The sequence below is a fragment of the Poeciliopsis prolifica genome, unplaced genomic scaffold (assembly GCF_027474105.1).
Source record: "Poeciliopsis prolifica strain line A6 unplaced genomic scaffold, Auburn_PproV2 SCAFFOLD004, whole genome shotgun sequence".
Classification (NCBI taxonomy): domain Eukaryota; kingdom Metazoa; phylum Chordata; class Actinopteri; order Cyprinodontiformes; family Poeciliidae; genus Poeciliopsis; species Poeciliopsis prolifica.
In genome coordinates this window covers 1865169-2128342 of record NW_026562379.1, presented here as the reverse complement: position 1 = coordinate 2128342, position 263174 = coordinate 1865169, and the positions used below count along the sequence as shown (strand labels likewise).

Genomic DNA, 263174 nt, shown 5'->3' with positions numbered 1-263174 from the left:
AAACAAAAGCAAATACCATGTAAATATTTGAAGGCCTCTCAACTCTGTGATTAAAGTAAATCATTAATTACAATCCAAACATCAGGAGGAGATTGACCTAATGCTGTATTATCCATGGTACTGGTCTTTCCATATTTGATTTAGCACCAAAAGCCCCAGCTGACCGGTCTGCTTGGGACGCAGAAGTGTATTCTGGATGAGACCAGTGTTTTCCTCAATCTATTTGCAAGCCTTACTGTCTATTTTAGCTAATGTCTGGGTTTTATCCTTTGGGCTGAGCTCAGTGGTGTTTTTGCCAAAAAAGCAAAGAACATGGGCTTTGGAGAAGGCTCAGAGAGAGGTCACATAGAACAAACTGTAATTAATAAAACAAATAACTGCCTGCTCCGTACGACATTTAGGGTTACAGTTTTCATATTCATGCAGTTACGTTGCAGCGTTGATGTTCGAAAAAACAGACCGAGTTTTTATTAGTTTGTTCCTGTTCTTCTTTATGCTTCTTGTATTAAACACACAGCTACAAATATCTGTCACTGTGTCACCAAGAGAAAGAGGGGAGTTCATGCAGCAAGAAAACAACATTTACTGTCACTTTGAATAAATCAGAATATTCATTCAGATGAGGTTCGTTTATCAGATTGAAAATATTTTTTGAAAGTTAAGCAGTTTTCAAACGTTTCCAAAAGCCCACATTTTTGTTTTTAGAAATAGTTGTTTTATTGATCTGATATAATATTCTAATTTAAACCTCACATTTCCAATATGGAAAATAATCATAATTAACAGAACTAAAGGCTTTCAAACACTCTTCTGACTTTAATAATGTGCTACAATTAGTGATAAGGTCCCTGAAATATATGGGCTTTTCAGTAATATGCTAATTAAAGAACATTGTTACGGATCAGTATTTATCAGTGACGTGTGTAGTGTTTGTCAATTATTATACTTCACGTATGCTCATCCTTTGTGTGACAGTCTTAGAGAAAAAAAGTACATTAATTAACAGTTCATGTATTTTAAAACCAGAATATGAACAATGTGATGTTTTGGGTATTACATTTCTTGGCTTATTGTCAGTACAATTTTTCTGTTTTTAATATTTTTACTCCAAATCCAACTTACCTTATTGGATAATAACAGCTGATTGACGACGAGTTGGATTTCCGTCATCGGCGAAAGGTCACTGAAAGGTCAAATATGAAGTATTGTAAATAAGTCTGAAACCTCAAGATGATTGATTTACAAAATATTTGCTTTGGATTTTAGTTTTCGGAGAAGATGAGACGGTTTTATTCTCCAAGAGCAAACAGATTTTCCTCTCACATTTGAACTCATCCCACTGGAGTTCAGTAAATTCCAGTGGTAACCACAGTCACAGCAGTGGTTTCCCAGTTAGAGGTCAGGACACCACTTTGGGTCAAGAAACACCAAATGGGGGATCTTCTGGATACCAAATACATGTTTAATTAATTGCTCAGCAGAATTTCAACTTGACGTCTGCAGGAGAAAAAGGACATTCTGCAGGCCTTAGAAATCTGGATTTATGGTGCATTCAAATGCTTTTTAATTGGCTTATTAGCTGTCTTTTATTATCCAAGCAGTGATTTTGTGGATCAGAAGCTGAAATGTTTGAACACCACTGAACCGCTGATTTATGAGCATCTTTACCATAAAACGTTGTGCCAGGTTTCCCCAGTTCAACTGAAATCATGAGGACAATTCAGCTGCAGAGTTATGTTTACATAACATTTGCTGCAGCAACAAACTTTATATTATGAAAGATATCAAACAGTAGGAGGTGATGCAGTAAAAACCCCTCCTGGTTGCACAAGATTTTGTGTGGTTGTAGCCTGAAATTAAAATTTTGGGGACATTAAACCATATGGAAAAGTGAAAACAAGGACAAAACGGTTAAATTGGGGCAAACGTGGGCGGTGCAGCTTTTATCTGAAGCTGTCTTTCCTGTTTGAGAAATAGTTGGCTGTGCTGCAACAGGGATTCTTTAGGTCAAAGGTCAGTCAGCCTATTGTAGCCAGTGATGGTCTGTTTAGTCATTGGTTTTTTAATATTAGGAGTTTTCCCAGTTTGATTTGGTCACAGAAATGGGTTACTAATGGCACATATACAAAACGTAAGGAGAGAAACTTGGGTGAAGACACAATGAGGCACCAACCAGAGCCAGACAAGGTAAGTTAAGAGCTACCTCATGTTAGTAGAACTAGATCTTACTATTGTTCTAAAATCCCCTTTTCAGGCTTCTCAGAGACCCTTCTAGGCAGAACAGGTGAGCAAAAGTAGAAGGAGCTCAGACACTGGCAGCAACTGGAAGCAAAACACAAGGAGACAAGACACGACTGCAAGTGACACAACAAAATGACACACGACAAGAATCCAACAGCGAGCAGGTGACACAGGTGGGCTAAAATGCACAGAGGGAAATGAAGGACAGCTAGAAACAGTCAAGAGGTAGACGGGACAACACAGAAACTAAATTTACTACAAAACAACACAGAAACTCAAATCCTTACACTTACAAGGATGTTTAAAATCATATCCAACACTGACCTGAATGGTAGGGGGGTAAAAAAAACAACAAAAAAAAAACAAGCATATTTTAAGGAACAAAAAGCAAGTGTCTTCAACTCTCCCACAGCCCCAAAGGGACTCCCCTCATGTGCGACGTCCCAGCGGCGTCAAGCTGACCTCCCAGGCGCTTCACAAGGTTTCTTCTTCTTTGTGGTTTCAGGAGCTAACAGGACATCACCGTCGCTTCCCTCTGACTAAGATTGCCTGAATTGATCAAAACGAAGCTCATGTCTGTGCTTTCAGTTCCAAGGACGGGATTTGCTAATTCACTACTAAATAAAAAAAAAGAGAATTTTAATTGTAAGTTCAGTCGGTCCTCGTCCACATTGCTAAAGCAGACCAGCCAAAGTGAAAGCAACATTGTGTGTGAAAGTTACAAATGAGGCATTGCTACAACAACTAATTATGTTCTGAGTGTATGTAAATGAAACATACCCTGGACTGAGCTCACTCTTGTAACACTTATTCACACCATATGGACATCATGTCATATATAATAAATACGACATCTGTTCCATGCACTGGAACATGAACTGATTTGGCTTTCTAATGGCCTCGGATTTAAACAACCAGCACATTGATACAAGTGCTGGTGTTTTCTTGTATATTTCTTGCATCATGAGGAAACTCACCGTTTTAACAGCATGCATGTGTACTACTATTTGTACAAAGAACCTTTGTTCAGAGGGTAAGTGTTTACATCTCGGTGTGGGGTGCTGCATTGGATCAGCCTTGATACCATCATCATGCAATAATCACAGAGCAATTCGGGTTTGTTCCAGCAGAGGTGCCGTGCTGTGCCAAATACTCTTACTGACGCTGACATTAAACACAGCTCTGAAGTGCATTTTCTCTATTAGTATTATCAAAAGACATGCGAAATATAAGCCACAATGGTCTAACCACAATTGAAACCCCTTTGTCTTTATCTTTTTACACAGCAGAGTAAAAACCATCCTGGCCTGTGGTGTCACCATCATACACAGACATGAGCTTTGGCCTGCCTCCAAAGGGTGATGCACGACCAGATCACGATCCAGATGTGGTTGCTCCGCTAGCGAGCATTGTTCCGAACATGAAGCAGGTTCCAGTGAACCTCAGATCCAAGCCCGGGAACCCGGGGAAAACTGATGAGCTCGGTGAGGGCCAGACCAGGAAGCAGGGTGACTCATGTTTGGCACAGAAATCAAACCTTAGGAGCACAGTGCAGTGGAGGCACTCAAGCAAAACATCCAAGTCCTTATAAATCATTTTTACTTAGACTTTGGTAATGATAATAAATTTCATAATGCAGGTCTGAGCTCCGCATCCAGTTTGAGCCAAGCTATGGATTTGGTTACATATAGTGTGAAATAAAGCACAGATTTGTCGGTGAGCCTCTGCACTCAATTATCTTAACAGGAGCATTGCCCTATCGCAAGCTCACAACATCAACTACAAGAGTTAATCGTTTTAATGTTTTAAGGTGGGAATTAAAGAAAAAAAAACATCCCGCTTTACCAATTGAACAATGAATGCCAATAGAACTAAGTATTCTAGTTTGGTTTGACCTCTTTACTCCCGAATGGCTAATCTGACCTCATTTGTCTGAGACGTCAGTCTGGTAAACGTTTACTCCACCCTTCGCTCTCAGCTGTGACTTTTTTCAGGGTTTCTTGCATGTTTGTCCTGGTTGAAGTCGCCCCTCAATGAGATCACCTCGACTTTGACTTGTCCAACCAGTTTCCATTCCTTAGTTCTAGGCCAACACATAACTTATTTATGTTGGGTCATTATCATATTGCAGCATCCAGCTTCAGCTTTAAATGAGCTCACATTTTCCTTATGATGGTAAGCTGACCAAGTGCTGCAGCAGCAAAGCTTCCCCAAACCATGAGACTTTCGCCTCTGTTACTCACAGTAACCGTTATTAGAAAAGGAGGCTGCATGAATTATAAAAGCCTCTGTGACCTTTGCCCCCACTGTCAGCATCACCAAGCTCACAAACGGCATAAAACAGAAGCTGTTCTACTTTTGAGATATAAATCTGAATACACCAAAAAAGTTCTGGTTTCCCTCTTACTTCATCTTCGCCAAGATTAAGTTGAAGTTGAGACTCTCTCAGAATGATGTTTTTCTTTTTTTTTTTTTTTTTTTAAATAATCAATGTTTCCAACTTGGCAAACTGAAATGGTGCTTAAATTAAAACCACCATTAAGGTTACAGTCAATCCTCACAATCTGCACAAATGCTGCCTCCGAAATGCCACAAAGGAATTGTGAATATTCCCAATTCTTCCCTGGGTAATTTGATAGTAGAAAGGTTTTTTGTAAATGTCTCTCATTATTTCTATTCATGGGGAAATAATTATTTAAAACGTATCTATTATAGAGAACACAATTTCTGAATTAGCAGAAGGTTTTTTTTTTTTTAGATTTTATTGCTCAGCTCTCATTTTGAACTTGATTTGCAATAACCTGGAGCACTTTGCTGCCAAAAGTCAAGCGGTTACATTTTCAAATTGAAAGCAGGATTTCATGTCTTTGCTCTCAAAACTTTCAAATATTCAATTTTCTCCCTCAAATGTATAGGAGTGGGAATCAAATGTGCATTTGCAAACATCTATTCCTTGTTTGCAATTTTTATTTTTTTTTGCTCTCTCTCGGATAGAGGAGTGTCGTCGCCTAGCAAACATTTCAGCCAATGGAAATGGTTGTTCCTCTGGGTTGTGGGTGTTAATGGTTGCAGGATTTTTTTATTTTGTAAAACTAAAAAAGCTGTCAGCCAACCCACCGTGTACCGTTTGTGCACCCAAACGCCAGTGAACATCAGAGCACTGAGGCTTGTGTTATTTGGCTGCAGGAACATTCAAACTGCGATTTTCATTCAGTTTGTAGAAAACTGAATGTTTAGGCTGTGGTTCCAAAAATATTTAGAAATGTAATGGATTTTCATGCCGCACGCTCACATTGTACAGCTGTAACACAAACTACAGTAGTCTTCATATGAACTGCATCTGAATTTGACTTGGGAGGAGATTGGGTTACACTGACATGAAATTAATTTCAGTTGAATTGGCTCCAAATATAATTTATATATTCGTGCTTCAGCTAAAAGCGTTTGGTGTAATAAAGTCCCTCTGGGTAACATTTGTTGTGAATTGGCCCCACAATAAACTAATCTAAACAGAACAGAATTTCCCATTGCCTCTTTTCTTTCTGAGAAAAAGAGTGAAAAAAAAACAATATATATGCTGGCAGTACAAGGCAGTGTTGATTGGGAAAGAACAGCGATGTCTTCGTCTTTTAATAATATTTGATACCTGTCTTATCAGAGAGGTTCTCAGGCTGGCTTTGGGACTCTGAGACAGAGAAGTTCAGCAATGTGACACTGAAAGAGAAGCTGTAGACAGTACTATTCATGGGCATTATAAACTGCTGACGAAACAACTTTTCATCAGGCCAGATGGCGTCCAGCTAAAGAGAATTGCTTCAGATACCACAACGAATGAGTGAGATGCGAACAACATGCCGCGGTACAAAAGGGCACGAGAAAAACGAATTAGAAAAGGCAAAAACGTGCATCTCACTGACTTAAAAGACAGACACAAAGTCAAAGAGTGACAACACTTCAAATACTTCCTGCATTAACAGATCAAAGTTGCATTTGTATAAAAGCTTTCTATTGTCGCAGCTTGTCAAAAATCACTTCTCATGATTTAATTAACTCCAGTGGCTCTCATTTCCGAAAGGTACCCTAACACACTTCCTTAACACAACTTCCTGATGTTACCATAACAAAAGTGCTGGGAATAGCTTGGAGCCCAAGAGAGGGGAGTTCCCATGCGATAAGTGCTAAGTGACATATTTCACTTTGTGTCGAAACATAAATCAATAGCTGGACTGATGAAGCGGCCGGTCAAGTCAGTGGGTTCTCACACAAAGTCAAAATGGGGCTCAGGATCGAGAAGGTACTTCACTGAAATCTGCATCTGAACTTTGTTTCTCTGCTGGGTGTCAGGGCTGGGAAAATAAAATCATGAGTTCTGGATACAGGCACATGCTTCATATTTTAAGATAACACGCTTCAAGAAAGTTAGGTGATGATTTATTGTAAAGAGACAAACAGACCCACAACATTGGTGCTTTTTCACATATCCATCATTTGTTTCACCCACCTGAAGATTTTTGTGGCAAAAAAGAAAAATCTTAGTTTCTTCTGACTGCAGTTAATGATCCATTTGGGAAACTTTGATGTTCTCTAAATTAACCTGCTCAGCTGCTGATTACTTTTATTCTGTGTCTTTTCTTACGAACTGCACAATATCTTGTCTATGTCGTAAATCTGTCCTTTCTGTACAGTCTCTAAGTCTTATTTCTCTATCTTTTCTTACCCTTTTGTGACTGTGCATACAAAAATTTAGGCATCACATAAAAATAAAGGAGAAAACTGTATATTTAAAATAAATAAAAAGATAAAAATGACCTAATAAAACAACCTTTGGGTTTTATGCGAATGCTGCAGTAAAATGCGATGCTTTCACTTCTGCCTTTCTGCACATCTCTGGGTTGTTCCAGCACCAGAACTAATGTGATTAGTTCTGGTTCTGGACCAGTGAGTGAAGTGTTTGATGGCCCGAGGGACCTGCATGGTTCTTACTTGTCCAGCAACTCTGAAAAAAGGATTCAGTTCCAAGATCGTTCAGTGCATTATAGACTCATTTTAAACACATCGTTTGCCTACTTTGTGCTTTTTAACTCTATTAGTTCTGGTTGAGTTTTTATTTATTACCTCAAATTTTTTGGGACCAGAAACAATGACTTCTGTTTTTCTGCATTATAGTGGAGGAAATTCTGACCCATCTAGTGTTGGATGTTTTCGAGACACGCAGTGATAAGTGATGACATGCAATATTTAAGTTGTATGTCATCAGGACAGTTGTACTGAAAAATCTTATAATGGCATTTAAACGGTGTTTTGAGAAATTAATGTTTTTTTTTCCAAACAACTTCTGCAACAGCTTAGCACAGTCCCAAGCATTCACAAATAATATTGTGATCAATAAAGCTGTTATAATCAACAAAAGAATAACAGGAAAACATTTTCTACTGCTGTCTGATGCTTAACGTCAAATTTAAAGATTCAAAGATAAGCTTAAGGTACAAAGATAAGAGATAAGTACACAGAGGATGTTCTTACCCCTCAAAGCAATTTAATCTGATCATACTTCTTTAAAAACTCACATAGGATTTAATGACTGTAATGATAACTAAGTAGAGGCATTTCTTCAAATGGAACAGATTGCTCTGCATCAATATTACAGAAAAAAGATACATCAATTTAAGATTGAAAGGAGACTTAATGACACTTAATGAGAAATCAGAGCATAAATAATTATTACTAAATGATGGCTATCAACCTTAAACAAGCAGAAATAAGGACAATATAAATTATCTATCATAGTTTTCCTTTTATGGAAAATGATTAAATGAAAAGAGGACTCACACTTTCCAAGACGCCATACTCTTATCACATAACTTCTGAAATAGAAAACCTATTATGGGATTGAATCCCTTCCTCTTCATCACAAATGAGAACCACTAGGATTCTGTTATGGGCATAACAGAATAACATAAATATACATTGACGTAAACGTTAGCATATTTTAGCCTGTTTTTTGTGAAAGAACCAACACAGAATTGTAGATATTTGTGAAGTATGAAGCGTAGAGAGCAGCTGTGTGTTATTTAATCGCAGTAGAAATCCAAATGGGCTGTTCTGCGAGAGCTCAGAGGTTTGTTAGGTAATGTTCACACAGCAGCAGGCTTTTATGCTCCAGTGTGAGGTGTTGCTTTGTAGTGAGGTTGTTGGCGAATGCAGTCGGGCTTCAACTGGGCTTACAACCCTAAAAAAGTCCCACTGAACAAGAACGTGAAAACAGAGATGCAGGCATCCATCTTCTTGGTAATAAGCTAATTTTGACACAACTAGAAAATGAACCACTTTATTTCTCAGGACTTCTGGTTTATCTTTCAGTGTTAACAAATGTGAGTTTATGGTTGTTAAAAACTGTACAAAATCAGAGATATGTGATATTCCTGTAATAGAGGAGGTATGTTATTTAAGACGTGCAGTCACGCGCAAAATCAAAATACATTAAATCAGAGATTTATCTTTGAAAGAAAGGATTTTATTTGCTAAGGCAGAAGGTATTTCAAGATCAACATATGCAGGTTTGCCTCTACACCTCACAGATGACACATTAAAAATAATTGATGAAATGAAAAGTTTGTATGGAAAAACAGAACACACTGTCTGGAGAAACCTGCTATGAACGTTCATGAGAATGGCGGCCTTTACCACTTCTACTGGTAAAATCAATTAGATAAAACACATTTTCAAAAACCCAGTTTGGAACGTTATTCCTCTCCAACGTGGGATTGACCTTCTTTTTTTATTTCCTTTAGCAGGAAGTGAATCGTTGGAAGTCAAAAATGGAAATCAAAGAAAAAAAACACTAATTTTCATTTAGAACGAGCACATGCTAGCAGCAGACACGACCGAGAAACGTTTCCAAACTCATACCCCCTAATCATGGTTTTTTAACGGACCCAGCCCTCTGCTGCGTCCTTGTGAAAACCGAGAGCGACAGAGATATCAGCGGCTTCTATTTGTACGTTTCCAGGTCTTTTAAAAATTATTTGTAGGTGCGGCTTGTAGTAAGGCGCGCTCTATAGTCCGGAAAATATGAGTCGCAACAGTGAAATCTTACACAAACGCAAATCCCTATTTCTAGTCTACTGCTTTATATGTAGCATAGTGTGGGTTGACCAGTTATTCAACAGTGAAGGCCTACTGCTCACCTATGAACAATTTCTTGGAAATTATAACATCCTTGTTACCCCGGGAGCCCATGCCAAGGTCTCTGAAGCCACCCCATCTGGTGTATGTATGCTTTTTGAAGGAAATAAGAGGATTGATTCTCTTACCTATCAATCGCCAGCAGATACAGTTATTTGGAAAATTTGATTATCTGGTGAATAAACTTATTTGAGTTCTGTTTCAGAAGCACATTACGACACAAACAGCTGTTGTTATGCACAGGAACAACATGTTTATTGATGGGATATGATGAGGAAGGGCCTGGCTTCTACTATACAGATATTTGATTTCTAACTGGATTTAAGAAAGAAAAACATCCTACAAATTTATCCATAAAATCTATCCAGTTAAGATGTATAAATCCAGATTCAAGAAAGAATTTGATATTAACTATAATTTTAGTGATACCTGGCCTGAAACGGCTCTCCACCTGTTTTGGTATTGTCCATTTGTTAATTTGTTTTGGCAGAAATCATATAACCCTTTCACGATAAAATTGAAGCACACTTTGTGCTTTGTGGAAGAATGCATTGCTTGGCTTCTATGGAAAACACATACATAATTCGGAGTACCTTATAAATCTCATACCAATATTGGCAAAATATCACGTTCATTGTTGCAAATACTCTGAAAGGAAGCCAAGCTTTGCTACTTTTGCAATGAGGTCAAGTTTTATATTCGGACAATTAAAGACTGATAATAATAAAAAAAGGCATTTCAAGCTATTGAAACATATAAAACACTGAATACTTTGGTAGCATCTGAAGCCCCTTTACATTTTTCTCTGTGCTCTTGATGAGTACAATTGTTTTTTGCAAATGCTGATGTATTGTATTGTAAATGGCATAATTGCAAAGAACTTCTGAAAACAAAAAGAAGAAAACGTAAGAATGGATGCCACCATCTATGGATCTTTTATTTTCAGCAATGGAGTCGACAGTATTGTCGGAAGATTATTGGGATGTGATTGTGATTTGTGATGGGCTTCAATAACTCAGACTTTTTTCATAAGTTCATAATTATATTCCTCAACCAGGTTTGAATTTACCGCGTCTGCCTTCTACTGTTGCAGAAGAAGGCAGAACGCCTCATATAAATGACAAAAGTCGGACAAAAACACGACAGTTCAGGGAATGTTTTAAATCAGATATGTATTCAGTTTTGTACCAAATGCAGAAGTAACACAAAATTTTGGTTGGGATAAAATGATTGAATTGGCGCCATTCAGACTGCCATAAAATCTACCAAAGTTGTATACGGGTCACATTAATCTGCTGTATAAATGTAGTTTTAGAGAATATTAGTAAACAAACAATTCATCAAGGAACTCATGAAACAGGTCAGGGAGAAAACTGGAGAAGCTCGAAGCAGATTCACATTAGAAATCAATCTTCCACATTTTGCAAAATTTATAAAACATGCAAAAGATTTGAGACGGATCTGGAAATCTGTGGCAAGACTTAAAAACCGAGGTTCTCAGATGCTCTCTTGATCAAATCGGACTGGGCTTGAATCATTCTGGATAAAACAGACATGTCGGCAGACGTGATCCAATATACTTGGATTGGAGGGAATGATGATGGATTCAGGGGGATGAATACAAAATAAAACAATAACATAAAAATCCAAGTATTACTTTTCTTTTCATTTTGAAATCATAGCTTGATGTAGTGTCAATTAAAACCAAATCCATTTAAAATCCCGATAAAGCGTATTTGAGTTTGTGGTTGTAGAATGAGAAAACGTGAAAAGGCTGTGTTCTGTTGAGAGAGTGTAATCTCAACCCTTAAAGACCCAAACACTAGAAACTGTGAAATGTCCTGCCAAAAAGACAAGCCTCTCTGGACACCTCCAGATGTCCTTCGTTCATGTCTTGACTCGCTCAGAGATGTTTTGGCACCACGAGGGGGACAAACTCTCTGCAAGGCAGATGGTCATATCAAATGTCTTCCTGGTTGGTGTAAGCACCGCAGTATATCAAGGGAGTCAAGTTTTACACACATTGTTAAAGGATTGGAGTGTTAGCATGATGAAGTGGAGAAATAAAAGCAGCACCTTGTAGGGATGGATCAGTCCAAACAGGAGAACAACTATACTCTCCTTACAGTCAGAAACACACGTGGATAAATCAAGTCTAAAGAGGGTTTAATGTCTTATCGTTTGGCTTAATTCTCAAAATGCCACACATTTCATTCCACCCTTCTCATTCGGTGATGATTCCAGTTTGCTGAGTTGAAGATTGTGAAACATGCGGCCCTGTTGTTAATTATGACCCATGTTCTCCCGTTGCTTTGCAGAATTTATGCTATGTTCAAGAACTACGTTGTGTACCATCAAGCATATGAAGCTCCCCTCATAACTGAATGTTTTCCTTCCTGAAAATTAATGTGCTTTCATATATTTGAGTTAGATTTTATATTTGTGTACCGTCACAGAGTGAAATAGCAACATTGAGGTCAACAATAAATAAAGTGAAGCAGCAACTTGCACTAGAAGAGACACACAAATACCTTGAAAATTAATGCAGCAAAATCAATTGCCTCAATGCTAATGTTCTGTATTTTTTTTTTTTTCAGAAAACGACCATGAAGGTGTGAAAACATAAAACAGATGCATCATATAAAAAATGTTTGTAATTGGGATTAAAATAAGTGAGAGAAATTACTTAATGATCATCTGAAGAACGAACTAAATTTATATTTTAATATTAGACTACTTTAAATAATTGTTTGCCATTTTAAATGTGATACAATTGAATTAGATAAATTGTAGATCACCATATCCATAGTAAAAATCCTAACAGAGCATCTTCATGCTTCACTTATGTATTCAATTCAACAAAACAAGGTTCATAATAACTTATGAACTCCATGCATCTTTTGGCTTCTTGCTCATATTTGTTACTTTTATTTTGGTCGCCTAGAATTAACGCTGTTCCAAGAAAACCCCCGAAAGTTTTTTTTTTAGCATTGAGGCACACAGGAAATCCAAAGATCTCACTGCTAAAACATTTAAGCATGAGAAATGTCTTAGGTCAATTAGACTCTCCTTTTTCTTAATCATTTGTTTCAGAAAGTGATGCAACTGTTATATCAAATATTGGTGAAGTGGAGGATTTCAATGCAGCGAGGAGGCAGGCAAATTTGCATAAGTGTGTACTGATGTAGAAAATCAAAAAGCTAGAGTCCACAGAAAACCCAAAAGCAGAGGCATGGCAGAAAGCAGCATAAACTGACAGAGACATGGAGGATCTGACGTTATTACTGAGGAGCTTATTTACCAGAAAGAGGAACAGGTTGTTAATTAGCAACAGGTGCAGATGGGAGGAAGGCAAATAAATGAAGCTAAATGGAGGAAATGGCTGATGGAGTAGACAGGGAGAGGAAAAGAAATAACACCTTAAACAGGAAAGTGGGCAAACCATAAAAACAACCCATCATATGAAATCATCAAGACTTAAACCTAAAGGTGACAAAGACACACAAACCACAGGAAAACATTAAGTAATACCTCAAGGAAGTACAGTTTTTCAAAATAAAAAGCAGGAACTAAGAATACAAAGATTAATTTTAGCTAAAGGCAGCAACTTGGAGCACAAAATATGTACATATAAAATACAGAACAAAAATACGATGAATACTAAAACTAAGGAATAAAATTAATATAGAAAGCAAAAGGTAAAACTAGAACATAAAGCAAATCATAAAACCAAAGTCCCGGAGATCATGACGTTATCATTTCAGACGTTACATACGTTTTTATACCAGGCAAGAAATGCTATAAATTGATTAAAAAATATATTTTATACATGTTTAGAATAAATGTTTAGCCTCTCATTTCCAAAATTATATGTGAATTGAGAATGAATGGGATTGTGCCGATTGCTTATTGTGACCCTGAAGAAATAAAGAGCGATCAAAGAGCCCGAAATTAACGAATCATCAGCGTTCAGGGCTCCACTCGTAGAAAGCTTCAGTAACTCCTGTTCTCTTCTGTCTTATCATGAGAACACTGGGTGGCCTGGGGTCCTGCTGGTCTGAGTTTGTGTCTGGCTATCCTCAAAGGTTGTGTGTATGCATGGCTTACTGGGAAAGCAAAGTCATCACCTTGCAACAGATTAGGAGCAGCTGAATACTCCTCCCCTTCTGGCTCTTCCTTGATTCTGATGCTTTGCTTGTTTGTCTCCCTTTTTATGTAGGAATCTAAAGCCTCTTTGATCTCTTCATATTTTATTAATATAGATATATAAGATCTTTTTAGTTGCCTGTGCTTTTAAAAGCATCTGCTAGCCAACAAATGATGACCTACATCATTACGTAGGAAAGAGGCAGACTCTAGGAGCTTCTTGCTAATCAATGATGACAGTTTGTCATCCACGACATATTTCTCTGCAATACAGAAAGTGTTTTTGAACTTGAATTGAATTTGAAGTTACTGACTAAGTTACACCTATAGTCTGAAAAACAAAAGTTTAGATTAGTCTAACTATTAACCCAACCACAAAGCAGTGAGTAACCTATGGAAAGTCAACGCTCTTTGTGTTCCTGCTGTTATTCTACTGTAGATTCGACTGATGGAAAATTTACCAACTAGCTCAGCTTATGAATTAGGCTCCTCTTCATCAGGCATTATTTACAATTATTGCCACCAAGAACCTTGGAGTCTACTTTTGGACTGAATTGAACTGGACCATTATGACATTCAAATCTATGTAATGGTTTTTTATTGTGATGGGTGATTTGATGTGAATTTGGATCACATAATTGGACATTAATGAACCTTTTAGTCCCGTAAACAGCCTGGCGAGGACATTTTTTAATTGACGTCACGTAAATTTACAGCTTTGACGTGGATGAATGGGCATCAAACATTCTTTAATGAAATACATGATTACTATTATTATTTTTTATATAGTATTAACCGTCAGTCATATTTTTAACAAATATTTCAATATTTGTAGCTTTTTAAAATGCATTCCTGTAGCATAATGAACGCCAATGTTCTGACAGACATGCTAAGTCTTTATTTACATTTTAGTAAGTCTCAGAAAACAGTATGGTAGCCTTGAAACCTTGCGTGATTTTCCTGAACAGTCTATATTTTGAAAGAGGAATGCAGAGACTTTGAGTGCGTATGCACCAGGGGGTTAGTAAATCAATGAGTAGGTTGTCCCAGAGTTACTGGAGGAACACTACTGACTCACTTGCTGGCAAAGCTTTGCTGAGCAAATAAAGTCTGACAGGCAAATTGTACATAAAACAAAAACTCTGGCATGTCATGAAACTAAAAAAAAACACAACAAAAACACTCGCAACATGAAGGAAAAGAACATATCTGGATAATTGCTCAGGAAAATAATTAACTCTAAAATAATCAACGGTTTGAATTAAAAACAAACCATTAACATGGTTAAATTTCAAATACATTCTCCGTTATACATCTCATCAGGAAACATGAGTACCTGGTATTTTTACTTTACTAATAAATATCTCTTCAAGCCACGTTGAGTTGACTTTTCTGTCGTCCGGATGGGTGAAACTGGCAGGTAAAGCAAAGTGTATGCTGACCGTTTGCTTCATTTTTAACCAGTGCAAGGCGTTCTTTCCATCAGTGATTCTGGCATCTAGGAAATCATTTTCAGCTCCTTCCTTTTGGACGTTGCTGTTGATGCTTTGCAAAAGGGGGTCCTGAACACTCGAGGTTCCAGTTCTTCTAAAATGAATATCCGTCCATAAAACTGAACTATCCCCTTCCAGGTTTAAACATTAAACCACAGGTTATTAAAATCTTTGACCTTGGCAAACAACTACTGAGAGCTTTTCTTTCCTTTCTCCAGGCAATCATTGCTATCCGGCTGCCAGCACGAAAACTGCTCTTCGTATAGTGTCAAATAAACCGCTGCTGTTTAATGTGCCTGGTGGCTGCCTTGGTTACAGCTGATCTCTGCGCTCTCCAAAATTGTCTAAGGTATTATCCGTCTCTGGTTTGTCTCCTACAGCAGATTAAACCTTCTGTATCGACTGTGGGATTTCTTACCCTCATTTGCCTCTTCCTCATGTTGAACCATTTAATGTTGCACGACGCTACGTTATACATGTGCTCTGTGCAAAAGCATATTTTTTCTTTTCACTTCATGCAATTCAAGTTGGCAAAACTGAGTTCTGCATTCCATTCAAATCCCTTTCCTCCTTCCAAGACGTCCAGTGAACATTAAAAGTATGCACGCCCTTGTTAGGACTGCAGGTTTTCAGAACATAAAGAAATGAGACAAAGATAAGTCATTTCTGAACTTTTTCCACCTTTAGATGTTTCATGAATTCTGTAATTTTCAACTCTAAAACCGGGTGTATTTTCAAACTAGAAGATTATTGAACACCATTTGAGTCAATTTTAGCACTTAGTACTATTGGGTTGGGATCTATGAGTATTCCATATCTTGACCTTAAAATTGCAATTTCACCCCTCAGAATTGGTCAAAGAAATGCATAAAGTTTGGCAACACCTCGTGTCCACACCTCTCCTTAGCTGACCCCTGTGATTTACTGTCAGATTGAGTTCTCAATTCTGGCTCAAATAGTCTAAAAGCCTCAATCTTTCACTGGTGAAGCCATTCATTTGTTGATTTTGATGTTTTGTTGGACTCATAGCAATCATAAAAATGTAATTCCACTTTGCCTGTAAGTTTCTAGCACACACATTTAAGTGTTGGGTCAAAACTGACAGGCTGTAAAATCCAGTATTGTAACATCTCTATTTCAAATCAAGATGTTGACTTTACTTGAGTTTTTTTTTTCTTCTTTCTATCCAAAACTTAGACATTGAACCCATATTCCCATTCTTGGAATGCTTTTGGATAAAACATTTGCATACAGGTTCAGTTACCCTAACGAGGTCACATTCTCCCATAACTGAGCAAGATCTCTGTGACAAAATGCAAAATGTCTTTTTGGGGTGATCATTACAATGTCAAAATCAAGTACTTAAGTGTTTGTTTTTTTTAATGTAAAACATACAAGCTGGAACTTTAATTTTTCTTTCTTTTTTTTGTTGCTATTTTCACAAAACAAAATCTAAAAACAGTCATCTCCAAAGAACCCCTACAAAACTACCTGAAGGTTAAGCTTTTTTTCCCCACATTGTTTTTCTAAGTCTGGGTCCTGCATGTAAAAGTTTACATGAGTTCATTCACCTAGTTTAGTCTACTAACCCCTGATCAAGAAGCTGACGTCCAGTGCTACACATACCTTTTTGTAATTATGACTCGGGCACTAAGCAAGGTACCAAAATAGTCCAGAGAGGTGGTTAAATACTGAGAGTTTAATTACCGGAATAATGAAGTGATAGTAATTCGGAAACAAGGTACAGCTGTGAGGGGAAAGTAGAAGAGAGAAACACATGGCAAAATTAAATCCTTATGAATACCAGTAGGTGGTGGTAATGCTGCCTAATGCTTTTTGCTGCCAATAAAAATCAAGAAGAAGAAGAGAGTCACGGCACAGTGGAGCAGAAAACATAAAATGTAGCTGTAACCAATAATAACTAAACAGCAAAAAAACAGAACAAACAAAGAGCCTGGTATTCGGATAGTAACCTCATTTGATTTCTCAGTCCACACATTTTGCCCTCTATGCAAATTGTCATAAATGCAACAAAGTCAAGACGATGAAAAATGTTATATTTCTGTGTGTTCCTGCCAAACAGTTCCAGTGCAGTAGGCTGGTCGAGTTGAATATTCAGCGCTCCCTTTGCAGAGAAGCCAAGCTTCTGCATTTGCGCCGAAGAGTGAAAGAACTGCATCTAATTAAATTTGGGCGTGCGTTTTAAGATGCTTTGGGAGGGAATTTGTCAGAGCAGAACAAGGTTTTTGTTCAAATTTTTGATCTTTTACTCGCCTCCCTGTGACTTTGCATTGCTATTTGGAGAACACAGGAAACGGTTGTCTCCAAATTACTGAATGATTAGTACATCCAGTACTAATCAAATATTCCTTCAGCGTTAAATCCTTTCAGGGCAGCTGAACTTTAATAAGATTTTGTAAAATTGGTGGCGAGTGTGCAGCCCAACATATTGAACGTTGTAACTCATCTTCACTTCATCTTCACAAATACTTTTAGCCCTAAAAGTATTTTATAAAACACCAACCAAATAGCAAACCTGCGTCATAGTTGTGGTTTGTTGACGACTTGAATGACACCAGAACAAAGGGATGTGCATGGTTACATTCTGGGTTCATGAGGAAAAACGAAAACTTGGCGAACGCAGGGAAAACACACAGAAACCAGAAAGTGACAGAAACTGAGAGATTTAAATACCATGGAGTGTGATTACTGGGACGCAGAAGGGTCTAATTAGCAGAATGAATGTCAGCTGTTAGGGGAACATGCTGAGGTAAATGAGGTTAAACTGAAGAAATACAAGGAAATGGCTGATGAGTCCTCAGGGAAGCAAAGACACAGGAGCCAGAAAGAGTGCAAACCAGAAACAGGGCACAACCTAACGGGAGAATTATTCTCGATTTAAACCAAAGGGTGATAAAGAAATTAAGAAACAGGAAATGTCTATTAAATATGATGTACAGCTCAAGGAAAGGGTTTTCAAAATAAAACAGACACAGCAATATCCACAGAAAATGACTATAGCTGAGGACTGCAACTCATTAAATAGATGCATTCATTTTTCTCAAGTGCTTCATCCTGTTGTATGATTATTGGAGGCCCTCTGCAGCTAACGAATGAGAGGAAGGAGACACTCTGGACAGGATGAAAGCCTTTCAAAACACAAACATGGAAACATAATCAAGGATTCACACCGACATACAAACACACGATGCTGAAAGATTTGATGAGGAAGCAATGAAGCTGACTGACTTATAATTGCGAGGGAGCTGGTTAGAAGGACGAGGGCCAGATGAGACTAATCAGTCAGGAGTGTCTTCAGTGCTTCACTGTTGTTGGGAACCCGAATGCAGAGATGAGGAAGGTGAAAAAAGATGATGGTCCTTCTGTCATCGTTCCTGTTCAAGCCTCTCTAGCATCACTCAAAGTCCTCCTCACATCGCCTAACACAGAGCTGCCCTAAGTCGGTCCTCGAGGGCCTGCATCCTGCATGTTATAGTTCTCTCCCTGGTGGTAGTTACAACTTTTTCAGCATTAAATCAGGGAGAGAACTAAAACATGCAGGATGCTGACTTTGGGCACCACTGGCCCAACATTTTGTCACTTTACTATCTCTCTTAGGCATAAGGTGCTTTGTGAATAATTTATTCCCAAGATAAAATTCTAAGAATCATTTATTAAGCTGGTATACACATAAAATGAGGCCTGAAACTGGTGTATGTCACATTCAATGCAGAGGTTGTGATCTGTGAAACCCAAACTGGACAGGAAACTGTCTAGTTGCTCAAGTCAATACTATACATACCATACACTTGTTTGGTACCATACACTTGTTTGGTACCATACACTTGTTTGGTACCATACACTTGTTTGGTACCATACACTTGTTTAGCCTTTATCTTAAGGATATGCATTAAAAACTCAGTGAGATGTTTGCTTGCGCTAGTGAGTCGTAACTATAGACGTGTACGGCAGCCTCAGAATCCACACAGTATTTAAACCTTATCAGGATGAGTAGGTCTCATCCTAAAAAGATGAGACGTAGTACAGATTAACTCATAAATTGTTACAAGATGCACAGTGATTCACAGTGATTGCTGCAAACATCTAAATGCCATTGAGCGTAGTGTGTGAGCGAGATGGATGAATTGGCACTACTAGACGACGTTGTAAATGGGAGAATCAGGATGAAACACTTTCTCAGGGATCACCGAAACCTTCTGGCCCGTGATGATGACTGGTTTAGACTCCCTATGGCTGTTGCCTCAAGGGCTTGAAACATTTAGATGTCTCCCTGCTTCAACACTCTTGGCTCTAACACTGACTCATTAGCAGAGCTCTGTGGAGTGTGCTAGTGAGGCATTTCACCATGTAATTCAAGCATGTAGAACAACACACTCATCTAAAAGTTGCAGGACTCTTGCCCTTGGGGATTAAAATTTGAGACTACTATATTATAGTTTTGCTCTTGGATCAATGCTGAACCGGATCCAGTATTGGAGAGATCAACCCGCCAAAATCCACGCTGTCCCTGTCCAGGTGTTAGTCACTCTGAGGATACTTTTACCAGCTCAAGTTAGCAGACAGGTATGCGTTTGAATTAATCAACTCTTTGTCTGAAGCTACTTTAACAAACAACATAATTCTGTGAAGTCATCCATAGGTCTGAAATATCAAACCTATGGAGAGGAGAGCGCAGTAACGCCTGATGTTAGCAAGTCCAGTCAATTCGTCAAATTGCACCACACTTTGGAAGAACAGGCCAACAATAAAAGGCAGCTTGCAGTAATGTCTGGTTTTCCAAATGTGAACGTAAAGTTGACTGCACCCTTATTGCAATAAGGGCTCCATATGACAGTGAAGTTATGCATATAAATAAAAAGCATGTGGATTGTATTCATGTCTAAGTTATATGTAACTCCAAGCTAAATTCTTCCTAAGCCAGGTCTGATTGTGACCTCCAAAAATGACCATCTGGGGATGAAAGTTAGTTGTTTTATTCAGTCTCTGAGAGATCTTGAGCTTGTGCCTCAAAGAATAAAGGTTCTGCAGAAATGAAAGAAATCTGCAATGAGCAAAATTAATTTTTACAGCATATTACACTATCTTGACATCACTCAGCGGAAATAATAGAGCTAAAATGGTCATTTTTTGAAGCATTAATCTTTGTCAATGCAAAATATGAAGTCATCTGGCACTGAGAGAAGAGGGGAATTTTTGCTCTTACACCCAGCTATTGTGCAGTGGAGAATTTCGAAACATGTGAGTCACACTTGCTGAGAACAAGTGGAGTACATGCATAGTTTTGGAACTCAAGCATTTGATTGTATTCAACTAACATCTGTAACAATATTTGAAATCTATTCTTGCTGCTGGTTACAATTTCAGAAATTAAAGTCGGAGTCAAAAATGCCAAAATCTAGTAGAAACAATGGTGCAGCAGTTTGTGTAGGAGCGCAGCAATAAAACCAGACTAATTTAACATTAGAGCCGGTAGAACTTCATGGATTTATCAGCTTAATCACTTCTAAAGAACATTATATGTTAACATGACATAGGAGTTTGCAATTCTCAAAAACACATTTGAGCTATTCTTTTAAAAGGACAAAGATTTACTGGGAAGCTCTAAACTGAATTAAAATAGAGCAATGAGTCTGTAGTATTTGTCTCAATGTTTTGGTAAACTTTCTCAATTTATATTTGAATGTAATTGACATTTAAATTTGTCCTACCACTTGAAACTCATACAGCTAACTGAGACAGAGTGCTACAAGGCAAACATCTGTCCAGATTTTCCACATTAACTGCAAAACATCAATAAATATAAAAAATAAAAATAAAAACAAGGCATCTGGTAGGATGGATATAATTTTAAAAAACTCAACAAGTGACAGCCAAGGGGCATGAAGACCAGAAACAGTGATTGAGCCACATTAGCCAACAAATGAGGGAAAGAAACAACAGTTTAAAGCAGCATGAGACGGGCTGACGTGTTTTGTTTTCTTTGTCATGCTTTCTTAGCAACGACTAGACTTTTGATCTCGAAGGGAAACCCTGTCTTCCCAAGTCATATTCTGCATTGAAACAATGTTTGGATTAAGATTTATTATATGCATGCTCATGTCTGTGTGTGTTAGATAATTTCCAACTGCTTGAGAGGTTTGATATTCACAGGGAGATCCAACATGCATCTCCAACAACTGGTACAGCGGATCAGAGAAGCCATTTATCACCATATAATATTGACCGAGATTAATCAAATCCTGTCAGGAGAGCCAATCTTTGCCTGCTTGGTTAAACAATAACATTAAATATTTACATGCGCACGAGTTTGAAATATTTATTTTATTCCATGACTTCGACATTAAACCATTTTAAGTAACTACAGATAAATGAGGAAGAAAGTACAAAGTGGCAGGATGCAAACTGTTTCACATGACCTCTGGTTTACAAGTTAATAAATCACTTTCAGCAGAATTAAGCAGTCCCAGTGAAGCTAATCAAACTAAAACAATAAAGTGATAAGCATTTCTCTGTGCTGCAGAGCACCGTGTCTTTCATCAGGCAGGCTGTGGGACTTTGAAAGATTGTCAAGACAAAAATAATGGCCCCAGTAACTCTGAGAGTCTGTAAAGTAAAACATTTAGTCCCCAAACATCTGAAATAACATACCAAAAGGTGGGATGTTTATTTCATTGGTGATTGCTTATGTGTGTAAATTGATTATAAGTTTCCTGGCAAATTCACACAACAAGACATGTCACAGTGTGATGAGTGTTTCTCTAGGCTATTGCTTTGGGATGAGATTGCTGTCATAGTCAAGAAACATCTTGATGTCTACCGTTACCTTTTTGAATAACTACGTAGTCATAATTTATGTACAGCCTGTTGTGCTGACCAACAAATGTACAATGAATGTGAATGTTGCGTTTGAGTTAATGCTGTTACTCCTACAGTCCAGTGGAGGGCGTGTGTCATGATGTAACCAGAGAGAAGAAGAAGTGAGAGATGATCAGACAAAAGTAACCCAATTGGCTCGTTAAACTTGCAAGTGTCCATTCGGACTGTGGGAAATGTAGGCAAGTGGTACGCTTGACTACCAATTGCCCGGACAGGGCGTGCAGAATTTGCCCAGCCACAGCCCACATCGTATACACCAGAGTACACGATGGGAGCCTTAAGAGATATGTAAGATGTTGTTAAAGCTCCTAAGATCAGACCATTGCCTCCAGTCTTCCATATAGACAGAACAAACTGGCGATGAGGAGAACCGCCTTTCCTACAACATGGGTGACTCACTTACACTTTTTGTAACATGGGGAAAGTTTTCTGACAACTGTACGTCAGTGATAAATGCGACAGGAGACCCATGTCCAGATGCTGATGCAGTGTTTTGATAAATTGCTTGAGACCAGAGGGGCAACGGCTGTTCCACACGTTGCAGAATCAAGGTACCTTTTGCCAAAGCCAGGGCTAGACTTGAAACCCTCTTTGTCCCAAAGACTCACGTTCAGACAGCAAGTTCTGCATGCTGAGGAACCTATGATCCAGTATTTTGATGTTCTCAGAGTTTCAGCTGCACCATATGGTTTTGGAGTAATGGAGAGTGTAATTATCCAGGATCAGCTAATTGCTAACGATCATATCAGGGCTGTAAAAGATAAATTACTGCTTGTGGGGTTTCTTATTTTGGTTAAAGCTGTTCTATTGAATGTCAGGAGGAGGCTGCAGTGGACTGTGTGCTGCACCTGCAGTCTAGAGCGGTCCAGTGCAAACTGTGGAGGTGAGAAGTACATGCTTGAGGAAAAAGGCGAGCATGACCAGCTCAGGTCCATGGACCTACTGCTCAGGTCCATGGACCTACTGCTCAGGTCCATGGACCTACTGCTCAGGTCCATGGACCTACTGCTCAGGTCCATGGACCTACTGCTCAGGTCCATGGACCTACTGCTCAGGTAAAACAATAAAGCAAACAATAAAGAGCAACAACATCATTGTTTCAGATGTAGGTCTGACAAACACCTGGACAATGACAAAAATTGTCCTGTAGCAAAAGTGAATTGTGATAAATGCAATAATAAATGACACTTCACCAGAGTTTGTAAATGAGCTGTTGCTGCTACACTGGGGGAATTAGTAGTTGTTCCTGAGTTATCCATTTAGATTGGTGATGATCATCTGCAGCGTGTGATAAAATGGACTCTGAAACACAACAGAAACACTCAGATGATTGGACTTAATTGTAACTCCCATCATCCCCATCATACTGGGGCTTCAGTATTTACTCTTCCTGAACCATCTGAAGAACATTTTGCACCCTGTGCTCTTACTGAACCTAAAGTTAAACTGGTCACTTATACAAAAGGTGACTTGCCTGTGACTGGATGCCTCCAGGCAACAGTGAGAGTTGCAAATTATGACAAAAGGGTCACGATCGTAGTGAAAGACGGATCAACTTTGCTGGGGCTGGATTGATCTAACGTTGATGGAAAAGTCACATACAAAAAAAAAGGTCTTGCAAAAGAATTTCCAGCTGAAAAACAAACATTCATGGTGAATAATACTGATTTTGCTTCAAAGTTATTCACTCGTCTCTCTTTGAATACATGCTGGATGCGTTAAAAGCTGCAGTATCTACCACTAAGCATCCGTGAAGCCATCTACTTTCAGCAGGCGTCATTGAACCAGTGGATGCATCTGAATGGGTGGCAGAAAAAGTAAAGGAGGCTGGAGACTTTGTGTGGATCTGTGTGAACGAAATAAAAGCATGATAATGAATTGTCAGCCTTTTTCCTCACATGGGATATTTGTCCACAGAACTGGCTGGCGCTACACATTTTAGCCAAATTGAGTTAAGCTCAACTTTCCATCAACTCCTTCTTCTTCATCCTGATGGTTGTAGCCTTTGAGCATTTACAACCCATAAGGGACTCTTTCAGTTCACCACTTGGACTGGCGTCAGCCGGGGCCATCTGCCCTCCAGAGCATGATCCACGCAATCCTGAAAGATCTGACAGGACTTCAGAACTACTTGGGGGACATTATAGTGTGTGGACATTCCAAAAAGGAACATGATGAACGCCTACAAGCTGTTCTCCAGCACCTGAAGGATGTTGGTCTGCAGATCAATTCCAGCAAAAGTTCATTCGGTCAGATGAAACTATCCTGTTCCTGGCACACATCATTTCCGAGGAGGACCTGCGCCCTAACCCAGACCACTTGACTGAGGTCACTGACCCTCCTGCACCAAAGATTATGATTGTTCTTTGTTCCCTTTAAGGCTTAAATAAATAGATCTGGCATGAGAATGCCTTGTTGGTCAGTTAGACCGATGTGTTTCCAATAAGACATGGAGTACCGTCCAGGAAGTCAGAACATCATGGCAGGCTGCCTGTCATATGTTTCTCTGCACACCACTGACACAGCTAAAGACTCTGAACAGGATCTAATCACAGAAAGCTGAACGTGAAGATTGTTCTGGCTGTTCTTCCAGGCTGGCTGAAGGTGAAGAAGACTCTACAAGATGAAGTCAGTCCTTATTTCCTCATGTGACATGACCTGGCAGCAGAGTCACCTCTGGTATTTAAAGGAAACAGGCTCACGGTCCCTAAATCTATGTGAGAAAAGTTTGTTCATCCAACAGACATCAAGCCATAGTTCCCCCAAACAACGGCTTCAAGAACTGTACTGGTGGCCACACGTGCATGAGCTTTTCCATAAAATTCTATCATCATGCACAACCTGCTAGTGATGAGATAAACAGCTTCAGTTTCACCAGCTCCATCACAACCCATCACATGTCCAGATGGTTCAATTCATTTGAGCATGTTGCTGTAAACAGTGTTGGTCTTCTGAACATGGAGCTTATGACTGCAGGTTTGCCAGGTTGTCTACTAGTGGAGTGAGTAACTTGAAGTCGCCATTGTGTATCAAATTAGACATCCTACCTCTGCTGAGGAATAATGGATAGAACGACCATATCAGACCTAAAGTGACACTGACAGGAAAAAACAAAGAGGTTTTATACCTACCAAAGTGACCATTGGTGCTTAAGTTAGTGTACGCAAACCTTTCCATGGAAGGAGAGTCAGAGCAGAGCAATCTGTTGGTGGTGCTGCAGCAGAGAGGTCAGAGTTTACACATCCTGCGTGACGGAAACAGAGAGATCCAAGGACGTCTTCCACCTATCCCAGAGAACTCAAAAGAAACACAGCAAAAGAAAACATCAGTTTAAATTGGCGTATCAAAGACTTTAATAAAACTACAGTTAACACAAAAAACAAAAAAGTCTACAGAATCATGATTACAATGTAGATTTTAGAGTCTGATATATAAAGTAGCAAAAGGTGTTGAAGCTATTTTTATGGAAAACAAAGACAAGACTGTGTTTATCCCCAACATCATACCATCTAAAACATGTAAAACCCTGTAGAAAAATCCAGAAATCAACTTATTTATGTACAAACATGCTGACGTAATTTAGCATGCCGCATGCTTTATGTACTTATTCACACAGATTTCTGAAATATCAGCCACTTTTAAAAGCTATCGTAGGTCAATAAAAAAAAAACCTAATGTGTTTTGCAGGAACAACTTTAAGGTCAGCGATGAACTCGAAAGCCAAAAACATGAGATCACATTCCAATAAACAGCCAAGTTATTTGCCTCTGTCACAAGTACACAAACCTGTATCCAGATTTTTGGTTTGTTTTTCTAATCTAAGATCAGCATCCATGCTCCATTATCAGGGGATGTGACTGGTTCTCTTTGATGCTTGCATGTTTGAGGTAAATACTTTTTCCGTAGCATAAATTCTTGATCCCACAGACAGTCTGCTGAAGGCTCCAGCTGTTGATTCAGCTGAGTTACTGCAGAGGGAAAAGGATATGTTGCTCCTGGCTAAATCCCCTAAAGTGCATTTCACTTTAACAGATCCACGTTAGTTTACCGACGCCAAAACTGCCAAAAACATGACAGAGATATTACAGCTGCTGCGCCTCAAAAGTGATCAATTGAAAAAAGAAATCGATCTAAATATTAACACTGACTGTGTTTGGATTTGTTTTGACTTCAGTCCAGCCATAAAAAGGCACACATGTTTATTATATTCACATAAAATCATACAATGGAACACTTTATTTTGTCAATATTTACTTTCTTGGAGAGGATTTTTGGTTGAAAGCATATCCCAACAATGTCTTCATTGTCTACAGTTAGAGTTTGCTCAAAAAGTGAATGTAACAAAACTATTAATAGTTCAAACATTGAGATTTTCCAGCTGAGTTTAGCGTCTGCTTCTTTTATGAAGGTATAAACTTCACCAGATCTCAGGCGATAGCGAGGAAGTGTTCAGCAGATTTGAATTATTGCAGCGTAGTCGATAGAAATATGTAAATATGTCTTCATGTTTACTGTTGTTCTTTCATTCAAAACTGCTTCCTCCAAATGTTCTCTAAACTTGGGCTAAATTATGCCCATGTATTATACTTCAATGCTTTGCAAAGGACTCTTTTTCACAATTTGTCACATTTTAAACACAAACCTGATTTTCATTTGCATTTTATGGAATAGTGGACAAAAAAGCAGAGCGTCATAGTCAAGTGGGAGAAACATGGCGGAAATTTAAAAAAAAATTCAACTAGTTAAAATGTGAAAGAAGTGCATTAGTATTTCATCAATACGTTTTTGAAGCACAATTTACAGCTACGGGCCTTTTGAGTTTATTTTTCTTTTATTCCACCCTTTACAGATAAATCTAAACAAGGTTTATTTAAAAGAGAAACTTGCTTAAAGGTTGATTTTCTTAATTGATACTTTTATTCTAACAAACAATCTTCATCAGAACGAATATTGTAATTTTTTTATGTTAGTTTATTTTTGACCTACTGGAAAATGAACTACAGTCTTTTCCAGTCTCCAGCAGCTTTTCTTCCAGAATCCCGATGTATTTTCCTCTCTCCATCCTTTATAATCTGGAATTATTTCCCCTCTTCCTGCTGCTTCTCTGATGTTATGAACACCTGAACCTATAAAGGAATTAAATAACCCACTGAGACGCTCCGTCTTCTAATTAGGTGACCTAAAAGGCGCTATATGCATTGTAGCATAAAGGGGGCTGGATACAGATACATGCCACACTATTCTGATTTTAATTTTTTTTTAAAAAGCTAAATACTAAAATTCCTACTAAATACTTATATCTGGAATTTTGAAATCAGGCCTGTAGAGCATACAGTGAAAACACACTTATTAAATATTAATTTTATGATTAAACAAGACATACACATTCAAGTCTTGTGCTTTTTCAACCTAATACAAAGTATTTCTTTATCACTCACATCTGGGCAACATCAAATCCCTAAAGACTGGATCAATTGTACTAATATCAATGTCATGCTGGCACGAAGTTCACTGAATAACTGCGCGCGTCTGGCTTCTCTGATGCTCCGCTGGCGACTTGTCAGCTGGGCTCGCAGCCTCTGGTGACCAGTACAGCACAAATAGATTCCAGCATCGCTAAATAATGTCAAGTGTTGACAAACCAGAACATTACTGACTGCTGAGAAGAGCAGTTGCGGGAAACACTTGGTAAGCTTACAGACAGACAGGCACTTTAGCTGTGAAAGTGCCATGAGCTTTTCACAGCTAACAAACACTAGCTGCATGGAGACGGAGACAGATGCAAGAGAGACTGACTGGGTCGTCAGGAGATTTCACATTTGTTCCTGAATCGAAGCACGTCGCCACAGCACAGCTTGACCCCTCTACGGGGTCAGAGACGCAGTGATCAGAAAAGATCTCGGCGCTGTGAGAGTCAATTCTTTATGCCTTGGGAATGTGGAAAATTCATGAAGACAAAACAGTTCTGGTAACCATTTTCACAGGGTTTTCTTTTCTTTTTTTACATTTACTTAGAAAAGAAAGGGCAGATCTGGAGTGATCATTTCCCTCACTCTAGCCATAAAGAACCTAAGTCCCACTTCCCCAACCTTTCCCAAGTATTAGCTCTGTTGATTTATGGTGCAACACAAATGGTGGAGCAATATCACACATGCTGAAAATCACCATCAAAGTTTTACTATTCCCCGAACGCACCAACACACAATTGTTGTTCAAATTGTCTAAAGAAAACATTAGGTAAAAGAAAAAAACAAAACGCAACCGCAAATGTAAGCCTGGAAAACAAGTCAGCTCTATAAAATTAATAAAGATAAATTGAATTCAGCTGGGACAAAAATAATAGCGGCAAAAAGGTTGACCCGCTGCCATAGACGAGTGCCAACTGTAATCTCTGCGTTTACAGTTGCAAACCGCTTCTCAAGAAATAGGCTCTTGGACGTGTCATGCACATCACATTTTATCATTTATCCTGTGGTAAGAATGAGGTAAAATGTAAGCACAGACTAGAAGCGGTCCAAACAATTCAGTCATCTAACACTGTTTTCACTTTCTCAGCTCCGGCAAAATCAGAGCATTTCATAAAGAAAGCCCTGTTATGACATGAGGTTTGCTTTACATGTTCAAAATGATAACTATAATTTGACACGTATCTATCAACCCCGCAGACAAAAGAAAAAAAACAAAAACAAATGTAACAACAACATGCCTCAATATGTTTCTAGTGCATTTGAAGGTAAGCAGGTAATCACTGTCAGATGGCTGCAGCGTTTTCCTAAAACTATCTTTCCACGATATCGATCACATCATCTCTGAGGAGTTTCATGCCCCTTCAGAGATTCGTGCATGTGCATAATAAATACTAACCGCGATGAGAATTTGATCAAACATGCAAACACCGTTGAAAAATAAACTTCTCCTTTAAGCAAAACCATCTGCTGCTGTCGTCCACTCCGGCCGAGTCTTCGGACATTTCTGTATGTAAATCATTAATGACTCCTTAACGACAGCATTAATGGGATTTTAAAAAGAAGACACTTGGGTAAAATCAAGATTGATCTTGGACATCCTTCTAGTGAATTACGCCGTGTCTGTATAACCCTGAGCTGGACTGACACAACGCATTTAACTTGAGAAATTGCTGTTTCTTGTTTTGTGTCAAATTGCGCTGGGCCTCACAAGCGGCCATCATGCATACCGCCGCCTTTGTTTTTGTTAAATCTTCAGCTTAATAATGCTCCACTCTGTGTCTATACATCTCAATTTCATTCATGGAAATAGTGTTTCGCGATAATGAAATTCAGATGTGTAGCCTGGCTCTGTGCATTCAGACAGCATATTGCATGTGACCTAATTCTGCAAACATTTGGCTGAGTGAAAGGTAACATGGTGTGTCATAAATGTCGAGGGTGCTTGGAATGAGAACTTAAGTACAAGGCATTAGTGGCTTCAACATACAACCTCTGTGGTTGTCTCTGCAAGGACAACAAGCTGATGCTGATGTTTGTTTGTGCTGAATAGATGGTCTGAATGCCACTTGGGTTTCTCTTTTCACAGTAATCATTGTACGAGCTCTTTGGTTTTATACAAATCTAATTTTGCTAATATGTGTGCAATCATTGCAGGAGAACATTTGTGAGGTCAGACGCTGATGTTGGACAATTATGGACAATCCCGACCATCCTCTTCATGAGACTTTAGCTCTTTAGTCAGAGGCTTCTTCCAATTCAACTGTAACACAGATTTCTATAGGAGGTCCTTCCTGCCAACACTCATCACCATCTGCCATGACCATTTGAAATAATTCGAGTTACAACAACAGTAAAGTAGTTTTGAATGTAATTGAATTGATTAAAGTCTGTGACTGTGGGATTCCTGGAAGTTAATCACCAAATCCTCTTAACACCAAACTGCCAGACTCAGACTAATCAATAATTTACTTGATGGAGAGACTCACTGCTATTTCCACTGCTCTGTATGCATCGTCCTACAGATCAGCCTGAAGACTGCAGAAATTTTGATGGACACTCCAAACCTTCCTGGGTTTGTACATCTTTTCACAATGCATATTAAACATACTGAATTGCATTGTGTGATTTTTAAATATCAGCATCTTCAGCATGCACATAGTACTATGCAGTCCTTTAAGTCTGCATATTGTTTTAAACATTCCCTCCAGATGCTCAAATTCATGTGCAAATCTAGGGACTTTGTTATTTTACAGATGCAACAGGATTCGGTGTGCTGCAATGTGTCACTTATGGCTCTAATACCACAACATTTTTATTTAGTTGTCTAATGTATCGCTCATCTAACGCTAACAAATTTTCATAAAAGCGTATCATAAAAGCTGATGATGTGGGTTACATGCTTTCTCTTGCATAAAATGTTCTTGTGTAAATTGTTCGACCTTTTCAGCAAAAAATACACTTGTAAACTCGATTTACACATTTCACATTGCGCTGCGTGAACTCAGTTTATTCCAGCATGACGTAATTAGGATGATTAGCCTTGGTGCAAATGAGTGAAAGCTGTTGTTGCCCGTGTTTATTTTATCCCCTACACTCCCAACACACAGAATCTCTGCACATTTTCCTGGCATTTTGATTTTCAAAGAAAAACAAGCCAGTTCAGCATTACCATCGATTCCCAGAAAAATGCACTTCATGTATTTGTAGGAAAATGTTCCCATATTAAGCAAAAATGCTATGTTGGTTTTGTGATCTCTCTATTTGTTATGGAATAAAAAAAAAAGATTGCACAATTAAATAACACAAATTATGCACATGAGTGTGGGAGTTTTGCAAACTGCAAATTCACTAAGCCAGTTGTTCTTTTCCTGCCAAGACAGAGCTTAGGGTGAACTCTGATCTGGTCAAGGATTTTGCACAAAAATCACACAGGACATGTGAGAAAGACATTTTCTAAACAGTTAACCACACACCAACAGAAACAAACGCACAAATATTCTGTGTTTGTTCCTGAGAGAGACTCTTTATTTTTGATGGTACAGTGTTTTGACACAACAGCACACATTTCCTTCTTTAATACCTCGTCCAAATGCATTTTTCTTACTTGTCAAATAACAGTCTACTTAATCCTAAATGTATTTATAATTGTCAGACTTTTTCACAGCACTCTGAATGACCCAATTCCGATCCCCCCAAAAATTTGATCTGTGCCATTTAAGTCTTACATTAGCGGTACTAATTTGGGTATGTATCAAATTATTTTCACAGCATCCGCAGTCTGAACATTTTATCCAACTTTTATGTGACTGATGTCAGACATGTATCACCAGGAAAATCCAGAAGTGGTAAATCAGGACGTAAACAATGGCTGCAAAATATGTTTATGAACTTATGAAAGAAGTCTGTCCCTGAAGCGCAGTTCATCTCAATCCCTCCACTCCTGGCTTTAGCTGCGCATCCAAACAGATTTCTCCACAGAGGCTTCAGTCGAAGCTCCACAAAAGGTCATTGGTGTTATTTATTCTTTCTTTTTCAGAAGCCTCTCCCATTTGAATAAGCCTTAAAAGTAATTCGTAAGAGTCCAATAGGTCTGTTGACCGGCCAGAGTGGCTAAGTTTTTGATGTTTCAATAATTTTTATGCATGTGTAACGGATGGACCTGTCTACCTGTCTACCTGTAATGTGAAGGTAGCCTAAGTCAATGTCGGGAAGTAGCTGCTCCATTATTTTGTGCAAACCTCCTTCCAGCACGCGTGCGCCGTTAGCTTAAATCAGTGTTTCTCAGGGACCGCCCTGCATGTTTTAGGTGCTTCTCCTCAAACAGGCCTCTGCAGCACTTCATTTGAATCAAGTGTTCTGGATCAGAGATGCATTTAAATCGTCCAGGACGGGGTGCTTGTGGTTTGAGAACCACCGGCTTAAAGTGATTTCTAAGGACCAAACAACATGAACTATCGCTGTAGTTACCCCTAAAAAATTACAGACTGATCTGTAAATTTCTAATGCAAAGTAGGTTACTTTGGTGACATTAAGTTAGGAGAAATGTATGCATGTGCACAGCAGAGTAATGTTGAAAGAGCAACAAGACTTTGACTTGCAGTTTTAGTTACAGTTATTTATTTGATTCTGTGTAATTTCAGGCAGACCGGACTCACTACTGAGTGGTTTTAATTTCCTCTGCATGGTGCCAGATAGTTATATCTCTAAGATATTGCTCTCAGACATTTATCCTCACTTCCTCTTCTCCACTAAAAAAATGCAGAACAAATCTTGTAGCAGGAGCCTGTGTTATGAGTTAATGTCCATGTTAATGTCCATGCTTGGTGTTCAAGACGTTTGGCCAACACACCTCAACAACTTTCTGCTAGCTTGTGCTGCCCCATGAGCTATAAACACGAATACAAATGAATGGGGAATGTTGTGAAAATTACAATAAACACCTTTTAATAGCCACACAACTATGATAAAGAAACGATTAAGTAGTAATCCACCAGCAGCTATGGTAGCCATCGAGTAAAAATAATAAATTTAGTCCTAGAAGAGCTCAGAGGAGTGTAATATCATATTCCCTGTCATAAAAAAAGACTTGCCCAAATCAACATCTAATACCTTTTCTAGTATAGCTGCAGCCTAGAGATTTTTATACAGCAAAATACAGAAGTTGGACATATGCTGTGCATGGACAAAAAGACTAAACTTTAATTTGATGGTAGTCGTATTCAACGTGAAGGGTTTATGAACCACTGAAAAGACTGAGAACATGCACACTTCTCCATTCATGCTACAGGGTACGTGTGAGCCGGACTGAAGTGTTGACACACTCCAGATGGACGCGCAAGGAAGGAAAAAGCCAACCTCACGACGCCACCTGTGCCGTAAGAGTAAGGAAATGTCAAAAAGAAAGCATGACTTCATCGTTTTATTCCGCTGGGCCCATTCTCTCAAGAAAAACGTGCAGAAGAGCTCCTCTTTTACGTGGCTAAACATCGGTTCAAACGCTGTCTCTGCAGAGAGTGTGACAGACTGGCATCTGATGAAACTTGTGAGAAAAGTATGCAATTCCATAAAATGGCAGAAATAGAGCATCGGTGCAAAAAAAACTAAGGACATCAGATTATTAAGCCACAAAGTTACTACTTTAGGACTGCAGATTTATTAATCAGGTTAAGTGAATAGCAGGAAATTAGTCTTGTAATTTCAGCATCCGTAATTTGCTTGTAGTTTCAACGTACTGACTAACCTGTTAGCATCAAATCTTGTTAGATGTCCATTAAAAAAATAATCATAGTTCTGTGAAAAATCTTACTTGCCACAGTTAGGAAAAGGACTTCGGCACTGTCGAAACGACATGAAATCATCAAACACTTTGATGATTTAATGTCATAATGCAGGCATTTATCAAAACACCTGCAGTTAAACTTTTGGTTGTATTGGGAATATAATTCATAATGTTTGTGGTTTTCAAGTTGTGACAAACTGCTGATTCTGTCAAAGCAAAATCTTTGGCATTTGACAGACAACTGTATGTTTTTGTTGACTGATTGTGGCAATAAGAATTTTTTCATTGAGAAATTTAGCTTCGTTTTCTCAGAATCAATAAGTTTTTGGATGTAAAGCTGCATAGACGTCTTTAAATATATTGATTTATCATTAAACAGACTTAGAGAAGTAAACTAAAGGACACATACAGGTGAAGAGAGATAGACAGACGGACAGATGGATGAGCTACACATGTGTTTTCAGTCTTTCCTAAGCAGTTGCTCTGGTGGATGTAGCTTTGCTCGTACTCGTGGGAATATGAGGTCATTGTGGTAATAAAAGTAAAACGGTTCAGTCACCTGTTACAGTGAAAAGAGGAAATAGATCATATGGAAAATACATAACACTCTGCACTCTGAAGAACAAACACACCTGCAAAAACCCTGCAGCTGAGAATGCACAATAATCAGCTGTCCTCCCAACACCAATCTATTCCCCTTGAATATATTCTACCTGCAACAATCAGGAACACTGCAAACTAAAAACAATGAGGTCTGAAATGCCAGCAGACGACAAAAGAGAGAATATACTGAGGCCCATGTTCATCCATCATGCCCCTGCAGCACATTCCCTCACATGGGTCCACTGCTGGATTTTGGGAAGCTGGCCCGGCTAAAATCAGTGGGCCGACCTTGTGAAGTGGCCTGTGATGTATGAGCAAAAGCAAAGCTGTAATCTGTGGACACGTTCCTGCGCGTCTCACGATTTGATGCACAGGCCAAATTGCTTCCAGACAAACATCTCATGCCGTAGGTGAAAGAAGACCACGGCTCAGGAGAGAAGTTCTTCCTCTCAGAAAACATTACATTGGCCTTGAGCACATATTTGTCGATCGCACCTCTCATCTGCGTCAGAGTATTGCTTTGCGAAGAAGAAGTGCAGATGAGACAGAGAAAGCAGACATGCATGAAGTATGTCCTTTGTCTCCTTAAACCCCTTTTAGTCCTTTCTTGGAAGCCGATTTATGACAAGACACGACACAGATCAGGGTCGGAGCCCATGTCACGACCCTGCTGACATTAGCCTTTGTGCTTCGGTGTCAGTTTTTATTCATGTCGTCATAAATTCTCCCTCACTTTTTTCCCCAGCTGTGTTTTATAATGTGAAGAAATCCATCTTAATCTGTTTTGAAATTTTAGACCAAATAATATTTCAACTGTGGATCAAAATGCATTTGACTGTTTACAATGCTTACATCTTTGTTTAAAATTCGATGCCAGTGGCGTTAATTACAAACCAGTAATAGGACATGTTTACCAGTGAGGCGCATCGCGCAGCAGAGAACGAAACTTTGGAAAAGTTGGGAAGCTGGGGAATGTCATGCGTCAACACTGGGAACAACTAGGAGATTTATCACCCAAGCCCTTTATGACACAAATGATGTGTTGTACAACGTGTATCATGTTTTTGGAAATGTCGAGTGTGGGGCAATCTATGACGCCTTTAAACCTCTGAGTATTGTTCAGCTTCGACATTGCAAACGTCATCTGAAGGGATTTTTCCCACACAGCTTTCAGGGTTTCTGTTCGAGGTCTACAGAAAAAAACGTTCATCAAGTCTCTACCTTCACTGTGGTTTAAGCTTTATCCAGCAAAAAAATCTAGTTATGGAAAAGAATGTAATTTCGACACAGCCATGAATTGTTACTGACCTTCTGTTGAGCATAATGTATTGTGAAAGTTCAGCTGGTGATATATTTCAGAGTGTTTAGACTTTTGCTTTTCTTTGTTCATAAATCCCAAATTTGATTTTCGTTGTCTGTGCTGCAAGTGAAATTGGGGTCAGAGACCTTTTCTAGTGTCATGGCTGTGATCTTGGGTTACAGTTTTGGTATTTTTCAGGATTTGCACCTTAATCATTGTGTTTTTGTATTGTTGCTTTATATATTTTTTTTGAATCATGTGTTTACATTTTTTAACCGCTTTGTTATAAAATATCTTAGGTTAAGGGCAAAAAAGATAGCATATTTTAACTAATTCTTTATCAAAAGTACAAAAGTTATTTATTCCTTTTTTCCTGTCGGTTTTTGTTTTCCTTTGAGTTTCAAAAAGATTTAAAGTAGGCCTCGAGTAGCAAACTACTTGTCTTCAGTTTCCTTATCAGCATTGCCTTGTTTTTCATTTGGAAATAAAACTTTCAAGGTCGGCGGTGGTAAGAGTTCGTCCTACCGGTGGGCTGTAGCTCCATTCCAACTGTCTCTGACTTTGAGCAAGACACTTCACCCTCCTTGCCTGCTGGTGGCGCCACTGAATGGCGACTTTAGGTCTGTCCCAGCTAACCATTTTCTGATCTAGGTTTTTCTCCCTTCTCTTGGATTCTCCCTGGTAGATTTTCTACTGGACCAATCAGTGAACAGAAGAAGTTGTGAACACTGACATAGATTTTCTGGGCAGTAAGTTCATGTCACTTACCTTTACTCTGAGCAGCAGGAGCAAATGGGAAAATGAACTGAACTTATAAAGCACTTTTCCAGTCATTTTGACCACTCAAAGCACTTTACACTAGAGTCACACTCACTTGCATGCATTTATACACCAATATACAGACCTGTAGGCAATTTGGGGTTAAGTGCCAGGGACACGAGGAAGCTGGAATTGAACCTACAACCTTCTGATCACAAGACAACCACACAGCCACATTCGCCCCAGAATAAGAATTTAAGCATGTTAAAAAAAATTTTTTTAAAAACCAGTAACAACTTCATCCATCCTTTGTCTGTACAAGCTTATCCCTGGTGAGGTCAAAGGGTTGCTGGTGCCTGTCTCCGGAGGTCAGTGGGCCAGAGGCAGGGTTCACCCAGGAGGGCAACACAGAGGCAGACAGAACAAACTACCATGCACACACACATAAGTGTTAAAAAAAATGCCAAGCTCAGGAAAATCCTTCTACTTTTTTGCTACTGTCAGCCATATTTCCTGACTCCAGAGAAGTTACATATCGAGGCGCTCCTTTTCTTATCTATATTAGATTATGGAAATATCAACAAAGGCTAATTCCTGGATATTAATCTACTTAATGCAAACACTATAAATGACTTAGTGCCACTTTCTGCCACAAAGCTGCACTCACTCACTGCGGAGGCCAGACAAGATAAGGTGAAAGACTGTAAACAGAACGTCCAAAGTATTTTCTCACACGTCCGGCTGCATTTCTTGGAAAGCTTTCGCCAGCGTGCACGTCTGCGATTCAGCCAAAGATAATAGGAGTACGGTGGGAGAAACTTCAGTGACAGCTAATCAGATAATGCTGCTTTGCGATGTTTAAATTACAGAAGATCCACCCTGTGTGTGTGTGTGTGAGACCGGTGGCGGGGGCAAAGCCATATTAGTTGAAGAATGTGCATGTGTTTTAATTTTTCTAAACTCTCAGATGAATGGCATCCCATGTTTTCTGGCACATTAGCAGAGGAATCATGTCAGCTGTTTTCACAGCTGCTCCTCTCAAAGCCTTGGTTTAGAGCAATTTATGCACTCGAAAACAAAATCCAAGGAATCAGGCCGAGCGCAGGCTGGTGCCTAAACAATCAAAATGAGTGAGAATGTAAGTGGATAAGGTTACAGGCGACTGGCATAGATCACACAGTAATTTCCAATTATTTTAGAATAAATAAGCCAATGCCGGAGAAATATATTCAATTTTAGCAACGGGGGGATTTTTTTCTATCCAGACTTCTAGACAAATTGTAATTTTGTCCAGGGATTGAGTAATAAAACGACATTAATCATAACTGTATTCCGCGAACAATGCCAAGATAAGATCATGTTAGTTTTTTTTTTTTTTTTCACAATTTCTTAGCTCAATTCTGAAATCACATCTGCTGCCTTGGTAACTTTAAGCTCTGCCATGAGAAGCTTACATGACTGCATCACAACAGTAGCACAATTCACTGGCCACTTTATCAGGCAGACCAGTTAAAGTGCTTGTTGAGACTCACGGTGAACCAGCCAGTAACACAGCAGCAACTCCATTTTTTGGAAAGTCATGGTGACGACGAGACGCCAAAGTTCACACCAGACAGGACTGGTCAGAGTTTTTCAGACACCTCTGATTTACTGCGATTATTTTATTTATTTATTTATTTTTTTTTACACAAAATGATCAAATATTCATATAGCAGTAAACAGAACGTCCAAAGCAGTTGTTGTGTGGACTAAAATGCCTTGAAGGCATCAGAGGAGGATGGGTGGACTGGTTCAGGATTACAGGACAGCTACAGTAGATTAAATTACAACTCCGTACAACCAAGCTGCGCAAACTGTGCTGCATATCATCTCTGAGCTCACAACACATTGAGCCTTGAGGCAGCTGGGCTGCAGCGGCAGCAGAGATCCCCTTCTTGACCGGCTGCTGCGGGTCAAGAACAGGGAAGTGCAATTTGAACAGGCTCCAGAATCAAACAATAACAGGGTTGAAAATTGTATCTGGTCCAAGGAGTCTGGATTCCAGCTGCAACATTCAGAACTGGCATGGATCCATCCTGCCTTGTCTGAGTGGCTCAGGTTGGTGGTGGTGGTCTAATGGTCTGGATGAAATGTTCCTTATTAGCAGTTGATCATTTGACACCTTTAGGATGTGGAGGACCAGGAACCCCAGCATGATGGCTGTGCAACAGAAAAAAATCTGCAGCAACTATTTGATGCTATTATGTCAACATGGACCAAAATCTCTGAGGAATGTTTCTGATATGTGTTGAGGAAGCCTTGAGGGAGCTGTGAAGGCAAAACTCTCTCTTGAGCAACCACTCTTTTGCTTTAACAGGGGCTTTAAGATTGTTTTAAGACTCTACAAAACATATTTTTCTGTGCTGATAATGGTGTGCATCATGTACAGCTGGAGGAGGGAAAGTGGAACTCAGTTTTAGAGCTGATCTCACTTCTTCCAATAATAAAATGTTTGTAAAACCATTCCATGTCTAGCTAAGTTTGCTAAAAATAAAAATAAAAATAAAGAAATGCAGATCCGACTGCTGACATTATCGCAGTTTCCACCTGCTGCTCTGTTTTACAATCCTTCTGGGGATTTAACAACAAACTCGAAAACCTAATTAAAACCTTTTGAATGAACTGATCTGATTAAATAGTTCACTGGGGGTCAAATGTACTGATATCTTTCCACAAATGCAGCATAGGTACTTTCTTTACTTGTATAGCACAATTTGGTTGGATACGGTCATTCTTTGAATTCCCAGACATATTCACATTTTACCTGTTGTTGTTCAAAAATGTTTCACCGTGCACATACTCCTTCACGATTTATGTCTTTGAACTCAAAACAAATCCCTCCATAGTTTCTGAATTCCTCTGGTGGTAAAGTAGCCAAGTGGGCTTCAGCAATGTGGTCCCCATTACATTCACAGTCACTCTGTCAACCAATAAGTCAATCTAAGTTGCACTGAACTCCTCTTTTCTGCGGCAAGCCCCAGTCACCTGTGCCGACTGGCTCTCCCCGAAGGCTTCGGAGAAACAACGCCGCAGCTCGTCTGGTTCGGATTGGAATAAATACAGTAAGGGTTCTGATTTCCCCGTCAAGAGTCAGGATCTTCTCCTTGGGGCCCGAATGCTCTTTTAACTTATCTTAGCACAGCTTACAGTACACTGCATGCCATCGAATGAATAAACAGTATGTACATGATATCACAAAATGAAGGTCTTGGGGAAAAACAATTGAAATGGTCACTATTTCAAGAAACAACAGAATCATAATGTCCTTTAACGCAAGTTTCCGACTGGGATTATGTCGTTATATCCTCTCTTATTCTTAATCCTTTTTGCTCTTAGTGGCAATCTGATTTTGTTTGTCTTCTCGCAAAAAGAAGCACTGGCTGTTTACCAACAGTTTGACACAGTTTCTCGTCATGCAAAAATAAAAGTTTAGCAGCCTTATGTCTCACAACATGATCACTTGCAGAAGGTTTTCATGCTGGTAAGCCATCTCAGATGTGGCAAACTGAAGACAGGTTATGAACTGGATTATAGCGCCATCCCATGTTCAAAACATGCCACATTTACATTCAATTTTGCTCTGAATTTTATTAACTCTAATACTCGATTTTCTTAAAATCGAGTATTAGAGTAAATACTTGATTTTAAAATCGAGTAAAAAATCCTGAATTGTTTACACAGCACCTTTCACAGTTTTTGGCAGTGAAAAAAAGTGTCTTAAGCTAAATTATGAAGTTATGTTTAATTTGAGAATTACATTTTTTTTTTCCCACAAGTGATCGACGCCTCACTTCTACCATGGCCATCTTAGTACGGTCAACTCAGACACACAATCTTATGTTATAGCTGTGGGGTAAAGGTAAATGAAAACAGGAAATTCATCATCAATTTAGTACCAATAAATGCTTCCTTTGCTGTGACGAAGTTGTTCTGTGTCTGGCATTTATGGAAGACAGGTAAGGAAAACCTTAAACCACCTAAACATCTTGCTGTGAGAGTTAATAGGAAGATGGATGGAGCCAAACGCAGGCCGTTGAGACTGGCGTGGACAACCTCCTCCCAGTGGACAGTGGATGCTTGATGCGTAACCCTGGACACGCCGTTTCTCGCCTGTGCAGAGGCGGAGCTCTGTCGCCACCTGGCGGTCAGAGGCGGTCACTGTCTGTGTTTTCTAAACCGAAGATGGCGACAGGAGTCCTTCAGAGAGTCCGCGGAGGCTTCGCCCCGGCTAAAAGCAGGGCTCTGTCAGCCGGAAACCTCTCGCTCGGGGTCAGGTGAGCGGTCACAGTCCTCGGCGCCTGGCTGTCGTGTTTCCAGCGTATTACTTCGGCTGTTGTGTGAAATATTCACCCTGCTTTTCTGCGGCTACCGCAAAGCTAGCCCGCTGACTGTTAGCAGTTGGCCTTCAGCTGTTGGTCACTCTGAAGATTCATCCCCTAGTGATTTATCCCAGGAGGTGTGTGATAAAAAGCTGCGTGTGTCGATCGGTATAAGTGAAATAACACCAGTCTCTGTCATATTTCGCCTTTAACCATGCGCGGTGCTCAAGGTCAGCTCGTTACTTCTTGTTTAGCTTCATCATAAGAGACACACAGGTGTGTTTGTTTCTGTCGTCACACCGTGTGGAAATGCGCTGCATGCTTCGAAGCGGCATCGCAGCAGTTCGTGATGTGGTCCTTTTCATCCTGTGTTCTTGGGTCAGAGGGTTTTCAGCGTCCAGCAGCAGAAACAGAGAGGACAGCTGGTTTAGGTCTCTGTTTGTCAGGAAGGTCGATCCCAGGAAAGATGCACACTCCACCTTGCTGACCAAAAACGAGGAAAGTAACCTCTACAAAATTCAGTGTAAGGTCCCCACATGACTATTTGGGTCCTCGACTTTTAATGTGTCTTAACAACAAAACCAATAGTAATGACATGTCTTCCTTCGTCAGTCCATAATGTGAAGCCGGAGTGCCTGGATGACTACAATAAGTTGTGGTAAGTGTAATTATGACTAAAATGTGTGTATATTAGATTACTAAAATTAAATGCAGTGCCTTGTAAAAATATTCAGTTAACTCGCATTAGGTTTAGACTCTATCACTCAGGGCTTGTTGTGGTTCTAGTCTACTCTTCATCCCCAGAGAGTGCCTGAGAAGATCGGTAATCACATCCTGCTGCGGGTTTTCACATAGTTTTAGGTCTGGACTTTGAGTAAGCCATTCCAGCACAGGAAGATGTTTTGATTTTTAACCCTTCTATTGCAGCTCTGGCTCATTTTCCTGCTGCAAAGAGAACCTCTTCCACAGTCGAAAGTGTTTTGCCTCCTCCAGTATTTATCTATCTTTAGCTCAATTAAACCTCCTATTTGTTCTCACCTGCTCTTGGTTCACTGCAAACACATGCTTTCGTCAGCACCTGTCTTGAATGAAGGCCAGATTCGTTATTGTTGTCATATCATCGCAACTTGTTCCCACTGAGCCGCTCGGTCAGTTTCTTTATTAATGTTCCCTAACAAACTTGAGGCCTTCGTAGAAAAGCAGTCGTCTTTCTGAGCTTAAAATTCACACAACTGAACTTTACTTGATAATCACTTTCGAACACAATTGGTTGCCTTTTGTTTTGTTTGGGGTATCAGAGTGGAAGGGGCTAATTCAAAATACAAAACCTCTTTTCAGATTTTTGATGTTGGGGAAAAAAAATAGAAAACTGTGCACCCTTTTAATAATTATGTGCTAGTGTGTTGCTCTTATACATAAAATCCACTAGAATGCGATGAAGTTTACAGTCGTAATGCGACAGTGTGGAAAAAATGAAGTGGACTAAATACTTCTGCAAGGCTCTACATAAATTCATTCTCAACTGTCTCGACTTAATGGAGACTGGAGAATAGTACGTGATCAGATTGTTGCTCCGTTACTGCTGCTCAGAAGTTAGCTTTAGCTTTTTGAAGTCACCTGTGCTCATATCCGTCATGGCTGCCGGCCTCACGTTGTCTCTTCTGTCGCAGCGAGGACGTTCTGCCCTCCATCCATGCTGATAAGTACTACCCCTGTGAGCTGGTGGGAACCTGGAATACCTGGTATGGAGAACAAGACCAGGCTGGTAGGATTACTAATAGCAACACGCAAATCAGCAGTATAAGCAGTATCAGCAAAACCATGCGCAAACCATGCGCAAAACCATGCTGTTGCGCATGGTTTTGTGATCAGCAGGCAAGGCCTACTGCATCAACATAAACTCCATCATTTACAGGCAATAAACTGCCGATTTGTAATTTATCATTTTTGTTTTTGGATTTTTTTGGTATTTCTTTCTTTGGTTAAAACTGTAACTGAGCTGAACTAACTTCCCACCAGATTACAGTTGGACTGCTATTAATGAAAAGTTGTTTCTGCAGTTCATCTGTGGCGCTACAGAGGCGGCTACCCTGCTCTGACTGAGGTCATGAACAAGCTCAGGCAGAATAAGGTGACCTCCATTTCCTGCGCTTCACCTCTGTTGCGCTCTTGTTGTATCGCTCACTCAATAAAGTCAAAGCAAGTCTCACGTATCCGTGTCTGTCGGACGTCAGGAGTTCACGGCGTACAGAAAGGAGCGCGGGAAGATGCTGCTGTCGCGCAGGAATCAGCTCCTGCTGGAGTTCAGCTTCTGGAACGAGCCCGTCCCCCGGGAAGGCCCCAACATTTACGAGCTCAGGTCTTATCAGCTCAGGGTGAGGAACGCCACCAACACGCCACCGCATCAGTGCTGCTCTTTGCTCAGAGTCGTCGCTGCTCTGAAATTATGCACATCTTTAAATATCCACACTCAAACTCATCAAGAGGGTCACTGTTTGTGTTTTTTTAGTAATTTAGTTCATATTAGACTTCAAAAATCTCAATCAGTATTATTCTGCTAATTTTTCTTAATCCATTTTCTTCAATAAAATTCAATGATTCTTGTAGCATAAAACTTTGTTTCATCTTGTGTTATGGATTTCATCTAATTTACATAGGGTCAAAATTATACATACAGGTTAATATATATACATACAAAAATCCATTATCTTCAAGCCTGTATGAAGATTTCTGTCCTCTTTGTGAACAGTGTCCCAATTCCTTTTACTCCTTTAACCTTTAACTTCAAAAATCCTAGAGATTTTTGAAGTTAAAGGTTTCATTATTATGCCACACTGAAAAAGAGAACATTTAAAGTAAGAGCCCAAAGTATAATTACCATGTTTACGTAAATGTTAACAGTCTCTTTTTCACGCCTCATGTTTTCCAGTGAAATCAGTTTGCAACCTTTTCTCCTGTGACACTTCTCACAAAACTATTTCTAGTTTTATCTGAAGCTCTGTTGCGTTCATCAGATCAAATAAAGGAGGAACACACCTGGTTTGTGCATTTAGCCAATTTTCAGTATTTGATCATGTCCGCTGTTAAATTCGACGTAGATCTGCTCAAAACCAAGCCCTCTCTTGCAGATTAAGTCCTCCTTTCTAATCTGAAAAGGTCAGCCTTCATCTAGCTGTGCTCCCCTTGCAACATGTGAAAAATGCCCTCCATTGCCCCTGGTCTCGGGCTGAGATTACATCTGAGAAACGGCAGGAAGCGTGTTGTCTTAAACCCAGTCAGATGATTGAAGAAGCCTTTCACGTGTCGTTATTCTTCCATCTTAATGTATTTAATCTGGAAAGAAGTTTTGAACGCTGTGTTTTATTGCAATAAGGAATGTTGTGTTTTCTCCCTCCTCCTGCAGCCAGGAACCATGATCGAGTGGGGTAATTACTGGTAAGGCAGCCTGAATTCATTTGACTCATTGAACTGTAGTTACAGAGCAGTTGCAGCACATGAACCCTCTCTCATCACACTGTCATTAACAAGAGATATTCCCCGGAGACGCTTCATATTTGAAGCCGCACTGTAACTGAGATTAAATCTCAAGTGAAGCTGTTTGCTTGAAGGATTTGTACATAATAAAGGAGACGTTACTTTAAGCATCCATCTTCTTAATGACAAATGACAACATTATTGAGGCAGCTAAGGATTTTTTTTCCAATAAAAATTGTTCTGTCAACACATCCAGCACAGTTTTTATATACTTTAGAGCAACAAAATGAGGTGTAGCTGCTTTTGTAATGTGAGGCCTCGTGTTTCATTCTGTCTCTGGGGGGGGAGAAATATATCAACATCACTCTATGGCTGGTTAGTATTGCCTTTTTTTGTTGCTTTTATGGTTGCTTTAATTCGCCTTTATTTGAAGAACCCCCTGTAGACCTATAAATAATGTCAGCAAAGCTATTTAAAGCAATTTTTGTAGGTGACAGCTTAAAGTTCTGCTTCAAGTTACAAAAACATGTAGAAATGAGCCTTCAGAGTTTAATAGACACAATCTGAAAACTCGTGTTTGTGTTGGGGTCAGCATAACGAGACTAAAACATTCCTTTCACAGCCGCTCACCCAACCTGGCCCGTGTGAGGGTTCAGAGCAGCTCATTGATCGATCTTACTAATGTCAGTTTTCAAACGGGGGGCCAGAGCTAATTCAGACATGAGGAGAGTTTATGGTCTTTGACGAAGGTTCAGTGTGTTTCGGTGCCGGTTACGACTCGAGCTGCTTCTTGTCCTGCAGGGCCAGAGCAATCCGATACCGCCAGCGCAACAGAGAGGCCGTGGGAGGGTTTTTCTCCCAGATTGGTGATCTTTACATGGTCCATCACCTTTGGGGTATGACCGAACACAAGCATGTCCAAGTTTACATCATTTCTCTTATTACCGATTTATTTTTTTTCTCTTTAATATTGTAAGCTAAGTTAGACCTCCAGACTTGTTAAAAAGCCTCACTTTGGTTACATAAATGTTGCATTAGGATTTCTGACAAAATATGATCCTAAAAAATTTGGGATTATATTTAATGGCTCTATAAAATTGTTATAATTAGCTGAGATCATTTTATTGGCCGTCTTGCGGAAACATAAACCATCAACGCCAGCAAACACTCTTTGTGTCTTTAAGGCGTAGAACTACGAAGGCCAACGCAGCTTGACCACCCTGGGATATGATTAAGAGCCATAAAATTAAATTAATAAGAATACAGACACTTAAACATACAAATGTGTGTATTGAAATATTGTGGTGTTGAAAATAGTATCAATTCTACTGTTTCTGTTGCTCTTTTTGACAGCAAAATTTTCCACATGGCAATAATTAACCAACCTAGCAGTTATGGCATGCTACTTACTTTGTGCAGGGTTCCCCATAGAAAACCTGCTAAGGCCAGCGGCAGTCATCTAGTTGGCTGCCATTGTTCTTGAGTTACAAAAATGTTTAATGTTGACAGTTTTTAGTAATGCCTTATTAGAAGGCATTACTAAAAATACCTGAAGCCCAACTGTAAAGTCTTTTAAAAAATAAGTCAAACAATAAAAACGTAAATCAGTAAAGAATGCTTAGCCTGGTGGGGGTACAAGTGAAGCCTGGTGGCCCGCCAGGCTTGTAATGTACAAGCGTGGACCTAAGAGGAGAGACACACCATTAATTAAAAATGGTGTGTTTTCACATCTTACTTGTGGAGTTTAATCATTAAGGTCATACATTTTGTGAAAAAATTGTGAATCAAAATTTCTGAGAAGTTTAAGTCTGGATTTGTATTATCTGACAGGAATGATCATAAACAGGAATAAACTCTTTAAGTGTGTTACTGTGTCTTAATTAAATAAATCATTTTTTTTGAAGGTTTTGTAATTTATTGAGTTGTCCCTTCGCTCTTTGATTTGCAGCTTACAAAGACCTTCTTTCCCGAGAAGCCACCAGGAACGCCGTGTGGCAGCAGGACGGCTGGCATGAAGTGGTCTATTACACTGGTGAGTGAAATGAACCCCTCTGTACTCCAGCTACTGTGGTTTTCCTTAAGTCAGTCTGATGAACCTCTCCATGTGTTTCTCTCTGTAGTCCCTCTCATTCAGCACATGGATTCTAGGATCATGATCCCAACTAAAGCTTCCCCGCTGCAGTAAGGAGGGACAATCAGTTATCAAGTTGGCCCCCCTTCGAATGTTACATTTCTTTTGTGAATCGCCATCATGGGTCCAACTTTCTATCAGTGCTACCAAAAAAAAAACGGCCCTCTTTTTGTTTTTATATTGGCTTTATTACATCAAGAATCCACTCCTAAAAATATCTGCATTTCAATTCAAACAGACGTGGACGGTAGCGTGCTCTCGGTCACAGACGGCCAGATTGAATCAAATTGAAACCTTCTGATTGTCACATGCAACGTCTCGTGCCACGTTAAAAAGCGGGCCAGAAGAGGAGCTCGTCTCCAGTTTAGGAAGCAACAAAAGCTACTTGAAAAAGTGCGTGTGTGTAAAAAGAATGGCGAGGAAAGTAGTGTTGAAATTTATTGCTCAGTGCAGTAGCCATTTATTTATTTAATGTGTGTTTAAATGTGTTGACAAAGTGACTCTTCGATATAAGCTGATCAATATGTGACCTCTAATTTAAGCACATATATTTCAGTGACCTATCAAGGCGGTAAAGTCAGACATTCTGCACAATGCAGATATCAGAATTTTATATTTGCTGTCTGTTACGAACACTCCAGGTTCTGTTCTGTGTTTCATTCTTGTTTCCTGTTAAAGCAATGTTACCTCTTCCCGGTGCTGTGTTTGTAACTTTTTTTCCTGTTGAGACGGCATGCCTGGTTTTAAAAATCTGTTTTTAAATCAAACGTTTCTTAACTGTGTAGAAAAAGCGTGGGAGCCTGTTTTCCATCAGCGGTCAGGAGGGATGCTGCGTTGTACTGTAATAATGGCTGATTTATCATTAAGGGATCCACATTTATTATTTTGTTTTTAAGAAGAAATACTGTTAGGAGAGAACGTAAGGAAATTAAAATCATTCAGACATTCTTTACAGCACGTTCTGGTCTTTAATTGAGATTCTCCTTGAAGGACTGAAGTCGCCACAGTTATTGAAAGTCAAGTCAGGTTACAGTTCTCTTAGTATTGAACACATTTCTAGTACAGTTCTCATTGCACATGCCATTATGTAATACCTACAAATTATCAGATTCTGATGTGAAAAGTGCAAAAACACTAAAACTTAATCTCCACTCAGTGTTTAGTTACTTTTTTAGTACAAAAAAAAAAACATGAAAGTGAAGTTTGTCTATTGTAAATACTTCTGTTCATAAAAAAGTCTATTGAGTGTGTACTGGATAAAAAGCTTGACTGGCACACCTTTGGGTGCAAATATATAAAAGGTTAAATAAGAACCAGAACTCCTCTAGCAGATTTAAATCTTCTCCAGCTCCTTGAGCAGCTCATCGAAGCTCGTCACATACCAGGAGCTTCTCTCCTTGACTTGAGCTCTGACGACGTTCCCGCCAAATCCAATAAAAGCATTCTGTAGAAGAAAAGATTGGACATTTTTATGTAAAAGGCCACGTCGTCACTGATGGGCTGATTTATACCCTGATCAACTTAAAACTCTTTCATTTTTGATCTGTGAACAAGGTTCACACCTGGTGGTGTAGATGAGCGCCATCAGGCCATGCTAACAACGCTAACTAGTGTGAGTGGAAGATAACTGGATGAAGTACGCTAGAAGCTGTTTTTCCAGTATCGGTGAAGTATTTAAAGAAAATTAGGCCAGAGGAAGAAGCTATTAAAAGGAAAGTTTGTTTGTGTTGCGACATGCTTTTGAAAAAGAAAAAGCAAACTGTCCAAAAATATTTTTCTCTATCTTTTATCTTTTAACCTCTATTATGAAAAACGCTGGACGTCAAAATGTAACAACCTTTAGAAAGTCTCGGGCTGGTTTATGGTTTTAGTTATTGAGAATATAAAATGCTAATAATCAACTAAGTTTCTCCTTGTTTTAAATTATTAAGAAAATCCTATTTTAAAGCAACCATTCTGTAATATACCACCATTTGTTCCTTACACATATGAATAATGAACAGCTACAGCAGGAATAAAAACATACAATATTAAAAAAATATATTCATACCCCTACCAGTCATAGATGTAAAGTAATGTTATAGTTTCGCCAACATGTTTTCTCTGACGGGAAGTAACATTTTGTAAATTTAATGCAGAATCTGGGGAAGGTGCAAAAGATCACAGTCATTTCCAAGAGGACTGGATAACTTGAAATGGAAGATTTTGCCATGAATTGTTGTGAAGGATATGAATAATTTTCAACATACGATGTGCTATATTAAATAGTCAGTAAAACATTGCTTTGCTGTTTAAAAGCGGTAATTCATTTAGATTACCTTTTATCAATGCTGTTCCTGTTTTATAGAAATAGAATCAAAATCAAATGTGGGAGGAGTAACTCTAAGCATTACAAAATGAAGAAACTGTCTGTAAAACTCTCATTTCTAACATATTAAAGAAAATCTTCTCCAGTGAACACTAACCGCGGGGGGACAGGCCTCCAGATCAGTGGCTCCATCTCCGATCATCACCACCCTTTCGAAGCCGTGCTGCTCCTTCAGCATGCTGATCACTTTCCCTTTGCCGCCGCTCTCTGCTGTGGGCTGAGTTTCGTCAAAACCGGCATATTCACCTGCAAGTTCAGTTGGAAGTTAGAAACCGACAGAAAACCTGGAAGAGCTGAATAGACTGAGACGAGCACTAGACGGCGCGAGCCGGTTCTCACCATTAAAGTAGAACTTGAGTCGGTTGGCGTAGACGTGTTGCAGGGGAATGTTTAGCTGGGAAGCCACGTGTTCGACGATACAGCGAAAGCCACCGGAAATGAGGAACACCTTTATGTTGCGCTGGTGCAGACGGTCCACAAGCTCCCTGGACAAAAGTTACAATTGATTTAATTGATTTAGAGTATTTGGATCTGAATGAAACAGAAAAAATCAATCGATATGCCTCAGCATGGCTTACTACAACTTTAGAAGTGAGGAATTTTCTACACACATTTTAGCTGTACATTTTTGAAAGATGTCCACATTTACCTCAAAGAATTAATGGAACATCATTAGTGTTCAAAGTATAAAATTCATTGATACTTGTACTCACTTCAACTTTTTAAGTACTTTTTGGGCTTTTGGTTTGTTTTAAAAATATATTTCTAAATTGGCTCCAAATGTTTTGAACTATCTATGTATCATCAACAAGAGCTGAATAGATTAGCGGACCCAAAATGGTTTCTTTGGATCCTCAATAACTTGTGTAACTACACGGTACCTTGACCGCATGGATTTCTTCACAATGTTAAACTATAAGACGCAGATAACTGCCATTACCAGGAAGGGAAATATGGGCTAAATTTACCTGGACTGGGTGACAGAAAAAATCCAAATCATATCAGGACAGCAACAACAAAATACCTGCATACTATATATATATATATTATATATATATATATATATATATATATATATATATATATATATATATATATATGTAACATCCAGTTTGCTTTTTACACTCGTATCCAATGCTTCTGCATGCAGAACAAAGTCTGCTGAATTGATTTACTTTATCAGCTCTCCGCACACTTACTTTATGCCTGGAGTCAGCTGAGGCGGGTGATCCGTTATGAGTTTGTTTACTTGTTCTCTGGAACATCGGATGATGGACAGGCGCTCGGTGAGGGCCTTCTTGAACGTCATCGAGCCGCCCATGGCTTTACAAGTCCTAAAATGTCAAATTGGATTTGTTTCATATCTACTAAAATGGTTCATTTTAGGAAGACGGAGTAAAAAAATAAACATACAAATGTGTTGAGGACAGAACGTGAACAGAAGCGGCACCTTGCAGAAATATCCTGTAAACTTTTGCACATTTTCTTGAGAGATGTGAATGAAAGATATGTGGGAGTGTTTGTACCTATTATAGCACTTTTGTCAACTTCAACGTTTTTTTTTTTACATAAAACAAATTTGTATTCATAGTATTGGGATTTTAATGGGATTAATTGTGAGGTTGAAGAAAAATGATTTGAGGTTTTCAAACAGTTTTACACTTACAAAATCTGGAAACTGGTGTTACGTTGCATTCAACCTCCTTTCCTTTGAGATATCTAAAGAAAATCCAGAGCAAGCTGTTGCTACCTAACTATGCAATTAGAAAAAAGAAAGTCATCGCTGAAGGTGAGCCGTGACGAGAGCGGTCCAATTTGCAGTTTGCCACAAGTGATCTGATCAGACCAAACAGGTGATCTTCCTATACAAAACTAAATGTGTTGAAAACTAACTGCACATCAACCAAATGCTGTTGGTGGTGACATCATGCTGTGGGCACAGCTTTCTACAGTAAGGACAGGGATGCCGGTCAGAGTTTAACTTTCTTGCATCTGGAAGAAAACATGTTAGACGCTGTGGAAGACTTAAAACTGGTACAGAGTCCAAACTACAGAAATGCTTTGTTGAAACAAACTCGTGTTAAAATTGTCTTGTCACTGTCCAGGCCGAAATCTAATTTAGCAGCGGCGGAAAGACTTAAACGTTGATGCCAAAGAGAAAGTCCCCATCCAATTGAGGGGTCAAAGAACATTGAATAAAGGAATCAGTTAGGATGTGCAAAGCTCCTAGAAGCATACTCCAATGATTTGTGGCTCTCAGGTGCGGCTCGCACTGAAAGGTGCAAAATAAATAAATGATAGCTTTTCTTCCTCTTCTGTGTTGCGGCATCTGTTGCAGTAGCATGGCGGAATGTGGAAGACCTAAAGGAGTTGAAGTACTTCTGCAAAGGCGTGCGTGAAAAGCGGCATACGTACATCTCTCTGACCGCGTCGCCCACCCCACAGAATTTGGCCAGCTCATCGATGCCTTCTTCTTTGATGACTGTGCTGTCCACGTCGAAGCAGACCGCGTCTGCTCTCCTGAAGAGCTCCTTCGCCTCCTCAACAGTTGTCATCGTGCTGGGGAGGGAGACAAAAACTCAACAGGAGATGAGCAGCAGTGCCATTAGGCCTGGTCATCCAGACCGGGGATGTCAGATGACATGAAGAGCTAACACTGGGAAGTCATCTGGGCGGCCTGTGGCTGTGTTGTTGGCTTAAGGGGACATCATCTCTTATGCCTGATTTCCTCCTGCATGCTGAGGGCGCCGTTTCTCCGCTGGAGCAGAAAACGCAGCTATTGACTGAAATACCTATAATATGTGTGCAAAACTGCGCGTCTATCCGTCGAGTCTGCAAGACAATAGTCTGAACTGGAAAAGGCGTTGACGGTCGTTAACAATTAAAGAAGCCGGGAGGACTGGTGGATGGACATCTTCTGTCCCTGTTGCATCACCCCAGTGCGGCATGCAGACCACTAAAGGTTCTCCCACAGAACCCGCAACAACACAGGAAAGAATAACACTCGCGAATGTTGCTGCAACCATTACGCTTCTTGTGTAACATATCGAAACTTTCGTCGACGCGGAGAGTCTCTGGAATGTTTTTCCGTTTGTATACGAGGGTTGACTTTTACCTACAGCCCCCAGCCCTCCTATTGCAACAGCAAGCAGTAATAAGCCACGTAACCCCGCGCCACAACACCGGAGTGGTCATAAATACGGAATATTTGCGTTGCTCTTCATACATACCGAGAAAGAAGGGGGTTGATGAGGCGCGAGAGCGTTGGCCGCTTCAACATGAGCCGACTGGGACCGCTCTCAATGGGCTCACCGACCAGGAAGAGACGAGGACGGCTGACCAATCAGAGAGAAGCCGACAAGGTTCCCGCCCGCTGGCTCGCTGCCATGGCGACCCCCAACCGTTCGTTGGTAAAACCGGAGAAACGTGTGAAACGGTTGGAAACATCTGCGAGGCATATTGTCAACTGAAGTAAACAAAAATAAACTCAAGTACTTCAAAATAAAAATTTTTCATATGCATTTGTCGTCAGCGTGTTGTTAATGCAGCTTGATTTTAAGTGAAATCCCGGGAGCCATGTTGTACATTTTGTAATTCTCTTGTAGTTCTTTTGTAGTTCTTTTTTTTTTTTCATGTATGGCTTCAACTGTTCTTTCACCTCCCAGTCCCCAGTTGTAACCAAGGGAATAACAGTGGAAATTTCCACTAAAAAAAAGAAGAAAGTGAACCGTAGGGAGGTATTCAACTCCCAGGTGTTGTCTTTGATAAAACATTTTTGCTGTCCTTCCAAAAACCTTGCCACAACGGGTTCACTGGAGTTTGATGGCCACTCGAAAATAAGGACCTCTTTGCATCTGACTTTCTGGCAGATGTCTTCAATATCGTGATTCAATGATTCCCAATAACAACAACATGTACTTTGTGAAGTGCACCCGTTGTTCTTGCAGCAGCCGATCCGTTTAAGATGATTCCACCACTCCTGAACATTTGGGATGGGCCCAAGTTATCATGACTCTCTTCTGGGCAAACTCGAAAAAGGCTTCACCTGTGAAAACCTTATCTTTCCTTCTGTGGCTTCAGTCAAATTCAAGTTGGTGACCTTCAAAGACTAAAATTGCACATGTATTTAGTATTTAAGTCAACACAACTAATGTGTCATTAATTTCACAAATAAATCAAATTTGTATTTTGTTGTTGTTTTTTTGTCAATCAACGATTCATTGTCTTTTGAGTGCAGAGAGTCACAAAAGGGTTTTGGGTCGCATTAAAATCTTTTACAACACAAGCCTCTATTGAAGCATTTCACTCCCAACGTTAAGAAATAAGTTTAGTAGTAGTATCTTATTATGATGAGATTTTCTTGTACCAACAAGATACTCCTCCAAAATTTATTTCCAAGCTCTGGCCGTCAAACACTTTTATAATTCTCTGCTTTGTTTCTTTTTCTCCCACCACCCCCAGTCTTGTTTATTCATTTACCTTTCACATGGACTTCAACCAGACTTGTTGGTTTCCTCTTTCTCCTCCAAACATAACCCTTTCTACTGTGGATGGTTCGATGATTCGATCACGTAGTCCATCGTTCTGGCATTTTATCAAATGAAATGACTCGTAATCTCAACTGACCTAAAACAAGCAACGTTTCAGCCGATTTAATGTTTTACAGGACATTAAAAATGTTTTTTAAAGGGTATGCCATTCTGGTTATAATAGGATTCAACCTGCTTTCGAGAAAAATGATTTATACCCTATAAATCTATGGTTGTAATCGCATTCAGACTGCTTTGCTGTCTAGGAAACCTTTTTTTAAGTACTTGCAGTTTTGGTTCTGGATTAGTGAGGGGCGCTGATGAGCTTGTTGTCGATTAGAACAACCTCAGAAGAAACGTTCTGAAGCACAGAAGAAGAAGAAGAAGAAAGATGCCGATGGGCCACGTCGGTTAAGGTGAGTAGGAAGTAGGGTTAGAGGTAAAACCTCGTGAAAATCAGGTATTGTTCAAAGACAGAGGGAAACACGAACAGATGGCTCGGCCTCATCCAGATCATTATAAGTATTTTAACTGCGTGGTACAGCTAAAATTCCTCATTTCTGGTGGGAATGCGGGCACGGGACGGGGCTCTTGACGGTTGGAAATGCATCATGGGGTGACGATAGCGTGTCTCCTGTGACTGTATGTGTTTATGGTGTTTACGGATCGGCAAATAGTCATAACGTTGCCGAGCATCATTTTCTCCTGTGATGCAGGAGGAGAGTGAAGCCGGTGGCCTGATGCCAGCCATCAGCCAGGCTACAACAGATGCTACAACAGATGCTACAGCACGTGAGGAGGGGGGAGCAGGCATATGGTTCTGGGTTGATGATGAGAGTCGATTCAAGTCCCATCTCTAAATGAAACCGGCTTGTAAATGGTATGCGCAGGTTTTGTTTTAAATAATCAGCTTTTCTGCTGTTAAACTGTACTAATGTCACGAACAGGAAAAAATGAAGCAGAAGTGCTGCCACATTGTCAGCATTAATGCCACAAAGAGGAGAGCGCGTTTGTGAAAAACGTGGACTGTGTTGTATTCTATAATCTACTTTAAGTTCAATTTTCTCCCAACAATTATAGCTGGTGTTGGTCGCGCGCCACGATTCAGGAGGCAGCACATGCGCACACGTGTTTTCCCAATACTGCCCTCGTGTGGCAGCAGTGGGAAACACCACAAGGGAGCGTCACAAAACGCATTTTGGAAGCTTTTGGTTGTTTTTTTCCGGCTTTTCCGCTAAGAATTTGTGCCTGCAGAACCTCACGTAATACGTACCTTAAGATAACTTCGTTTGTTTATGAACTGCCACTTCACCACGGGTGTCATGAACTTTACAAGACGATGCATGGTGAAACATATAGAATCCATTGAGTCCAAATTCATGTCGTATCAGTCTGATTTATTCCATTATAAAACAATAATAATCAAAAAATATTGGGTGTGAACAATGTGGCATCACTATGTTTTTAAGGTAGTGTAATGGTTTGCTAAACTGCTAGGATGGCTGTTCAAAGATCTTTTTGTATTTTTTTTTAAAGGATAGTCTAACATCCACGCACCAAGCATGCTTTGAGTGCTTTAGTTCTTTAATCTTGTTGAATTGTCACCACAGAACATGTTACTAGCCTCAGTGCGTTTAAAACCGCATGTTTATAGCATGTCTCTGGATGCATGGCCGAATTCTGTGTTACTTTGGATGTAGTAAATACAGTCAGACACCATGCTAAATTACCGCTCTCACAAACTGACGCGACAAGATCAGAGTGGTCATTGTGTCCCTCGTTCTTACGTCAGAGTGACGACACGTTGAAAACCTTGGATTTAAAATCTCTGTTTGTTTACTGACACAATCAGTGAGGCTTTCCCTACAGTCTGCTCTGCTTTTCATTCGTCAGAGCCCTGCAGCATTTGATTGAGCTGTGCCACACCCGGCGGCTGCTTCAACTGACCCGACCTCCTCGCAGGACGGTATGTTTTACCCTCGCCGTTAATGTTTTACCCTCGCCGTTAACGGTCACGCACGTCGCGCGATTATTCAGATCAGTGGAAAGAAAAGGTGACCCGTAGCGTGGCTGAATTCTGCTCCAGCTGGGCTCTGTGCTGGACACAGTCAGACACCATGCAACAGCCTCGTCTCATTTCTGCCAAAAAACAAAAATCACCTGGGCAACTGCTTTCCTCAGCTTTGTCTGGCTACGCAGGAATGAGTACAGTGATGTACTTGACGTTCATACAGAGCCCTGCATGGGGAGTTTTTTTTTCTTTTGCGTTCCCTTGCAATAATCTATTGATCAGTTATGCGACATAATTGAATACTGTAAGCCTTTCTTACGATGGCCCCTGTACTTTCTGCTTTGATATAAGATATGTCAGGTTTTTCCATGAATGTTAATACCTGTTTGTGAAATATCTGAAGTTTCATATATTTTCCTTTAGGATAGAAAGTCACCACAAACCTATGATATAAACAGAAACGTTCCATAAGTAGGAAAGAAATAAAGATTAATCTTAATCATTCAGTCTACAAACACAATCAAAACTGTTAGATGACTTATTACCCAGCAATAATAACTAAAATTACGATTTAATTTTATTTCTTTCCTACTTAGATATTTCACAAAGAGATATTAACATTCGTGGAAAAATCTCACATAACCGTATATTCAAGCAGAAAGTATGACGGTCACCGTCAGAAAGGCTCACAGTATTCAATTATGCCACATAACTGATCAGTAGATTATTGCAAGGGGACGCAAAAAAAAAAGTCCCCATGTCCTCTAGGGGGCTCCGTAGGTTCATGATAGGTTTTTAGACATTCATTTTCCTGCCATGTTTTCCAGCAGGGCGCCCAGTTTCCAAACGGGAAGAGACTCGACACTTTCATCTGTGGTAACTACACTTCACTGAAATGCTTTTATCCCCTCCTTTCTCTTTTGTTTTTTTTGGCTGTCACAAAGCAATTGTCTGTGGCATTATTATTTTTATTTAATTTTTTTTCCCCTCACACCAGTTAAAAACTACGCATTACATCTTGTTTCATGTAACACAATCACTTTTCACACCTGGACACAGCCAGACCACACACGAAGCTAAAAACAGACACAGCAGGGCCACCCCTGGACAGGAGCGAGGAAGACCCTGTGCCAGAAACAAGCCCTCTGTGACCTCTGGTGTTTCCTGTGACCCCTTCCCCCCACTCTGTCATAATAAACCTGTCACTGTGCTGAAACCAGCCCTGTCTGTGCTGCATTTGTGTCGTGGGAGAGATGCATAAAACACATCCAAAATATCTTCACCTCAAAGACGCAACCTTCAATTAACTGGAAGGTTTAATAAATAAGTTTATATTATGCAAATTAAGGTACACACTCATTAGAGCAATTGTCATTATATAATCTTTTTAGCATGTACAGTTCCAAATATACAACTTCACTGAAATTTCAGACATTTTGGGGAAAAACTAACTTTAGAAGTTAGTTTTTCTCACAGCAGGTGAACAAATAGTCTGACAAAAGAAGACTTGACTCAGCACCTTGCAGGCTGCGTTCACCTAAGTTAAGAACTTACTTTCCAGAACATTCTCTGCTCGTTCAAAACTGAAATTCAAAAGCCTATCTTGCACAGAAAGTTTTCGAAGCGCATCCTCCAAACGTTAACATTCAAAGAACACCCGAGTTGGGCTGTTTTTCAGTTTACCAGTTCAGGAGGAGAAGTGGTTCCCAGTCCTGCGGGCACATTTACCAGCCGTGTTGGCCCTGCTCATCCGCCTCGGCGGCGAGGGACAGCAGGACGATCTTCGGAGAGTTCTCGAAAAGCGCAGCTCTGTTCTGAGTTTGGCCTTTCTTGACCCAGTGGCCGTAGATCTTGAAGGCGCATGCGTCGATAAGTTTGCGGATGGGCTTGACGGCGTACGGGTCGCTCTTTATCACCTCCTTGGTGACGGGTTTGGCGCGGCGGTAGTGGCAGTAGATGCGCATCGTGGCGAGCACAGTCATGCAGATGACCTGATGGAGAAACATAAAATAGCCACAAAAAAAGATCTTACCTCTGGGCTTTCCAGAGAAGATTTTACACAAAGCAATAGGATGAAACATTTTACAGGGGGATCTACTACTTATTTAACTGTGACGTGCAAATCAATCTTTGTACAGTAAGAATTGGAAATATTGTGGGTATTTTCAGTATTTCTTTACACTTCAGAATAAATCAAATTAAGTCTGTGGATTTTATTGTTGGCGTGATTTACACCCTTAGGGAAGGGATTAAATTCTGTGAATAAAGTGTATAACTAATGAGAACAGACGAGGAGATCATTCAGATGAAAAACAAATCTCAAAAATCTTCCAGTCCACAAGTTCATAAAATAGTTTGTTAAGGTAACCATTACCTCAGCATCTGTTTAATTTTAGCCTGTGGATCAATTCTCTCGAATCGGGCAAACTCTTCAAATGCTGGCAAACTATTTGGATTCCATTTGTCTGGAAATGTGACGTTTCCTTACCTTGAACCGCCTGTACGGACTGAACTGTCGCACCTCGTTCACCACATACTGGGAGAAAAACGTGTGGCTCAGAGCATCTGAAGCAGTGAACCGCTGCCTTGGATCCACCACCAGCATCCGGGAGATCTGAGCAAAGAGCGCCACGCCGCTTTCAGATTTTTAAAAGCTTATTGCAGGCAAAGACGAGCAAAGCAGACCTACCAGGTCTTTGACTGTGTCGGAGCGATCCTCCCACTCTGGAGACGAGAAGTCATAGCTCCCTGCTAAAATCATCCGCAGCATCAGCATCTGTTTCCTGTGCCAGAAAGGCGGAGAGCCGGCCAGCAGCGTGTACATGATCACACCAGCGCTCCATCTGTAAGCACAAACGCCAACGACGGGCGAATCTGAGACCTGGTTGAGCAGAAGCTATAGATCAGCTGTCTTAACCGAAGCTTCAATAACAGCATCAACAGAACAGAGACGGACGTGGCTCAGACCCTGGTGACTCACAGGTCAACAGGTGACTCACAGGTCAACAGCTGTACCGTATCCTTGGTGTCCTGCGTCCATGGAGCACTCGATGATCTCAGGAGCCAGGTAACCAGGCGTCCCACACACCTCTGCAATAATCACACGTTCAAACAGACGGAAACTTTTAAAAAATTGAGCACACTTCTTTCTGCTTTTTAAATACACTGCACTCTGCATCCGCAAGTATGTGTGCCGGTGAACGGGAGTCTTAAATGTTTAATAAAAGAAGTGCCCTCGTTTCAGAGCTGGGTAAAATGAACTGAATAATACCTGCTGTAGGAATTGAAGAGCAGTTGAAATCAGATACATTGTACAAAAAGACATGACCTTGTTCGCCCCCACGTCGACTTAAAATCAACATTTTGTGTTGATTTTATTTCCTAAATGCGGAAACTAGATTTGTTTAAACTTTTTCTTACAAAGTCACTCCTTCAAATAAATTTTTTTTAACTTAAACTATTTTTTGGCCCGTTGCTCCTGGTTTTACTGAATCGGTTTTGTATATTGCTCTGCTCAAACACACTTTCTCATCCTTATACAAGGAAACTGTCTAAATAAACTGCCTTTAATGGAGGTGGATAATTACTGGGTTCCTTAACCCAGTAATTATATCTTCTCATTATAATGAGAAGACTGATATATTTCAGCGCATATATTGTCCACCAACAATCTTATAAGCCTGATATTTATGGACTTCAAATGAGGGTAAAACATGTCATGTAAAACTTTACTTCCTATTATGATTGTAAATGTGACTAAACAATAAATAAATGTGACTAATAAAAAAAAAAATCCTTTCCAGGTAAATAAATAAGTTCCCAGTTATTAGTCATTATGCTCTTGTCTCAGCATTATTAACATTTTCATAATTGTATGATCAGTGATGACTGACCAATAATATTACCATCCTTTGAGTTATAAATATATATTGGTGATACATTTAGTGGGCGGTAGAGAACGTCTGCTGAGCCTCTAAATAGATTTGTTTTTGCAGTTCACCACTTGCATTATTTTGCATCAGCTTTACAAATGTATATGGGCAAAAAAAAGCATCTGCGGTTTTCTCTTACATTTTTGGATTTGAGAATGTGCCAGAACTCAAAAGTCAGGTTTAAGTCTTGACACTTTTCAGAGCGCGCTTTAGAGACGACGAGTCTCCACCCAAACCATTTACGCCCCGCAGCAGAGGAGCAGTTCATCAGAAACCTCCCTTGCCAGCTCCTGCTCCTAATGATCTTAAGCTTTCTGAGAAGTCTATTTAGAAAGCTCAGCGTACCGCGACCCTCTGCGGCGGTACGCGCTGTCCTGTGCTGTTCATAGCAGGAAGCACACTTTGCAACCAGATCCAGATTCACGCCCCCCGACCACCAACTGCTGCTGCGCTGACCAGCACACAGTGCAGGCAGCAAAGACAGCCAGAGCAGGAAGTGACACTGTCACTATTGTTGAACTCTGAGTCAAAGCTTGGAGCTGTCACTATGTCTGTTTTAAAAGGATTTATGTGCAGTAACTCAAAAGGTCATTTTGACGAGACGTCTGAGGTTTAAGTCGGTCCCTGTAGAAACCGCTCACTCACCTTTCAGCGTCTGTCCTGGCTGGATCTGCACAGCGAAGCCAAAATCTGTGAGTTTGATGTTCATATTGTCATCCAGCAGGATGTTCTCGGGTTTAAGGTCCCGATGGACGATGTTCTGGCCGTGAAGGAACTGGAGCACCTCCAGCAAAGCACGCATAATCTTTCTAACAGGAGAAACGCGTTAAGTCGTAAAATGTCTTCAAAAACATCACAATAACTAAGAAAACTCGCTTCCTGACCTGGCTTCTTTCTCTGTCAAGGTTACTTTCTCTGTGAGGTAGTCAAAAAGTTCCCCTTTCTTCATCCTGAGGGAAAGAGAATGAGACACTGGAGATGCTGCGGCCCATCTGATGTGTTAACCCGTCAATCCTGACACTTACAGGTCAAAAACCAGGAAAAAGAAGGCTTTGGACTCATAGCAGTCTTTCAGCTGTACTGGAGATGAGAATTCAGTTCATCAGTGGATCAGCTAAATGTCATCGGACAAAGGTCAAAAAAATCAAAAATCTTTCCAGGAATAAGAAAAAGTGCTTACTGATGTTTTCCTGCCCGCAAACTTTCCTAAGGATGTCGATCTCCTTCACTGTCGCTTCCCGGATCTCCTCGATCTCCTGCGGAGTCATTTTGTCAGACGGGGTGATATCAATGATCTTGACGGCATATTCCTGGTCCGTGCGCTTGTCCACGCAGCGACGGACCACACTGCTCACTCCCCTGTCGAACGAAGAGAGGAAACATCGACTTGTGTGGGAACTTGACCGATATCTGAGCAGAAACTTCTCACATCTGTTCACTTCAGTTGGAACTCCGGTTTCATACGATAATTTAGGCTCTTGTCCGCCTTTGAGCATTCATTTGCACACACAAATGAATTGAAACTGTAGTAGTATTCTGATTAAATTGATTCTATTCAACGGTTGAGTCTCAAGAGTTGGACCTGCTGAAACTAAACCCCGACTGTCAATGAACAGAATGTCCTCACTACCAGCGACCTGCTGACCTGTATGTGAGAAATGCATTGGAGTTATGTAATGACCCGGCATGACTGCCATCGCCGAAACCCTCTTAGAGCTGAAACCTTTGTCCACAACACGCCGAAGTCAATGAATGCTGCCTCCTGCACGCCGAGTCTTGCGTAACGTCTGACAGGCGGCGGGAATGACAATGAGCAACTCTGGGTTTCGTGGCAATTCACCAGAAACTCATGCACAGCCACAAACTTAAAAAGTGCGAAGGAAACAAAAAGAAAGGGATCCATGGCCAAATAAAAACCTGAAAAGAGGGGTGTGCATGCAGTGATCTAAAAGAAACAAGCAAAAAAAAAAAAAAAAAACTATTCACACCCTGAGAAATTTTCTACACATTGTGTTTTTGCTTTTTTTTTTCCCTGCACCTACATGTTTTTAACGCTCAAACAAGTTAGATAGTCAAACACAGATAAGGTTAAAACAAAATGCAGTTTTCAAATTATGCTTTAAGTTATTAGATCTGAACTGGTCTTCCTCTAAAATATAATTTACCTTCCTGTTAAATTAGTATAAATCTTTGATCAATAGTAATTTTGGCTCAATAATGCACTAATGCAAGCCTACAAAGAGATAAACTCACTCTCTGGGCAAGAAGTGTGGAAAACGCTCTGTAAATTTAATATTTGTGGAAAATTAATCTGAAGAATGCCATTGTTGAACTGAGCCTTTTTGCTGTAGAGGAAACGGCATGACTCTCGTCAAATAAGTCCAAAACTAAACTTTTCAGATTAACTGTAAAACACTACATGTTTGTTTTGCAGTCAGTGACACCCTGAACTCACCTGAACTCACCTGAACTCACCTGAACTCACCTGAACTCACCTTCCTCATTATGAAACACTGTGCTGGCAGCATCATGCTATGGTGATGCATATGCCTATAATGCACACATACTCAGTTACATGCATCATTGCACGTCCTGCAGATCTGTTCAAAATGACTGAATAGTCTGTACAGCTTGCACCCGAGTTTGATGGAGTCCAACTAATGACCTGCGTTTTTGACTGAGGTGTGTTGAAGCAGAGACAAATAAAAGTTGTAGGCCATCAGGCGGCAAGGACTCCAAGGAGATCCTTGGCTTAGTTCACAGCGTATTTATATGGACTGACATTCACAAAGTCCAGCCTTCAAGCTAACTCAGTCTGTTGAGAACCTATTTTTGAATCCCTGTATTTATCATATTAAATCTTAATATGGTGCATGAGGTGAAATGTACTGCTAACTATACTTTACGGCTCCTGAGAAGAGCAGGATAAATGTTTCCAGGCAAACGGTGTGATTGTAGCAACCCAAATAAGGATGGAAAAGACAATTTTACCTTATGAGTCTTTAAAAAAAAAAAAAGAAAACACAACAAAGTCCCTGAAGGGCAGAACGTGTCTGAACCTATGTCTCACATACCTGCCCAGAATCTCCTTGGGGTCGTACTTGTCGTAGAACTCCTTGGCTCCCACCCAGTCCGGGATCTCCTCCTCTTTGGTCATGGTGGAGCAACGCTGGTTCACTTCCAAATGTGTGTACAGCTGTTTTTTCCTCTTATAGCTCACAGCAGGAAACACACAACGCTCAAAACAACACTGGCACAACGCAGGCGGTTCTCAAGTTGATCTGAGTGTCAGAGGACTTTTAACGAGTAATTCCTAGGGCTGGACAACATATACAGGGACAAGGAGGTAGGCAAAGGAAGTGCTTTAGTCTCTAAGCCTTAGTAAGGTTGGTGGCATCAACTCACTCGCTGTCCGGTCACTAGGCAACAACTTGTTGAGCAACACACACTCGTGGCTTGGCTTTGCCACCTTAACTGCTGCAGACCTGCACACCTGTCCTGTGGATAAAACAGAAAAGATCCATAATTATCTATAAGGCTGATATTAAATATATGTCGTGAGATGTTTTTCAGTCATATCGTCCATCTCTAGCAATTCATTACTTCCTGTTTCTGTGATGGACTGACCATCTGTCCAGGGTGCTCACTTCTCGTCCTTTAAGATTAAATAGGCATGTAGTGGCTGTGGTGGGTCAGTGACTTCCTATTTCCTTTGCTATAAATGTGACAAGCACGGCCTGATTTTCTTTGCTACTCTTCTAAATAGGAAAGGATTGAGAGTATTTCAATCAAGCCCAGAGACTGGATGCTAAAGGGGGACTTTGGAGGAGGTCAGCAAGTTTCCTTAACCACTAGATGCTGTCTACAAGCCAGGGATAGGATTTAATTGTCCTACTCTCACTTATAAACATAGGGAGTTTGCTAAATGAGGAAAGGATTTGCTGTACAACTGCATGCAGTAGTCGGATGATACCAAGGGTGAGACTTTAGGATGCAAGCACTCCAAAATGGGACTGGCACAAAAACAAGGGCTTGATGAAAATGCATTTAATCAAAGGACATTTAGATACAGATCTCTTTCTTCCAGAAAACTGGAAATGGGCCATCATCAGTTGTTCAGAAGCAGGATACTCTGAACAAACAATTCATGGTCAAATAAAGACAGCAATGATTCACCAAAACCATTTTTCCTCCCTGGCCATATCTGTCCTCAGATCTAAATCCTTCAGAAAGATGGAGGGTGAGCTGATAAAAACTTGGGACTCACGAATCCAGACGAGTGACTGTGACCAGGAAAGTCAGATGTCATTCTTTGATAATACATACAAAGTAATATTTTTGCCCATTGAATTAAAGCACTTCAAATGAAAAGCTGTTCTTGATTTTTCATTGCGTGATTACGCTTCTCTTTAAAATCAGATCCTTTTAGTATCTTCATTTATCCATCTCCAGTAAAGCCAAACTTTGCTTACTCACCGCGTCTTTCAGCTGCTCCAGAGGAACTCTGTGCTCAAACTGGACGTCCTTCCACAAAGCGTAAAATCAGTCACAAAGAAATCCAGTCAGACCCCAGCGCTACGGAATAGGATTGCTGGTCCCATGTTATAAAGGTTGAGCTTTAATGTCAAATGCCAAAAATAAATGGGTTCTTCCGTAGCAGCAGCAGCAGCAGCAGCTCAGCACATGCACACAGTAGAGATCCCCAAACTCACACCCAGCAGCTTCTTCTCCCACAGCTGTGGACACTTTGAATCACTTCCCATGTTCAGTTTGTGGTCTGCACTGAGATTAGAGTGAAGTGACAGGTGCTGCAGCCCTGAGGTATCCCTGCTTTGAAGCTCCTAAATCTAATTGAAGAGTGTGACAGATAAGAATAGAAACATTTCAGCGTAGTGTAATGTAGTCTGACTGAGGAGGCAGTGAAATAAAACACAGCGACATTATCATCCAAGAGCTTTATTCGTTTTCTTGTTACAACCAAACCATTAAGATGAGAACGAGGAGCTTTATTCTACATATCCGGCGTTATTTGAGATTTTATAATGAAAGCACTGCTAATGAAAAGCCCTGTTCAAATTACACTCAACACAAAAAATGACACCAAAATATATAAACACTATTTATAAGACTATCATTACAAACTCTGCAGCAGTGTTCTCACAGCAAAGTAATGTTGCCCAAAGTCAATTATTTGAATAAAGCATGTTTATTGATTGATTTATTGATCCCTTATAGATTACACCCCACTAGAATCCGATGAGCAGACATGTGATTTCAAATCTGCAGGACTTTGTCTTTGTCTCCATCTCAAGAAAAACCTAAAGAGAAAGAGAAAAGTTCAATGAGAGGTGTGTTCTACTGTGTCAATAATAACAGCAAATATTCTTCTACACATTATGGGAAATACAATAAGCATTTAGGAACCACTCAGAATACCGGGAATGAGGCTTAAAAAGTCACACTACTCCCCCTGGTGGTTATATTGAGTAATGCAGTCAATACTGCACAGTCATCCCCAGTCCTATTTTACTTTCTCAAACTTCTCTTCTCATTTTCTTTTCCCCCCATCAAAAAACAAAAAACAACAAAAGATGCATTTTTAATTACTGCACAATCTCAAAGTAAACTTCTAATGTGACAATTGTGCAACAAACTTTGCAGGTGTTCAGTGTTGTATTCAATCATTTTAATGAAAAGTTGAGTGGAAGCTAAAGGTTTGAATAAAAACTTTATTCCTGTATAAAAGCAACAGAAACACTGGTAGCAGAGGTTTTTGAAGCAAAGCAGTTTAAAGAGTTTGGAGGCGATTCATAAGATCTGGACTGTGGCCGGACTCAGAGCTTCAAGCGCCACCAAACACATATGCAAAGTAGAACTGTCACGTTCTTCGTATTAAAGTCACTTCTAAACTACAGCCAATATCAGAAGCGCCTTAATTAGACTAAGGAGATAAAGGATTGAGTCTCCAGAGACAGAAATAGGATATCTGGAAGAAAATAATAAGAGCACCTCATGCTTCCCTCTGTCAAGCTTTGAAGAGATGCTGATTTCTTTTTTCAAGAGGACTTGAGAAAAGAAATCACTAAAAGCATCTGAACATTCAAACTACTAAAAGCATCTGACCATTGGGTTTTGATTGGTCAACATTGTTGGGGTGACCTCAAACTGTCAAGAGGAAGATGAATGACAACTAAAAGTTAACCACGCAGAAGAGCTGAAGGTCACATAAAAGCAACCTGGACTTCCTCAACACCTCAGCAGAACTTCATGCCACCCTGCATTATACATGCAAAAGGAACCTAAACCAGTTTCAGCCTGTACGTCCAGTACACAATGTATTAAAATTTGATTTCCGAATCTCACGCAGGAGGAAAAGGAAAAGCAGGAGGCTTGGATTTTATTGAAGAATCTAATTTTATTTTAAATATATCATATAAAAGCATTTAGCATTGAAATTATGCACCGGTAAGGAGATGAAACTTGAAATTGACCGGTTTAAAAAAAATAGAAGTTAAAAAATGATAAAGCTACATGGCAAACAGATTCAGATGTAACCAGAATTTGTTTTATTTATTGTATTTTTTGCATATGTACACTTACCACTAGCAGACCTGCACTGTTTGAGTACCTCGCTGAATCCCTCACAGAGCTTCAGGTCACTCTGGTTCTGAGCACATTCCAGGAACTGCTTGAGTTCGTAGGAGCAGACCTCCTGCTGCTGCTGCTGCTGCTGCTGGCCTGCTTGCTGCTGGTACGGCTCCTATGGACAGAAACCACATGAAGATGTCTCTGACAGATCCACTGAATATGTAGAAAGCAACTTTTTGTATCTGCAGTTCCTCCCAGAGATATAATTCTTACAGTACAAAGTGTAAAACAGAAGTCAGGCTTACATGTGTTCCACTTAACATGTTTATCTCATTACAAGCAATACTTCCAGGCTGCATTTAATATATTTTCCTGTTTCTGTTGTCAACTGTGCTTCTTTTTCTTTTAATTTTGCTTCTGCATTCACCTTTACACTTCATGTTTTGTTATTTGCACTTACATATTTTAGCTTTTAAACATTTCTATACATATAAATGCAAAGAAGTTTAATTCTGGTGTATGAACTCGACTGCTCGATTTGAACTGACTCCACTGTTTTCAGGTTGGACTCTTTAAAGAGGTCATTCTTGCTCAAAGTACTGAATCTTTATCGTCTCTTTACCGATCCAAACAAGAGCTTTAGCTGTCATGTGCACTTCATCAGCACTCTTTACTGGACCTGTGATTAAAGTCCTGCCAGCTGTCTGGTAAACAAAATAATCTTCTCTAACACAATCCTGGTCTTCCAGCAGGCTGTTCGTCGATTTACCTGGTACGTGACGTCAGGACTGGCAGCCTCAGAGCGTCCTCCGCCAAAGGCTCCGGTCATGGCGTGGCCGATGGTGTGTCCCACGGCAGAGCCCACCGCCACACCGGCGGCTGTCGATGCCATCTGTGCGAACAAACCTGGCTGTCTGGGCGCTGCGGCCGGAGCGCCCACTGCAGACGGAGCGGCCTGCATGGGGACAGGCGCGTGAGATGGTGCACTAGCCATTGGTGGAGGTGATGGTGGTGCCCGGCTGTGGAAAGCAAAGTTCAGTTTAAGAGGTCAATTAACAAGAGGCCAAACTTAATAGTGCAAAACTTTTTTTTTTTCTAGCAATGTTAAAAGTTAAATCTGCACCACTGTGGAGTAATAAACTAATATTAAATATGGGGTTTAATAATACAGGGGCCAATTCAGAAATTGTTTTTCCCATTTGGAAAAAAAAAACAATTTACAAACTACACAACAGCGCAGCCTGGTGTGTAAGGTCACTGACTTGGAAGTTTATTCAACTGTTTATATCCAAAACAATGTTACCTCAGTTTCAGATACAACCAGTATCTTGGGTGAAATGTCTATATGCGTTTATATTCCAAGTATAAACCTTATTTAAGTATAGAATACAAACTGGGAGAGAATACAGCTGCTTTGCTGGTTTAAATGGAAATGTTCTTTGCTGTAATAAGACATTTTAGCGCAGTGTGACCTTCAGGCGATGACGTCTGGAACAACGTCTCTGGTTAAAACATATAAATACCCAAATGTCGCTTTATATCACTGACAGCAGTAAATCTCATCAAGGTTCCTGGCTCAGTCTCTGTCTGACACTCGACACTGTTACCGTTACCTCAATGTTAGCATGCGGGCTAACTGCTAACTCGCGCCCCACATTCAGACGGTTTCAACAACTTCTGACAACAACACATGTATATCGTCACCTGGCGGGAGGGCTCATCCTGGCGGGCCGGCTTCTGCTTCCTCGGGGCATTTTCAGTAGCTAGGTTTGTTTCACTGTCACCGTGAGAAAAGACCGACGCAACTCTGAGCAGCAACGACACGCGCTCGCAGTTTTATCTCGACCTTTAGTTAATCCGGAACTTTCCATGTGTTACATCAGCTATCCTCCGGGTGACTTCCGGTGCCTCAAAAACAATTGTATAACTCACAAATGATAAGTTAATGGCTTGGAAGGACTATTTGGGTCTCATTTTATTTGTTTTATAAGTATCCTTCGACAAACGCGTAAACTTTCAAACACTTTGAAGAGGGTTATTTTATCTATAACATGCAGGAACCTTTGTTGGTCAGAAAATTTGACAAAATAGGGCAAAGAGAATTTAAGGTCAAGTAAAGGTGGACTGATATGGGTTGGTAAAGGATGAAGCTGGTGCCAATATTTCATAGCAGTTAATCCTCAATACACCAGGGTGGATATTACTATTAACTAATCCTGTGAAATGGGACCAATAATCACCATAGTTCCAATATTTTGGAAAAACAGAAGTAGAAACAGTATCAAGACAGGTTAAAAATAGTTGATATGTTGGAAACACGAGAACGAGTCACAGAAACAACAAAACTAATCTGTTTTCAAGTTTATTCTTAAACTCATCTGCAAATATGGAAAACCAACAGATAAAGAAGATATGGCTTATTTATCTCTCAAAGGAAAAAAATCTTACAGAAATATCTGATCATAAACCAGAACATGTAATAATTATACACTTTACAGTACTTCAGAAATGTACTCAATGATGTATGTACAAAATTATGAATAATTAAAAAATTATTAACTCATAGCTCACAAAAAAGAAAAATCATACTATCAAATAACACCTAAAAAGAGGGCTACTCCTTTTTCCCTTTCTTTTTCCGGTAGTTATGTTGGTGTCCACCTCCTCTTCTTCCTCTGTTTCCTTGTGTTCTTCGTTCTCCCCATGTTGGCATAGGAGGCTCAATCTCCCCAGGCCGGCCTCCCCTGTCTGGGACGCTGCCCATTAACATCTAGTGAGAATAACATCAGATGTTAAACAAAATAAATAAAGATGGTTTCACCTATGAAAATATGTCCACAGCTCCACCTTGTAGACGGCGGTGCTCTTCCCAGCTTTTATTGGTTCAATGAAGGACTGATCTTCTCTGGTAGCCAGCAGGAGTGATGGAGACACTTGGGAGGATCCAGTGAGGGACACCAGAGATGGCACCGAGTCCAGAGCAGCTCTGCGCTCCTGCAAACAAATAGCTATTAAACCAGGGAAGTTTATGTCTACGCATCTCTAGTGAGATCATTAATTAAAGCTAACATGTTTTAGACGTGTTCAGGTGGTAGAGAGTAATCCAATAGTTTGAGACATTTGGAGCCCATTCCCAGGAAGAAATGGTATGTCAGGCTTGATGTGCCACCTTTAGCTCCAATTCAGGCCTTGTGACTTTCCTCCACACTTTTAAATGGCTGCAGTTACCCAACACACTTTTTCCTTCCACTTAGCTTTCCACTCTTACGCTTAGATACAGTTTGTTGTCTAATAAGCTCACACGAAAAATCTAAACTCTTAATCAAAAACTGAAGGATCCACTTTCATCTCAGCTTAGTTGAGTTTGAGTTCATTGACAGAAAGGATTTGCCACAATACCTTTTGTTTCTCTCCCCACGCAAATGACTCGAGTGTGACCTGAAAGCGTTTTATCATCATCTGTCGCCGACACTGATAATCCACAGTCAGAGTCTGATTGATCTTCTGCAGCTGCATCTGAAAGGAACAAAAGAAAAATGCTTAAAATATTATTGACGCAAAGTTTCACATGACAGACAAACATTCATGTGAACTTACCCACTGCTCTGAGGTGAGGCTGGTTTTCAGGAGAGGGTTTGTCATATCTCCACCTGCTAGCTGGACAAGCCTCGACTTCACCTGAATTTAAAAAGCAATTCTTAAGCTTTCAGGACTTTTCAGTGCGGATAAAGTTTATTAATGTCCTGCTGTTGGGCTCACCTCATTCTCCACATCTTCAAATTGAGAAGAGGCATCTAAACCGAGCGCACGCATCAGTAGGATGTACTCCGCCTGCATCTCTGCCTTCACTCTCTCTGTGTCTGCAGCATCTCCGTCTTTGCGTTCTTCACACAAATCATCGCAGCTGTAGTGTTCAACTCTCTGCTCTTTCACATGTTCCTCTTCTCTGGTCAAACTCTCTTTGGGATGCAGCTCCTTCTCCTTGATTACATGAGTCGCAAGCAACTCTGACACAAGGAAGTCTGCAGATTCACAGAATAAAAGGTGCGATTTCCAAAATGTTTAGAGTATATGTTGTCCATAAGACGGTGAGCAGTTCCTCACCGGTGATCCTGTTGAGGGCAGATGGCTCCAGCACATCAGTCATATCAGCGAGGGGAGAAAACATGTTTGACATCAAATTTCTCAACTCTTCCACCAACAAGACGTCACCTGCTCCCCTCAGGTCTGAAAGCAACAAACCAAGGACAGTTTAGCAAAATGGTTGATTCTCCTGCTTCCACGTTTGTTCGTGTTTTTAAGATTATGTCTTCCAACGAAAAGACTACTCTCTGACACGCTATTCTTTTTCAATCACGTTGCAGTCAGACACTACTTGTTTATCTGATTTTAAACCAACCATTGGAAATGTTACGTTAGCAATTATGAACTAACAATGAGCTGAACACCAAGTGACCGCACGGAGGAGCTGTGGCCTCACCTGTCAGCTCCGGACACAGAGTCCTGAGCTCCGCGGACAACCAGTTGAGCAGCGGACAGGGCAGCTCATCGCAGCCGCACCGCCGGAGGCAGCGGCCGTCTCTCGGGTACCTGCACAGGAAGTGACAGGTGACGTCAGGGAAGACGGCCAACCGCTTCCACCATGCGTCGTCAAGTCCCGACTCAGTAACTTGAGAAATGTGAAGTCATGCATCACAGCTAGCTCTTAAGCTAACCCGAAGCTTTTACTTCCTTAATCGAGTTACCATATTGACCAGATTAAGCCGGGTCGTGGCGCAAGAAAAGTTCGAGTAATTATTTCTCACCCCAGAGATAAAACAGCTGAAACTGTCTGCACGCTCCTCTCCATTCCCACCGTGGAAAGTAAACGACAAATCTACAGCAGTTTCTATCAGTTTGCTCGACTCGCAGGTGAAAGTTTGGGCGTGTTTACACAGCCTGGTTTCCGTTGGATGTCCTGCTCCCTTTGTATCGCCCTCTGCTGGCCGGGGGAGGCATAGACAGAACACAACATCTCAACAGGAAAAAGACCCAATTAATTTGATATTTATTTAGACAAACAAGGGGGAAATTATGCAGCCTGTTCTTGTCTCGTTTTCGTCATCGGCCCTCTTTATGACGGCGAGTTTTTATCCTGTTTGAAGGTTTAACAACAATAACAAACTGAAAGAAAAGTATCACTATTGATTATTAGTCCATTTACTAACTGTGAGTATGATTCATTTCTTAAATGAATGAATCATTCTTTTATAGGAAGGAGAGCTAAATATAACTTTCTTTCCAACTTATATTATGCAGGAGAGATGACCTCATACTTTAAGTGTGACTTAGCTAAAATTATGATCCCAAGTCAAATAGTTTTTCTGACCTAGTAAATGATGACATAAATCCTCCCCAAATCAGTTGAACAGGCTCTGTAAAGACTTTAATTAGTCTTTAATTAGTCTTTACGACCCAGTGCTCTTTCACCGCTGCGTCATGTGTTGCTGATAGCGTGGAGCTGGCCGAGTGCCTGGTGTCACAGAGCGTGACTTGACGAGGGTGCCATTATCACCTCCCTCTGAGGATTTTATGGTTGTCAGATTTGCTTCAAGGCCATATTTCCTGCCTCCTTCTGCACTTTGTCGCCGCAGATAATCTGGAGAATATGTAGAACTGGTCTTATCGGTCTGACCTGAAAGAAGGAGCCGTTTTGTACAAGTAGTTCACGTTTATTATTCAGTCAGACGGCTCCTTCTCCTTCTCATGTCTGGCTGTATGCGCACATGTATGAACCCAAGGGCTTTATTAGCTTTGCCTGCATGTATTGTTAAGCCCTGCAGGATTTCACAGCAGGCGTTCTGTTAAAGAGCCCGTCACACTGGTGGCACATCAACAGGAACAAAGGAGACAATAGCGAGCGCTGACGTACAGTCCCTCCATGTTTGCTGGTGCCATATGTACAGAAGCTGTGGCTTCGCTGACTATGAGGCTCTGCCATGCGTCAGGATGCTTTGTCTCTTATTCCCCAGACACTGGTTCCTGCTCCAGGAAAGCTTACGGACGGCGACCTTTAACCTCTGAAGAGCGTCTAGACAAAGAGGGGCACACGCTCCCCCTCTGAGGCAGTCAGAAATCTCCCAAAACAGACTCTTTATAGCAAGCACTATGACAAAACATAGTTTGTTGTTGGTTTGATTTAAGAAAAAAAAAAAAAAGAAATCTCTAGAACTTCCTTAATGATCCGTAACATGACACACGCTTAACCTCTTCAGATCATCATACAAAAATAATTTCACATGAAAGGAAGAAAGCCAGAAGAAGCATAACATGTAGTTTACAAATGATTATTTAACTTATTCAGTGCAATGCAGTTTATACAGTAGGTTCTGATTCAGCAACATTATAAAGGTTTTAAGCACAAACAGCCTGTTTTAAGACATTCAACATCTGTTTGACTTCAGATCCAGACTTTGACTAGGTCATTTTCAAAATCTTCATTTTGTTTTCAGTAAATGTCCTGAATTTCAGGGGTCCCTTAAGGTCAGCTATTGCGAGTAAGTGAGAAGTTATAATCACTGCTATAGCAGGCTGCATATCCGAAAAACGCCCAACATCTAGTTTTTGTAAAAAATGTATTCATAGTTCACATTTTCAGCAGCACTGCAATTCAAAGGACTTTACACAATTCAAAGAAAAACACAACAACAAACAAGCACGGAAAATACAGTCTCGTGGCAAAGCAAAGAACAGTCACAGGTTGAAAGACAAAACCAGTTTATTTCGCCCAGAGCTGCTATTAATCAAAGGCATAAACACATAATACAAGAACATCAGGTAGAATGTCAACAAATATTTTTAGTTTTACATTGTTTTTATATTGGTGCACTGCACAGAAAGTGACATCGGTCGTGAGGCTGAACCATTTGTGGCAAAAACAAGACTTGTATTTCTCCTCCACAGTCGTTTGAATCAACACCGTCTTGTTAGAATTGGAGCTTCACTGAAACTCAAACCAACTCACCAGGCAGGGTATTGGAAAAAAAAAAAAAAAGCACAGCAAAAGAGTCTCAATCAGGAGTTGTGACGTTTCCATGATGAGGAGGACAGGTGTCTGTTTGGGCGGGGCGCTCAGGTGAGAGGAGCCACGCCCCCTGGAGACCAAACAGTCGTTGCTGCTGCTGCTGGCAGTCGGACCACTTTCCCCACTGTGATTCGGACAGAGACGCAGGAGCTTCTCTGTCGATGAATGGCAGCAGCTCTGCGCTTTTAGAACAAGAACCAGAGTCAGTGTTTCATTTGTAGCAGGGGAAACAAACCCCCCCAGCGATCGCGTTAGTCATGGAGCCGCTGCACGAGTGGAGCTTCAAGCCAAAGAAACTGGAGCTGGAGGAGGACTTCTACTTTGACTATGGAGCGGAGGAAATAACAGATTACCAGGACCCCTCTGAACTCCTGGCTGCTCTGAAACAAAAGGAGGAAGAGGTTATTTTGGCAGCGCAGCTGGGAAACGCGCTGCTCCTGGAGAACCGTCAGCTGAAGGAGAAGAGCGACCAGCTTCATGAGCAGTTCACAGACAAGCTGGAGGTAAGGGATAAATAACAGATTTATCTTTTTTTTAATTTTTCCCAAAAATACCTTTTAAACGGGACTTCATTAACCAAATGAACGTTTAATTGGCGAAACGTATAAGTGGAGAAATGCGCTGCGTAAAAAGTTTGCGCGTTAGTCGGGCGGGGAACTGGGACAATGAGTGTTCACAGGGAAATGTCTTCTGTTTTAAAGAGAGCGATAAACGGAGAGAAACACTCCGATTATCCACAGATTTGGAAGTAAATGGTTATTTTAATCCCATCTGCCAAATTCATTAAAAAAATTTAAAAAATTCATTCACTTCTGAAGAGTGCTCCGAGTTTATCTCCCATCTTTAGAAAATGCATAATAAAGTTGTTTTTTTCCCCATAAGTTTTACTTGTGTGTGAGGAAAATCGGGTTTCCGCCTCTCTGTTCTCTCTAAAAACAAAAACAATCACTCTTTCAGTTTCAGTGACTGGACAAACATTTCTGCCCGACACGGAAATGTTTCCCATGCCACTTGCTGTTCTGGACGTCTCTCTTATGATGAACATTTCTTGTGCAGCAGCTGCCCTGCCTTATCATCGGACCAGGAGGAGGGGCTCTGCTCCCATGTGCCAAGCGTTTTGTTGCATAAAATCCTCTCACACTTGAACGACTAAACGCGTCATCTTTTTGTCCAGTGAGAAGTCCTGTTCAGACATGATGTAACTCTATCCCCTGCTGGATACAAAGAGCAACAGCAAAAATAACTGGAAGGGGTCGGAGTCAGTGTGGCGCAAGAAATGCACATGTCTAACTGGCCCTGCAGATGATGGTGACGGGAGCTGGAGCCCTCTGATCTGTGTTTGCTTCATCACCTCTACAGTGGGAGTCTCAAACTCCACTCTTAGAGGGCCGGTGACCTGCATCTTTCAGATGTGCCTCTCCTGCACCACACCTGAATAGAATAATTAGGTCATTAAGGCTCTGGAGAACTGATCTACATAAGCAGGAGGTAATTAAGCCATTTCTTTCCAGCGTTTTGTACATGTGGCACATCTAAAAACTGCAGGACAGCGGCCCTCGAGGACTGGAGTTTGATAGCCCTGCTCTGCAGGATCAGGGCTCCTCACACACTCTGGGACTTTCTAACTTGATTAAAATGCTGAAAAGCTGTTGAGCTTGTGCTTAATCTGTGGCACAATTATCAAGTTTTTTTTTTTTTTTTGCAGTCTGGAAAAGTGTTGGATTTTATGCAACAGTTTCCAAAGTGTTGCGAAAGCGAACACGTTCTCTAGACTTAAATTGTCGGTATCTATCGCCACTGGAGAGCCACGTACCTTCAAACCAAAATAAATACTATTTTGGGGAGAGATGAAAGTGGTGATGGGAAAATTTGGTTGTGGTCTCTAAGCTCTTTCTGTCCGGGCTGCTAACCTGCCAGACAGAACGAACAGATTCACCCAGACACAGAGCTAGTAGATGACTATAGTGGAACAAGTCCCATAAATCAATGGTTACTACAAATTACATCCACTCTTCCACCAGACAGGATGACTTGTGTATTGAAGAGCAATATGGAAACAATTTGGAGGATCTTCATTTATCAAAAAGATGGAGAAAGAAGAACATTACTTTTATATATAAAGACTGCAAAACAGCTTTTGTTTGTTTTTACGGTGGCTTTTTGTTTGTACTGTATATTCTACCAGTTATTTTATGCTTTCTGAGACAACTTAGTCGTGAATGACCAACTAAAAAAACCTGTGCACACTCGCTGGTTGAAAGGCACAAATGACTCAATGATTTTGGAGCTGATGTTCCCGCCGTCACCTGTTCATCTTCCGCCTCATTTCCACCTGCGTCTACAGGAGCTGGAGCAGGGGCGTCATGAGCTGCGACTGAAGCTGGAGGGCTGCCGGTCCCAGTGGGAGAGCCAGGTGGGGGAGCTGGAGCGGGACGTAAGGGAGCTGGGCGCCCAGGTGGAGCAGCTGACCCGGGCGCTCAGCGAGGCCCAGAGGGACAAGGGTCGACTGCAGCTGGAGCACGGCGAGCAGATGCAGCGGCTCAGGGAGGAGCTCAGAACTGTGAGTCCAACACAAAAGTCTACTTTGGTTTAGAAAAAAAAAAAAATCTCCCGTCCTTGTAGCTGCGACAGCTACGGCGGAGCCGCTTCTTCAGGCCGTCTGGGCCGAACCGGATAACTGGAGTGTAATCTGATCCGATTGTACGAAACTGAACTGCTTGTGTGTCAGTCTGAAGCGTCTTAGCCTTAAGCTGAGACTCTCAGGTGCTTGATGCGCTCAGAGTGAAACAAATTCTGACTGTTCAGAAGTAGACGAGTCAGAAGTTTACATACGCTGATGTTCCAGGCGTTTCAGAGCTTTACAGTTCTCGATCCAAACTGCAGCTGCCCAATTGATGATTTTGAGGTGAAATTTAGGAATTTTGATGTAGGCTTCCTCTCAGTATTTGTTTTAGTGCCATCACTATAAAACTGACCCTCAACATGATGCTACCACCCCCATAGTGGCCAGGAAGCTCACAATTTGTCTAATCTGAGGGATTTGTCTTGTGATCATTATTACCTGCAATAAAAAATAGGTCCAATGCATCATTAAAATACTACAATTAAAATAAAAATGGAAGCGTTTTGAAACTTCTAACAAGAATCATATACGCAAGAAAGACAGTCAGTGTTTTTTCTTTCTTTTTTTTTTTTTGGCACGCTGCAGAAGATCTGATCTGGTGTTGAGCAGGATGGAAATAATATGTAAACAAGAAGGGGAGTGAAAGTTAATGCCGTGACTTTATTTCAGATCTGGGACACGGGGAGAGGAGATGAGATTGTATCTCACTGCTGCTGGTGTTGCTTTACAAAAAGTCGATGACAAAAAGCGACTTTTGTAGCTATTTCAAAGATTCCAGCTCTTGTTATTTGGTGTGTGTGTGTGTGTGTGTGTGTGTGTGTGTGTTTAAGATGCTAAAAACAACTAAAACCTTCGTTTAAGTTCATTAGGCGCATGCAAATGTCCCCAAGGTTGTCCCTAACTATTAACACCTTAGTCTGCTTAATGTTTCAGATCATTTACTGGAGTTACACAAAGTTAAGTTTTAACTCCAAAGCTTGCTTGACAGCACAAGAGGGTTCAATGATGGCATCCAGCTGACTCAGGTCCCTCTGTCTTGCATGCGTTCAAGCCGAACATTTATCATCCTCGGTTTCTGATCTCACAGAAAAGCCCCTCCCAGAGCCAAAAATGAGGTCTGGCATATTTTACGGCTCCTTATCAGTGAACCAGGAGGAGCTGGTCGGATCCCCCGGCTGGACAACCTTGAGTAACTTTCCAGCTTCTGAAAACACGTCGTGTTCTCCCAAACGTTTGTGAAAATGTCGCGTTCCACTCGACCGGTCGCTTAACCGCTCGACCCGCTCCTTTGTGCTGTTGTGAAATCTGCCTCAAAAGTTAAAAATGAATCCAAACGGGAGCTAAACCCTCCCAGAAGTCAAGGTCCAAGTAACCAAGGAACTCCTCCACTGCTGGGAATCAGCAGACTCCCTTAAAGTTCAGGAAAAAGTCAATTTAGATAAAAAAAAAAAAAAAAAAGCTCAACTCTCTGAGCTGCTTCAGGAGGGAGAGAGAAAAGTGAAGGAAGTGTCTAATTTGGCAGGAGTCAGTTATTGTGTTTGGCTCTGTGTGGCTGGGAAAATGTCAGAAACTAAAGCGGACAAGTCGGTGGAGCTACTTTGGAGAGGATCTTTGTGTTGAATGTTTGGTGGTCAGACGTGGTGAAGTGGAGCGCTGTGCCCGCTCGGGTGAGTCGTGACTATTTGTCATGTTTTTGTTTTTATTTTAAATTGCAGCTTGCAGACGGCTGCCTGATAGGTCCAGAAAGGTTGACTTATTTTCAGCAAACCCAAAAACAAGACGGTTTTCTTCTTTCCTCGTATCCCAGGCATTAAAATGTATGAAGCCAAGAAATTCAGAAGATGGTAGATTGATCAAGTTTTTCTATTTTCTTTACTAGGAATCATTTAATTTCAGAATCAGGACATTAATTACCTCTACAAATGAAATGTCAGAGTCCTGAGGCCTCCTGAAGAGAGAAAGACAACACCTGTTCTGATTGTGGTTGGATTTCATTAAATCCATTTTGTTTTGTTACTTTAAGATCTCAAGCTTCAATGTGTTTTTATGAACGTTTTCTACAAGTGAACAACACTAAATGCAAATTGTCATGCGTTCAGAAGTGAGTGTATAAACAGCGGTCCGGCTCCAGAGAGGCACAGTCTGAACCGAGGATTTAATCACATTAATGGTCCTGCAGTTTGCCTGGTGCATCCGTTTGTTTTTAAATGCATGATTTCACACTAGTGGCAATTTTCCTGTCAGTCTTTATCACGCTAAAACATAAAAAGTGATTCAGAAGGAAGAGGAGGTTTTGAGACTTTCTTCTCGGGATGAGAAAGGAGGAGCTTCCTTGGAAACGTAGTTGCAGTCGATAAGGAATACCAGCTTGCAACAGGGGTCTGTTTATGCAGACAGGCTGGGAATATTCAGTTGCTGCTGCAGGAAAAAAGAATAATTGAGGTTATTAACATATCAGCTTCACAACATATCAGCTTCACTCAAACTCAGTGACACCGGTCCAGTTTTCCTCCGGTCTTCCTGACTATCCCACCATCTTTATTGACTTTCCATTGTTCTAAATATGTAAACAAAAAACTGTAGTAATGCTACATGAATGAGTAGATGACATGCCATATAAACAGAAAATAAAGTTTAGAAAAATAAGTAAAGTGCACAGGATGTCAAAATGGATATCTAACATGAAATATGTTTTCATAGAGGATGTCTCCCTCAATTTAACATTATTCCCTTTATTTACTTGTTTGCCACACCATGTTTGAAATTGTGACAAGAAGTTGAGATTTTATTCTGCAGAATCCTAAAACAGTTTTTATTTAATCCGAGTAATCCGAGACGCGTTTGTGGTTGATCAATGAAGGAAATGCTCAGTTTCCCATCAGTTTTTTTGCACTTTCATTTAGTGATGATGTGTTACCACTTACATTTATTTAAAAGCTACTCTAAATAAAATTTTAAACACTATTCTCTAAGTGAGGATCAGGTTTTGTTCCAGTGGCCAAAAAGAGACTTTATTTTATAGGTATTGTCAAAGAGGCTTTTCTAATAGATAGTTAATAACGATCCATAAAAGTCAATAACTTTTCTTTTAAGATGAAAAACAGTGATGATTTAAGTGGAAAAATATATATTTTATCCCTTTTATTCCTGCATTGAGCTGTTATAAAAGTCATTATTTGTTGTGAAATCTTGATGTCACCCCAACAAGTTTTAAACTTGATTAAACCTAATTTATAGAATTATATTTTTGATAAGTGTTTATTGTTAAAAGTAATATTATTTTGGGGCAGTGTGAAAGTTCCTCATTTCTTTATTTAAACTCTTAAAGCAACAACATAGATGTCTTTTTATGATTCTTATTTTTCTCAATAAAAGGTCAGGTTTTGTTGCAGATAAACTTTATTTTTATTTCCCCAAAGGCATTTCTACTATTTGGGGCAACAGTGCTTCATTCTGCAAGCTTTACATTGACCCACAGTTCACCTTTGGGTCACCTTTCTGTGAACGGTGATCCCACTCTCTGCAGCGCGATCACAAGCTGACTGTGGATCACCGTTTTATGAGACAGCTGTGATAAATCCCTCTCTGTGGATTTCCGTTATTAGAAAAGGAGGCTGCCTGAATTACAAAAGCCTCTGTGACCTCTGGCCCCACTGACGGCATCACCAAGCTCACAAACGGCATAAAACAGAAGCCGTTCTACTTTTAAGATATAAATCTGCCTTTTCTTTTGACCGTGTTGATGCAGCCGCTCACACCCAAACATCCTTACGTCCCAGAGGGAGAGCCGACCTTTTCTGCAGGGTGGCGTCGGCTGTGGCTGGGGTTGTCAGCTGCTCGACGTCTCTGGAAACCCGAGACCTTTTCCTTCTTCCAGAGGAGGGTTCTCCTGTCTCTGGTGTTTTGCTGATGGTTAGTGGGTCTATTGTGGAGGAGGCCCGTGTTTGTGAAACGACAGAGACGAGACGTTCATTATTAGCTTCTGTGGGCCGTGTTTTGTTTTTGCCCATCAGTGTCTCCTTTGCTCTCATCACGGGTCCTCTCCTTTTTAAGCCTGACTTCCTCTTTACACTCACTCTGAAGCCCATTTGCCCCCGTCGCGTCCAAATTCACCCCTCCGCTCCACGGCTGTCCAATGTGGCATGAAGATGTCACAAAGCGGACCAAGATGCCTCTGTGCTCAGTCTGCCGCCGAGGCCGGCCTTTCGTCTGGTATTATGTGGCCGTGATGGGACCTGACAGGCTCCTGCCGAACTGCTGAGTAAGGAGAATCGAGGGCCCGGGTTCAGGACACGGGAGGCTGCAGGCGGGGAGCAGTGTGGGTATTTGTGCAACTTTCAGAGCTGGTACTCTGAGTTCAATCTTGTTGATGTTGGATGTTACAATTTTAAGGAGCTTTCAGGGATTGCAGCTTGTTTCTTTTCCTGTGCTCAAGGCCAGATTCTGCAGTCCAATCAGATTTTCACCAGGGAAAAACTTCTGAATTGTAAAACGGCATTTATTTGTCTCTTAAATTTATCGGAAGTGTCCAAAAATTATTCAAAAAACGTACATGGATTATGCAAACTTATAAAAAAAATACTTTTTTCAACACCTGACATGCAACTTATTGTTGAGGCTTAGTTTAGCTTATTTCTTTAAAAGGGCAGTATTATGTAAAATCAACTTTTTTTAGCTTTATATCATTAAGTTATTCCCCCATCAAAAACATACCTGGAGTATTACCTTGAAACTTTCATGCATGTTTGAGAAATCCTGAACCTTTGCCCCCACAACGTGCCAAGTACTTCCACCATTTCCTCCTGGGAGCAGCAGAGCTCCTTCAGATTAGCAGCAGAGCTCCTTCAGATTAGCAGCAGAGCTCCTTCAGATTAGCAGCAGAGCTCCTTCAGATTAGCAGCAGAGCTCCTTCAGATTAGCAGCAGAGCTCCTTCAGATTAGCAGCAGGGCTCCTTCAGATTAGCAGCAGAGCTCCTTCAGATTAGCAGCAGAGCTCCTTCAGATTAGCAGCAGAGCTCCTTCAGATTAGCAGCAGAGCTCCTTCAGATTAGCAGCAGAGCTCCTTCAGATTAGCAGCAGAGCTCCTTCAGATTAGCAGCAGAGCTCCTTCAGACTATCAGCAGCAGCCATTAGCAAACACCTGGTGGAGCTGCTTATCGGCTGAGCTCATCATGCAAACTACTTCTCAGTTCAACTCTCCTTGAAACGGCTATAAACGGGAAAATGGAGAGTCATTGTTGTGATTGCCTGCTGAAGATGTGCGAAAGAGCAGGAGCTTCTTAAAGAGACGGAGACCAATTTCAAGGCTTTAAATTGTAAAGTCTAATTTCTTTCCATGTTTGAAGGTAATATAGTCACTTGATTGTGCTGCAAAATGCCACTAGGAGCCTGGAAAATACGTAACGCCGGTCCTTTAAAGAGCCAGAGCTGTTTTTTAATGATCTAGTTATTACATAGTTACTCATGCTCAATTTGCTTCTGAATGCCGTAATGCTTCAAGGCCACAAGCTTCTGCTTCTTTGTAAGCCTGTGTTGATTTTCTCTTGCAAGGCGATGGAGGTGGAGAGAGCCATGTCCAGCGAGCTGCAGGCTCTGAAAGAGGAGCTCCAGCAGAAAGGAGGCCACAACCGGCAGCAGGACGAGGAGCTGATCAGCGCCATGAAGGAGCAGGTAACATGCAGACGCACACAGAATGATAAAAGCAAGTTCAGTGTTGCACTCCTGCTAATAACGCGGTCTAATTATTTTCTACTCACACTGATACTGACAGAGTGTCCAGAACAACCTGCCCGACCTTTCAGTGGTTTGTTCCATGTGTTTTTATTTTATGCAGCATGAGCAACAAACAGCAGCTCAGGCAAAACTGTTCATAAACACTGAGAATAACAAGATGAAATAAAAATAATGAGAGTTAAAAGGATGAAGCAAATTAAAAATGGACTCATAAATAAAGTACAAGACAACTTGACTGATATCCTGTTTTTTCTCCTGCATAAATATAAAACAATTAGTTCAAAGTGTCATGTTGGGCTCTTAATTAAGCATTTTTGAATTCACCATGAGTTTCTTGTGGCCCTTAGACTTACAGAATCAAGTATGTGTGCATGTACTCTAAGATTTTGATAGATGTCTCTTAGCAAGTTGACCTGACAAGCCTTTTTTAAGCCTCTCAATTCTTCTTTTTTGTTTTTAACCTTTCTCTTTAGTCCTCACTCCCTTCGTACCGTCGCACTGTTTCCAGAACAAATTAATGTTTCCATTTTGCACTAGATTCAGACGTACAATTGTTGTAGGAGGATCAGGCGGTTAGATTAAAATCTGTTTTGCCAATTTTGTGCAGGTGTTGAGACTCACACAGAAGGAGCAGGAGCTGGAGCGCCGCTTGGAGAGTGTCGGTCAAGAAAACGCTGAGCTCAGAGCGAGTTTGGCCTCTTTACAAACATGCTTGGCCCAGCACGACCAACTCGACCAGCAGCACAGCCAGCAGGTAAAGCCACACGCACACAGACATCTGTCCTTCTTCCTGATTGAGTTAATTAGATAAGTAAACAACATTAAACATCACTGGTGAATGAATAAAAGCCTCAGATAATGAGACGCTTTGCGCTCTGCCTGGCTGCCTGGGTTTCGATGGGATTGTAGAAAGAATTGCCAAACAATCGCCTCATCCCTGCTATTGTAACTTCCACCCACAAGTCCGGATTCCTGACTTGTTCGCTTGGTTTCACATTTGCCGGAATCCGGCCCGTCAGGATTTCTCTTCAGATTAATGTTTGTACAGGTCACATGACAACCATTAGTCTGATTCTAATAAACAGAATCAGACTCTTTTCCATGTTACAGCTTTATACTCATATTGTTATTACAAGTTTTCCCCCACCCACCAAAAAAAAGATATAAATTATTATAATTTTTTTTTAAGCTTCGTGAAGCATGGCAGGAGGTGGAGGTGGCACGGGACCGTTCGCAGCAGCTTCAGGCTCAGGTGGAGGAGCTGCAGGAGCAGGTGTCTCTGCAGGACAGCAGCACCCACTTGGATGCCTCCCTGCAGTCAGAGCTGGAGGCGGCAGACTGGGGCATCAGCAAAGAACAGGTACAAGAGTTCAACTTTGGTAACCCTCCTTATGTGACAGAACGACTGGCTAAAGCCCCTCAGGCGTCTGATTTATGGTGCTACAGTAAATCAATGCTTCAATACCTGCTCAGTAAATCGAGTCTGATTGTTCTAATTGGGGACAATCCTCTGAGATGACTCCTCTTTTTAATTAAAAGTCTTTCCACTTTATTGTTTTGCTTGCTTCAGAAGGTGGTGTTAGTGCTAGAAGACAATGAGTTAAAGGCCAAATCAGGCAGAGCCCTACTTCTGCATCATTCAGCATCTATTGACTAATCACTTAAACTTTTTTGTGAACAGTAAAACAGTCTAAATGAGGAAAATTACATGCATTAGTGTTTCTACAGACTTATCTCTCTGCGTTAACTGACTTTGTGTCATTGCTATTGATGTCACGATTAGAACCGTTTGTCTCAGTACAAATGTTTATTAAAGTTAATAAAATCAGTAGAAGGTATGCGCTTAAAAACTGAGGTTTTTAAAGTGAAGTGTAAGTGTTAGCTAACATTATTATTTTGATTTCGTAGCCCTCAACTCCTTCAACAATGACGTTCAACATGCTTTTGTATCCATTTCTAATCGACAGCAAGTGACATTTTGTTCCATCTGGAATTTCGATACGTTTGTCCAACTCAAAGCTGTTTCTAGAACAAATTCATGTTTCCATTTTGCAGTAGATCCAGACGTACAGTCGTTGTAGCAAAGCCGCTACAATGTTCTGACAATGCATCACCTTGAAATAGTCATTGTTTATCATTTGTTTCCACACTTACACAGTTTCAGTCTCCAATAAGGTCACATGTTGCTCCTGCTGCTATTTTTACTCGGAACTGTTTGCTAAAGTGTTATGTTAACATTAGCTTCTGTTCCCACTGTTTTGATTTGACTTGTTGATCATTTATTGAGCAGAAAGAGAAGAAGGTGGAGCAGCCTCACTTTAACTCAAAGTTTCGCTGCGACAAGTTAAAATTAAAACCAAAACCATAAATGTGTTGAGCCCAGCCTGTAGCAGTTTAGCACACACAATTAGGGGGAGTTTAAAAAAAATTGCATTATAATTTAAGATGAAGACCCTTTGGAGTAGTTTCGAGTTTTTGTTTTTTTTGTACTTTTATTTGTTTAATAACTTTGTAATTCATGTTTGTCTTTCATTGATTCATGGTTGACTTTGGTCAACTCCTGTTGTTTTCAATGCCAATTGATACAACACACCAGAGTGCTAAATGAGAAATTCTGAATGACTGGAAATCTGAAATGATTAAGAATAAATACATTTTCAGTCCTTACACCAGTTTGCAACTTTGGTCATCAAATTAAGGAAATCGGGTTTATGTTGGCCACACATTTTATTTCTGGAACAAAATGCAACTATTTTTATTTAAGTTTTATTAAAACTTCATTTAAAAAATAGAAGTTTCTCTTTAAATAATTAAAGAAACTATCAGTGGTTGCAATTTAGATCCATTTTGGGGTATTTTTTTCTAATAGCATTTCTTTAAAAATCCCTGTGAAGGATTTTTTTGTAAGGATCTTTCTCCAAAAAAAAAAAAAAAAAAAAAACTCAGAACATTAAAGCACAGTTGAAGAGTTTGCTAAAAAAAAAACTTTCATACAAAACATAAATAGAAGCTCCTTCTTATAAAAATATCAGTTTGTTTGAAAGTTATTCATGCTATTTTTTAAGCAACCAATAAGAGCCTTGAAACGCACTTTACTTTCACAGAAAAACAGATTCTTGGGGCAACAAACCAAAGTCCTTTTCTTAAAAGTCATAAAGTTTCTCTTTAAAAATGACAGTAAACACAACAGTGTTCGACAATCAGACGATAAATTTAGGCAAATATTGACCGACAAAGATGCCAGTGTTTTGTTTGAGGTGAACACGCTGCATCTGCATTATTTGTTTCTATAGTATTCCTGCCCGCAGTGCTTCGCTGATGGTGTGTTTGGAGCAAAAACTTTGCAAACGTGATACCCGGAATATTAATGTCTTTCCTGATAGTCGATATGGGAGGTTTCAGGAAATCAACACACAGTGAAAAACACAGTCGCTCTGTTCCCGCAGAAAGGAGTAAGATGACAAGTTCTGCATGACAGTGTGACTGTCAAAATGTCTTTGTATGGAGAGATTGAAAGTAAAAGGGACTGAGGTCGATGAGTCTTCACACCGAGGATGTAAAAACATCATCACCACAGGAAGATCTAATACATTCCTGGGTTCGTGCGTCATTCCCTCTGCTTCTCCTTTGCCCTGGCTGCATTGTGGGAATATTTCCATGATTATTAGTTTTTTGTTTTTCTTCAGCTCTCATATCCCAAACATTTTAAGGAGTCTGTCCATTTCTGTTCAAGCTTATGAGCTGAAGTGGTAGATGAAACATTTTATTGCTTTAGTTTTTATAAAATGTTACCTGATAGTCAAATTGTGAAATTCTTCCCAGTCATGTGACATCAGTTCAGGTAAAAATAGAAACGGGCTAATCCCACTCAACTTCCTTTTTGTAAATATCAGCAGTCACTCATTCACTCAAGTCATGAGATCACGCTGTTGCAGACGGAAAGGAAACAGAACAAAGGAGGTTTTTTTGTCGACCTGCTTCGACTTCCATTAAGCCATCCTTGATATGTTTCATTTTGAAAACCACAAATATGTTAGCCTTCCTTGAAGCCGGGCCGATTTTTATTTTTATTTTTACAGGTTTTAATTGTGCTAACTCTTTTTAGTGAGGATAGAATAACGTGTTTCTGTCCCTGCCTCCTTTTATTAGTTAACTGAAGAAATGGGCTCCGTCCTCCAGCTCCTCCTCCCTCTGACCCGGGGTCTCAGCAGCTCAGACGTCATGGATCAGCAGGACAACCTGCAGGCCTTGATGCACCGACTGAAGGGAGCGGCCCAATCTCTGTCACACGCATCCAGCTTCCAGGTGAGTGCCAGGACAGGGAAATGCGAACAAAAGGCTGCATTGTTGGTTCAAATCTGAAAAGGATGAGATGAGTTCACTTAAAAAAAAAAAAAAAAAAAAAGTTGTCTCAACTTTCATTGGTAAAGAATCACAGTTCACGGATATAAATCAGATTAAGAATGATCCAGTAAATCATGTGAGCTGCATTTTGTGGGTGAGCATGCTTTACCTGAAAGTCAGGTTTGTATTTTTATATCCTTTGTGCAGTACTAGAGAAGCATAAACAATACCTCATCATGATAATATATAAATCTGCTGAGGTGAGACGTTTACCTCTACTCTTTTATTAGAGGTAAGAGATGCATGCAGAACAAAGAAAAGTAAAAGGTGTGTCCTTAGCCATCCTGTTTATTTAGTCTTTCTTATTTACTTATTTAAGCTGTCCTTCTGCGGCAAAAAGAAAATCATGGCGGAACAGTTTACGTTTTCTGTAGAAGAATCAAATTACATCAGTTTCCATCAATGTCTTCATTCAGAAAATATTTCAAGTTTTCTCTTTAGATTTATTTTGTAAAAAGTGATATGTGAATAAATTTATCTTGTTTGTTGGTTATTAAAAACACCTTAACAAGTATAAGCACCGTTCACCTCTGATTTGTCACAGTTGATAATTTACATTGTTTCTTTTTGCTGCTATCATGTAAATACAGTCGTCAATCTGTGTCTCACTGCATTTGTGCTGTAATTAAATAACCAGCCGCACCTCCTGCACCTTTAGAGTGCCGTTCCACGAAGGCAGAAGCCACAGAAACTCCTTCTGTTGCACATGCGTGACTGACACCTGAGCTCTGCTAATGTCTGTTTCTGTCTAGGAGGTGAATCTGGCCTTTGTCGACGGGATGGCCGATCACTGTGGGAATCTGAGCACAGTGCAGGAGCTGAGGGATCAGGTAATCAGTGATGAAGAGAACTCGGGTCATTGCCTGTGGCATCCTATTGTATCCAAACTGGGCTGCAGCACAGACTTTAAATCTTCTTTCTCACCGTCAGCCCAATGTAACTGACTTAACTCATACAAACTTAATATAACAGGATGAATACAGGCGTACTCATCTTTTGGCTACTTTGTTTAATGCTGCCTTTAAAATCTTCATTTTATTTACAAGTGAAAACAATATTTCATACCGTGGTTTTGTTTAGTTTTTTTGTTATTTTTGTCTTCTTGTTGCAGAACATCCAGCTGCAGCAGGAGAATGCCGAGTTGCTGCAGAAGCTGCAGAGCATGCAGGATCAAAAGGACTTTGTCCATCAGGCCATCAGAGACCGGGATGAAGCTATTGCCAAGTACATAACTCATAATTATTAAAGTATTAAAATAGTTTGGAGTTTACTTAAAGTGCTTTGCAAAAATATCCGTAGCTGCTAAACCTTGGCAATTTGCCACGTTACAACCACAAATTTGAATATAATTTATTGAGATTTTGCATTGTGGAGTACTGAGAAAAGGGCACAAGCTTATTTGCAAATAAAACCTAAAACATATTGAGATTCACTTCCCCCTTTAGACTCCCATAAATAAAACCTGATTCAATCAACTGCATTAATAAGTTGCCTAATTGGTAATAAAGTCCATTTGTGCACAAATCTCTTCTTGGTATGAACCCAGGTGTTTGGCAAAGGTTTACAGGTTTGTTGGAGAACATTAGCTTACAAACATTAGCATCAGGAAGACCAAGGTCGGCACGCTCCACACATGTTTATCTAACCTTACTTCCCCAACCTACAATTATTCACAACTTTAAGTTTGTCTGTTCAATAAAATCCAAATCCAATACATTTTAGTTTGTAATGTGGCAACGTGAAAAAAGGAATAAATGATGGATGCAGTTTGTTGTAGCTATTCTTACAGCTGTTGCGGTGTTGCAAACCTGATACTCATTTATTAGAAACATTTTGTTTTTTCTCTCAACAGGAAAAACCTGATGGAGGCTGAATTGGTGCAAAGCAAAAACGACATGATGTGTTTGAACAACCAGTTATTAGACGCTATCCAACGGAAGCTGGAGCTGTCCCAGGAGCTGGAGGCCTGGCAGGTCAGCTTATTTTCCTAGTTTTGACTCTTTCTAATGTCAGCTCAGCTCCAAAAAAATATGTTTCAATATCTGCTGGACTGTCGAAGCAACAACTTGCATTTGAAAGTCAACAGTTTTGGGGGGATATGTTTAAAATTGAAACCACATTTATTGCTCAGAGGGTTCTTTCACTCGAACAAAATGGCCGACTCCTAAAAAACTAGACTCCTTTCTGTCATCAAGCTTTACACTTGACAAAGTGCAGCCAGGAAAACAGCACTCCACAACATTAGTTGCTCATACCTGACACTGCAAATAGTCTTGAAGATGCTAAGGGTCTAAAAAAGTGTTGAGATCCTTTTAATGACAGATAAGTAAATTAAATGAGAGAATTTCAATTTATCGCATTTGGTGAATTCTGTCCTCTTTCCTTCCTTTGCTTCAGGACGACATCCAGATCGTCATCAACCAGCAGCTGAAGTCGCAGCAGCAGACGGAGCAGCCGCAGAAGAAGCCCACCTCCAACGGCCTGTCGTTCTTTCGACGACCCAGCAGGACGGCCTCCACCTGGACGCGCCAGCTCTCCCCTTCCTCCTCGTGGAGCTCAGACAGTAGTACGGACAAAGTGCAGGCCCCCTGGAGAGAATGGCTAAGACTGGGGAAAGGGGCACAATACGGAAAATAACGTCCTCCACAGCCCCACGGACTGCTGGTTGAGGGAACATGAAGCAACGAGATCAGAGAATGTTACAACGAAGCCATGAAGTCACCTCTGAGGGATGAAGGACACGAACAAAGACTTGATCGATGGACATTTGTAGCACAATACATTTCAGTGAAGGCTCAGCCTTCTTCAGATCTAAGCTGTGACAGCGTGGAAACACCTGTAACTGGCTAGCAAATTGTGAACATGATTTCTTATTTTGTTTATTATATAAAACTGTATAATGATTACACAACGCTTGTAATTCAGTGGAAAGTTTTTGTTTAGGTTTATTTAACTTGACGATCAAACACTTAATTTTCAGCTACACTGAATTTATTTCCACTAAGTTGGATGTAAAAGTTTATGTTCTTTGAAGGTTGTGTTAAAAAGTTACTTTCTTCTGAGATGTACAGTAATGTATTTTTTATATATATAATTTTCACTTTGACTTTTATGATTTTTTTTATGTTTATTTGATATGTGTTATGCTGCAGACGTGTCTGACGGTTCAGTGTTGAAGTCACTCAGTCATAAACTGTTGTTTTCCTAAACTTTCTTTGTTTTTGGCACATTTTATATTTCAGAGTTTCATAGCATATTAAGAAAAAGTCATAATTTTTTAAATTCTAACATTTGCAAAAAGGACAATTGGTCAGCTGACCTTCCAGTCAAACAAAATAGATCAAAGGTGACATTATTCTGGTTGGGAATTGTTCTGGTTCTACTTTAATTTAGTTTTGCAAAAAATAGTTCTGGGAAAAATATTAAAACCTCTCATTACATGCACAATGTGCATACTAAATTTGAGCTTTGAATGATTTCATTCAATCCTTCATTTTTAGCATACAGCATAAATGTTTTTTTTTTTTTAAAAAAGAGCTTGATTCACAAAATTGTGACTTTCCAGTTGTCCACAAATTGTGCACACAGGGTTCCTGCCTCCAGAGAGAAACGTACAAGTGTAAAAATGTCCACTTACAGAATTGAAGAAGTTGATTTAAACTGGCTGGTTTCCTCTCATCTCAGCAATGTTTGTTTTCATTAGCTTTGGAGCTGGTTCTTTGTAGATTCATATTGAGGTTAAACTGGCTTCACAGTGAATTGTACGACCGATGTTCAAGCAGCGACAGCTTTGTGTAAGGCTGGAGTCTTGGCGTTTGCAGAGCTTCTGCTGAACCACCTTCCTTTCATCTGAGGGGAACAGTTTGGTTGACGTTTTTTTGTTTAAACGGAGCAAGATCCCAAACGTACATTAAAACTGGTTTTGGAATGGATAAAGCAGGCAATGTTTTGGATGGGAGTGAATTGATAAAAAACTGACAGCAATATTCATTCAGAAGAAGAGATGACACACTCTCTTTTATTGAAGTGTACTGTACACATGACATAATGGAAACCACATGATCTTTGACTTGCACCACCTATCTTGTTCAGGATTATATAATCAGATAAAGACAATCAGTTCCCTCCTGAACTACAAATCGGTTGACATCAGCTGATCCATTTCTATGTTTCTGCTGATATGGTAACTAGCCTTAGCAAACACAATGAATGTCTGTCTTGGATTTCTAGTGTTTTATTAGTCTCTCTAAGGTAGAGTGATAAGTTCAGTGTTGCTGTCGTCATCCGGTCTGTAAATGTCCCAACTAAAACAGAGACCAAAGGTGGACAAATGGCACCCCTGCTAAACTGTTAATGCTCTAAGACTTTGATCCAGGTACTAAAAGGATTGAATAAAGCTCTTCCATTAAATCTATAATAATCACAAATCCCTGGTGAATTAAATGTTGCTTAGCAAATGATAAAGAACTATTTTAAAATGAAAATGCTGCATCGTCACTGCTCTGAGCATCAGTGACGATGCTTAGAGCAGACACCTGGTGTCACAGATTGCTACACAATTGAAGTATTTCTACATTTTGGTAACATAATAAATGTATTTATTTGATTGATACTTCCAACTGGTAAAAACTCTCAAGAACAAAATATCTTTTTCATAATTTTCCTTTGTAATTTGATGCGTATGCTTGAATATAGTGCTCTGATGAAGCACACGACTTTCTTAAATTATATTATAAAACCCACCTTTAGCACACATTCATAAGTTTATCCCTGAAGAGAGTCCCTTGGTTTTTACAGACTCTGTATCAGATGAAGTATTACTTTGAATGCAAGCAGATTAGTTTAACTGAACTAATGATGCCACAAGAGAGTATTAATACCAGGTGGAAATGTTTTCAGGATATTGCAATATCCTGAAAACAGGATATTAGAATGACTAATGATCCACTACTTTGTTCAAAGAACAAGTAGGTTACTTGCCATGAAAAGCCAATATGAACAAAGCTCTAAAACAATAACCCATTTGAGAGATACGCTGTGTTGCCTCCCTCTACTGATGGTCTAAACTCACTGCAGGTTTTAAATAAGTCCAATTGGACACCATGGTTTTCCGAGAACAGACACATCTACCGAACCTACCAAAATCAATGCGTTTACATCCCCACTGGCATTTACTGTGTTTTACTCATAAATAACTCATAATTGCACTGCACTATTGTTTTGTAAATAGTCTGTTATTTTTTATGACAATGCACATGCACATTATGTATGCAAATCATCGCACTGTGCGCATAATATTTCTATATGTAATAATTGCATTGTATTTTGTCATAATCTTGAGCAGCATATTGCTATTTCTGTTCTTGTTTTGTATATTTTCTCAACACTTTTTGTAACGTTGGCATTGCTGTTACACCTGAAATTTCCCTCTGTGGGATTTCATTTTCAAATTGTGTCACGTTACAACAAGAAACTTCGATGTTTTATTTATTTATTCGCGTGAGAGACCAGCACAAAGTAGTGTAAGGTTGTAAAATGAGAAAACAATAAAACAAAATGTGACCTGCATTTGTGATCAACCTTTGTGGAACGACCATTTGCAGCTGTTGACATTCTGCAAAACTTTTAGGCTATATTTTTGGCAAAAACAAGTTTGCTCTGAGTTTTGGCAAACTTATTTTTGACCCATTTTGTTTTGCAAAAGACTTCCCCTAAGGCAGTGCTTCTCAATTCCAGTCCTCAGGCCCCCCCCCCCCAAATCCTGCTCTGCATGTTTTAGATGTGCCTCTATTTCAGAACAGCTGATCCAAATGATTGCATTACCTGTTCTGCAGGCATCAATAAGCCTGTTAATTAGTCATAAATTCAATCCAGGTGTGTGGCAGCAGGGAAACACCTAAAACATGCAGGGCAAAGGGGGCGTGAGATCCGTGTAATACTTGCGGCCCTGCTTTTTAAGTATCTAGCGAGGAATTGCGCCATGCCTAACCGGAAGTGCCTGAAGCATGGGACTTTGATTGATTCTCAGATTGAAATACAACGAAATTAGATCAAATTTGTCCATTATTACTATTGTAATAATTATAGTAATGTTGTTAAGTGGTGGCCACGGTTTTTATTTTGTCCCACGCCACCAAATGAGCTCTGTGAATTACACTGCTGCACTACTGCGTGCTCTGTCAACCTGCCGCCTTAACGTTGTCTCACATGGATGACGTTTCTGTACACTAAGGAAATGCCCCCCTGGCTTCGTTGTAGCATTTTTTTCCCCTAACCAAACAATCCAACGTCTGCTTACCAAACAGGTACGGCAGCTCTCTGTATTGTTTATAGACATTACGTGGACTGAAAACACGCGACGTCATTGCGTTGAGAGTTTAAACAAGTGCTGAAGTAGATCCGTGGAGACGGCATGACAGTTTAGCTTGTTGCTCCACGTAAGAGCTAACTAGCCACCTGCTAACCAGTTAGCTAAACAGTGTCAACCGTCGAAACCTGCCTCTGCTTTCAAAGCTGCTTGGTGGTTGTTATTCCGTCTCTAGAGTAACATGGAATAAACCTAAAGGAGAAAATAAACGCGGGAGTTTTTGTTTAAAGTGACTAATGTCGTGAGGCGACGGTTAATCAGTTGACAGGTGAGCAGCATGTCGGATAGCAGCAGTGAATGTTCAGGTCCTTCCGTTACATCTGGTAGATTCTCTTAAGTTTCACGTCGAAAACCTTCGCATGTATTCAATAACGGGTTCATCTCAGCGGTGTTTTGTGACGGTGTTCGCTTTTGTCAGCTTCCAACAAATGCTTCATTAGCTCATGTTGGTAAACTTGGTGCTAACGGCAGCATTTTTACAGTGATAGCTCAGAACATGACGTATGAAGCAAGTCACCAACTCAAATTGAGTCACGATCATTTTTTAGGTAAGGGAGGCCCAAACTTTCTGAGCATAATATAAAAACACATTTGTCCAGGTTGTCACCCACTTGCAAGATATTCATAATCTTGAAAATGTGTTCAATTGCAACCACAAGACTGTTGTTTTGTTTTACTTTATGTGCTCAACCAACAGAAGATGGCGTGTCATTGTGAAGTGGAAGGAAAAATATGCACGGTTCTACAAAAATAATAGTAATGTGGCATTTTACACGCTAATCTAATATGTAGTGTCTCAATGCAGACACAAATAACTTTGGTCAAAATGCTGAAATTAACAGTGATGGAGTCAGAGATGAGAGAGAGGAAAGAAAAGAATGTTGCAACTGAGGGTCACGTCCCAGGATTTCAATACTACAACCTTGATACGACCAAAATGGAGCTTCTTGGCCTCCATGCAAAACATGTTAATTGGAGGCTGTGATAACATTAACATGGCATCTGGACCACAGGCATTACTTATGTGCTAAGTTTTTTCAGGGGTGTGAAACTCATTTTGGGCCAAATCAAGATTATGAATTCTCTTAAAGGGCCGGTTGTGCTAGCATGTATTGATAAAAGTTGTTCACAAACTTTAAAATATTACTGAATTCTAAAATATTATTGAACAGCTATTCAGTCCCCCCAGAATTTCTGATATTTTTGCAATAAAAATCAAAAGTGTTTATGGTGCTAGTTTGGAAACATTTGCAAAAGTTTTGCTTATTTATGACAGTAAATGTGATTTTTATTACTCGCTGAATAGATCATGGACTACAATCTGACATCAATTAAGGCTGAGGCAGCTATTTTGATACAAGAAAGTTTTTGACAATTTTTGAGAAAAATCTGCAATAAACTCCCAATTACTAGCTCAAAGAATTGGAGGGATTAGTTGATTTTTTTTCATAAATTTCCACAAAAATTCTCAAGAACTGGAGGGACCGATTTATATATTTTGACAGTAAACAGATAAAAACGACATTGATTTGATTGATAACATATTTAAGCTCACTTGGTATTTAGTCTAGAATCTAGAGGGCCGCATAAAAAGCTATGGCGGGCCGGATTTGGCCCACGGGCCTTGAGTTTGACGTGTGATTTATTTGATCAACATTTGCTCTTTCTGCATTCCTCCTAAAGGCTGGGATCTTAAATGGAGTAAGTGTTGAGCCTCAGTGAGATGACTGACCAGGGCAGCAACAATCACAACATTTCCTGCAACCCCTTTGCTGCCCTCTTCTCCTCACTGGCTGATGCCAGGCAGTTTGCATCAAGCCAAAACCCTCAACAGCCGGCATCTAAACCACCATGTGAGTAGAGTTAAAAGTCAGTCCATTACAAAATCCTCACCCTGAATGTATAGTTCAGAACTGTTGCGATGTGCCTTTCTGATGTGTTATTTCTGTGGAGAAGTTGGATAAAGGTAATAAACATGTTTTTATGTATTTATGTTGAAGGATTAAAAGCATTATTTCAAACTTGTTGTTTCAGTGACACAGTTTTAGCCGATCCTCTATGGAACTTCAGTGCATAGAGGTTTTGTTCAGTATTCCTCTACTTTTAAGAGATGTTAGTTGTTTTGACCTTGCTGGGTTCCTCAGTTAATCTCTGCTGTTTCTTCATAAATAAAAAAGTCACAGCAGGTTTTAGCAAAACTTCTTCTATGTTGTTTATGGTGGTTGTTCAGTGGTAATAACAATTCAGATTAATCAAATAAAGTCTCAGATTTTAAAATGTAATTGTATTGGCTGGTAAAAGTTTAATATATTCAACTTTTATCATTTTAATTGTAGAATTACAGTTACTGTAGAACTACATGACTGGAGGAATATTTGGGTTTTATTACATTTTTAAAACTATTTTTTTATTTAATGACCTGCTTTCTTTACATACACACTTACAATTTGCATAAATGGATTTGAAGCATTTAATGATCATTTTGAGCTGTTTTTCTCCCAGTGTGAAAGTATTGTAAAAGATGCAATTTCAGTGAATTTTATAAACAGGAGTTGTACGCACAAGTTTCAGTCTATTGTGCATTTTCTCTTATCTATGTAGGAACAGGCTAAAATATATACACGTTTACCAATATTTGCTTAAATTGTCCTTCACCAAGTCTCAGATAAACTAATTTTTTCAGACATCAATGTGGATCTGGCTAGGTACTCACTACTTTTGTTGGTGAGTATCTAGTCAGATACTCACTGGGTAGATCCCAGTGAGTATCGAGCGGTTGGTTTTCCACTGCAAACTCAATGGGTTTGAGCTTGAGGCCATTCAGCTCTATGTTACTCTTCTTTATCCATTTCCAAACAACATTTAATTTCTGTTTGGTTAATAGTGTCATCATATTGACTGATATTAGTGTTTGAAGATCATTTAAATATGTGGAAGAAACAAAATATCAGGGCGATGGCAAAGAGGCTTTCCAACCTCAAAGAATTGAAGATACCAGCAGAAACATAAAAAAAGTTGGTCAATAAATCTTTTTTCTATTGTGAATGGTATAGTTAATTTTTCACATGCCATTTCCTATATGAATGTAAGTTTAAGTGTAAACTTATTTATTTAAAATGTTGCAGATTTTACACAGTTTTATTAGCTTTGGGGAGATATTGTGTTGTTTTCTATCACAAACAAACTTCTTGGTTGAGTGAAAGTATCTTTTACTGTAATTCTTTCTGAGGTGTGAATAATTTTGCCACTCCACATCATTACAAAAATTGTTTTGGCATTAGTTTAGAGGATTTGACATGTTTTTTTTATCGGCACAACCCACATAATCAACTCTGCAGCTCAATCCCACAAACGTATTTTCCATAAACAGGTTTTTGAAAGGTATCAAATTTATTGCCATTGTCACAACAAATAATAACCAGCCAAACAGAAATGTGTGACTTTTTGCAGAGTTTATGTGATGCTCTAAAAGTATAAAGTCACATATCATAAACACTTGAAGATTAAGAAGTAAATTAGTAATAATTTAAGCTTCCAAAGTCAATACAATCTTTTCATATGACTTTGCTCTGTCTGCTGTCGCAGCGGAGGAGTCGGGAGGAAGCTACTCAGAGTCGGAGGCCTCCGTCACTGACAGCGTCGACGACAACGACTCCATAGCAGAAATCAGTCGCTCCTTCCGGTCCCGGCAGGAGCTTTGTGAACAGCTCAATGTCAACCACATGATCCAGAGAATATTTCTAATCACACTTGATAACAGTGAGTACAAGCTGATTATTTTGAGCTAAAATTTGCTGAGTTAAAACACTTGCAGCCTGGAGTTCTGATATTGTGATGAATGTGTCATGTTTGCAGAAGGTCAATGGTGACTGGCAGTTTTTAAAATGCATTTGGCTTTACGGTGACACTAGTTGGTAAAATCTTCTAGTATTTGGAAGATATGTTTTATCCAAAAACCAAGGACTACTTTGTAACTAGTGTGTATTGTTTGGTATTAACTCTAGCATTATCTCAGGGATCTCCTCTGTTCTGAGATCACAGTTGCTGAGGTATTCTTCTCAGACGATTTTCCAACTGAGACGAGACATGTCTGTCAAATGCAGTTAAAAAGTAAATCAATTGAATATTACCAGGAAGAGATGTTTTCCCTGGAGGTATTTCTTTCACATGAAAAGCACAGTTGAAAGCTAGAGGCTTTGCTGATGACAAGACTGATCATAAATAGTTGCGGGGTCTGTTTTGCTCTGGGGACGTTCTCATTATCTTTTAAAAGCCAAACTTGTCAGGCAGGAATGAGTCACTGCACTTACAGATGACACAGAGACATCCACTGCATGGCCTTGCTGTGAGCTGGTTGGGCCTCTCATCACACAGAATGTTCAAAAATGAGTCATGATGTTCAGAAAATGTATTATAGGACCTCCAACCCTCCCCCCGAATGTCGCCTGCACTCCACACAAATTTCCTGCACGAGTTAGACTTCACCTCTGTGTTGTACATAGATGTTGTGCTTTTGGTTTCTTTGTGTTTTATATCAGGAGTCCCTTTTACCACAACCCATAGATGCTGGACCAGAGGGAGATATAACAACCAAAGCATGGATGGATCCATGATTTGTTACTAGACAAAATTGACTTTTTTGAGCTTTATATCATGTTAGGATGTCATTCCCTCATCAAAAACATACCTGAAGTGTTGCTTTGAGTCCTTGAATCTTCTACAACAACCATTCAGGGAAGCCTAATTAGATGCGTTCACAACAAACGCGTTTTGAGCGTCAGGCGCATTTGGTTTACATTCAAAGTCTTATGTGGAGGCGCGTCAAGGGCCCGTCGTGGCACGTTTTTGCGCTTATAGCATGGCATGATTTGAAGCATTTGACACATCAAACGTGTCCGACAAATAGGCCAGCGATGGAAAACAACAAGCAGAGTTGTGGAGGAGCCCTTGACGCTCCCCCACATAGACTTTGAATGTAACCAGACGCACCAAATGCTAGGTGTAGAGCAAAAATCTGAAGCATCTGCGTTGAGCGCATGTAACGTGTTTGGTGTGAGTGCACCATAAGTGGTTGCTCACACGATGTGTTGCCTATTTATCAACCTTGGAGTCTCCAGCTGAATTCCCTCCCATATAGAGATTCCCTCTTCTGCAACTCCTGCATTCAGCTCCTTCAGACTAGCAGCAGTTACCAAACAACTTGTAGAAGTGGTAGTTTGCCGAGCTTATTATACAAACTACTTCTCACACTCCTAAAAGCGGTTGTAAGCGGCATAATGAAGGAGCAATGGTGTGATTATGTGATCAAGGGGAGTGTCGGAAAGGGTTGGAGCTTCTTAAAGAGGGAGAGGTCAATTTCAAGGGGTCAGATACAACTATGTTGCAAAGTAAAATAAAAGTTTTATGCAGAATTTTCATAACAGCTGAAGGCAACACAATTAATTGACTGTGTTATAGAATCGAACTATGTGCCTGGAAAATACATAATATCACCCCATTCTGACCCTATTGATTGATTATTTGAGTCTTATTGAACCAGGCAATGTCTTTCCAATCTGATAATGTTTTGTTAGCGTGTGTGAATTATAGCCTCATTTTCTGTTCTTGGCAGACAGGAGTAGCATTGGGTGTAGGCTTCTGCTGCTGCCGGAGCAGCTTCTCCTCCAGGTTCATATCTTGTAAATGGTCGCTCTTTGAGCTAGTGAAACCTTTCTATCACCTCAAACCAGTTTGTCGTTCTGTGACACCTGATATCAACAAGGATTTTCTTTGTCCACAAAAATGCAGACTTTTTTTTATCATTCTTTGTAAGCCAGAGAGATGTTCAAGGCTCCTTTGAATCCCACATCTTGATGCCTGAATGACTTGATCTGCTGCCATAATATCTTAATAAAAAGGCTGGTCAGTGTAGCTTATAATTGGGAGGGAGGCAAATTTGATTCACTTCAGGAGTAAAGTTGTATTTGTCTTGTTTTATTCTTTACTTTATGTCAAGTTTAAAATATATCAAATATTTTCATTTTGGGATTTCTTTTTTCCTAATCAGGCGACCCCAGTCTGAAAGGAGGCAATGGGATCCCTCCTCGATGTGTTTACCTGGAAGATATGGCTGCAGAGCTGGACGGCCAAGATTGGCTGGACAGGGACAACGTAGAGCAGGTTAAAAACCATGTTAAAAATTATAGATAGCACAATTTGTAAAGACCTGTTTTCATTCCAGCATGACTGCAGCTGTTTCAATTGTAATGTCTGGTTTATTCCTGGCTTTTCTTTTTAATGATCATTTCATATACAGTGTGTGCTTTCATTTGTCACCTGTTTGCTGCTGTATACCAGGAACTATCTTACTGAGGGACAAAAAACTATATGCTAGTCTAGTCATTATTATATATCCTTTGGGTAGTTTTCTTGAATTATTGACAAAAGCCACAGAAAATATCATATGATCTAATTAGAGCCTGCTGAGTTATCGGCACCGATTTCCTTAATTTTGGGAGATTGTGATCAGTCGTCTTACATGTGGAGCCAATTTTATCCACCGATTTACCTCTGCAAAGGTTCAAAAATCAGAGAGAGTCTTGACTGACAGGCCGGTCCACCAGGTCATGTCTGCATGTTTGTAGTCAATAATAGTCACCCCACTGTTGCTCTTTAGCAACATTTCAGGCATAAAATTTAGTGTTGGAAAGACTTTAAGTTGTCAGATCAGCATTTTTAAAGATCTGTAATTGATGACTGCAATTTGTGCACCCTTAAATCATATATTATTTTGTAAAAATGCTTCAGCAACACTCTGTTTCCATTGATTTTGATTCAGTTTAGAGAGCATTTCATTTTGTAACAATGTATTTCGCCTTAGAAACATGAATGAAATGAGCTCAGAGGTGTTTTTACTTCCCCTTTAGGCTCTGTTCAACCGCCTGCTGCTCCAGGAGCCAGGAAACCATCTCATATACATGACCTCCTGCAATACAGTGAACCTGTCGGCTGACCGGGATGCTGGAGAGAAATGTGCCATCCCTTACCTCTTTGCTTCTTACCTGAGGGCAAAAGAGGAGGTGCTCTTTTTTTCCTTTAAAGAATCCTCAAACTCTTTACAGCAACTGGAGCATAAGCATCACCCATCTTCCATCTTCCAAAGTGATTTGACAAATTCCTTTTTGTCTTTGCACCAGTTGACAAAAGTCCCAGAAAAATTACATTCATTTGCCATACACTGCAAGAACCTGACGGTGTCCAACGCGCGCACCGCTCTGCTCACCCCAGAGATTTACGTCAACCAGAACATCTACGAGCAGCTTCTTGACCTGTGGCTTGAAAGTTTCAGAACAGCACGTAGGTCCATCTTTGGAGTTAAAGAGTTCTGACTATATCGGTTTTACTTTCATCTTCGTCTGCGCTCAGTAAAATATTCTTTCCACCACTCCTGGTGTTTCAGAGCCTGGGGAGGGGATTAAGTTTGTGGAGGAGGTCATTGCTGGCATACTGTCCGACCAAGAGGTGCGTACCTTTGAGGAGGTGATCGTTCCGGTCTTTGATATCTTCCAGGGGCGCATCAAAGACTTAGACCTTTGCCAGCCTCTGCTCTACAACTACCTGGATGTTCTCCTCTATTTTTGTCACAATAACGATATCGCCAAGGTCAGAAGACAAAACCAGACGTGTAATCTGAGCCACACTTTCACCAGGCCGTCCTTTAGTATCATCCCATATGTTCCTGTTTGGTGTTTGCAGGTGATGATGGAGCACATTCAGCCCAAAGACCCAGCTAATGGTCTGCAGTACCAGAACAACCTGCTGGGGATGATTTTGAACACATCCTGCTTGCTGAAAACCCCGGGTGTTGTAGAGGGGCATGGCTACTTTCTGAACCCTTCTCGCTCCAGTGCCCAACAAACAAAGAGCCAAGAAGCCAACATTCACCAGGTACATGGCCATAATCAGTTTGTTTTGTTAGAATTTTTATGAGAAGGAAACTAAGCTTTGTCTTCCCGTTGTTGCAGTTTATGGGTCAACTTCATGAAAAACTGTACCAGATCTTGAAGAGTTTGCTGCAGCGGTCCAGTGAGACACGCCACTTGCTGCTGACCTGGCTGGGCGGCTGTCTGCAGGCGAACGCAGGTCGTGCTAAGATATGGGCCAACCAGGTGCCCGAGCTCTTCTTCCAAATGTTCGCCTCCGATGCATTTTTCCTCAACCTGGGGGCCGCTCTGCTGAAGCTGTGCCAGCCTTTCTGCAAGCCCCATTCACCCAAGCTGCTAGACTTTGACCCAACATACTGCGCTCTCAAAGACATGAGCGAAGAAGACCGGCGTAATCGCAGCATCCACGCAAGAGGTCATTATACGAGATGTCAAGGTTTTCAAACTCTGCCTCTGGAGCTTTTTCACATTCATGACCCATCACAACAAACTTTAATGGATTTAATTGGAATGTTATGTGACAGACCTAGACAAACAAGCACATAATTGTGCCATAGAATGAAAAAGATGCAACTCATATTTACACCAAAGCACACAGCAGGCAAATGTGACCCAAATCCACTTTTTTTGCTCATATGTCACCTATAGCTGACATTTCAGGGCAGTCCTAACAGCCCAGTTCTGATCCTTTCATCTCACAACATCTGTGCCACTTTCATATGTGATACTAATTTGAATACTTAATTGATCGTTTTCAAAGCATATGCAGCGTAAACGGACATGTCACATTTTATCTGACCTAATTCTGCACCAGAAGGAGCCAGACTTTCATGGTGAACTTACAGAAAAAGTTTGTGTCGGTGAAGCATTTCACAATCCCACAACTTCTGGCCCAGGTCACTTTGGGTCGTAAACCATTCACACACACAAGTGTGTGTTCAAATGTAGCCAATTAAAAGACAATGTATTGTTGGAAGTGAGCATCAAACCCTGCTGCGTGAAAGCACCCAAAGACACTCGCATTCACACAGTTGGGTCATTTGGCAAACTGGGGTAAAAATATTTTGAAAGTCACATAACTATTTTTGCTGGTCCATTTATTGCATATAATCTTCTCTCATAAAATGCATAAAGGTTTGTGGTTGTAAAGTTACAAAATATGAAAAAGTTTTAGGGGTTTGAATATTTTGTAAAACACTATATGAATTTGTTTTGGTGCAGCGGATGCCTGTAGTTTTTGAAGGAACAATTGTTAGCATTGATACTAATTACAAAGTAAATATTCCTTTACCAGGTCTTGAGAAGGAGACCTGCTTGATCCCTTTGCCCCCTCAGCAGCAGGTGGAGTCTGCACTAAACTACACCCTGCTGACTGAAAACCTCGTCTTCACACAGCTCACCCTGCATCTTGGCTTTCACCGGTACGAATCACTTCACAGTATCTTACGACAGCAATTTCCCAATTTTTGAGAAAACGCTTTAATGTTCTCTCTCTTTCTGTATTAAATCCTGCATTTGTGTGGCATGTGTGTGTCTGCCCAGACTCCATGAGCAGATGGTTAAGATGAACCAGTCACTCCATCGGCTCCAGGTGACCTGGCAGGACGCCCAGCGCATGGAGAGCCCGCTGTCCGATCAGCTCCTGGAGCAGTTTGAGCGTCTGATGATCGTGTATCTGTCAACCAAAGCTGCCACGACGCAGCCCATCATGCTGCAATATTGCCTTAACCTGCAAGCTTCCACTGCTTCTCTGCTTGTTCAGCTGAGCATGGGAAACCAGGGGCCCGAACATGTAGCACTCAGCTTTCCCCTGGCATCCCTGAACAACACCAGGCTCTGCTACATACCGGGTATGTCAGAGACAGAGGCTCGGCTGAGGAATAATATCAGAAAGGCCAGCTCTGTGAGAAATTTTAAGATGGCTGCACCTGTTTGTGTAATGTGGCTGTGGTTAGATACTCATAACTCGCTCATTGAGCAAAGCTGAAAGTCTCTGAACACAACAGCCGTGAGTAAACCTGGACTATTTTTGTCAGAGTTTTTTGCAGAAAACATTGGAGACTTCTTCATCTTCCTGCACCGCTTTGCAGACGAGATCTTGGAGACCTCCGCGGAAAGTCTGGAGCAGATCCTTAACTTCATAACTGTCTTCATGGGAAACGTGGAGAAGTACGTGACGATTATTTTATTGATCGATTATCCTGACAATTAATTGGTGAATCAGATTTGAAGAAATTGCTATGTTCTGCAGATTTTTCATGTAACCACTTAAACTTATTTTACATAAAAATACAAATAACTAAAAACAGTAATTCCTTTTCCAACAAGGAAACCGAAAATTTCTTGCCTAAAATGCAACAAGATTCCTATAGTGAGCACTTGATCATCTGTAGCAAAAGATGCGTCTGCAGCTAAAAAGATCCTTCTAACATTAACATGTGAAAAGCTCAGGCCTTTCTGCTTGATTTGGCATCAATACAATGTAGAGCTGATTTGTTGATTGTTTTATAGGTTAACTGATTAATAATTGGATGCAAAAGGTCCCTAATATTTAGAGGTTTTTTCAGAATCTGGTTTTTGTGAAGCTAAAACCTCCACTGGAGCAGTTCTGAGTTGAACAGGTTTAAAGAAAAATATATATACTGTGTCTTAAATGCTATATATTATATATCTATATATCTATATATATATATATATATATATATATATATATATATATATATATATATATATATATATATATATATATATATATATATATATATATATATATATATATATATATAGATATATATATATCGTTTCAGCCTTATATTTAGCTTTCAACTTGTTTCTGTGATCCCCATGTTTGAAATGTGAACCAGGATGAAGAATCCCCATTTAAGAGCAAAGCTTGCAGAAGTGTTGGAAGCCGTGATGCCTCACATGGAGCCGCTGGCTCCTGGTGCTGCTCAGCCCATCGTTTTCCAGAGGGAGAGAGTTTTCTGCTCCTACGCCCATGCACCTCAGCTGGCTGAGGCCCTCATCACTGTGTTTGTTGACATTGAATTTACAGGTAAGTCAAAGTTCATTTCCTAGGGTTAAATTCGTCCACGTCTTTTATCTAGCGGAACCATCTTTCGACATTGTATTTCCGCCATTACTACTGATTTTAAACAATTATTTAAGACTACAGTTAAATTAGCCTCATCTAAAAAGACAGGTCAGAGCTGAAAACAAGATTTGGATCAAAGTTGGATGTTTCACATAATCTGTGAGTTTGGATTAATTGTGAGTTTGGATTGCCTGGGAGTTCCACTGAAAATACGAGAACCTGCTTGGTGTAAAACTAGTAGAGTTTAGCTCGTTAACTTTTCTTTTTCATTTTTACCCAGGTGACCCTCATCAGTTTGAACAGAAATTCAACTACAGGAGACCGATGTATCCGATTCTGAAGTACATGTGGAGCAAAGACAGCTATAGAGAGAGCATCAAGGTGAATAAACAAATGATGTCTGAACCTTACCTACCTTGCATTTTTATGTAAAAGGATTGGTAAGACTTAATAACTAGACACTTGGATGCTTTTCTGACTTTGAAGTGTTCTTGTATGATTTCCAGTTTGGTTGTTTTGCTGTCCTGGTATAGCATCATTAAGCCCCATAATCGATGTTACACAGAATATTACTTTGTGATTCAACTCAGTTTCGCTCAGTTTAGTTCATGCATTGTTTAAGAGAGCTCAATTTTGTTCAAAGCTCTTCAGCTATGTTTAATTTGATTCTGTTTAATTCAGCTCAGTTAAATTCCTCTGAACATTTGTTTGCTTCACAGCAGTAATGAAAAAATAAGAAATTGCTAGCTGGTCCAAACATAGCAAGCTAAATTCGGTCTCATTCACTTCAGTAATTAAAGACAGCAGGAGAGGCAAACGTCATGGTTGGGACAACAGCATGAAAATAAGCTTTAACTGTCTTGCTGACGTTCATAACAGACATTGGTGTAAAGCTTTCAAAGATAATGCAGAGTTGATGATCTGGCCGGCTTTTAATTTGAAAATGTAGATGTTTGGTCACAGAGCAGATGAACGCTGATAATCTATTTTATAATTTTAAGGATAATTCCAGAGGAATAAAAACCTTAACCAAGAATAAACAAAGGGGAGCAGAAACATCTTCTTAAATTGTTCAGTGTTCTAAACACACTAAAAAGATGTTGGTTAAATGGGAGCATGAATTAAAATGTTTCTCATTTTAAAAAGCATAAGATTATCTGCCTTTTTTATGCTTGTTTCAGCATTTGGCAAACTATGCATCCGAGAACCTGGAGGCCATGAACCCCCCTCTGTTCCTCAGGTTCCTCAACCTGCTCATGAATGATGCTATCTTCTTATTGGATGAGGCTATTCAGGTGGGGCTGATGGAAATTAATTCTCAATGTACAACACATGAGAGCACATTTACTCCTTGTGTTAAATATGTACTCAGAACCTCAATCATAATGACTAAACTCAGTTTTCATTTTGTTTTTCTGTAGTACTTGAGTAAAATTAAGATTCTGCAGCTTGAGCGTGACAGAGGAGAGTGGGAAAGCCTGACCCCTGACACCCGAAGAGAAAAAGAGTCAAGCCTGCAGATGTTTGGACAACTGGGACGCTTCCACAACATCATGTCCAATGAGACTATCGGCACACTGGCCTTCCTTACCTCAGGTCAGGCAGGACAAAAAAAACACATTTAACCCTCATTCAATGTAATCTCCCCAAATATTCAAATTATAAAATTTTACCTGAAAATGTTAAGGGACATCCACCAAACAACTACAGAGACATTTTATAATTCAATGACCCTTGAATAGTGTAGGTACATTTAGTTTATTAGTTTACGTAAACTGGAATAATGTTCAATAAACTTTAATAAAAGATACTTTGCACCAGATTTAGCTTATGTTAGTTTCCATCTATAGTCTCAGAGCAAGAGAAAATATTGTTTTAGAATGACTTTAAGTATTGCACCTTGTATCAAATATGTTTTTTAAAGAATAATGTGTAAAGAAAGACACATAAAAGAAAGTTAAGTTAAATTTATACTAAACTACCTCCTTTTTAAATAAATAGTGATCTAAATATATATCATAGTATTTTAAATTTTTACAATAAATAAATAAGCCAAACTAAATTAAACATTTACCTTAATTGTCCTTCAAAAAGAAAGTTTTGACTTTTTTTTTTAAAAATAAAATGTTACTGCCATTGGCAGTATTCTGGGTCATTGACACTTTTTCTTTTTTTGAGTTGGAAAAGAATAAATTTCTCTATATTTAAGTTCAAACAAATTTCAGGTCACTGGCAGCCCTAAACCCTAATTGGACAGAATCTTGTCCCCGGATAAAATACCAACACCAACTGGGAAGAGAGTTTTTGTATTGGGGACGTCCCATAGTCACAGGAATCTGTAGCAGCCATTACAGCCGTACTCCTGGCTACAGCCATTACGGACTGTGAACATCAATGTCAAGGGGGGAAACCATTTATATTTAGATTAGTTAGAATAGCTAAATTGTGTTTTTGGTCAATAACACAGTTTTGGAGGACATGGATCCAAAATCAGGTTGAGAGTTTTAAAAATTGATTGTGATACTTACTAAAGTGTTCTTTTTCTGGTTCAATAATTTTCCTAAAAAATTCACCTTCACAGAAGGATGTGCTGGAATTAGAAATTAGGGTATTTCTGATCTTACATGTTTTTCAAAAGGTTAACTAGACTATGTGTGTCCTAAATAATTTTTTCTTCTTTGCTTTTGTTCCGTTTCCATCTCTCGCTCAGAGATCAAGGGCATCTTTGTGCACCCATTTCTGGCCGAGAGGATCATCTCGATGTTGAACTACTTTTTGCAGCACCTGGTTGGTCCAAAGATGGGTGCACTTAAAGTCAAGGACTTCAGCGAGTTTGACTTTAAGCCACAGCAGCTCGTTTCTGACATCTGCACAATCTACCTAAACCTGGGGTACGTTACAAAGATTCGTCTGTTATAAATTGATCTGATAAAGTAAAGAGTCTCTTACAGATTATATTTTATAACAAGCTTTAAAATTTGTGTTTTCTCCATGTGGGAGAGATGGATTTCGAACTTTTGAGTAAAATTTGAACATGATGTGTTTGTCTTTTGCAGTGATGAGGAAAATTTCTGTGCCACAGTCCCGAAGGATGGACGATCGTATTCGCCGACACTTTTCTCCCAGACGCTCCGTGTGCTAAAGAAGATCAACAAGCCTGGTGACATGATTGTGGCGTTTGGACTCCTTGCAGATAAAATCAAGGTATCTTTTTCTCCTGTACCATGACAGAAATAATTTTGTTTCAGTGGTCAATAAAAAAAAAAAAGCTGCAATTATTCATTTATTTATTTCATGGGTCACTTGTTTTTAGTCCCATGCAGACAGGCAGCAGCAAGAAGAGGAAACGTATGCAGATGCTCCAGATGAATTCTTGGACCCCATCATGTCCACCCTGATGTTGGATCCTGTTCTTCTTCCCTCTTCTAATGTTACTGTAGATCGTTCCACTATAGCAAGACATCTCCTCAGGTTCGTAACGTCTGGGGGAAAAAAAACCCACCATGTCACTCATTTGTTTAAATGCTATTTTTACAGTCTTTTCGTTTGTAGATTAGTGATGGGACGGCAGTTCATTTGAGTGTATTAAATCTGCAGAATCAGTTCACTCGAATGATCTGTTCACCGGATCACACAGTTCATTTCTGCAGAGTGAAACGGTTCCTCTTCCAGCATTATCTCCGTACCGCCCTGATCCGTTCATGCTGTGACACAGCACCAATCCAGCACATTGTGTCACTCGCTTGGTTTCTACAAGCTAACTGCTAATGTTGTGTCTTGACTCAGGGATTACACAGTATGAAAATATCCTGATTCATGCTGTATATTAACCTACAGTGCTGATTGTGACAAAATGACAAACAAAAATTTTACATTTCTGGTAGAATTGAGTTTAAATGTTTTAACTTTTGCTACAATTTTGACCGACATTGTTACCATGATTCAAATCAGCATCGGCACACTGCATCACCAGAAGAGCCTGATTTATACAAATGAGCCGTTTAGTGGTTGTTGTTTTAGCCCCAAAAGGGTCACTATTGCTGCATGTTTTGTTTCCTAAGGAAGCCAGAATGCTAATATATAAGCTGCTATTTATTTGGCTGAGACTGAGGGGAAAATTTAATTGCTGCTGCAGCTACTTATTGTGGCTATACAATGAGTTATTGATTTATTTAGTAACTTGATCCACAGACTGGTAGATATTTATTTCAGACAGTTATCAAATGCAAGTTAAAAACAAAAAGAAGCTTTATGCTCATAAACAGCATGTCTGATTGACTCAAAAGTTCTCTTGCCCGCTGACTGCTCAAGCACTGTGGCTTCATCATGACATGAACCGTGTTTTGCCACAGACAATTCATTCCCTTAAAGTAATTACTGAAGGAAGTTGTTTCCCTTGAAGCCAGGATTCCCATCCTGGGGCAAAAAAATTAATAAATATATAGAAATATATAGAATATAGACTTTTCTCTTTGGTTGAGGAGAAATCCACTGTCATCAACCCAAAAGTTGAAGTGAGAGTTAAAGAGAAAAACAGTTTTTCTATTGAACAAAGTCACAAATCTTAATGTTGAAAGGATTTGTAATTTATGTTTCATGTTCACATTTATTTTTTATATTAAGATAAAGTATAATATTTGCCCTTCACTGTACTATAAACCATTTTTCTGACATTTAATCAACTCTTAAAAACTGTGAATGCAGAAATTGAAAATTGAATTGCTAAAAGTGTGACTTCTTGTTATTTATAATGTCCTCTGTGCAGCGACCAAACCGACCCTTTCAACCGCAGTCCTCTCACCATGGACCAGATCAAGCCAAACACGGAGCTCAAAGAGCAGATCTCACAGTGGTTGGAGCAGCACAGGCAGGACAAGCAGCAGCAGGGACCCAGTGGCTAGCCCCACAGTGGAAAAACAGTGACTTCCCCCTTTGTTGTTTTGCTCCTTTGCTTCAGTGGCAAATCCACAGTATGCTTTCCTCTGTGGATTTCTTCTTACTTCTCTGCTGTAGCCGCTTATTGCATAAGCCCACTCATGCTTAATGGACCCTCTCTGTGACAACAGCCCATGCAAACTTCACTTTAAAATCAATAAACTGTAGCCGTTCTCCTCACCTGGCGCCCTATCGGGTTAACATTTGCAGGATGAGGCTGCCTCTGCTTGCGCCGTTATCGCAGAGGGATTTAGAGCCAGAAGCAGCAGTTCAGTGTGAATCTCCTAACTGACCTTTTTACAATGCAAGGTAAGTATTTTAGACAAGTCATGGGTTAATGACATAGAAACACGAGGTGTTTAACATTTCAAACTGAGTTTATTCTTGTGAAGAATACCATACACTGCCTTTCAAGTTCACCAAGACTCCATACATTTGCACCTGCTGGTTAAACATCAATTGGCAGGCTCTTTGTAAATAAAATTGGCAACGTAATAAAACTAAACATCCATAGATTTTAATTGATTAACAATAAAGTTCTACATTTAGGCATTAAAAACCTTAAACATTGAATTTGTGTTTTAACACAGATTGTAAAGACATTTTTTTAAGTGGGGTTTTATGAAGTGTATTGATCCATGTGACTTCAATTTCCTGAATGTGGCATGAGGGACTATCATTGTCCCTGATGAGGGACAATGAGAGACTAGGGACTCTCATTGTGCCTGATGAGGGACAATGAGGGACTCTCATTGTCCCTCATGCCACATTCTCTTAAGAGTTGCTTTAGTCAAACTAAGAGCAACTCAGAATGTGGCCTAAGCAAGAGTAAATTTTGCTACAGAACAAATTGAAAACATAATTTTGAGTTAATTTACCAGGATTTTTTTCAGATTCTTCATGCTGGGTTTGTGTTTTGTTCATCAACTGCAAGTTATACACTTTCTTCTCATGAGTACTCCACACAACCACTCAAAAAAAAAAATTAAGTTTTCCTTTAAATATTTTCCTGCGTAAAAAGAAATCTTCCTTGTTGGGTGGAAGGCCTTTTTGTAGAATAGTAGAGAGTTGGTCTACTGCCAAATGCTCTCAAAATTTAAATTTTGAGAGCATTTGGCAGCTTTTCAAGACAATCTGGCTGACAAGCTTCATGTGTGAAATTATGGATCACCTCTGTCAGACACCTAGCAGTGGTAACGGGCAACTCCTTAGATAGTCTTGGCCCAGACAGGTAAATGCAATCCAGATTTTATTTTGTGTCATCACTGTAACAGAATCCACTTGCCTGTGTTGTCGTCTTAAATTTGATCCACTGATTCAAGTTATTTCCATTTACAACCACACTCATTTGAACTAAAAAGCAAAAAAGCAGCTATTGTCACCCCTTTTCATCCTATAAAGCAAAACTTACCAGATCATAACCGGTGAACCCTTTGAGCACTTTTCCTTTCGGTTTAAATGTAGTGCATTAACATTTGAGCAAACAGTCGATCAGTAGAATTGGTGCCTAAAACCCGGATGTTTGCTGTAAATCTCAGTAAATGAGTTTCATACCTTTAACATGCACATGCTAATTTGTTTCTGTGAGTATAAGCGGCTTTGCAGAAGATTGTTGTAAAAGAAAAGGAGATTACATCTCCAGTGTATTTGAGTTAAAGAGCTTTAACTCAAGTAGGAGGTGATCAAATGTGAGGAGTGGCTTTGTTGGCATGCTCTGATTCTGTTTTAAATATTTACCATCCTAATGGTCTCATGGTTTAAATTACAATGCAATACTTTTGTTTTAAATGTGATTTAAAAAAATATTTTGGATGTACAGTATGACTGAGAAATAAACTTAAGTAAATTATAAGAGATGTTTAGTGATTCTGTGAATATACAAACTTATTGATATGTATAAATTGAGGTTCTATTTTTCAAATATTTTAGCATGTAAGAAAACTGAGGAAAAAAAAAACATTCTACAAATAAGATTTGGGATTAATTTGCTGCTAGCACTTTGACACACTGATTACTTCCCAACTAGACTTTTTAAATATTTTAATATTTGTTATTTATAGAGTTTTTGGAGTGTAAACTTTAATATAAATCTGAAAATCTGTTTTGGTTACTCACTCATAAATGAAAACATTATTTTATATCATAGTTGCCTGTGTTTTAGCTAAAGCTAGGAGTTTTATTCTGGTCAAAAAGGAAAACGGTTACTCTGTCTTAAACGTAATTTTGACCATGGTAATCATCAGTAAAGGTGCAGAGTAGGTTTTGGCTGCATGTGGTGAAAAATAAATAACCTCATGGAAACAAAAAAAGGTGGAGGCTGCAGACAATCTAACAAGGCCTGTCTAGACCCGTCTGGCCCTTTTAACATGTTCAATACTGACTACCTGGTGTAATTGACAGAAGCTATGAAAACACAACAGATATCCTGTATTTCTAGATATCTCAAAAGATTAACAGCGAAACCAGAAACTGGCAAGAAACCATTCTTCTAATGAAAGTGATGTAGAATGATACATCTAAGAAATAAATATCTGAAAAGTTCAAAACATTTACTTCAGCCAATTTGTAGCTTTCAGCTAATGAAAACCCAAAGTGTAGTTTTCTAGAAGATGGTCCCATATAGTCGATGAAGGCTTTATTTTTAATCTGGAATTGTATGGTGCAATAAAAAGGGCATTCACTGCATTGTAAGTTCACTCAATACTTGATCATTGCTCCTTTTGCATGAATATCTCCTTCGATGTGGAGTGACCTGGTGGGGTTCAGGAAGCCCCGGTTGCTTTGATATCGGCCGTCGGCTCGTCTCATAAGCTTCATCTTGACAGTGCGCCTGAGTTTCTCTGTGAAGTTCAGGTCAGTTGAGTTTACTGGCTCAATAAAGTCACCGGTACTGGACTGATAGATGTGGACTTGTCCACATCCTGCTAGAAAATGTAACCAACATCTCTGCATGTGCTTGCCAGCAGATGGGTATGAAGTGCTCAGAAACGTTGGGGCTGATTGCACGCAGACTTCTGGTTTTATAAAATGCAATTGACAAACACCAGCTGATGACGTTGCTCCCTGTATCACCACCAACACTCGAAACATCATATGTTTTGTTTTATGTCACGCTTTTCCAAAAACTCTCACGCTTCACAGGTATTAAGCAAACCACAGAGCACAACACATGAAGCAAAAAATCTAAAACATAAAACAGGACATCAGTCATAAAGGTTTTTCTGAAAAGGTGTGTTTTGAAAGAGTTGAATGTGGGTCTGTGTGGTTGTGGAAGTGTTTGGTGCTGGTACAGGCTCATAGCCCGCCTGTAGTTGTAGTTGCAATGGCTGAACGAAGCCAGTCAGCTACATGTTGGCCGCACCTCTAAATATTGAATTGACATCAACAGACATCTTGTTCAACTTTGCACAAAAAGCTGAATTTCAAAAGATCTATAAAAGATCTAAATAGCTATGAATGTTTTTTTTATTGCTTTGGTTTTTTATAAGCTGCTTTCTAAATAATCAATAGTTAAATGAGTTTTATTATGTCATTAAAAGCACTAATTTATTTTGTTACAAACAGCATTTCCATAAAAACTGATGGTGAGAGTTGTAGCATTGAATGACTTCCCATTTTAAATGTGTTATTAGATCATTTAATTTTATATTATGTTAAAATATTTTGATGTTATTGGAGACTTCCGTGAAAGTAGTTATTAATGTAAACAATGCAAAAATAAATAAAGAAAACTATTTCTGGTAATCAAAGGATTTCTGGGAAGTCCTTTGAACTTACCAGTCAGGATTCCAGCTTCAGAAAACTGTTTTTTTTTGGGGGGGAATTCCCGATTGGCACTTTGGCAAATCCAACATCCAAGCACAAAAGGAGCACACCGTTTGAAGCTCTGCCAAGTTTAATAGTTTTGACACAACCTGCCTTTTACCCTCACAATGACTGTTTCGCATTGAGGGTTAGGGTTTCTGTGCCACTGGGATTTTTTGGAAACACACTTTACGCCGTATTTAACAGCCTGTCCCAGATCAGTGGTTTAAATTTGGAGTTATTTCCCGGGCAAAACCCCTGAACCTGATTAGGACTCGGCCACGCAGATCCCGAACAGGACCAGTGAGGAAATGCATTGTCCGGGTTCTTTCGGCGTCGCCCCGCAACATGCATGACGACAAGCTCGTCAGTGTGAACGGAGCGCTGTGGTAGAGGTTGTTTATGTGGAGCGCTTGGTTAGGGTTCCGCCCACCGAGGTATCTGATCATAGGGGCAGACAGGCAGAGAGGTAAAATGGCGCACAGCTGTCGGTGGCGGTTCCCTGCTCGGCCCGGAGGGAGCAGCAACTCCGGTACCGGGAGGAGAGCGGGCCGTGTCAGGGTTACTGCCTTTTTGCGGAGCGTGTCGGGAGCCCAGCCAAACGCCGCCGGACTCGGACCCGGGTTTGATGCTGCACTACAGGTCTCTTCGGTCATCAGGAGCAACCTGCAGAAATTTCGGGATGTTTTGGGGGAATCGAGCGACTCCAGCAGCGCAGAGGTAAGCCCGGGACTCAGCCGGGAGCACTGGGTTCGACAGCTCCGAGGCAGCCGGGCCGGTCGGCTCGGTCCCTCCGAGGAGAGGAGCTAACGGTCACAGCCCCCAAAAAACTTGTCATTGGAAGGATGCTCGGTTAACTTTGACTGAGCTGCGTGGCCTTTAACTAGACTGTAACGTGCTGATATGCAAATTTAGCCAGAAAAAGCACAAGGAGTAAGTTTTTTAGTGTGTAGCTGGACCATTTAAGGTGAAGGAAAGTTTGTTCTCGGAGGAGGAGAGATGCTACATCCACACAGTGTAGACGGAGCTAACATCACTCTGTTAGCCAAAACCACAGCAGAGAAACCCCCGGTGTTACACTGTTACATCCGAGAGTCCCGTTAACATACGGAACAAATGCAAGCCAGTGGACACCTCACGCCTATTTCATTACTTATGGTTTACTAGTCGGGTAACTTAAATTGATATAGAGCCGCAGTAGCTCCATATGTTCTCCTGAAAATTCATTCTCACTCACAATGTAAAAGTTGACGTCCCGTGTAAGCACTGGTGTTCCTGGCCTACTGTTAACTAGCATTTAAACACCCACATTTAGCGTATCTGTCTTTGTAGCGAGCATGTAATGCGTAGGGAAAAAAATGAGGCAACTTAAAGGAAGCGAGAGAGTACAGTTGTGGTTTGTGACGAGCTAACGTGAAGTTAGCTGTGTGCAGCGTATTTCTGCACTGGTTGTTGTTCGCCTCTCGCTTAACCCGTGTTTAGCTTTCTAGGAGTGAATCATTGGCAGCTAAATAGCCCCGCACTATCAAAATAAGCTAGAAGGGCTAACTCATTGTATCGAGGTGGTAACCTTTTAGCGACGTTCGCCTGGTTAGCTAGCATGCTAGCTGTTTGTATACCTTAGCCCAAAGTACACCATTATTCTCCTGCCTGAAACGCTGGTAAAGTTGAGTTTTGCACTCCGGAGGTTGCTGTGTTTACCTCCCAGCGGTTCATCGCTACGCAGTCGAGTGAAAGCATAGGGGCTAAAGTTAGCAGGACTCGCACACAAAACGTAAATGGTTTCTGTTTGGTGAGAAGCTAAGACAGCTACCATGCTACGCTGTACGCCACGCTAGCCATCGGGGCTATTGCTGATGCATAGGAAAATGGGAGGTGGACATGTTCTCCCCCCCACCCCCCTCTCCTTACAGTCAAGTACGTAGCTAACACAAACATAATATCTGGCTTATTACACGAGGCCAGGACGCCCAATTTGACGCTGCACAATGACTACAGCGCTGTTCGGCGTGCGACGGGAGCTTTGGGCAGGTTTAGCGGGCAGGTTTATCAGCGGAAAGAGGCTTGCTGGTGACAGTGCGCATGCAGGGCTGGCTACAATAACAACGAGCCCCTTCCAGACGGACCGTGTGATGTGGGGGTGTGTTCGCGTTAGCGAACTACCATCTTCCTCCTTCATGATGTGCAGCATGCGTTCATTGCAGTGGGAGTAGACTGAGTGGGGATGTTTACCAGCAGGTTGGGAGCTCTTGTTCAGAGCTCTTAGACCCAAAACACGTCAGTATTTATACATGCTGAGTTTGTGGTGGTTTGGAGACGGAAATTGTGAATTTAGTTTCACGTGTTTGATACATGCTGTCAAAATGTATCAGCTACTACATTACATTTATTTATTTTATTTTTTTAAAATAAATATATTATTTTATGTAAACCTAAGTCAAATAAATAATCTAATGCTGAACCCTGTGTGTACATCTTAAATGCTTATTAGGCAAAATGTTATCCAATACTGCAAGTATGATTTTTGCAGTGCAGCCTTTGCCAAGAGCTGGTCAGTAGTTTGATAGGTAGTTTGAGAGGTCATGCGTTGCCTCTCTTCATAGTGTGACACAGGTCCGGTTAGTGAGGTTAAGTAGTTGTGCTGTTTGCTCCAGCAGCCAACCTGCTGCATAACAGATGCACACTGCGTGTGGCTTGCCCACTGTATTAACTAAACTGTGGTTCCTAAATCCTTGTTTTTCCTTGCTGTAACTATTTTGTTTTTCCTTTTGTAGTAGGTGAGGGAAAAGTAGAGAAACCGTCATTTAGCCAGGTGATTAGCAGTGCAGAGTGGGGCATATCTGGACTACTCTCTGCCCGAGAAGACCTCTCATCATTCTGGGACTTTTTGCGCCACACCATTAAATAGCAATTTAAACTTCAGAAACTTTAGTAAACTGAAACCATAACTTTTTAAAATGCCTCTTTATTTTTTTAATACCAGTAACCAGTGAAGTGAGAGAGTTTTCAGTGAAGTGAGAGAGTTTACAGGTATTATCAGTAATAATTAATTATCTGTAACAGAAATACTTTACGGTAAGCTTGTACAGAAATCGGTACATCCTCAAAGTGGTAAAAACGTAACAGTTTGACAAATGTTCCAGCAATTTAATACTGTCTGACCTGTAAACATTCTTATACTTGCCTGTATCTTGTTTTGCAACAGCTAAGATAGCTTTGTATTCAGCAGATGTGAAAGTTCATAAAGCAAGTTGCAAAAATCAGTGAAGGCTGTGCTCTGTCCATGGTACCACTCTGGCCATTTCCTCACTGTGCTTCGCTTTCACTGCTGTGTGTCAACTTTCTACTGCTGTTACAGATAATACCTTCACAGAACTTTAGCTCAATAAAATCCAAACTTTGACACTGAAAATGGTGGATTATAGAATGGATAGACCATTGAGTTTTTATTGAGCCTAAAGTGTGCAATATCAGATTTTATTGATTTACATTTTTAAGATTTCGTCAGCGAGAAGAAAAAGCTTTGTACCATGGTACTTCATGGTTTGGTGACTCTATAAGAGATAATCAGATCTTCTGAGAACTACTGCAAAACACTATCAATGGAAGATTATAAATGATTTGGAGCAATCTAAACTATTAGGTCACACATTGAACTGTTTAGAGAATCTGGAGTATTAGTGCATTTCTTTCACCCTTCTTCTATTTCACTCACAATTTAAGCAGCATTATATTATTGGCTTATTTGCTTTGATTCTAATACTACATAAAAACCCTTATAAGGAGATATTTCTTTATAATATGAGCCACTCTCGCATTTAACACAACTTTAATGTGTGGGCACAGATTAGCCTATTAAACCCTCATCAACTTTGGGTAACGTAGCATGGTGACTTCATCAGTAATGAAAAGAAGCAGTGTGAAGCGCTTGTCTGGCCAGACCGAGGCAGGGTTGTCCAGGCTCACCGCAAGACACCGAGCTCAGGGGGCAGCCCCGAACAGAACGCCAGCCGGACACTCGGTCACCCCTCCCGCCTCCTTCCAGGCAGAAAAAAACAAAAATCCAAATCCACTTCAGACACACACATCCCCGTCTGAGAGGCAGAGCAACTTTTCTTCTGACAGCTGCCACTTTGGAATGGATTACTAAGCCTATTTAAGTGTCGCTAACGGGTGCCCTTTGGTTACTGCTGTCCAAATGATGGCATTTATTTGCTTTTCTATGCATGGAGGGATCTTATGGCATTAAAGTGAGCAAATTGTAAATAGTTTTTCTTTGTGTTTTTTTTTTTTTTGCAAGGATTGGGCATGTAGATGTTTTTGTAAATGAAATCATCCCCAGTTTTTTCTGTCTCTCCAAGCAAAGTTCGCCTCGGTTCTTCTTTGTCCGGGTCCTTTGTTATCTCACCTTCTGCTGCATCTTTTCTCCTCGCACGTTATTATTAAAGTTTAATCATTCATACAGAAAGGCTGTTGAATGGATGTATCCACCTAAATATCTCTTTGCCTCAGCGGTTTAAGAGAAATGGTGTGGCTGAGCGGAGGGGCTTCAGTCCGGCAGGTGTTTGGCCTATTTAAATGGAAGACCCCCACACCCGATTACCCGTTCCCAAGACAGCGTGTGGATTGGAGCAGGAAGCCTTGTGTCTGCTTTTATTCTAGCTCTCACAAAGTGCGGCGGCTGAAAGAGTGCAGGCAGGGATATCAAAGGGTGCTGGGCGACCCCCACCCTCCCCATCCCAACGGGACAACGCTGGGTGGGGAATTAGCCCCAGACCCTCCCATCCACGGCTTTATTCTGCTACAGCAGGCGGGCAAGGGGGTTTCACCTCTGCTTTCGGAGTTGCCTGACTGGGAGAAAGGCGGCAATTGTGTCATCTTTCCCTCCCTTTGTGTTGCCGGTGGTTGGGGCAGGGGTGTCCCTCGGACTTTGTTCCCGTCTCTGATTGCAATCAGGAGTGGGCGTGTTGTCTTTGTCTTCATTCTGATTAAAACTTGAGTTTATGCTGCCTGCTTGTTTTAGGAGGAGTGGATACGCAGATCTGTGTCTGCCGGCCTTTGTGAACGTTGTTGTGTCGGGGAAACAGTTCCACACCCCGCCTGTTTTTGTCCACCAACTGTCCTCCTCTTCCTCACACATAAGGAGACGAGGTGTCCCACCACGGGGTGTGCTGAAGGGCAAATGTGAAGCACTTGTATTTGGTGTTTGAACACTTGCAAAAAGCAAATGTTCACCTTTTGCTGGGGTCTGACGGGGCACTCGTCCTGGTGTGAGTCACTTCTGTGGCCTTTTTCCTAGTAGATGTGTCATCAAAAGACATAGAAAAACAATGAGATAATCATCCATTTACCCTATAAAACAAGATGACTAATAGTGATTTTATGCTACTTCCTGGAATTTGTTATAATTGGACACTGCGCCAGTCAGAAATCTTTGTGGAAAAATTCTGGGCTTGTCTTGCTGATTGATACAAATGTCTTTTTAAGAACAAGCATTTCATTCTTTTTTAGCTTGAGGAGGAGTGAAAAACTGACAAATGAAATGTCCATACTGAAAAAGAAACCCTAACATTTTCTGATAAATAACCCACAGTTACAGATCTTTCTTTTTTTGTGTGTCACTCAGCATCTACAGATACAGTAACGGTCTCCAGATTATGCGACAGAAGTATTTACATATGTGTAAAGCACGCAATGACAACTAAATCTGTACTGTGAAAAGGCAGAAAGCGATGTACTGTGATGTGCAACAGGACCAGAAGCAGCATTGTGTGCATCAGAGAGAGCAGGCAACATGACTCAACCTTGAGTCACAGTACTATGCTATCACTTTATTAGCATGAAACCGTAAACAATATAAATAATCCTTTTATGTGACTGAAAACACATAAAAGGGTTTTAATTTCCTGTTGAACTATAAGGCTATTTAGCAGCATCAAGGTAAACCAACATAGTTCAACAGACCGGTGGCTGACTTCCTGTAAACACTTGCTCCATGGTGCCAATAAATATCATCACTGTGTGTCTTCTTTAACTCATTTCACCGACGTGCACAGTTGAGAAACATTAAATCACTCATGCTATGCATAACATTACTGTGACGAGAAGTAATTTACATACACCACAGTAACTCAAAGGGAACAAAGATGATTTCCTCTCACTGGTTTACTTTCAACCCAGTCCAAGTAAAATCTGAAGTTGCGGATTTTGTGGCTTCAGGTTTCAACGTCAAAGACCTGAGTCCTCATTTTTGACACAAGCAGCGCAACTTCCCAGATGTATCTGCAGCTCTCTGACTGTTGAAGAACAATATGATATAATTCGCAGTTCAACTGTTGTAATTCTCCATCATTTTGTCATTCGTTGGCAATGGATGCCTTTTTTGGATTCAAACCAATTTTCCTCCAAACAGTTGATTAAAAACTAAACTAACAGATAAGAACCTGTTGTGAAACTGTCACAGCTGTGTTTGTTGGCTGCATAAGATGTGGTTTGTGTTTCCGATCAGAAATCCGTGCTGTGGTTGTTTTATCAACTGCACAATAAGGCAGATGATAGTCGCTGATGCTCTCTGAAGAGACTGCACAAAGTTTGCGCTTTGCATGGACCAGCTTCTGAATTTCTGCTAAAGGGTGCGACGTGTGTGGGACGGTAGTGTCTAACAAGTTCTGCATACAGACTTTATCTGCATCAGTTTGATTTCTCAAAAGGCCATAAAAGTCCAGCCTGCCTCTCAGCATGTAAAAGCGGCATCGAAACGATACAGAGAAGCGTACCTCAAACCGAATTCCCATCCGCCTCACAGGGGCAGTCCCAAACATCCCCTGAAAGCAACAGTTTCGCTCCAACTATGAATCAGCTTGGTGTTCTGTTCTCCACCTATTAGTGATTTCTGTCAAGTAATGTACGCAGCAGTCAGGCAGAAGAGATGTGGCGGATCAGCAGGAAGTAAAACTGTTGAAGGCTTCAAGGCGAGCGCATGCAACAATGTAAACTGCTTTTCATTTCAAGAGACTAAGTGGAGAGAAGGGAAGTTCTGTCTCTGCTGTTACCCCGTTGCAACGTTACACATTGCGAGGCACAGCGGCACATGAACGTGACCTCACTAATCTACTACCGTATTTGTTTACTTCTTGAAGTTGCCCGCCGTGCTGTCAAGCTCAAGGCGAGCCTTGTGTTTCGCACGCCGCCGCTTCTCTGTGCTGGGCAGTCAGTAGGCGCAAAGCGAGAGCTCGGTGGAATCTGTGTTTTGGGAGGAGACGGGGAGCCTTGTTGTACGTGGGAGGCCTGTTTGGTTTGGGATCTGTCGAGCTTCTGCACGGGCAATCTGAAAACCCGAAGCCTTTTCATCTAGAGCTCCCAGGGGAGTGCTGCATTTCCACTGTTGCTGGTGGTCAAGATGCTGTTTCCTTGTCTCTTCCTTTTTTTTTTTCCCCCCTCCTCTCTCTCGCTCCCTGCATCCTCCTACATCCATTCTCTGGTCCTCACTCTGGTGTGCATGCACTCCCCTCCCCCGCATCCTCACTCATATGTTGTGCTTGTTTACATCTCGGTGTGCAATTTATGCACAGGGTGCTTGATGTACTTATTTTTAAAATGTTTAAAATTTACTCGTGTAAATGTTACAACGATAACAGATAAAATCACGAGGTACACACGGAGCATTCATGTGCGCTCGCCATGCATCGGAGCGTTCGGCTTCAACATCTTGCCACCCGAATAAGGATGTTGTGATGTCAGCTACTCACTGCATCTCAGCGAGTCAAAGCCTTCCTTTGGTACCCCGCCCCCCTTCGGCTCTGCAAAATCACCAGCGAGGAGCAGCAGCTTGCTCGGAGAGAGGAGAGGATGCTGGCATTAAAGCAAGACGGGAGATAAAGAGAGAGAAGCGTAAATAGAAGATGATGAAGATGCTTGAATGCGTTATGAGGAGCGTCAGATGCTCAGATTAACGTTCCTTGCCAGGGTAAACAGCAGTATTTACTGTCCGTCATGACAGTTTACATGTTGAACAGACGAAAGACAGTTTTGCAGCTCACATTATAGCTTTCTATATTTTGTATCAGATGCTGCAAAGTGCATCAGTTTTTTTTTCTTTTTATGGTATCTGCTTTTTTGGCGAGGTGATGTAACTCCTAGGTGGCGCAGAGTCAGTCTGAATGTCTGCACACACTTGGAGAGCAGCTGCTCTCCAAACTGGGCCAACAAGACCTCAACTGCATCTCCACACGCCTCTATAAATAAACATGATAAAATGACACACTCACCTCCACTCCTGAGCATATCCAGTGTGAGGATCCTAGAGATGCTGATTGTCCCTGATGATTTCACAAACCCACATCTCAAAGCTCTGTTGAAGCAGGAGAGAAAGAATGAATGTTCATTCCATTCATTTTTCATTTCTAATGATGTATGACAGATCTTGAGCCCAAAGGGGGGGAGATAGTGAAAAAATATACATATTAATATTGAGTATATCTTTTCACAACTCTGCAGAAAGTTATGCTTACATGTACATTTTTTTTTGTAAATCTTTTGTAGGATGAAGCATTTGCAGGATTTGGAGCGACCGATGAACAAACAGAATTACGAAGCCCTTCATCAGCTTCTTCAGGTACTAATTAGGAAAAATTAAAAACAGGGTCTCTGCACACTCCAGAATTTGGTTTGGGCATTTTGCCGTTCTTGATAATTTATGGAAAAGGAAAGTAAGACTAGATTTTATTCCTATTGTCATAAGGCTTCAGCCATCTGTCTACACCAGTTTTAATGGCATTTGCTAAATGCCCGCTGTGTTTTCTGATTTATTCAGAAGGAGTACCTCTGCAGGAGAAGAAGCCCAGAGGCCGCCCACCACGGACCCTGACTGCTCAAAAAGCTGCTGCCAGTCTACCATCCCCCTTGTCATATCCTTCTCCGACGCAAGCGAAACCTGACGGCCCTGAAAGGCCAGCAGAGAAAGTGAAGAGGCTACCCGGGAAGCCGCCTGGCACTGGTGAGAAGCGAAGGGGCCGTCCGCCTTCTTCAAGCAGTAAGAAAACTTGGAGTACAGGCAACCATGCACCTGCGGAGGACAGTAGGCAGGCTGGATTTGAGCTGGGTGCAGATACAGAGGATGAGAAGGACAGAAAGGGCAACAAGAGGTTGCCAGGAGGCTCTGCACAGCCTCATGACACTGAGGCAAAGCTTTCTAAAGGAGGGCGGGGTGAATCCAAAGCTACCAACCTGAAGAGGCTGACAGAGACTAAAACCACCCCACTTAAATCACGCCTCAAGACTTTGCCTGGTGCACCCCGACGCAGACGTGGACGACCACCGTCAGCTGAGCGGCTCAAAGCTGAAGCAGCAGCTGCGGCCCAGCTGTCTGCTTCAATGGAAGGTGGAGAAGGAAAACATAAGGCCTTTAGGGTCAGAGGTGGAGACAGAGTCACAGAGCCACACAGCACAGAGGAGCCCAATGTAAGGAACATGGACGGCGCTCAAGACCAGGACTCTTCTAGTCTACCCGCCTCCCCAACTGCATCTAAACCAGGAAGGCCAGTAGGGCTCAGGAAGAGCCCCCGGCACAGGAAACCCGTTCGAATTGTCCCTCCTTCCAAACGTACCGATGCAACCATCGCCAAACAGCTGCTGCAGCGTGCTAAGAAAGGAGCACAGAAGCGACTGGAGAAAGAAGCTGTTGGCATTGGGGGGAGAGGGTCGGCAGTCAGTGAAGCTGGCATCAGAAAAACCCAACTCAAAAACATCCGGCAGTTCATCATGCCAGTTGTCAGCACTGTTTCCCTTCGCATCATCAAAACTCCCAAGCGCTTCATTCAGGACGAGGGCAGTTTTGGAACTCCGGCGTCCCATGCAAAGGTAGCACGATTAGAAACACCACCTTCCACATCCACTGTCGCCATATCTGCCCAACCTACATCCACCACTTCCTCATCCCCTTCTCCGGCACTTGTCTCCGTGACCTCCACTGCTACTTGTGGGGCAGCCGCTCCTGTGGAATCGCTCCCTCCTCCGTCTTCTCCTGCCCCCGTCCCCACTGCCCTGCCGACAGCTTCCGGTCTGCTTAACAGCAATCCAAACGCTGCAGCCAATGGGAGATTTAGCCATAGTGCACAATCTTGTGGTTCAAGTGCTGTATCGCAGCATTCCTCGCAGATCTCTTCTGCTGAGTCTTCCAGGTCCAGCAGCCCGAGCTTGGATGATACCTCATCTGACTCTCAGGCTTCTGAAGGCACACAGGCTCTTTCTGAGCCAGAGGATCACTCTCCCTCTTCACAGGGGGAAAGGGAGGCCAACCTCTTAAACGACTCGAGGCCTGCCTCACCTCCTTCTGAGCCAGAGCATGTGCTGGCAGAGGGAAGTCGGCGGGGTCAGAGAGCACAGGGGACTGGGCGGGGAAGTCAGAAACAGAGGGTGAGAGAGAGTGGCACCACAGGGGTTAAAAAGCCCATCATCAGCCCACCAACAGGAGTGCTGATGCCCTCTTCTTCACTTGGAAATTCCCAGCAGGTTTCATCCACAGCTTCTTCCCCTTCCTCACCTCCACCACCCCCTCTCCTCACTGCTCCGCAGCCTCCTCTGTCTGGCTCCTCCAACACAGCCGCTATCAGTGACCACCACTCTCAGACATCCTGGGTGCCCATCCAGACATTTATGCCACCAGGGCTGTCCAACTTGTCAGACAAAAGGAATCGCTCAATTCTGAGGGAGCCCACCTTCCGCTGGACATCCCTGTCCCATCCCAGGCAGCAGTACTTTTCCTCTGCTAAATATGCCAAGGAGGGCCTCATTCGAAAGCCTATATTTGACAATTTTCGTCCTCCGCCTCTCACGCTTGAAGATGTGGGATTGCTGCCCCAAGGTGTCGCAGGAGCAGGGGGAGCTGCTTCAGTTGCGTATTCAGCACCAAGCACTGGAGCAGCTACAGGAAGCCGCCTATTTGCTCCCCTTCACCCCCACACTCACCACCAACACCCCCCGTCGTCCCGCTTCGATTCACCTCTCCAGAAGCGCTCGTTGCTCCGTGCGCCACGCTTCACACCCAGCGAGGCCCACTCTCGAATCTTTGAGTCTGTTACCTTGCAGTCTTCTTCGGGGAGCAGTCCCGGCTCGCTCTCCCCTCACCAGACGCCTCCCAGTTCCAGTAGAACCCTACGACGCAGGAGACGACTGGTCCCGGGAGCGCATCGTGGCCACCCACGGTCTTCTTCGCACCCTATGACGAGACGCAGCGTCCAAATCAAAGGTGCCTCTGAGGTGTCTGCATTGACAGGCTCTGTCTCCGGCAGTAACCCCGGCTCTTTGCCGGGGGTCTCTGGAAGCCCTCTAGCCACGAGTGCCTTAACATCTACTTCCTTCAGCTCCTTCCCCGCAGTCCCTCGGGCTCTGCACTCGCAAGGAACACCTGAAACCAGAAGAGGGGCACCAGGAAACCCATCTCCTCTGTCAAACACATCATCATCTGCTTCCTGTCCTCTTTTCCCTCTCTTTCCTTCGAGTGCTCAGGACACGTGTCGAGGAGGTGGGACAACCGGAAAGGAAAAAAGCTTGTCAACTCCCCAAGAACCACCTCCAAAGGAAAAGGAGAGAGAGTGTGAGAAAAATCGCGAAAAAGAGAAAGAAAATAAGAGGGAGGGACGGAAAGATTTGGAGAAACGAAGTAAGGTGTCCACTCCCGATGGCTCCCCAAATGCACCTTCCAGCTTGTTTACCGTCGATGGGAGGGACTCAGAAGGCGCTATTGCACCAAAAAAGACTCCTGGAAGAAAGAAATCCACATCAGTTGATACGGTTTCTGACACTGCTCCCTTAGAAGCCAGAGGTCTCCATCCCTTGTCCATCGCTAAAGGCCGCCACCTCAAGAAAGGAAGACCATCTGAGAAAGGGACAGAGGCCGAAGAAGGGGAGAAGGAAAAGGAGAAGGAGAAACGAAGTGCAACTAACCAGCCGACAGCTAGCCTTCCAGGGCAGCAAGGCAGACATCAGCTTCCTGTCTTGGTGTCGACAGAAGGGGGACAGCATTCATTGACTGACAAGCGGCTGGTTGGACTACTCAAGAAGGCCAAAGACCAGCTCATTGCAATAAAGAAGAATAAGCTGAAGCCTGCCGAAGAGACTAAGGTCCAGGTCAGTTTGGGACTTTTTGATTTGTTTTCACAGAACTTAATTCTCACTTTTCTGTTTCTGGTTTTCATGTTCTTCACCCACAAGTAATGATGTGTGATGCTTTGTCTATTTTCCATAAATAGAAACTCAGATTGAAATTAAGAGGAAAGTCCCACAAAGGGTATTACTTGAGGGGAATTCTTATTACCTTATTATGCATTATACAGAAAAGAGAACTCGATGTGAGTTTTTTGTTCATTGACAGGCAGTGCCTCGTTAGTCACTCTCATGTCACTCTAACAATATCTCCATCATTGCTGCTTCAAATGGCCCCGTCAGAATTATGATCTTAGGTTTGTGTGAGTTATATTAGAAGCAGAAGCCAAATCATCACTCCCGGTTTGTGAGAGCTGGATCTTGGATATTTAAAACAAACACAAAGTATTTTAACAGCTTTTAGCGTCCTATATTTGTGATTGACTCTGTTAGTGTAAACTAAATCAACACTATGTGTGTTTGTTAAGGAATCTACTGAAAGTTCTCGAGTGCTCCTTTTCTCTTCCCGGTAATGCCTTCTACACTAAAGAGTGGTGCTGTCAGTATATGTACACTGAAATCACTAATTAAACAATTATCAAGACCGGTTATATGTTCAGATTTGCAACCAATCAAAGGAGATCAACTTGAAAATAGACCTATTCCAGTTGACAGCAGAATTCTCAGATAATCTGTAACTTAAAATTTCACTGAAAAGTCACAATCACTAAGTCATGTAAAGAATGTCCCTTCTGCAGTGAACTTTTGTCTACACACATCTATGCCTTTGCTGCTTATATTTCTTTTCCACACACTTCATGTTTTGTGTTTGCGTGCAGGGTCAGGAGAGCGACTCGTCAGAGGCCTCGGTCCGCGGTCCACGCATCAAGCACGTGTGTCGTCGTGCAGCTGTGGCTCTCGGCCGTAATCGGGCCGTGTTCCCTGATGATATGCCCACACTTAGTGCCTTGCCCTGGGAGGAGAGAGAGAAGATCCTATCTTCCATGGGGAATGATGGTGAGGCACCTTTAACTTCGCTCTCTGTTGACTTGCTGTCTTCTAAGCTTTCCATTCAAACATGTAATTGTGAAAAAAATCTTGTTTTAATGAGATAATGCTTCAAAAGTGAAAGGGCACCCATAAGAAATTCTAAACCTTCCTTCATTTCCTCCTTCTTTGCTTGCATCCTTTCCTCTTTCCTTCCTTTGCTGTTGTATTTATAGTTTGAAACAAACTTAAGGGGAATCAGGAATTTGGAAATGTGTATTTTTGACATGAGTGTATGAGCCAAGCCTGTAAATAAAACTTAGACGAGTCTATCATGACCTCATCACCACCTTACATCAGTAGACTTTGTGAGCACAATTTTTATTTTTTAGAACATAATCTGTGCACGTACTGAAAATTGATTCGCAAAGAGCAGAGAAATTCAGTCAGCCATGGGAGCACAAGTACACAGTGAAGTGCTGGAGGAGTGAGAGGAGTTGGGCTGCTCTGTTCCTGTTATTTCTGACTAGTTTTTATGTCATGTTAGGACATGTGAGTTTATGTGAGGTCATTTCCCCTGACTGTGGCATGTAATCAGTTTGGATTATAACTGAAAATGATACTATTTCTTTTCCATCGGTATTTATATTTCATTTGAAAAGATATCTGCTTTGTTCACAGAATTGTTTTGAATTTGCCTGATTAACCTTTTTGCTCTAAACAGGCTTAAAAGCAGCAAAGTGTAACATCTTACTCTTAATGCTAATATGTATGTGCTGGATTTCATTTGACAGACAAGTCATCAGTAGCGGGCTCAGAGGAGGCAGAGCCCCAGTCTCCTCCCATAAAGCCAAGAGAGACGCGACAGAAGGCCGTTCAAGAAGCTCCTCCCAAAAAGGGCCGCCGGTCCCGCCGCTGCGGCCAGTGCTCAGGCTGCCAGGTTCCTGAAGACTGTGGCGAATGCACCAACTGTCTAGACAAACCCAAGTTTGGTGGGCGAAACATTAAGAAGCAATGCTGCAAGTAAGTCTTAGTGTATGGACTTAAAGGAGTTGTCTGTGGTTCATTCAGCTTGGCAGAGATATCAAGATGTTGAGCAAATAACAGGAAGGCTAATTTTTTTAGGCCTGCTATCCAAGCTAACTTCACTAATCGGTACCATAAGATGCTAGTGACAAAAACGTCTAATCTTTGCATCACAAATTTTTAACTTACTATAGAAAAATAATTTTGTGATGCATGTAAATAAATCCCTTTCAACCTTTAATAAGACTTCACATCCATATTTGCAATAAAAAAAAACAAACCATACAAGGAATATAAAAAAAAATCCTTTCTTTATATTTTTACAAAATTTTATATTACTTTAGTTACTTTTAAGAAAAGTAAAGTCTATGCTTTTTATGTTCAACTTTCAGGATGAGAAAGTGTCAGAATTTGCAATGGATGCCCTCGAAGATGTTTCTCCAAAAGCAAGGCAAAGGCAAGAAGGACAAGAAAAAGAAGTTTTCTGAGAGAAAAGAGGGTCTCAATCCGTTGAAAGCCCCTAGTTCGGAGTCTGCCCCCAAACCGCCTTCCGCTCCTTTAAAGGAGGACCCTGCTCGGAAAAATAGCGAGACTCCCCCTTTAAAGCTGATGGAAGAGAAGTCCAAACAGCAGCCGCTGTCCAAGCAGTCATCACCAGCCATCGCCTCGTCCCCCGCCCCAGCCGAGCAAGCCCAGACCCCTGACACGTCTCAGCCTCAGTCCCCGCCTCCGACGCCGGACGCCAAACAGATTCCAGTCACAAGCGGCACCTCCAGTAAAAAGTTACACAAGCCACACCAGTCTGTTCAAGCTTCTTCCCCCGCGTCTTCGTCTTCACCTAGTTCCTCATCCTCGTCCTCTTCATCATCCTCTTCTTCCTCCTCGTCATCTTCAGCCCAGAGCTCTCCCTCACAGTCGACTCAGTGTCAGCAACCCTCACAGTGGACACCTGCGAGTCAGGTGCCTACAAAAAAAGATGCTTCACCCAAGATTTCTCTGAGCGAACCCAAGAAAAAATCCCAACAGCACTCAACACAACAGCAGAGCTCAGCCACAACGGGTAAATGATTGTTATCTTTCTGTAATAATATTTAAATGATACCAAATACTGGGTGCTTTGTAATTGCTCAATGCAACTATATTTCCTTGGTGCTTCAAGTGGCGAAGGAGTAAAGTTGGCTGTGGCCCGGTGTTTGTTTTCTTACCTTCAGTCTGATAGCTATCAACAAAGGTCACTTGTGGCCAAATAAAAAAAAAAAAACTGGATAATTTCCTTAAATCTGATGTGGTTGTTGTTGGGTGATTGTGTCAAGTCTTGTATCATTTCCCTGTTTCATAGTTGACTCAAAAACATCAAAGAAGCCAACTTCCCGCACTATTTCTCCATCTCCAAAACAGAGAACAAAAGACAAGGTAGGCGTACAAAAATCTCACCAAGTATTTTTGGTCTAGTACAAGCAATTGAAATAAGACAAAGCTGAAATAAATGAAAACGTAAATAATTCTAGGTATAAGTTGTTCCACTGGCAGATTATTTCACTTTAACTGGTACTTTTTCATCCATGTTATTGCTGACTTAGAGTAAGTCTTACTATATTGTGCTGAAAACTTACTTGTGATTTTAGCTTCGTTTCAATTGTACTAAGATATTTGCACTAGAAACTTGACCAAAACTGTCGCAGTGTTTGATTAAATGCTTTTTAACACATGCTTCTCTACTCTTTCGCTTATCCAAAAAGCCGCTGACAACAAAACCGACCAGCAGCAGTACTTTAAACTTGCTGAGCACTCCCTCGACTAGGGACCAGGTGAAGTCCCGAGCTCCCTGCGACGGAGTGCATCGAATCAGAGTGGATTTCAAGAGGGACCATGATGTGGAGAAGGTGTGGGAAGCTGGTGGACTCAGCCTGCTCACCTCTGTGCCCATCACACCCAGGGTACTCTGCTTCCTGTGTGCAAGCAGTGGAAATGTCGAGGTGAGAAAAATAACCACTTTGTAAAAATATTTCCTTTTTGCAACAAAAAAAATGACAAACTTGATCATTTTAGGCCACTTGTATATAAGGTTTGTGTTGCAAAACACACCATTCCTGCTGTGAAACATGGTAGTGGCAGCATTAGACTTAAACATTGATGTTCGACTGAGCTGAAGCTACAAACCAAAGAATAACGAAATTTCTGTCTAAAATGGGAACAATTAATGTTTAACCCAAAAGAACTGCTGCTGTAATTGCATCTAAAGATGATTTGAAAAAAAAAAGAAAAAAAAATTAAATCATGAACTACTTTCCATAAAATTCAATACAAAGCTTGTGTTTGTCCTGTGATAAAACAGGAAAAGGTTCAAGAGGTTTTATTACTTTCTCGCGGATTAAAAAAAAGAGAACCGAATCGTTAAGTCTTAAAAAGATTTGTTTTCAGCTTCTTGATTAAATTCCCTGCGCCCTCATTTTTGTTTCGGCCCCCCTCTAAACTTCTGTTCTCCCTCCAGTTTGTGTTCTGCCAGGTGTGCTGCGAACCATTCCACCTCTTTTGCTTGGGGGAGTCAGAGCGCCCCCTCCAGGAGCAGTTTGAGAACTGGTGCTGTCGACGCTGCCGGTTCTGCCAGGCCTGTGGGCGCCAGCACCAGAAAGCTAAAGTAAGCCTTTTAGTACAGTCTACAGCTGGAGACAAAAGCAGCTCAGTGGTGACTGACAGGGAGGAGAATCTCCTGAAAGGAAAGATGCTCGCCAGCCCTGCCAGCGCGCATCATTTAATCAGCTTCCTGGCTTCCTGCCATGCTTTTATTATTGAACTCACACCCTGTGCAAAATCTGCACAGCGGGAGCCTTGTATGGCTGCCATTTAAGAATTATGTGTGAACATATTTAATCTAAGCAACCCATTGAAGCCTCTGTATGCATTAATTTTGATCAATGGCTCGGCTTGTTGTTTGTAAATCTTTATAAAAGATGAAGGATGTGTGCTGGATGGCTGAGTTCAGTCATTTGTTTCAGAAGATATCTGCTCGTAAAATAGAGCGCCGCTTGCAGAAGTCTGCACTCCCAGCTGCAGTTGAAACCAGATATTTACATACCCGGTGTAAAAAGGCAAAAAAAAACAACAACAACAAAACACTGCTATATCAGACTAAACTTTTCATGTTTCATTTGTTTGCACAATGCCAGAAAAACATTCAAATAAAAATGCATTAATACTTTCCTTTAAATACAGAATTTTTTATACGCTAATTGGTTAAGCCATGGTAATAATAGTGTGGCAACATTTCTAAATATTTAAGTGAAACAGAGACATACTTGTGGATGTCTTTTTGTCACAACTCTACAAACATTGTCCTTCAGGAAAATTATTTTGGACCTCCACAAATCTGGTTCATCGTTAGATATGATTGCCAGATGGCTTATGGTGCTCTGTTCAGACGTTTAAACTGCTACATGTCGTCCATCGTACTCCTCGGCAAGGAGTTACTTCTCCCACGTTCTGATCGGAGAGAGTCGTTATCCACGGTGAAATGTTTGCCTACAAACCTCTCACCAGTTCCACCAGTTCTGTCTGGAGCCAAGAGCCAACCTATCGTGAGAAGCTTGTGGAGAGATACCCAAATGTTTCTGAAGGCAGTTTTATGAAATACTAAGGAAATGCATGTAAACGTTTGAATATAATTCTATCAAGAAAAAAAAAAAACCTGTGAAAAATGATCTCTTATTCCGACATTTAACACGTGCAGATGATTTTGATAAACCGCTCAAACAGGAAACCATGAGGAAAAAGTGTGAAAATCTGGTTTCAGCTGTACATGTCAGCTTAAACTCCTGCCAGATTGTATTGTAAACATTTTAACATCAAATACTGACCTAAAATGCAGTGATTGTTGTTCATTCATTTTTAAATGCCACAGACAATTTGCACTAGTTTTAAAAAAGTGTGCGTGTGTAGAACTTTAAAAAGAGTTATCAGTGCTTCATTTGTTATTTAAATTTTTCCCTCATCTTCCTTATGGCCTTTGGAAAATGTAGCAGCAGCTGCTAGAGTGTGATAAGTGCCGTAACAGCTATCACCCGGAGTGCCTGGGTCCCAACTACCCCAGCAGACCTACCAAGAAGAAGAGAGTCTGGGTATGCATCAGCGTCTCTGTTCTCACATCCACTTCTAAGCAAATTTCACACTCTCTTTCCTCCTTTCCTTCCTCTTGTGGGCTCACTGCTTATCTTCTCAATTCACTCGACCCTACGTGCCTTGTGTCTATCGGAATATTTTTCCCACATCGTGGCTTCACTTTCACAATTGTTACACGTTTTACTGAAGCCTTCTGGTCTTTATGCTCATGTGGTTCCCCCACTCTCCACAGATTTGTTCCAAGTGTGTGCGCTGTAAGAGTTGTGGAGCCACCAAACCGGGGAAGTCCTGGGATGCCCAGTGGTCACATGATTTCTCCATGTGTCACGACTGTGCCAAGCTGTTTTCTAAAGGTGAGGGAGGTCAAAGTGCCGGTCACTAGTTAAGCACTTCTGCTTTTTCTTACATTAACGATGTAGACTTGACAGAAGTCAATGTAAAGTTTGAGATTGCAACATCTTCTGGTAAAGATGGGTAAAAGCCCTTGAAGTAATTTTCCCTTTTACTGCAGAGCAAAATCTCACCATTAAAAGAAACAAAAAAACCAAACAAACAATAGAACTGAAACAAAGCGAGATGAGAAAGGGAAGGAGGTTATCTAAATCTCCAAATTTCACTGTTGGAGAACTACATGATGGACTTATTCGGTCAACAAGCCTCCATAACAACAATTAGATGACATACCATCCCAAATGTTAATATGTGGAGTTTGCTTGACACTACTGGGTCTTTAAATCGAACCAGGTGTCATGTTCAGAGTTCACCAAAGTTGAACAGGTGAGTTTAGCCAGAAACATTGAATGTTAATGAGGGAAAGCTTCACATTCCCACTGATGATGGATTCGTAATGGTGTGGGCAGGGGGGGTCTTCCCAAGGCTCAAAATAAACATCCGGTGGACTCTACTAGTAAACTGGAAAAGGCTCCTCCTGCAGGATGTCAGAAGCATATGGACAGCAAAGGAATGCTTCACCAGAAAGAAAGATCAAATGTCTTCATGGCAAAATTAAATCCTGTGGACTGAAGACAAGAGTCAATCCAATCTAAAGAGAGATCTGTCTCTATGCTGCAGCCTTGAGGGAAGTTGCAAGAAAATGCCAAAGTGACTTAACAAAATCAGGTTGTGCAAAAATAGTAGCAGCTTAAGTGCTAATCCTCGTGGCACACATAATTTATGTTTCCTAAAAACACTTTTTTTCCCTTGTCTCTCAAATTTAAAGAAGGTTTATTCTACTTGAATTCTTTACAACTTCTAGTTGGTGTAGGAAATGCTGTAGATGGCGTCAAAAATGTTGTTAAAACCCATTTCAGCTGGCTCTAATCTTTTCCTGTAGGGAACCTCTGCCCACTGTGTGATAAGTGCTTTGAAGATGACGACTGTGACAGCAAGAAGATGGAGTGCAGTCGCTGCAAGAAATGGGTTCATGGCAAGTGTGAGAACCTTACAGGTAACTGCGACGCCACGTAGATGCCGTAATGCTAATAAAGCATGCTCTGTGTCTGAGGCCTGACAGGCAACCCTGATCGGATGCCGACAGGCAGTAAACCGAGTGGCAGGGGCCTTAATGGCCAGTCGTATCTCTGTCCGTCAGATGAAACATTCGAGCTGCTGTCGAAGCTGCCACAGAGCGTGGCCTACACGTGCACCAAGTGCACGGAGCGCCACCCGGCCGAGTGGAGGACGGCGCTGGAGAGGGAGTTTCAGGGCTGCATCCGCAACGTTCTCAACGCTCTGCTGAACTCGCGCACATCCACGCACCTGCTGCGCTACAGACAGGTGGGAAACACAAACCGGCAGCTTAGACGGGGCTGCCACACGAGAGTAAATGTAGATGAATTTAAAGTTTGCAATGAAGCCTCAGCTGTATGAACGTGTTGCGTTTATCATGCGACAGGCGGTGAAGCCTCCGGAGCTGAATCCAGAAACCGAGGAGAGTCTTCCATCCCGACGGTCCCCAGAGGGCCCGGATCCCCCGGTCCTTACGGAAGTCCCCCCGACCCCTCCCAGTGACTCCCCTCCGGATCTCGAGTCTGTTGAGAGAAAGATGGATCAGGGCCGTTACAATTCATTGGTGGGTGACTAACCTCAGTCTTTATCGCAACGCTACAACAGGGCCCAGAGAAACTTTCAAATCTGGAGCCTGCAGCTCTTTAATCAGAGGTACTTTTATATTTAATGAAGGATGGCAAAGTGGGATCACGTCTACTGTAAACACGGTTTTGAACAACTGCTGCATTTTTAATGCAGAGATGATTTGAAATGTTCAGGAATGAGGAGCTTCCTGGTTGATTGACTCTTCTGTTGGGTTTGCTGCTCTGAAGTTTTTTGATTTTTTTCTGTGTTGACATCAATCCACCTCAGTTGGATTTCACTTTATGATCTGGCAGAGTGACAAAAAGAAGTGTATTTTATTCAGTTTTTATTCGCCCTCCCCAAATTTGGCTGCAAGTTTTAATGATTAATCTTATAATTATTTGATCGTTTGGCTGAAAAACCAAAGCCATTTATTTGCTGAGAAAGACCTTTTACTAAAATGGCATATGAACAAAAGCACATAACATAAATGTGTGACATACATAAGTACAAAAGCCTTATTACTTACGTACTTAAACATAAAATGCCTGGATATTCGGCATGTTGTGAATGTCAAAACTTCCTTATCAAAGCTGCCTCCTTTCTTTTTCTCACACAGTTATTGGTTTTATGCTACAGAAAAAAGATCTAAAATTATATAAACAATATTGAACATAAATTGGAACATTTAATTGAAAGGAAAATTGCAAAGTTGCAACTATACAGTATATGTGTTTTTAAAAAAAGATGGACAAGACATAAAATACTTTCGGGAAGATTTCAAGAAATGAGTAAAGTTACTTTAGCCATCTCTGGCCAAACCTGGGATGTAGACTGAAAGATGATCACCTGGATCTGGGTGTTTTTTTTTCTGTGTTAGTCATGCTGTGCTTGTGTTTTTATGCTTCTCCTCCCAGGCGGAGTTCAGCGACGACGTCGTGCGAATCATTCAGACGGCCTTCAACAGCGACGGAGGCCAGCCTGAGAGCAGGAAAGCAAACAGCATGGTGAAGTCTTTCTTCATTCGGGTAAGAATCCCAAAATAACTTTGGTTTGGCATCGTCGCTGCAAAATTATAGCTGAAACAAAGAAAAATAGTTCACACATACTCAGACAGTTGGAATAGTAGTTTCCTCATGTTTGGCCAAAACTCATCATTACGATGTCAACTGTTAGTGTTGTGATCTACGGAGACCGGTGTCATCAAAGACGTGTCTGCGCTGACGTGTGAACTCCACTGAATTTTTTTTCTGTTTCAGCAAATGGACCGAATCTTCCCCTGGTTCAAAGTGAAGGAATCCAGGTTCTGGGAAAGGCAAAAAGTCAATGCCAAGTGAGTTTCTATCCCATTGTAGCAAACGCAATAGTGATTAAATAATGTTTGGTATTTTCCCTGTCTCGGTAATGGGCTGTATAAACTGTCATTCGGCTTTTGAGGTTATTTGATATCGGAACATTTCGTACTAAGCTGAAACTGGAAGCACAGAGATCAAATTGGGGAAAGCATTCTTTTATAACGAGTGAAATAAAAGCTTGCCCTAATACGAATAAAGTCTGGAAGTCAGTATTTTAAGCGAAAGTCCCTGGCAGTCGGTGGTATTAACGAATGTGATTTGCAATCATTTCTCAAACGCTGTGCTAAGCTATGTTTGTAATTGCAGAGGAGCAGAAGCTTTGATCAGTAATACAGCTGTAATCGGAGATTTTCCAAAAACATTTGTGATGTTTGCAAGAAGCGCAGCTCTGTAATTATTGAAAGAAGGAATATATATATATAATATATATATATATATGAGCTGAATCATCCTCTAGATATTGCAGGGATGTTTTTCTACATGCTGAGATTGTTCCTGAAATCTTCATTCACCCAGTCTCTGTTGCTCACTCGTTCACTTACCAGTCAGTCAGATTTAGTTGTCAGCTTTCTCACGCCGTTTATTCCTCCTGCCTCCTGGCTCTGAGGGAGGCAAACCGCAACTGTGTGGGTTTTCTCTCAGAGGGCCCTCGATACGTGTTTGTGGTTTACTTGTTAGCTTGGACTGTTGCGTTCTGGATCGCTTCAGCCGTCGCATTAAACCCAGCGTTGCAACGCGTGGATCATGAGGCTGTCACCGGGAGGATTTGTTCCTAGATGCCTCCTCTCCTGATTTCTGAGGCTTGAAGCTTCAGATCATCAGCGTTGCTCAACTTGACAAAAACTCTTTGGATTAGCTGCAGTGCAAGCTTTTTCCCTTCAGATCTGTGTTTTAATGCTAGATTTTTGTTCACACACTCTTCACAGCTTCATCACCAGTGACTGTAAAATTCATTTCAGTTGTGTATATTTAAATGTGCCGATTCAGAAGGAATATCTTGGGTACTTTCCACTTCATGTCCAATTATATACATACAGATTCGATAATTATCTCAATAATACTTTTGAAAGGTTTTCACGAAGTGAAACATATTAATACACACAGAAGGATTTTGAAAAGCCTTTATTTCTGTTAGTATCCCATTTATTGCTGCTAAAAACGTGAATTTTAAAATTAGAATATTGCAGATCAATACAATTCTGTAGATTAGTGTTGATACCACTACAACTCATCTCTGCAATTTGCTTGAGAATATGTTCTTACACATGAACCCCATCTTTGATTTTATTGAGTTTTTTTGGCGTCTGGTATTTGCATCAACATTCCTGGTCTCATCAATCAACCCAAGTGAAACCCAATAAGGGGCATTTTTACTACAACATTCTCAGCTTAACACAATAAGTGATATTTGTCCCACTAAGCTGTTTCCGTACGGTATTGTTCACCAGCAGTGGGCTTCTCCCCAACGCCGTCCTTCCTCCATCCCTGGACCACAACTACGCCCAGTGGCAGGAGAGGCAGGAGCTTTGCCGGGCCGTTCACCCCCACTTCATGAAAAAGATCATCCCAGCTCCGCAGCCCAAGAACCCTGCCAAGCTAGACTCACCAGCTTCACCTCCTCCGTTACCTCCTTCACTGCCACCGCCACCTGACCTCCTGGCAGGTAAGCCAAAAAAAAAAAAAAAAATAAAAAATAAATGACTCCAAATGCATGGATTTTGGTTTTCTTCTAGTTTTTAAAAATGTATTTTATTTTCCCTTTAGATCACGAGGACAGTCCTGAACCCCCTCATCCTCCACCAGGCATCACTGATATCAGGCAGTGTGTGCTGTGCCTCCATTATGGAGACGAGTACACTAATGTAAGTCCCTAACAATCCCAACTCGCTTCACAGCATCAAAAGAATCAGGTCTTTACCACCTGGAGCCATTTCTTTGTGTTTCCAGGACTGCGGCAGGCTGCTATACATCGGTCAGAATGAGTGGGCTCACGTGAACTGCGCTCTCTGGTCTGCGGAGGTGTTTGAAGATGACGACGGCGCTTTGAAAAACGTCCACACCGCTGTTCTCAGAGGAAGGCAAACGGTGAGACGCTCGGTGCACATAATCTCTCTTTCAGTGTGCATTTATTCTGCAGATGTTCTCAACCGGCCACGTTTCTGTGCAGAACTGTGAAAGGTGTGAGAAGACAGGGGCCACTGTGGGCTGCTGCCTCGCCTCCTGCACCAGCAGCTACCACTTCATGTGTGCCCGCAACTGCCACTGTGTGTTCCTGGAAGACAGGAAAGTCTACTGTCCAAAGCACAGGGACCTCATCAAGGGAGAGGTAAGGACAGCACCCGGCAGAGTTACTGATATTCTTGGAACTTCGACACATTTCTTCCCATTAGAGCCATAAAACAGTGTTTCACTTTGTAAAAATCTCATATGGTTTTAATTTATTATTATTTTTTTAATTAATAAAAGTCTGAAAAGTATTGAATGCATTTATAGTTCAGCCCATTTTACTCTCTAGTCCTAAATGAAATCCAGGGAAGCCAACTGCATACCACGTTAGGAGAATCCACTCGTGTGTAAGTTTCTGTCAAGACTAAGAGGTTTTTTTTACAGTCCAATCATCCCAGCTCTGTTTGGTCCACCTAAAACTCCAGGTCTCGGGTTGATTAAATGGGACTCCAAAAGCAGGAAGTAAGCCATAGGACAGGGCATTCTGGGTAAATTCTACTCAAAACAAATCCACTATTCTATCGCCAGCCAGAGAACTGACGTATGATCCTTTACCAAAGACAAAAGAGAATCCTACAACAAAATCTCATGCCACTGTATTTTTTGTTTACGCTTTGTGAAGAAGGAAGTTGCGCTCATTTCTTCTTCATAAGTTTTCATTTTGTTTCCTTCATGGATTCTTGGCGCAGTGCCACCGCAGGTTTTTTAAAACGTTTGGTTTGTTTATAAATGCATTATAACATTTTCAGTTTATACTATCTATCATTTTCCAACATTTTTACAGCTATAAGCTGCGTTGTGCCAGCCTGAAGTTGTTAATTATGTGACAAAGTGATAAAATGTCATAAAGGGATATAAATTCTTACGCCTTATGACACTATAAAGAGTTCATGTGCATTGATGCAGAGGAGGTTTTCCCCTCATCTCTTGTGTTTGCGTATTTTCCTACAAGGTGGTGACAGGGTTTGAAGTAACCCGCAGGATCCTGGTGGACCTGGAAGGGATCAGTCTCAGGAGGAAGTGGCTGGCAGGGCTGGAGCCTGAAAATGTCCACATGATAATAGGTGATATGCCTTTGCTTAAACATTGATTTTAAAGCCTGTCATTTCTTTTGCTTAACTTTATTTCCTCTGTGTGCTGAACATTGACTCACACACTGTCACTGCAGGCTCCATGGCAATTGATTGTTTGGGAATACTGACTGAACTCTCAGACTGCAAACGCAAGCTCTTCCCTGTTGGATACCAGTAAGTGGAGTTTTTAATCTTGACGTTGCCACTATTATCAGTGATTGACAGAAATAAACTGTATTAACCGCAGAGGAAATTGATATTGCTCATCAAACTGAAAACATTTTATTTTCCCCAGATGTTCGAGGGTATACTGGAGCACTTTAGATGCTCGAAAGCGTTGCGTGTACACCTGCAGGATATTAGTCTGTCATCCTCCAGTGGCGGAGTCTGACATGAAGAGTGCGATGGGTCCTGAGGAGAATCGCATAATAGCACACAGCCCACCTCCCATCGCAGGTACTAACTTACTAACTTTTCTGTTTTCGATTCCTGTTTGTAAGCTGCTCTAAAGCATAACAGGTATAATATATACTGTGATAGACACATTTTCAGTATCAATAGATGATAGGTCCTCTGTGGTTCTGTATTAGTAACAGTATTTGCAGTATTAAATGTTTTTGTGTGTTTGTTTTTCTTACAGACTTTCCTGATCCATTTGAGTCACCAAGACGCTCTGAAAATCTCTCTCCTGCAAATACCCAGAAGCTCAGGGTCTACACCAGAAACAGACATCCCAGCTACCCCCCCTGCCAGCGCGCTGTAGACTCCAAACAAATGTCTTCTCCAGGTACCAACACGCACTTCCTGCTGTATTTAGAACACAACAATAAATGTTTTCATATAACTGTAAATGCTTTGGAAAGTTTTGTACATTTAAACCAGGTTTTGTTTCTTTCATCGCAGAGGGAATCCCGCTGCCCCAAAGCCAAGCTGTGGCAGACTCACTGGGGAATCCGAGCATTCGCAACATTGACTCCAGACGTCACAGCTCCCCTTCCCTGTCCTCTCCTCCCCACCAGCTGAACAGGCAGAGAGGCATGACCTCCGCACCTCAGAGTTTGTCACGACCTCTCACCTCACCTCCTCCTCTCATCCCCTCCCCGGCCAGAGACCCTGAAAAATCCAAACACCTAATCAAAGACTCAAAGAAGAATCCAGTCCAAAGAGATGGTGACAGAGGCAGATCCTTTTCCACAGATGGAAACAGGCTGCAACCAGCAAGGGAGCAAGGCTTGAGAGAGTCAGACAAGGGAAGGACGTCAAGTCGAGACCAAGCATCCAAGGAGTCAGAAAAAAGTAAATCACCCAGAGAGCGTGTGCAAAAAGACTTTGACAAGGGTGACATATCAGCCAAAGAGCCAGAAAAGACAAGAGTTATAGTTACAGACTCCTGTCTGAAAGAATCTGAGAGTGGAAAACCGCAAAGTAGAGACTCCTCGAGAGATTCTGAAAAGGGGAGGCTTGCAAATAGAGACTCGAGTAATAGAGAAACCGATAAGAGTAAGACATCTTTCAAAAATCCTAACTACAAGGGCATCGACAAATCTAGGTCTCTCAGCAGAGATGTGGGACAAAGGTACTCCGAGAAACACAGACAGTACAGCAGGGAAGCAGGAAAAGACTTGCTTTACACCCAAGGTAAAGATAGAGCATCAAGCAGGGATTCTGACAGGGGGAGACCTTCCTCAAGAGACTCCAACTATAGAAGCACAGAGCGAAACAGAGACTCTGGCTCTGCTAAAGATAGCAACGCCGGCAGTCAGTCGAAGCGGAGTGGAAGTGAGAGCAAGAGTCCAAGATCGGCACCTGTGGGCTCGGGACAGTCTTCTCCTCCAGTGGGCACCGCTGCTCTCTCAAGTCAGCAGAGGAGTGGTGGCACCAAACAGGTTGACAAGCAGGGAAAACATGGAAACAAGGACCACGATGGTCTAAGCTCGTTACCTCGTCACCGATTCAATCCATCCTCCAACATCCCCCCATCAAAGGACAAGCCCAGCTCAGGGAAGGAGAGTAGCAGCGCCACTGGAAATGCCACACCGTCTCCAGTCCATAAGGAATCCATGGTTGGAAAATCTGCCTCCCCACAGAAGTTCAGCACACCGAAATCTAATGATTACTCTTCAGGTCCAGCTGGGAAGTCTCTCTTTTCATCACGGACGTCAGCGGAGGATGATGTCGGTAAACGGAGCTCCATGCACCTGACCTCCCCGGTTGTAGGCTCAGCTGCCAAAGACAAACACCCCAAAGTCAGACCAGCCGGCAGCAGAGATGTGTCCAAAGACCGAGACAGAGAGAAGACCCATCAGAACAGCAGCAGCAACAAAGCTCCTCTTATCAACAACAATGCAAAAACCACAGGCAGTTCGAGCTGCCAAACTCCAAACTCCAGTTCCTACAACAGCAAAGCTCCAGTGCTCGGAAACAGCACCAAATCCCAAGGGAAGCCTCAGGGGGAGAAGCAGCAGAACCAGGGAGAGGACAGGTTGTCCACAAAGAGCAGAGAAAATTTCCCCTGTCCAGAGAGGAAGTACAGCAGCAATCCAGAAAGCTTCCAGCAGATGCAGACCACTTTGGCTGCAGAGAAAGGCGTAGGGAGCGCAACCCAGTCTCACACCAAACAGATAACAAACCAGTTGTCAGTTTCCTCCAGAGAGAAGAAGCGGCCAGTAAAACCCTCTTCTCACACTCCGCTCAAGACCAATATGAAGTCTGATCCCAATGGGACGCAGTCTTCCTGTCCCACAAGCACTTCTTCCACTGTCTCCCCTGCTGGACAGGGGACCCATCGCTCCGCCCCGTCCCCTCTGTTCTCCTCGCCCTCTGCCAGCAGCAGCGACAGCTCCGAGTCTGACACCCAGGCTCAACTGGAGGAAGACGAACTCTGCAAAAACCGTCCGCGCCACAGGCTCCGAGACCGCCACAACCTCCTCTCTCAGTGTGCAGAGGAAGACGACGGCGAAGGCCCGGAGGACGACCACGACAGAGGCATGGAGGACAAGCATCACGAAGACGACAGCGACGGCTCGGGTTCAGCCAAGAGGCGATACCCGCGGCGCAGCGCCCGCGCACGGTCCAACATGTTCTTCGGGCTCACTCCGTTTTATGGGGTTCGCTCGTACGGCGAGGAGGACATTGCCTTTTACGGCAGCGGGGACGGAGCGGGAGCCGTGGTTAAGAGGAGGACCAGCGGACGGAAGAAGTCGGCGGAGGGGCAGGTGGACGGAGCAGATGATATGAGCACCTCATCTTCATCTGCGGACAGTGGCGAGGATGAAGTTGGCGGAATGAACAACAGAGGTAAAGACTCCTACTACTACAACTTCACTCGGACAATAATCAACCCTGGCGAAGGCCTTCCGTCAATAGAGGGGCTGGACGACTGTTTAGGAAGGGGATCCCAGCTTCAGCGCTTTCTGAAAGACGAGGAACAGCAGCAGCAAAGGGCTCAAGGAAAAACTGAAGAGGACATGCTGAGTACTTTGTTAGTACACAAATTTTTTTTAAAAATATATATACATTTATTTACTCAAATGTCTTAGAGATGGACCAATGAAAAATTCTGTTGCATGTTTTACTCATGATTTTGCAATGCATGTACCAAATATAGCTGGTTCTGATTCCACATAAAGAAACCCACACATAACACATTTTTAAGATTCAAAAACTTACTTGCATCGGGATTTTTTTAAATCCCCAAGTAGAATAGAATGACTTCTCAAAAACAGTAGCAGAGCTGCCTGTCTCTGCATCAGTGAAGGTCTTCAAATCCAGGAAAATAGTCCAGGTCATGTAGAAGAGCCACTTACATAAAACCCAATGAAAGCATTTCTGCTTTGCTCCTTTATTAGACAGATGATGGCTCATTCAGTATTATTTTTGTGTCCTACAAAATATATTCAAAATATTCTAGTTAACAATTGAGTGCTCTTTAATATTTAAGATAAAAAAGCTTCAATTTGGTGTTTTCTTTGAAGCCAAAGCAACTTCATCTACTTAAATCAGTTTAGCATGGTTAGCCAAGTTAGCACAACTATCCCTTTTGTGTAACGTCAATAGTCCCTGCCTTCACTGTTAAATTTCAGAAATACATGCTGTCAGAGAGTTTAGCTGATTCAATTTTCTCCATTGGAGTACAAAATTTTTTATCAGAGCGTTTCTGGTGCGAGAAATTAGGTATTAATGTTAGTCTCTGATGTTTCAATGTCTCCTTTGTTAAGTTTTCTCGTTTCCTTACAAATTGTGTTTGTTGTGTTTAACAGATCCTTGGGCAAACAGCAAATCGGCCAGGTTGACGGCGTCGACGACGGCTCCGAGAGCGACACCAGCGTCTGCACCACCAGCACCACAACCACCACAGCCACCTCCTCTTCCGCCCCGCAGAAGAGCGCGCCCAAGAGGAGAGGCAGAGAAAGGCACGCGGACAAAGGCGAGTCCCACAATTCGAGCAAGGAGGCAGACAACGGCGGCGGCAGCACACGAGAAACCAGAAAGAACCACAAGGAAAACTGTCTTCCTCTTGGTGGAGGCGTCAAATCGCAGCCGCAGAGCCAGGGTCAGGATCCTCTGGAGGCCCAGCTCTCCCTCAGCACGGACCTGCTAAAGTCAGACTCCGACAACAACAACAGCGACGAATGCGGGAATATTTTGCCGTCGGACATCATGGAGTTTGTGCTGAACACTCCTTCCATGTCGCTGCCGACTCTGGGTCAGCAGTCCGAGCCGTCGTCTTCTGAGCTGCTGCTGGACGAGACCTACGACCTGAACAGACGCAAAGACATTCTATTCGACGGCTTCTCGCAACCGCTACCCAGCGCTGAGAGCGGAGGGGTGGTAGAGGCCAGCGTCAACAGCTCCATATCGGTTGAAGAACCATATCTTCCTCTCGAGCTGCCTTCGGACCTCTCGGTTCTGACGACACGCAGCCCGGCCGTCAGCACAACCCAGAACCACTCAGCCGGCGGCCTCATCTCAAATACCTCAGATGGCACTATGCTGGGTTTGAACTCCGACCCGGACAACATCAGCGGGGAAAAGAGCAGTGATAAGAAATCAGCGGGTTCTGGCGTCTCGCCGTCCGAGAATCAGCACGACGGCGCAGCTTTGGGAAGCAGGGACGCTCAGACTGCAGAGGGTCACATGACTCCAGAGCAGTTCATTTCCAGCCCCGCTATTGGTCAGGGAGTTGAAACTCCAGGAAACCAGGAAGTAAACAGGAGTTCTGGCTCGTCTGGTTTGTCAAATTCTCCTTCCATGCCTCTTCCGAGTCAGAAATACCTCCCAGCTGCAGCAGCAGCTGCTGCTGCAGGCAGTCCCAGTCCAGTTTCTGGTCCAGGACCTTCACAAGTCTCGAGCCCGGCAGTCATCAAACCGGGTCCTGATAAACTCATCGTTGTCAACCAGCAGTTCCAGCCTCTCTATCTGGTTCAGACGGTGCCGAACGGCGTTACCCAGAAGATCAGCGCAACAGGAGTGATGGAAGCCACGTCTTCTGCCGTGCTGAGCCCCCTGACCATCACCAGGGGCTTAAACACCGGCTTATCTCCAGGCCAGCCCATTTTCCCCGCTGGTGGCAAAGTCCTCGGCACCATACCTCACCCCTCTCAGCTTCACACGTTCACCGGATCCACCCAGGCAGGCTTCCAAACGGGAATACCCAGCACCACCTCGGGCCTGCTCATCGGTCTTCCCTCCCAGCCTTCCGACCAGTCCCAGATTCTGGTCTCGGAGGCGGGTCGACCTCACGAGCTCGGCCACAACGTCGCCATAGTCTCCAGTCCTTCCTCCCTGACCTCTTCCCCAGCTGTGATCGCCTCCTCTCACGGCAAGAAGAGGCCCATCTCTCGCCTGCCGAGGAAAAACAAGAAACCGGCTCGCACCCGCGGTCAGCCCACCCTGGCGCCGTCTGAAGTGGGCCCTCCCAACATGACTCTGATCAACCTGTCTTCCCAGCAGATCACAGCGAGCATCCCGGGACAACCCGGCAGCCTGGTTGAGCTGAGCGCAATCTCCACCCCCCAGCGCAAAGTCCCAAATATCATCAAGAGGCCCAAGTCGGGCGGGGTCATGTACTTGGACCCCACCGCTCTCATACAGCAGAGAATTCCCAATCCTCAGACCGGCATCCTGAGTCACGATTCCTCAACGCACATCTTGCCTTGCTCCGTCTCCGGTCTCAGCAGCAGCCAGTCCGTGTTGAACGTGGTCTCCGTCGGGTCTGGTGGTTCCGCCGGGCTTCTGGCGCCAGGATCGGTGTCTCTCTCCACCCCCGTGCTGAGTTCTGCAGAAATCGCCGGGCCGATCAGTAACCTCCTCTTCAAAGCGAATCCACATGGTCTGGGACTGTCGGATCAGCCTGTGGTCCTCCAGCCGGCGGGGGGAGCTCCCCTCATGTCACAGCTCACCTCCCCAGTTCAAACATCCATCGCCAGCAGCATCTGTGTCCTGCCAACCCGTCAGACCATCAGCATGGCCGTGAACCAGCACAGAGAGGCAGAAAGCGGGAACATTCACCTGCAGCATCAGCCTCAGCCCGTCAGCAGAGTGCAGACTATGGAGTCCAAACCGAACCGCAACGCAGCTTTATCTCCCAGCCCTTCTGCCCATTTGAGCCCCGCCAAAGGACGCGTTGTAGGAGTTTTCACCCAAAAACCGGCCGCGTTGCTTTCCCAGAGTAACAGAACGAACCCTGTCCTCAAATCATCAGATCAGAAGCCAACTAACTCAGCAACAGCAGCGTTGGGCGCAGCTTTAGCTACTGACAAAAGCAAGAAAAAAGTAAAGAGGGGCAGACAGAGTGTTGAGGTCACCGGCGGGAAGAAGCTCAAGGCCTCCCATGCAAATGAATATTGCAGCAACCCTGGAAAGCAGCCGCCATCTTCAAACCCAAGGTGAGAAATTCCTGTTTTTTTGCTGCTGGTCATGTTTTGACATGCAAGGTGAAAGAAAAATGCTGTGCAATATATTCAACATTTTGTACAATTAAATACCCCTGATGATAAAGTCACCTAAGTAGTAAATGCTATTTTTTTGTGAATACTTTAATCTCAGTATAATTATAGCTGTCATGCAAAGACTTGAATATATCAGAGAAATAACCAAAGAGTCTAAAGGAGCCACAGGTCAGGCAGGAGAATCTGTTGACAACTATTAGTTGTATCGATCCACAAATCTGGCTTTTGTGGAAGATTTTAAGTAAGAAGCCTTTTGATGGAAGAAAGAAAGGAGCTCAAATACTTTTCCATTCTGATAACTACTTTCTTGCAAAACCTTGACAAATAATAACAACACAAACATTCATCATTTGTCCATGCAGCTCCAGAGAACTGAACTCTCCAGAACCGATGGACACCGGCAAGCCCCCAGACAAGACAACCAACAAGAAGTAAGAGCAACATCTAATTGTATTAGAAAAGCTAGTCCTAAAATATTCATCTAATGTTTGATTTTTATATTTGCAGCTTGTTTGGGAAAAAGAAGACATCTGAAGGTCATGCCGTACCGGGAAAGATGGTGGAAAAGGACAAACCCCCTGCAGCTGGAGAAGCAGGGTCTCTTCCAGCAGCTTCACCACCCAATGAGGACGGCAGCAGTGCAGATTCCGGCTTGGACGGCAAACCCAAAAAGGGCATCATCTTTGAAATCTACAGCGAAGACGGCTTCCACATTCGCTGTGAGAGCATCGAAGGTCAGCCAACAGAACATGCTGTGCATGTAAATTAGCTTTGATTTGACCTAGTAGTTAAGAGCAAACACAAACACTTTGTGTGATAATTACAAATAAATAGAGTTTTATATGTATGGGTATTGATATCTAAGAAACGGCTACGACTGTAGTAAAATTTCCTTTAAAAATGATGCAGAAAATGTTGCTTTTCCAGTTGCCGTGTATTAATACTTTGTCCTACAGAGGCCTGGAAGTCCCTGACCGATAAGGTGAAGGAAGCTCGCTCCAATGCACAACTCAGAGAGCTTTCCTTCGAAGGTAACAGACGTTCCTGAGAAACAACCAGAAGGTCCCAGACAGAAATTCACTACATCTCAGGAGGGAAAGGCTGTTGTCTCACTCGGAGCTCCTTCTTTCCCGGCGTCACCCGCAGGTGTGAACGGTCTCAGGATGCTGGGGGTCGTCCACGAAGCGGTGGTCTTCTTGCTGGAGCAGCTGTACGGATCCAGGCACTGTCGGAGCTACCGCTTCCGCTTCCACAAGCCGGAGGACACGGACGAGCCCCCGCTGAACCCCCACGGCTCGGCCCGCGCGGAAATCCATCACAGGTTAGAGCGAGGACTTTGAACCGCTTGGGTGTGAATTAAGGTTCAAACGACTCATAGTAATGAATCGATTATTATAATAATTAGCATCATCTAATTTATTTCTCGATTAATTGTTAACTGGAGTGTGTAGACTCTATGAAAAGCAATTTGCTGAAAGAACAACGCATTCAGAGCCGAACTAAAACTGTTCAGAAAATATCTAAATGTTCATTTAAAATAAACACGTTTCATCTGTAAATCTGTTCTATCCAGAACTCCTCAGTTTTAGCTTCAACTGGTTCAACTTTTGTCAACCAACGTGATTAAGAGCTTATTTTAAATCAAACTTTCATTTAATTAATCAAAAATAATCATCATCAGTTCAGCTTTACACTGTTTTGATGTTATATCAGCCAGAAAGTTGTTGATGGTAGAAGTTTTTTTTTTTTTTTTGCATCCTTTGCTAAAAGAGCAAAAATTGTAAACTTTTGCTCAGGTGTGTAAATATCAAAAAGACCCCAAAGTAAATTAGAATCTTCCACTTTTGCTTCAACACTTTTCCACAGTTGACTCAACAACACTCTTTATACTCTACACGCTGTTTGTCTCACTAATGCTTCGATCCTGCGTTGCTCTTTTCCCACCAGGAGGTCCGTATTTGACATGTTTAACTTCTTGGCCTCAAAACATCGACAGCCCCCCCAGTATCGGCCGCAGGAGGAAGATGAAGAGGAAGGGCAGCTCAGGACTGCCAGGTAAGTCACCGAAGTAATTTAGGTCTCGGCTTCACGGGTGTAGAATCGGTAATAAAGCTGCTTTTTGCTTCGTCCTCATGCTGCCACTGCAGACGGGCGTCCATGGAGCTGCCGCTTGCTGCGAGGTTCAAACAGCTCAAAGGCACCTCTAAGGAAACGGTCGGCGTCTACAGGTTAGATAAATGCCATTAGCTGCTCATATTTAAACGAGGCTGAGGGAAGTCCCTCAGCAGGAGAGTTAAATGGTGGCACCTAAGTTGTTTGCAGCTTTCGTACAAATCGTTGCTCTAGTGCTGTTGAGTCACAGTTCACATATTTACACGTTTTAATGTTAAAGGTTATAAAAAGTATTTCAAATAATGATGCACAAAACATGATTTGTATCCCTCGATTGCTTTCACAAACTTAATGTGAAAAAAATGGGACTTTAGGTGGAAGTTCAACACAAAGTAGATGTTAGTTGTAAAACCAGGAATCACTCTTTCAGAGTGTTGTCAGTCTTGACTTACACTAACATGCTGACTAACATTAATGTGATCCATTCAGTAAGATAACTTTAAGTCTGAATTAGCAATAAAGCTAATGTTAGCTTAAATGCTACCATTGTCATGTTGGCTTACACTAGCATGTTAGCATCTTGGCTGCGTCTCCTTGCCTGACCTTTCTGTTTAGGCTGACAGGGCTTGCAGTTGTTCTGTACTTTTGCCATTTTTAGATGATGAAATGAACAGTGAGAATCCAGATGTGCAGTAACCTGGACAAACACCCAGTAAAATACGTTCGAAAAGACCCAAAAGGTAAAAGAACTTGAAGTCTGTGCTGCAAAACTGGAATCTTCTCGTTTCCCCCTGCAGGTCACCTATTCACGGTCGCGGTCTGTTCTGCAAGAAAACCATCGAGGCTGGGGAAATGGTGATCGAATACTCTGGAAACGTCATTCGGTCCGTGCTCACTGACAAGCGGGAGAAATACTATGATGGGAAGGTGAGGCCTCTGACAGTTTCCCATCATTCGTGGGCGAACCGAGCGTGCTAAACCGCGTCCCCTCTGCTCTCCAAAGGGAATCGGCTGCTACATGTTTCGCATCGACGAGTACGAGGTGGTGGATGCCACCGTGCACGGCAACGCCGCCCGCTTCATCAACCACTCCTGCGAGCCCAACTGCTACTCCCGGGTCATCGCCGTGGACGGCCAGAAGCACATCGTCATCTTCGCCTCGCGTCGCATCTGCCGCGGCGAGGAGCTCACCTACGACTACAAGTTCCCCATCGAGGACGCCAACAACAAGCTGCCCTGCAACTGCGGCGCCAAGAGGTGCCGCAAGTTCCTCAACTGACGGCTCCCATCTGAACGACTCGGAGGAGGATCCCGCTTCCTGCCGGTTTACAGTTTTAAGCTACAAAAATGACACCAGCTGCTGCCGGCGGCGGCTCAAAGCAGCCGCTGCTGCTGCGGGCCGCGGCGCGTCTGCAGGAAGGGCCATATGTAGAAACCCAAACATATTGTGCCTCCTTTAGAATTTATATTCGGCATTGAAAGTTTCACCTGGAAAGGTGAGTAACGAGACGTGACATTGCAATATATTACCTTTTATTTATATTTGAATGATAGTTAACCCTTCATATTTTTTCATGTTCTACATCGGCCAATCCTTTTTTAGAAACATATTGTGATCTACTAATGTGAACTTTAAAGGAAAGGATACATGGAAAAAAAAAAATCAAAGAACTTGGATCCATCTTACACCAAAGTGCAATTTGTTGAAGGGACTTGAAACAGTGATATTTTATTTTATTGGAGGTGAAATTAGAACTCTGTTTTTTTTTTTTTTTTGTGTTGTCAATGCATATCTCCTTGTCTCAGTGTGCCCTGATGCCTTCAGAGCTGAAACCTTCCCCTGTGGAGTGTTTATATGACCCTGTAAATAGGCGCAGCCTGGTGGGAGCTGTGCAGCTGGAAACACTAGTGGGAAGAGGAAGAGTAGCAGGAACAGGAAAAACAAAAAGTAAAGACATCAGGGAGGGGAGAAAAGTTTAGTTCGTACGAGAACCGTTTACTTTTTACCGTTGCTGTAAAGGGTGTGCTCAGATTCAGCCTCAGCTGATTGGTTAAAAGTGAATCTGAGATGATTGGATCAAGCCTCTGGCCCGAGGGAGCGAGGCAGCTAGAGATTCTGGTGGACTGAGGGGACCAGGGAAACCTACTGATGTGCTTGAATAGACGTACTTAAAATTAATTTCTTTGTTACTTTTGGAGCGCGCAGTCGGACGTTTGTCAGGTCTGCGAACGCCGTTGTTGCTGTTGCTGGTATCAGATTATCTTTGGTAATTGTGTAATCTGGGACGTCCCAAAACCACAGCAGCAGGAGAACCAAACGCCATCCTGTCAAATTGAATTTTCATGCAGCTCTCTCCCCCCCTTTCTTCTCGGGCCTGTTGTGATAACCATCATTATGGGGGAAAAATAATGTTGTTTTTGTTTTATTTGTTGTTGTCGTTTGTTATCTGTCTTTTTACTACAGACAGGGAAATACCATGCTTGCTTTAGGAAAGAAAACAAAACAATGTAAATAATGTATATTTTTTTACAAAAAAAGAAAAAAAAGATTAAAAGCACTCACTAGTGAATAGCACTTAATGATGGTATTTATATTTTTAAAAATTCATATTTATTTTATTGCCATTTTTGTAGGAAATAGAGGTTTACAAACACTAATGCTTGGTCGATATGTTTTGTATTCCACAGCTTTTTCAAAGTTGTTTTTGTTGTTGTTGTTTTTTTGTTGTTGTTTTGTTTTATTCTAAATTTGGAGCCTGAATGTTTTTCTTTGATTCCAAAGACTGACACTGGTCTGTGGCTTGGTTCCTGTTTAGTTCAGTCCACCAGTAGCTCTTTATCTACGCCAGGCCGTTTGGCCACAGCTGATGTTTATTTCATTTTTATTGTTTTTTTTTCTTCTTTCTTTCTTAAATGTCCCAGTTGTAGCTACTGGTCTGGCCGTCATGCGAACTATAATTATGCACTTGAGAGAGTTTAGATTGTAGATCATTAGCAGATATCTCCTCTCTCCAGCCTTATAGTCTCCACACCGCGTCGATCCCGAGAGTCGAGTCCGAGAGTCGAGTCCGCTCACAGGCTGCTGCTGCTGCTGCTGCTATCGAATCCGTTCTGTGATCAGCCAGGACGTCGACTGGCTTTCCGCCAATTGGAAACAAACAAATAAGCTACCCGTGTTTGTAAAATAGAAATTCAAAATAGTGCTTTGCAAAAGTTTTCATGCATATTTTTTCCCATTTTATCAACCAAACGGTTTGTGTTTTGGTGGTGATTTTATGTGACTGACCAGCAGAAAGCAGCAGGTAGAAGTGAAGTGAACAGTTTGCCGAGTTACTTTCTGTCGTTTGTCTCTACCAGCTTTGCACAAGAGACGGACATTTTTACCCATTCTTCCCAGCAAATTAACTCATGATGCAGCCACTGCCATGTCTCATGGTGGAGATGGTGTGTTTAAGGTTTTTCTGACGTTTTGCGTCAGTTTTAGTCCGCTGCATGATTCTTGATTAATTGCAAGCAGGACTTGTTGAGGCTTTCTTCTTGCCCGCTCTATTAAAAATGAATTAGTGAAGTGCAGGACTTCCAGCTGTCCTGTTGATGGATTACTTCCTCCAGAGTTACTTTGAGTGTCTTGGCTGCTTCTCCCCTTCAGGCTCTCTATGCAAGGTGTTGGTCGGTTTGTAGTTGTGTCCTATTTACTGACCCAGTTACTCTAGATTCATCAGGAGTTTCCTTCCGGTTTCGTTATGAGTTACTTTTTGTTGGCCTGTTGCATAAAATCCCAATGGAATACGGTGAAATTTGTGGTGGTTGTTGTTTGATAAAATAAGAAAAAAGTGAAGACTTTAGCAAGACACTGTAAGTCCCTCTGCAGACTTGGTCTATGATGAAGAGGTGCCTTTTCTTTGACTCTTATCAGCAGCATTCGTCATATCTCCATTGAGCCAATTAAAGAAAAACAAAGAAGCACTCATAGCTCACCAGCATTCAGGAAACATGTTTATCATTTGGTTTCCGCCCCCCTTTCTCCTCTTTAGTTTCCACAAACCTTCATGTCCCAGAGCAAACATTTAGGATGCAGCCAGAGTCCGTGTTTTGTGTCCCGTCGTGTCGTCTGTACGCCGCTCGCGCTGACTTTGTTGCGACCTGTTGCAGCTACTGCCCTGTTATTCTGGTGAACTGACATTAAAATACGAACCGCGGACGGTTTGCACTTGAGCTGTGAAACGGGCCCTGAATACTCATAGGAAGAATAACAATAAATCAAAGAACGCAGCTCTTTCTCCAGACAGAATGCAACTCAAAAGTGCTGAAACCACAAGCACAGAACACGAAGCCAGAGTTTGCGTGAAACCAGGCTCTGGTCGGGCGTTTCTTGTTTTGAAGCTCCAGTGAAGTGCACTTGATTCTTTCTGCTCAACAACAAAAAAACAAACAAAACAAAGCAAGCGAAGTTCAGGGACCGCGTCGGCGGCCCTCTCCTTCCCGATAAGCCTCCCGTGGCGCCACCGCTGGGCTCGCTGGGTTCTGCTGCTAAGGTCAACAATGAATGTATGTTCTTCCTCCACATCACCAGACCCGTGGTGGTGTTGATACTTGGTCAGCTGCGTTTTTTTTCTTCTGTATTTGTCCTTGTTTTTGTTTTTTTGTGTTGTTTTCTCCCTCTTGTAGAGACAGAAGACCTTAAATGGTATCAGCGGTTTTGGTTCTCACTGGTTTAGCTCAAACTGTTTTTCCGCCATCACCGGCGGTAAAGAAGAAACATGGTTACTGATGCGAAGGGCTTTCTCTCCGAACAAGGATCAGAGTGTTCCGTAAAACGATGAGCCGAGGTTCTTTTGACGTTATCAGCCGCATATATACAATAAGGAAACATCTTCTGTCGTCTCCTTGGACATTTTACCACGCCACACCAGTGGCCCTTCTTTGCCATTATCTGTAATTATAGTATAAATACTCAACAGTATATGGAAACATGCATAGTACTTTCTTGTTCTTGTATCTATACAAATATATGGAATGGACAGACAAACTTAGTTACAGTAGCAAAACAGCAGATTTATAATGGTTAATAGCAACGTTTCCGTGTACTCTATAATGGTTTTGTGTTACAGTACTATCAGATAAAACTAACGTGCATCATTCTTTTTTGTATATTGATATCCAGTACCAGTTTTGCTGTGCCTGTGAGCGAATCCTTCGCCAGCAAGGAACGCTGCAGTTTCTTTCTTTTGTCGTTTTTGGTTTTGTTTTTTTGTTTGTTTTTGTTTTGTTTTCTGGAACGAAATGGCTTTCATGTGATGAGAAATATAACTGTGTTAAAGTGGTTGTGAACTTCTTGAGGTCAGACGTTTGGGTTTATTTTTCTGGTTGTAGCGAATGGGTTTTTTCTTCTTCTTTTTCTCAGATCGATTCGTTTCACAGGGACGTTACGGACGACTTGCCTGTTGTGGTAAAATTCAGAGTTTTGGTTTGTGGAAACCAGAGGTTTAAAGAAACCACCACTATGGCTTCTTTTTTTTTTTAAACATTTTCCACTTCAGACTGCTTTCATGTCTCCCTCTCTTATCTCTTTCTGTCCTCCGAAGCGTTTTTGGTTGTCCTGATGATGTACTGTTTTGTAGAAAGTGAAAATGCTGACATCGAGAATCTTTAATTTATTTATTTACCACAGCATCCGTGTGGAACTGCTCTTTTACCATTCAAAGTTCTGGAGAGGTCGTAGGAGTACTTAACCTGTATGTGTAATTTTGTTGTGTATAGACAGCTTAAGATGGGATGTAGTGTCAAAAAGTAAAAAAAGGTGGGGTAACAGTAGGATGAGGACAAAGAGGGATCATGAATGGGCCAGTTTCTTTTGCCTTGAAAATACCTTTGTCTTATACCAACATCCTCCTGCTTTCTGTAAAAAACAAAACAAAAAGAAAAAAAAAAACTTATTGCATTCATTTGTTCTCCCATTCAACAGTGTTCATCAGTGAAATGAAGGAAAACCACCACAGTGAAAAATAAACCACAAACTACTTGGTTGAATGTATAATTAGGTAACAAAGTTGTACATAATGTAAAAAAAAAGTTTCTAATCATGTTTATTTTCTATGCACTTTTTTTATTTAAGTGATAGTTTAAATAATAAACATGTCGCCTTTAGTCTTTTCTGTCTCTTGTTTTTCATCGCTGGGTTTCTGCCTGGACTTTAAGCTTCCGATGAAGTTTCAGGATTTCTACACGGCCGTGAAAAGTAAGCAGCCGTCTCAAAACGTTTGCGATCGTGTGGAAATCAGGATGTTACAGTGCTGCAAAGCCAATGGGATTTTTAAGCGAACTGGGTGTTTACGCTGATTTAACAGCACAAGGGAACAGAGTTTCCATGCAGCGTTGTAAAACAAAACTTACACAGTCTTTAAAAGTTGCTTCTGATCGTTTTGATCCTACACGGTTTTGAAAAGTGTCGGCTGTCGTCAAAGCGAACCTCACTTCCAGAACCAGCTCTCCGTTTGAAGAGTCTGGACCTCCTGAGCCCGTTCCAGGAAGGTCAGCAAGGGGTCACAGCCACACCCGTCAGCGGCAGTTTCTCCTTTTAATGCAACTTGCACTTGGAATTGGGCTGAACTAGTAAATAGACTTCATTCTTTATCAAAACAACCAATAAAAAAACTTCCTGTGCTTTGAGCACATAAATGCTCTGAAGTTTTACAACCTGCTGTTCATTTTGAGCAGAGTATCTCCTCACTGTTTGCATTGAAATGTTATCTTCTTGTTAAATCTTTTAATTTAAACTAACTGTTGGATCTCAAAGTCTCAAAGAGAATGGAAGAAAGTTAATAATTTTTTCTTTAATCATTTCAGCGATAAATTTATTTAGAGGGACTTTTAAATGAACAATAAAATAGAAAACTCGGCACTGGTGTGTCATTGACTTTAAGCCGTCTCGTTTGGCTAAATTGGTCAAATTAGCGGAAAACCTTATGATCATCAGGTTCGTACGCACGTCCAGGAAATGACTGCGACAGAGCCTGAAAGTGCTGAATCCGGTGGCTCTAATGAAATCCATGTCCTAACTTCAGCTCCACCCCAGAGCCTCCACAGGAGCCGGCTCCAGCTGCAGCCTGGTGACGGGAACTCAAACCAGTTTCTGCTGGTGGAAACAGAGCTGCCACCCCATTAAACCAGTTCCACTGTTAAGCCAACCCATGTGTTTCACCTCTTTGCTCTCAGGCATGTTGCACCATAAGCTAATGCCCTAAATAGGCATGTATATTTAGGATCTGATCTACATTATCTCTGTAAAAAGACTTCTCTTATAATTTTGAGGATTTACCAGGTGTGGAGGCGATGGCGTCCAAATACTGGGTAAATACTGGAACAGCTGGGATCGTAAGAGTCAAGGCTCCCATATTACCATCGCATTGGCAGAGAGAATATGTTGCACAAGTAACTGTGGCCATTTAATAAACCATTTAATAAATCTGGAATTTATCGAGAAATGGATAAGAGTACTACACCTTACCAACTTTATTTGTTAAACGTTTTAAAGTAGTGACAGCTGAACAAAGAGCTGCACATAGTCAGAAACTATAAAGATACAAAATAACAGTCATGCATAAATAAGGCATGTGAACAATGAAGGATTAAAACATGATAGGTATTTTCCAGACAATAGCCTCCGATGTAACATGACCACTTTAACTCCTTACAGGGCAGTTTGGCTTTTTGACAGTAAAGTGTGCAGAAATTAAAAATGTCTTTTACAATCCAAAACAAACTGCATTGCGTCTTTTGTTTATTTTCAAATAAATTAACCGCAGATAAGAGTTTTGTTGGCACTTATTGAAAGTCACCAAAACGTCAGACCTGTTTCTAAAAACAAAAATGTTCAGTTCTGAAAGTGAAAAAAAAAAATCAGTTTTCTTCCACACAAACTTAAACACACCTGACTGCTGACTCCCCTCTGTTCTCTTTATCTCGGTATTTGTAATCTTACGCTCCGCAGCGTCTCCAGATTTGGCTCAAGTCTGGAGCTTTTTGGACTTGGAGCTGGATGATAGGAGCAAAGCCATGTTTTTATTGGCCTGCGGACCGAAACCAGTTAAAAGTTCAGCTTCATCCACAAGAAGATATTAGAAACTCTCCCTTTATCAACGTAACGCCACCTCTGAAGGATTACAGGGAGAAAAGAGGATTACAGTCCGAGTGCTGCAAGAGGGGAAGATGGATTTTTAGCTCGGGAGATGCTATCTGCCTCCAACAAATTGCTTAGGAGAGAGAGGAGAGCCTGTATGTCTCTTTCACTCGTTCTCGTTCTCTGTTTTCTCGTGTGAAACTCTGACGACATCTGCAGCAAAGCATTGTGGGAACATTTGCTTAGACCAAAACAAAGAATCTGTGGTCAAGATCTGGAGAGTTTCTCCATCGCCCATCATGCAGCAGCTCCAACATCCCTCTATTTATTGCCCTCCATTCTCCTCCCTTCGTATTCACTTTATCTGCTTTTCAGGTTTTTGTTTACAGATGTGAAAGTTTCTCCCATGTTACAGCGACAAACCTTCATGTTGTATGAGGAACATTTTATTTGAGAGATCTTTGAAAAACCATGATTTTCATCCAAAAAAGTCGATTGTGTCCAAGCCGCGCGTGGCAGAAAATTACAACTCCTCGAACGCACCGCCGCCATGGCGAAGCACGGCGGTGGCAGCAGCATGACGGTGGAAGCTCACCAGCTTCCATGGGAGGATAGATGGACGGAGCCAAGTTTAGGGAAATACTGGAAGAAAACAATGTAGAAGCAGAGCGACCAGCAAGCGAATTAGACCAGAATCTGCCTCAGACGATTTGAATCCAGTACGACAGAGCTTGAGCCTTTTTACATATAAGAATAGGTGAAAGTTTATTTCTGAGACATCTAAGGTAGTTTAGAGAGAAAATAATATGCGACTCTACGACGTATTTGCTCCTTATTTACTTGTGCAAAGGAATATGGTCTGTCACACAAAATTGACCACAGCCTGAGTCTGCCTTGTGCCGACATGTGAGGAGGAATGAATACTTTCGCAAGGCGCTGCATTTCTCATGTGTTTGTGCTGGACAGACATCACATATTTTCCTCCTTCTCCTCCCAGCCGAGGCTCCTCCTCTCCCACCGACTCCAGTTTTTCTAATTGGAAATCATCACCATTTCCTTTCGGTTTTTCCCAGCCGCGCTCTCAGGTCTGGAGGAGGACGACTCAGTTTTTATCACACATTCACCATCAGAAACAGCTGCCCCGAAGACTGCACTGCATCCCGGTAAGGTCGAGTTTCTTTCTCAAGCAGAACTTTAGAAACAAATAAAAAGTCCCATCTTGTGGTCTCTCAGCAGAGAGGGTATGTCTAGATGTGTTTTGGGAAAAGACGTCTGACCTTCCACTGCATCAGAAGATATGTTACACGTTTGTGCACGACGGCAATTTACATGTGGAAAACATCATTATGCTGCTCTGCCAAACTTTCACTAATGCCTGTGGCTCTGTGGTTTCTGTTTTGCAATCAAATGTGCTTATTTGCTGATGCAAGACACAAATAACCCTCATTATGAGCCAGTGGGCCTCTGGTCGCACAGTCATGAGAGCCCACTCATGAGAGCCCACTCATGTCCAAAAAAGAAGGAAGACAACAAGACTAGAAATGGAGATTCTTAGTGAAATCTAAATATGGTTGTAATTTACAAATGATTCTTGCAGGTATAGATTTAAAATGTCCAGTAGAATAGAATGAATTATTTTTCCTGGGTTACATCAACTTTGTTAGTATTTTGGTTGATTCTCAGCTCCCAGTATTTGTTGTTGTTAAACTTTTCTCTTTGTCTTTTTGGTCACTTCTGGTCAATTTGCCTCTATTTCCCTGTTTTGCACCATTGAGCTTCCATTTCATCCCTTCTGCTTCTACTTTGTGCCAGTAAACAAACCATTTTATACTCATCCCCAACATCAGTGTATTTTTCTTGAGCGTTAAATATTTAGATGAATTCTGGATATAAATCTTGCATAATTAAATCTAATTGTATAGTATTTGAAACATGACGGATCATGACCCCTGAACAAACCAAACCAGACTGAGTGATGTTCTGCTGCTGGTTTTTCTGTATGCAAGTCACATAAACACATTTTCTCAGAGTATCTATGATTAGATTACAGATAAATAAGTTGTCAAAGGTCCACTGAGCAGGTATGATGCACAGTGGGAGCAAAACTTCCTCCGGTGGTCGAGTGCAAGACAGTCAAACCTTTCATAGCCTGAGACGCTAAAGCGGTGAAATTAGCGAGAAGCTACGTCTGGAATCCTTTTTTTATTGTTTTTTGATTTTCTTGGTCATTACAGTCATTTTACATGTTTTAATTTGACATATGCACAAATGCACAAACACTGCCGTCACAGAGCATTGGACAAGATAGTTTATATCAGTTCATGTGGCGATGATGGAAGGTTCCAGTCTGACCTCTGCAGCAAACCCTCGTACTGAACATGCATATGGCGACAGTAGAAATAAAACATCTTCAACAAACAGGCCTGTATGTTTGTCGTTCTCCTCCGGGTTCCACAAAAGTTTTCGCAATGTGCTTCTCCTCACTCAGCTCTTTGTAAACAAACACACTGTTTGTTATTCTTCGCTCGGTTTACACACACTGCATATGTTTTCCTCCCACATACACCGATCTATTCATGGACGGCGAGTATTTAAATTTCTTTTTCTATTATTTTACTAATAAATAAGACAGCTGCTTTGACTCTGCACTGTTTTGACTTCTTGTCTGAGCTCCACTTGTGCCAGGAATGCTGACATGCAGTTCTTCGTCCCACCCTCATTTTTTCCCCACTGTTTCTCTCCTGTTGTTTTTCTCCCTCTGCTTCTTTGTGTGCAGCTGTTTCTGGATGTAATACTCAACGCTCAGCCGCTGACCAAACAATAATTTGGACTTTTCCCATGGTCAATAATTTGGTCAATGTCACAGAAACTTGCAGACCCTTTGATATTTTTTCCATTTCATTGCATCACAGCCACAAACTTTGGTTCCCTTTGTGTGGAAAGATCCACACAGAGCGGCGTGTAAATGTGAAGAGATTGGAAAATGATGCATCAGAGAAATGTGAAAAGTTCAACGTGGAGATTTCCTCAGAGGATCCCAAATAAAACCCACTGGTGGTCAGAGTGGATGGAATAACGGTTTTGAGCAAAAACACAGATGAATTCAGGAAAAAAAGTCCAAAACGTTTAGAAGCAACAAAAGTCTTAAAACTGGAGGAGAGGTTCTCCTTCCAGCAGGATAACAACTTGATAACAAAGCTGCAACATGTGGTTTCAAATTAAACCACATTCATCTGGTAGAACAGCAAAGTCAAAATCCAGAACTAGGTCCAATCAAGCTATCAAGTCTTAAAAACAAAACAATGTTCAGCGATTCAGCCTGACGTCGCTGGAGTTATTCTAGAGAAATGGGAAACCTTTTCAGCCAGGAGAGACATACCCCAACAGACTTGCATCTGCAATCGCAATGAAATGCGACTCTATGCACCACGCGCTTTCCAGGGTTTCATTTGCAACAAATGTTGGAAACAAGTTCCAATCCACCTCACAATTATTCACTCGTTTGCTTTGGTCGGCCGCACAGAACCCCAGTAAAATACATCAAAGCTTGTGGCTATAATGTGACAAAATATAAGGTGCTGCAGAGCAAATGTTGTCTTTATGGGATTATTAACCCCAGAGGAGAAACGTAAAAAGCCACTAACACAACTCTCTGCAGGATATTTTATAGAGCAGGAGTGCTGACTCTGACGTCTCCCTGGCAGACTTTTCTTCTTTGTGGCTCTTGCTATTTAGTGTTAAACATCCCAAAGAACATTCATTAGAAATACGGAAAATTGTTAGTAATTTTTGTCGTCCACATTTTTACTTGATCTTGTTTTAATGGCGACTTTATGAATACTTTCTGTCTTCCTGTTGAGGAAATGAGAGCCAATTAAGTCTTGATTTAAGGTCAAAGTGCCTGAAATGTCGACTGTTTTATTGGGAGATCCAATTATCTTATAAAATGTTCTCTCTCTCTCTCTCTCTCTCTCTCTCTCTTCCTCTCTCTCTCTCTCTCTCTCTATCTCTCTTCCCCCCCTGCTGTCATGAGGTTTAATCTACAATCAAACGTTTCCTGTGGCCTCGGGTTATTTTGTTTGTGGTCTTAACAACTGTACATCTGAGTTACTCGCCGTCACATGTGCGATTAAAGCCGTAATGCTTCTCCCTTTCCCTCCAGCCTCCATACGGTGCGATGACCTCACTCAGCCTGTTCCCCTGGCTATGCACCATCATCATCCTACAAGTCTGCTTTTCCAGCCAGCTGGAGGACAACAAGATCCCTCCCAGTCTGTGCACTGGTCACCCTGGCATCCCAGGCTCTCCTGGGAATCATGGAAATCCCGGTCAGCCAGGGAGAGACGGACGAGATGGGAGGGATGCCGCTCCGGGAGAGAAAGGCGAGAAGGGAGACAGGGGACATCCAGGTACTCCTTTTCCATTTATTACCGGGGTTTTCCCTGTTTCTTCATCTTAATGTGGCAAACTGCAGTGTGTTTCATCGGGACTTTATGAGATGAACCAGCATATAAAAATACTTCCATCTTTAAAGTTAAAATGTGATTTATTTTAGAAGTCAAAGTACAAATCTGCAGCACACTTTTCTGATCATTATTTGTGAAAAATGTTCAGGCAATGTTTGACAGGAATTATGTTTCCATACGGCAAATAATTAGCAATCAGCTGCTGAGGAGCAGCAGAAAAGCAGACGACCCAGCTGTGATGAAAAATATTCTGCTTATTCTGTGTAACTGAACCATTAATCAAAGGGGCGGTGTCCCACATCACAGTGAGATCATTTACTCTATTAAACATGCGTCAGAGAGGCGGACCCTGCTGGTTATGGATGAAGGTTGGAGTTCACTCCTCTGAAAAACTCAATGTCCAGAAGTATTAAATGATAGATAGATAGATAGATAGATAGATAGATAGATAGATAGATAGATAGATAGACAGACAGACAGACAGACAGACAGACAGACAGACAGACAGACAGACAGACAGACAGACAGACAGACAGACAGACAGACAGACAGACAGACAGACAGACAGACAGACAGACAGACAGATAGATAGATAGATAGATAGATAGATAGATAGATAGATAGATAGATAGACAGACAGACAGATAGATAGATAGATAGATAGATAGATAGATAGATAGATAGATAGATAGATAGATAGATAGATAGATAGATAGATAGATAGATAGATAGATAGATAGATAGATAGATAGATAGATAGATAGATAGATAGACAGACAGATAGATAGATAGATAGATAGATAGATAGATAGATAGATAGATAGATAGATAGATAGACAGACAGATAGATAGATAGATAGATAGATAGATAGATAGATAGATAGATAGATAGATAGATAGATAGATAGATAGATAGATAGACAGACAGACAGACAGACAGACAGAGACAGACAGACAGACAGACAGACAGACAGACAGACAGACAGACAGACAGACAGACAGACAGACAGACAGACAGACAGACAGACAGACAGATAGATAGATAGATAGATAGATAGATAGATAGATAGATAGATAGATAGATAGACAGACAGACAGATAGATAGATAGATAGATAGATAGATAGATAGATAGATAGATAGATAGATAGATAGATAGATAGATAGATAGATAGATAGATAGATAGATAGATAGATAGATAGATAGATAATCCTATATTTGGTTGTAACATGATAAAATGTGAAACGACTGATTACTGATCACATTTGTTCTTGTCTTCCTCTTCAGGTGAGACAGGAGAGCGAGGTCTGACTGGAGACAAAGGCTACCAAGGAGAGAAAGGGGAGAGGGGCCAGCCAGGAGAGTGCGCAGTGGCCCCTAAATCGGCTTTCAGTGCTAAACTGTCTCAGAGCCAGACTTTACCCCTAAATGTTGGGGACGCAGTCCTCTTTGACACGACAGTCTTCAACGAACAGGGGGACTACAACACAGAGACCGGACGCTTCACCTGCAAAGTCCCTGGCGTCTACTACTTTGCGGTCCACGCCACCGTTTACCGCGCCAGCCTGCAGTTTGACCTGATGAAGAACGGACACGCCGTGGCGTCCTACTTCCAGTTTTATGGCAACTGGCCCAAGCCGGCGTCTCTGTCAGGCGGCTCCCTGCTTCACCTCATCCCCGGCGACCAGGTGTGGGTCCAAATGGCCCTTTCAGAGTACAACGGGTTTTACTGCAGCACCAAGACTGACAGCACCTTCACTGGCTTCCTGGTCTACTCAGACTGGAAAAACTCTGCAGTTTTCGCATGAGACGTGTGTAAAACACAAGCCACTCCCACACGGGCAAACGAAAAACAGCTTTATTTTTACTTTTTCACTTTTCGTGGATGAGAAGCTCTGCTTGAAGAAAAATGAATTGGCAGTGAGGCATCCTGTCTCACACGGCTGCATAAGCCGTATTTTACTTGAACTGTAAATAACGTACAAATAATGACATTTAATTTCACATATGTTCCCACACTGGCTTCTGGAAAGACCCCGGCCTTCAATTCAAAAAGCTTTTATGCCATCACTGCACTGCATATAATGAAACACTAACAAATCTGTAAACCACATAAAAGTCTCTCGACTGTCATAATTTTGCCCAGATTTTAGCAGCAAATGTTACAGAGGAGGCCAAATTATTTCCTGAGCAAATTTAATGCAACATGTGAGAACAGCAGGTCGTTTTTTTGTTTTATTTTGTTTTTAGGACTTCTACGTATTCCTATGTCCACATTTAAACCTTTCCAACTCAAATCATGTTGAACCAAAGTCCAGATGGTTGGATGAATGTTAGCTTTCCCACCTCCAATTTTCCTTCTTCTTTCTAAACACATATGAACATGAGAGAAATCTCATCGCTAATCTTTAGAGTTTAGTACAATGTCTGTCCAATATTTGTGAAGAACAAGACTTTCCTCCAGACACAGACAGAACATTTCTGACAAATGTTTCAAAAGCACATTTATGAGGTCAGACACTGATGCTGGACAAGTTGCTCTATTAAATTTCTGCTCTATTTAATCCCCAGTGTGTTGTGTTTTCTTCTCAGCTGTTAGGACCCTCGCCATCAAGTCAGACAATTTTTCCTCAGACTCCGTTGATCTGTGGGGGTCCATTAGGGTCATTGTCATTTTCTTTTCACGTTCTTCCTTGAGTTGCCGTAATTGTCTTTTTCTGACGTCTTTTATCTGTTCAGATGACACCCAAACGTTGTTTTTTTTCTAACTGAACCAGCTGGACAGACTTTCTGCTCTGATCCAATGTTTGCTGTGGAGCAGTGACGAGCTCTGCATCAATCTTCTGGTTTTAAACACCAATAAGACGAAGACTTTGATAATAGCTGCTATAGTCAATACTTCATATTGAATTTTCAAAGAGTGGTCGTGGGGTCATGGAGAGTATTAGGAGTTACATGCGATTCCTCATTATTCTTTGACTCACACATCAGATCTTGTCTTCGTTTCTCTCATTCCAGAAACGTTTCTAGAACACGACATGGTGTCCTGAGCAGATCTACAGAACAGTATTCCTATTGCATTGTGCCCTTGAGTTTAAACGTCTGTGCTGCCAGTCTGCACAGATCATCAGTTTCACATCTGCAAGCTATTCAGAACGAGGTAGTCAGACTTCTCACTAAATCTCGTAAACACGCTCATGTCATCCCAGTCTTACACTTTCCACACTGTCTCCCCGTGGATTTCAACATGCCGTTCTTGTTCTCACCTACAGGAATCAAACTGACCTGGCTCCTGATCGTTTGTGCCAGCTTTAAGCCAAACACTCTGCTGCTTGCACTTTAAAACCCCAACTCCAGAACTGGAGGCTGTTCCTCGTACTGGAAACCAGGAGGGTCCAGGCTCTTTCGGTCTGGGGCTGAAGAGTTTGACCCATTAGCTTTGCTTTGCAAGCCGGATGAAAATGGTTTTCTTCTGCCAGGCTTTGATGTCAGGATTTCATTGAGCTTTTATTGAGTTTTCCTCAAATTCTTGAGGTCAGGGCTCTCTAAAGGTCAATCAAGTTCTTCTACAACAAACTCACTCATCTGTGGTTTTATGGACCTTCACTTTTGCTCTGGTGCAGAATCATGTTGGGAAAAGGAAAGAACCGACATCAAGCATGAAACTGTAAAACTGGCCAACAGCAGAGAGAAAATGATCCGATGTGTTGCACAGATGACACTGGATTTCACTGAGCTCTCGAAATCGACCCATTTCTATACAAGCGTTTGTAGAAACTTCAGGTAGAGTCAATGGACCTAAACATCTGGTAATGTGTAGCTCTACACGCTGCATATGTAAAAGTAAAATGGTGGACTGTGAGTCAAATCAACATTAGGAAATAAATGTTTCTGTTTCCTAGAAAGATGATCTAAATTCAGAGGCAATTTGGCAGTGATGCAATAGTTCATCTCATATTCAGCCGGTCTAATTTCACCAGATAAGAAATACAAAACTGAAACAACACTTAAATTGCACAAAACTAAAAGATGAATGCTGTTTGTGTAATTTTAACATTGCATTTGGTTTTATACAGATTTTATACAGATTCAGTCGGTAAAGTGAATGTACTATTTGCCCATGTTGTGAAGTAAAGAATGTAATTCAGTAAAATTAAGCTTAATAAAAATGTTTATAAATGCTATGGCAGCATTTATAAACAGCTTTATCACTGGTCAATTTTTCTATTATTTTTCATTTAACTAACAAGGTCTAATATTTCTTTCTGATTTTTATTAATAAGGGCAGACGACTAGCAAAGCAAATCCCAAAAGAGAAAAACAGGCTGGAAAAATATTCATTTTCTTCAGGATTTACTGAGTTTTCCACTGTTTTAATGACTCCACCATTTCACTGTGACTTCTTGGACTCACGAGTCACATTTAAAAGCTGTCATCTGGTTCGTGTAAATCTTTTTTTCTTTTTCATACCTGCAGCAATTAATTTTCTCATTGATAAATAATTGTTGATGTAGAAACTCAAACTCAAACAGAGTTCATGCTGGTCATGCTGCGTGACACAACTCAAATGTTATCCTGCTTTCTTGTCTCCCGCCCATAACTGAGACAGAAATATGCACTTATAATCGTTCCCTCCTGAACCAAAGGAAGTTAATCAATCTTTCTTTGGCATCAGTCACTTTTTCCACTGGTCACAACCTTCAAATTGCTCTGGAAATGCCACATCGTTGCCTGAATTACAGGGGTTTCTGGCTGAGTGTAAGTTAAGACTTTGACTCATGGATTAAAGGGATAAAAGATGAAAAAATCAGGGTGTTGAAAATAACTGGAAACACGTTCACAGATACTGGGATCAGGTGAATAACTGCACTAAATTTCAAATGGCATACCGGAGCTGCATGGTGCTAAATTATATTTAACTGTGCATTTGTGGAAAATACAGGTTTCCTCTGAAAAACATCTTCATCTGCTTCAACCTTTAAATGTAGCACAGCTGCTTTGATTTATTTGAAAACTTTGTTTCATTATGATAATGGAAAATCCTGAGTTTTATATCTGTTGTTTTGTCTCGGACATAGCAGCAGGCTAATTCTTTTACCAATTAAATATTAAGGCAGTCGTTTAAGGACAGGATCAGATAAATACCCCTTTAAAGCTTAAGAGCAGTTCACGATTACAGCTTTAGACACAGCCATCTTATCAACAGATGCACATAAGGTAGTTTCAGTCCAGTCATTTATGGCATAAAGGTTGAATCAAAGTCGACAATAAGTAATTTAATTTAATCTTTGCTACGAAACACCTGAAATGCTCAAATGTTTTCTATCTAAGGCAGAGGTGTCAAACTCATTTTCGTTTTGGGCCGAGTCAAGGTTCTGGGTGCTCTTAAAGGGCCGGTGGTGCCAGAATGTGTTGGTAAAACTCATTAGCAAATATTAAGTAGTTCCTAAAATGAAACATCTTTTCACATTGTTCAGGATTGAAATCACAAATTTCGCATCGCTAATTTGGAAATGTTTAAAAGGCATCTTGTTGTTTTCACATTTGTGTGCGACGTTAATTGTGGCTTTGATAATCGATACATCGATGACTTGACATTGAGTAATGCCGAGGCAGCGGTGTCGTAAAAGTGGCCAGTTAAATCCAGTGTTTCTGCCCATTTTGTCTGCTGATTCCGACGTGAATTTCCACAATCACAAGACACTGGGAGGGCTAGTTGATATAATTTGGCACCTGGAGTCTTGAGGGCCACACAAGAAGCTGTGGCGGGCCAGATTCGGACCGCGGGCCTCGAGTTTGACACATGTGATCAAAGGAAACCCAGAAACTCAGTGAATCATTGAGTTTGTTGTAATTCCACATATTGAGCATTAAAAAAAAAAAGAATCAGATTTTATGGATGTCTATCCAGGGGTGTTAGAAAACAAAGCAGAGACACACATCACACAGGCCCAGGAGTACTTTCTAAGTTTAATTACCTATGTTTAATAAACTACATCCACTCATTCACATACTGATGGTGGTGAAATCAGACCAATGAAGAACATTTTAAATACAATATAATTAAAGGTATGTTCAATGTCTTCTTTAAAGATGCTTTTAATCTGACAAACGAGCTTCATTCTAATGTCACAGTAATGAGGCTCATCTCATATTTCTGTTCCATCTTTCTTCAGCAGGGGGCAGTGTTGTGCCACTGCTCATCAACTAGACCACAGAATGAAAAAAGCCAGTCATCATGACTTCTGCTTTTACTGACTAGATCTCCTCATTTGTGTTTAAGGTGAAAACTTTGCTAGTGAAATGCAGATTGTTGTGGTTGTTTGAAGTTCTGCCAATGAATTTGACATCAAAATGTCAGTTTTCAAGAAGAGACATGAGGGGATTTCTCATAATAATAATAATATCTGCAATCAGATGGTTATATTTGAATAGATTATTGAAAAGCAATAGGGTTAAAAGTCAAATAGCTGATATTGTGTACGTATTATAGGTTTATAGTAGTATAGTTGTCTGGTATCTTTAACATAAAAAGCTCTAAAGCTTTAAAACGTCTGCACACATCAGCAGCAGACGCGAACAAGTTGCTTCAGCTGCTGGGCTCAGGTTGATTTCCTCCATCGATAACGGCTCATAGTTTATAAATCCGGATGTTTATTGTCATGCTCCCCTCATGTGACTGAATATCTAAACCTCGTTTAACCTCAAGAATATTTTAAGCACCAAATGAGTTTGGAAAGAAGAACTGAAACATCCTTTGGTGTTTTAGCCTGAAATGTTGTTCAGCTTTAACTACACTGGGGACTGAACTCTGGTGATCCAGGAGTTTGGATCCTCACTGGTTGCTTCTTGAACATGTGTATTAATAAAAAACACAAGATATATATCAGTAGTTTTGGAACATGCAAACAGGATGACATGAAGCTTCCTGAAAGGCATTGAGTTTAACCATATTGTAATCTGGAATATGTTTAAAAACTGATTTTTTAAAATCTGGGAACAAATCAATTCAAATAATATCTGCTGAGTCTGAAGCGAGGAGTGTTATTGTTGTTGTTTTGCCAGAAGGTTGTTGATGTCAGCAAAAAAATGTTCCCTGTCGATGCAGCTTATGAGAGAATAATTAACTAAATATTAATGCACATTGGGGGATATAATGTGTTTGACTGAGGCTTCATTGTGAATGAAGATTCACAACAGAGTGAAACCTACATTTTAAAAACAACTACTTGTTTATGAAATGTATTGAATTAATGGCCACTATGGGCATAATGAATGATTTTCCTGTGAACCATTTTACATAATTCACAGGAATATTATCTCCAAATTCAGATATATTATGGGATATTATAGATGAACTGGAAGTCAGTATAAACTCTGAGTTAAACTGGTTTTGATGAAGTTAACTCAGGATGCAAATCATGTCAAGTTTTTTCATGTCATATGTTTCAGCAGCAAAATGTTTTGTGCCATAAAATGGCAGAAACAAATAATGCAACAAGCAATAAAAATGACATTTCGTCAAACGCACATCAAATAAGTTGATCAAAGTTCCAGCTGCTGTTAACCAAAGGCAACATAAACAGCCTTGATTTAAACAAGCTCAGAGTTTCAGCATCTTTGCAGTTTTCTTGACGTTTGTTTCAGATTAACGGAAAGTATGTAAATGATACACAGAAAGAACTCATAAACATTAAGAAGAAAAAAACAACACACATATCCTGATGAATGCGATAAAGATTTCCCACACAGTTCCCAGCCAGAAGGCCAGAGGTCAAAGGGGAGAGGTTGAATCCCTGAAGCATAAAGATTTCTTTAGTTGTTTGCTGCTTCCTGCTCTTCTAACACTAAACTTCCTCTCTCCTGTTAACGCTGCTGAGACTAAAGCCAGTCTGCTGCTTTTGACTGGAGAAAGAGAGAGCAAGAGAGAGAAAGAGAGAGATATATAGAGAGAGTACTAAAACGACTGATAAATGATTGGCCAGCAGTGAAATGAATCACACCACTTGGATTTACATACAAACATCCCAATCTGCTAAATCTTCTCCGTCAATAATTGGATTCTTCAGCAGTCTCAGTCTGTGGTGTTAAGGACGCGTCTGAAGGGAACCAGAATGCATGAAACCACAAAGCTGTGATGAATTGTCATGTCTATAAAAAATGACCGTCAGTGCCTCCCCTCCTCCTCCGACTGTCTTCCTGCGGTTCCATGTTCACATTCTTGCACGGAGGATTCCCATTATCTCTGCAGACGGGAGACATGAAAGCGGAGCTCTCTATGGACTCAAGTGTTTCTCTGTCCTCAGTATCAGATGTGTTCACAAGTAAAAGGATTCTGTGATCTCATTTGTCGTGATTCTGACTAAATGCTGGAAGGTTTTACCAGAAAGTTCTCCTTCTTAGTCTGCAACTTTAACAGCAGTGCGAGACGCTTTAGACCTAATGGGACACAACATATCTTTTATTATTGTTTTCTGGGCATTTTAATTAAGAAAAAATACCTTTTTTTAATTGTTTCTTTTTGACAAAGTGGACCCAGAACAACATCAGTACATGAAAACAGTAATTATTCTTTCATTTACAACACCGTTGACCTGCAGCATCGTTTTTGCACGTTCAGTTGTGGTCTGAGTCTCTCAGCTGCTGTAACTGCATCACTAATTAACTGGTGAGTTTCTGCACTGTTCGCACTAATGACCCCAAATCAGACAGTGAGTAGATTGAAATGCTGCTCGGGTGTTGGCCACATTAAAGCCCATCTTTTATTACGCTCAGCATGAGAAGGAATAAACAAACTCGGAGGCCTTGTAGGCGTCTGATCAGGAAGGAGATCCTGCAGAATGTGATAAACCAACACAAATAGCTCACAATTGTGAAAAAGGGGGAACTATACATTCTTTAAAAAAGTTTTGAACAACTAAATATCCAAATATTTAGTTGATTTGAACAACTAAATATCTGACAACCTTGCATCCTTCTTTGCTACTTCACATGTATAGTCTAAGACTAGACGTCAAGGTTAGACTGTTGTGCAAAGCTTTCAAAGCTTTGCATCAGGGTAATCAGGGAGCTGACTAAAATGGCACATCCATCTTCAGAAAGATTATTTTCTGTATTCCTTTCCTTCCTCCAGTTATACGCCACTTCCTATTAGTCCATGGCATGAGATCCCATTAAAATATATTAGAGTTTGTGGCTGTTATGTGACGAAAAGTGTAAAAAGTCTAAGAAGTATAGAGATTAACTTTGTAAGGCAGCACATCTTCTGGACTGAGAACATAGTAGGAGGGAGCTAAACACTAAGTCGCCCTTAAAGCTATTTGCCGTTGTATCAACCATCCGGACCGCTCAGGTCTTCTGGTTCTGGAGTTTTAAAATGTCTCCGGCACCAAACATGGGGAAACAGCATTCAGCTTCTATGCACCACAAATCTGGAACAAGCTTTGGGAAAATTGTAAAACAGCTGAAATATGAGGTTCCTTTACATCCAGACCAGAAACCCAGCAGTTGTTTTTGTACCATAATCAAAGAAACACAAACCAACATGAACCCTTTGGAACCAACCAACCAAAAGGTTGATGTGTAATGACTGCACTTGGAAAAATGTGATGCTTCAACAATTGTGCCACACAAATAAACTTGATTGATTAGTTTGCTTATGTTCCACAGCTGAAAAGAAGCGATAGTTTAAAAGCAGCAAAACGTTAATCACTTGTTGAAATCCTATAAGGCTGTAAGCATTTCTATCAGGCTCATAAAAAAGATCAAATACAGTTCATTCACCGATTCTTGTTTTATTATGAAGTTGCCAATTACACGGCAGCCATCATGTTATAAAAAAAATCCCACATTACATTCACAGGTTCCAGTCACATCGTCTCACACGGTTCATACAGCTAAGTTCTTCGGGTGAAGCAACAGATAACAGTCGAGTGAGGTGTTTTCAGGTCACTTTCACAAGGAATGCCACCGGTGTTTAGGAAATACCTGAGGAGCAGCTTAGTGTGACAACATTTAAATCAACTGCAAACGTTCAGACCTTTTAAAACGAAGAAGAAGGGAGAAGTCAGGCTGATGCGTTATGCAGCTACTACTGTGAAGTCAAATGTTTTCTTCGCAGAGCAAGACGAGGATGAAAAAAAAGCTTTGGAAAAAGCAAACTGGTCATGTTTCCGGCCTGATCCCACCACACCCACGATCCATAACACTGCAACATCTGGAGTCATAAACGACCTCCTGTAAACTTCAAACAGATCAATATGAACATTATTCACCATTTTAGAGCACCAAAACCAGGTTAAACAGTTAAGCCTTATTGCTTTACGCTCCTTTTTTTTTCACATCACAAATCTGCTTGATCACATTATTAGAAGAAAGCAGAAACCACTTATGGATTATTTGGTGACTGACATCAGACACCTCAAAAGGAAAACTGGGGAAAAGCCCCAAAAATAGATGGAACAACAGGGGATAAAGCCTGAGGATAATCAGACGGTAGAAAAATGCAACTCAAATAACAATGTGGAAGGCTGCAGTAGCAGGCCGTCAGCAGTAAAGCACAGTGTTCCTCCAGTTTCTCACAGCTTGGCACGTCGATGGCTGGACATTATTAGACAAACAGTTATGAACAACTTTTTAACTTCAACCGAAAGCAATCCCTACAAACACCTGAGACACGGCGATGCAAGAGTGAAAGTTTTTACTAAAAAGAGGTCTTGGTAACAAAACAAAACAAAAAAGAGGATAACAAATATCCAGTGATGTGTTAGGAATATTGATTGCATAAAATTTCCATAGATCAAATAGTCAGTCAGCATATAGCCCCTATTTCCCACAATGCCAAGCTGTCTTAATGCACATAGAAACACTCTCAGCAGCTTCATTTTATTTTGCTTGGTGTAATTTAGTGAGCAAGCTTCTTTCAATCAGCAGATGGAGCTGCATCTCAAACCTTTTACTTGCTTGTGCATGTTGTAGATCATTTGTAAAATATAATATTTATAGCACTTTAGTTGAAGTAAAATGAACAAAGTTCATTAGATTGAAAGGACTTATCCCACAGTAGGCTAAAGAAAAAAAAGACAAAGCCTCTCCTTAACAGTGAAGCAAAACGGTTGCAGTTCTGGAAGAAGAACCTGAAAGAACTATTGAATTAGTGTGAGAACTCCATAAACAATCCTACGTAAAGAGCAGTTATGTATAAAGACAACATGTGTAGTTTTTGTAGCATATAGTTAATGAAATATTTTGGGGAAAATCTGAACACCTTTCACAAACCTCAACTGAAGCAAAACTTACAATGAACATGTGTTTTATTAAGTTTTGCTCCCAAAAATTTGCGGGGCATCTTTAAAAATAAAGCTCATTTATAACTTTGCCGTCTGAAGAAAACCACAGAACTTGCAAAAGTGGTGTTATTGTTGGGCTTCAAGAAAAAAGACCATTTCAAACTGCTCTGTATGGTCGCGAATACTTTAGGCGGTTGGGGCTCATTGCTGCATGGATTCCCTTTTCTCCCCCTCAGAGATAAACGTCCATGGTGTTGAGGATCATGTGACGGCACAGAGGACAGTTCTGTTGGTAAATGGGCTGCCTCAGAAGGATGTTGGTGCAGTCCCTACACAAGCAGAGGTGTCTGCACGGCAGCAGCACCACCGTCTTGGTGCAGTCCTGACAAATAACACACTTTTTCCTCTCCTCTTGCTCTTTTAATAGAGTAAGCAGACTTTCGGCAGGCAGAAGTTTGCCGTCTTTGCCTAAAGATGACGATGGCGATGTCCTTAGCGAGCCATCGGAACTCGATGAAGGCAACTCCTGCAGTTCCTGGTGGGCTCCGTCTCCTGCTCTTCCGTCTGGTGGGTCCCGCTGCTCCTCCCCGGTGTCGCCGTCTCCTCTCCCTCTGTTGGCATTGTCAATTTGGAGCAGTGTCCGCAGCACCAGGCGCAGAACGGACAGCTGCTGCCAAAACATCCTCTCCCGCAGGTAGAGATGCCGAAACCTCCTCTGTAGGTGCTGCATGTTGCTGTGTAGAGAACGTGGAGTGCTCCACAGGACTGTGAAGCGCAGCCACAGAGTCCCATAAAGTCTCTGCAGAGCACGGAAGGAGTTGACGTACACCAAAATGTGCACGGCTGCTTGTCGACTCAGTCTGGGGTTCAGGTAGGCGGTGGTCATCAGAGCAATGGTGATGGTAAGCAGGAGGCCGTAGATGTTCAGGATGAAGATGGAGACGAACATGTGGACAAGGGCGGCAACAAAATCCAGGAGCAGTTTACAGGGAGACCACAGAAATGCCGACGTTCCAACCAGGCTGCTGTACAGGAAGGTGAAGAAGGTCAGGGTGAGCTCCAGCGCCTTCTGCAGTGGACTGGACACCGTCTGCCACACACCCACAAATGCCACGTAGATGTTCTGGGTGGCGATGAGGGCAAAGTTCACCACTGTGTTTGTGAAGTAAACCACCAGGCTGACAACGATGCCACAGCCCTCCAAGACTGACACCAAACCCCTGCACAGGTGCTCCTTCCCCCGCAGCAGGACGTGCATGGACAAGTAGCCCACCATCTTCAGACTCTCCAGGAGCCCCTCCAGGGCCAGGAGCGCGCTACCCAACAGGGTGACTGCCCCGTGGGCCAAGCTCGATGTCGTTTCTGCCACGTGTATGGCGGACAACAGCACAAGGTTCCCCATCTGCAGCAGGAGGTTGACGATCAGGGTGGGCAGATTGGTGATGAAGGTGACGATCGCCAGCACAGTCTTCACCACGGTGTGTACGATCAAAAAGTTCAGGTCCAACAGAACCCCGGCGACATCCAGGCACCTCCCCACAGTGGATATCACGACGTTCACCAGCCCCATGGTGGATTTAACCGGTTACCTCTCCGTGTTCAGCGGCGGTCTCCATGTGCATTCCGGCCGGATCTCAGCAGCATCAACGTTACATCTTGAACGGTTCTTGACTTCTGCGTCAGCGTCGTCCGGCCCGGTTCTACAGTACACCATTTCACCTCGTGACACAAAAACCCGTCTTTCTGTGCGCGTTATTAACGTCTTCTGCTGGACGAAAGGACGCGATATCGTTACAAACACACGCGTTCCCCAGAAGCGGATGTTTGGTTTCAAACCGTTCGCACTTCCGTTTGTTTTCCTGGTTTCGGTTTAGCTCTGTGGTCCGACTGGGATCTAGAAAGGCTTCCTCGGTTGAACGGCAAGGTCCCAGAATAGGTAGAACCTGGAACCGGGTCGAAGAAAGCCAGATAAAACTAGAAAATAAACCCCACCGCGACATTTAAGGCGTTTATCGTCGTTTTCAGCACCGCCATATTTGTTTTGGTCACGTCAGCTGACCTTTGTGATAGGTCTGACGACACTGAAACCTCGGCGCATGCGCCGAGCAAACAAGGCGAAGCCCCGTGTCTGTGCGCGTATCTCTTTAAGGAAAACCACGTGACCGATACAGTTCCTGTGTCGTTTGGTTGTGAACGCGCCAAATTGTATTTATAAACAGAAAATGTATCGACACGTTTGTGGGTTTTGTTGGATGGAGATAGTTTGTGTTGTTTGGTTTGTCATCGAAAACTATGATCAACCAAGGAAGAAAGAGGAAGTTTTCTCCCGTGTGGGATCATTTTGATCTTATCACGGAGAATAAGGTCAATTATTATTCCGTTCTCGTTTCCACTATTGATCATTCTTCTGTCGGGTTATTCCAGTTTCTTTCTGAAGAATACTTTAATTAGTTTACATGGATTAACTTTTATTTCTATTGCAGGTGAAATGTATACAACATCACGTTGTTGTATAAAATTGCATTAAATGTCATTTTTTTAATACCGAAGAGGTATTAAAAAATGACATTTTTTTAATACCAAAAAGGTTACAATTGCCCATTTTTTAACCTACTATATTACGTTTTACTGCAATTGCACTTTAAAATTTTCAAGATAGAAATACGTCAGAAGGAAGAAACTGCAGCATTCATCTCGAGTGATATGTAAACAGTTAAAAAAAAGAATACAATTCATTTTTTCTTTTTTTTTTGTTTTCTTGGCAATTGGCGATTGGGCCAAAGATGTTAACGCAGCTGTTGTTTCTAAATAAAAATATGTGAATGAACCTTGTTCAGTCTGTTTCCAGTCTTTATTGAAGTTGCCTGCAATTACTTTTTAAATCCAGCAGATGTCGCCATTGAGTGACACAGCCACACAGTTTCAACACAGTGTCGACACAGTTTGGGAAATGTGCCATACACCCAGTGGGGCCTCATCCGCCCATCACTATCTGACCTCGCTGCTGGGTGTGGGAATTTCCACTCTCCTCCGGGATCTACACCTCTTGGCTCAAAAAGAATCGATTCTTGCTTATTTTACTGCGTTTGAACCTGGGTTTAATTGAAAACAACAAGGAATAATAATAAGTAGGCCATCCATGTAGACATGCAGATGTCTAAGATTCAAATTGATATGAAATACAGCAGGCTTTCAATGACAGAAAAAATTGAACAATTTGTAAATTCAGTTTGTTACAAACTAAGTTTACATTGACAAAGTTTACATTTTGTCATTGTAAACTTTACACGATGCAAAGGGAATTGTGACTCAGTATGTAAGGTTTACATAAAGTTGGAGATACACTTTACATTTTGCAAAGTTTACCTTTACATAAAACGCTTTAGAAAAACCATTGTGGAAAACAATAACCATAAACAATGCAACTTTATTATATATTTAATTATAAAACCGTCATTAATGTCCCAGTACCTACTTAGGTAAATGACAACTAAATTCATCTAACCACATAATTCTACCACTGACATTTTTATTAATCAAACTTGCTAAAGAACTGTAGAGGAATAAACCTGTGGAGCTTTGTGAGAATAAGCTAATGAGTTGATTGATTCTATGACTAAGAGGAACATGAACATATTGTCCCATTACATCAGTAACTCTTGCGACAATGCAACAGAAAAAGCTTTACAAACCAGAACAATTTGAACTGTACTTCCTTCCTTGTCCAAGCCTCAGCATCGAGCTTCTGTGTTACGGCGGGAAGCCGATACCATCATGGGAAATTCCGTTCTGGACCTTTGCATAGATGACAAACAGCAATTGTTTTAAATTCCTAATAGTGCCAATGGGGATGCATAGGAGGAGTGCGTGAAGCTATAAAAGGTGTGGATACATTTTTTCTTTTTTGTCTCTTGCTAAGAGCTTTAAGAGCCAGCAGGCCAACAGTCAGCTTCCTCTGTTTGTTTTCTGCTCAACCAAACCCTTCCTCTCTAAAACGACAAGAAGTTCAAAGGTATGTTGTCTTAAACCGAATTTGTGGTGTTAAACTTTCAGCTCTGGATGATGCCTAACATTAAAAAACGGTTCGATCAATTGAAGAAAAAAAGCACAATTTGAATCCGCGCCTCGACCTTTTGAAGACTCACAATATGCGTTGAAAACTTGAAAAAACATGGCGTGAAAACCAGCCAAGGATGAAGAGGAGACAGTTGGAAAAAGCCATTGATATTTGGATGAGTAATTTACTGCATTTGGACTTTGACATCCTCTGAGACACTTCCACTCACAGAGGAGAGCATCCTCCTCTTTGTCTGCTTCTCAGCTTCCTGCAAGTGACTCAAAGCTGCACTGCACCAGTTATAGCAACAGTCCAGCTGGCAGTAAGTCAAGTCACGTTTATTTGTGCAGCAGCAACAGTTCAAAGTGGATTACATGTGAAAAATGTAAACGGTTGTGTTGACGACAGCAAACAAGCAACAGACATTAGACTTGATCCAGAAGACCTGAGTGGTCTGGGAGGTTGATGCAATAAAAACAAGTCTCCAGTGTGTTTCGGAGATCATCCGTTCAGTAATTTATAAACCAACAGAAGTATTTTAACGTCTATTCTCTGAGATACAGGGAGCCAGAGGAAGGACTTTAGAACTGGTGTTATGTGCTCCATCTTCATAGTTTTAGTGAGAATGTGAGCAGCAGCGTTCTGGATCAGCTGCAGCTGGACGATTGACTTTTTATGCAGACCTGTGAAGAGAGTGATGACATCAGCGAGACTAAAGATAACAGCAATTATATGCACTGATGTTCTTCACATTTGGTCATGTCACAACTACAAACTTCAATATATTTCATTAGAATGTTAAGTAATATATATCATCACATAATGGGGAAGTAAAGAAAAGCAACAAAACATAATACATGTGTAGGTGTGTGTTTGTGTCACCCCCAAGAACAATAATAATCATGCATGGTTTTAAAGTGTATTTACAATCTGAAAAGTGTGGTGTGTGTTTGAATCCTGAAAGAGCAAAATGTAGAAATGCTCTTTGGAAGATCACAAGTCTCAAGTTTTGTTTTTTTTCTTCTTTTTGCTGAATTGAAGTGTGTTTCCTCATCAACACTGCAACACTTCTCCGCCCCTGTTAAGGAAAAGTATCACCGCATCATGATGCTGCCACCACTTTGTTTCACCCTTGGGAAATTATGCTGATGGGAGATGTGCACATAAAATCCAAATAGGGACATAACATAAACCTTTATGAGGCAGTGGTACCAATGTTTTTGTGATGCACTGCATATTTCTGCAGACTGTGGTCAAACCAGTATATACATTTATTCAGAACAAGCTTCTTTACTGGTTACATAGTTTTTTGAAGCAGCTCTCGCACAGGCTGCTTCCTCCATCGAATTAGGCTGGCCTTCTGTTCCCAGATGTTGCAGTTTATTTTGGGATGTGATGATGTTTTTGGCTGCTGATCAGTACACCAGTTTCACATAAACTTACATCTAGAATATGTTCAGAGTCAGCGCGAGTGAGTTCTGGCCAACTCTGGTAAAAAAAAAAAAAAAAAACACAAACTCCACTCAGTGGAAATCAGTGGAGGGCAGACTGGTCCAGACCCAGATTGCGACCCTGAATTCCTCTCAAATTTCTCCGTCTCTGCTGCTCACTCAGAAGCAGTGACTGAAAGAAGACAGAGAGTAAAAGGTGAAGTTGAGGAAGGAACCTTAACTTCAGAGAGATGACGAGGGGAGGACTAAGAATGTCGGGGGTCCCGCAGTGTGACATTCCTGCCTTCTCGGGGCTTTGTTTGTGTGTCTGCAGGATGTTCAACAGATTGCAGGCAGCAGCATCAGCTTCCTGCTCCGTGACTCATAATGCAGCAGCACATTATTTTATTAAAAACATTTGTTCGAAGTGTCTTGTTGTCCCTCACAAAGCTCTAATGTCTTTATGCGTTTCTTATTCTTGAGACAACGTGGCTTCTTATTAGAACTAACGACAATGTAAACAGATTTCTGTTTTTCTGAACTGAAACATGATTATTAGGTACATTTCAGATGCTTTAGAAGTTGTAAAAATAAATAAATGTTTATTGTGTTGTTTGTAAAGTTATATTTCTTTTATGAAAAAATTAGTTAATGTGTGAAAGGATTGGTCTCCTTCACCTCCTTCCTGAGGTATTATTGAAGAAATATACACAAACAACCAAACTCAGCCAGGAGGAAGGTCTTAGCGCTGTCAATCATCCCCGTGTATACCCAGTTCAGTGTGCTAATGGTGGAGAAAGACCTTACCGTTATTGGAAAACTGTTTATCAGCTGTCATCGGTGGCCAGCGTAACCAGTCTGCGAGGCGACAGAAGAGCTTGATTTTTTTCAGAGATGATTTGTCTCACACCAAATTTTCAAAAAGTGACATACTGCAGCTTCTCGTAGGGATCGGTTCTGAAGCTGCTCTTATTTTATTTATTTATGTCTGAACTATTAGAAGAATCAAAACTTAATACATGTAAAGTGTTTGACTAGTCATGAATCTCCAACATGCTTCACATTTATCTCGTGTTTTTCCAAGCTAAAGTATTTATGTTGTCATTTTATGTTCTGTTTGATACCTATGACACATGGCAGAAACATATCAGTGGGTTAATTTATTGTGATTAATGCCATTACAACATGTAATCACCATGGAGAGGCAATGCGAAATTCTCCTCCGCTGCGGTCATCACAGTGTCTCTTTGTCCCACTCCCCGCTGCTGTGACGGAGTTTAGCAGAAATTCAGATTTCTCTCCCACTCCTCCCTCAATCAACTGGTGCCCTCTCAAAGCCCCCACGTCTACTGCAGCGACTCGTACAATGGCCGTCTCTCATCCTGGGCAGGCGGAGGACCCCCAAAACAAGTTGCTCTTGGGTCTGGGCTGAGTGGCTTGGAAAGAATGACTTCTTTTCCTCCCTTTCCTTCCTTTTAGTCTTTCCTTAGCCCACGAGCACAGCTCTGCGGACTCCGGTGAGATAAACAAGAAGATTCATCGCCAGTCTCTGAGGAGAGGTCGGGACACTCAAATCAGGAGCTGAAGTTTCAGAAGGTCAAGGGTCAGGAGCAGAAACAAGTGTTAATTTATGCATTTTATTGTTGACATAAGCCCTGTAACAGTACCAACAAACCACCGTTTCAAACAATGATTTAGACTTTGTTTTTGTTGTTCCAATTCATTCTTTTCAAGTTTTCACTCTGGCTACAGAAAAGGTTTTGACTGAGTTAAATCCTAATTGTACTTTTTTTTCTGTGCCTAATGCATTAAATAAAATGTAATAACATTGTCATTCTCTATGAATGGATGGTACAGGTTTAGATCTCTGGTCTGGGTTACAAATAAACCATTTCTAGGGGCCCCTGAATGTCTGGAGGCCCCTGAACGGCCCCTACCAGCAGCTACTGAGTTTTATTTGCCTTGATATTCCAGTCTTACAATTCTAGATCTCAGAGGTGCAAACATCAAACAGTTATATAGAGTTAACCCCTTGGAGCTTTTTAAATCAATAAATCAGTCTGCAACCAAGTTGTTCTAGAGCTTAAATAGATATTATTAGGGCTTAAGTAGTAAAATATCATCAAATTTGCTTACTTCATAACTTCATAACCTTTGACCTTTTCTCCTCTGGTCTGTTTAACAGCTTCAGATCAACTCAGCCCTCCAGGACTGTCAGCAACTTTATACCTGTTGGGGAAAATAGACTACAACTGCTTTGCTTTGTCCTGGCATGATGGCAATTATATAGCAGCATCCAATTAAATTCTTGATTAAAATGGGTTGTTGCTGTGTTCAATGCGCCCTTTTTTTAACTTTGAGCCCCTCCAAAGGTCTCTGCTTTGAATTAGTTTATTTAATTATTAACACAAACCAAATATTTGTCTGGAGAGCACATTAATGTTTCCCCTCTGGTGAGTGCGTAGGTTTATGAATGCCGCTGTAGATGGTTCACAACTCTGCAGTCGTTGGGAACTTTGTGGGGGAGTGGAGAGTTCTTGTTTCCTCCGCCTCATTCCCAAACCCAGCGGTCCTTGGGTATTCCCAAAAGTCCAGTCCAGGATGTCAGATTTGAAAAGGTTGAAAAGGGGACATTCTTGAAATTTGCTCATGTGGAATTCTGAGTGGAAAAAGAAAAATCCCCCCTTATATCTGATTATTTACTCTAAGTCTCCGTCAGCCACACCCAGCTGCTTTTTTAACGACTCGATCTTCCTTCACAGATTAGGTGGCAGAAATATTTTAGGACTTGCGAGTTTCACTGAATTATAATAAAACATAGTTTACACTCCTCTGTATTTTGACATATGGTTCTTTTAAGAAACAATTTTTGTTGGAAAGAAATGTTTGTTCTATGGAAATATATTTGCCTTTTCGACTGAATAATGCAACCTTTTTTTTTTTTAGCTTATGTTGTAAAATCTTTTTTATTGATTTTATGTCATAATCAAATTTTCTAACAATGACTTTTGCATTTTACATTACGTGAATCTGTAAGCCATTCTGATTTAAATGACTAGAAACAAGTTTTATTGACATATATCAGTTTACTGAAAATACGAGTTTTACTTTTGTTTCAGCTGCAATACTGAGATTTCATGATGTGGCAGTACGTCACAAAAGATTCGAATATTCTGTAAAAGTGCTACGTTTCTTGCCAATCGTCTCGAAAAGTGAAATGGTAATTTTTTAGCGATTCATTACGTTTCAATATTTTAAGCTTTTATTTATTTAGCTTAAAAAAAATAGTTGATCACAACAACTAAAATTTAGTGTTACACTTTAATTTAAACTATTGTTTCTGGTTTTCTTCCTGGAAGGTGAACCACTGGCCCCGCTTCAAGTCTTAACAGAGGATTTTATCTGAGATTTCTTTTCTTTTTGAAGATAATTCCCTTAGGAGCTTATTTTAATCTTTCTATTGTGTAAACTGATGGACACACCTTCAACAAGAACTTCGTCGCCAGCAGGCGATGCAGTAAAACCAAAGCTCAGCCAGTCAGTGATCACCACTCAAGATCTCGTCCTGAGTGGTTCTATGATTGATCACCACAGCCACACATCAAGACCTCCAGAGGGTTTCCCCCTCTCAGCAGCTTTTCTGTTGGTGAAAGCAAAGAAAAATGACCAAGATTTAGCACTTTCATCAAGGAAACGTTTGTGTTTCAGAAACAACAAAGGTGTGGCAAATTGGGCAGCGACTTGCTCGCATCATTTGTGTTTCCTCTCAGGCACCCGCCCTCCTCTCTGCTGGTCTTGCCCTCTCTCTCCCCCAGTTGTTCCTCCTTCGTTTTATCCGCTGCAAAAGATATCTGACTTGCCTGCTCAATAAGCTTTGGGATGAAAGCATCAGTCGGAATAATTGTCTCTAGAAAGCAGACACAGCGCAGCTGCAGGAGAGTTACAAAAGAACATCAGAGGTGGTGGAGCAGCAGATGAGAACAGCCAGAGTGTCTGAGTGCCTTCATCCCTTTCTTTTTGCAGTGGAGGAACTATGTTCCTGTCTCCCTCCCTCTCTCTGCATCATCTGCCTCCTCACGCTGCTCCTCTCTCTCTCTCTCTCTGCCTGCTGTGTGTATCGAAGCAGTCCGCCAAGTGAGGAGCAGACTTCCTCCAAACACACCTCAGCACACACATCTCTGCCTCCGATCGACCACCATGGGTGTACGGGACGCTGCCTCTGCCCTGCTGCTGGGCCTGCTGTGCCTCCTTCACACCTGGGGAGGTGAGTGAGTCGCTGCTGCTGGGTTTCAGGAAGGACTGGGCTGCTTTAGGAGGAACGTCAGTCAGGACTGCCTTGCAGGATTACCACACAGACGCGCCACTAAGTGAAGAGCAAGAAGAGGGCCCAACTCGGAGAGCATTTGTCACATTCGAGCATGGCTTGTAATGAAGTTAAGACTAACTCTGTTACTATTATCTTAGCCACTAAAGGAAGCTGTTTATTTACAAGAACAACTTTTCTGTTCTGCTCTGGTTCTTATTTGACTTTAATTATTTCATGCACATTCTCAGGAATCCTTTATGCTCTTTTTTCCAGGCAGAAAACAGACTGAAGTGACCAATTTTAACTAATTTTTCCTGTTAATTTCAATGCATTCCCTTTGCACAGAAGTAATGTTGATGCAATTCTGCTGCTTACATCTGCAGAGGACTAAGTAGTCCAATGGATGACATGAACAAGAGTCAGACTTGTTCACTTGTTGCATATGAACTTGGGAAGCTGCTCTGCTACAGTGATCAAGTTTCCATCCTATCTGCTGCACGCTATCTGAAGTTGTGCTGGACTGCGTGTATTTTTAGCCGGCAGCAGCGCCCACAGAGGTGCAGAATGAGGGAGAGCTCTGTCTGCTCTCTGTCACTGTCCCAGCAGTGATCAAGTGGCTCCGGGCTTCCCGGGCAGCGCAGAATAGCTCCACTATGTTCCTCTCACTCTGAAACGCACGTCTGAACTTCATGTGGCGCTGTTCAGGCTCGGAGAGAGAGGAAGGGGGGTGGGGGCAGACACGCTGTGAAATCTGCTCTCAAGTGTAGGAGTGCATTGCCTTTTCTTTTAATAGAAAGTCCTGAGATGTTTATAATTTCATGCATTCTTAAGCACAAGATTTACTCTTGGTTCTTTCTTCAAACAGTGCAGGCCTTCCTGTCTTCATGGCTTCCCCTTTGACTCTCCTTACACCTTTTCCTCATCTCGGTTTGTCACCAACCCCACAAACCTTCCTCCTTCTCCTCCTCCTCCTCTTCGCCCTTGATGTATTGTGCTGAACCTCTGTTTGAGTTCAGGCTATTGTCGGTGATCTCTTCGTGTTCTCGCTCCCCATTAGCAGGCCCGCTTCCGGGTCTTGTCCTTTGGTGACTTTCAAAGTGAATGACTTTTCACTTTGAAAGTCATTCAAAGAGATGAATGACTTTGTGATGAAGTCATTCATCACAAATACATAAATCCACGCAGCCATCCATTCTGTCGTCCTAATCAGTTTTCTGATCTCGTGCGACTGCAGACAGAGAGTGAAGCACTGTGAGCACATTTTGAACGAGAAAATTTCACCAAACGTTTTGCCCGGTGTTTCCTTAAACAACGACAAATGAAGTGTCAAACATGCAGAGTTCATACATGTCACCAGCACAAAGTAGTGCATAAATCTGAGGGTGAAGAATATGTTTTTAAACAATGTTTCACAAATAAAATCTAAATGTCCTGAATCAGTCCTGGTTAAAACCACTACAGTGCACAGCGACAAAACTGGCAGCGCTGTTGCTTTGCAGCGAGAAGGTCCTGGCCTGCAGGAGTCTTTCTGGATGGAGTTTGCATGTTTTTCAGTTTATGTGTGAGTTCTCCACAGGCTCCGTTTCCTCCCCAAACCGTGACTGTTAGGTTAATTGTTGGCTCTAATTGCCCTGAGGTTTGCGTGCATGGTTGCTTGTCCTATTTCAGGTTGTTCCCTGCCTCTTGCCAAACGCCTGCCAGAGATAGGCACCAGAGCTGTGCAACTCTGCAGCTCCTCCAAAGTTACTGCGGGCTAACTGGTAACTCTTCTGGCTGAATCGCTCTATTTCTGCAGCTGTTGGAAGGACCTTCGAAATTCTCGTTCTGCGTTTGTTGGTCTTTATGATGCTGTTTGCTCACTGACATAAGAAACCTCTGAGGCTTTTGCAGAAAAAATGGATGGATTCGGTTTCATCCAATGAAAGCACTTTCAGTGAAATGTTTGCCAGAAAATAAGTAGAAAATAAGGAATGTCTTCTTTTCCTTCAACTTCAGAATAATGTGCTAATTTATGTTGGTTTATTGTATCAAACCCCACCAAAAATGCATTAAAGTTTTCAGTTCTGTTGCATAAAATTGTAAAAAGAAAAAAAACCCAAAGTGCAGTAATTTGCTACCTTTTAAAAAGGGAAATCCAGACTAATAAATCTCAAAAGGATTTAAGTAGCGACTTGGTCAGATAAAAACACACACATGCTCTTCTCCTGATACTGCAGTCTTAAAATGAGTGTGTCCCTGTCAAAAAATGAAACCTTTCATCAGAGCTCAAGCTGCTAAACTTCAGCTCTGATCGGTGATAAGTAATGATCTAACTTCCTGTGACATCAGCTCATCAAGTTGGCCCAAAGAGCTTCCACATTCGACCCGAACGGTTTAAAGGTCATCGCTCTGAGCTGGAAAAAAAAAGAAAAAAGAAAGTGAAGCTGTGCCTCAGTTGCATGAGCTCAGAAGAAGAGAGCTGATCAGGCATAATAAATGCCCTTGTTGCATCACGATGGCAGCATAGAAAAATTGCGGTTCAGTGATCTGGGCCAGGATCAGCAGATCCGAAGTCCTTTGAATTCAGACTTCTCTTCTGGCACACGTCTGCAGTCACACAGGGCTGTTTCTTGCCTCTTCGGAGGATTTGTGAACATAGTTCATTTGAGTTGTGTTGATAGAAACTACGATGTGGCACATAACTTTGGGAATGCCGTGTAAATCTAATACACATATTCCTCAAGCCCTTTTCAATCAACAAGTTTAAAACCTGCCATAAAATCAAGGTGTGGGGAAAGTGTGTTTCCTGCTTCTGAAATAAAAGTCTGGAGCATTTCATGTTGTGTTTGTGTCCCCGTGCAAATGAAGCGAAAAGGAGCCACCCGCCGCCGTTTGTTTGATGTAGGCCGTTACATTATGTTATCAATCTGGAGCTGTCCAAAGTTGTTTCTGTGAGTTTATGCCTGTTGTTAGTGAAACATTATCCAGATCTCTGGTGACTCCTGGAAAGGAAATAGCGGACGAAGCTTGAGAGTCACATGGAAACAGCGGAAAGTGGTTCTTGTTTGGAAAATGGTTGGGATTACGGAGTTTGCTTCTTATCTAAAAGACCGTCCCTTTGAGAACAACTTCTTCCACAGCACCCTAAATACACCCTGGTTGCAATTGCACCTGCACTGATTCTTCAATCTTATTTAACACGTGATTATTTTCTTGCTCGACCTCTAAAATTGTAATGAAGCTTGGATACTGTTCCTCACTTAGATTACAAGACGCACCAATCAAGCTTCTCCTTGTTAATTTAGATCTGTTTTCTTTGAGATTTGATCAGCCAGATCCAATTATGACAAAACGATTTCATGTTTTAGATGACTTCGTCACACAACAGAGAAAAAATGTTCTAGGATTGAGATAGTTGGAAATGAACAAATTGCTCAATTTATGCATCAGGGAAACACTTCAAATGTGTTTCTTTAAGATGTTTGCTTAGATTTATTACTTGTCTTTTAAACCGTGTATGATTTATTAGTTTGACCTTAGATGTTTAATCAACAAACAACTGCAAATGGTCAGATAATAAATAGAAAGTTCCTGGAAATTGAAGCTAAAATGGCCCACGTTCAAAGAAAACACTAAAGTCTGGCTGCTTAACGGCAATAATAATACTACTAATAATAATAATAAATAAAAAAACGTTTTGCACAGTTGCATCTCTAAACGGACCTTTAACCAAAAGCACATTCTGTCTTACGTTTCCTGAAAACCAGATAAATTTGAACTGTTGTCATAACTGGGAACCAATCGACTCTTCCTACTTTTTTCTTTAATTAAATAAAAGCGATCTTCTGATGTGAGTGACTTTCAGACTTCTCTGCAACGCGCAGGGTTTCACTTTGTCCCATAAATAATTTGGACACTTAAAGCTGAACTCACAGGCAATCTTGCTCGACGCCATGGTGTCGTTTGGGAGCGTTTGTCTTTGGAAAAGGTTTCAGGTGATCCGGGGCGCCGCGTGGTCATGTGGGCTCAGCTGTTGCTCCTCGGCTAAGTTTGCATCAAATGCTGGCTCCAAAGCAACACAGTGAGATCATGCTTTTAATTCTGCAGTACTCCTCCCAATGCCACGCAGAGACAGAGAGCTTCACAAATGATTTTAAGTGACATCTGGTGTTTGGGTGTAGCGCATCATTTCCCTGCTAAACCAGAATAATGGCTATGCACTTGGGATCAGGAATTGTTGAAACAGAAGGGTTTCCTTTCCCTATTTGATCTTTCTCTCGATGCGAATAACATCCATTACCTCCATTACCTGGGTCAATAGAGCGGTGCAGAGGATCGAGAGGGCTTGTTGCAGCTTGAGAAAGCTCTCAGGGCTGCGTGCTGCTGTCGTAGAGGCCATTTTGTGTAAGTAGCAGCCGGTGATTGTTTGTATGTTGTTGCTCCAGTAAAAGAATCAGCCTGCAGACACATCCTCACATCAACAGCTTTTGTTGCAGCAGTGAGAGACTTAACTTGTGTTTACAGTGAAAACTGGCAAAAGGAAGGAAACAGGAAGTAAAGTTTTGGTTTAGGGAGTTAACCGCGGCCTTGTCTTTTAAAACTCGCAGGGAACCGGGGATTAAGTCGAGTCACTTTTTAGTTTTTCAGCTTTAATATTTTTTTATGATGATAATTTTATAATTGACAAAGATTAATGGTTTGGAAACTGTCATCTGTCCTCTCATCACATTTTACAGTTTGAAGGCTGTTCCTATTAAATGCCACTGAAAAAAGTATTATTATTACTATTTTTTGGATATAATTTAGTTTAGCCATCACATGAATAATTAAATGAATAATTTAAATGACATAAACAAATCTCAAAAAGGGTTTAAGTAGAGTAATATTTGCCTCTGGGGAAACAGTTTATTGATCCCTACGGGGGAAACCGTTCACATTTTGGCACAGCCTGTCAAAATAACAAAACTCAAACAAACACATTGGACATGACAGGTGCCTGAGGCTGCAGCTCTGCTTTTCCTATTTGGATCCCGCTGGGTTCTGCAGGTTCTTCTGGAAGGACAATCACAAATAAAATAAAGCAAATAAACGAATGAGTCTTTCATCCCGACGTTCATGATGTCACAGAAGCAAACGTACTCGCTTGCAACGAGACGTTTCATCTCAGAGCGATTCTTTGCCAAACCCATTTCCATGGATCAGGTTCTGGTTCACCGCCGAGGAGCCAAACTTTCCTGTGACTCCCAAGGTGTTGACGTTCTCTCATCAGGCCCACAGCTGGCCACACCTGCCGCTTCCCCTCCCCACGCTCAAACGCAAACAAAACACACAAAGCCAACACATGTCCGCCTCGCTCTGCCACATGTCGCCATTTGTTTGTCCGATGGCGGCTGCATGTGAGCAGATTCTTGGTCGTTGCTCATTGTGATTATTAATGACTCCGTCTTCAGTTTGCCTTTCAGAGTAAACATTTCTCTGTCTGAGCTGAAAGAACCAATAAATCTGGCAGAGAGAAAAATATCTCGCTTTGACCAGGCTTTCAGAGCCGGTTGTTGGCAATAAAATTTAATTAGCTGCTATAAAAAGAAATGATGTCTTAAGATTAAGGGGAATCACCCTGCTGACAGTAACTAGGTGCTAGCAACATTAAATGCTTTTTTTTCATTATTCCATTCAGAACCATCTGGATTTCATTCAGGTTCTACATGACATCGATATAATTCTGACTTATCGACAGTCTGACGTTTCCATTGTGTCGGTTTTGTGTTTAGAGACAGAACAACACTGACAAGATGCTCTGCAACAAGAATGAGGAGGCGAATCTTGCATAATTTGGTGTCTCACTGGACCAGCTAGTCGCTAATTTGGAAAATTGTGCCTTTAAGAAGGAAGCCAGGCAATTTTGGCCAACATAAACACAATCAAATGTGCAGTAATTTGTGCAAGGAAAACATCCAGTCATACAGTAATTACTCCAAATATTCACGGTGACTGTGACTGTATATACATCGTACAAAGGACTGTGACAGTGAAGGAATGGCAGCGTTTCAATGGGAAGAACAATCTTTTAATCATAAGCTGAAGGTTTGAACCAGCTGACAAAACACTGAACCCCACAATCAGTCTCCGATTTGCTTTTACTTTCAAAATATCAATTAGAGGCCTTCACTGGTATACTCTGCAATTTAGTTTTGAACTGATATTTTTGTCTAAGTTTAAAAGAAAAATGTCCATCCACATGAGAACTTTGAAATATCATTTTCATGGTAGGTGATGAAAGATGCTGAGGAAATGAGAGTCTCATGCTTGATAACCTTTTGTTCAATAAATGACATAGTTAGCATGAAGACTGCAAGCAATATTTGCATTTGTAGTAGTTTTCAAGTTATTTTGTGCTAAATCTTTAACGTGCCAAAGCAAAGAAGCTCATAACATAAATCTTTAGTATAAATTAAAGATTCACCTATCAGGGTTTTGTGGCCAATTTTGGTAAAACGCGAAGATGTAGAAACATTAACAGATTGTGACTTTTTGACTCACTCTTGTGTTGGGTTTTTTGGGAGAGCTCATCCACTTGTCTTCTCGTCACATCAAGTGCACATCGTCTCATTGGTTCTCACAGATGTTTAGGTCCTGAGACCAAGAAGAAATGTCTTTCCTGTGCGTATTTAAATGCAAGACAAGCGTGAAACAGTCATTTTTCTCGCTCGTTTTGCTTTGGACGGGTTCCAGAAGTCTGTCTTTTTTCCACTTTGGGTCAAAGGTGGTTTAATGGCTTTCAGACGAGCCATCTGCTCCTCCTCGTCAGTCACAGTGACTCCACTGTCAGAATGATGGCTTTAATTGATAATCAACAGCCGGGGCAAGAGTGTTGAAATCAACCCTGTTTAAACTGTCAGACAGGATATGAGACGCGTGATATACAGAACATGTGTGTGTGAAGAGATTTATCTACTTCGGTGTCATTGCAAAACTAAACTCTTATCTTAATTTGTAAGAATCTAAAATAATTTATTCCTAACCCAACCCCAAGACTTTTGAATTCAACTATTTTGTTGCTGTTAAGTAACGCGTCTCCAGTGTTGCTGTTGATTTATATGGTGGCTTTTTCTTTTTTTATTGCTTTCTGCTTCATGCCTTAAATATCCACCTCCCTATTAAGACTTGCAACTTCAGAGTCCTTCATGAGTTGCTCTTTGGGAAAATATAGGAAAACATTTGAAGAAGCAATCTGTGGACTTAGGAGACAATCAGTTCCTCGCTTTTGGACCATAATCCAAAGCACAGCAGCAGGTCCAAATATGAGTTTTCTTGTCAACGTCTGAACTTACATCAGAGTGAGATGCTGCTGTAAAACCTGAAACATGTTGTTCATGTTCACAAACCCAAAATGGCCGAATCATTGTGTCTCTCACTCACTTGTAACTAATCTACTCCTGTCAATGTGGGACTAGCGGCTGTTGGGCTTAATGGACAATTACTATTTTACATCAGACCAGGTTTGTTAGGATAAAGTAGTTTAATCAGAAGCATTTCAGCGGAAACTGAGGAAACATGATTTTCACCACATGACCAAAGCACAGGACAAGCCAACTTCTTGAGGTCATTTTCCTCATTTTTGTTTGTTAAAACGTTTTAACAGTTTACCATCAAAATATTAGAATGTGTAAAACGTGGATCGACATTTTGTTACTCGAAGCAGAGTTTTTGAAAACAAAACTGCTTCTCGATGATTGGCCTTTGAGTTTAGTTTGGAGTCGTCCTGCAGCGCTGAAGTACCAGACCTGTTTCCTGGAATAATTCATCTGCTTTCAATCTACAGTGAGAATACAAGTAGCGTCTGACTGACTACTCTTTCAGTGTTTTGTAATGATCGCTAAGACTGTGAATCCACATTTAAGGCAGTAATTTGTCCTCCATCTCAGGCTGCTGGGAAAGTTTCTGATCTTTCTGTTCATGTGCTTCTCCTCCTTCGGGGCCAGCATCTCACAGACTCTTTCAGTTGCTGCTTGAAATGTTGCCATTGTGTAAAATCCCCCTCCTGGCTGGGTTGAAGGGCATTGCCGCGTTCAGCTGGTCCTTCTTGTTCTCTAACGTGATCGGACGTCAGCGGCCTGCTTGTTTACCAGGGTAGTTATGGCTAATAACTACAGCCGCTGGGATGTTGAGTCATTAATAATCTCAGCATGATGGGAGAGGAAAGGAGGTGATGCAGGAAGATCAGTCTGGGTGGGCTGCTGTTACTTAGATTTAAGTCTGAAAGTCTCTGGGTTAGTTGCATCAAGAGATGTGAGTCTCTGGGTGTTTCATTAACTGAGGCACGTCAGAGCAGATGCTAAGAGTGCGTAGCTTTCTGGAGACATCATCAAATTCAGCAAAAAGACGGGTGTCCAAAGTAACGTAAGTCGTTTTGACCGATTAGACAGAAACACTCTTCTACTTTCTCCCTTCTAGCTGCTGAAAGACTTAAATGTTTTCACCGACAACGTCGCAGCGCATCGTTCATGAACACAAAGAACTCAAATCAGAAAGAGAAGAGCTGCATTGAGGGAAATCTGAGTATAATTTTGTTTGACCGTTTCCGCTTCAAAAGGTGATTTCTAACGACTCTCAAGAAAAAAGTCTGGCATGAAAATCACATGGCGCACATCGGTAAACCACCGATTTTTCCCATCTCATTTTTCCACCCGTCATGTTTATAACACTGGTATAAAAATGAAGGATGCATGTACATCAAGCATGTTTATTAATCTGAAACAAAGTGTTGGTATGATGTTTATCTTAGGAAGAGCATCATGCTGCCCAACTCTGAGTTTGCATGCTCCAACAGAGTTTTGATTGTGATCAGCTGATTTGAAGACTGCTTAGTGGTTGTCATCACTTTCCTGATATCTTGAGAATGTGCAGCTCCATTTCCTTCAAGCTGTATGAGGCTAATGTCTAAATGAAAAGCAGTGGCGCTTTTAGCTGCTCGAGTGATAATAAAGCTGTGTTGAACGCCAGCAGACAATTAGTGGGTCGATCAGTATCAGAACTGAGTTCCTGAACTCGGAAGCTGCTGCCAATGTTTGCGTGATGTGATTTACTAAATCACATCACATTTACTAACGTCTCTTTGCAGATATCACAGAATGCTGTGAGAGCTTATCTACCCTCGTACACATTTAATCATTTTTTAGCCTTTTGAAGGCAAAAAACAGTTTCAGATGATCAAACGAATATTAATAAATGATACAATAAGCCATTCTAAACAAAAGTGATGGTTTTATTTGATAAAGGAAAAAACTAATTACTCCCCAAACCTGTTTTCTTGACTGCAAAAGCAAACATCAACATTTTTAAAAACTGGATGCGAGTCATTCTGGTCCATTTTTCTTTGTTGATGAGCGTAAGGTGACAAGCTAGTGCACTTTTTCTACTTTGTGGTTCCTTCAATTAGCTTATTGTGCATTTTCTGAAACGGTGTCAGTTTCACACCAGATGTTATGGGATGAAGACAATCCAAAAAGTTTCATGACTGTCTGGTCAGTGCACAGAATAGTTTCCCAACAGTCTTGATTACTGAGATGATCTATTTCATGAAAGTCATGGAATAAAGTAAATGACGCATTCCTGGGAGGCTCTTTTGGTAGTAGTAGGTATAATAGGTACTTTAAGTTCATATTTCTATAGTGATGTGATTCTGCTATACATTTTCAAATTTTAGATGTTGTGTTTTCAATAGAAATACCAAAGACAGCAAACGTCTGATCCTCTCTCATTTGGGAGCTGCGAAAGTCAAGACTAGAAACCAGTCTGGATCCCCGACTCTTCTCCAGTCGGGTCAAAACACTGTGAATAATTCATGCCTCTCTTCAAAAACGATGCTGATGGACAAAACGTTACTTTCTCTCTAATGGAGGCTGCTGAAGATTCAGCTTTGAGCCAGTGCCACTGACTCCTCAGGTCAACTTCAAGGCAACAAAAAAGGATGAATTATTTGCCAGTGCTGTCAAAATTACTTACTCAGCAGTCCCGTTTTTAATAAATTGATTAGAGTAAATGTTCGGGTAGGCATTTTAAATGTTCTTCTAACAGTGTGATTAGCACAGTTAGCACTGCCAGCTTTATGACAACAATCATCACAGTATGAATATTTTGGATAAGGTAGACTCTTTGAAAAAAACTAAACGTTCCTGAACAAAGCTCAGAAGAAACAACAGATTAAAAAGATGATTGTTGCACTTTGCCTAGCCTTCATATTACCTACGAATAGTCCAGCTCTCTCTTGACCTTCCACAACCTCCACCATTAGTTTCTCCCAGCTTTTGTATTTCCTCTGTCTTCACTCATACTGAAACTCTTCCCTCTTTAATGGTCTCTGGATCAAAGACTGACGTTGTGAGCTTGCCCTGGCAGTGGTTAGCGTGGTGCGTTCACTGATTGGAAAGAGGTGGGATTTACAAGATTTTCTAATTGGCTTCTTTTGGGTAAGGATCAAACAGGACAGATTTAGCAGACGCTGCATTTCTTTAGGGAACAAAATAACATTAAAAACTCAATGTAAGTGTGTCCCTAATATATGGCAAAAATTAGGAAACCTCTGCAAAATGATCACTTCTCTCATTTTACTCTTTGTAGGTTTATGTTTGTCTGAAATGAACATTGCTCTCTTATTCTATGAATTACTGACATTGTCTCTGAAATTCCAAGAAAAAATTGAGTGTTTATTAGCATAAAATGAGAAATGGTCAAAATAACTAAGGAAAGATGCTTTCAGATCTCAAATAATGCAAAGAAAACAAATTCATATTAATTTAGAAACAACAAGGTGAAGTTTTAACTTCAGAAATCAATATTTCAGTGGTATTCAGTGCAGTGGTCTTTCAATTTTTCCCAGAGCTGTGTTTGTATCTCTTGTTTTACAACATACTTTTTTCTACTATTGTTTTGCTTTAAGCAACGCTTGCTGAATGCTGTGTCTGATATTTAGCTTTCTGTAGTTTAGCATGAAGGTCTTCAGAGGTTCTGCAGCCTCAACTCACAATGAATAAAATAATCATGCAGATGAATCATGGGTGGAAATGCACTCATACTTATTGTTTATTCTCTCGTCACACACCAGCTGGAAACTTAACAATGTAGACGACACGAGCAACTTGCCCCATTTCTGCTCACAACGCTGGTAGTCTTAGTTTGGCCTGCCATCTGGATAAGTTCATAAACACCTGCAGGGAAAGGAACGAAAGGCAGCAGAACAATTACTTATTACAAACGAGAAAAAAAAACTGTTGTGAGTCATTGTTGCACCTTCTACCAAAAAAGGCAAAGAGCGTCCCGTGCGTGAACGGCCAGAGAGCTCTCAGTGTGTGGCTGCTCGCCTCTGCGCTTATGTGTGATCTATCTTTAGCCCTAATATGCCAGCAGCAAGCGGCGCACATCTCATAGTTTAGAAGCCATGTCATGAGACTCCTCTCGCTCCCCGTCTGAATTTCTGTATCGTCACAACCTGAGTCGCAGAAAAATATTGTCCCTGCTGGCCTTTCCCATACAGCGTGTGTTGTTTTATTGCTGCCTGCTCGCAGAGTGGCTGACATGGAGACCGTTGGGTGGACTGGAACGTGGGAAAGAGGATGGAGGGGGAGTTTGTACCATCATGGGAGCAGGCATGAGGAAATGGCCCACTGAGACCCACACACACCCACAGAAAGGGAAGTAGGTGAAGGTTTGTGAGGAGGAATGTAATTCCCCATATTTCTTTTTTTTATACATATATATTATGGGAGAGTAAAACATGGGAATATGACCGCATCCCACATGAAGTCATAAATTAAACTCATTTTTAATCTGTCTGTGGAGGAGGGCGTATCAAAATATCTGAGGGTGGAAACTCTGAGTAAGGGGCACCAAGTAGTGCTGTAGATTGACTATGAACGACCAGAGAACAGAATGAACTTCCTGTGGACTGTATGAACTGCTGACAGGAGACCAAAGGCCTTCTTATCAAGGAGGAATTAGCCGCAGCTTGCAGAACGCTCCGCCACTTTTGGCAGCTGAGCGTGTCGGGATCTTCATATCTGGGGTCCGAGGGGTCGTGTGTGCTAACTTTCCACAATATTTGATGAAACAGACGGGAGACATCTGATAGCTACGATTATCGTGTAAAAAATAAAAAGCGCACAGAAAGTAGCAGATGCTATCATTCCTGATGGGGAGCGATATGTACTGATCCGTCTCACTTCAAGTGTAATAAGACATTTTCCCTGGAAACTAGACCAAACAAACTTGATAATATTTAATGTTTTTACATTGTAGTTTCACTAATATGAGAACTTGTTTACTGGCAATGAAGTGATTCTGATCCTGTGTGTATTCTTTAATTTGCTCTCGTTTGATGCATAAGCAGCTCAACCCTTCAGTTAAGCAGAGACTCAATGGGATTTTATAGATGATGTTTTGTATCTTGTTTGGAGTACAAAAAAGAGAAAAAAGATGCTTCATTTCTTTGCATGCCTTTCAAAAAAGAAAATGTCCTCAAGGAGGCATGAGAGATGAGACAAACGTGGACTGACAGACCTCAAAGAAAAATAACGGGCTGATCAGTGCACCAGTGGAGGAAATGCTGTGAAGCCGGGTCTTTAACTCTTCGTTTAGGGCAGCGGTTACGAGTTTATATTCACTACTTCAATTTAAACCTCCTGTATTGATGATGCTGTTGCCGGGAGCGAGTCTCATATGGAGCCGTCTTTGCGTTTCTGTCGTGCGGCTTGTGAGTCAGCAGAGATACTTTTGAGGACGGAGCGTGGAGCTCCGGGAACCGAGCAGACCTTTATAACAGGTGGTCTGCTTTAACCACATGCACAATCACATCATCAGGAGAAACTGGAGAGCAGTGTGACTCCCTCCTCCTCCTCCTCCTCCTCCTCGCTGTTGTGTGGTCTGCTCCTCTGATCCTCTCCTCTCTATTTACATTCCTGGTCTCCACTATCGGTCCCGCATTCTGAGGAGTTTGTTTCATAAAGGCATGCCGGGTGGATGCTGCTGGCATTTGGCTCCAGATCCCAGGAGGATCTGTGTGTGTTGTTAGGGAAAGTGTCTGACTGTGACAAGAACACCTTATTTCCCCCTGAGGCATTGTGGGGAATGTGCAGCTTGGTTGCCACAGCTGCCACCATCCGTCTCTTTGCCGCTGCACACGGCAATGAAACCATCACCCGAACCCGGCGGATGCCGCAGTTGGAGTCTCTCACGGTGCTGAACGGCTCAGTAAATGAGATCTGCATCCGTGGATCAGATTACACACCGTATCACAACTTTTTTCCAGCAGCTTTGGTGCATTTCTTAGAGCAGAATTGAAATTCTGATATTAAAATCATTGTGCCAGTCGTGCACATAATGCAAGCAGTTATGTGCAATTCTCTACTTTCCCCCACATTTTCATTGACGTGATCTTTGTTCAATCGTCTCAACCTCTGCAACATTTACGAATAAAAGTCCTAACATGCTTTAAAACACAAGTCAAAGAGTTTCTTCAAATATTCATATTTTTTAAAAAGGTATTTGTCCCATCAGATGCTCAAGAGTCACATTTTTGCTTCTGTCTTTATGAGTAAATCTTTCAGACCTATAGAGACTGTAGAGTATTGTGGTGTCATACTTTACAAGTCAGAAGAAAGATAAAACAAATACGGCATGTAGATGGTGTTGCTTTAAGGCCAACACTCCCCAAGAGAAGACAAATGACTTCTTTGACAACCTTTCCAATGTGCAGAGGACCCAGTAAGTTCTCATTAATGTCTCCGATTGCATTGTGCCCTCCTCATATTTTTCAGACATCAAGTAAGAAAAATCTGCTCAGATTGTGCGTCAAGAACAGAATCATTTAGCTTTCATGAATCAACCTTCACAAAGACATGGTGACAAAGTAACTATTTGATGCTTCCACATTGAATGAAGAGTTCTTACTTAGCGCCTGAGAAACATTCTGACTTTTCTTATCACTTCTTCTACCGACTGCACACTGTGGATGCAGACAAAACAGTGACACGATAAAGCAGATATCTTAGTAGAATGCGTGTGTTTTGATTATCTGCTGCAGCTGTAAAGCTCAGTAAGTCAGAGATTAAGAAAATAATGAGATAAAAACACGAGCAAGACTTTAAAACTCCCACTATGTTGTGAGTAATGGCTGACTGTGGTTTTGCTGTTTCTTCCCTTTAGATAATATAAAAGAGAATCTGATTTCTTGGTAAACTTCAGTTTAGTGTGTACCCAACCTGTCAGGATGTAGATAGACTGCAGCTTGGGGTTACACAGCACACACAGTGGTGCAGAAAGCATCACATTACAAGATGTATTGTAAGACTTTTAAAAGATCAAGCTTTATTTGTTGATATTAAATATTTTTGCTGTTGAAAAGTGTAAGCAGAAACTGTCTTTTAATAATATCTGTGGTTATTTCTGGATGCACATCCCATTCAGTCGGGTTTCTATACCCCATCTGTGTTTTGTGGTGTTGGCATTCACTGCTCAGCTTAGTAAAAAAGAAATGTTCCTTTCAAGCATTTTAAAAGCTTACTCTGAATGCGACTTGTATAAATGAAATCAAGAATCCATGGAGCTTCATTTAAGGGTTTGATGACGAAATCCCTGCAGCTCTGTGGAGAGCGGGTCAAAGAGACTCAGCGCGGTAGCCGGACATGAAAGGTGTCATTTCAAAAAATGGCCACACATTAAGTATATTTATTGATATCTACTTTAGAAAAATGATCATGCTTTCATTTTAGGGACCCATTCATGGACTGCAGACTGCCGAGGGCGATTTGTGGAGCCCTGAGAGGCGACTGAGCTCTAAATCTTGTATGCGACATGTGTGTGTGCGTGTGTGTGTAAAAAGGCCTCCGGGTGTGTATGGCTACACGGATGTGATTGATAAACATGTGACAAGGACCTCAGTGTTTGTCTTCAAGAGTTTCTTGTTGCATTCTTCTGCCCTGTTTAGAAGTGGGAGGGACGGCTGGTTGGCTGCATCTCTCGTTTCTTAAAGTAAAGCTGAAAGGTGACATATCGGATTATAAAATAATCTTCTTTTTGCCTAGAAATTAGTATGAATTTAAAGGTGGATAGAGAGAACAACTCAAATGTTGGAGAGTGCCACAGTCATAGCAGTGTCACGGTTTGGTTTCGTCTGATCCAGGCAGTTTTGTCAGTCATTTATGTTCCAACATCAAAACTTCCTTCATGTTTTTGAAGATTCTGTTTAGTTAAAAGTGAAATTTCATGTATTTATCTGAAATGGCTGAGATCGGACTTTTTCAAACTTTTGCAGAGCTTTTCATTTGACATTAATTGTATTTTTCTTTCATTTTCACTTCAGCTTTTGTGTCTGGCCATGAAAGATGAGAGTGAATGATTAAAAAAATTAAAAAAAAGAGGCCAAGTGGACGTCAAAACAAGTATCAAGCGTAAATTTTAGTGCAGATTAAAAGCGTCTAAAAAACGTGGGTCTCTAATAAAAAAAAAAAAGAGGAATCCGGTATGAAAACAGGCTGAGAGATGTCCTCAGATCCATTTCAGCCCTGTTAGCCGGTCTTCGCTCTTTCATATTCTCTCAAGTGACTTATTTACATCCATGTACACCACAACCTGAGAGAGCCACTGGTTTCCCAGGCTCCCTCTCTGCAGTCCGGCTGCTGTTCCTGCTGCCAGCCGGGTCAGAGTGCTGGACGTTTGCTCTGTCATGTAACCAAACAAGCCTGAGAGGCCGCTGTTATTGTTAGACGTGACGGGGGGTGAAAAACACGCCACGGCCCCTGTTGATTCATCAAATCGGCGTACGAGAGCTTCAAACACAGAGACCAGGATAACAAACTCAAAGATTTTATCTGTAACTCGATGTGATACACGGCTCATTATTTTTAAGACAATTATGATCCCATGTGCTGTCCAGCTTCATGTTTGTGCTCCAGCTGCACAGTCACTTGACAAGATAATGAGTGGATAATGGAAATTAAATCTCGGTTCATGACCCGTTACACCCAGGCACATAAAACCCCCTTGAACATTACGGTAGAGCTCCAGCTTTGTTTTTGTTTTTTTGTAAAAAGAGAGAATTTATTTCATGAAAAGGGGTTTTCAACAGGGAAATACTTGCTCTGTAAATATTAATGTGGTTCCATAAAAGAGCTAACCATGTGTCAGGCGAGACTGATTACATAAAGACGCTGCAATGCAAACAGAACAGCATGCTCCCTCTTTGGTATAAACGCTCATGCCTGCTCCCTGCAGAACAGGGAGAAGAAAGTCTGCTTTTCATTCACTGAACGTTTTTTTGTTTTTTTTGTTTGGAAACTCGTGAATGAGACGCAGCAGACCTGGAAGTTTGTCATGCGCTCTCCTGCCCACCGTGTAATAAAATGTTTATGGCCTGAATCTGGTCTGATCAGCGAATGCTGATCTGGACTAAATATTTTTTACACTTTCCCAACATTCAAGCTCCAAATCTGTGAAAATGTCCCTTCTGTTTGCACCAAGGAGCGTTTTTAAATGTCACTTAGCTGACGGATCGGGAATATTTATTTCCACGTGAATGATCGCTATGACCTCTTTTACACAAAGCGTAGGACACGTTGTGCACAGGAGTGTGTTGAGATCTAAAGTATTTACCACTTTCTTGTTCCAGGAGCTATTTTTGGTTAAATGTTGTTCCCCTGCTGCCTGAAGAACCATTACAAATCTGAAATGAATCTGCTTGTGCTCTGGTGATGCTTCAGAGGACAAAGAAGTAAGCAGAACGACCCCTGACCTCACCATTAGAAAACCTGCACATCGAGGTTTTCTAATACTCTATAAATCAGACACAAGATCGTCGTCAGGGCCAGCCACAGACTATTAGACTCTTTAAATTACTATACAAGAAAAAAAAGTAGTAATCCAAAAATGCAATGTTAAAAAAAAAAAAAAAAAAGGTCAAATATGATGATGATACAAATCTGGGGGGCTGGGAGAGAAGTTAATTGGAAGATGTAGTAAAATATTTCAATATTTAGAGGTGCCGCCTTTTCAGGACCAAGGATTGTTCTTTTTTTTTTTAAATTCTGAATCTTCAATTTGGTTCTGAATCCTGCTCTGTTCCTGCTGTGGGTTCTGGCTCAATCTGAATCGAAGCTTCTGCAGGGAAACAAAAACTCCTACTTCAAATATTCTTCAGCATTTGACTAAATGGGACTGTTTCACTGGAACCTGAGCTCCTGTCCTGCTTCTTGGTCCTTAAAAGCACATTATTCCTGGACGCCATCAATCACTGACCTTTCCTCTGCATGCGGCTTTGTGGCTGCTTGCTGCAACCTCAACTTGAGCTTTTTCATTTCTGGCCATTTCCTGTCATCTGTAATTACTTGCTTTGGTGTGAAACGGTTGATAAACGCGGCAGGAATACGATATGACAGAAACTGCATGTTCTGAGTTTGACACCTTTGCTCATTTCAGGAAACAATGACACCAACTTGCCTGTCAAACGTATTTGATAAAAGCAAAGGAATCCATAAAGTGGGAACTTATCGAGGTTTCTTTGTTTGCTGCTGTAACTATGCAGCCTTCATGAGGAGCTGAGCCCTCAGCGCTTTCTAAATCAATTAGAGCTCTGGACAGTAATCTGCCATGAATGGCAGCTAATGTGCCGAAGGTGAGCGTCCTCTTCTTTCTCTCGCTGATAGCCATCTGTGGTCTGGGCTCGGTGCCAGAGCGGAGCGGAGTGAACGGCAGGTTGACCGTCACTGAAACCATCACAGGGACAAAGTCAAAACAGATCCCGTCCTTTGAGCTCCGCACGCCTCATCTCATCAGTCTGCCTGTCAGAGAGATGCCTGCTGCTACCTCTGGAAAACACTCACTTGCTTGTTTTGTTTTCTTTTATTATTACAGTCCTAGACGAAGGTTTAGGCACTTTCTGCTTCAGTTCTCTATATATTTACATTATTACACAGATGCATATAAACTCTTGTGACTTCTTTCGAAAATGTAACTTTATAACAAATCTACCATATTAGTGTTTTCTCTCTTCATAAGAACATAACAACCTGTGACAGAATGAGCTCAGTTCACCGTGTTAAAGAGAGATTGCTATAAAAGAGGGGCAGGCGTGGCTGAAGTCATTGTGTTCTTCTGAGCATCTCTTAATCAAAATGGCCTCATATGTGCAAGGAGTATGTTAATTTTGCACGTCTCGATTTCACGTTGTCCTTTTGTCTTCTGAAGCAAATGAATGGATCACGGATCCCACGTGAAATACGTCCAGTACGTGTTTAGATCAAGTCCTGCTGTAGGCTGGGATGCGAAATCAAAGATGAGATGTTTCTGGACACTGATCGGACTGATATAAAGATAGGAAATACATGATACAATAAAGGTAGTAGTAGCCTCCTGGCCAAATCAGGCTTGTAAAGGAGAGCATGTTGAAATGACGGATTAAAAAAACGCCCAAAAAGGTCTGCCTAACTTTACGATCGTCTCATCCTGAGACATGCGAAACAGAATCGTGTTTCCACCTTCGGAGAGCTTCGTCAACGCTGGCAGCAGGTGGATGTGAGCGCATTTACAAGCACATCGGCCTTTGAAAAATATCTTTGTTGACAAAGACCAGAAGCAAACAACTTCAGTCCAAGAAGAACATCAAGAACTGAGGGAAGACGTGGAATTTGGCAGGAAATTAAAAGACGTATCACAGAAGATAGGATTCATTCCTGTAGTGAATCCTCCCTCCTTACAATCTGGGGCTTCCTCGAAAATAAACGCTGCAGTGGATAAAACGTTGAACATCTCCTCCTGGAGGGGGATCGCCGTGTCACAAGGCGATAATGAAGTGGTTAAAAGACATCAGCACAGCTTTGTCATTTAAAACGATTGTGATCAACTCCAAACTCTACCGAGACAGGAATGGATCTGCGTCACTCGGTGTGAGGCTCCAGAAGCCTTTCAGAGATCTGGCATGAAGTATGCTTTAAGAACAGTATTTGAGAAGTAATGTAATTGTATTTAGTATAAAATAAAAACAGAAAATAAATCTGACCCAATATTTCCTCTCCATGCAGGAGATGATTATGCTGTCATTATGCTGTCACGACCGGAAACAAGTTCTGTTTGAAATGACTTATCTTCTGCAGGCTCTAACATGCCTCACCCTTAAGAGCACCTAATTTTGTAGAGTCTCAAGATTTGCAATCTTAATTGATTTCTTTTCATTCATTAACTTGTAGGAAGATATTAGGACTTTCCCTCTGACTTCTTAATTTTCTTCTAAGCTTCTTTTTCATATCTTGCATCCTTTTTCCTTCAGCCCATTACTGCCAGATGCAACATCCGCTTGTTTCCAGCCTCTTTAATCCGTTTTCTGTGACGTCCACGTTTCCAGCGAACACAAAACTATCTTGGAAAACTTTTCACAAACATTGAGATAAAGTAAAAAGCAAGACATTTTCCTGTCAAGTCTAAGTTTGAACTTTTAGACTAAAATTGTGAAATGCCTTTGTGCTCTATAGGGAGTTATTTCATTATTGTGTTTTGCCTTTGGCTTTAAAATATGACATCGTCTTTCTGAGGGGTAAAATGTTGATTTAGTCTATGCAGTTACTTATTTTATTTTATTTTTTTACATTCTAATACAGGAAAGTACTGATAAAGTAAAGTTGCAAAGGACGGCCAAAAAAAGATTTAGTTCAGGAGACACTAGCCGGACTAAACTTTGACACATAGTTGGATGGGGCCCACATACGAAGGGTGTTTTGTGAAATTTGAACCGGGGCTTTTGTGTCGGCCACACCATCTGTTGCAGGAATCTGGGCATAAATAAGAAAATTAACTGGCTTTCTGATGGAGTCTCTACCCTGTAAACAATAAGCTACCCACAAACGAGCGCCTAATTTTAACCAGAACCTTCTGACCACAAACTGACTGTCTGACAGGTTAAGCAACATCATTAATGTTGCTCATTATCACTGTGTGTGTATGCGTGTGTGTGTGTGTGTAAAAGCTGTGTTTGCATTGCAAAGGTGCGCAAATCTTTCTCTACATTTGGCTAATGTAAAAAAAAAAAAAACAGAAAACAAAATTTGTAATTTCCATTAAGCAAATGTATTTTAGTAATTTCAATCAGAACAATTTAATGGTTATCTGAAACGCAGCTTATGAGCATAAGAGAGGGAGAAACAGAGAGAAGCATTATTTTCTTAAACTTTTCCATCTAGATCTACATGTCAGCATCTAGCATGTTAGTTTTCAAAAGATCTGAGAAAGATAATAGAAAAACTTTACTGTATTGTATTCAGTTAGCTGTTTTTAACATCTCCTTCCCTGTTTAAAAGGATCTTCCTAAATAAACGACTCTGATGCTGCTGTGGAAAATAAATGTCTATTTTAGGGAAACATCAGAGGAATATGAGGGCTCCACACCGGTGCCTTCTAGCCAGCAGCTGATGCGCCAAGGCACTTTGTCCAGTGATTTCCAATGTTCCCTACTCAAAAGCATCAATAGTACTTAAAAATCCGTGCAAAGCAGAAATCCAGCAACCTATTTCATCTCAGAAGTTTTCTGCAAAACATGCTGAAAGTGATGCTCTCTCTCGCCGTCTTGCATCCCGAATGATGCATCTCAACATGTTTTTAAAAACACCTCACTGGCTTAGAAAACAGCCAACATCACTTCATTCAGCACCAACTACCACACAGAAAAGTGTTGTTGGATTTATTGTGCTTTCACTGGTCTCTGTTAGGTTGGATTTCTATTTTTTAACCATCACAGGTCGATTTTAACTATTGATCATGTGAGAAATGCGACAGACAGATGACGAAAATAGAAAGCAGCTTTGCCTCCACAATCAATGAGAGTCCAGTCAAAGTAAATAATTACGTTTATTGTTAAACGAGGAGGATGCTGCCAATAAAAATAAAAAAAAGATGCTCAGCTCTTTTTGTGTTGCACTATTAATCAATGTGTGCTAATAGCTGCGGTACCTTTGACATAAACGCTGGACAAATTTCAAATGAAATGTGACGTCGCTGTCAGAGTTTTTAAAGATCAGGATTTTTCTTGTTGGTGCTGCAGTTCCTCCTGGGTGGTGGGGGCAAGTCGGTCAAGAGCGCCGCTCTTCCATCGTTAATGGCCAGGAAATGTCTATGTCGTAGAAACTAATTGGATTTTCTTACCAGGAAAGCATTTATATGGCTCCATTAGCCAGGAGTAAACAGCGACATGCAGCTGAGTGAGAGACAGGTGGGCTAGTGCAGATAGAGGCAGAAATCCATGCTGGGTTGTTTTTGCAGAAGAAATCAGAGGATTGGCTCACAAACAAAATAAATGTGCTTTATATTTTTACACAATTACAAAAAAAAAAAAAACATACAATATTATGGAAATTTTTTTTAAACATCAACATACACATATTTTCTTTCAATAAGAAAAATGTGGCTCTCATAAGTAAATAAACCTCTGAATTATTTTTTACCTATAAAAGCATTTTTGCCTTGTTCTCCACTTTTAGTCCAGTGCAGAGGTAATTCAGCAAATAAAGAAACAATTCATTTTAATTAAGCAAAATAGCATATGGTCAGCAAAAGTCAGCCAGAAAGACAGCAAACGCTACAAGCCGAGTTCTGGCTATGAAGTGGCGTTTTCCCACAGAGCTCAGCAACAATTTATAGCAACAAACCTCTTAAGGTCACTGGGCTTCTTCTCTGCCCTGAACTCCTATGCATCTACTCAAACAATGTGACTCCAAGTGTATTTGAGGGTCCCTATAGACTAAAAGGAAGGTCAATTCAGGGGAAGTGAAAGGGGGAAAAAAAACCTTGGTTCCTCACAGACAGATCATGAAGGAACAGTGGTGCTACTATGCTGCCAGTAAATCAGGCCTTTCTTCCTGTGTGAGGGTGCCATGCTGGAATGTGGTGCATTTATGTGTACATGGGTGGGCTTCTCATTCCTATCATAGCATCTTTTGCCCATCAGGACTTTCCTCCTTTTTACTGATTTACATTTTTTACTTGAGTTTGTACAAAAATATTAAATAAAGATGATGAAGATGATGATCCTGGCAGTCTTAACACTTTTGTTCACAGAACTGAACAATTTCATCTTTGCCCTTGCATCTTTGAAGTAAAGAGTTGTTTTAAATAGTCTCATTATTATATATCCTATGTTTTGGATATTACTGCAAATAATTCAAACAACTAGAACCTGTTCACATTCAGTCACATTGCAATAAACCGGACTGTATTTTTTTGGGATTAACCAAAACTGAACTTTGTGGATTTTATTTAAAACATTGTGTTAGTTCTGTGGAATCCACCCTGAACATAACAACCCTACTGTGAAGCATGGAGGTGGCATCATATAATAATGTTAGGAGACTGTTGTTCGGCGGGGTTCAGGGAGTTTATGAGATGTTTGGGGGAGAGATGAATACAGAGCATTCCTGGAAGAAAAGCCATTGGGAGCTGTAAAAGATTGGGCTAGAGGTTTGCATTTCAGCAAGTCAAAAATAAACACAAGAAGCATAATGCTTTAGAGTAAAGTATTTATGTGTTGGAGTGGACCAGTCAAAGCCCAGATCTGAATTTATATGAGAATCTGTAGCAAGTTCTGGAAATAGATACAAGCAGACACTCTAAATGCAATCTGATTGAGCTTGAGTTATTAGTTTTGCAAAGTCTGATGGGTAAAAATCTCCAGTCAAACTACAACTGAAAAAACATTCAGGTGCAAATACATCAAAAGACAGTTTTCCAAAGTATTTATGAAAGAGAGGAAATACAACACATCCCTCATCTTTCACTATTCAAATTGCAATAAGTACATAAACCCTTTTAACTAATACTTTTGCACTGCTTTGAGTTGGCCTGTAACATTATAAGATAATAAAAATATCTAGATGTTTGAGTATAAATGAGTAATTTTGCAAAATGCTGTCACAATGGCACATTAAAAATATTTTCTGAAGAAAATGAACAAAGGATGAAAGCAATCAAACACGTGCCCCCCTGATCATGATGATTTTGAACATCAAGTAAATCACATCAAAACACCAAACTGGGGCCTATTTATGGTCTATGTTGTTTCAGATTCTTATCTTTGGGTGTTTAGTATCCCAAAGATAAGAATATCAGTTTGACCGATGTTGACTTGAGGTGGACCTCCATAAAACTTGCAGTCATGATCATTTAAAAAAGACATTTTAACAACATATTTACTCTTTGTTGTTTTTGAAAGCAGACATAAAAACATCTTCATTTCCCTCTTCCAGCCAGGGCCGTTGTGGAGATAAACATGGAGGACAAAGTGGAAGCTTTTTTGGGAGACACGACTCAGATCACCTGCATGTTCAAATCGGACGACTTTGGCGGCAGCGGCGGCTTGACCATAGAGTGGTACTATGTGAGTGTCATCAAACCTTTTGCTCTACACACCCACAGAGCGATACCAGCTGTCCTAACATGCACACTGATGTGTGTGAATGCGCAGGTAAAGAGTTCAAAAGACACTCAACGAATCTACAGCCAGGACAGCCTTCACAGCACCGTGGACAAGAACACTCCGTACACTGATCGGATCACGGTGAATACCACCGGAACCACTGGAGAGGTGGTGCTGACAATCAGAGATGTGCAGCTGAGCGACGATGAGGTGGCGTTCAAGTGTCACGTCAAGATCATTGGCGAAAAGGAGGCAGTGGGAAGCACAAAGCTGAAAGTGTTTAGTAAGATTTACTGCATTCTGATGGCTGAGAGATTAAAAACAGCTTGAGACATTAAACAGTCAGTTATTGCCTGCCTTCCTTCTCTTTACCTTGTCCTTTTTTCTTTCCAGAAACACCAGAGGATCCCACAATTCAAGGTGTGGAAAAAGGAATATCAGTCAGCGATGAAGTGACAAAGGTAAGCACGTCTTTGATCACAAGAGACGAACCATTTAAAAATAATAAACGGTCAGACAACACCCTCATGTTCGGACTCCTATGTTACATAGATTGCCTCTTGCGAGGTGAAAAATGGATACCCCAAACCAAAGATCACCTGGTACAGAAACAACATGCCACTGCACAATACTCCAGATGGTGAGTCACACTTCCATCAAAGTCTGTTTTTAGTTGTACAGTTTTCATTTCTGATCATGTGGTAAAAACACAGTGCTTAATTAGAGAAATTATTATCCAAGATTTCAGTTTCAAGACGTTTAGCCATGTAAAGATGCACAAAATTATGCAAGATAGTAAACTAGACCTCATGCTTATTACAAAGAAGTAATTAAAATAGATTCTGTCCATCAAAAGGTAAAACACCTCAAAACGTAATGAATTGTGCTACGTGTTGAACAAATGCAAGAAATGATCAATCTCTCAGACTGGAACTAGTTCCAAAGCCAATACAGAGACTTTGGGACTCCAGCGAACCACAGACGAAGCCACAATCCACAAATGGAGAAAACATAAACCGGAATGCCCTGCCTGCCACATTTCCTTCAAGAAGACCTCAACAGCTCATCTAGATGGTCACATCAGAACCCCAGACAACAACACAGCAAACCTACTTAGCTCACTTAAATCAGTGATTCAGCAAAAATAAACAGGAATGGCTTGAACCACTACTTATGTAAAAGGCACAAAAACATCCGCCTCTCATTTCCCAGAGAACAGCTGAAACAGAGCCGGGTCTCACTTCTAAAACTGATGTGCACATGAAATGAAACTGGTGAATGTCAAACAATATTTTCCTTTTTAATTAATTTCTCTGTGTGTGAGTCAGCTCTGCAACGGCTTACCTTTTCATATCTCTTGTGTCTGCAAATGTGCTTTGTCTTCCAGTTGTAAAAGTGGATCACAGAATCACCACTCAGTCGACTGGTTTATTTTCGGTCAACAGTGACCTGAACATGAAGGTGGAGAAGAAGGACAAAGATGCAGTTTTCTACTGCGAGGTCACATTCCTTGTTCCTGGAGCTGAGAAAATGCTTGAAAGCAACAGTATTAACATCACTGTCTTCTGTGAGTAACCCAGACTATGAGAGTTTTCTGGCAACAGCTGCTCCGGACATTTTGGGTGAATTTCAAGTGACGTAGAAGTAATCTGTGTTAGAGATCCTCTACCAAAACAGTAGCTGCATATCATATCTTTGTAACAAGATGTTCTTGAGGTTTGTGTGATTTAGTTTTGGCCATGGATGATGTAATCTGAGTGTAGAAAAGAATCTACAGTACTTAAAAGTGATAAAAATGTCAATTAGTTTTCTGTAGTAAATAATATAGTCACTTAATAACTTTGAGGCTTATTTTATGAGGAGTAGTATAATTTTGTCCTGATGGCATAACATTTCTGGACCTTTCTGACTTTCCCTTCTTTGTTTCAGATCCTCCCACGACAGTAAATCTGTGGGTTGAATCCCCAAAGGGTAAAATCAAGGAGGGCGACACGGTGGAGCTCCGCTGCGCCAGTGATGGAAGTAGTGAATCCCAAATTTTCACAATTGGCAGTGATATTGTAAGAAATTTGACTGTCACCATAACTCTTGTGCTGCCGCTACATACATTAGACAGCCATTTTAATTTCATTTCAATAATTCAAGTCTAATATGGATATTTCATTTGATTATATTATATTCTTAAATGTAATAAAGAAAAGTTTTAGTGGAAAGTTGAGGGGAAGGAAAAAATATGCTAAAAATGGTACACCTGAGGAAATTTCATTTATTTTAACTTCTGTCCATTTTCTAACTAAATTTGTTCCTAAAACACAAATGACAACTTGTATCTGATTACATTGTGTTTGATAAGACTGTTGTTTGGTTTTGAAGGGTCCACGTTTGACGATGGAGAACGTTACTCGTCGCGATAGTAATGTTTACTTCTGCACCGTAGAGGACTTTGAAAATTTTGTGACATTATCAACAAACAACACAGTGTTTGTCAACTGTAAGGACTTTTAATTTCATCTGCAATGAGAACAATAAATGTGACTTATTCAGCACTCAGTACTTTATGTTTTGCATAGATCTGGACGAGGTGGTCATTGAACCCACCGGCTCTGTTTTGGTGGACTGGAAGAAAGAGTTTTCGGCTACCTGCAATGCTTTGTCATCTCTCAGCACCAGCACAACATGGTTTAAGGTAGCAGTGCAATATAGTTTTGTACACAATAGCAGAGTTGTATATGATTATACCACTACAAGCTTAATGACACTGACTGTTTTTTACTTAGAAAAAGCAGAGGTCTGTTGCATTAAGAACCACTAATGTATGCGTTGCTTTCTATGTAAATGCTAATGGCAGCAAGTAAGTTTGATGTGGTTTTTCGGCAGAATGGAAAAGAAGTTGAAAAGGGTCACCATTTAAACCTGAAGGCTGTAACGTATGACACCGCAGGAACATATGTTTGCGTAGTGACAGTACCGGAGAGTCCGGGAATGCAAGCCCACGCTTCACTACAGCTCAATGTTCAGGGTGAGTTGGACAACAGTACAGCTTATTAGGAACTACAGATGAATTCACTCGTCAAATTAATTTTTACTTCATAGTTAAGATCATCAATTGTGTTTGCTTCATGTCTTTCTTTCTGCAGGCCCACCAGAGATGATAGAAAAACAGCTCAATGAGAAAGAGACCAATGAGAGGGAACTTGAACTTACCTGTCACGTCAGAAGCTTCCCAACTCCCAATATAACCTGGGGCACCAGTAATGGGAAGGTACTACTGAGAAATGTCTTTCAGTTTTAGCTTTAAATCCAACATACGCAAAAAGGATTCAGTTCTCAGCCATAACTCATGAATATGTGACGAGGTCAATTATGACAAAAACCAGACTGTCTACGTCTCATAAATCCAAACTGGCCGGGTGACGGTAACAGCATGGATTATTTCCTGAGTCTTTAAAGGGAAATCACTGGTTCTGGTATTTGTTCTTTTGACAAATAACTCTTCTACATGATACTTGTCAAGTTATTATTCAGGAAGATGCCTTTTCCACAGTAAGATGTCAACAAAGTTTAATGGTAGCAGGAGGTTCCCAGCAGGGTATGGACTGGAAACCATTATTAGGGTACACCAAAATGCCTAAAAAGTTTGTTTCAAATTCACAAAAAAACTATAATCAGCTCATATTGTTTCAAGTTCTTTGAATCAGGAGTTCATACCCTAAGACACACACAGCAGTGTAAGTCAGAATTTGTTTTGAGTTGAATTTGTCTCGTTTTTCAGTGATTATGACGCCACGGTTACTCAAAATGCCAGCAAAAGTAATAGCTCCCCTCACTTGATATTGGTTGGACAAGCACCAACTTTTCAAGCTTTTCCAAAAGAACCTTCGAACCAAATCTGACCCTTTTGATTTGTAACCACACCATTCTGTCTTGAAATGTGTGTTTGTGGCAGATCATCAGCTCCTCAAATCACATGACCGATGTGGGTGCTAAGAGCGTAGCCAAAGTTGAAGTCAGTATCACTTCAAACACAACCGTTTTCTGCAACGCCTCAAATGAGTTCGGCAAAGACTCGGTTACGTACGTCATCAAATTCAGTGAGTACCTGCTTCATTCCTGTTGTCTACCCTGTTGTTGTGTCCTTCCCCATCTGTCCTTCCCCTTCTTGTCTGTGTCAAGGTTTGTTTTTATTCTTCGTCTGAAGGTCAGGCGCTCTCTGTGACGTGTTGTAAAGTGTTGCGTGTAATTTGGAGCACTTCACCGTGTGTTCTCTTTGCAAAAGAGGCAACGTTGTGAAGCTGCTCGGCTGTTGATGTGAACCCCTCCGTTCCCCCTAATGTTGTAACGTGAAGTGTGCTCCCATCTGTTCCTCCCACCCCCTTTCAGCTAAACACACCACCACACCAGCAACTACCACCACAACAATATCTCCAACAACCATTACAGCAGCCAACACAACCAACAATACAAGCACATCCACCAATGCTGCCAAACCCAAATCCACAGGTAAGATCAGTTGCTTTGCGCCTCTTTAGCCAAATCAAGATAAACTAAAGGTTCCAGTAATCATCATCACTGATTTAGTAATGTATATCTGTTTCATCAAGTTATTATGTTAAATTATTTGTATCTTATTTGCAACCTTACATATTCTGTAAATTACGATTGTGTTGCACTGATCAATTAATCATTAATTGAAATCAGTCCACTTTCATTGATTCTAAATCTATTGTTTTACATGTTGACCTAAATGTAACATGACTGAAAACTCTCATTTTTTGGGCCAAAGACACATAACTCAATACATATATGTTGATAATCTGTAATTTTTGGCTGAATTACAATCACAACCAGTAACATCAGGCTGATGTATTTTTAATTATATTATCCACCGAACATCCAAAGATGAAATTTATAACCTGAGAAAATCATACTGTGGTTTAAAAGCATCTGCAAAACAGAGAAGGATATTAAAAACTAAAACAGAAACATCCACAAATATAAACATAACTGAAGAAGCAATGCTTTGAATCCACTCAGAGTGAGCCTCTTCACTGGTGTACAGGATGCTGCTTTTTTCTCAGTCTTTTTGTTTTTTTTAACATATACCCTGCCAGAAAACTTTCCATCCCCTCAGAGGAAAGCTGTTCTGGATTTTTGTTTCTCTCTTGTGAAATGAGATTAAAGCAGGCTACTGTGGGAAATGACTCAGGTCACTGACCACGATTCATGCTAGATGTTTTTTAGCTTTGGAGAGATAACAGCCTTTGAAATCAAGTAATTTTGTCTGACTTTTTCATGCCGAATGCCTGTTTGTGTGTCAGCCCTGCTGATTCAGTTATTTAACACACAAACCCTCTGATAACTCTGCTCATTTGGTCTTTCTCAGTCAAAGCAGAGACACCCAAACCACAAGAGAAAGTCCAAAAAGGTTCGTATGTCATGCTGCTGCAGATTGTCTTCAAAAACCAAAAAGCATCCTTTAGCTTATCCACCGTATCAGTTTTCTGACTCTCTTCCAGCAGACATTCCTTTTCTATTGAGCACAACATTGTTGTCCATTACCTCCACTTGTCCCTCTGCATGCTCGACGCTTATTCTCCCTTTTGTTTTTGTTTTAAGCGCACCTCTTCTCTTGCAAACTCGAAACTTTTGCACATTGTTTCTTCTGAGTTGCCAGATGTAGATCACCTGAACGGTGCTCGCACTGCTGTATTGTTATTGAATGCTTTCTGTCACACTCTCACCTGCCATCGGACTCTTCTAACTCCGAGCATAATCTCTTTTACAAAACGACTTCCTCTTATTTGTGTTCCTGCTTTTTCTTCTTCAACAGGAAGCTATGGTGTTGTCATTGCAGTGATCATTATCTGCATCCTGCTTCTGGCCATCTTGGGTAGCGTGCTTTACTTCCTTTACAAAAAAGGCAAGATCTGCAATCGATCAGGAAAAAAGGACTTGTAAGTCTAATGAAAATTAAATTGTCTGTTTTAGTATTTGTTAAGACAGAAAACGGGATTCTCTAGGTTTTGTTCATCTTTACTGTTAGGTCTAATGCAAAGAACTAGATTTATATATTTATGCATAGAAAACACTGCTGGAAAAACTTTTCTGCTAAATTTAAATAACAGGAGAGAAGTTTGCTATCAACATTTAAATCCAGTTTTCCACCCTACTGCAAATTTTAACGTTTTACCAAATTTGTATTAAAATACATCATCTGCACTTTACCATAATTGGACCTGCTGCTTCTTCTTTGGTGTGGTTGAGTGCCTTTAGTTAATTTTAGTTGTATATATTATTATTATTATTGTGTGTTTGTTTATTTAATATTGTATATATTTGACTTTTTGCACGGGAGTTGCAATAGAAATTTTGTTGAATCCTGTTCAATGACAATAAATGCTATTCTATTCTATTCTTCTATTCTAACAAAATTCTACAATTTAAGTGAAAACATTTAACTAAAGAAAATCTGATACTCCTAAAAGGTTTTACAGACATGATGCCATGATCAAAGCTCCAATTTAACCAATTCCACACACCTAATCCCAATAGATGCACACTATTCATTCGAGAAATATATCAAAAATAGCAAACTTTAAAGACGTGAGACGCAAAATCCCTTTTGTTCAGACCTTTTCTGAACAAAAGGGCTGAGCTTATAGGGTAAACAAGCAGCTGTGTTGTAAATTTTCCATCACACCCTTTTTGTTTTGGTCCCACTGAGAAAACTACAAAACAAACCGACCCCTGGAAGGGTTCCTTGTTATAATTAAAGATGATAACTCTGGTCACATGAAAAATAAAATCCTTGGGTAAAATATTACATTGGCTCAGTTTGATTTAAATTACTTATTAATCGTTTGCATTACATTTTCCTTTATTCATTGCAACTGAAACACAAGTAATTTTTTTCTTTAGCAAAGGATCTTTAGTCAAGGCATTCAGAACATCAACATCCACATTAGGTACCGTTTCACAACCTCCTAGTGACTGACATTGTATAACAATGTCACTTATTTGAGCCTGTTCTTGTCAAACTGAAGCACTAAAGAGAAATCCAGCAAAGATAAGATTGTGGTGGAGATGAAGAGTGACAACACAGAGGAGGCGATTCTGCTCGGGGTCAACGGAGAAAAACAGCTACCCAACGACCAGGTAGATCCCCAATCCTGGACCAGACACAGTCCTGTTCTGCTGATTGGTTCACACGTTTTTCTAACGCATCGCTGTTTCTCCTTGTGCCTGTTTGTATGTTAATATTCCTGTTGGTCTTCTGGAGTGATGAGAACCTGCATGTTCAGAAGTGAGGTGGTGAGAAAGCTGCTCCTGGTGTTCCCTCTCAGGCTCAGACCCCCAGATGCCTTCAAGTCGCCACCAAAGCTCCTTCTTTCAGAGTTACATCATGGAGATAATCATCTGACACTTGAACAGTTCAAAGTGAAAGAATTGTTGTTTTTTTTTATTTGCTGTCCATATATGCTCCTTGAGTAGAAATTGAACACAATATGCAAGCTCCATGATGTAACTCCACAACACGCCTACCAAGCTTTGTCTGTCTCATTATTGCAAGCCTTGTATACTGCTGATTGTCTGAGGAACAAGAATTATAGCACAAAGTTGACAGGGTCTGCTTTAAGTACAGGGGTGGACGAATTCATTGTCTGCCCTGAGAAAAGTGTGTAAAAGCCTTAAAATAAACTACTGTTTTACTCAGGTTACATCATCTCACAATGAAAGGTTGTGAGAAATCCAATGGTTACTTCAAGAAAAATTTATTCAGATGAATAAGAAAATTCAATTCAAATATTTGGGAAAATGTCTATTTTTATCCAGGAAAATTAGTTTTGTTATTTAGCTGTTTAAATTATGCCTCCTCCATGTTTTTGTTTGTATTTAGTACTTCCCTGGACATGATAAAACACCTTAGGATTGTTTAAAAAATAAACTGCAGCAGAGGTTTCTGAATTACCAGCAGATTTTAAATAAAACATCGTCGCTGGGTCCTTCAGCAAGATAGCGACGGAAAGAACAAAACTACTAACCTTTGTTCTACGGAGACAGAACCAACCTTCTCAAATAATCTACAATAAGTCAAGTCAATCTGCTGAATATTGAAAATGAGTAAAATAGTTCTACTGCAAAGTAAAGACGTTTATTTTGAGGCTCTTTGCACATTTTTACCATGGGTGCCATTAAATATGTCCACGCTGTATGACATAGCATCACCTCAAGCAGTGCAATCCACTGAAGAGAATTATGATGCAGCTCAGTTACTGTACATATTATAATCTATGTATATATATCTTTATTTAAAATAACACACACGCAAAACAAACAAAAAAAGACATATATATATATATCCAGACAGTGTTTCTATGATTCGGTGCTTGTTGGAGATAAAGCGGGAGCTCGATTTGGTTGATTGTTTTGTTTATTTTCTGCTATGTTTCAGTCTGCACACTGAAAGTTAAGAGACGCCTCACCTCTTCAGCTACACCTTTTTTATTCTTTAAATACAAACATGCAGGTTATTTAATGATGCATCACTCAGTTTCTCAACTCCCAGTGCTCTGCAGATGATGGACAGTATTTTCTGAGGCTGAAGAAGTTGAACTATTTGGTGATGTTTTTCTATATTATCTTTTTTTTGGGGTCTCTATATTTTTACATTTGATCAGATTTATTTGTTAGATTTATTGCATTGCCACTAGTCAGGTTATATTGTTACATTTATTTTCCTAGATATGACATTCAGATGCTTTTCAAAAACTTCACATTTTGTACTGTTGTTGTTTTTTTTTCTATTTATTTTCCATGCACTGATTTTTGTTTTTTCTTTTTTTGTGTGTGTGTATTCATGCAGTTTTTCTCCAGTATGACATGTTTTTAAAACAATTGTATGCTAATGACCTCAATTTCTATAGCTGTTTTTTTTCTTTACGAGAAGGAAATATGAGATCAGAAGAGGTTGTCCTTATCACACACATTTCTGTTCACCGAATGCATTTCTGGAATAACTGAAACTTGAGCTAATCTAACCCAAAGAGACACAGAACCCCCTCACACCTGAAGCCTTAAACCAACAACTGCTCTTCATGTAAGTGCTTTGTGTTCATGTTGGTTCCCATAGTATCTGTGTACTACTGAGGAGGGGGGAATGACTGTGTCTAAACTCCAGCTTAAAGACAATCACGGCATCATACACTTCCTTCCTCCGGCTTTTAGCAACTCTGGTAAACAGCATTGGTTGTCTGAAACGCCTTTAAATGTCTCTGAGTTATTACGCATCTTGTAATTACCAAAACATTTATTGCTTTTAGTTTTCAAAATCATACCAAATAAAGTTAAATGGTCAAAAAATTAAGAGTTTCAACATTAATTTAACGTCTTCAAATGTCAAAACACGCATTCATGGTTTTCCACTTATCTGTGATCGAGCTGCGCGAGGGAAACCGGGACATCCGTCTCCAGGGTCACGCTCTCGAGCTCATCCAGGGAGATCCTGGAGAGTTCCAGGTCAGAAGGGTCACACGGTCCCTCCAGTGAGTCCTGGATCTACCCCAGCGGAACGTGGCCCCGCCTGAAATGTTTCAAAAATAAAAGCATTATATTTAGGATTAGTGTTATTAAGGTTTCCCCCAGAAAACTTGCCTTCGCAGCCAGTGGTTTGGTACCAGGGCAGTCATTCATCCAGCGGGCCGTCGTGTTTTTGAGTTAAAAAATGTTTCAAGTTGACAAGAAATTTGAAAATATCCCTTGATAGCTATGTGTTATTGAAAGATTGGAAGATTAGTATCTGAACACCAAATATAAAATCTTAAAAAGTGCAAAAATTTTCAAAAGACTTAAATAAAGAAGCAATGTTTAGCCTGGTGGGGGCACAAGTAAAGCCTGGTGGCCCGCCAGGCTTACTTGGCATCATTCATTTATCACATTTAATTATTAATTTTCTGATGGGCATTTTAGACAGTAAAGCATCATTTTCAAAACAATTAAAATTCATCTGTCTTAGTGAGAGTTTACTGGCTAAAAATCATTAGTTTACTGGCTTTACTTGTTAATTGTAAAATGTAAAGATTATAAAGAAACAACGTGATCTCACCATTGAAATGACTTAGTCAGGAGAAGAGCACACACAATTTTAAAAAATTCCCAATTTGTAGAAGATAGCACTGTGAATATAATCATCACCATGGCAGCAATCTCCTGGGTCCTCAATGTGTCTGGACTGGTCTGACGCTAAAACACATGATGTTTGTAACCTGATTAAATCATTGATCTTAGTGGACAAACAGCAACTGAATTCAGTGGAGCAAACACAATCATTTATTTTAAGCGGTGTCCTCTTCACAGAATATAAAGTCTACATACAAGATTAAATAATCTGAGTAAGAAAAGGTATTGAATCTTCAGATCTGTAAATGCTTCACTCTCCTGTCACAATCTATTCTGGATCTTTATCTTGCTGCTGTAAGCATGAGAAATTGGTTCTTAGCTGTATCTTTCCCAGCATAAACGTCTTTGAAGACTGTCATTTGATCCGCTTAAGGCGGCGGTCAAATCATATTTTGGTTTATAATGTAGTTACCAAATACATTAGAAAACAAGAAACTTAAACATTAAATGCAGCATATGAAACAAAAGTAGCTCTCAAGTAATCAATTTTGTGTGTAGTTTACCTCTTCATGCATTTTGGAGGATTTCTGCTGAGGTTTCTTCCAAACTTCTTGGTGTCAGTTCAGAAAAAAGGGCAAGCTCCACTGATCTTTATGTATAAATCCAGTGTCAAACATAACTGGATCCATGTATAACACTATTACTAAACAATATCCCTAAAACGAGTGGGAGCCAGATCCCGCCTGGAAATGAATTCAAAATTAATTCAGGCTCCTCTAGTCTTTGACTTGAGAGGTTCACACTGGACTTCTGTGGCTGTCAACTGTAGGAATTGGGTTTCCAAAAAAATGCTTTTTATCAGGCAAAAAAGCTAAATCAAATATGGAGACAAAAAACATTTGATACAGCTTTGGATTTGCAAAATGATAGTTTATCCTTCCACTAAACTTTGTGAATACAGCACTCACAAAATATCAAGTTTCTATAGCAAAGTAATGAAATAACACTTTTTAAAATTCTCTTTAATCGCTTTATTTTTGTCTGAGATCTAAAAGTTGCAAAAACAAACAAACAAACAAAAAAAAAAACACAAAAAAACCCCAATGAGTTGCAATAAAACCCTTAAACGTTTAACAACCTGCACAAAGCTCTTACTTAGCCTTTGTTTTTTTTTTACATTTTGAGGTAAATTTCAGTGGCAATTGCAACCTATTATTGTTCACCCAACAATATCTTATCTTTTTAAAATGTTTCACTCATTAAAAGTCATGCGTGTCCAAAGCAATTGGTAATAGCTTTAATAATAGGTAACAAAATACCTAACGGTCTCATAAAACATTCAAACGTTGTTAGTTTTCATAAATTTTAAGCTAGGGTTGGCCGATGTGGCTGAATGACTTACCACAATATAAGCGTTTCATTTCAGTCTATATATTCATGATTGCCCGTTAACTTTTTCTTTGTTGTTTTAAATGTCTGAAATGCCGTTGAACTGGTGACGTAACCGTTCCCGTTTCATCCAGTTTTCACGTAAAAACCGTTTAACCTGAAACTGAAGCTAAGCGACTGGTCGTTACTAGGCAACAACCAGTCGACTGGCACAGAGCGAGGTGACGCTCACTCACTTCTCACGACCTCTGCCTACATCTCCCAGAATGCTGTGCAGTTAAGCGAGATCTGTATTATGTATTAATATTGATCACGTGAGTATCACAATAATTATTGACTTATCCAGCTCGAGCTCGCTAATCAATAAAACGCATAAAAATAAACTATTGAAATTCATCACTGTGTAATGACTATTGATTTTAATTTTTCTTTTCATATACACATAAAAAAACAACAACAAAGACACGAAGCGGTTGCTTAACCTTTTATTAACAGCAATGTGCCTATTTTCAAATTGATATGAGCTTTAAAAACCATTAAAAAAAATAATGAATGCCTTTCTTTTACTGAGGTTTAGGGGGAGGAAATTAGAACGACAGCCCCCTCTCCTGGTTGAATATTGAAATTGCACAGCACTGAGCATCTGGGGCATCCAGAGGTTGAGAACTGATCTGGAAAAAGTGAGAAAAAAAGACACTGAAGCATTTGAGGGATGAGGCTAGATGCGGCTGAAGAGGCAGAGGACAGATCGATGCAAGCATTACTGCACTATGTTGCCTTCAAAGACCAACAGGTACAGATTGAGACCCACAAACACTCCTCGAATATCAAGGCCTTTTTTAAAAAAACAAAACAAAAGTAAGGACGTCGGTGATCTCTCTCTTTCTCTCTCTAAACATATGGCACAAGTCAAGAAAAACAAACAAGTAAACAAAACCTTTGGGACAAAATGCACAGGAATGCAAAAATGACTTTCTTTAAATGTATACAATGAGCTGTTCTTTAGAGTGACAGTATCAAAGCACAAATCGGTATGCTGTGCAAAAATAAAGATTAATTAATAATACATAATCAAATGCCTTCTTGAAACATCGGTACAGTATTGAGGATTGCGGACCACCCCAGTCCATCATCATTCAAGAAGTTTCTCAAGGCAACTAGGAAATAAACATGAAACAGAACTAGAGACAGCGCAGAGAGAGCTTCCAGTCAACACACAGCATCAGCCGGAAGAGGTGAAGACAAACTGGGGCCACTTGGCAACCCCCCAATCAGAAAATAATATAAAAACACCAAAAACATTCTTCATATACTGGGAGAGCCTCAAGTTAATGTACCTACAAGCTGTTTGTGTGACTATATCCTTTAAATTCAGAGTACCTGGAAGTAAAAAGCTGCTGTTCCTGCTCCTGCGAACACTGGAGAAATGATACAAAAACAAAATGTGCAAGTCTGTGACTAAGAAGCAGTTACTTTTGGCTGTACACAGGTGAGCTGCTGTCTGTGCTAAAGAGTCCGCTCCACGTTTCAACAGCATTTATTCCTGAGTTAGTTGTTACAGTCGGCCCAAATACTGATTTTTTTTACCGTAGACCGTGGGGCGGGGCCAGCGTACCCAGGGGTCTACGCTACGCAAAGCCTCAGCGCTCGCTCCTCTTTTCAGAGCAAACGAGAAGGCAGAGCTCAACAGAAAGCATTCGTCTTTTACCGAAAACTTTAAAAGCATTTTGGTTGCTTTGTTACTGTTAATATACACAAGGTTCCTACTGGCAACGATTCTCATTTGCTTATTATTACTACTGTCCATATTTTTAAGCTTATATTATCTCTATATTTCACAAATCGTTAAATTCTACAACATTGAGGTTGGCTTCCAATTTTGCAGAGGAGTTATTTCACAGCTTTTTTGGCTTCTGGGTCGTCTTTGATCAACTCTTTTTCATAATCTCTGACACATAAGGCCTATATCTGTTGCTGCTCACTGCCTTAAAGACGGTTTCTTCTATCATTCATTGAAAGACTAATTTGGTGGTTTGGCTATATTTTTCTAATCACAAAAAAACAAACAAACAAAAAAAAGACATTTTTGACAGGAGAACTAACTAGTTGGTAGATTTTAAAGAGGGGGAAAGACTTGCTCAATGTGTTTTGGGATTCTGGATCAAGTTTGCACTGCTTTAAATCAAAATATGTGAAAAACATTCAATTCCCAATCTGAGATACTGGTTGTAGGTTCTTTTTACCCCCAACTATCATTTGGGCATGCATGTTTCGGAAAGTCAATTTTAAAAAATGGTAGAGCAGCAACACAAATTGTATCAACTAAGAATACAGTTTTTTTTATTTTATTATTTTCCCCATTAGTGCACTTTATAAATACAAATGTTACTTTGAATTCTGCAAAAGATTTCAAGACCCGATTGTTGTTGACTTAACTGTGACATCATCTGCTTTAAATAAGCTTGTGTTTTTTTTTCTGCCCAGGTTAGGAACCACAGGACCCTGATGTTGGAGGGCAGAGGGCCCAAAATGCTGTGAAAAGAACCTGCTACAATTATTTTAGGAAGAAATGCAACATAGCCCGTCCCACACCTGGCAACCGATTGGCAGAAAGGTGGCAACTTCACCTTTTTTCCACTTTTAAGAAAGAAATAATGCTGGATATATAGAAATCTTTCCACCTTTAAAAAACATGGAAGTATACGTTGAACCCACTTAGTTGCCTGTTAGATTCAGTGTTTTGGCTTCTGGACCAACATTGAATGGGTCTCTGAACATCTAAAACATCTAGACTGGTCGAATCTGAATTGTATCATCCCTACATGTAATTTAATCTTTTACTTGCTTGTAGAAACTGAATGAATGAAGTAGCACAACTCATGCAGTGCTTATACAGGAAAGCTTAAAGAGTGGTGGGCTTTTCATGATTACAGAAAAGTGCTGAAAATGTTCAGCGTTCAATTATTAGCATAGCACTTTTATGAATTTCTTAAATCATGCAGAACCAGTTACCAAAAAGGCATTAAATAGCCCTTTATTATTTATTCTGTAAATTTTACTTAAAAATGCTGAAATCCTAAGGTATAAACAGCCTGTTTTTTCCCTGATATTCAGATTTTTCTCCTTTAGATAATGGAAATACTTATGATAGTCTAGAAACTCAAATATATCTCAAACTTTAAATGTAAAAATCAAATTTCAAACTTTTCAAAAATTGTGTAGGAACCTTGTATATACACTAAAGAAAGAACAGAACCAAAGGTTAAAAATACAAAACAGGTCGACAGCTTGAGAGGGCTGCGGGCTCACGAGCTGCGTATACTCTTCAAGTATGCTACATTATGAACAGGAAAGACAAATGATACTGTCACTTTAAAGAAACAAGATGACGGTTAAACAGAGTATTCACAAATGTACATTTAAGGCTTTAATTGTTTAGCACTAACAATAATAGCAGCAGTGAAACACTTCTGAATTAATTATACCAACAATATTTATGATCGTATAACAACAATATATTATCAAAGTAAGTCAATACGTTTTTTTTTCTTTTCGTTTTTGTCTTGTAACACTGGACTCAGCTGGAGACAGAAACCCGGACCAGCCAGTGAGTTCATACAACAGAAAGAAAACATGTGAGCCACCACAGATCACACAACAACTAGCCTGGTCTGCTAGCTGCAGGACGCACCTCTGCAGCTACGCCAGGCCCCGCCTTATAACTTAGAGCAGTAGTACATTAACAGAGCGCGAGTCCAAGTACGCGGACTGGAGTACACATTCATGTTGAGACGGACAGGAGAGGGAGGGGGTTCATCCGAGAGCAGGACGAGTGGAGTAAAAAGTCTGGCAAACACACACACACACACACACACACACACACACACACACACACACACACACACACACACACACACACACACACACACACACACACACACACACACACACACACAGGCAACCATGCTCACGTACACAAAACACACAAGCAGCCAGCAACATGTCCAGACCTGAAACCATCATCATGCTACAAACAAAACGCTTGCTTTTTTTTGTTTCAAAAAAAAAAAAAAAAAGTACCAAAGCAATGTTAATTAAAGGCCGTATCCGACTGAAGTCAAGATGAAAAGCTCTGCTGCACGTTTTCCAAGGTTCTGCTGACTAACGCATCCTGGTGAGGAAGACGCCCGATTCGACTTCCTCTTCCTTCCTGTCTTCCCGTAATCCGACTCCTGTCCCCCCACCCCCGCTAACCCTGCAGTGGTACCAAGAGCAACCCTCCAAACTGAACCATTTTCACATATTATTTATGCACGTACTGTATATATTACACACATTTAATATATACTTACTTATATATTAAATTCTCATATAGACATACACTTTTAGTTTTCCTTGTGAGGTGTTGATTATATTTTCAGCGAGAGACTTCAACATGAAAGATGAGAGTTTGTCTTCGGCAGATTCCTATGAAAGTCTCGGGCCACTGCGTTTGGGCGGTCCCGAGGAGATGCTCCTGAAACCAAACACTCGAAGAAGAAGAAAAAAAAAAAAAAGAGCATGAGACTTTTGAAAGCGCATGGCGTGCCCGCCGCAGATTCCTGCAGATACTGTAAGCTTGCTGAGTAACAGCCAGGTCAGAAACCACAGGCGGGTTCGGTGGAGAGGGGCGGGGGGCGTCAGGCAGGACTTTACGTGGTCCTGGAGGCAGTAGGCTTTTCTGGTCGGTCTGCACCGACCAAAACCAAACCAGGCTGAGCCAAGCTAGGGCGAAGAGAGCCAACCGCGATTCGTGGGCGCCACGATCTGCTATGTGAAAATGTGGGCAGTGGAGGGAACAGAGACGAACTCACGCAGGATGTTCTTGGCCATTTCTATATTGTTCTGTGCAATCATCAGAGCTTTCTGGATGTCCTGGTAGGAGTACCCCTGACTCATGAGGTGCTCGATCTCGCTGCTGATCAGGGGGTTGGCCTCCCCGCCCGCGGCGCCGCCGCTGGGCAGAGCGGGCACAGGCGGGACGGGGCTGTGGCGGCGCTCCGAGTTGATCCGTCTGGGCAGCGGCTTTGGAGGTCTCTCCGGTGCTTCGGCTGGCTCTAAAGCAGCTGAGGAAGAAAAAGAGGAGGAGGAAGCGTTTGGATTTGAACAGCAACTAAAGGTCGATGTGAAGAGATCATTTATTTAACTGGAAACGGCGCTACACTTAAAAGATGGTTCGTAATTATAATTAAGTCTAAGGGAAGAGACATGACCTTTCACACAATCTGAAACCTTTTCATCTTTCCACTGCAGTGACATTTAACAAAGCACTGCAAGAGGGCCGGCTATAATCTGCGAGCTCGTCGGCTTGACGCAAGGTGATTTAATTGGCTCACAGATTCAAACATGCAGAATGCCCGTGTGTGGTAAATGTCAACCCAGCACAGAGACATCACCCTGAGAAATCAAGAAACAACTGCTGAATAGACTTCCTGCACTGTGGCTAAACCTCAAGGCTTGCAAAGGCATAACATGCCATTGTCTTTTAATCACACCTTCACCATATTTGCCAATATCTTCACCAAATGATGGTAAAATTTGGCTAAATCTTTAAACTTGCCTGCTTTTAATTTCTTCATTAGATATGAAAAAAGATAACATTTTCCAGTAATAAGTAAGCAAGTAGCACACTTCTAATTTATGCTTTGTGTGTCTTTGGAAAACCACTGATGGATTATTGATACAAAAAACTGCTTCTGCTTCACAGACCTACAGAGGCAGCCATAAGTCACACAATTAACCAATAAAAACATCTCAAGTTGGCCACAGCTTCGCTGCTGTGTTTTGTTTCTCAGAGATGCAGAGAATTGGGTGGGTCGGAACCTCAAAAATCCTATCTTTCTCCAATCAAATGCACCGCGATAACGTTGCATTTCAGCATCATCGTGGAAGTGGGAACAATTGAGATGACAGTTAAGAAGTGGGAATTTCAACAAGGCAACACCCACAAATATTATTTGCATTATCTCTAATTTTAAGCCTTACTTTCTAAAAGCAAATACCATGTTTGACTTGTTCAGTTCATAGATGCAGGTGCTGCATATAACGCACTCTTTCATGTTTCCACCACAGCTGACTATTGTTGATATGAGGACCGGCCATATAGAAACAGAAAGTCATAGCTGGAGTTGGACCCAGTTTGCTAATGGAAAATCCAACTTTAAAGGGTGTTCCAGTTGACTTCTCGACTGGAACACCCAGTTCCCAGTTGCAACTCAGGATTTGTGTTAGCGTTTTGCAACACCTTTCTGTTACTGGAGTGAGAAGCCACATCATGGCACACACTGGAGTAAATTTCAGGGGTCGCTTCTACTCAGGATATTAATATGTTTGTTGTTTAGTTTCATATGAAACAGAAGTCAAATAATTCCTGCAAAACTAGTCAGAACTTGATTGACATTGATCTGAAAACACTTTCAGCTGAGGCACCTAAAGAACCTCTGCTGGTTAGAGAAACTAATGTGTAATATCTGGTGACTGATCCTGTAAATGGACATGTAGAGTTTTCAAAGAAGGATTTTCCTATCTCACCAGAGTAACCAGTGAACCTATCTAAAACAACCCCACTAAATATGCATCAAAGGGCCAGTATATGGATCAAAACTCATGTATACTTTGCTGCTGTGAGAAACTTACATGCTGCAGCTCCAAAATCTGAATCTAGGGAAAGGCGGCTAAAGGGTGCGACAGAGGACGAGCATGACGATGAGGAGGATGAAGATGATGACAGAGACCCCCCCATTTCTGAAAAGGTCCGCCGAGCAGGGGGCTGCGGTAGCCGAGGCTTTGGGAAGTCGTAGCCGTTTTCCTCTTCCTCTCTGTCCTCTGCTGCAAGGTCTCTGGGCTCGTTAGTGACCGACAGGGGAGGCAGCTCTGAGTAATCTGAGAGGATGGAAGTTAATCTCATCATAAAACTACGAGAAATATTCACACTGCAGCATCAGAGTCCTCTAAGACAGGGAATTGAGGGGGATTTTGAGGTCATCTGGTTAGAACAAAATACCTGAATCTCTTGCTTGTTGTGACCTCGGCTGGGCGCCGTACATGGGTTCATGCGATATCAGCCCATCTTCTGCACCTTGTGTGAGCCTACGACAACAAATGACGGGTTTAAAGCTCAGACCATGACGAGATCTTTTCTCAAGTGCCTTTAGGAAGGTTTGAATACCGCGAGTTGACTGCAGGGGCTTGAGGCTGTGCCTGCAGAGCAGTTAGCGGTTGAGGCTGTGGGGGCCTTTGGACTTGCAGGGTGTCTGGTACTGATGGGACAGCAATGGGGCGAGATGAAGGGATCATGTACTCAGAGTCTTCCTCGCTCTCACACCCCTCTTCTCCAGGCACTTGCCTCAAACCTAGAGACGGTCTGGGAACAGACAGTATGAGAATATTAAAAGACTCTTTAAGAGGTAACATCGTGTACAGCTTCCAGATCACAGGTGTGCATGGTAAGTAACCTCAGGGTCATACCTGTTTGCCAGTGCGTAGATGGCATTGGCCGAGACTGATGGTTTCACTTTGGGGTTGTCATAATCTTGAGAAACTATTGGAGCAAAACTCTGAAGGAGGAAACAGATTTCACCAGTTTTAGTTACTTCACCCCAAAAAAGTGAACATTTAAAACGAGATAATTAAAAGCTAGAACTTAGGGCCGTGCTTTTTTCTGCCAAAACTGGAGAGCCGGTTAGAACTGAAGGGTTTCATCCAGTGCATCATAAGCCTGGCAACCCACCAGGCTTTATTTGCCTCCCCACCAGGCTAAGTGTTGTTTATTTTATTTAAATAGGTTTTCTTAAAAGCACACAATGTTTCTAGTAAATAAAAAAATCAAGGTAGCAATTAGATGGACTCATTTTACTATTTATTATTGGGTGAGCAGTTAATTTTAGAGATACTTTCATTTATTTCTCCTTTGTCAACCTTTATAATAAAGGGATGCTTGTCATATTCTCAGTTTCAGAAACTCCTTCCAATTTTACATTTACGAGACTACTGAGGGCGAATATTGAAAATGAAGTTTAGATGAGATCTGAAGTACAAAAAGAGGTTTTCAAAAGTGTAGCTTTTCAATTTCATTTATAAGAAACAGCACGTGTGTTTTCACGAAAAGGTGCAGACTACTTCCGAGTTGCATGTTACTGACTCTTGGAAACCACAGATGTGATCAGATTTCTTTGCTGAAGGAAAGCTCAATCTCAGCAACGCACTCTTTAAGACAGACATGTTATTATCAGGACCACACAGAGAGCTTTTTCTGCCAATTTCTGTTGCAACTAGAAAGACCAGCTTATGCCTCATAATAGAGAAATAAACATTATGGAATGTCTGATTAGGAAAGGATTAGGATAAACATATGTTGGAAAAATAGGAATTGCACTAAAATACAGCAGGAGACTTAAAGGAGGAAGAGGAGTGATGATGTGACAGTAGAGCCTGATATTCTCTGTAGAGGGCTCAAAGATCTTTTGATGACTGAGATTTTAACCAGCCAAATCAGATGTGGTTAGTCAAAAAAATAGATAAAAACAATTAAAAATGTATTAAAAATAATACAGGTGTTTAAAGTTTTGCAACTTTTAATAACTTAGAACTATGCAAGACTTAGAACTATGCAAGACTTTTAAAACAATTATAATTCGATGTATTCTTTTCCCAGAAGTATTGACATGAAAGCCTTTATGGGAGGGTTAGATCAACATGTCAATATTTATAAAATATCATTATGTGATACGTGAAAATGACTATTGGCAATACGGATGTAAAATTCCATCAAAGGTTTTACAATTCTGCATATTATTTAGTTTCTTCCCTAACCCCCATGAATGTTCCCGAGATGAAAATTATGGTTGCAGAAGAACAAACTGAGCAGCCCAGGAATGATTAGAGAGTGTTCAGAGTCAGACATTTCGTAAAGACGCATAAAAAAGTTCTGGTTTGAGGAGTGATTGAGGAGGAAAAGACTGAAACTTTATTCAGAGTCATCCAAGGAGAGCGATGCCTGCTTGCTCTTATCAAATATGCCAAATAACTTCAAAAAATGAGAGAGAAAAATGAGGAAACTCAGTAGACTCTTGAAGGCTGTAAGGCTGAAGCTGACAGAGTAACAGGGACGTTAGGGCACCAAACAGGGCAGCTGAGTGAATAAACAAGGAGCAGAGTTGGTCTTTTAGGTTTTTAAAGAAGAATCGGACCGTATTAAGTATCTGTGATGCCGGATTATGTCAGAAGACAGCTGTGAGGTTTGTTTCTTCCTGCAGTTTTTGAAGAACACTCAGGGTATGATGGAAGGCTTTCCAAAAGGACTGGCTCACTTTCTCTCCTTTAATAATCCCAACATTATTCTGTCAGATTGAGGTCAGGACTCTTCTGCATTAAACCTGCTCGTCTGTCTTTATGGACTATTCTTTTTGCACTGGTGCGCTGTAACGTGGTAACACGAAGGAACTATTCACAAACTGTACCCAAACAAAAGTTGGGAGCAATATGGTAAATTAATCAAAATGTTGTGCTATGCTGACGAGTTTCTTTCACTGAAACTAAAGTTCCTATTTAGAAAATTCTATCCAAAGTATTTAGTGAACAATTTTTACAAACTCTGAAGAAAGTTGGTGACCTCTTCACACTATGTGCCTCAGCACCTGCTAACCGCACTCTGATTTTATGTGGCCTACCACTTTGTGGCAGAGTTGCTGTCGTTCCCATTTGCCTCCTTCCACCAACTGTTGACTGTGGAAAGTTTTGTGGCATGGAAAATTCAGACTTCTTGCTCAGGTGGCATCTTATCACACTGCAATGCTGAAAATGACCCTTTATTTCACAAATGTTTGTGAAATCAGTTTGCACGCTTAAGTGCAGGATGCTACACAGCTGTAGCCACAGAAGTGATTTTCATTGATGGCTAAAGTGTATGAAAAATCCCTTAAATTTGATTAATAACTTTGTTTAGACATTGACCTAAATAAGGCAAAAAGTAATTCACAAAACTGTGTCCATGTTTACAAACAGGTTTTAGCCAGCTATAGTAATAAATGTTTCAGTTTTAAAAAAAAAGTTCTATCTTTAAGTTTCTGAGTGAATTTTGAAATTTTTGTGCAAGTTTGCTTAATTTGCCAATATTTTGAGATCAAGTATAAAACCACCTCATTCAGACACAAGGCCCGGTCCCGAGGTGAGTCAGAAGTTGGAAGAGTGAGTTTGACTGTGACAAACACCGATTCAGTGCGTCAATCAGCTTTGCAAATATGTGACTTGTGCAATATGAACACAGAGTGTTCATATTGCACAAGAGATGATTTTTGTCCCCTCCAAAAATCATCTCCACACTCGGCCGTGTTTCTTGGCTTCAGCCACTTTCATAGAATTTTTAAAAATGTGCCAAGTTTAGTTTTAACAGGCAGATTAGGAACAATTACTGTATAATTTTTACCTAGCATTCATCAACTTTTTCTAATAAAATCTAGTACCATCAAAAAATGGTATGAAACATAAAGAACAATTGTTTAAACTGTTTAATGATTAAAAAAGACATCAAGAAATAAATCTTGGGCTGCTAAAGACTAAATTTATGGAAGCTCTAGTCATGAATGACCCATCAAAAATAAGTCTATATTTAGGAAATTCTATCCAAAGTATTTAGTGAACAATTTTTACAAACATCAGACAAATCAGATGTTTAATGTGTGTGTGGTGGTTCTGACCAGCTGGTGGTCCAGACTGAGGGAGCTGTTGTTCTTCTGAGAGTCCACGCGGTTGTCCAGCGCAGAGGGCAGCGCCAAGGGGAGGGAGTGTCTGTTGGAGAGCTCTCTGACACCTGCTCTGAGGTCGCACCCCAGGCTGGGCACGTGGGTGGATGAGGAGGATGGTGAAGATGATGAAGAAGAGGGGGTTGGAGCTTTGGGAACAGGTCTGGAGTTCCAGTCAGCCAAAGGACGGTTCGGGGGAGTGGGAGGGAGCTTATCTCGAAGGGGCTCCCCTGGTGTGCAGGGTAGGGGCCGCCTCGGATGCCGAGCTTCTGGAGCCGCCCCGGCTGTGTGAGGTCTGTCTGGAGGAGGGGGCGGAGGGAGATCCCGCAGTGCAGGGGGAAGTGGAAGAGGCTTGTCTTTGTGATGTGATGCCGCCTGGAGGGACGACAGAGATGGAAGGAGGTCTTTTAGATGAAACACCAGAAAGACCAAAAGCCAAAGAAAATTATTTTCCAATGCAGGAAATAATCAGCTTAGAAGGAAAACCATCAATCATCAGGAGGATTAAGATGAATGACAGCAAGGGGGGAAAAAAATTAATCTTCCAACTGCACTTTCTGTTTATAAGCAAAGACATGTAGCTGTGGTATTCGAGTAAGAGAAAATAAGAGTCAAAACCCTCATTTGCATAAGTTTTTTTTTTATTAGAGTAACAGGGAAAAAGTAAAAAAATATATTTGTTTTTGATGTGGAGAAATACTAGTTCAGTGTGTCAAGTAGCACTGCACCAAAGTATTTTCAGCTACATACTCTGCACTTTCTTTCAATCTTTTACATACAGTTCTACAAAAAAAAGCTGCAAGAAGCCAAATTTTTTATAAATAATTGGAGTTGCATTTCACAAAAATGTATGCAGATAGTCTATGTGACTGGTTTGTATTGCTCTAACAGAGTAAATTATCTGAATTTGAACCAAACAGGAAGTTAAAAACAAGAACTGTTAAGATATGTGAAATTGCTACGATAGGAGCTTGGAGGTGTTTAAAACTGGTTCGACCGAGAGTTGAGCATTAAAACTGATAATGGATCACAACAATAGTGAATAGTTTGTATATATGCAGGAATAAAATAAACAAATTAAAGATGAACTTATTTTTCTTAAAACCTTAGACTAATATAACCCTGACAGTTTCATAATGCCAAATCTGTGTAATTAGTCAACACTGTATTTTTAATCTGAACTAAGGCGTTGGATGAAAATGATCAACACTTTGAATAACTGAGCTTATTATACTGTTGACAAAGAGGATCAATTGGAATGTACGTAGAATTTGACTGAAGTCATTTTTCTGTTAATTGGTGCTGTACAAATGAACTGAAATGAATTGGCTACCTTACTGGTGGCCCCGGGACTAGAGGCACCAGGAGGGTTTGGAGGTCTGTGTGGTAACAAGTCCAGTCTGGGAGGCACTGGGGGAAGAGATGACTGAGGGGGCATGGACATGGGTGATGGGGGGCGTTCCACCTGGATGAGACAAGAGAGGCAACCATGAAATCCAATCCATTGACGTCACTGTCGTACTTGCAGAAAAAAATTAAATGGTTCCAACACATATTATAGTCATATTTTATATGACTACATGTACAGAAGTTGCTGAAAAGTCTCGATCAGATGATAATCAAGTTACCTCAAAGCAGCTCAGGTTGTAAACAAAGAGTGTATACAGATTTTCTCAAAGGCAATAAAACATGTTGAACTTTTCTAACTCAAAAAAGCTGCTTCTTTAGCAACAGGAACAATGGAGATGAAAGGCCAAAGATGTGAGCTTTCAGCTCAGAAAAGGAAGACATGACAAGTGAGAATGTGTTTTATCTACACAGAGATTGGTTTGAAGAGTCCCTTGTGGGCTTTCATTACAACAACAAAAAATTAATTACCTCAATCTTTTTCCACAATCTTACCTTTGTGCCAGCAAGTTTGCTCATTACCAGGTGGGGGTCTTCAAGTCTGTCATCGTCGTCGTCGTCATAGCTTGGCGATGGAGCTCCCCCGGCTCCCATGGCGGCCCGACTTGAGCCCCCGCTGTTGTCCTTGGGGTCAAAAGGATCTACGACAATCGGCTCTGTACCTTTAATCTCACACCGACAGAAGGGGCATCCCGTTCCCTGACCCTCCGACTCCTGGAGCGCAGGCAGAAAGGGGGAGTAAAGACAAGCTGACAAGAAGCTGGAAACTTTATCAACATGCTGAAGAGCTCTTCAGTAAATCCACCTTGGAATGACGATACAGCTTTTCCATTTCCAAAAACAGATTTATAGATTTTTCCCAGAAGACACTTGGCTTGGGAAAGGCGAATAAAAAATGTTTACTTGGGTTTTATTATTCGGATGTTACACAAATCATGAAAGCTAAAGTTAGCTTTTGATTCTGCAGTGGGTTTCTTTTTTCCACCTAAACAAAGTTAACTCAGCTTGAGCTTAGAACGTACAACAAATAAACGCAGACTTAATTATGTTCTACTACATACAGAAGAGTTGTTTGGTAAAAAATAAATAAATAAATAAAACAACAACATAAAAAACAGAAACCAAATCCAGCTTTAAATATTATGCCAGATAGATGAGACAAGCAGAGAAAAGCCACCGTCTGTTTTTGATAGAGTGCATTTTCCTTTCATTCACGTCTGTAACTCAAAACCCAAAGCAGGCAAAAGGTTCGGCCAACACCGAAGTTTTAATTTGTCCAACTAAAGGCTAAGGAACAATGGAGATGAAAGGAATATCTGTACATAAAATAACGAAGAAAAAAATAAAAAAACAATAGTAAAAAATTATGAGCAATGAAAATAATGAGCTGTGAAAAAAATTATAAATATAAGAAAAATAAAATAAAATGAATGAGTCATGAAAATAAATATGGAACACTGTGCAAATGCAAACATTGTGCCACAGTTTATTTTACCCACTCGTACTTGGAAAGATGAACTCAAAGCTACACTCTTCCAGAGTGGTGTAAGAGCGCTAACCATCACCTGTGACATGCAAGCCCACCAACTCAAAACCCTTTGCTTCCTCCCACTCTTGTACCTGCCAGGAGGTGAGACAGGAAGTGCACATGAGATGACCACAAGGCTCGATCTTCACATCTTTGTCATTCTCCGCACAGATTTTACAGAGCTGGAAAGTGGAGCCCATCTCACAGTACAGCTCATATTGCTCCTGAGGGCGAGAACAAAAAAAAAAAAAAAGCCATGAGAAGACAGTAACATCACAGAGAACTGAGATCCTGCTGAGCAGAGCCTGGGAGGAGGGGGAGCGATCAGTTAGAGCCAGGGGACGTACGCCGAGTTTCGGTTCTGCGCTGATGCAGAGATAAGGTCGACAAGAACCGAGGCAAAAACTGCTTTTCATACATTTCCGTTATGCAGCTTTCTCGCTAAAAATGTTGTGAACCTTAAAGTTTATATGTACTAAATGAGAAACAAAAAATGAAAGAAAAAATAATTCTTTGTCTTTCTGAAGGAAACAGACACTGAAATTTGAGGACCGAAAAAGCCACAATTCAATACATGAAGACATAATTTGTATAAGCAGTCATTTAAATAAAACTGGAAATTAATGCATTAAACATGTTTATTGTTTGCACAATTCTTCTTAAGATTTTATTTAAAAAAATAAATAAATAAAACGTGTCTAGTTAATTTTTATTTCATTTTAGCTGCAGGTACTGTCATATAGTTGCTCATTTTATTTTTTGATAGTTTCATATTCAAATGGGTATGTTTTGGTATTCTGCTGCTGTAATAGCAGCAGAGTGAGATTAATAAAGGACTATCCTTAATAAACTAAATCTAATGAACACAAGTATTTAAAGGGAAAAGAAGTACAATGTAGATTTATTTATTTTTTGCAAGAACAGTATGCACTTTCTATTTAGGTGTTACAGCAAAGTCACTTGGCATGTGTAATTCTGTGTTTAATTATTGACTGTGTTTTTATCTCAGTTTTATTTAGATTATATTTGATTGTGGTACTCAGTCTCTCAAAGCACTGTTGAAGATATATTTTCTTGAAATAAACCATTTTTAATAAAATAATAAAAGGCAACGTAAATACACAAAAAAACCCTCCAACAAAGAGTTCTGGGTAAACACAGACACAGTCTGGTATGTGCATGGCTCTCACCTGTGTGACTTTAATGTGGTCTTGAGGTGAAGGCTCACACAGACCCGTCAGGTCGGGGTTCTGAGTCCGGCCATCTGGGAATAAATAGCTGGGGGTACGAAAAACAAAATGAAAATGTACCCACACAAAACATTGTTTTAATTTAAAACTAATTATTGTTATTACAGTGATTATACCACTTGTGTACCCAACAAGCTGCGGTGATAAAAACATCTGTTGAGTTCATTTACTTTGCGCAAGTTGCTGCATATACAGTACAAGACAATTTTACAAATGAGTTGGACGCTGTAATTACCATCTGATAAATGTTTTGTAGACATAGGCCGTATACTTTACAGGCTTTCCCAGCTCAAATCGGAGTTTGATTGCAGGTTAGGACAGGCCAAACACAGTTTTCATTAAACACAAGAATCACCACTGGCAGGAAAAGACGGGTTTCAAGCCAGCCGGATAAACCACCGACTGAGGTCCGCATTAGAAATCAATGGTTCTGCTCTGGTTATGATAACAGTGTGGTGACGAGAGGGTTGGCGGTGGCGAGCTAGATGATATGCCTGGATTCACTTGAAGCTGAGAGGCAGATTCAATCGAAGGCTCCAAAGAAAGGGGGTAACCAAGTTCACACAGAGACACACTTAATAGAACAACAAAAGAAATGACAAGGAAAAAAAAACAACAACAGGGAAGATCTGAAGGGTACAAACTGAATGCAGAGACAAAGCTCAGAAATCTAGATAAAAAAACCACAACAGATATAAATTAGTCAAACAAAAAGGGAACTTACAAGCCTTCTCTGAAACCATCAATGAGGGCCTGGAAGAGGGGCTTATTGTGGGGAATGGTTTGGAGAATATTCCCATCGGCTGTCACGTAACCGATGGCCCACTGGCCCAGTCGAGTGCAACTCAGTCGGAAGATGTAACTGGGGAGAGAGACGAAAATGTATCAAGTCATTTGAAAAAAGTATACAAATAAATACCAGACACTGAAGACAAGTAATATGAGTACACAAACTGATCAAGGATTATTACGGAGCCCCGTAGGGGACATGGGGAATGTTTTTTTCTTTTGCGTTCCCTTGCAAAACTTTTGCATGGAGCTCCGTAGATTATAAGACAAACTACTGAATACAGTTATTTGTGAATTATGGTCCAGATTAGTGGTAGAAACGTAACCTTTATTTCTTTCACATTCACATTAATCTAAATGAAAGGACAGTTTTGTTGAACCATTTTTTTGATTCAATTGCTGGATTCAGTCTTTGTGTTCACATTTATCGACTGTAGAGGCTAATTAACTTGAAACAAAGTTAAACTATCCTAGTTGCATTTTCTTTCTGGATGACAATTTGTTTATTACCCAGTCAAATAATTTGATGTTTCTGAAGTTACTGTGAGATGTATGCTGTACAATTGAACATAGTTCCATTTTTTGTAACTAACACTGGGATTTTATAAGTACTGATTGCACTATGAAGATTCAATGTTCAGGGGTTGACATGTAATAACGACACTATCGGTTTTATTAGTGCTTTATGTTATGTTTAAAAAAATATAAGGTTTCTGCAAAATTAAATACAGCAACAAGAAAGATGAGACAGTACTGTTACTATTATAAATCAACAGTTAAAACAATAATCTGGCCTATTGGGACATACAACAAAGAACTCTTGTTTTTAAATGTGAAGACATCAGCTGGCAATGAATTAAGAACAACTTACAATGCTCCCTAGAGAAAGTGCTCGCTGTGGCTAAGACATTTAATAAAATCAACGCAAGTTTTACAAGTTTATATTAAATATAAACATAAACTTAATCACATCATTATAAAATGTGATTAAGCCTAAACAGAAAAAGAGGATGTGACTCTGATACACTTTGCTGAAACTTTTCAATAATAAAAAAAACCTGTTTTGAAACATGAAAACAGAAAGAGGAAATCTAACAATAAAACAAAGTGAAAGAGGAGCTTCAGATGAGTCAGCAAGAGCCTGAGGTTTCTGGGCTTGATGTGCCGTCTAGCCTCAAGTTGGGAAATCTTTTATTATTAGGAAGAAATAAAGTTGAACTGGTCTCGCTGAGACAGTGAAGCAGGATGGGTTTGAAGCATTTTGTGACTGATGTAAGCTAGCAAGAAAAGACTTGCATCAGCTCACTACAGCTAGTTGGACAGAAAAACAAAAAAAGACAAAAAAGCACGGCCATTTGGGAGCTCTGGATTGCACTGGATTGAAGTGTAAAAAGCAGCTTTTACATCGACCAGTAAGTGCTCTGGTGTTGATGTGGCCTTAAGCTGGCCAGGCCTGAAGAGTGACATCAACTTCCAATGCACAATCAGGCCATTGATGTAAGGTACCAGCGCCACGCCGCCCTGGGCTCTTTGGACTCAGCTCCAAACACACCCACACAAAATATAGCATGTAAGGCTTAAGAATCCGTCACCAGGATTTAAGCTGTGATACTTGATGCAAACATGGACCGATGAAGGAGCTTCATTAAAAATAAGATCTGAGAGCGACAGCAAACCTGCGTCTGTGCAATAGTCAGTAGAAACAAGTCAAAGGAAACAAAAGCCGAAACTTTTCTTCATATGATGGATGTTATTTGTCTTCTAGATGTGTTTGTGCACAGAGTGGTTCTCACCTGCCAGGCTTGTGGATGAATTTCTGCAGCCGAGCTTTGACCTCATCATATGTGAGGAAGGCCATGTACCCTGGGTGAGTAACAGCCAAGCTGTTCCAGTTTCGCAGCAGGGATGACCAAGGCTGCCCACGCACACAGGCATACACACACACACACACACAGAGAGAGGGAGAGAGAGAGAACGGTCATAGGAGAAAGGCAGAGTGAGTCATAATGTGTGAGTGAATGGACACAGTACTAAAGAGCTGAAATGGAGTAAGGAGAAATGCTGCATATTGCAACACGCATGGGTTTTGTTCAGTGGACATCAGTGGGATTTATAGGCGGATCCAGCCAGAGTCATTATGTTTAATGGTAGATGAGCTTGCAGAGTTTAAAGGCACACGATGAAGTAAAAGAGAGATTTTCCATACTGTCCGTAAATCAAACTATACGCAATTCAGGCCGGAAAGTTTACATGCCCTCATTATTCACGTTGATTTAGGACTTTATGCGTTTTAAAGTTCCTTATGATACATCATACCACTAGGAGTTTAAAAGAAAAAGCTTGAGCTTTAATTTGAACTGTGTATTTTCTACACATGATCAAAGTTATACAAACACCGACAAACAAAGGCACAGTTGGCTTTTGAGGTGGTCTTCTGGACTCACTGGTTTCAATCCAAGCAAAAATTCAAAACCTACAAGGATTGGATTTCTGACGCAGGCCCAGTTTTTAGTGGTTTTAGTGGTTAAAATATGCAGCCAGAATCGAGCCGTGGGTTCCAAAGAAGATTGTAAATCTTGCTGAAGTTTCAAACACCAGTTAAGCCATTTGAATGTTCGAGGCTTTAATGTATATGACACATTTTAACTGAGTGGGCCATTGGTAAACTTTGGGATTCTGTCATTCTACAATGAGGAAAAAGAGTATTTATGACCCCGCCTTTTCAACGAGTTCACCACTTATCCAGAATAAGCAATGCCCAGAGAAACTGCAGAAAGCCAAGTGCCATCTTGAGCTTCAAATAGATCACTTAGCATATTAAAATATTAAAGCACATAACTGCATGACTCCAAAAGTTGCTTGGACTGGCTCTTAGGAGAAAACTGCTTTCTTTTTACTTCCTTTTTACATGTTCATTTTTGGCCTTTTATAACAAGTTTGAGAAGTGACGCTGTTCATGTGAGGATGTACTTAGTTTTAAAAACCTGTAATAACCAGGCCTCATATGTAAAATCATGTCTTCAAACATGAGTGACCTTAAAGTGGACATTTTGACACAAATCCATTGAGTTGTTGAGTCAGTGAAAGTATTTTAGGCATGAATGGACATTCATGAACCCAACAGGGACATGGAAAAGGCTTCAGGTGTTCTCAGCAATGAGATTAAATGTTTCCTGTGGCTCGGACAAATCAGCTTATATTAAAACTCGTGGCTTGTTTTTTATAGTTCTCCCACACAGGAAGCGACTGAACTGTCTTGTTCAGTCAGAGTGCGTCATTTCTTCTTGCAGGCCTCATGCTAACCTAATTATACACCATCTTGCTCAAACAACTTTCACAAAAAATGTTAATTGAACAAACTGTACTTTTAATTTTTGGTTTTCTTTATGCTGCACACACTTTTACATTATTTTACATAAATATACAACTACTACTAATCTTTTACACAGTGTCAATAGGTTAAGAACAAAATGGTCTCGGAGTTACTTCCTCCGAGTCTGAGGAGGTTAAGAGGAGATCTTTTTTTGTTTGGGGGAGGAAACGTCTAATCTGTTTAGGCTTCATTAAGCCTGTCAGAGCTTTGCGCACAAGTTCCAAGGGATAATGTCACCCAGGGATAAATGACACTACAGCATAACAGTGGTTTATGATACAAGAAGACGTGTGTAACTTAGAAAGGTAAGCATGTTTACTAGGGCCTTTTCTTACCATTATTTTTAACAGTTGTAACACGTTTATTTTAATACTGATGAAAAAATGTATATGTGCTGTTCAACATCAACCCATGCATGTGCAATATAAACTTGTGACAAAATGTTATTGCTTGTAACAAAGTGTGAAAATATCTTGAATTTAACAGCTTGTATTTAGGATTGTCAATATTTCAATGTTTACTATTTTTTCCTGATATGTATATGCAAAACTAAAAAAAAAAATCAACAAAATTGTGTAAGCAAATGAAAATCAAAAGGTACAATAATGTTTCACAAAATGTAGGAGGGGCGTTTTAACTTCCATTTCATGACTGGACAAGAATACTGATGAATAAATGACTTTTTTTTAAAAATACTTGAAAGGTGCATAGCATGTTTGTGTGGAGTTTCTACCTGGAATAGCCGAGTGAAGATGTCGAACTCAAACACTGAGATATAATCGTTGCAGGTAAGATCTATGGTGGATTTGAGAGCCATGGCCTCCAGACCAGAGCTGATGTTATGAAACTCATGGAGAGACTGTCGGAACACCTTCCAAGGCACAATGGTTCTGGGAACAGACCGACAATCATACATTTACAAGAGCTTTGGATAACGTTGTGCTTAAAGCTTACGCTTAAAAAACAAGCTAAAACAGTTCCAGTCTTGTTTTAAATCCGGATTAGTAGTCTGCTGTAATGTGAAAATAAGTTCTTGACTCTGCAGAAGCCTGCTCATCCCGAGCCTGGTTCTACTGGAAGGTTGTTCCTGTCAGGAGGAAGTTGACAGGAACAACCTTCCTCTCCACTGTCGCAACTTTCTTCACAGGAGGAGAGATTGCTGTAATGTCAGTGACTTGAAGCAAACATCTGAGAGTCACTAGACCGCTACACAATCAACTGAAGTTTACCACTTCTATATTCTGAATTAATTGAACTGTACAATATGACTATAATTGAATAAACTAAATAGAGTTTACTCTTCACTGGATTTTGTTTTTGTAATCACATAAATCGTATCCATTTGTTTTGTGATGTTGTAAACTAATGTTATAAAAGTTTACTAGAATGAACTGAATTCATCTTGTTGTCCAGTTCACTTAATTCTCATTGGAAATATAATAGAGGAAAAATTGAAATGCTATGGAAACGCTATGGTATAACAAGAGTTATGTGAACACTAACTGAATTGCTGAAATGTCCATGGCTACATTGAACAGTGGCTGAACTTAATGTTATCTAATGCATAAGTGCAAATGTTGTGATGGCTCCCTGTTGTGCTTTTAAAAACAGTCTGGAATCTGCCTCTTTGTAGACAATTTGATTAAAGACAGGTACGTTAGAGCAAAGCTGGGGAGGATATCATTTGGTTCCAATATCATTTTCATACTGTAATAATAAACTCGCTGAAGATGTTTCCAAACCCCCAAAATCTGACTTTTTGCTGACTCATACCGTCATCACTTTTCTTAACTTCTTCTTAAATGTGGCCGGTGAGCTCAAATAGTCTAGCTGATGTTTATTTTTAGAACACCATTTTGGTTTAGGATCTATATACAATAAGACTGTGCTGAACTAGCAAGTTTTTACTGGTAACTTTATCACTGCAATAAATACCAGTACATATACTGACACATTTTAGGTCCATATGGGTTATACCTGTGCTACATGAATAACTCCACCATAAAAAGACAAAAACGATGGTTCTTACTTGTCCCCAAAGGCGCGCCTCCAGAACTCTGCAGCATCAGCTTTGGTTATGCGGAAGTTGTCACCTTGAAACAGGCCATTGGGGAAAATGGCTTTCAGCTCAGCCAGCATGTGACTGAAGATCAACGACAGCTTGGTGAGGTTTCGTCTGAAAAGTGGAAAAGAAAAAAAAAAAAAGAAATTTTTAAAATCAGTGGATTTTTCTTAAAAGATCACCAGAAGTATATCACCATCACCATTTTTCAGTAAACATCTAAACTTGTTGAATCCAAAAACAGAAACACACAATGAATTAATTTAAACAAACACTGAATGATAAGGCAAGCATTCAAATCTACCAACATTTAAAACAGCTTTTTACTCGGTGTATCTTTGTCTGACGTTAAAATTTGCTTAGTTTCAGAAAATTTTTATTTGGATGAAAATGGGTAAATATTTTTGTGGCACATTACGTCCTAACTGGTCATTTGTGAATATTACCAGAAAAAACACAAAACTGAGAAACCGTCACAGTCTATGGACAGTTTGTCATTATATTTTAGCAGAAATGAGCCGCTAAAAATAACAAGAAAAAAACCTGCCAAATCATACAAGTAAATTGCTATAAATAAAGTTTGCTTTTGTTGGGCGAAAAACAAAAACCCCTACTGCTGGAATTTGGCTCAGTGAACGTAAAAGTAAATCAACATGCTTATAGTTGATATAGTTTATTTAAGCCTCAATGGTGGCTTTGTAAATAAAGATGGCAAGAACTGTGTGTCCTCCAACAACCAAACAACTTTAATTTTTTCACAGATGGTTTGAATAGGGCTGGAACAGCTGACACAAACTGAACTGTTGGCAGTCACTGGCCATAAATGGACCACATCAAAGATGTTGGCACATTCAGTTGTGATTAGATATAATAGGATTTAATAGGCATTAAACAAATGCCTGGAACATTTGTGCCATCCATTTTAATAACATGTTACTTTTTATTTTGTGAGGCAAACTTAACATCTTTGCTTCAGAAGGCCAAAAGAACAACTGATTTTGGGTTGTTTTGTAGTCTAGAGGGGGATTTTCAGAGTTCCCAGTAGGGAAAGAGCATCCCATTAAGTTGGAGCTCCACAGTCAACCCTCAGTTGTGTGTCCAATATGGCTGCAGCAGATTTATGGAAGTTGTGAAAGCTGCCAGTAAAAACTAGTTATTAGCGCTTCTGGGGGTTTGCGTCTCTTAACATTTGTGGTGTCAAGTTTCTAGGTTAGAAGACTTTTATAAGATCGTGACAGATTAACTTTTTCCCTTTTGATGTGACCTACAAACTGTGGAATATAAGAGAAAAACTTTTTGGGTTCTTTTTGGATAGGATTCTATCAGCATGGAACTTTTTAATTTGGGACAATTTTCTCATTCTTTGCCAAAATCTAGATTTGTCAAATTACGAGAAAATCTTTTCGGCACACCCCTCTATAAATCTTACCACATTATTAATCTATTTAGTGTTGGGCTATGTCTGGGTCATTACATAACTTTGACATTTTTCTGGATCTATGCTCTGGGTTGATATGATAAGTCTGAACACTGGTATTTTGAATTGCTCATAATCCCCTCCACCCAGTAAAAGACGAATATAAAAAACAATATGTTCAAAGCATGAATCACCATCACACTTCACTGTGTTTCTGCACATTCCTATTGCAGTCAGAGACAAAAGGTCCAAACTTTGACTCAGACTAGAACACATTTTCCCGCAAGTGCTTTTGGTTGACTTTAAATATGTTTACGAGGGGCTTGAATGATTTTCTGCCTGTTTTTCTGTCACCCATCCTGATAGCTCAGACATATAAAAAACAGGGGTGCACCAATTGCAGTTTTCTGGCTGATCGGTGACTACCAATCTTTCAAAAAGCCTAACATGCCGATTCCGATTTTAACCGATACCAATTTTTCTGCATGAAATGTCGCTAAATACAGCAAGAAATAGGACTGTGTAATTTAATCAACCCTACAATATTTACCAATATTCTTTTCTCACAAAGTATTGATTTTTCATCTGCTGGTATTGGTACATTAAATGCCATTTTGAGTTTTATGTCAAATCCACATGAATAAAATGACAGCTATCACATGTGACTTTTTTTTTTTACCCAGTTGCACACGTGCATTATGAATGACATGTAACGAAAAAAAAAACCCAGTTACAATTACTTAAATAAAGAAGTGAAATAGATAAATTACAGTATCTAATAAGTGAATAAAACATAAAAGGTTTGTTTTCTGCATTAACCAAATACACAAAGCCACACAACTAACTTTTAAACAAAGCAAATGACTGACACTTTTTGTCCACTCAGTCCTTTTGCTGCAATGAAAGCTTTCTGCAGGTCTTCTACTTAAAATGAGTTTTAAAATAGTGATTTGTTCTGAATGCAGTCACCCAGGTATGCACTCATATTAACCAAGTTTTGTTATGTTTTTTTATTTTTAATTTTTTAATTCTCAGTCTGAAAAAAAATCTGTTTTTCAGCCTAGCTTTACAGGTTATAGGTCAAATATAACCTTTGAAGGTTATATTGACCTTTTGATAAGGTCACTTCCTTATCAAAAGTTTTGAAAAGGAAGTAACCTATTTACATAGCACCCCTTACTGGTCAAAATCAAGCAATTTAACAGGGTGTATAGACTTTTTGTACCCACTGAATGTGACATCTACACACACCAAACACTCATACAAGTGACTAGATGACGAAAAATCCAGAGAGATTAAGGGTTACAATATTCAAGCAACAAATAAAAACATAAAATTGAAGGCTGAGTTTCTATTTGAAGTTTCTCCTCGTTAAAAGCGTCCCACAAAATGCAGCAGGGCTCCCACGGACGTATGAATCAGCTCACAGGATGAATTAGAAATTGAGGCTGCAGGGTCTTTCAGTTCTGACTCAGTTTCAACAGGGCTGGTCAACAAGCGCAGAGAGGAGGAAGTGACTGATGGGTTGGAGCGGAAAATAAAGATGACACAACAAGGAAGCTGAGAAGAGAGCAAACTAGAAGAAGAGCAAGAGAGAACTGTCATAAGAAGTAGAATAAGAAGCGAGAGTCCATGCTGACAATGACAGACCACACTTTAGTACAGCACTCTGTGCTGAAAAAGTGAAGATTAAAAGAGCAGCCCCGAGACCGAGCTGGCAGGCTGAATTGACATGCACGAGACAGTCGGCGCTGAAAACGCTGCAGCTGCCTCGCACCACAGCACACGCCCAGCAAGAGGAGGGGAGGGGTGCAAAGAATGAATGAGGAAGGACAGAAAACAAAAATGCATTAAAACAATTATTGCAGGGGAAAAAAGTACTGCGCTTGTCAGGGAAGCATATAAAACTGGAAAAGCCTCTCATTAGTAAATGATTTTCAAACCAGTGAACACTTGTGAAGTTCACTGTCTAACACTTTGAAGTTTTTCTTCCACTTAGACTCTACAGAACTGACTTTATGCTGAATCCAGCCACAGTAAGTTGCCTGCACTCGTCGGTAATGCCCAGAAACAAATTAGCCGATCAACTACTCAGAAATACTAGGATGAACTTGTGATTCTTCCGGCAAGAGCTTCTTTACCTCAAGAGTTTACTCATAAATGGTGAGTGTGTCTTCGGCAGTAAAACCTCCACAGGACAGACGACCCTCCATTTCTTCTGCTCCCTGGATGCGTCAGTGTTACTCAGCCTTAAAGCCATCATCTCATCCATTCCACCTCTGCATGCTTTTATCTACTCTACAACAACCTCCCACTGTGATCTGCTTTCTTCCAAAACCAAAACCCTCGTTCCCCCTTTCAGGTTTGTTCGTTCATCTCACCTCTGTAACAGATGTTGTATCTATTCTGTTAAAGTGTGTTTATCCACTCACAGCCTCCCTGATTTTGAAACATTCATGCAGGCTGCCAACAATTAGGAACCCTCCATTTGATATCATTTCTTATTCATCAGATTCTCCCTTGGTCGATGCACATAGTCTGGACTGAAATCTAAGTATAGTTTATTAGCTTCCCACATACATACTTATACTCCTTCAACTTTTTTTGCATTACTTCAGCATATTTCATGTAACAGACAAATACAAAGTAGCACTAAGTAGATGGAAACAGTTGTTTCAAAATCACAAATAACACTGCCATGCATTTGTCTTCAGGTCACTGTGTAAACACTGAACAGTTCACAACAATTGAGTCTTTTTGGGCGTGTCTCACCAACTTCTAGAGAGAAAATTTGCTTTGCCCGTTCTTCTTTTAATCATAGCCTAATGCCTAGACCGTTGGATGGACAACAATTTAATTTATGTTGAAGCCTTGCCACAGAATCTCAATTGGATCTGGGTATAGACTCTCTCTGGGACCTTTGTAAGACATCATTAATGTTAAATAATTTCACTGAACTCCAGTCCAGAATCGCACAGCATTCTGGGGGATGTAGGCAGAGGAAAGACGAGTTACTGATGTACATTAGTAACTAGAACATTAGAACAGCGCCTCTTAGCAGCTATAGCTAGTACCATGCAGTGAGTCATGTCAATAAAGTTATATTTTTCTAATGTGTGATAGGCAGGACTATGTCACAAAAATGGACCAATATAGAATAACTGACCTACTTCCCACTTTCTCCATATATATGTATTTTTTAATTCAATTTCTTTCTGATCTGGGAAACGTGATACCCTTTGACTTTGTTCCGTCTTGGTTGGTTTGCAGTTGTGACATCTTCTATACTAAAACGTCCTCTGCATGATGTCTGAACTCTGAGATATTGTGTCATTGCCCATTTTATCTGTGACTTCCTCCCCAAATTGGTGGGCAAATGATACCATTTGCCCACTGATGTACTCTCTGAGGCTTTCACAGAACCGCTAAATTAGACTTAAAAAGATAACTTACAAATAAGGCGAGGTCTGAAGGCAGTTTGTTGACAAAGACTTTATTTTAGGGTATCAAAAGAAACAGAATTAAATACCACTACTTGCCACTAATTTTAGATTTTGTTTTTTTTTAGGTAAAATATTAAGAACATCATCTATGACTGCCCTTTCTACCTTGTTAAGTATTACCCCTCAAAAAATCCCATGAGGTTTGTGGTTGTAAAGTGACAAAATGCAAAAAGGTTCAAAGGATACAAATGCTTTTGCAAGGCAAAGTAGCTCTCTGAAAGATAGAGCGGCTTAACGGATCAAATAAACATTAACTTTTAAATGTTGCTTTGAACAGATAATTGTTAAAGCCACCTCAATAATCCCACTGGAATGTACACACTATTCTTTCCCTTTAAAAAAAAAACAAACATTAGTTTTCACTGGATAAACTCAGCTTCCACACAACACCAGCACTTAGATGTTTCCTTCGTGAGACACACGGCAGGAACTGTTATTAAAAATTCAGTGAAGTTACCATACAAACAGAAGCAGAGGAAGCTTCAAAAGGAAGTAGAGCCACAGAACTGATCAGTCAAAAAAAGAACAAAAAAAGGCTTACTGCTCATTTATTAGTTTTGTGTGAATGTGTACAAATAGATGACAAATAGAGCCGTTCAAGCTTACAATCCCAAAAAACACCACATAATTTGACAGAAATGAATTTTCATCCCATGTGATGGTACATGTCAACTCTGAGCCAATCTGAGGGCCTGCGAAAGCAAACAGTAGTCTAGTATCAAGTACACAGTCTGTTCCAGATGTCTCCAACACCAGATCTGCACAGTCCATGAGATCACTTTGAATATTTTTAACAGAATATTACACGAAATGAAGAACTGGCTTGAAAAGGAATGGGCTTTAATCTGCACACCTGTTAGACTTATTACATAATCACCTAATCTGACTTCATCTGAGGCTGAAATCTAAATTTCCAGAGATGACTGCCTTCTGTTGAGCACATACCAACAAAAGACATCTTACATTTAGGAATCCTTTTCACTCCAAGCACTTTAATAGATTCAGCCACATAAAAGAAAAGATTTTGCAGTAAACATGAACAGTAAATGCATATCAAATTGATTTCAATGCAAAGAATCCATTAATCATAGCAAATTGCCAGACCTGTATGGTTATGAGAACATGTAATGATGATAAAAGTTAGGGTTTGTATAGGACAGGCTTAAGGCCCGTCTCAGCCCTCTCTGTCCTTGCACTTCTACATCCCGCAATAGCAGTTCTGTGCTGTGTATACACTGGGCGGCGGCCAACACTTCAGCAGCCAACCACTACAACGGTGACTGCTATTTAAGCTCCTGTGCCAGCAGTGACCATGCAAACTGAGTGGGCAACCACCACACAGAGAAGTTTGGTGACCTACTCTTACCTGCCATGTGTGTTTAGAATATGTTTCTCTCTCACTTGACCTTTCACCACGAACGCAGCAGAAGAAAAACAAAAAGCCAAACCTTTTTCGAACACTACGTTTTTGTCCTCCTTCCCCCTCATGCTATATGGTAACCTCTGACCTTGCAGCTGGCTTTTCCCTTCCTGTTTCCTGCTGGTTGTGATAAAGAAGCGCAGCTAGCCAGCCAGTGCTGTAGTGCGCTAACACAATGCAGCACAGCCAGCACAGGTCAGGCTTGCAGAATCAGAGTCTGTACGGACTGGTAGGAGCAACACTATTAAGCAGCAACATTATTGGCTTTTAACGCTAGTTAACGCGGAAATCCAGACCAAACAAGGAGAAATACATCTTGCCCTGAGGTAAGACACAAGCACAAGCCTGTGTCAAATTTAGTTCACAGCACACACACACACAGAGTCGACGAGGTTTTAAAAAGATTGGGTTTTTTTTAGATCTTCTTGGTAAGTGATCACTACAAGATACAGAGGAGAAACTGTAAGTGATCTTTACAAGACTCATTTCAGCATTCAGTTTGGTGACTCAGTCATTGCACCAGAAGGAATCACAGTTTTTCCCCACATGTCATGATGGTGATAAGTAAAAACAGATTGAGAAAACTGAGTTTCTCGCTGCTATTATTAAAGCAATAATTCAGCAAAATCATGACTGCAGTTTTCCCCAAAAACCCACGAAGCCCGCTGATAAACATCATTGCCTATCCAAACTGTTTATACTCTTGATGTTTGTGCCCAACAACCTAACTAGACGCCAAGTGCTGAACTGTTGCACAAATTATAGGATTTCAGTTACATGTAAAATGATCTGCTGGTTTAAATTTCTGCATGTTTGGCTATAGCCAGGGGCATATCTTCACAGGAAACATAAAACACGCAGCTCTCCAACACCACACTTTGGTGTCGCAACAAAAAATTCTGACAAAGGAGGGAAAAAAAGACTCAATCATTTTATTTTACATCCCTGGTGCCAAGGTTTTGTAATTTTTTTGGAAAGCGATCTTGATGGAAGTGTCCTTAACTCTGGGGAGCATTTAACAGAAGACCTACTGAAAAACACTATTTCAAACAAACTTTTTAGATTTTGCTACAATAGCTTGATATAAATATACTTGTTCTTGTTTATGTTCAATCTAAAGAAAAAAAAACTAACAAGGTCTAAAATAAAGGCAACCCTTGAAGTAATGGATTCATTTCTTCGTTTCTTTTCTTTTTAAGCCTGGTACTATTTTTCTCATTCACATGCTCACATTCTTTATTTTTCTCCATGTACTTAAGCCTATGTGTTCATGTTCAGGTGCTACAACTAGAAAGGTAAGCAACAATAACCTTTTAAAGGCTTTCCAAAGTCAAAATAATATGACCTTATTGGAGATGATAAAACAAAGAGGCAGCTTGTAAGAAAAACAAAGAAACAAAAGCATTTTAACACCTTTATGGAGTTTTCTGTATGTAGAGCTTTGCAATACTACATTAAACTTCATAAATGTAGTTGTGGTATAATCACAACCTTTAATGTGTGATTATGGGGCACTAGTTTGTGGAAGTAAAGGTACACAGATTGTGATTTTTAACATTATTCTCAAAAAATGGAGCCTGCTTTCAAAGCCACCAATACATTGCCCCTGCTAAGGAAAAGCATTCCCACAGCATGATGCTGTTACCACCATGTATCACAGTGGCAATAGCATTCAGAGTATCACTAATTATTGGGTTTTTCTTCACACAGCACTTTGCATGTCACTGGCAGATCTGCCGGGTCTGTCAACCACATACATTCCCAATTAATTACGCACTGTAGAGCTATGTTTTAATTCTCATTTACCCCCTTCTCTTAACCATAAATTACAGGATTAAAGTGAAATCTTCTCAGAAAATATAAATTTAATACCCAACTGTTATTTTTAGCTTAATCCTTCAACTTCCTAGACCATGTCTGAGCTCACTTATCTCTGCGTGCATAAACGGCAAGCACTCGTTGTACAAAGCAGAAATGATAGTGAGTTGCGTCATCCTAATCACCATAATCTAATAGTGTGAGGATGACATGTGTTGGCTGCTCAAGATGCTACTGCGACATAAATAGCCAAGACGTTCAGCTGTGTGTGTGCTTAAACATATCTGCACACGAAGCCTCAAACCTTGAGAATGAAAACCGAGTTGAAGGTGAAATATCGTCAGCTACTTAAGCGTGAACAGTTTCTTCCGTTCCACATATTGATATCAATATGTCAGTGAGACCAACCACTAAATTATTTCATCCTTAACTCACAGTTCTTTGACGAAAAGGACAAAACACAGCGTATCTGTTGGCAATGCAAAAAAAAAAAAAAAGACGAAAAAAAGAAATGAGCCCATAGAAATATCCAAATCAAAACAAAGCAGCAAATAAACCACAGAGGTGTGAAACCACTGGGCTTTGTATATGGAAAAACATGACTGACTAAAGTTATGTTGAGGTAAAATTTAAATAAAATTTGTTTGACTTGAGTTGAACTAAACATACAAGACACACCCTCTCCACCCTCCACCCCCATCTAGTTGACCAATGAATAAAAGTTTTAATCATTGCCCTTTTCCTCTGACTAAAACTTAAGAGTTTACGGAGTATTTCAACAAATATTTTATGCATTTCAGTTCCACTGGAAACAATAAACAAATTATGTCTAACTTCAAATGTACTTTGAATCTGTGTGGCTAAAAAACAAAACAAAAGCTAAATTTATGCCAACAGCTGCTGAAAAATGCATGGATGGATGCAATTTATGCAAATGTTCACGTTTAATCGATTTTATCAGCACTGTAATGCACTGATGCATTTCCCAATGAATCCAACCAAAATTACAGATACAAAGACAACGTTATAGCGAAGGGGATATGATGGCTTCTCCTGATAGTCAAAGTGCAGGCCGGTGCATTCTGAAGCAGACCTTTGTCACACGTAGGTGTCAAGCACATTTACAGAAATAGGAAGTCATAATTTAGAACAAAGATCCTTCCCTCAACCAAAACAGGAATACCAGAAACATAACATTTGAGAACTTGCAAAACATAAAAGAGGAATATTCTTGGTTACATTGTTTTTTTTTTTTTTTAGGAAAGGCTGAAGCAATGTTAATATAGAAAGGAAATCTTTCAAAGATTATATTTTTGAGCTATACACACTGAAGTTTCAAACTAAGATACAAAATTGAAGACAAATGCAAACACAACAGGAATAGCGTGTAAATCTACAACCTCATTGGATTAAAAACTACCGAGCAGTAAGCCACAGGAAGAACGAATCTCATGCAAATCATGCACAACACCCATGTGTCACATGAATGTATGAAAACATGACCTTTCCTAAAACAGAACTTGAAATAAGTGTTCCAGAAATGCTGACGTTTTTGTCTACTGCAAAGCATGAATTTGGTTTTCTCAGAAAAGTAAATTTTTTTTATGAAATGGGACAGAAATGAGAAAAGCAACACAAATAAATCTAACTTGATTATTAATGTTTTGTGCCAAACTTCTTAGGAGATTTTCCATGGAGCAGCTACTGAAGCTCAGAAAACAACCAACAGTAGCCAAGATAAGAATGAAGAATTGTGTCCAAATTATTGCTGAATGCTCGACAATTATTGTAGCTGCGGGGAAGGCTGAATGACTAAAAGCTTGAGGAAGTTGATCCTGTTGTTGACCATTATAATAATATCACATAGGTATGTGTGGAATGCACTTTTCTATTGTGTCAAGATCTAATGGAAATTGTGTCAGAAAGAAAAGGCAGTGATATTAGAAGAAAGCCTAAAAGAAAAAATGGTGTTGGTTGGAGAACCAGATTTTCAGAAGTAATGTTGCAAAGTCAGATTCTCCAAGTGTTTCCAAAAGTCCAAAGTGAAATCAAATTCAAGTGAAATATTCATGGAACTTGAGATTTTCAAATTGGGAAGCCTAGGCGTCACAAACCTCCCGGAGATCATCAACATGCAAACAAAAAACTACAGGAACGAACGGTCAATTTACACTTCTTAAAGCTTGTATAACATTAAAGCATACAGATAGATGTATGCAATGTTTATTTTGAGTAAGTGTAAGTATTTTTCTCTTGTGTGATGAAGTCTTCAGTAGAAGGAAAGAAGAATAGCATCTGAGGTTAGGTCGCAAAGATGCACAGAAATCGGTACAAGCAGAAAAAGCCTGTTCAATGCATCTCTACTTAGCAAGTGTGGAGTATAAAGTAAAACCTCATTTTCTAGAGCTCTTATTTTTGTTTTAATGCTGGGCAAAGACAGTTAATGTTCTGAAAACTGCAATAAATCTTACTCTGATTTTAATAATGGCACTAACTAAATTTTATTTAATTTGTTGTTGATTGAAAAACAGTACTTTGATTAAAATAAAAGCACTTGTTGAGCTTCACTTTGGTGGATCTGCTGTAAGAATTCATTAAAAATTAAAGGGAAAAAAAAAAACATCCATTAGCAAATGTATCATTTTCCTTCACCTCTATCACTTTCGACAGTCTGTCCCTCTGTGCAGCTGCATCACCCTGCAGCTCATAACCTCACCACTTCCTGTAAGCAGCTGGATCTATCAGCGTTCGTCAGGATGCAATGGTGGCGCAGCTCAAAAGAACGAGCAAACACACTGGAGAAGTCCAACTTCCTCAGTCTTTAATTATATTAACCCCCAACTTTTTCTTACCACCAAACATTTAAACACCTTCTATGCTGATTAGGTTGAGATAAAAGCCCTTTTACCTTGTTCTCATTTGATGAATAAAAGAAACACTGTTCTAACTTGAACGTTTATCTAATCTCTGTGAATTTTCCTCTGACAGAGGACCTAAATGTCTGGGCTGTGCTGCGTAAGGTTACTGGAGGAAGTAAGTGAAGTAAAAAAGGAGGAAGTGCTGACTGTTATGTCGACTCCCACCGAATATGGTATGCTAGTGTTAATAATTAAGTCTTACTCGCAGCAGACACACTTTTGTGCTCACTTTCATGCACTGTGAACAACAGCGAGCCCTTTTCCTTGAGCAGTCACTTCAGAAAGTGAAACTCACTGAATATTTCAAATACTTATTTTCATTTTGCACATGACTGCATGCAAATAATAAAAATGTCGCAATTTGTGTCTCAGAAAATTAGAATATAGTAAAAAGGTGAAATATTGGAAACTTTTATTAGTTAACTTAAAAGACCTGGAGAGATTTTCTGAAGCTAAAAACAGTCTCGAGGTCAGTCGGCTACACAAAAATGCAGAAGACAGTCATCAACGCTCCCACACAGAGGGGAACCAAAAAGAAGTCACTGCTAAAGAAGCTGGTTGGTCACAGAATGCATATCCAACAGAGGATTGAAAAAGGGTGGCAGGAAGAGATGCACCAGGAATAACTCCAGCCTTGAGAGGTTTGTCAAGCAAAATCCACTCAACAACTTCATAAGAAATTAACTGACACAGGAGTCACTACGCACCGACAAGCCCTATGGGCTACAGATGTATTTCTTTTGTTAAGCCACTGTGAGCCAGAGACTGGACTGCTGCTCACTCAAGGTCACAAAGTCTGGAGGCAACGTGGCAAAGCACAGTTACTTGAAGTCCAGTGTGAAGTTTTCAGTCAGTGATGATCATGTCCTGGTCTCTGGCCCATTGCTGTATGTGTTCCCCTTCCCTTTTCTGTACTCCCCATTTTTTATCCATACACTATACAACAAAGGCCACTATAGCATAAAAAATCCTTAAAACAAAATAACAAAAAAAGAAAAATCAATGAGTCAGGGTGGCAGGTCCTCTGTTGATGTTGGTCCAACGTTTATGTTTATGGAAACGTTAATTTTGTTTTCCAGACAGTCTTTGCACCTACCCACCCTGCCAAAGGTACCATAAGCTGGTTCAGGGAACAAAGAGTTACTGTGCTTGACAGACCAGAAAACTCACCTGGCCTGAACCTTGTAACATGCAATTTTCCCTTTACTTGTAGAGCTCAAACCTTCTTGAGAAACAGGCTTGCACAGCAGAATACTCACTTGTATCTTGCCATGCTATGACTAAGGAACAGGTGAAATCTTTCACTCCGCATTAAATTTAGACATGGGAAAACCAAACCACACCCTCCATCAAGTTTTGGGGAGATGATAACAAGGATCTTTTTTCATTTTTGGTTTTCCCCAATGACGGTGTTGTTCACTATGACCTGACAGCTTTGCTTTTATTCCATTCGTCAAAGGTCGAAGTTCCAGAAGTCTTACGGCTTATTCATATGAAACATTGCTTATCCAAGTCAACCTCTGTTTTTATCTCCACATTGAATCCAAATGAGTTAAATATTTCTCTGACATTATCATCAACAACTTCAACATGTACCCTACTATTTACTGAAGCTACAATAGTAGCTCTTGAAGCTTTCTGCAATTGGTTGGAGAAGTGTACAGTCTGATGGCCGGAGTGAATTGGCAAAACAAAAGAAATAAGCACTGGTAACTGCAGAAATTACCGTTCCCGTTGGACTTCTGAGTCTAAGCCACATGTAAACCCTGCTGCAGCCTAAACACACACTAGTATCTCTCTGGCATCCAACATAACTTAAGTGGGCTGATACCCATTGGTTAGAGTCACAGGCACTGCCTTCTCAATTTAAACAATAGTCACCTTTGTGTGCGCAATGTCTGGTGAGTGTATACGAGCGCATTTCTTCTGCTTTTCAGCAATAATTTATTTTTTCTCAGTCTCTCATTGCAGTGGAGTGAGAATGGAAATTAATTTCACACTGACAAATACTTAAAATGGTAACAAGCAACTTTATCTGTGTTCAAAACAGAAGGGCCTAAAATTGAAACTTCCTCTTCTCTTTGGTTGCCTTTGTGGGGGTTTGTCTGCAAGATTATGGTCTTAGCAGCTGAGAAAAAACCATTTCACTGAGGAACTGTGAAACAAGATGAGGATGTATCTCTTAGCAAATGACGAATAAAACTGTCACCTACATCTGTAAATACACCAAAAAGAATGATCAGTCATAGAACAAAATGCTACCTCTATTCAGACAAATTGTGTTACATTTAAAAATATTAATGCAATTTCAGACCGTTCATTCCCCCCTCGTTGCCTGTCTAGCCAAAAAGTGAAAAAAGATTTTGTTTCGTCTAACTGCTCTGAACAACTTCGGCTTTTTCACCTACAGCTTAAAGTATTTTTGCAAATCTAACATCCAGTTCAACCAAAGGTAAAGTCATCACTCTCCAAAAGTTCAGAGATTAAAAAAGTACCACAATAACACATTATTAATCAACAATTATGCTACACAAATTGGCAGCCTAAAGATTTCTATAAATATTGCCAACTTTTTCTTATAAATTGATCGGATTATTGGACTTTTAATTCAGAATAAATGATTATCTTCTGCAGTACATATATGATCAGACACAGAAAGCAATTTATCTTAGCCACTCTATAAAACGACAAAAGAATCGAAGTCATCAGCAGATATTAAATAAATAAAAATACTAATCTAATTATGCAGATATCTATCTTCACAGCAAGGAAGCCTCTGAGAAATATGGTTCTACAAATCCTGGAGGTTATTTTACTATAATGAAAATGAATCCCAGAAGCTCACAAACCTGAAGCAAAGAGTCACAAAGTCTGCATAGCATCCAGGATTATCGGAGAAACAATTGGTTGCAATATTTATTGCACCAATGCCAGTTAAATGACACCAGATACCCAAAAACTTTCTGAGTTTTAGCTTCACTGTCAATAAATTCTCATCACGTTTGAGAGTCCATTTCTGAACATTCACAGATTGTCAATATATTGTTTGAGGACTGGCTATGATTGAGCTTCTATTAAAATCTTTTAGCAAATATTAGAATTGTAACTTCCAACCATTTCTTTGTCAATGTGATATTGTAGACTTAGTGTATTGAAAGTAAAGTTTTCTTTAATTATTTATATACCACTTCACCGAGATGCCAGTAATGGTAGAGGTTCCCGTACATTTGCATATGTAGAAAATCTTCTGAGATCTATATTTACTGACTGGTAACAAAAAACTTTTTTTTGCCTAATAATAGTCATAATTGAGACAGCTTGTTCCATTTTATAGAACTGACACTCCCACAAACCTTCATCAATAAAGTTACAAGAAGTTTTCTAAGCTTTTATAGCCTTTGTTTTGTGACTCTGCATATCACAGTATGATGTTGGACAAAACTACATTTTAAAATTTATGGAAATTACACAAAAAAAGTGCAGCCCACACTTAAAATTCATCAGCGTTGAATTTTGTGTTCTTACTTAGAACTACTTCTGCTGTCTGTGGTTCTGTCTACCTATTTCAACATTCAGCCTTTTTCAAAAAGAATAAGCACTTCTTTTTAGTGCGAGAAGCGAGCTATTGTTTCAAACTTCTAAGAATATCAAAGAGCTAGCAACTGTAGCAGCTAAAGAACATAGCGAATAGATGGCAACGATAGAGAGGCTCAAAAACAAAGTGCCAGGCAGCTGTAGAATGAGCGCCCTTCTAACCACACACCCTAGCTTTCTCAAACCACAACACCTCTCTTCTCCTGTTTTGATACATCTTGAACTACAACTAGCCTAAGGGGGTGGGTATGGCTGCCATTGTTCTCAAAATGATTCCGAATGAAGCACAGACAACGTGTTACATTCAAATTACTCATTTCAGGTTAATTAACAGAACGTACTGGCAAGGCAGCATAAAATAAAGACACAAACATTTAGGACCATTTCACAGACCTGGGTTGCGAATTCTCCTCATACATGCGCTCCTTGCCTTCCTTGAACAAGCTGATGGTCTGCTTGGTCTTCTTGGTCAGGTTCTCCATGAAGACCCGGAAGTACTCGTTGTCTCCCAGAGTCTCCATTTTGCCCTCATAGCGAGACAGGATGGTGCGCAGGTGCTGGTACGTGTCTGGCAGCAGGTCGAGGATGTAAGGGGGGCTGTTCTTCAGAGCCAGTTTGGGGTTTTGGCACAGCCGTACCACCTGCAGAAACGGGAGGATGTGAGGGGGAGAACAGAGACACGGTTAGGAGATAAGAAACCAGCTTTGGGAGGTTATGTGAAAGAAAATGCACAAAAAAGAAAGGTTCACAAAAAGGGTGTGAGGAGAAAAATGTGGACAGACAGATTACCGTAGATGACTGTCACCATGTATTTTTAGGCTGTACATCAAAATTGCAGTTTATAAATGATTAAAAACCAATTTTAATAGTATACCCCTTTGAGTGATTAAACCACTCAAGATGTTTCCAGGGAGGCCAAATAGGAGTCATGCAAAACAGAACATGCCAACAAAGACTGAGAGAAAGGTCCCTAAAAGCCCAGGCCTTTTAGAAACCAGCAACCTATGCATTATGTAATACACTGAACATTCAGGCCGTCACTGTATGGTATCATTAATTATTTTACAAGCGCTGCACTTCCTTCATAAAAATGTATCAGCCCAAAACAAAGGCTGAGTGCATCCATGTACAGCGTCCTGCCAAAGTATTCAACAGCCCCGTAGACAGACGACTGCAAGAAGACTGGCGTCAAGCCACACCTTCCAGCGCGGCGAAGAGCCTGCTAGAATACGGTTTACATCAAACCGTATTCGTTTGTAAGAGTAGCCTTGTCGATGTCAAAACCAAACCCAACTGAGGATCTGAGACAAAACAGATGTTGAGACGCTCTCTGATCATTGACTGAGCTTGAGTTGACTGCAAACAACAGATTAAAAAAAAAGACAGTCTGTATGTAGAGATTTGTTAAATTCACATACCATTTTATTTCCTTTCACAATTATAAACAACACATAAAATTTCAATAAATTGCATTGACATTTGTGAGACGTAAATGTAAAAAAGTTTAATTGAAGTCACATAAAAACTTCTGCAAACTATTGTACACTGTCTTTTCCCCCAAAACACATCCACAATCCTCTTGTTTTACACCAGTTTGTTCTAATCAAGAATGCTTGAGCTTTTTATATGCTGATTGTGCGAGTCCCTATCCCCTCCCATGTATGTCCTTCTGCATGTTTGGAGAGGCTATTCATGTGTTTACACCAATTCCACATTTCAATCTGAAGATCCTCTGCCACTTATGCCTTCAAAAAATAATAAAAACACTCATTCTCTTTGCTTCATATTTGGACATGATTATCATGCAAATTTGAAGAGCTCAAGTGTCTTGAAAATATGTGCTTCATGGCTACTGCCCCCCCAGTAAAAACTATAACCAAACAAAAATAAACTCCTGGTGGATTGCTTTTGTAAATGCTTTATTTGAAGTTCAAAATATCTTTAGTCCCAACCAGATGTACTCAAGTTTACTGAAACACACCTGATCTTCAGTAATGTTGAACCTTTCATCGCCAATCTCACTGTAACTGAGTCACTTCGTTAACCATAACAAAAAAAAAAAAAAACAACTAGAAAGATACTGGCGTAAAGCCTGGAACACTCTGTCATGAAGCTCGGTAACACGACTGCAGCCAACGTGCACACAACTCCGTTTGTTTAGTTGCAAAAACATGCAAAGAAATAAGTTTTCATTCACAGATCTGGATCTGAATCAGAGCTTCTTTGGCAGCCTTCAGTTGCAACCAAACTATCATGTCAGCAACAAGGCATGGCTCTTTTTTTTTTTTTTTTTTTTTTTGCAAATCAGGCCAAATGATTGTGTGCTGATCATGTGGGAGGGCAGGAAAGAAATACGGCAGGTACACGTCTTGAAAATGGCTGTTATGAATTGCCTTGCCTTTTATGAGAGTCAACTGTTTTCCATTAGGGAGGGAAAATAAATAATCAAACCTCAGAAGACGTTGAGTGATTTATAAGTTTGGTAAAGATTTGATTTTGGCTCAATTACTTGTATTATGGTGTAGTTAAAATATTAAGAGGTTCATGTCAGAACCTCTAACATTTTTCTGTCAAACCACACCCCCAGTTTAACGTCTCAATAACAAGATGTGAGAGAAGGTGTCAGTAGAGGTCAATTTTTGAGCAAAAAATAAGCCACACGGTATAATTTATAACATACCGCCTATTAAGTGTTCCTTTAGAGAACAGTCTTTAAAAAGTGCTATTTATTTTATTATAGCCGTCGTGCCGTATCTATATTGTTCCATTTTTTCCAAGCCACTCATGACTTCACAGTTCAAGCCACAAATAAAACTGACAGAGATAAAGTTTGCACTTGAGCTCGAAGAACCTTGAATCAATTTATAGCTGACCGACTGAACCGACAGCCCTCTGAAGAGCAACCGAAACAGCTTCAGTCGTGCCATGAGGAAACCAGATGATTAACCGTCTCCAGAAGTAAACAGGAAAATATTACATAATCAAATAACCATTAGTTCCAGCAGAGTTTCCCAACTTAGCATGTCCTTCATTTGAAGGCATTTTTAATCTTGAAACCGAGAAAAGCAAGACAGATGCTTATTATGTGCTTATGGCAGAAAGTCTGACGTACGAAGTTGTGTTGCATTCGTGAACTTTGACGAGAGAACGAGAAATGTATCCACCACACATTTACAGAGTATTAATCAGAAGACACTGTCGGTTAGGCATTGCAACAAAGAAAATTGACATTTAACCGGAATAATAAATGGGATACATTGCTCTCCCTCTACATTTAAAACCTTTTAACTTAAATTTTTTAGTACAAATATCTTTCAGTCTAATCTAAGATTCAACACGATCAACTATATTCTTGTCTTTTTTTTTTATGTCTATAGACAGACAATTGTTACATCTAACCAGAGATAAGATTTACACCGCTATCACCATCAACGCCTGCCAGATTTGAACTGAGCATGTAGGCAATATTGCATGCCTACATGTTTGATGCAGCAACATCTGGGGCCCTTATATGTCAGCGTTTATTAAAGCTCCCGTCTTTAAATGAAAGCTCGACTGCCTCTCAGCAAAATGCATTCCACCTCTACCCCACTTCCCTCTGTTCAACCCCTTCAAAGACAGCTTCACACCTGGCGCTGACATGGTAGGTTCATAATAACCGAAGGTGGCCTGTAAGAAGTAGCAGACTTCTTTGAGAAATGAACGCTAAACAGAAAAAGATTAAATTGTTTGCCCTAACTTTGTATTTTTCTTGTCTAATACAGTCATGTGGCTGTTATTTTTTCTGTTAAGTAAGTGCATTCATTGTTCGTGTTATTAACGTATTGCTTGAGTTAATGGCACATTAACTTGGTGGCATAAAATGTAAAACCGACAACAATTTTATAATATTTGTTGTAGCAAATAAAGAAAGCAATTTGGTGTGTAACTTTTTAGGCATACACTGCTGATTTGTTGAACAAATAAAATTAACTTGCATTCCACAGGGATTCTCTGAACCAATTATTGTGAAAATATGTACTAAGTATTACTGGACACTGTGTCCTATGAGCAAACTAAGAAATTTTCTTGTGCGACTTGTAGAACGATCTTTACAATGTTCAATTTAGAATAATGAAAACTCAGCCTAAAATACATCATCATGTCTGCAAATGTTTAAAACTCAATTTAAATTTTATTTTGCAAGATTACAAAAGTTATATTTTAACTATGACACAAAGCAGAACAAATGGTGAGTACTATAGTTGCACAAAACATAAATAATACATGCAAAAAATTTTTTACCATGGTACACAGGATTATTTTGTTACAAATTAGTTTGGCTGATGAACAAAAAATGTATCAACATTTTTTGGCTGATACAGAAATTAAGATTTCATAATTATTATTTTTTTTAAATTACACAATCCAAGGAAAATATTACATTAAATAAGGAAATTAATTTTATGCTGATCTAATTAAGTGTGCAAATATAATTTCTACCTCTTTCTGTTTCAAAGTTATAATTTTTTTCTTCAGTAAAAGAACCACAAATGAATTAAAAATATGCAGGTTTATACACAAATTTAATTGAAAAATATCTGAATAGATCAAGAACAGCTAATGTGCGCCACTGGCCTGAGCCAGCTAACTTCACCAAGGTTTAAAAAATTGTTATGGTTTCAAAACGTTTAAAACTTTCTGCCCGTTCCTAAAATTCAGAGTGCTTTAATTGAAACATCAGCGTCACAAAATCACAAACAGCAGCGTTGTGAGAACTAAAACAATGCCATTCATGGATGTGTTACCTTCCTTTAATACATTACCAACTTCTGCAAAGTAGATAATATTTGACATGCAAATTTTAGCATTTTAGTTAACGATACTATAAAAACTGCAGTTAGCAGACAATGCTGGCTACTGTTTGCCAACATAATGTGAATAGTCTGTTAGCTAATTAGTAGCTAATGTAATCACTCTTACCTTTACAATAATATATGACATTCATTATCGACAGCAGCTTGCCAACGCTGCCTGAACAAATGGTGTTCCTGGTGTTTATATTTGCCACTTTAAAGTGTAACTTTGTCTTGGATTATTTTATACAAATGTATGTTTCAGATTTTTAATGTGGCTTAAAGTCCAAAACTGACAAACGGTGGGCTTGACACGCTATCAAATCCCTCAGGTTTTAGGACCATTCACATTTAATGACAGGTACTATTAAAATTTATTTAGGAATTTTTCAAAGTGAGATAAAACTTTAAAAGGCTGGCAAGTTACGAGTAGCACGTTCATAAAGCAACCGAATACAGACTGTACCCAAGCAGGTAGCCTGATTAACGGGTTAATGTGTTACACATACACTACTCAGCACATGACAACCACTACCACGTTCAGCAGGTGGTAATTCAATGTTTCTTTGCATCAAAATAACAGATAAATGTTACGAAATACACATTATGAATATATTAATGCTATTATTAAAGTCGTTTAAATGGGATCCCTACTCTTTAGACAACATGCATCCATCCATGCATCCATAGTCTATGCTTATCCTCAAAGAGGAGCCCTGAGGCTGTGCCACCCTGGGCACATTGCCAGTCCATCAGAGTCCTACAGTAGGTAGTTATAGTTTTAAGACTACAATGTACAAATGGCATGTATGTTAGTGCAGGCTGCACTAATGACTAATTAAGGCCAAAAAGGTGTTGCATTTTGAACATAGCAGGTGTCAATTGTTCACTTCTGCCCAAGTCTTTGTATTAAAAATAAGAAAGACAAGTTAAAAGATAAAATTATGGAAACTAGGATATCCAATATATTATCTTAGCATCAACAAGTTAGCAAGAAGTCGGTTGCTTTTGGGTGTTAAGTAAAAGCAATTAAATTATGCTACAAAACTCAGCTTAAAAACTGTGACAGGATGAATTGCTGCTAGTGGAAAAATATGTGAAGACACTGTTGTCACACTTTTGATAAACTCAAAGGAACTTTTGAAGGGAAGCTCCAACACATTTCCTAAGCTATTGGTGCATGTTAATATACATGGCCAGACATCAGTTGCTTTTTAAACAAACTGCAGGAGCATGAGAAGTTTTGTTCCTCAAGTCATTTCAAAATGTCGTTTTCATCTCGCAGGACTAAGATTAAGCAGAAAACTCTGGTTGGGCAGTAGCCTCTTCACTTCACAGCCAACAGCCGAGGTATAAAAAAGGAAGAGCAACCCAAAAAAGCTGCTTGAATCTCACAGGAAGCTGGGGGTCGAGCTGCTTCTGACTGTTTTCCGAGAAGCAAGGTGTACGATGAGTCTTCCTCGTAAAAGAAAGAGCTCAAACGTTCCGGCGACAAAAGACACATTTCGATTTATTGCACTTTTCGACGACTGACAGGCAGCTGGCTGAAAGTGCAGGAGTGTTCAAAAGGGAAGTAACGCAGACTTGTGAAGGCTGCACTATCCGGGTCTCTGGAGGGTCGGGTTCAAACGGATTCCGTAACCATTTAAGTAAAAAGTGTAATAGTTGTGGAACAGATGACGGCGCTACCACAGTTTAGCTCAGACTTTTGACTGATGTTGGGAGCAGGTCTGTTTTGCCATGTCCGGAGGCCAGTATCAAACTCAGCTTGTTTTACTGGCCTCTCTGTGTTAATGATTGTCAGTGAATTAATAAACACTTACGAGTTTAGATGGTAAAACGAGCCGAAGTGAGATATTATATACTGTCCCCACAGCTGACGAGCTAACCGAACATTAGCTACAAAGATTAGCTATCTGGTTAGCTACAGTTAGCCCAGAGAGCCGTTGGTCACCAGACGTGTAAACATCGCGCGGTGGTGTTCGTGTTTGCTAACCTTGTCCATCAGCTTCCAGCACTTCTCCACGGTTTTCTTGTCCACGGCCCCGGGCTGGTGATGGGAGTGGAGGTGGTGATGGTGTGGCTGGAAGGCATCCTTCATCATTCCGATGATCCCCCCACCTTTCTTCAGGTTCCCTGCCATCTTCCGGCTCGGTTCGGGACGGAGGGGCACGGAGACGAGGCAGGGCGGCCGAGGATCACGAACACCAACCCGCCGCCTGCAAGTTGGCTTTACCGGGCAGTGGTGAACCCGTTACCCCCCTGCGAGGACAGCGCCCGAGGGGCGAATCCGAGCCAGGGCGCGACGGTGGGGTTAGACGGGAGGGTTGGAGGGTGCTATCCGCTGAAGGACCCCATCATTAGGAGTGAAACCGGTCGACGGGAAGAAACGTCCAGGTTGCGGATGAGATGTGCACAACGGCCCCCTTAAAAGCCCTGTCGCTGCAGCTAGCAGCCCGGCTCCGCTCTCCCTCTCTGCAGGGACCAACGCAGGCTAATTAGCAGATCCGCGTCTGCTCGCCATCGGCAGGAGGACAATAGCACCCTTTCTGCGGCCAGACGCCCCGAGGACCCTAGCACGTCCTCTCCTCTTGACAAGCCCTGCTGTCGTTCCCCTTTTTCTCTCAGCAGCAGCTCTTCTCGCCCGCGCCGCGTCTTGACGGGAAGTTGAGCGGCGGTGTGACAGAGTCAGCGCTCCCCTGCGGGCGGTGAGGGTGACGACACCCTCCGAGCGAGCACGAAGAGGAAGTCGCACTTCGAGCTGCGACGGCTCCGCGGTCACAAACGGGAACAGGGGTGAATAAATAATTGTGCGAATTAAACATCGCCCAGTGTGTTCAGCTTCCCTCAGTGACGTTTCTTTCCCCCCTCTGTACGTACCTCTTCCGCGCGACACCCCCACCCACCTTTATATTTCCACGCCTTCTTTGCGCGCGCTCGCGATCCAACGGAGGCCGCCGGGCTGGCGGGCGCGCGCCTCCGGCTGTGCAGCGCATTCATGAAATGCTGGGGATTTGTTGAACGCAGCTCCGGATCAGAACCATCACGCTGTTGGCGCGATGGCGAGGACAAATGCATTTTCGGAAAATACATTTGCGGCGTGAGATTTTGCTCTTGGTAATCGTGTCTGGTGTCAGGGGAATGTGAGAAAGTGTTTAACATTTTGTCTCGTTTCAACTGCTGGCTTCATTGCATGTGAATAGACCCACACAAAGAAACGCATCATCATAAAGTGGGTTGAATCAAAACTTTACATGATGTTTTTTACGTTTATTTACCAATGCAAATCTGAAAAATTAGTGGAACCAATTTGTTTTTCTTCTTTTCTGCAATAATATTTTGGCGGAACCACATTATACAGCGACCTGTCCTTTTGGGTTTGACCAGCTTTGCACAACCAGTGGCTACATGTTTTTTTTTTCCTGGTAACTTCTGCAAAATAAACTTTTTTGAGCTTTATGTCATGTTATAATGTTATTCCCTCATCAAAAACATAGCAGAAGATTTGTCTTGACTCATTAAGTGTTAAGCAGTTTTCAGGTACTATGTATTCACTGTAGCTTTGGCTGTGTGTTCAGGAGTGTTGGCCTGCTTCAAGGTGAAGCTCCATCTCTTTGCACTTCTGAGAAATATTCTTCCCAGACTGTAGCATTTTCCTCAATCTACCTTCTCATTAACTTTGACCAGCTTCCCTCCCCAATGCCGTAGCAAAGCGGAAGCATGAAAGAACAATGCTGCCACTGTCGTGTTTCAGTGTGAGGACGGTGTGTGTGCGTTTTTCACCACGCACAACATTTTGCACGGAACTAAAAAGTTTTATTTTGGTGTCAGCAGACTTGCGCAGCTCCTTCCACGTGTTTGCTTTTTCTGCAACATGTCTTGTGGGAAACTGCAGCAGGTTGAGGTTTTTCTTTTTCTACAACACTTTTATCCTCGTCAGTTCGGCCAATTTCTATAAAGGCCATTTTATGAAATGTTCCACTAACAGATAATTAGCTTTATTGTTATTTTTTTTACTGTTATTACATAGTTTGACATATCCTGAATATAAAGAGTGCAACAGAAATGCTATGCAGGGAGTCTACATCTTGTGCCCTTGCTCTATTTATTGAAAATGAACATACCTAGCAAGTCTAGAAATACTGCATTATTCTATGTATTATCAGAAATACTCATTTTTAGTGCCAACAAACAAACCTCTGAGGCCTTCCAGAGTGAAGAGTGGAAAATCAAGCCTCAGTTTCCTTCGTCTCCACCCTTATGGACTACCTTGTGCAAAAATCCCGATACATTATGCTGCCATTTGTGCTTAATGTAACCAAATTTGAAAGAGTTCAAGAAGTAGGAATACTTCTGAAAGGCATTCCTTACTTGTTTTTTTCAAGATTATTTAGTTTTCCTTTTGCAAACAACAAAACAGACATGTTTTAGTAGTTGTTTACCTCTGGAAAGCATACAACTTTTTTTTATGTTTATGCTTAATGCATGTATTTGTGTAAGTTATACAGACTTAATGCTGCATTGTGATGCAGTAAGAACGGGCTTCTCCAGCAGTAGAGCAAACTCGGCACAGCAAAATGTCTGCATACTTCAGAGCATGAAGAAAAAAAATAATAATCTTCTCGTTAAAAACCCAAGCAACATGTCAATCCCTCTGAGTCCAGACCGCAGCCATGTTGGCCAAGGTTAAGACCGTTTTTGAGCAAGAGGAAGCGCTTAATTAGCCCGGCACATAAGCTGATTGCTGTTTTACCTACAACAATGAGGGTAATTAAGTGTCACATATTCTAGATGACACAGTATTTGTTGTCTTTCTAAGCTGAAAAGCATCAGGACTTTCAAACAAAAGGTGCCAAGACAGAAGAAATATGTGACATGAGGATTTTAAAAGTGGTGCTCTGCATTTCTGTGGCTCTGATGGAGCTGACTAATAACACGATGGAACAAGGGGGGAGATGCCATCAAAGCAAACTTTAAACACGAGCTGGATGACATGGAAACTGACTGATAGGTTTGCATATGCGCGTCGAAACGCGGTTTCCAATAGAAACTAACACAAAGGGACGTGAGGAGAGCAGTAACAGCCCTCTGAGGGTTTGGTCAGACATCTGTGAGGGAACAACAATCCGCTCTTCCAGCTTTCCTCAGTGGCGTCCTGTGGTTTGGGATTTGTTCTCGCGAGTGCTGTTAGATAAACGTTTTGTGAAGTCGATCCATGTTATGTGAGGATTAATAAAGAACAACGTGTGACTCGAGCAGCAGTGCAATGGGACTAAGCTTGTCTAAACAGCAGGCTTGTGGCTTCAGCAGCAAAAACATTTAGGGATGTTTAGATTATTTGACCTTAAATCGGAGAATATTCAGTGACACTTTAATAAAAGGGGTTTATCCCCTTCTTGATATCTAGCAAATTGTTATGGGGCATGTTTGTTTGAAATATTAAATCAACCAAATCACTAGAGAATATTAGAATAGGGCTAAAAAGTATCTGAGGCAGATTAGCAGTATCTGAAAAGGCATGTTGTAAAGACATAAGATTTAATCCAACTGAGACTTGACATGGGACCAGAAGCTCATCTGATATACTGAACTTTTTAAATTAACATTTTGGCAAGAATCAGAAGATCCAGTTTAAAGCTACTATATATTCTAAGTGTGACAAACTTCAGTGTGAGAAGACTTTATTGTCAAAAGGAGGTTTGGAGAAAAACGTTATTAGAGGAAGTATATTTCTATAGTTTCATTTCGTATAACTGCAGTTTATCTGTTGAAGGACATCATGTTATAATGTTTGAATAACTATAATGGGAGTGTTTTTTCTACAATAAACGCCCTTATAAATAATCCTGTTCATAATGAATATAACATACGAATATAACCATATAATATCCTTCCAATCTGTCAGTATGGATCAGACGAGCAACGTTCAAGTAAAGTGGAATTTTCATTTAAATGTAATTGGGTGAGAGATGGAGTCATTGTTGTCCTGAGTGGTTAAGTCCAGACATGCAAATGTTCCTGGGCTTCACAGGTAAGTGGTCAGCCCAGAGCTGTTCAGCCTGCGATTGTACAGAAAGGGGTTTTAATATGTAATTATAATCAATTCTTTCCTCTCCAGCAAGACGTTGAATCTAATTAACATCAGCTCCATCGTAAAACTCATTGGGGATAAAGGTCTTAAAGGGGAAGGGAGATCAGATTAGACTAAAGAAAAGAAGAAAAAAAAAACTCAGCTTGAATCTACTTTCCTGATGGTTTCTGCAGGAGAGTCTGGATCGCTTGCGATATCACATCAGTGCTTCAGCCACTGCACTGGCTCCATGTTTGTGAAAGGATAGATTTTCAAATCTTATTACAGGTCCATAAGGCACCAGATGGTCCTGGCTTTAAAAACATTTCAGGGTTGCTTGGCGGGTCTGGAGCCCTCAGGTCATGAGGTCCCTGTTCCTTAGCTTGGGAACCAACTTTCCGAGAACCTGGGATGTGCAGAAAGGGGCTCTTTAAAAACCTAATCTGAAAACTTTACTGCTTACTGCAGGTTTCCCATCAAAGCATCATGGTTCTGAGTTTATATTAGTAATGAAGTTGATTTAAAAGCCATGTCAGGTCAGATTTGGTGAAGAGTTATTATCTTGCCACCACTTTATGACTTCAGCGCAAATCTGCTTTACTTGATCGGCATTTTCACAGCTCTTCCCTATTTCGGAGAATTTCTGTGAAAAGTAGACGTGTCATTTTTTGAACCACTGAGAACAAGAAGTACAGAATACAGGAAGCAATAAAATGGGGATGATTTTTTGCTTCAAATTGTTATTGTTTTACGTAGATTCTCTTAGTTCCCGAACAAATATGCTCAGAATAAAGGTCGGATTTGTAAAACATTTTCAGAATAAAGTTTTTTTTTTTTTTTTACTGTAATAAAAACAGATTTTCTTTGAGGACATTAGATTTAGCATGCAGGGCATTGCATTGAAAGATACAAAATGTAATCCCCCCAACAATGCATGCACAAACTCACACTCACACTGGTGAGTTTAGAAACACGCATGGGAGGAAACCGAAGCACAAGAGGACCCACACATGCATCTGCAGACTCAATGCAAAAAATGTTGAGCATCAAGTGAAAGAATCCTCCTAACATACCGGAGTCATTGGACATTTCAATAATGTGAGGGGACAGAAATATCCTAGGAAGTTTGTCTGTGAAGATCTTCAAGTGCTGGCAATAAAACTTAAAACAAAAAAAGAGTTAATTCAGCTCTAAGAACATAATCTACTAAAGACCTATGAGCCACTTCAGCTAGCATCAACACAGACTGTATATAGATGTTTATCTGGTCAGAATTCAGAAATATCTTTTTTCATTATTATTAAGTTTGGATTCAGAAGTGCATCACTGGTTGGCTGTAATACATCACAGTGTCCACTAGATGTAGCAGATGACTGCCTGTGAGCCAGGAGATGCAGGATGTCACAGTCTGATTTCTGCAGAAATAAATCGGACTGGAGAATGTCGACTTTGTTTGCATGGGGAGCCATGCAAACATATTTGTGCAACTTTTTTGTAAACTCTTTTTTTTTCTTTTCTGATCATATTTTGTAATGTCATATCTGCTGAATCCATAGTATTTAATTGGGGGTTTATGTAATAGACAAATACGTGCATCGTTTTTGGAAATAAAAATAAGAAAATTGAATTCAGTTCCTTTTACTTTAATAAAAAAAAATCCAGAAACACAAAAAACTTAGAAGTCATGTAATTATTGGAAACATTAGGGAATAATCACCATCATAAAACCAAGAAACACTCCAGACAATAAAGAATAAAGGAATGAAGTTATTGAAAACTTTAAAGTGGGTTTAGCTTAAAAAAAAAAAAACTATATAAAAAGTCGAAGCCTCATCAATCTATGGGAGAACTTTCACCAGAGAAGCAGCCTGATGGCTTATGGTGCCCCCGGATGATGTGTTCAAATCCACTTTTTAGCTCAGATGAAACAATGTCACAACCCTAAAGTTATTATTTGTGGCGTCAGATTCATGAAGTGCTCATGCTTTTTTTTCAGCGAGCGTGGAGAAGCTGGTCAGAGTCGATGGGAAGGTGAATGAATCTAAAAGCAAAGCGATCTTGGAGGAAAACCTGTTGGAGGCTGCAGGAGAGTCCAGGTCTCCATCTGGACGGGTTTAGATTGAAGCATGACCGGACCTAAAGCTAAATCAGAATCTATTTCATCACTTGGAAACTGCTTTTTTTACAGACACACTGTGTCCAGTCTGGCTGAGTTTGAGTCTTAAAGTTATACACGGCTCGCTGTTGGCTTAATAATTAAAACTTCCACCAAAAAATACATCAACGTTTTGGAGTCTGTGGAGAGTTTGAATGCTTTTATGTGGAAATACAAAAGCAGTCCTGCAGACATGCAAGAAGTAAGCAAAGGGGGAAGAAACTAATTGAAATCTTATATGAAAAGTAAACTTTAAAACAAAGTTAAAATGGCACACACAGACGAAAACGGCCAGGGAAAGGCACAATTAGAGTTAAAGATGCAGGAAAAATGATTTAGCTGCCCGCCACTGATAAAACTTCCCTTCCCTGCAGCAAGAGAGATGAACAGATTGAACT

At 40.7% G+C, this 263174-nt stretch overlaps 12 protein-coding genes, 2 long non-coding RNA genes and 1 other non-coding gene across 25 annotated transcripts; 8 read left to right on the top strand and 7 right to left on the bottom strand.

Moving 5' to 3' along the window:
* Window positions 1-40072: 40072 nt before the first annotated feature.
* nipsnap2 (nipsnap homolog 2) lies at window positions 40073-46782 on the top strand. The gene is made up of 10 exons (XM_055028031.1): window positions 40073-40184; window positions 40613-40752; window positions 40842-40887; window positions 41900-41994; window positions 42290-42360; window positions 42464-42604; window positions 43633-43664; window positions 44505-44599; window positions 45652-45735; window positions 45824-46782. Exons 1-10 carry the CDS (start codon window positions 40093-40095, stop codon window positions 45886-45888), a joined length of 861 nt encoding a protein of 286 aa, XP_054884006.1. The 5' UTR covers window positions 40073-40092; the 3' UTR covers window positions 45889-46782.
* psph (phosphoserine phosphatase) lies at window positions 46780-52970 on the bottom strand. Of its 4 annotated transcripts, none has more exons than XM_055028033.1 (6): window positions 52682-52970; window positions 50618-50761; window positions 49402-49536; window positions 48542-48687; window positions 48300-48448; window positions 46780-47278 (listed from the first exon to the last, which is right to left on the bottom strand). In XM_055028033.1, exons 2-6 carry the CDS (start codon window positions 50755-50757, stop codon window positions 47168-47170), a joined length of 681 nt encoding a protein of 226 aa, XP_054884008.1. In that variant the 5' UTR covers window positions 50758-50761; window positions 52682-52970; the 3' UTR covers window positions 46780-47167. The 4 variants fall into 4 exon arrangements, with proteins under 4 accessions (XP_054884008.1, XP_054884007.1, XP_054884009.1 ...); XM_055028032.1 differs by lacking the exon at window positions 52682-52970 and adding an exon at window positions 51433-51769; XM_055028034.1 differs by lacking the exon at window positions 52682-52970 and adding an exon at window positions 51433-51474 and having other exon boundaries at window positions 50618-50780.
* A 108-nt stretch (window positions 52971-53078) lies between these two features.
* Window positions 53079-55962, top strand: LOC129358839 (uncharacterized). Of its 2 annotated transcripts, none has more exons than XR_008605845.1 (4): window positions 53079-53147; window positions 53448-53611; window positions 54625-54697; window positions 55573-55962. It is a non-coding gene; the product is annotated as an uncharacterized LOC129358839 (long non-coding RNA). The 2 variants fall into 2 exon arrangements; XR_008605844.1 differs by having other exon boundaries at window positions 55570-55962.
* LOC129359476 (small nucleolar RNA SNORA15) lies at window positions 54399-54474 on the top strand. The gene has a single exon (XR_008605911.1). It is a non-coding gene; the product is annotated as a small nucleolar RNA SNORA15 (small nucleolar RNA).
* LOC129358836 (phosphorylase b kinase gamma catalytic chain, skeletal muscle/heart isoform-like) lies at window positions 55944-63443 on the bottom strand. Its single transcript, XM_055028030.1, has 10 exons — window positions 63151-63443; window positions 61749-62172; window positions 59855-60033; window positions 59700-59754; window positions 59559-59624; window positions 59320-59483; window positions 57742-57832; window positions 57432-57585; window positions 57231-57356; window positions 55944-56733 (listed from the first exon to the last, which is right to left on the bottom strand). Exons 2-10 carry the CDS (start codon window positions 61829-61831, stop codon window positions 56467-56469), a joined length of 1185 nt encoding a protein of 394 aa, XP_054884005.1. The 5' UTR covers window positions 61832-62172; window positions 63151-63443; the 3' UTR covers window positions 55944-56466.
* A 171-nt stretch (window positions 63444-63614) lies between these two features.
* On the bottom strand, window positions 63615-67126 carry chchd2 (coiled-coil-helix-coiled-coil-helix domain containing 2). The gene is made up of 4 exons (XM_055027754.1): window positions 66967-67126; window positions 66032-66281; window positions 65275-65434; window positions 63615-63992 (listed from the first exon to the last, which is right to left on the bottom strand). Exons 1-4 carry the CDS (start codon window positions 67014-67016, stop codon window positions 63982-63984), a joined length of 471 nt encoding a protein of 156 aa, XP_054883729.1. The 5' UTR covers window positions 67017-67126; the 3' UTR covers window positions 63615-63981.
* A 485-nt stretch (window positions 67127-67611) lies between these two features.
* Window positions 67612-70210, bottom strand: im:7138535 (uncharacterized protein LOC797998 homolog). Its single transcript, XM_055028538.1, has 8 exons — window positions 70068-70210; window positions 69743-69852; window positions 69367-69489; window positions 69022-69284; window positions 68860-68940; window positions 68662-68778; window positions 68110-68256; window positions 67612-68032 (listed from the first exon to the last, which is right to left on the bottom strand). Exons 1-8 carry the CDS (start codon window positions 70109-70111, stop codon window positions 67877-67879), a joined length of 1041 nt encoding a protein of 346 aa, XP_054884513.1. The 5' UTR covers window positions 70112-70210; the 3' UTR covers window positions 67612-67876.
* A 2115-nt stretch (window positions 70211-72325) lies between these two features.
* si:ch211-235m3.5 (BICD family-like cargo adapter 1) lies at window positions 72326-88294 on the top strand. The gene is made up of 10 exons (XM_055028936.1): window positions 72326-72828; window positions 74670-74885; window positions 80499-80618; window positions 81289-81435; window positions 81871-82041; window positions 84831-84986; window positions 85838-85915; window positions 86197-86309; window positions 86938-87058; window positions 87483-88294. The coding sequence occupies exons 1-10, from the start codon at window positions 72583-72585 to the stop codon at window positions 87720-87722; spliced, it is 1608 nt and encodes a 535-aa protein (XP_054884911.1). The 5' UTR covers window positions 72326-72582; the 3' UTR covers window positions 87723-88294.
* Window positions 88295-91290: 2996 nt separating this feature from the next.
* ube4a (ubiquitination factor E4A (UFD2 homolog, yeast)) lies at window positions 91291-109257 on the top strand. Of its 3 annotated transcripts, none has more exons than XM_055028571.1 (20): window positions 91291-91390; window positions 93136-93305; window positions 95038-95211; window positions 97499-97611; window positions 98358-98510; window positions 98628-98787; window positions 98891-99093; window positions 99187-99378; window positions 99456-99789; window positions 100669-100795; window positions 100917-101224; window positions 101411-101543; window positions 102239-102429; window positions 102749-102849; window positions 103650-103763; window positions 103890-104064; window positions 105179-105359; window positions 105525-105672; window positions 105782-105939; window positions 107234-109257. In XM_055028571.1, the coding sequence occupies exons 2-20, from the start codon at window positions 93176-93178 to the stop codon at window positions 107367-107369; spliced, it is 3231 nt and encodes a 1076-aa protein (XP_054884546.1). In that variant the 5' UTR covers window positions 91291-91390; window positions 93136-93175; the 3' UTR covers window positions 107370-109257. The 3 variants fall into 3 exon arrangements, with proteins under 3 accessions (XP_054884546.1, XP_054884547.1, XP_054884548.1); XM_055028572.1 differs by lacking the exon at window positions 91291-91390 and adding an exon at window positions 91481-91720; XM_055028573.1 differs by lacking the exon at window positions 91291-91390 and adding an exon at window positions 91731-92000.
* Window positions 109258-111525: 2268 nt separating this feature from the next.
* kmt2a (lysine (K)-specific methyltransferase 2A) lies at window positions 111526-151413 on the top strand. Of its 2 annotated transcripts, none has more exons than XM_055027828.1 (34): window positions 111526-111927; window positions 119749-119821; window positions 120020-123333; window positions 124188-124365; window positions 125130-125358; window positions 125754-126421; window positions 126701-126774; window positions 127101-127337; window positions 127853-127999; window positions 129378-129476; window positions 129710-129830; window positions 130811-130924; window positions 131069-131253; window positions 131372-131548; window positions 132468-132578; window positions 132810-132883; window positions 134354-134568; window positions 134670-134767; window positions 134853-134990; window positions 135073-135231; window positions 136084-136195; window positions 136300-136378; window positions 136500-136660; window positions 136845-136991; window positions 137108-139685; window positions 140464-143091; window positions 143517-143585; window positions 143662-143888; window positions 144111-144185; window positions 144301-144475; window positions 145102-145209; window positions 145302-145382; window positions 146064-146193; window positions 146270-151413. In XM_055027828.1, the coding sequence occupies exons 1-34, from the start codon at window positions 111610-111612 to the stop codon at window positions 146543-146545; spliced, it is 13575 nt and encodes a 4524-aa protein (XP_054883803.1). In that variant the 5' UTR covers window positions 111526-111609; the 3' UTR covers window positions 146546-151413. The 2 variants fall into 2 exon arrangements, with proteins under 2 accessions (XP_054883803.1, XP_054883804.1); XM_055027829.1 differs by having other exon boundaries at window positions 111527-111927; window positions 134357-134568.
* A 3040-nt stretch (window positions 151414-154453) lies between these two features.
* Window positions 154454-160415, top strand: c1qtnf5 (C1q and TNF related 5). Its single transcript, XM_055028531.1, has 3 exons — window positions 154454-154548; window positions 157548-157794; window positions 159139-160415. The coding sequence occupies exons 2-3, from the start codon at window positions 157563-157565 to the stop codon at window positions 159657-159659; spliced, it is 753 nt and encodes a 250-aa protein (XP_054884506.1). The 5' UTR covers window positions 154454-154548; window positions 157548-157562; the 3' UTR covers window positions 159660-160415.
* Window positions 160416-167629: 7214 nt separating this feature from the next.
* rnf26 (ring finger protein 26) lies at window positions 167630-171225 on the bottom strand. The gene has a single exon (XM_055028993.1). The coding sequence runs from the start codon at window positions 170707-170709 to the stop codon at window positions 169372-169374; it is 1338 nt and encodes a 445-aa protein (XP_054884968.1). The 5' UTR covers window positions 170710-171225; the 3' UTR covers window positions 167630-169371.
* Window positions 171226-172040: 815 nt separating this feature from the next.
* LOC129359456 (uncharacterized) lies at window positions 172041-178624 on the bottom strand. Its single transcript, XR_008605897.1, has 6 exons — window positions 178109-178624; window positions 176763-176855; window positions 175822-176175; window positions 175434-175484; window positions 172832-173879; window positions 172041-172231 (listed from the first exon to the last, which is right to left on the bottom strand). It is a non-coding gene; the product is annotated as an uncharacterized LOC129359456 (long non-coding RNA).
* A 119-nt stretch (window positions 178625-178743) lies between these two features.
* mcamb (melanoma cell adhesion molecule b) lies at window positions 178744-211718 on the top strand. Of its 3 annotated transcripts, XM_055029089.1 has the most exons (17): window positions 178744-178890; window positions 202185-202315; window positions 202403-202637; window positions 202748-202815; window positions 202907-202994; window positions 203742-203921; window positions 204284-204414; window positions 204728-204845; window positions 204925-205040; window positions 205232-205373; window positions 205492-205616; window positions 206301-206445; window positions 206735-206854; window positions 207738-207779; window positions 208185-208308; window positions 209398-209509; window positions 209634-211718. In XM_055029089.1, the coding sequence occupies exons 1-17, from the start codon at window positions 178824-178826 to the stop codon at window positions 209634-209636; spliced, it is 1947 nt and encodes a 648-aa protein (XP_054885064.1). In that variant the 5' UTR covers window positions 178744-178823; the 3' UTR covers window positions 209637-211718. The 3 variants fall into 3 exon arrangements, with proteins under 3 accessions (XP_054885064.1, XP_054885065.1, XP_054885066.1); XM_055029090.1 differs by lacking the exon at window positions 206735-206854; XM_055029091.1 differs by lacking the exons at window positions 206735-206854; window positions 207738-207779.
* A 2613-nt stretch (window positions 211719-214331) lies between these two features.
* cbl (Cbl proto-oncogene, E3 ubiquitin protein ligase) lies at window positions 214332-257443 on the bottom strand. 2 transcript variants are annotated; one of them, XM_055029087.1, is made up of 16 exons: window positions 256548-257443; window positions 250110-250357; window positions 235014-235160; window positions 233718-233874; window positions 231405-231526; window positions 229547-229684; window positions 228763-228850; window positions 227665-227796; window positions 226540-226758; window positions 225971-226102; window positions 224593-225012; window positions 221366-221454; window positions 221067-221261; window positions 220902-220987; window positions 220535-220780; window positions 214332-218964 (listed from the first exon to the last, which is right to left on the bottom strand). In XM_055029087.1, exons 1-16 carry the CDS (start codon window positions 256692-256694, stop codon window positions 218669-218671), a joined length of 2862 nt encoding a protein of 953 aa, XP_054885062.1. In that variant the 5' UTR covers window positions 256695-257443; the 3' UTR covers window positions 214332-218668. The 2 variants fall into 2 exon arrangements, with proteins under 2 accessions (XP_054885062.1, XP_054885063.1); XM_055029088.1 differs by lacking the exon at window positions 256548-257443 and adding an exon at window positions 256375-256479.
* Between the last annotated feature and the right edge of the window lie 5731 nt (window positions 257444-263174).

Bases quoted from the DNA above. Each gene is read 5' to 3' on its own strand.
- nipsnap2 (XM_055028031.1), top strand. From the start codon at position 40,093: ATGGCGACAGGAGTCCTTCAGAGAGTCCGCGGAGGCTTCGCCCCGGCT. The intron at 40,185-40,612 runs GTGAGCGGTCAC...TTCTTGGGTCAG, and splicing joins AACCTCTCGCTCGGGGTCAG to AGGGTTTTCAGCGTCCAGCA. The intron at 45,736-45,823 runs GTGAGTGAAATG...TTCTCTCTGTAG, and splicing joins TGAAGTGGTCTATTACACTG to TCCCTCTCATTCAGCACATG.
- psph (XM_055028032.1), bottom strand. From the start codon at position 51,482: ATGTTGAAGCGGCCAACGCTCTCGCGCCTCATCAACCCCCTTCTTTCT. The intron at 48,688-49,401 runs GTAAGTGTGCGG...ACTTTTGTCCAG, and splicing joins CAGCTGACTCCAGGCATAAA to GGAGCTTGTGGACCGTCTGC. The intron at 48,449-48,541 runs GTGAGAACCGGC...CTGAACTTGCAG, and splicing joins ACTCAAGTTCTACTTTAATG to GTGAATATGCCGGTTTTGAC.
- LOC129358836 (XM_055028030.1), bottom strand. From the start codon at position 61,831: ATGACCAAAGAGGAGGAGATCCCGGACTGGGTGGGAGCCAAGGAGTTC. The intron at 60,034-61,748 runs GTATGTGAGACA...TTCGTTCGACAG, and splicing joins CCCAAGGAGATTCTGGGCAG to GGGAGTGAGCAGTGTGGTCC. The intron at 59,755-59,854 runs GTAAGCACTTTT...TCTCATCTCCAG, and splicing joins TTGCGGGCAGGAAAACATCA to TACAGCTGAAAGACTGCTAT.
- chchd2 (XM_055027754.1), bottom strand. From the start codon at position 67,016: ATGCCCCGAGGAAGCAGAAGCCGGCCCGCCAGGATGAGCCCTCCCGCC. The intron at 66,282-66,966 runs GTGACGATATAC...TGCTTTCCACAG, and splicing joins AGGATGAGCCCTCCCGCCAG to CCGGGCACCACCATCACCTC. The intron at 65,435-66,031 runs GTAAATCGACGA...TTCTGTCCATAG, and splicing joins GTCCTGACGTCACGTACCAG to GAGCCGTACCAGCAGCAAGC.
- im:7138535 (XM_055028538.1), bottom strand. From the start codon at position 70,111: ATGGAGAGGAGCGTGCAGACAGTTTCAGCTGTTTTATCTCTGGG. The intron at 69,285-69,366 runs GTGAGGAACTGC...GTGAATCTGCAG, and splicing joins TGCCCTCAACAGGATCACCG to ACTTCCTTGTGTCAGAGTTG. The intron at 68,779-68,859 runs GTAAGTTCACAT...TGTTCCTTTCAG, and splicing joins GCCTCACCTCAGAGCAGTGG to ATGCAGCTGCAGAAGATCAA.
- si:ch211-235m3.5 (XM_055028936.1), top strand. From the start codon at position 72,583: ATGGAGCCGCTGCACGAGTGGAGCTTCAAGCCAAAGAAACTGGAGCTG. The intron at 80,619-81,288 runs GTAACATGCAGA...AATTTTGTGCAG, and splicing joins TCAGCGCCATGAAGGAGCAG to GTGTTGAGACTCACACAGAA. The intron at 85,916-86,196 runs GTAATCAGTGAT...TTCTTGTTGCAG, and splicing joins TGCAGGAGCTGAGGGATCAG to AACATCCAGCTGCAGCAGGA.
- ube4a (XM_055028571.1), top strand. From the start codon at position 93,176: ATGACTGACCAGGGCAGCAACAATCACAACATTTCCTGCAACCCCTTT. The intron at 98,511-98,627 runs GTGCTCTTTTTT...TCTTTGCACCAG, and splicing joins ACCTGAGGGCAAAAGAGGAG to TTGACAAAAGTCCCAGAAAA. The intron at 99,379-99,455 runs GTACATGGCCAT...CCGTTGTTGCAG, and splicing joins AAGAAGCCAACATTCACCAG to TTTATGGGTCAACTTCATGA.
- kmt2a (XM_055027828.1), top strand. From the start codon at position 111,610: ATGTGGAGCGCTTGGTTAGGGTTCCGCCCACCGAGGTATCTGATCATA. The intron at 126,775-127,100 runs GTAGGCGTACAA...TTATCCAAAAAG, and splicing joins AACAGAGAACAAAAGACAAG to CCGCTGACAACAAAACCGAC. The intron at 134,768-134,852 runs GTAAGTCCCTAA...TTGTGTTTCCAG, and splicing joins ATGGAGACGAGTACACTAAT to GACTGCGGCAGGCTGCTATA.
- c1qtnf5 (XM_055028531.1), top strand. From the start codon at position 157,563: ATGACCTCACTCAGCCTGTTCCCCTGGCTATGCACCATCATCATCCTA. The intron at 157,795-159,138 runs GTACTCCTTTTC...CTTCCTCTTCAG, and splicing joins GGGAGACAGGGGACATCCAG to GTGAGACAGGAGAGCGAGGT.
- rnf26 (XM_055028993.1), bottom strand. From the start codon at position 170,709: ATGGGGCTGGTGAACGTCGTGATATCCACTGTGGGGAGGTGCCTGGAT.
- mcamb (XM_055029089.1), top strand. From the start codon at position 178,824: ATGGGTGTACGGGACGCTGCCTCTGCCCTGCTGCTGGGCCTGCTGTGC. The intron at 204,846-204,924 runs GTAAGGACTTTT...TGTTTTGCATAG, and splicing joins CAACACAGTGTTTGTCAACT to ATCTGGACGAGGTGGTCATT. The intron at 206,446-206,734 runs GTGAGTACCTGC...ACCCCCTTTCAG, and splicing joins TACGTACGTCATCAAATTCA to CTAAACACACCACCACACCA.
- cbl (XM_055029087.1), bottom strand. From the start codon at position 256,694: ATGGCAGGGAACCTGAAGAAAGGTGGGGGGATCATCGGAATGATGAAG. The intron at 233,875-235,013 runs GTAAGAACCATC...GTCTGTTCCCAG, and splicing joins AGGCGCGCCTTTGGGGACAA to AACCATTGTGCCTTGGAAGG. The intron at 225,013-225,970 runs GTAGCCAATTCA...TCGTCCCTCCAG, and splicing joins GTCCCGGGGCCACCAGTAAG to GCGGCATCACATCACAAAGA.